Source organism: Corapipo altera, unplaced genomic scaffold (genome assembly GCF_003945725.1).
Source record: "Corapipo altera isolate COAL_440 unplaced genomic scaffold, ASM394572v1 100, whole genome shotgun sequence".
Taxonomy (NCBI): domain Eukaryota; kingdom Metazoa; phylum Chordata; class Aves; order Passeriformes; family Pipridae; genus Corapipo; species Corapipo altera.
Window position 1 is genome coordinate 2,370,283 of NW_020884952.1, and position 288,358 is coordinate 2,658,640.

At 38.4% G+C, this 288,358-nt stretch overlaps 4 protein-coding genes and 1 long non-coding RNA gene across 13 annotated transcripts in view; 1 reads left to right on the top strand and 4 right to left on the bottom strand.

Moving 5' to 3' along the window:
• The window catches only part of BBOX1 (gamma-butyrobetaine hydroxylase 1), a 20,138-nt gene extending 13,401 nt beyond the window's left edge, over positions 1–6,737 (bottom strand). The window contains exons 1-2 of the mRNA XM_027663357.1: positions 6,198–6,737; positions 4,458–4,572 (exon numbers count right to left, since the gene is read on the bottom strand). Coding sequence (XP_027519158.1) covers positions 4,458–4,572; positions 6,198–6,551 — 469 coding nt within the window. The 5' untranslated portion in view covers positions 6,552–6,737. The remainder of the gene's footprint in view (positions 1–4,457; positions 4,573–6,197) is intronic.
• A 10,746-nt stretch (positions 6,738–17,483) lies between these two features.
• On the bottom strand, positions 17,484–21,109 carry FIBIN (fin bud initiation factor homolog). Its single transcript, XM_027663358.1, has one exon. The coding sequence runs from the start codon at positions 21,024–21,026 to the stop codon at positions 20,403–20,405; it is 624 nt and encodes a 207-aa protein (XP_027519159.1). The 5' UTR covers positions 21,027–21,109; the 3' UTR covers positions 17,484–20,402.
• A 56,275-nt stretch (positions 21,110–77,384) lies between these two features.
• Positions 77,385–100,388, bottom strand: LOC113956591. Of its 2 annotated transcripts, XR_003530891.1 has the most exons (4): positions 100,278–100,388; positions 99,167–99,258; positions 78,009–78,082; positions 77,385–77,667 (listed from the first exon to the last, which is right to left on the bottom strand). It is a non-coding gene; the product is annotated as an uncharacterized LOC113956591 (long non-coding RNA). The 2 variants fall into 2 exon arrangements; XR_003530892.1 differs by lacking the exon at positions 78,009–78,082.
• On the top strand, positions 88,112–105,488 carry SLC5A12 (solute carrier family 5 member 12). 2 transcript variants are annotated; one of them, XM_027663328.1, is made up of 15 exons: positions 88,112–88,741; positions 90,717–90,782; positions 91,462–91,513; positions 92,794–92,861; positions 93,891–94,045; positions 95,151–95,291; positions 96,593–96,722; positions 97,051–97,139; positions 98,016–98,128; positions 99,181–99,248; positions 99,597–99,683; positions 100,308–100,486; positions 100,656–100,759; positions 100,993–101,114; positions 105,043–105,488. In XM_027663328.1, the coding sequence occupies exons 1-15, from the start codon at positions 88,385–88,387 to the stop codon at positions 105,073–105,075; spliced, it is 1,764 nt and encodes a 587-aa protein (XP_027519129.1). In that variant the 5' UTR covers positions 88,112–88,384; the 3' UTR covers positions 105,076–105,488. The 2 variants fall into 2 exon arrangements, with proteins under 2 accessions (XP_027519129.1, XP_027519128.1); XM_027663327.1 differs by lacking the exon at positions 105,043–105,488 and adding an exon at positions 101,837–103,705.
• A 1,381-nt stretch (positions 105,489–106,869) lies between these two features.
• Positions 106,870–240,321, bottom strand: ANO3 (anoctamin 3). 7 transcript variants are annotated; one of them, XM_027663321.1, is made up of 27 exons: positions 240,170–240,321; positions 194,630–194,830; positions 193,698–193,769; positions 180,526–180,662; positions 166,343–166,495; positions 164,559–164,659; positions 160,836–160,880; positions 155,341–155,472; positions 153,806–153,912; positions 152,400–152,455; positions 149,899–150,020; positions 148,772–148,906; positions 142,476–142,572; positions 137,419–137,479; positions 122,816–122,898; positions 121,824–121,964; positions 121,308–121,472; positions 120,336–120,372; positions 118,370–118,481; positions 117,125–117,182; positions 115,586–115,683; positions 113,979–114,124; positions 113,718–113,870; positions 113,100–113,247; positions 112,802–112,882; positions 111,862–111,967; positions 106,870–111,089 (listed from the first exon to the last, which is right to left on the bottom strand). In XM_027663321.1, exons 2-27 carry the CDS (start codon positions 194,826–194,828, stop codon positions 110,907–110,909), a joined length of 2,928 nt encoding a protein of 975 aa, XP_027519122.1. In that variant the 5' UTR covers positions 194,829–194,830; positions 240,170–240,321; the 3' UTR covers positions 106,870–110,906. The 7 variants fall into 7 exon arrangements, with proteins under 7 accessions (XP_027519122.1, XP_027519120.1, XP_027519125.1 ...); XM_027663319.1 differs by lacking the exon at positions 240,170–240,321 and adding an exon at positions 238,723–238,803; XM_027663324.1 differs by lacking the exon at positions 240,170–240,321 and adding an exon at positions 238,227–238,244.
• Positions 240,322–288,358: the final 48,037 nt, after the last annotated feature.

Sequence of the window (288,358 nt, forward strand, 5' to 3'; positions counted from 1 at the left end):
AAACAAAAACCCTCCAAAACACCAACAAACCAAACAAAGCTAGAGAGACACAAATACAGTTAAATCCTGCCTTGCAAGGCCATAAACTGTCCTCAGAGTTTCAGTTTTCTCATGCAAATTCCCTTCCAGTGACAAGTGCAGCCAGCACTCTCAATGACTCCAGTTTGTTTGTCTTTTTAAAGGTGCAGGCTGGTACACAAACGCTTTTAAATCCTATTTCATGTTTCAGAGAAGAGAGGCCGCAAGTTCCCAAGGTCTGCACTAAAATAAGCAGCATTTATAACATTTCCTTCTCCTCAGCTCCAGATGGAAGCATTGTATTCTGTCCAATATTTACAATTTGACAAATTATAACGTCCATAATTATTTGGAAAAGGGACAGGAAAGCATACATCATAGAACCAAAAAAAGATCCTGTGATGTGAAGACATTTAAGTTCTTTCATTTAACAGAATTTTTTAAAGCGTCTATCTGAAAGTCTTAGAAACTTGTGTGCCCCCCACGTTTTTCTTCTACATACCAAACAACAGGAACTTTCTTCCCATCTTTATCCACAAAACCTCTTCAGCCTGAAAATTTATCAAGTCAGCATAGCAGGATTTTTCCTACTGCATAATTGTAGTTAATCCAGTTTACATGGTACTACAGTAGAAATATTACAACATACTCTCTGAAGGCTGAAGAGGTAAGAAAGATAGGAATGAGCCATCAGCATTTGGGCAGCCTTGGGTCTCACTTGCACAACACAGCTGCAGTTGCCAAATTAAAAATCTTTATGTTTACAAATGCAGCTGAACAACTCAATAAGGCATAAAAACAAAGGCCTTGTAGAATTACTTTTTGGTTTTACTGTCCGTTTATATTAAGACAACTAAAAGCCCAGATTTTCAAAATGGGAAGAATTAAATACTTCTGAAAGAATTAACGCCTCTTTCAATTTTAGAACAATAATTTGGGGAGGGAAAAGAGAAAAAAGAATCCTATTTCTTGATCATACCAAGTTAGTTATAGTAAATCACCTACATTTAGAGTCTGCACAAAATGAGAAGGTGTCCTTTGCCCAGTCCCTGCAGACGGTGTGCATGCATCAATAAACACTTGGAATTATCCAGCATTTACTGTGCAGGCTGGGACAGTGCTGGTCAAAACCTCTTATGCTGAAGTTATATAGGAAAGAAAGTCTAGACATCATAGATTAACTCACTTCATCTAAAATTATTTTGTGTACAGCTTGTGTTTTAGTGTCTGTTGAAAGCCAAGTGCATTTCTGCTGTACTGTTATGTGTATGGCAGCCTAACTCATGGCATTAAGCTCTTATTGATTACTACTGCAGGATAAATTCAAATGACCAAACTCTTCTAGTAAAAAAATTACATTTAATTTCATCCTCTTAAAATTTCATCTCTCAGAACCTAGCAGAGAAACTGAAAATATCACTGATGCTGTTAACATCCTGATTCAAACTTCAGTGGGAGCTGGATATATATCCAAAATCATATCACATTTTAAAGGACAATCATCATCTGAAACCTTTAAACTTATGTTAAAACCTTAACCTAAACCTAGGGTTAAAAACAGTAAGTAGCACTAGGTACTACCTCTGCACAATCTTTTCTTCCACTCAGTAGGAAAATATTATGACATTACCTAATTTTTTTCCCCTCACATCCTGTTGTTGGGATACCAGCATCCTGGAAAATGAGCCTCAGCAAATGCAATGCAGTGAGAGACTGGATACTGGCATACTCAGTGTCTCTCACAAGCACCCTCTACTACACACAGCATCTGAGTCACAGTGGTGGTAAAACATTCCTGTGACATTTGCTGGGGAGAACAAAAGGAAACAGGAAGGAAAAGGAGAGTATCTTTGAGACTATAGCTGGAGAAGTAGAACATGGCTCTTCTGCTGTTCTTTTGGGAGTATTTTTGTAAGCTGGGATGGAATGAACCTTGATATACACAAATAGGAGATTTTGCATATTGCATGATAGGATTTAGCAATGTTTTAAAAGGGGAACCTTGACATATTGCCACACAGCTACTTACAGTCACTTCATCATGCACTGAAAATCTGACCTACTCTTCTTTTTGGGTTTGATACAATGCCCAACATTTAGGGTTTTTGAATCAGAAACCATGACAGAAAAACATTAAAAAAAGAAAACAAAAACAAAAAAGCAACATTAAAAGCAAGTAACCACTTGCAAAAGAAAATAGAAAAGAAATAGCCACTGCTGTGACAATGTCAGCAGTGAAGGTTAACCTTTAACTACAGCAGTCTGGTGAGCTTGGGTTTCTATTTGTTGAACCAGCATGCAGGGCTGGTATTCCATATCATTGTCTGTAATCCTACACTGCTGGGATATGATTAGTTACTTAAGGGCATGTAATTTGCAGTGTGTAACTCCCCTGACCACAAGGAAGGGAGTTCTAAACTTACCCCAATGCACAATGAGAAACAGATCTTAGCCAGCCAGCAAGCAAACTCACAGGCTGCAGCCTTTTTTTTTGCAACTGAAACCTGGGAAAAGTTGGGAAAAGCTGTCCATCATAATGAGCCAAAGCTTTTCTGAGAATATGAGGAAGAGTAGAATTACACTACTAAAAAAAGCCAGTTAATTAGCATAATTTTTATAAACATATTTCTTCACATCTACCATGTGAAACAGAATTTGAAAAAGCACTGCCCAAAAAATAAAACAGATCTTTGGTGTATATTTTTTACCTGGATGGCTCTACTGGAGAAGAGCAGTGGCAAAGGGGAGAACTGGCTTCCAAAACATGTTTTGTATTTAGAAGCCAGGAGTAAGTTCTGTGCAAATGAATGAATGAAGGTAAATCACAGCCAGTTAGACTTCATAACAGGTGAAAAAAGTAGCATGACATCTGAAATACTGAAATCTCAGCTACTGAAATCTCAGCTATTGATACCTTTGTTAATAAATATAACCAGAGATCTAGATTATTTTGCCTGGGTATTAATTAAAGCAATGCTCAATTTACATTGATTCCTTAGAGGCTACAAAAGGAGTTTTGTAGCCTGCTAGTTTCCACAGCATCTTCATTTCTACAAATAAAAATTCAACTCCCTGAGAAATCAAGCCTAGTTTCCCTGAATGAGGTTTGCATCTTCACCATGTTCAGTCTGGAAACATGCCCAGCTCTTCAAAATAGTAAACACAGCAGTTTATTGTTGCCAAAACTAAAATAGGTACAAACTTTTATATTACCAGGGAAAAACTGTTCCTTTCTCAACTATGAAGAGTCTGTTATAGGATCCACTGAAATGAATGGAAATATTACTCATCACTTAAGTTTTAAAGCAGATATAAAAGGCTGGCTTTTGTTTAGGAGAATGGGTGCTAAGGAATATTTGACCTGTAGAAACTGGGAAATATAACTGGCCTCTTCATTTGTCCCTAAAATGCCAAACACAGCTCAGATGCAGGACAGATCTAGGGCGACATATTTTCCCATTTCTCATATTTGAGGGAAAAAACCATGACACAAACCAACTTTCTTTTATTTGTTAGAATATAAAACACCCAAAAAGAGGGTATAAACCAATTGGGGATTTGCCTTTGCTAAGCTCTGAGGAAACTCATACCTGGATCTGAGTTTCACACCATCAGCCTACCTCTAGTTTCTTTTTTTCTAAAGTAATATCCTATTTTAACAGATACTGTCTTAACCCTGAATACAGATGCACAGCTTTCTGCAACAGCAAATCTCACAGGAACACAGTTAAGAGCAACAGCAGAAATCTTGCAAGTTTTCACACGTTTGATTCTCACAGTCTGAAAGGCTGTCAAAGAAATGAGGATGTGCATCATGCCAATCCTAGTGGGTTTACATTATTCACTCAAAAGGGTAAGTGATTTAGAGTGGGTAAATGTCACAGACAGTTGCACAAAACGCTTTGTGACCAAAAGACTGTCAACTACTGCAACATGTGTGGGATGCAAAGCAAACACAACCTGAACTTCAGCACTGCACACTGCTACACTACACAGTTACTTTTTAACAAGGCAGCCACAGAAAGGGGAAAAAAATATTTCAATTATAGCTCTCTTGCAATTCTAAATAATCTTTCTTTTTGGAAAAATTTAGAAAAAATTAAATAGTTTAAACAGCACACACACACACACACACACACTTGCATTGTCACATAGGACACTGTCGGTCCACAAGGTTCATTTGTGAGACCTACTAACCCTATCCTAGAAAGAAAAGGCTTTTAGGAAAGTAAATGCAGCCCAAACAGTTACACTTCTCTCAGGTACAGAGGTTGGGAAAGGTAACAACGGGTCCCTGTTGTGCACATACAGCCTGGCACTGGGCACCAAGGGTGGCTGCCACTGCTCCAGCTGGGTGGACCTGGTCCTCACACAGGCACCTGTAGCCAGGACTGTCTTGCATTTGACACAAGCATGACAGACATGGATTTAATTCCCACCTGGTAAAAATAAATCTGCTTGCATTTCTGCTCTGGCTTCTTCAGAGAAGCATCGTTTTTTCAGCCACTCAGCTTCATATTCGCTTGCGTGTTCATCAGGCCACGTGATGGAGACCTTTCAACACAAAGCAAAAGACAAGCTTAGAAGAAAAAAAATTGATTAAAAAACATGGCCTAGAACAACAAAAAACACCCTCTTAGAAATTGCAGAAATTGTAATATTTAGATCGGTAATATTACAATTAAGCATTCCCTGGAATGTGACAGCAAACAACTAATGAAAACATAACCTGAACATCATCCAAATTCTGACACCTTTTATAAATGCTCATTTTCACATGAATCCATGACCTAATTTGCTGGTTTCACTGTGGGAGCTGCACTTAAAGGGAAGAAGGAAAAGGCAGAAACTGGCACATATCTCTGGGGAGAGCACTTCACCACAACTCAGAAGAGTGAAAATATCTTGCAAAACAGACAGATTGTGAGAAAAGAAAAAGAACAAGACAGAGAGGCAAAAAAGAAATGCTAGGAGAGAAATCCCTCTCCTACTTTTGAAAAGTCTTTCCTCTTTTTAAATAAGTTTTTAAAAAGTGTTGTACTTCTTAAATCCTGAAAAAAACATGGAAAGAAAGGATATGGTTTTGTTTGTCATGAACGAAAGAGCTCAGTCCAGCACAGACCCTGAGCTGAATTCTCAGGGCTGTTGAGTAGGTATCATTCCCATTTCACATAATTCTGCTCTTTCACATGATGGTAAATCACCACTGTCAGTTTAGGATTGATTAGTGCTATGCTTTCATCAGTCCCTGAGTGGAACACACAATCCCTAATTTTCCTAATAGAATAATGAATTTACATTGTGTTAATTCTGGTAACAAACAATGACCTTGGGAGCCCAGAATTCCTCACCAGAGATCCTTATGCTGTGGCTGAGACACACTCCTGCACAGTTTATCCTCTGCAAACTGCCCCTGCAGTGAGGCTGCCCCAGGGCTGACTGCTGCATATTCAACACATTTAAAACATCTTTAAGTGTAAAATGAAGGAAACGAGTTTGCCAAAGGAGCCAGGTGCTTCTTTTAATAAAACATATAAAACCTAAATTATATAGTTTTTTATATGGTAGGAAATATTAAAAATCATAGGGAGGGCAATTCCTGTCTCCTCTTGCTCAATAACCTCCTGTTTTCCAGGAACAAATGTTAATGTAGATAGGTAGATACAGACACTAGGCCAATTCTGATTAGTGGATTCAACTTCAGCTTGAGTGCTCATTCTAAGATGAAGACTTTTGTGCATTGGAAATTAGCTAATAAACTGGTACCTTTGCTATGGATTAAGTCATTGTCACTTTGCCATTTGTTTTTCTGATTTGCAAGCCATTTACTTAAGGAACAAAGAGAGAGAAAAAAAGTGTAAGAGTAATTAAATGTGCGGGAAACGCCTGAATTTTCCTTTCAACATCTGGTGATGCAGAAGCATACAGCAGAATTTTCAAAAGTGTTATTATATTATAAAAGCTGAAGCCTGGGTTTCTGCAGCCTTTATAAAGTGAAGTTTCATACGAGGGTGGGGAGATGCGAGTTGCCCAAATTGCGTTTTTTTCCTAAAAGCTTTGCAAATTACCTGACGAGGGTCGCAGACAAGCAAACTGTGGTTAGAGTATAAGCTGGAGCTGTCTCTAAGCGTTGCTAGACAAGTTTCACAAGAAGGTGAATGACAGTTCGCTTCAAATACCTTTTTTCTATCTGCCAGGGCAACCTCCTTCACCACGATGTTCACATCCAGGTCCTCGAAGAGCAGCCTGCGCGCTCCGGCGGAGGGCAGGAAGCAGAGGGGACACTGGCAGTTGTCCCTCAGCCAGACGCAGGGGTAGCGGCTCTCGCTTCCATCCTCCCACTCCACACGGACGAAATGGCCCGCGTCCAAAGCTTCCACCTTCTGTATCCCCGGGCTCATGCTGAGCTGCCGGGCGGTGTGGAGCCCCGGCACGGCACCCTGGCAGCAGTGGGTGCTCCCAGGGAGCAGGCGGAATGCTTGGCCTCCGGGGACTTTGGCCCTCGACAGGGCGTTAACCACCGCCCTCCACATTTTGGGCTTGTTACAAAACAGGTTATGTTCCTTTAAAAAGGCGTCTATGCCGCAGTGGGGAAAAACGTTGAGGAGAGATTTAATCCCTGAAACAGACAGCAGCCCACGGGAAAGCTCTGGGTGATGTCCATGTGTCAGGAAAACAAATTAAAGTTTAGGGCTTGACACGCGTTGGTGCTCTCAGACCTGGGGGAGGAAGTTAACAGAGCACAGGAGAGAGGGATAGTGCTGAGAACTGGACACCAGGAATGCAGAATTTATATAGACTTCATGGACATTTTGCAGAAAACAAAGACAAAGGAAAAAAATAACAAAGACAACATAGCAATTGTACTGAAACTCTCCCTATCCGGGAAAAAAGATAATAAAAAGACTGGAAATGTGGACTAATTACCATGAGAAGTGAGAAATCACTAACAAATAGAAGGCAGAATACTAATTAACAGGAGAACTATGTAACTTGCAGCCAATCAACACTTATTCCTTTGTTTGCTAAAACAATAGTTAAAAGTATAAATAGTTATAAGTTTTGATAATCTGTGTACGTGCTAGGTGGAGTGATCCCCCGTGTACCTCAGTGCTGAATAAAGTAACATTGACTTTCTAACCTAACAAACTGTTTGGAGAGCTTATTTCCCAGTGTTTGGTGACAGGTTCTTTAACAAAATCATCAGAGGGAGGGAGAACGCTGTCGCGGAGTCCCTAAAACACCCCGAAGAGCAGCTTCTTACTGAAGGACTCAGGACAGCAAAAGGACAATATTAAGATGATTCTCCCCTCCCTTCCTACTTACCTAGACCTTCAGGGATATTCATCATCTGTTTTTCACAAAGGGTGTACTCAGACCCATCTATTCAAAAATCCTTTCAATGTGATCCATCATCTTGGCTGTCTTTTGTTTCTGTGGTCAGTTTAATACCTATCACACAAAGATATTAAAAAGACACCTTGAGATGAGTTCCACAAACCAAAAGTAGGAGCTACTACCAACCACGTTCAAAAGCTGAAGCTTTAAAGTACACACACCTTAATCCCAGCTGTGGATACTAATGGAAAAGGAAAAGAAAAGCTTTGTAATCATGATTTTAGCTACAACAACAGAGTTCTGTGAGAGTTCTTTTCTCCTTTCACAGCCACACTGCTTTCTATGGATTTACTCTTTTATTTAAAGCTAGCTGCATACTGTATTGCAGAAAGATGATGCCTCCAAATCTTAAAAACAGGAAAGTTCTGGTCTAATGTTCTTCTTATTCAGAAAAATTCAGAGGAGAACCCCCTGAATCAGTAAGTCATTACATATATATTTTAATAGACTTTACCAACTTCAAATATTGCATATTTATTCAGTATCTTTTCCTTTTCTTTTTGTTCTTAAGTTCACAGGGCAAAATATTGATGCTGCACCAGGACCAATCTGTCTTTGTGCATGGAAAACTTCCTGGGCTTCAGTGTTCTGATTCACAAAGGCCTTCTGGAGTTATTAGAACATTTTTTTAATATTTTCCTTTGCTACAATTTAGAATTAGGTTACACAGGGCCCTTGGGCCTCCTTTTGTTTTTATTTCATATGATTGAGCACAGCAAAGCAGAATACTGATTTTTTTTCTTTCTCATGTTTGAGTACAGTGGTCCCATTGGAATCCAGTAATTACCAACCTTCACTTGCAGTGCAGTCAAGCTAGTTTTGTGCACACAGACCCAAACATCTTTTATCCAACAAATGGGTTCATATCCAGACTGAGTGTATTCTTTTTTATACAAATATGTACAGAAATATACACATGTAAAGGCATATGTATAGATTTCCACCCTAATTGTAAACCACTGCCCAAGTACTGCAATTTCCCCCTAACTGCAAAAATATTTACACTGGCTGCAGTGTCCTTCTGAGATTTCTTGAACAAAGTTTTATTATATACGATGGCAAAGTTCTGTTACGTTTTAGGGGTTATAAAAAAAATAATAGGGATGACCATTTCAACATGCCATAAAATTTTTCTACATCTGTACCGGTTTCAAGACAGTTCTCTGTTCAAGGCAGTAGGTTACCTGATGGTAATGGGTCACAGTCCTGGACCCCTGGACAATGCCTTGGGGTGAAATTAAGCATTTGCTATTTAAATACACCGTAGTGTTTGCACTAGACTTCTGTTTCTGTCTTCACCGTAAAGCAATTCTTCGGGTTACTCCCCTACCAAGAGCAATCCTGTAACAATAAAGAGGCTGTTTGTTGTTTTCCTTGAGTTAGTCATATCATAGTGTCACTGTTAAAACGAAAGCCCAGCTAACAGTGATTAAAAATATCTGCTCAAGTATGCCCTCTAGATGTTTTTCTTCTTAGATACACAAATTGAATAGACCTGCAAGACTACTTTTTTCCCCCTAGACACAGCACCAGAGCAGAAGCTTCTCCTTTCAGGGGGATTTTTTCCACAGTGGAGTGGTAGGGGTATTCTGGGTCAAGATCTGCACAGAGGCTGCCCAAACATGTCTTCACTGGGCTACTTCAATATGGCATTTCACAGCCACCAGGGACTTGTCACTACTTCTACCACAGTGCTCAGTAGTACTTCCCAGCTTGGACTCGTGTGCCAGATAAGTGCCAGGCACATCAAGTCCTCTTTTTCTCACCTGCACCATGCAAGACACAACATTTTGCCTCTCTGACTATCCCAGGGATCACCAGCCTCCAATGCTCCAAATCAGCCAGGAGGAAGAGGGTAACCAACAGCTCCTGCTGGAATGACAAAGGCAGCCTGGTGCTGACACTCCTCTTTCCCAGAGCACATAAAGCTAGGCCAAAGTATTCCTCAAGTAGCACCTGCAAGCCCCTAGCTACCATGTGAACAAGAAATCCCTGTCTGATGGCTCTGCCCATTTCCAGCATGCTGTAAGGAAAGCAAAGCTGTCCATGGATGGTGTGGAATTATGTGGAAACTGTGTGTTATCCCTGATTTCTAATTAAGTGAATTTTCTTTATATTGAATGTGTATATGACATTATGGTGAGCATGCAAATAGCAGTGAAGAACTTGAACTGTTCCAGAAAATGCTGCAATTGCACGTTTGAAAGTAGTGCACAGAAGCTAACTTCCACCTTCCCACTCAACGACAAAGGAAATATTCTTTCCCCTTTTCTAGTAAGTGTATCTATACATGGTGTAACTGGGCAAAATGACCATTTCCATTTCTGATCATTTACACAGCTATAGCTACTGGGTTACGCTGCTGCTTTCCCAGAAACAATGTTAAGACAGAATAATAAATGCTAGAAAAATTCAACTATGTCTCGAAAAACCTGGAGTCCAAGACAGCTGAACTGCTGGTAAAGAAAACCAAATCTAAATGCCTGGTCCTGATAGCATCAGGCCACTGCAGAAAACTCATCTCCCATTCAAGAAGGCTATTAAAGGTGCTTATGGAATCAATCACAGAACATGGATCTCCTTATCACACACAATACACTTTCTAAATTTGATGGTTGCTTAGAGGTTTGCCTTGTTTGGTTGTTCTCAGGGTTATTTTTTTTCAATTTTACATAAAAGCTGGATGCTAATTGCAAATTAATTGAGACTAAATTATCAGCAAGAGTTCTGGGATTTTTCTTCCCTTCCCTCCTTGACATTTTCAGTCAGACATGCATCCCTGTGCTGCTATTTTACACTTGAAATTGCATTCTGTACTAAACTGCAAGCAGAACTCACTGGTCCACCTAAAGTCAGCATTCTCATAACCATGGTCAAATCAAAGAGCAACTGAGAAGGCAAAGCAAATTCTCAGCATAACAGCTCCCGGCATTTCTTGTCTCTGAACTGCTGTTATCTGCATGAACCCAGAAGGCAAGATATGTAACTCTGCTTTCAGTTATCAGATCTTAGATTTGCACAGTTTAAAACAAATACAACCAGTAGCTCCTATAAGTCACAGCATCGTTCCAGGGTCATGGATTTTCTGTCCACATTGCCCCCAGCAACATGTCAAGGGTCAGCCTGAATACTGACAGGCAATTATGATTTAAGGTGAACCCCATTATCTGGAGGCTATGCTTTCAGTTCTCCCCAGCTTTCCAGCATCACCAAAGGTAATGCTAACTGCTTTCTTTCTCAAAAATCTGTCCTCCCCTTCAGTTTCTTCAAACCTAACCCCACTAAACATCACCCAGATCCCCCTTTTTGCTGACCTCGGCTCAGCAGTTTACCTGCAGAGCTACTTAAAATTTAATTCTGATTATCGGTACTTTAAGACCGCTGATATACTTTTGGCTAACATACGTTCTGCTCACACAACATTAAGACGCTGCAGAGAAATGAACACTATGATTTTGCATTATAATTCTGTTTCAGCTATGCCTTCAAAACAGTTTGCTGCATCAGAAGCTGCTCGATGGAGGTTGTAAGAGCACAGCGCTGCCAGCGGCACTGGCACCACGGATACTTACAAACTCGTACAGCTGTAGTAAAAGCTGCACTGGCCTCTGCTTGAAACTGAGGTTTCATACCTTGCAAGTACTGCCCGAGTCAAAGTCAGTGCAAACTTCAGAGAAAGAATAACCCTGGCCTTAATACTGCACGGGGACCGGCGTACCACAGTCTCCGAGGGCAAACACTCGCCTGACGCTGCTGCCTCGCAAGCGAAGCAGGAATATGCACGTAAAGGCAGAGAGCCCTGCGCGCCCGCATTCCCTCAGGGCTGCACAGCCCAGCGTGCGAAGGCCCGGGGGAGACACGCTGCCTGAAGGGCGTCCCCGCTCCAGCCTGACACCTCTCTGATGAGCGCAGCGAGAGCAGGCGGCGAGGGCGATCACCAGCGCCGGCGGCGGCCGCGGGCAGGGCCTCCCTCACACGCTGCCCGCGGGGACGCGCGGCCCCCGAGTCCACGGCCGGGGCTGGGCGAGCCCTCACGGCCGATGTGCCCGCCCCGACCCCGCAGCCGCATTCCCGGTCCTGCTCCTGCTCCCGATCCGCCCGCCCCCTCACCTGCCCGGGCGCCCGGCGGCCCCCGCGGCGGGGCGGGGCGCGGCTCCACCGAGCTCGGCAGGCCCGGCCCCGGGGAGGACCCGCCGCGCAAGGCGGAGGCGGTGCGACGGAGGGGGCGCGGCGCTCCTCGGGGAGTTTGGTCCTCTTTCGATTTAAGGAGGGTGTGTGTCTTTAATGGGTTATTTATCCCCTGAGCAACACGCTGCTATCCCTGTTACCACTGTATTCACCCTTGTGTGTAACAACACGTCGGGCCCCAGTGGAGCCTGAACAAGTCGGGGTTTCAAATATCAGATGTAACCTACAGTAAACATCACCAAACAGAGATGGCCTTTGTGAGCGAGACTGAGCAAGACCACGGTCGAACAGAGCCTGTGCTGTGGCATAAAACAACCCTGCTCTTTCAGATGGGGCCACCCTTGTCTGCACCCTCTGAGATAACGGGGCAGATTTGTGTTAGACTGCGGGACCAGGGCAGTGATCCTTCCCCACGAACTTGGCACTGGTGAGGCCACACCTTGAATCCCGTGTTCAGTTTTGGGCCCCTCACAATAAGAAAGATAACGAGGTGCTGAAGCAAGTCCAGAGAAGGGAAATGGAGCTGGTGGAGGGTCTGGAGCACAAGTCTGATGAGGGGCAGCTGAGGGAGATGGGGGTGTTCAGCCTGGAGGAGACCATATCAGTCTCTACCTGAAAGGAGGTTGTAGTCAGGTGGTAGTCAGACTCTTCTCCCATGTAATAAGCGATAGGGCAAGAGAAAATGGTCCCATATTGGGCCAGGGGAGGTCTAGATTGCATATTGGGAAAAATTTTTTCCGCAAAAGGGTTGTCAAGCATTGGAACAGGCTGCTCATGGAAATGGTGGAATCACCATCCCTGGAGGTATTTAAAAGCCATGTAGTTGCAGCACTTAGGGGTGCAGGTTAGTGGTGTGCTCAGCAGTGCTGGGTTAACAGCCGACTCGATGATCTTAGGGGTCTTTTCCAACCTAAGCGATTCTATGACTCTATGAGGTGATTTTACTGACAAACAAGCCTTGTGAGCAGTAAGTTTCAGGGAAACAAACTTTCTGGAAACGTAAAACCATGATGTTTAGTGCCCCATACCTTCCCACTGGTAACCATGCTAATGCTGCATTTATTTGATCAGTGTGTTTCTTTTGGTTGAAGGGAAGGAGGTTCTGACAGAGAGAAATACAACTTGTGTAGTTGAAGGCAATGGCAGAATGCAGCACATACCAGTTTTGAGCTGAAACAGCTTATGTTGGTCTTCATGTTTTCAGTCTTTATTGCACTGGAACCCCCACCTTCTTCGGTATGCATTAACTGGTGGCATGAGTGACAAGAAAAAGAAGAGCTGAATTAAAACAAAAAGGAAAACCTTTATTTCCCTCCAGATGGAAAGGTTTTTCCCAGCTGTACAAGAGGTACCTGCTCCATGGGTCACTCAGTGGCCGTACTGCAGTCTGCAAAGCACCCAGAAAAGACCTGGTCCCTCAGTGTAACCAATAAAGAGAAAACCTTAACATAAATGTTGCCTGAGCAGCACTTTTCACAGACAGTAAAGCATTCACACAGATGAAAAGTTGGCTAGTTGGATGGAAGCAGGTACACACAAAAGTGAAAATAGTCAAGTGACTGTTTAGATATATTTTGGCAGTTAAAAAGGGGCTCAGACTAAGTCTGTGACTTATGGGAAATGAAGTATTTTGTTATCATTTAACATCTTCAATAAAAAACAGTCTTCATGTGCCAAGGCAGTGCTGCAATGCATGGAGTCAGATGCATTACTTTTAAGGAAAGAATTATATGAATTATTTGCTTTTAAATTAGGTCCCAAATCCATTTCTTTCAGCTTTCTTTCATATTCTTGTTCTTTTCCCATCTTCACAATGGAATACACATAGTTTTGGTTGTTTCCCCATTGAAATACATTATTTCAAACCAGGAGCTTGAAAATTCTAAATTATTTTCAAAGTTTGATAGACTGGATTTCTGGCAGATAATTAGGTTCCTTTCATATATACTGTTTACAAATGGCTTTATTTATTTATTCCAGTTTGGTTAATCTTTATTAGCTTTATCTAAAGATTATAATATTTACCTGCAGATATTTTATATGGAGTACATACCTTGTGTCAATCTCTTCCTCCTGTTAAACTAGTCTGCAAGCAGTAGCTCCTAATCTATATTCATCCTATGCTGAATATAGATTATTGCTTGAGAATCCACATTTACCTTCCTGATTCTTATGCTGTTGCCTTTGCAACATATTACCTTAACACTAGATTTCTCAATTATTTTTACTTCTTTGTTTTCTTTTAGAACCCATGCACACCCTATTAAGTGCATACTGGCTGAAAGAAAATACTTCATATTGTATACATTTATAATTTTTTTTGTTTTATTAATTAAATGGAGAATCAAATGGATCAATTTGTTTAAATTGGGGAAAAACAAATCGTGTCTCAATAATACAATTACAGGTTTTTAATGAGTAAAATCTGTTATTAAGATAAACCATGTATCTAAGCATACATAAAAATCCTGACCAGGCTGCAAAAAAAAATAAGGCTGTGGGAATTAAAATACTCCTAAGCCTCATTCAGTAACAGGAGCACTCCAAGGCATTTGCAAGGCTGGCTCTCTACTTTTATAAACAGTGTTACATAATATAGAAGTGAAAAAGTCTCTTATCTGAGTGGAAATATGAACCAAACTGACTTCAAGGTAACATAATTCAGTAAAATCTGAATCATTAGTGTTGTGCTTGTATTTTTTGTGCTTCTATAAAAGAAAGAATTTTAAAAGAGGCCTATCAGAAGCATTATATAATGAAAGTATTGACTTTATTTATTTTACAGTACATTTACCTGTCGTTTTACTGTCACAACATCATTTTGCTGAATCTTGTAGTGCGAGATCAGTACACTGATTCTCTTTGGGCTTTACTCTGTCGCTGTCATTCGTAGGGGGATGTACCATGGGGGTTATGCCACAGGTTTTCCGTGTGACTACGAGTCTTTACAGTAAGTTACTGCCACATAAATATCATCAATTAGTAGGTAGAGATCATTGCAAAATTTAAAGTCACACGCTAAGATGCAAAGAGCAAACATCCTTAGGAGGCAAACTCTGTCCAATAAATTTGCTACCTTGAGATGACAGTAAAAGGCTGCAGACTAGACCAGTATTCCCAGTGGAGTCTGACATACCAACAATAAAGGTATTTTCCTGGTTCTGTGAGCTGGAGCTCTGCACACGTGCTGAGGGAGACAAAGGCAGCAACTCAGAGCAGGCCTGAGACATATGTGCAGTGGGGAAGACTGAAATGTAGAGGAATTAATATTAGAGTCAGTGCAGTGTGTAAATAAATAAATGCCACACAGCCTGCATATGGTTCCAGAATCAGACACAATGGAAGGGTGATTAGGAGCTATAAAAATCAATATATAAGTAGCACAAGGGGATGCTCAGCTTTTTGAAAAGCCTAATTGCGACAGAAATATAAGTGTTAGAAATTAAAACTGGACCTGGTTGCAAATCAGCTTCTAGGGTAAATGAACACAGTGTGAACTTCAGTCCATTCTTGATGTACATGGTCAGATTAATTCTTTTGCACTTACATAAGGAAAAAAAAATCTGAGTGAGTTTTTGCATTCACTTTTTTCTAGGATAACTCTTCTGAAATTAGAGAATATGCAACCCATAATTTAAAATCACAAATCTAATAGCATCCTGATTTGTATGCTGACCTAATAAGTAATTAGCTCGCATTTTGTTGTGCCTCTGTTAGAATCCAGAGTTAAAAAAGTGCATTACTTTGTAAAAAAACATCAACACATAAAACCAATTTGTAATATATTTAACATATACCTTCATACTGATCTGAATTTTAATGAAAATCTCAATAAATTAGAAACAACATCATATTAATAAAAAAAGGACAAAGCTTGCTATTAAGAAGAGTTGACTGCTCTTGATTAACCAAGAAGCTGTCAACACAGAAAGTCTATGGGAAAGAATTCTTTATCATTACCCAGGAAAAGGCACAACAAACTTTAGTAAAAAACCTGAGAACCTCAGACTACAAATCCACTGAATTAATTGTCTCAGACCAAAACCTAGCACTAAATGGAAAATCATCATCACATTGTTTTTGAGAAGAGATGGCAAGGAGACAGGAAAAAAAAAAAAAGGCATCTTCCAGTTTGGAGTGTCTATATTAATTCTCTATTTTTTACACTAAAACTACTCTATGTTGTCCAAGCAAAATGTTTGCTGAGTGGAAAAAGTATGGAAGATGTGATGTGACTATGTAGCTTTTTTAGTCATCCTGCACTTGACAATACCTACGAATCTCTCCCTTTGCCAACCTTCTCCAATGACTTTTTCCCCCTCCAAAGAAAGTTCAGACACAAACAATGACTACTACACAGACAGTTTCTAAGCACTTAAAAGAGGTGTACATATAGCCCAAGGAAGGTTGCTGTCTGAGAAAATATGATACACTTGGCATTGTCTTCTCTTTACGAAAGAATGTTAATGGCAGGTTGGAGACTGCCAGCAACACCTCCCCAAGGTAAGGCAGTTTTCAAGGAGGAATGGCTCTACAAAGCCATGAATTACTCTGTCCAAGCCACATCATTAAAAATGTAATGATTATGGAGACCATATGTTTTTCTTGTTACAGAATTAGTCATTAAGTTCTGCCTTTTCCAGTCAGAAACTGGTCTTGTAGGCAGGATGACAACTTTATGAAGAAAATAAAACAAGCACAGTTATAGTCTTTTTATACACATATATTCTAATAAAAGCCTTTTAAAAAAGCATGTAGGATGTTCAGGTTTTTTGCCAGTTTCACATACTATAAGAATGAAATACAGACCCACAAATTGTTCAATTTTTCACTAACAGCTCACCAAAAAAAAAAAATTTAAGTAATAAAAAACAAATTCCCCAGTGGGCTGCAAGTAAAAATACATTTTAAAAGACAGAAAAATGCCAGATTTTGAACATACAGGATTACCTCAGGAATAGTGGCTGTGAAATGCACTTCACTCAACAACACTTCAGTGTTAGCTGAAAACCTCTTTACTAAACACAAAATTGGTATTGGAGAAACACAAGCAAGAAGCTGTTAAAGCAACATCTAAATGAACAGCCACACCAACAGCAAGAGATGCACCCAATAGAATTTCTCCACAAAATACACATTTTCTAGACAAGATTATAACCAGAGCCCTCAGTAGCTCACGAGGTTGTTTCTAGTGACTAAGGTAGGTGTGGTTTTTTGCTTCTGAGGTTCAAATCTTGGCAACCTGCAATTGAGCAACCTGTAGGAGCAACAACTTAGCTTCAGACAATTCATACACCCAGCTTGTCACACAAGGGTTTTCTAGAAACACCATGTTTTTGAAAGCTTCACTTGACTTCTCTTTCTGAGGATGGTCCTGGGTAGGTCAACCTGTGAAACTGAAGTTGCAATTCAGAAATCCAGTTGGCAGACACCCCCCTAAATTCCTAGCCATTGACTTGGCACAAGGCAAGCACACAGTTCTTTCTCAAGCTTTTGTGAAAGCTTTTGCACACACTCCGAGCTTCTTCTCTCCTGTGTGCATCAGTAGATGTGAGAATGTCCACATCAGAGCACTGCCCTCAAAAGAAAGCTACCTGGAGAGATGTGGAGGTGTGTCCCTTAAGGCCTTGCTTTGACTAAGCAGTGAATGGTTTGGATTGGAAGGGACCTTAAAGATTATCTTGTTCCAAACCCCCTGCCATGGACACCATTAGATCAGGTTGCTCCATCCAACCTGGCCTTGAACACTTCCAGGGATGGGGCATCCACAACTTTTCTGGGCAACCTGTTCCTCTCCATGACTTAAATCACTGGTTGAGTGGCAAAAAAACTTAAGTAAGCTCTCTCTGACCGTTCCAGCTGCAGAACGTTTTTTTCCCCCCCAGAAAATAGAGTCTTTTGCTCTTTAGTATCATCAACTCTTTAATAAATTTGAAAGCAATATGTATTTTGAAAATCTTGAGAAAGCCACAAAAAAACCCCAAGGCAGCTTAATTTTAGTTCAAACTACTGCATTCTGAAAAACAAAAGAAAAGAAAAGAGCCTAATATGAATGCAATATTTTAACACAACACAAGGACCTAATGGGTCAAAACAGCTGCTACAATCATCCTTTAAAAGCTCTCTGCTTAAAAATCTTTACCAAATTTTCAATGATAAAAAGGCCTTTACCTCTTGAAATTGGATGTATAAACTCAGAGTCTTCATTTCTTCCAATTAGATAAGTTTTATCAGATAAAAAAGCAGAAGCAGAACATTTATAAGATTGCAAAGACGATTACAATATAGTTTTCATAGTTTTTAAAGAACAAATTTGAATTTAAAATTTAAAACTGCTGGATATCACTAAGCACTCAGTTTGTGTAGGCACTGCAGCTCTATAAAAACCATTTAATGTATCTGCTCTGACTCAAAAGTTATATTTTTAATGTATACATTTGCTTAGACCAGCCAAAATTATGTAAATCAAATTCTAGTAGATTTAAATGTCCTAAAAGATTTTTGTACTGGCTTGATCGAATCTATGGAAGATCGACTATTTCTACTAAATGTGTGAACTCATGCATAGACCAGGATCAGATATCTTCAATTTGTTTTTGAAAGGAACATTTAAAGCCTCTCATAATTAATGCTACTGAAATAAAATCAGCATTCTGCCATATATCAAATATAAAACCGATTATATTTTACTGAAACATAAACCAGTGTCAGAAATTCATATTTATCATATGAAACATTAGGGTGGCACGAATGGAACTGCATGACATCCTTGGCACCTACTTCTAAACTGGTCAGATTCAGAAGGGATACTGGACATAAATGAAACCCTCAGGCTCTTCTGGAGCTTGGTCCAGACCAGAAATGCCATATGGTTTGCTATGACGGTGAGCAGACAAGACTTGTTGTTCCATCCACCCCTATTAGCAAGGAAAGTATCACACATAAATTAATTTTTAAGAGCTAGAGCCTGCCATACCTTCTAACTTAACAACATGAAAGTAACACTGAGTAGTTCCACCAAAATCACTCAATAAGATGTTTCTTTTTCAGCAGATCTTCAAAGATACTTGGGACCTAGAGGTGCAGATTGACATCTCCAGTATCTTGCTAGCAGCTACAGCACACGGACTTCAGCAGACAGCAGTGAGCTGCCTGGTTCTGTAAGCACATACCTTCACCAGACTTTCCTGGTGCCTTCAGCACTCTGGTCCCAGGTGACTCATGCACTGCCGAGTAACTTACCCACTGGATGGTCTGCAGACCAAAGTATAACTGAATGTGAGCAGGGTTAACAAGAACAGATCTCAAAAGTACACCAAACAGTTTCTCTTCCAGTGCCATGAGATTGCTAGGTGCTTAAAAAGGCTTACAAATTAAAAAAAAAAAAAAAAATCTGCTCTACAAGCCCTTCTGTATAACTGCTTTTAAGGAAACTTGCTTACCTCTTGAGTCTGTAAACTTTTATTTGTTTTATTTGTTTTTACTAAAAAAGCAAGTTATTTCACTTGGCAGGAGCTACAAATTTGCAGCTTTTCTTCTGAACAGACATTTCAACAGCATGTTTTAAATTAAGAGCCTCTCAAGGAAATCAGTAAAAGAACAAAAATGTACTTTAACACTGTTTTCAAATATTTATTAAAACAACATACGAATGTTTTTCATCCAAATAGCGATTCTGCCTGCAGTATCTGTAACGTAATAGCCACATTACCCCCAGTTGTCAGTTAAATAGCAATGAGTCTACAAACCCAAACAATCCTCCCCCTCCTTCCCACTAGGCACTTTTGCTATTGTCTAGGACCACAAATAGCTTTATTAATAGCTTAGCTAGCAAAAGTACAAAGTCACCAAAAAGAAATATCACTGTGCTAGCACAGACAAAACCTTTTTGTCTGCTCTAGAAGCATGCTCCTGGCTCTCAAATTTGGGATCAAAAACTCCAATCACCACTAGGGCTCATTCCTTTTACTATAAAAATCTCCGTCAGCATTCTCAAGATCTGACATAAACCTTTTTGGCCGGTTCTTGGGGTTATGATAGCTTAGAGTCACAGATAAGCAAGCCTGGAAGAGTACAAATCCTGCCAGAATAATTCCCATCTTTCCAAACACAAATGAAAAATCACAGCTTTAAGTTATGTAGTAGAACAACGTTTAACGTGCATAGAATACGAACCATTACAAAAGGTTAACACAGTTAATAGAGGGCCAGAGGTTTCACTCTGAAGGAGTAACAACAAATGCAATTTAAGTATTTGCTACACACGAGGCTGGAAGGGGCTGCCGAGCACCACACTGCATCCACGCTTGTGGCAGATGAGCCACAGTAGAACAGGTGATATATAAACAAACAACAGGGAATCAGAGACGAGAAAGCTTACTTCACTTTGGAACCAAAGACGAATCATGTAACAGAGGGTAGGTTTTTTTGAACACAGGGTATTAACTTAAACATACCTCGAACCTCCTGGTTTATAGAATCGTGCTATTTGTTTAGAAAGTCAGATAGAATAAATAAAGTTTTTTTCCATGAAGAAGGATGTATTTTGGTGGAGTCACCATCCCTGGAGGTGTTAAAAAAATTAGCAGATTTGGCGGTTCGCGACATGGTGGTATTCAGTCGAAGGCTGGACTTGGTGATCCTGGGAGGTCTTTCCCAACCTAAGATCTGTGCAAGGAGGTGCTCCTTCCAGGCAGACGCCGGGGCTGTGCCTTCCGGGGGGGCTGGCGGCAGGGCTGGGGGTCCCGTTTGAAGGCGGCGGGGGTCCGGGTTCAGCCGGGGCGGGTCCGGCTCCCCTCTCAGGCGCGGAGATAGTCGTTCTTGAGGCGGCTGAGGCGGGCGCCGTGGCTGCGGACGGTGAGGGCCAGCAGGTCGTGCTTGTCGCGCAGCCCGCTGGAGATGTGGCGGGTCTCTCGCAGCAGGGCGCGGGCGTGCAGCAGCAGCCCCAGGAAGCTGTCGCCCAGGCGGGACTCCTCCCGGCCGCCCTGCTCCTGCCCCTGGCGGAACTTGCCCTCCAGCTCGCTCAGCGAGCGGTCCGAGCTGGAGTACGCGTCGCTGATCTGCGCGGACTCGCGGCGCAGGTAGGCGCCGTAGCTCTCCTCCCCGTCCAGGTCGTAGGAGATGCTCCTGCCGATGCCCTCCAGCACCCGGCCCGCGTCCTCCACCTGCCGCCCCAGCACCGTGAGCTCCTCCCGCAGGCTGAGCCCGCCGCCCGGCGCCGCCGCCCCGCACCGCCGCTGCTCGCTCACCCGGAACAGCAGCTGGCACCGCTCGGGGTCGTCGTTCTCCTCGTAGTCCCCGTCGGGGACGAAGTAGTGGTGCAGGCTCCCGTTGGACATCTCGGGGTACAGCGGCCCCTCGAAGTACCCGCGGCAGAGGCTGCAGAGCCAGAGCAGCCCCAGCAGGCGCAGGGGGCCCGGCATGCTGCGGCCGACGAGCAGCCTAGGGCCGCCCGCGCCCCATCGGTGTCCCGGTGCCGCCGCCGCCGTCCCCGCCTCCGCCGCGGGCCGCCCGGGCCGAGGGAGGGCTGGCGGCGCTCTGGGCCCGGCTCCGCCGCGCCGCGTTTAAAAGCGGGGCAGCCCGCCCAGGGGGAAGCGGCCCCCGGGCAGGGCCGGGCCGGGCCGCCCCCCCCCCCCCGGCAGGGCCCCCCGCCCCCGGCAGTGCCCCCCGCATCGCCCCCGACCGCCGCCGGGAGGGAGGGATACGCGTACAACTTTCTCCTTTTTAAATAAAGAAATCCCCCTAAACCCGGCATTGCTCAGCTCTGCTCATTTTCCCCGTCAGAAATGACTGCTTTGCTAGCAGCCCGGTCTGCACAGCAGCTCGGACACAGGGTTTTCGGGGCGGAGGGACTCGACGAAGTTGCTCAGGCCACGTAGTTTGCCGCTGGTTGAAAACCCAGGAGGGAAAAAGATGCGACATCGAGTATAAAGTGTAAAAGAATAAAACCTGATAGGGAAGATGGTGAAATGAAAAGCAAAATCTGTTCTTAAACAAAATGTCAGATGTGTTTGAGGAAAACCTCAATACAGTGCATCCAATGGTGCTGATTTTGTAAAATTTGAAGTGTTCCTTTTTCATGAAAAAATATTTTGGGTGAGTCTTGTAGTTGGATTGTGGCAGAGTCGAACCATGCGTGTAACTTGTAGAAATCTCTCTATTATTTTTGAGTTGTTAAATCAAGGTGAGATCACAAAAAGAAAGGGTCTGCAAAGTTACCAACTCCTTTCACATCATCTTTCCTCTTCCATGGAAAAAATCACCATCTAGCAGAGATTATACCAAATCCTGTAGTCATCCAGAGTAAAACTTACTGAATTGCTTTTATGTCGGCTCTCCAAGCCCTGGAGTCAGTTGAGACCACCCATACATACACCTCCATACATACATACATTCATGAGCAATGTTTGCAGAGTCCAGGCAACTTCCTGTTGACAATCCAGGCCAGACAAGCTATCATAACAGAAACACTCCACTCATTTGGAAACATTTCAAATTTGTAATTAAATTCACAAAACACTCATATAAATAGGTAGGATTGGGGTAAGCTATTGTGCTTCAGCTTTCTATCAAATGTTTAAAGCTTATTCAACTGAGGCTGTTTAGTATTTGTCCTTGGTCTGTGTTTGCTAACAGGGGCTTTTATTCACAGGATGCTCTTGTTTCACCTAATATTTTATTTGGATACCAGTTCTTTGTCAACCATAGTACATTACCTGCATCAGTTTCTAGCCAGGCTGGTATTACTGCCAGTCAGCTGGTTTGCCTGGTACTTGGTTTGTGGTGGACTCCACTTTTGTGGTCTCTTCATGGAAGCACTGCACTGTAAATCACCCAACCATAGCTTTGTCAGCATGGTTACACTTTCGTCAGTGCCACAGAAGGTAAAAAAACCAGCCTTAGTAAATATTTTGTCTCTTCGTACATTTAGAGATTAAGAGGTGTCTGCTGCTCCCTGCTGCAGCTGCTGACTCCCTGCCACTGCTGTTTTCAATCCAACATGTATTATCTGAGTTTAATTTAAATTTTATATCCAAATAGCGTCTCCCCAAGTAACCCGCTTGGAATGTCTGCTTTTGAAGGCAGTCTGCAATACAGGATCTGCAATCTTGGTGACTCAGTGGGCATAGCTTTGGTAAAAGCTGGAACTTGCTGAAAGGTACACAACAGCCTGATCCAAGGCAATACCTACTATGGGTCAGGATTAAACACAACAGAGTTCTAAGTTTTAACCAAAAAGTGTGAAACAATGGAAAAGATGTAGGCTTACACTGTCAGAACAAGACTGAGCGTGAGTAGCCATTATTCATTCCAAAATCACATCTAAAAGACAAAAGTCTTAAGACTGCAATGAGATAATCTAATATGAATACCCTTAAACTGACCATAAAACTGTGTGCATAAAAATGAAAATCAGATTTTCTTTTTTTTTTATGAAAGACACACACTGAAAGCAACCATTACCTTTATCCATCAAGACTTGGGTTGAAGGGTCAGACATTTTCATCACAGTTAAATGCAGCAGGAACAGAACACCACAGCAAAGGTTGCAGTAGCAACATAAAAGTCAGTGTCAGTGCAGAGTTTCCTAAAGTAATTTCTGGCATTATCTGGAAGTTCAGAGGGCAATAAAACTGAAGGCAGACAGAAGGGAATTTCTCAGGAATACCAGAAACCTGGGGTGCAGAGAACCAGGGAGGAGAGCAAGCCATTTTTCTGCTGAATGTTGCATTTTCTGATGGGAATCCATAGGGGTAGTTGCATGAGATCAGATATCTGGGGAGCTTTTGGGATACATCCAAGAAGCAGCTGTTCCTTGTGGCATGCTCCCATGAAGGCCCTCATTGAAATCCTGGCATTGTCAAAAGACCCATTGATTTCAGCATGACAGTATTTTACCCTCTGTGCCTGCTTAAGCATTTAAAAATTTCCTCTGTATAAATGAGGAAAAAGTGTACTGGAAGCAAAAATAAAGCAGCATACCGATACTGTCATTTTACAAACACTTGGCATGACATACTCTGCTGTGGTAAAGCTGTTGTTTTTCTGCTGAACAGCAGTAGTTTATAGTACTATAAAGAACTGCAGAATTTACTCTGCATAACCTCTTGTGCCACAGCATCAAAATCAGCCTCCAGCCAAGAAAATGCCTATAAACTGATGGCAAATGCACAGCTCAGCACTGGATTTCAGATGATACTTGTACACATCTTCCTCTGTAAGCCATGCTTTATCTTCGGGTTTTGGTTCACACATGCTTGCTCTTTCTGTTCCAGATCATGGTAAACTTTGCAGGATCATAATGTTTCAGGTGTAAATGGCCATTAATTTGGAGAACAGATATATGTTATTTGGTCCTAAAGGTCCCACAGGTTTTAAGGTATAAATGTTCTCTGACTACTGGCTTCTGTTTTCCTGCTATGAAGTGTTCTATGGCTTTACATAAAGATACCTTGTTTAAACATGAGACTAACAAGTATGTGTGTGTGATTTCTAATCCTAGGGTGTAGTGCTAAATGCTCAAATGGCATCAAGTGAGGTGGGCATGAAATAGTCCATGAAAGAATAATGCCATTTTTTGTAGGAAAATTGACATAAGAACATACCAGAAACTCTGCAGAATAAAAAAAGATTTGGGGAGTGAAACCTTTATAACACACTTAATACTTATTCAGTATAACTTTGCAATACAACAGAGATTCAGAATTACAAACCCGGGCTTCAGCATATTCATGTCAGAAATATTGAATGTTCCAAGACCATCATGCTTGTCTGGGGTTACACAGAAATTTTTAATTTATCAGAAAGGCATATTTAATTCAGTTGAAACAGCTGACCAACAGATATCTCAAATACAAACTTATAGAGGAAACAGCTTTATTGTTAGCTTGTTTAATCTGACTGATTCTGATAACCCTTTTCTTCTTCACAGGCTTCAGGTTGAAACCACAACTGTGTCTGGGCACAGAGTCCCCTGAGTCCATTAGTACTGTCCCTTCTTGGACAAGCAATACAGGAAACCAAATTAAAAAAACCCCAGTAGCTATAGAAAGATTGGGTAGGAGGCTGAATGTGAATACAACTAATGGAAAGGGTCTGCCAGGCTTGTTTTCTTGGAAGAGTATGCAATTAATATTGAACCTACTTCAACTTTAGCCAACACCAAAATGAGCTCAGCCTTTGCAGAAAAATACAGAAAATGATTTTACCACAACCCGTCTCTGTAGTGGATGCTGGTTTACTTTATGGAAACAGAATCTCCTTAAATCAAAAAATTGAGGATATGCTCAGATTATTTTTGAAAAGAGAAGTAGTGCATCTGGATGCTTCCTAAGAATGGAAAAAGAGAGATGAAGCAGAATGAATATTTACTGGTATTTTACTAGTGCAATTTCTGTTGATGAAAAACCTCAAACCCCAAAAGGGATATTGCTAGCATTTCTTCAGCAAGGTTCCTGAAGTGGAAATAATAACACTTCCTCGGTGGAAATGAAAACATTTAAAAAAACCATCATCACTGGCCAACACATAGAGAAGCCTTCCCACTACTGTAAATGTGGTTTGTTACAGAGACAGCATGTTATGCTTTTAACATGTTGATTTGATTTTCAGTCCTTTCTGTGTTGTTCTTAATGCTCTATGTGAACATGAAAAGGCTGCATATGAAAACATGTATTTTGAAGTTGTTACAGAAACATAGTTCACTAATTGTTCCTGATAATGCATTCCCTTTAACCTGTTAGAAGTAAAACAAGATTTGGTTTAGGATTTTAAAACCCCACAAATTTTCTTTTTCCTTCTCTTCCTGTCTCACAAAGTAAAAAGAGCTTACTATTCTAACATGTCCTGCTCAATGGGGTTGGCAAAGAATTTAAATAAAAGCCCTGGAAGAAATCTAGGAGAGGCTGGTGAGGAAATGCTGATGTAATTTCCAATGGGATTAATCCTTTGATACAGTTTCCCAGGATTTGTATTCCTGTCGTCTAATGTATTTGAGGCAGGGTCTTCAGAACTGGAATTTTCTGAAAGCTAGATTTCACCAGGTCTGTTTTTTAGGCTGATTCCCCAACAATTTAAAAACACCATATAATTTTCAGTTTTCCACATTTATAAGGATGGCATTTTCTGAGTTACACACACAATTTTATGTATTGAGATCAGGGATGAATTCCTGAATAAAAGCTAGAACCTGACACATTTTATACAGGTCAGTCATCAAATTTCTTCTTCTCACCAATCCTTTGAAGTCTCTGCTCATGAATTTAAAGCGGGAGCCTACCCCTTTAGGGGGGGTAGGCCAACCAACTTCATATAGTTTTATTAAACAAGTCTCCACAGTAGGTTAGCCTTCCTATTCTCTGCTTCAGGTAAAAGTTGAATAGTATCCTCTCTGCAGATAAAAGTGAGATAAGATGGGAAATATAAAAAAAATAAATTAAAAAAATCATAGGATTTAACTAGTTTAATCTCCTCTCACCCATATTTTTCCAATTGTAGCATATAAAGAATAAAACTCCCCATGCTTCTATAGTAAAATTAATTTGGATTCCCAGGTCAGATTTTTAGCAGTTGAAAAATGTCCTTTCTGTATCCTAGCACATTCACTCAGGTTTTTATTTAGGTCTTTTTTTAACAGTTTATTAAATTTAAAACTTGTCAGACTTTGCATCTGAGCAGAGTAAACCCAAACATATGGTTTCAATTCAAATATACCAAAATCTCCCTGTTAAAAAAAAAAAAACAACAAAACAAACCCAAAACATTCCCTTTAGCAAACATTCTTATAAAATTCTACTTGAAGAAGCAGGTGAGGGAGTACTACTTACAGTCAGCTGTATATTATTTTTGTGCAGTCATGGTTGACTGTTCCACAGGTTTTTAATGACCTGGTGCACACAGAGCACTCATTCAGCAGCCTGAACACTGAGTTATTCTCCCTTGCCTGACGCCGGGGCAGAATGTCGATATGGAATTTATACGTCCTGCTACAGTTTATGGATTTTATTTGGAATGGCATGGCTTAGGAACTGGCATTCAAGGTTATTTCCTTGTGACTCTGAAGACCCTTCTGCAGAGGATGGGATGGGCACTGGTGAAACTTGCCTCTGTGGCCTGACCTGGAACCCCAGCGTGGCTGTTGGCCCCGACTGACTCCAAACCACAGTCATGGGGTGCTCCTTACAGCTCCACGAACCTGACCCACCCAATTCCACCCTTACAGTCAAGAAGCAGAGACCTATCATTGGCTTTAATGGAAAGAAGCTGGATTGAATAAAGTTTGCAGGCTAATTGAGGCTTAGGAAATATTATAGCTCTTGGTTGCCTTGGATGATAAAGCCCCTAGGGGCACTCAGGGCCTCTGAACACCATGTTTGGTCTCACTTATCAGTTTGTTCTTTGATCCCACTGTGTTTTATGCTCCCAGAGACTGTGCCAGCTGGACAGCCTGTTCAAGCTTTCCCTAGGCACTATCTTTTCTGGGTGCTGGAAATCTTGAGGCAGCAGTGCTGTAGTGCCTTGGCAAACTTGGAAAAGTTTCCTCTGAGGTTAGACAGGTGGTGCCTGAGTGTCAATATGCTGAAGGATCTCAGTGCCCAAACCCACAGAAGCACACAGAAGAGCAAATTCCCTCTGGTAACAGAATAGTGTTTCACAGCAGGCAGCTTTAGAGGCATTTAAAACACCTTCTTATTCGGAGCCCTGAGATGGTTCAGCCAACCAAAGCAATGCTGTGACTACTGTTTGAAATGAAAATTAAGAGGGTATGTTCAAAACCAGGAAGTGTCTAGAAGGCAAGGCAGGACAATCCATCTTATACACAAGAGTAATCCAGAGGCAGCACACCTCTGTGAGTTAAATGTCTGCAGCATGCACTGTCGATCATACAGTAGGTTAGGTTGGAATGGACCTTCAAAGTTATTCTGATCAAACCCCACTGCAATGAGCAGGGACGTTTCAACTAGACCAGGTTGTTCAGAGCCCCATCCAACCTGACCTTGAATGTTTCCGGGGATGGGGCATCTACCACCTCTCTGGGCAACCTGTACCAGTGTTTCACCACTCTCACTGTAAAATATTTCTTCCTTATATCTATTCTAAACCTACCCTCATTTAGTTTAAAACCATTATCCCTTGTCCTGTTACAACAGGTGTTGCTAAAAGGTAGGTCCACATGTTTCTTGCAGCCCTCTTTAGGCAGTGGAGGGGGCTCTAAGATATCCCCAGAGCCTCCTCCTTTCCAGGCAAAACAACTCCATCTCCCTCAGCCTTATCCAGTGCCAGCAGCCTTGAGAACAGAGGGAGCCTGTCTAGAGCTACACCGTTACCTCTCCTTCCCCTCCTGCTCTGCTCCCAAGGAACACCCTGTGTAATTTAAGTTTCCAGTATTAAATATGCAGGTGGCATCATCAGTGGGATCAAACAGAAGGGAATAGTGGGAGCTGATCCTTTTTACTCCTAATTCACTGCCAGGAATGTGAGCGTGCCTCTGAGAATGGCATCTGGACATCTGCTGCTGTTGCTTCTGCTGCACTGACAAAAAGGGATTAGGAGTCTGAAGGTGCTTCAGCACTAATGGAGAAACTAACTGCTTTAGTAACTAAGACACTAGAGATGTCAAGGACTGCATTTTCTAAATTAGGGCTCTCTCACTCTTGTTGAAAGTGATGAATACTTTGCTCATACCTTGATGGGGCAGTGTCAAAGACGAATTTTGGAAATATTTTGCTGTGTATTGTAACTGGCATGCTTACACTTGGCTTACTTGCAAATTACTTGCAGACAGTAGCCCTTTCTATTTTCTTTTTTTTTTTTTTTTTTGGTAGGGGAGAAGGCTGCAAGTAATCTGGGAATCATCACAATCAATAATATGGGACAATTTTTTTTTTTTCTGGAAACATAATTTTCCAGAAATATTAGACATTTCCAGATATGAGTTGTAATTTCTAGATTGTTCATTGTGTTAATTCCAGATGATTTAAAAAAAAAAAAAAGCTTGTGTTAATCAAATTACAGCCTGCATAATGCTTTCTAACAGTTCTCTCTGAACAGCAGCTGTTTGGTGATAATTATTGATATTTGATGGGTAGTCTTGGGACAAAGTTGTTGCATGAGAAAAAAAACCCCCAGTATCCACTGTTGCTGCTACTTGCACCACTCAGGCATGAAAAAGAAAGTGTCAAATCTTTCCTGAAAGCTTTGCTGGATCCCAAGGCATGCTTGGATGCAAGCTCAGATACTTCCATGCTTGCATAAATAGGTCAGTAGATATGTTTTACCTTACTGGACTTTGCAAGTTAGTAGGGCTTTTTAGGTATACACTCTGACTTCTGTGTGCTGTATTTAGCAATGGGATCATGGCAGCATGATTTCTGGTAACCACAGGGTTAGGGTTAGGGTTAGGGTTAGGGTTAGAACTGTGACTTCTGCACCATGGCTATGTGTGGGGGGGTGTGCTGGGTGTTACAGCACACGCAGGGACACAGCTGCTCTGTGCAGCATATCACTTACAGGCATAACAGTAGCTGTATGCCATACAGATGGAATATTTTCTACCCTTTCCATTGAGTTTAAACCAGAGAACAAAAAAGGACTTAGCTTCCTACCCTGACATCGCTACAAAATATTTGAACCAATGCTCATTTCAAAGTCAACATTCCTCTGATGTTTGAATGCAATCTCTTTCATTTTGCTAAAATACCTGAGAACATGCAAATGTTGAATCAGCAGCAGTAGTTGCTGCTAATCCATTTCTTGCACTAATTCTTGGCCATGCACAGAGCTAGAAACACTCTAAAGCAGAATCTCTTCTGTATATATACATATATATATACATATACACATCTTAGAACCACAAAATTATTTGGATTGACTTTCAAAGGTCATCTAGTCCAATACCCTGCAATGAGCAGGGACATCTTCAACTAGACCAGGTTGCTCAGAGCACTGTCCAACCTCACCTTGAATGCTTTCAGGACATCTACCACCTCTCTGGGCAACCTGTGCCAGTGTTTTACCACCCTCGTTACATATATAGATGTGTATATGTGTGTGTGTGTGTGTGTGTGTGTGTGTGTGTATAGTTCCAGGCTTACAGTGCCAGTTCAGAGGCTGACAACTTGGGTGCCTTGTAGCTCAGTGGGTAGCTGCCCCAGGCCTCTATTTCACTAAAGTTCCATACTCTAACTCCTTTTTCCCCCACCAGAAGACTCTTGTGCCCCTGTGCCATCCTGGCAGCCCAGCTACTGCCACTTGGGGCTGGCAGTACTGCCTGGGTGCTCCCATGCCAGTCTGAAGCCATTGCTTCCACAATGCCACGGCTGGACTGGAACAGCAGGAAGCCTTCAGCAGCCCTGTTTGCATTTACAGTTCGGGCAGCTGCTCCTTGTCTCCAGGAGAAGGGCCAGGGGTCAGATCTCTCTGTGATCAAGGCAGCTGGTTGGATGATGCTGACCAAAACCTCAAACGCTTTCACAGACCAGACAAATCCTTCACAGTCACATCCTGCTCTTAAACAGGACAAGGAGCATGGAGATGTTGAAAACCACTCTGAGTTACTCTGCAGGAGATGTGTTTCAGCAGGGTGGCAGCTCAGAGAATCTTTGAAGGTATACAGCACAGAGAGGAGCAGCTTTGTCCTGGTGATGCAAATTACAATTGCATATGAACAATCTTAGCCAATCAGTTCCAGAAGCACTCAGAAAAAAGTCCATTTTTTAAAAATGTAAAGAAAACTAAACCAAACCTCAGCAGCACTATGACTACTCAGTACTCTAGGAAAGGCTTGTGGCAAGGTCTGTGAAATTTAAAACATTATTATAATATTAATTCTTATACTATTGACATGGCTTAACCACGATTGGCAACTAAGCCCCACACAGCTGCTTGTTCACTCTCCCCTCCAGTGGGATGGGGCTGAGAGTCAGAAGAGTAAAAGTGAGAAAACTATTGGGTTGAGATAAAGATAGTTCAATAGGTAAGGCAAAAGCCACGTGCAAAATAAGGAATTCAATTCCCACTTCCCATGGACAGGCAGGTGTTCAGCCATCTCTGGGAAAGCGCGACTCCATCTCCCATAACTGTGACTTGGGAAGACAAACACTATCACTCCAAATATGCTCTCCCTCACGGCCTTTCTTCTTCCTCCTCCAGCTTCATAAGCTGAGCATGACACCATACGGTGTGGAATATCCCTCGGGTCAGCTGTCCCAGGTGTGTCCCCTCCCAGCTTCTTGTGCCCCCCAGCCTCCTCTCTGGTAGGATGGGATGGGAGGCAGAAAAGTCCTTGAAGTCCTTGACCGCTCAGGGTCCTGCCCCTCCTGGCTATTGCAAAAATTAACCCTGTCCTGGCTGGAACCAGGACAACATCCTCACCTGACCTAGCTTCAGGTGCTGCTGCAGAGACCCTTGGAGACACCACCCCATCCAGGCAGTGACCGACCATCCTGTTCAAGAGATCTGTTTCCCTACACCCATGTAAGAAATCCCAATGAGTTAGGGGGTTTTGTTCCCAACAAATACTTTTTCAACAAGTGTCTATGCAACAGGAAGAAAATAGGGGTGCTGAAAGTCTGCAGTATCAAATGTGAGCGTTAGGCATCAAAACGCAGCCCAGAGAGCCCTTTCCTTCATGCCTGTTCCATGGCAGGTGGGGTTCAGAGCTCCCATCCTCCTCAGCACTGTGTCAGAACTCATGAAGACAAGATTTACTGCTAAAGGCCACAGAGAAATAGGCTGAACAGTTCTTTTCCTTTTCCCCTTCCCACCTATCCAAGAAGAAAAACCAAACACAGTGGCTTCCAGTCAAGAGTGGGATGAGATTCACTGTTTTTACCATCTAATATTTTCTCCTCTGAATTGCTAGGCCCTTTTCTCCCTTCACTACATTTAGCACATGAGACACAGATTGTTGCCTCAGAGTGGAAATCCACTTGCTTATCTTCCTTAAATGATTATTTTGTGATTCTCCTTAATAGCAATATCTATTCCAGGTCAGCATAGACCTCTAGAAGAAGAAAGGACCTCAATTTATTGGATCTCATCATTATTTAGGTGCAGCTGCATGCTGCACACAACCATATGAGTCTTCCAAGAACTGAACTAACAAAGATCAAGCTGTAACAAAGATCCAACTGTACTATCCTTGCTGTATTTTTCTTGGACAGTTGAATTTCCTAGACAGCAGTGGGAAGATGTTTTGAAATTGCTTATATATTCTGTAAATATGGTAAATTTCCCTGACCACAATGAAACATATAATTGAAATTTTAAATCATGGACATAGTGGCATGAATCCAATGACTTGTAAGAACTGGAAGGGCATCAGGGAAGAAATGCATTGGTGTAATGAAAAAAATAATACCATCTAGAATTCAGACTTGCCCTTCAACCCAAATGCTCGCTGAATAAATCCAAAACCTCAAGAGAGTTATAAAAATGATAGCCTTGGAGACTGAAAGACATTAGCTGATAAATCAGAGACTCAGACTCCTTGCTGGGTAAATCCATGGGATTATTTCCGTCTTTTCCAGCAGTCATGGGAAAGTACTGGGTTGCCATATCAGACACAGCTTCTAGACTTGTTATCTTGAGTACTGACAGCAGCTGTTTGTGGATCAGATCTCAACTTCACTCATGACACTGCAGTTTGGAATTGCAAATCCTACACTGCTGGCAAAGAGTTATGGAGCTGCACCAGCAGCAATGGTTATATTAATACAACTAGAAGTTCCCTTTTCAGACTTAAAGCAAAGTTCTATCCCAATATGGGACAAAAACGTTTAAAGCTATCCTGGAATCCATGAAAGCATCATCCCTGGAAAATACCCTGTGGGGATGAGAACAACAGCAAGGTTAAGAATTTTGTTTTCCATTTGCTATTTTTTTTAATGACAGCCACTATGGAAGAAAATATCTGAACAGTTTGTATCCCACTGGCACAGGCAGAGCAAGGGAACTTTAGCCTACATGGAGATTTCCTTTATTAGTGAACCAGGAGCAGTGACGAGGTGATAAAAACTCAAAGCAGCCTCTAAAGAGAGTACACACCAAGGAACTCAAGACTGAAGAAACCAGCCTGGTAAGTTTAAACCGTTTATAGAAGGTTTTAAGAATTCAGAGGAAAATTCAATCCCCATATAACTCACTGAGCCAGAATCATGCTACTGAAAACCTGAACCCCCCCCAAAAAATGCTTTTCAGTCAAAACCTCAAAATATACCTCACTAGAATTTATTTCCACGAGGAGCTGGCCATTTCTGCTTTTTCCACGCTGCTTGTCTTTTCCATCAAGTTTCTTATATTGCAACCATCTACTAATTGAGTGTGCAATCTCCTTTCATCATGGATTCTATGTAATCATAACCCCAGTCCTGCTGTTACTCAGTCCAAAAGAGAGCATGAAGAAAAGTTGATTTAGATGAGATATGAGGAAGAAGTTTATTACAGTAAGTGTGGTAAACCACAAGAACAGGTTGCCCAGAGAGATGATTGATGCCCCATCCCTGGAAACCTTCAAGGTCAGGTTGGATGGGACTCTGAACTTTCAAAGATGTCCCTGCTTGTGGCAGGGGTGTTGGACTAGATGATCTTTAAATGTCCCTTCCAACCCAAGCCATTCTATGATTGTATGAAGTCCAAACCAGTTTAAGCTCTGCGTTCACTGAAGTGCTGGGAATGTGAAATGTGAGAAAACAGACCAATGTACCTTTGGGCTTTTGGCTACAATTCTTACTATCTCCTGATGTCATTTCTTATTTACTTTTCACCAACAATCTTCGCTGATGAGTAATAACTTGCAGCAATATATTCTGGGCAAACAAGAAGAAATGACAATCTGGGCCCAGAAGAATACATACACTGAATAATAAACTCTGAAAGAGTTCTTCCTTTAGATAGACTTCAGATATCCTTACATGTTTTTCTTACACCTAACATAAAAAGATTGCTTAATTTATCTTTTTAAACCTTTAGTCTAAAATAGTTAATTCCTTTAATGATTCTCTCTTACATTTCTGCATCCAGTCAATGTTTTGAATTACTGTACCATGACTTCAGGTTCATATGACCAGGTGTGGAAGACCAGGCATAAGCCTTATAAGAATAATTTGTCTCAGACATTCTGATTGACTGTTGCGACAGTTGTGATTGGGAGAGGGGGTACCACTGATGTGGAGCAGCACTGCTTTGAGCCAGCTTCCTTTTCTGCCTTGAGACTTATGCTCATTGCACCAGCATCAGTTCCCTCCTCCCCCCAGCTCAGTTCCTGGGGGGCTCAAAAGGATGCATGCTCTGCATGCATGAACAAAATGACATGAAAAATCTACGTAAACACATAGGAGGTTTGCACAATAAAAGGAAGCAGATTGGTCCCCCTCCTCTCTCTTTGCCTCACTACCCCAGATCTGGATCATTCACATGGCAGGACCAACACAGGCTCTAAGGACTGGTGATCTTTCTTCTCTTTCTCTCTTCTCTGTCTTTATTTCTTTTCTCTCTTTCTTTGCCTTGGCAAAAGGCAGCTATCATATTCTACCCCTTACTCTATACTGAAGTTTGTCGTGGGAGTTGGGAGCTTGGCGAAGGGTTTTAAGAAAATTAAGGGCTTCTTAGCCAAGGTTTTTGAGACTAAACAGTGGTCTAGTCACCAGAGTTAAAACAATTATACAATAAAGCATAAAGGATCCCTGACACGTGGACTGGTGTGTGTGTTCAGCCTGAAGAGGATTTATAATGAACATCACACTCCCTATCAAGTGGGTCTTTGTGACAGATTGGAGAAAATTATTACTGGCTCAAAACAACTATACTGGGTGTGTGGGGGGGGGTTGGATAGAGAGGAAGGGAGGCCAATGGTGGAATGGTGGACTGCTCCACCCAGGAGCAGCCTCCAGCCCCAGGATGGCTATTAGCCACTGGCACACTGAAAGCCCCACCGGGAGGGGGTGGGCTCCCAGAGACCTGAACAGATGAAAACAATTGCACAAAGATCCATGTGGTTGTGGCCCACCATTTGGATTTTATAGTAGATGAGATCACACTGGAATTCAATTCTTAATCTTTCTCTGTCCCCTTTCTTTCTCTTTCTCTCTCTCTCTCTCTCTCTTTTTCTTCTCCTAACTTCCTCTTCTCAGAATCTGAGCAACTTAAAGTTGGATGGGTTAGAGTTTTCTAAGTCAATACCTTGTGAAATGCTTTCTTTTGATTGAATGCTTGCTTTAAAATTTGCCAAGTACCCTTATTTTTTAAAGTTTGCCAGTAAAAGTTTGTTGTTTAACCTCCTGAGAATGTTGTCACGTTTCTCCCATATGCTGCCTCAGGGTATAAAAAAACCCTAAGCCCCTTTAAGAAACTTGTCAAGTGAGTCTGGGGCTTTACAGTTGCGACACCAGGAAATAAAGATGTAGATCTCTGGTTGCATAATAAAATTCCCTGTGGACTCACAAGCTTATGGTAACAGTAGCATTTTTCTGTAACAGCCTAGTCTCCTTTGTTTCTTGCAGTTACTGTCATACCTGTATTTGTCCAACTCTAGGTAGCTAATGGCAGTTTCACAGTTTCAGTGCTGCTAGGATAGGAAGTAGGGGTAAAGTGAAGGAGTAAAGACTAGATTATTTGTCATACTTTTCGAACCAGGGGAAAAAAGACCTCTAGACAACATAATCCTGTGCTTAAAGCATCAACCATGAAAGACAGAGCTCCCGTAAACATCCAGCAGAAGACAAAATGAACAAAAAATATCAGGTTGAGATCATATCATTCTTCTCATAGTACTGAGAAATGCTCATGCTCAGTTTTCTCAGCCTGTCTCTGACTTGGTGGGGGCAGCTTCTACTAGTCATGATTGTGAAGCATTTTCTCTGTAAAGATCAGATGTTTCAGGGACCTAAACTCAGTTTGTCCTGAAATTTGATATGCGGTGCTTGGTATGCTGGCAGTAGGGTGAGTCTGCCCAAGATCAGACATTTGGCTGAGAGAGCCTTCAAAGATATATATCCCCAAAATCCTTTTTTTCCTTAAGCCTGACAAATTATAGCAATTTTGGTGCATGCAGGCTCAATGATTTTGTTCAGGCCACCAAAGAGTATCCCCACCTCCTGCAGAGCTCAGGGCAGGTCAGCACCACTGTAACTCATATTCACAAAAGGGCTTTGTAAGCTGCAAGTCTCGGAGCAAAAAACTGGCTTGATGCGGTGTAGCTGGGGAGATGAGTCAAAAACCTACTTCATCATTTTGCACCTGAATACCTTTCATCTTCATAGAGCACAGCTTAAAATTGGCTTCAGACAGACACTTTGACACAAAATTTCTCATCTCGGTGAAATTTTTGTGCTTTGACAGTGCAGACATACAATAAAATATGTCTTTTCATCAACAAGATAACCCTGCTGTGGCTATTTTGTGCTCACTGCCTTATTTTGCAGGAAATGTTTGGTCTGTTTGCATCTGTTTATGGAAGGGGAACAGGCATTTCCAGGGAAAGAGAAACAAGCACAGTAAACTGGGAAAAGGCTTTCTCTGTCAGCAGTACAACATTAATAGTGCTTGCCATTTCACTCAGCAATAACTAACAAGCTATTTCTTTCTTAGAAAAAAAAAAAAAAGGCAGCAAGAACACACCCTTAGCCAAAACCATCCCAAGCAGGAAGGCCAAGTTTCCGTAAGTGCAAGACAACATTAATTATATGTCAAAACAGTCCTCAGCATTTGCAGAAAGCAGCTGATTTCTTTCAAAGCTGTCACTTTTAAAATGTATTTTCAGTGCTGGCCAGAGTTGATCAGCAAAACAAGCACTGTTCCCTTTTTGGTGGGGTTACGAATGTGGAGACATGGAAAGCAGGAGAGGTCCCACATGCCTGACCAGGGGGCAACCAGGGCATCTGGCTCACGTTCAGTTAGTTTCCTCTCGAAAAAACTACTCTGCGTCCAATTTCTGGTTGCATTAATTAGTAGAAAAAACCACAAGTAGTTCTTGCTAATTCATAGCTGTGAAATACTTCTATTCAAGCTTCCTTTGGCTTAAGTTTCTTTTTAAATCCATATATAGTTACAGAATGCCTGCCCAGCAAACTCACGGATTCAGTCTAGCTCCTTCCTTTTGAAAGTCTGACATGAGAAGGAGCTCTGTAAAAAGTTAGAGGCAGTATCAAATGGACCTGCAGAATTATTTTATTTTTGTATTTGTGTTTACCAAGGGATGCTAATGGAATAGAATTTCAGCCTGTAAACCATCTCCTTCTTTGTGGATCTCACCTATCCTTTAGAAAGGCAGCTACTTGAGGGTTTAACTCTCAAGAAAGTGCTCTAAGTTATGCATAAACTTCTTTATATGATGAAATCAGGAGCAATCATATTGCTGCCGGTTTTTTTTTACTGCACAGACATATCAATTACTTTTGCAAAATAAGAAAATCCTTTTTAATTTCTGAATTTTCTACAGAAATATATTACAAAGTTATCATATGAATGTAATACATGCTTGTGGAATCTCATCTGAGGTGTGATGAAGTTCATAACATTTTTTTTCTCAGACAGAGCATGAGATTTGCTCTTGTTTACCTCAGCCAGAAGGAACTGATTCTGTTTTCAAATTGGAGCAATTAATCAGTATAAGCAGCTGCTTCTGAAGTGAATTAAGTCTGAGGCACAGGATTTGAACTAAACTGAATCCTCTATTTATAATATGGCATGCTTTTTGCTTCATGAAAAATCAGACAGAAAGAAAACTTTATGGGAATAGCTTTTAGATGGGAATGGGTATTGGATGGGAATGGCTTTGAATGTAGATGAGTGATTTTGTGGCAGCCCTTCAGGTTGTGAAAGCACTGCCAGTGTCAAAGAAGCCTTAGATCCGATACAGAACAGTTTACAATCATAAGACCCAACAGCAGCAGACAGAATTTTATCAAATTGTTATACTATTCACTATATGCAATTAATGACTGAACTTTCAATGGCATTTTCATCTTTGCAGTCACTGCTGCAGTGAATGCAGCTGATAGTGGAGAAGAAATAAAGCAGAGGTGGTGAGATGAAATCAAGATATCTCAATGTTGAAAAAGTATGCAGTCTAATTCCTGCCCTTTATAGGTGTGCTTAGCTTGAGTGTAGGTCTGCCTAAATTCCTGTTGCTCAGGGAGACACTTAGGATCCTGCAAGTGAAAAAGAATTGGAAAATTGTGGTATTACTTTTTCTACCCATATCGCCTTTGCTTCTGGGTTCACTGAGCACCACATGGACAAAGACTGCACTGCTGAGCCTCGTCCTCCTCCTCTGAAATGAGACCATGATTAATCACCTCCAGTGTCTTGAATGCTTTAGCCAAGAGCCTATGGAAAGGGGAATGTTTGCTGGTATGCTCCTGTGATGAACCACCGGTGACCTTTTTTCTGGGGGTGGGGTTTTCTTTGGTGGTGGGGTTTTTAAATTAGTTCTATATTAGATTGCAGTGAAATGTTTCCCCAGATTGCATCCATGTGCATCAATTTTCCCCCTTACTTGCAAACAGATGGTTGTCTTCCTTATTTCAGGAATGAAAACCTTGCATTCCCATAGCTCAGTGTGTCTGTGCACTGCCACCAGTACATACTGGTTTTGGTGCTGAAAGACTATTCTTTTTCCCAGACTACCAAAATAGGGCAATAAGTTGTTTATCTCCGTTGATACTGATACAAATTCCTGATTTACTGAGAGGCTGTGTCTCTCCATTGGCCTTGTAGAGATTTGCAGATGGAAACATTTGAGAGCCTGTTCTGCCTGCTCAGTGCAAAGGGTGGAGACTGAACAAGTTAGGAATCCCTCCCCTTTCCCTAACTTGACTTTTTCCTGGCTCTACCACTTATTTGCTCTATACCTGTGTAAAAGTCACTTAACTTTGTGTGCTATGTACATTTTGAGAGCTGATGAGTGCTTCTTAGCACTTTACAGAACAAGTCTTTATAGGAACACAGCTTATCTTATGCTCTTGGAACTTACATCCTCATGTAAACATTTTGGTTGTAAGTATCAAGGTATGAGAGGACCACATGGGATGAAATACATCTTTTTCAGATATTTCAAGGATCTCACCTTATGGAGTTCAGTTTCTGTGACAGAGGCCATCTCTAGTGCTGTCTTAGCTCATGAACATAATTGATTCTTCTGGATGTCAAGGCCAGGTTGGATGGGGCTCTGAGCCACCCGCTCTAGTTGAAGATGTCCCTGCCCACGGTAGAGGGGTTGGACTAGATGACTGATAAAGGTCCCTTCCAATCCAAGCCATTCTATGATTCTGTGATGTAACTGGAATTCAAATAAAGAATAATAGATAGAATAACATTGTGCTATACTGGCCATAGGCTAATTCAGATGCGAATTCAAACACAAATGGGAACACAGGAACAGAATCAGACAAAAATATCTAATAAAAGATTGTACCAGAAAAGCTTCAATGGAGTGTCTCAGCTTCATCACCTTTTCACTGAACCCAAGACAGAGATTTGTGGCTCCCCAAAAGAGCAGTTCTCCAACGCTATGGGAGTTGATTCCCAACTGAGATGCACACACTACAGACAAACATTACTCATTAGCAGCAAGTATAAGAATGACTACTCCACTGAGCCACTTTGCTAAAAAAAGAGTTGAATTTATTTTTATTTAACTCAAGCTAAACTTTGAGGAAAACATAATTTCCTGCAGGCTTAGAAACCTGGCTTCTCAGGGACCTTCAGAAGGGAATTTCAGATCCCCGAGGCTGGTCCTTGGCTGCTGGAGGGGCTGATGTGTGTCATCCTTTCCATTACATGACTGCACACCTTCTTTTGCAGGATACAGCTGTCAAAGAATGACACCTCAAAATGTCTTTGGAAGAATTTCACAGGAGATCAGAATTTATTAAATCATCACTCATAGTAAGAAACTGTCTAGATTTACTAATAGACCACCCTTCAAAGGCCAGTTGTTTTTTTGGTCACTTCCCAGAATTAATGGAACATTCACATCCCTTGTTTAGGGCTATTGTGATATTCCGTAAAATACCTGTAAAATTCTGCTTACGAAATTCAGATGGTCCCAATTTCTGATTGGGCCACTTTGTTTGTTAATTTTCTTCTTGCAGTGGAGATTAACAAATAAAAAAATGATAAAAAAAAATCAATAAAAGCCCATTATCTTACAAACAAGTAAAAATTAAAGTGTCACCTTAAACTAATGAATACAGCAGACAGATCAATTCACTTGACTACAAAGTATTTTTACATCTCTGCAATAAGACTGCTGCATTATATTTCATTATTTGACTATTGCTGTTCTGATAACCATCTAGAAGACTAAAAATCATAGAATCACAGAATGATTTGGGTTGGAAGGGACTGTAAAGATAATTTTGTTCCAACCCCCTGCCATGGGCAGGGACACCTTCCTCTAGATTAGGTTGCTCAGGACCTCATCCAACCTGGCCTTAAACACTTCGAGAGATGAGGCAGCCACAGCTTCTCTGGGAAACCTGTTCCAGTGTCTCACTATCCTCATAGTGAAGAATTACTTTGTAATATCTAATGAGTTAGAGAAACTAGAGTACAAAGATCTCGTGATTTACAAATGCATCTTTTCATGCCAGTAAAGACTATTTGACAATCCCAAATATGTCACAGTAATGGTTGGCAGTTGCCATCAAAGCAATGTAGAGAAAGCAGAAAACACTAGCTTGTGTATACACATGTGTGGAAAAGACCGGGGGAAAATTAAATACAATTGGAAAGTTACTAAAATTACAGTCAGCATATATGCTAAGGGGGAATGAAAACATTTTAGCATCAACAATCTTCAGACTTTAACCTGTCACAGTTTTCTATTATATTAATGAAGATATATTCCATAATTGTTAATTCTGACTCCTGCACGGTCACCAACAGTTGCCAGCAGTGGGTGACACACTTGACTGTGGAGGCCTGGGAGGGGGTCTCTCTTATGCTGTTGGTGTGTATCCCTGAATCTCCCCTGGGGCGCTGACAAACCAATTAAAGGTGTGGAGACCCAGGAGAGGTTTTTCTGTTTCCATGTGACTCTGAAAAAATTAGTCCTGTCCAGAGGATTTTTCAGTGAAGGCTCTCCCTAATGGGACTCTGACAGACTTAGTCAGGCACAAAGTCTCAGCTAACCTTGGGCACTGACAGACTAATCAAACACCAAGGGTTTGAGAAAATATCCCCTTTCATGTGACAAGATCTTTGAATTTACGTGACGCAGTTCATGCAAATTTTTATGTAATAGTAACTTGCCAGAAAACAAAATCATAACCAAGATTTAAATATTGAATTGGAACAAAAAAGGATTGTTAAGGAGAGCTTATCCTTTAGAAATAGCTGAAATATGTAGCTCACATATTACTGTGTTTTTCAAAGGTGCACATAATAATTCAGACTTGGGCTGGGTCTTTACTGACCCATTTACATACACTGACATATGTCTTTAATACTTTAAAGTACATTAATGCCTTTCTGATAAAAACTAAAGAACGTATTATTTTATCATTATTTATTTATTGCATATAAAGACAAAAGATATATCATCATTTATTTATTGCATATAAAGGCAAAAGATATGATGTGCATCATCAACTCCCTCTGTCTTCAAAAATGATGCAGTTCAGTTTTTGTAAATTTTTTTTTCTGTGATTCCTGATAAGTTAGGTAACTGCTATCTTATTAACTGTGTGAAGAAATACATGTCAAAACTCTTTCCTTTTACTGTGCATTTTTGTTCACAATGAAAAGGGGAAGGAGAAGAACACACATTTTTAGTTTTCAGGTAAGCAGATGAAATTCTCATGACATCATTATCCTTATGTTTTAAACAAAGTTAGAAATTTCAACTGACCTAAAAATTGAAATTCAAACCCAATGAAATTATCAAAAGAGTGAATTTTTAGTGAGCCACGACAAAGCTCTTGCATGCACTAAGCACTTTTCACAATGAAAAGATTAGTTCAGATTGTTTAGTTTAGTTAGTTTAGATTGCAGGATCTAAACTAACTTACAAGGACGGCAGATTTCAATTACAAATAACATTTTTGTTAATGGCTGATATTAGTCTTTCTGTGTTTGTCTCCAACACAGTCATGCCATCTCAACTACCTCAAAACCTCCACATTGTATTCTGAGGATTTAATCATTTTTTATTAATTATAAGGAAATAGTTATGATTTTAGGAGTAAAATTACTCCTAAAGTAATCAGTATGCATTACATAACTCAAGATAAATACCTCCTTCCAGAAATTCTTAAGTGTTGCTAAGATGCAATAGCAGATCCACAAGTGCTTCCACTGCATTAAAATAAGAATATCCATCTTGAACAAGGTAATTTATTGTATTCTTTCTGAACCAACATAATTTAATATTTTCATTAGTGATTTTGGCACAAAGACCTAGAGGATATTAACAAAATATGAAGAGGCCCTAAAACGAGAAGACAATCAATATAAGGACAATAAAGAAGACTTTATTGCAACTAGAAACAGGATGAAATCTGACAAAAACATGTACTCTGGAACTGAGAGCAAGAATTTCTGCCTTGAGCTTGGAACTCAGCAAATTAAATGGCAGAAGAGGAGAAAAACTTTGGATATTAGTTGATCACAGGATAACTAACCACTCTAATGCAGCTGTGGAAGAAACTGAGTGGAGCTCAGACTATTTCAACCACTATATTTTGGCCAGAAATAAGTAAGTATTAGTGTGATTGTATTGTTGGACTGCACCTTGCAGTGTGTTAGCACGAATTTCCTGTTAAAGCAAGATCGTTTCAAATTAAAAAAACAAAACCCATAAAACCATCAAACCAGAAATATCTGTCTTATGACACAGACTGGAAGACACTAACAGCTTTAAGCCTACTAAAATAAAGCCTGAGAAGCAATATAGCTGCTTTCTATAAATATGCTCTGAGCTAAACACTGGAAACATATGAGAACCATTTAAGCTAAATGACCATATATGTGCACGTACATACAGCACATTGGCATAAACTGGATGGAAGTGAGCCACCAAAGAAAAAGAGTTCTTGAACATCCTCCCAGCAAATCAACACAGGCCAAGGACTGATAAAATTGAGAAATGAAGGCTGAGCAAATCATGAAAAGAATTACGCACCGTGGTCGTCCCTCATAACGCGGAGCTGCTTTCTGTGAGCCAAAGGGCTGATGAACACAGTTGTCCAGGTTCTTGTTGAGCTCATCCAGCTCATTTCCATGAGTGGAGAAAAGCTCAGGAACCAACCAGGACAATACAACAGCTCTGGATGGCTCATGGGGAGGGTGCAGTTGCTGCCAGGGCACATGGAGAAACCAGTGCCCAACAGGGGATGAATGGCAGCGGTTAAAGCTGCTTAATACCATGATACTGCTGTGGGGGCAGTGCCACACTGGCTGGCACGTGCAGGGGGGACAGGAGGAGCCTGGAGGAGGAGGCGAATTACAGCCAGCCAGAAAACCCACTGGAAAATTACCTATGTCACTTGTGCATTTTTTATCTTCCAGCTGCATGACTTGAAGACCTGGACTTCATCTGGAAAATTCATGCACTTGAAAAACCCAATCTCGGTTTTCTCACACTGCCCGCTTTAAAATACTGTAGGTTGGGTTCTCATACCTCAATTAACTTCTCTCTTCAACTGTAAACACTCAGCATCTTCTATGAAAAACCTTCTCACAAATGCTTCATTTCCAGTTGAGCAAACATTTAATTTAGGGACACTGCACTAAACACTGAAGTTTCACACTCTTTTAAGTATTTTCGTAGTAAGATGGTCCCTGTATTCTTAAACGTATTTAGTTCCTAGGCTGACTTTTCAGGAAACCCTACTTAGCCTCAGCAAAAACTGTCACAACTGAAGTATCTATAAAACAAATATACGATGTATAATTTGACTGATGCCAGTTCTTACTTTCAGAGTAAGATAAGTCATTTATTTTCAGCAAAATCCTGTTGTGTGGTGGTTGTTTTGGTTGTTTTTCTTTTTTCTTCCTCTATGGTTTTTTTTGAGAAGGCATTTGTTTGTTTGTTTTGTTTTGTGGGGGGTTGGGTTTGGTCTTGGGTTTGGTTTTTTTTTTAGGTAGAAAAATATTGGAGAAATCTGTTTCTCTGTTGCCTTCTGAAAGACTGTGCCTTATATATAGATACCTTCTTCAGTCATCTTCTTTTATTCCTCCTATGTTCATTGTCCATCCAAAATAGACATTAGTGTAGCTTTTTCCCAGACTTTGGGTCAAAATTTGGTGCATCCATTATGGTAGCTCGTAAAATCTCTCAATTTAAAATGTAGTCTAGTCAAGTAAACAGTTTCATATTTCTATTTGTGGAGGGTAGTTTAGGTGGAATATGGTCAAAAAGAACACTGCAAGCACCCGCACCACTGTAGTTTAAGGTGAAAAAAATTATTTTAAGTGCTTTCCTGGGCAAACAAAAATCACAGGAATTTTGAGCAGATTTAGGAATTCTCACTCTCTTCTTCCTGTACTCTGTGTGTTGCCTGAGCAGCTTTTTGCCTTGGCAATGTCTTTAGACCCTTTGAAATCTCCACTCTGCTTGGGACTGAGCACGTAGGTCCAAAAGGCCCTCATGACCTGGCTCTCTGCAATGTGCAATGGGCAGAACATTGTACAGCCTTGCAGACCATTCAAAACCACCAGAAGGGGTATAGCTAGAAAAGTTAAAATCAAAGCTCTTCGAAACACACAGGTAATATGTTAGGACTTTATATGTAACACACAATCTCACCCATCTCACTACCAGTTCCCCAGTTTCTCCTGCCTTCCACAAACGACAGCACCTCCAGGCACAGTTCCCCATCTTTCCCAAGAATGACTGGACAATCTTGCATTACTCCTTTTCTACTCTGACTTTTTCTCCCCAGCAGAAAAACTTGCCCTTGGCTGAAATTGTCAAATCAATTACATTATTTTGATTTGGCCTTGTGTGCTAATAATTAGGAATCTGGGTTCTCATTTGCTAAAGTTTGTTTGCAGTGATGAAAATGTAGGACTGCAACAATTAACCATTGACTTCAAGCTACTTTCTGTAATAAACTGTGGACTGATTTTGCCTGTCTGCTTGGCCTAATTAATTGGTTGCTTAAAAAAAAGTAACTATAGCTAAAATTATATGTAAACTTTACCAATGAAGCAACTTGGCTAAATTTCTTTGGTTGTTCCCTGTTTGAACATCTACTTAACATAACTGGTTAGAAACTTCTCTATGTGTGCTTGTGCAGATGTGGTTTAGCTAATTTCTAGTTTACATGATTTTAGTTGAAGCAAGTTAATCTATGATGTCTAGACTTTCTTTCCCACATGACTCCAGTATAGATGGTTTTTAGCAGTACTATCCCAACCTGTGTAATTTATGCATCTGTACTATATTTTCTCTGTATGCAGGCCAAGTCCCTGTGTAGATGGATCTCTGCCAAAGAACTTTTCCAGTCCTTCTTGTTTGATCACTCAAACCATGATTCTAACACTGATTCGCTTATTACTACAAACCGACAGGAATCAAACACAAATTTGCTAGAAAATGTCTGTTGAAAGTATAACAAAATCACGTCTTTGTTGTTCTGGTTTTATGTTTTTGTTAGTTTTTTAAATTTGCAATTAAATGTAAGTTGTCAAGCTATTTCTTGGTGCTAGAAGAGCAAATCTCTTACATTTCTAAGTAGTTCTTTACTTGCTTTTGATTTCTTGCAAAAAGGATACATGGTTGTTGAGATAATTTAATTACACCTAAATATATGATAAGATGAATCTTTGGTTCAAGTAATTATCCACAGAGACCCTTAAATGTGCAGCCAAAATTAACCAGGTTTAAGAGATGCTTAAAAAACCTGATTTTAAAATAAAATATGGATGATGGTAATGCAAGTCTAAACTTTAATGTCATCTCCCCTGTAGATTTTGCTCTCATTTGGAGAAAAAAGATATAGAAGTATGAAAATGTTTTTTCATTATTAAACTGATTGGCTTTGTGGAAAGCAACAGAACTACTACCCTGGATTTGCTTCAGCCTGAAACTTTGTATGCTTTGATTTCACCTTGGGCAAGTGTGGAGACAATGCTTAACAACCAAAATACATTTTATCGAAAATATGGCTGAAAAGGACATCAAATTACTTTAGATCTAGGGTTTGATCCTAGTATGTTTCTCAGTAGTTTATTCAGAGGGACATACCACATTTAATTGGTGGGGTTCCAACCCTTGAAAATAGGATTTAAGTCCTGTTGGTGCCTATATATTTTTAGGATCCTACTGTAACTCCCATAGTACTGAAATCCACAGTTCACGTTGAAGCTCATTTGTGTGAGTTTTAACACTTGTTGTTATTAGAGTATCCAAACAACCAGCTTTTCACTTGTGACTGCATGTTTCACCCACAAGAAAAGGAGAAAGACAACTAACCCTCATGATGCTGACAATTTCCAGGGTAGTGAATACTCTTTGAAGCATTACACAGAGAGGGAGAGGTGAAGTGTATCTGAAGAAATTATATATCTGCTCTGTGATTCCTTCCCCCATCTGCAGAGCCAAGCATTGCATTCCAGTCCTAATGTGCCTGGCTGCATCTTATCAACCTTTTCTGCCAAATCTCTGAAGCTCCTCTGGGGCTTTGTGAGCAGCTCAGGATGATGAGATGCAGCAGATGTCTTTCCTGTGAGACTTCTGGTGTCTTTTCAGAATCTCAGGCCCCACTAACCCATTTTTGCTAACCTGAGAAAGCACCTTGTCCTACCACCCTTTCATCCTCTGCAGAGGACCAGGCATAAGCATGTTTTGTCTCAAACATTCTGACTGTTAGGACAGGAAAGGTGTGATTGGTAGAGAGGGTCCTGTGGAGGTGGGGCAGCACTGTTTTGAGGCAACATCCTGCTCCACGTTGAGACTCATGCTCGGTCCCCCCGCCCCTCTACTCACTCCCTGGAGGAGAGCTCAAAGGGGCTGGCTGTGCACATGCAAACAAAACAGCATGAAAAATCTAGTTTACATAAGAGGCGTGCACCAAGTTAACTATAAAAGGAATTGGATCAGGCCCCTTCACACTCTCTTTCCTCCCTTTCACTGTCATTGTTTACCCCAGCTCTCAACCATCCACGCAGAAGGACCAGCGTGGGATCTAAGGACTAAAATCACATAATCTTTGTTCTCTTTCTGTCTTTTCTGTCTTTATTTCTCTCCTCCCATGCTTTGTCTGGGCAAAGTGTGGCTATCACATTCTATCTGGTACTCTGTGCTGAAGTTTGTTGCGGGAGTGGGGAGCTTGTGGAAGTGTGTTGTGGTTTGTGCCAGCACCTTTGAAAAGCGGTGAATTGTGTCTTGCTAGACAGCACCTTTGAGTAGTGTGTTGTTGCTTTTTAGCCAACACCTTTGCAAAGTTTGCTGTGGGGATTGAGAGCTTGTTGAAGTGTACTGTCAAACTTCAACCACTGCTTTTGAGAAGTGTACTGTAGAATTTCGACAGTGTACTGTCTAAATAGTGCCCCGGTTGCCAGAGTTAGTGTGATTGTACAAGAAAAGCACAAGAGTTCCCTAACACGTGGTCAGGTGTCTTTCTTTGTTCAGCCTGACAAGAATTTGCAATCAACATCACACCCTGAACCGATGGGTCGTGACAGTCTCCAAAGCAGCTCTCCTGCAGCATGAGAGACTCCTTTATGCTTACAAATACATATTTCCCATTACCCTAATGGTGTAATTAAGTAATTTGTGTTTATAATCACTAACATCTTGCCTCACAGCACAATTGCAAGCCACATTTTTCATGATATAACATATGGAGAATGAGACATATGTCTGCAAAATGAGGCAAGTCGCTATGTAGAAGCAGTAACTTTGGTTTTAAACCTACATCACAAGAACTCTTGGGTACTTTATCATTTCCACACCTTTCCTACTTGGGAAAAGTAGAGGGTCAAATTCAGTCACAGCTCAAGATGATATAACTCAGATTAGTTCACTGTGATTACATTAATGTGAATAGTTTTTGAAATCTCAAGGCAAAAGCTTGTAGTAGAGATTGTTTCAAGTCATAAACCCCATGCTGCTGTGTGGCACACAGGAACATGTAGCTCTTTCTCTGCCATGGCCACCCCACCCGCCAGCATCTTCTCCCTTGCTAGAGAGATCCATGCAATTTCCCCATTAGGGTGAAAGCTTATCCCTCTCAGGGAGCCATAAACCCCACCTCCTCTGGGGCAGCGAAGGTAATTCAAAACAAGAGAATCCTTTCTTTTTCTTGGTTTCAGTGGTAATGTGTTCCTTTGGCACATGGGAAAGGCAATTTTCCTGTGGCCCCACTAGTACACAGCTTGTCCCACTGGCCTCACACAGAGACAGAAGGAGATTTCTTCCCTCTTGATGGAGCTCCAGCTAAATACAAGGGCTGCACTATTATCAAATTTTTATTTTCCATGGATCCTCTCTTATTTTTGAGTCCTTCCTGGGGTCTTAAGTATGACCATTCTGGAGTTACCAGCTTTTTCATAGAAAAGATAAAAATTACATATATGGAGTTAATAGATATTCATATAAACACAGACTTCCAGATATATTTGAATGTCACAGAAACTGAAGTTCCTTCCTTTCTTGGCCTGCCTCCAAACTTGAAGACAGTTTCCAGGAATAAGAAAGTTTTTGTTTATTCTACAAACTTATAAGATACCACCACTGGAGCAAAACAAACAAAAACTCTCCTGCAGAAAATGTGAGTTCATGTTCTTAAAATGTTACTGTCTTCCGTAACAGTCATGGATGAGAGATTTGGAATCGGTCATCCAAAATCCACACAGTACAGAAAATTGCCTGCGTATACTGAGCAGTAAGGTTTGTCTACCTCAGGATGCAAAAAGATGCCCTTGGAAATGATGTGCCAAGAAGTAAAACTAACCTTCTGGAGAAGGCAGAGGGGAGGGCAGTGGTGCTCAGGGACCACCAGTCCTCTTTTGCTGTGCTACACTGGCAGCAAGTTGGCCCTTCTGGTCAACTAAAACACAGTGCTAAAATACAGCTTGTATTTTCATTGAGTGCTTGTGATATATAACTCCAAATGATACCTATTCACCAGTCATTATACAAGTTTCCAAACAAACTTGCATTCAAGGATTTTGGACATGATAAACCTCAATGACCAGTTCCCATTACTGTCCTTGGTTTTGTATGTTGCTTGTTAATCTTTCTATTTATGATTGCTATTGCGGTGGTCAGTCAGACCCAAACAAAATGAGCACTGGCCAAGAGCAGCCCAAAAGATGTCCCCTGCCCAGATGTCCCCTGCTCAGAAAGTCACACTCTCAGCAGATCTGATCTAAAAAAGACAAGAGAGGCAGGAGCTCAGCTGTCATTCTGCAAGGGAAAAGCTAAAGATAAAAACCATTCACCCAAAGCTCAGAGCACACCCTGGATCTTCTCCCTCTGCAATGAACTTGAGCTTCAGAATAATGTTTACGTGGCGACAGAATGAACTCTGACAGCCTAAATTTGATTAATTCTGTCCCCAAGAATCACTTCTGTAACCAAAAACAATTGAGAGTACAACATAATTTTTTTTCTCTCTCCTCTTTTTTTTTTTTCTGAATGAGTTATTTCATGGTTAAGCAAAATGTTTGCCCTGCTCCAGCAGGAGGAAGCACACAGATGAGTTGCTCCCATTACATCTTGTCTAGGCAGCTGAGATGCTTTGGGAAAACACCTGTGATGCAAGTACATGTCATGCTCATGAACTTTGCCAAAGTAAACCTTTAATCCATGTGAACACTGCACTGCTCAGTCCTTTCTTCTTACCCGTCTTTTGTTACCAGATCCCTTCTCTGCAAATTATAGAATAAAAAATAAAGTTGCACTTAACCTCAATGCAGCCTCACAGGCAGGACTTGCTTATCCAGCAAAAAATTAAAAAAAGGAATAAACATGCTCATACTCTTTTTCCGGATCGCACAAATGAAAACAGCTTGAGCACGAGCTGGTGGCAGCAGGCCAGGACTGTGATACTCTGCGACTGGAAGCACTCACTTGTGATGTTCTGAACTTGAATAACTCATTATTGCTGCGCGGTGGCAGCTCCTCGGGTAACTGCTGGGCTTTACAGAGGACATTCCTCGTCGTCTGGGGCTTGTTGCCTCTGTTGGGCAAAAATTGCTTTGAAGTGAAGGCTTCAAAAGAAGACAAAGGGGTTTCCTTACCCTACCATGAAAGATGCTAAGGATTGTAAGTGAAAAATAATAAGAATGGAGCATGTTCTGTGTCCAGAGACTGCAGTACCACTCTGCACAACCCTGATATGAGGAGGTGCTGATGCCCAGTCCTGCCAATCCTTTGGAACTGAACCAGCAGAAACTCTTCTTCACATGAAGCAAACACCTACATCCAAAGCTAACTGCTAAGGTTCCCAAAAAAACGGAATGCAAGAGGTGGCTTAGTGCCAATTGTGTTACACTTACAGTAATGACACAATTGAGAATGTTATTGAAGGTCTTGAGGTAAGAACTCAGTCGTGCTAAGCTGGCAGGAAAAAGATGAGTATTAATTAAGGAGCAGTTCACAGATATATGGGGCCTGGTGTGTGGGGGGGGAAGGGAGATGGAATTGGTGGTGATTTTTAACAGATTGAAGCAAAAGAGGAAAAAGTGAACCATTGGGAAGGCTAATACTGTCCCCATAAAAGTATCAGAGATTTTAAGAAGAAATGTGAACTGAGAGTAGACATGAAGGGTAGCAGAGGTTTTTAGTCAAAAACATCTGGGTTTGGTTTTTCTGTTACCTCTATTCCAACACAATGGTGGCTGGGAGCAGAGTGATGCATACATGCCTGGGGCACATTTTCTCCATCATAATCAATACTTTTTGTTATTAGTTTCATGTTAGACCCATGACATACTAGAAATTCCCATCCTGGAAAAAATTTGGTTCCGACCTCAAGATTCTCTGTTTCTTTATAAATAATATAAAATTAATATAAATAATATAAATTAAATTGGCTCTTTTCATTTGTGAAGAGTGCTCTACCAAATAAACAAGGAAGATGTAAGGTTTCTGAAACAAATTAAAACCTTTTTCATTTGTTACTAAAGGGGAACCAGTGAGACTTCTGTCATGGTTGTACCCACATTAACATTTTAGTGATGGTGTAGGTATAGAGGCTTTTGCATTGACCACCTCAGTCTGCTCATCTATTACACCATACTACTTGCTAATGTAGGCAGAGCAGATTTTATATAAACCCCAGACTTCTAGAACGAAGCAAATAAATGCCTGAAAAATGAGTAAATTATCCCAGCCAGGTTTCAGACTGGTTTGGAGTTTGGAGTTTTGGCTGCAAGGTGAACTGCATCTTTGTTACCAAACAGTGAGTGTCTCAAAAGAGATGCTGCTATTTGCATTATGATTACCACAGGGCCTAATTCAAAGCTCATTAAACTCACTAAAGGAATTCATTCACTGGGCTGCAGTGTCCTTCCTTTCAGCTCATAATTACATATAATTTACATGCTTGGGTAGGAGGGATCTAACCAACACAAAATTTTCAGTTTAAGAGAGCAAAATCAAGCTTTTTTAATGCATGTGAACCAGTGATTATTAGCTCCCCCCTGTGACACCAGTTAGGTATCTTTCAAATGATACAAGAAGTCATAAAAAAAGCAAGTTTTGGTTCTCTATACAACCATAGCCGTAATGGTCTGATCACCCTCAATGTCTGATACAAGTAGAAAGACAGTTATCTTACTGATGGTAAAATGCGATGAAGTCCTACACTTGTCATTTTATTAAAAATACCTTGTGCTACGTGTTGTGACCATGACCTCATGAGAAAGGAATAGAAGATAATTTACCAAAGGAAAATAAAATGGATTTTTTATATATTATTAAATTATAAAATATTATATATTTTAATTATTTACAAACTTTGCACCAGTATTTAGAAAACCTCAGCTTGTAAAGCCACTTTGCTATGAAGGAGCAAGTAGATTTTTATGCCTGAAGAATGGTTATAATAATGAACATAGACCAATTTTCACATATATAAGCAAATTTATATGTACCATTATCCTCCTTCAGTTATGCAATTGTATTTTTTCTAATGACACACACAAGCCTCAGTCTTGACAAAATGGAATCCCGAGCTTTGCGTGAACAGTTTAAGACATTACCTTTGATTTCAGTGAAGTTGGTCCTGAAAAGTTCACCACCACTGAAAAATTTATTTATTTGTTATAGTAAAAATAACTAAGTGAAAATACAATTTAAAAATAATGCAAGAGTTCCAACCTGCATCCCTTTCCCTTTTCCATGGAAGACCTTCCAGGGTCACATTATAGCCATGGCTGCTGATGTACTTCAAAGGGTATCAGCATTAGATATCCAGTGACAGCAACCCATCATGCCAAATCTGACTGCAAATCCTTGTATTCCTGCTGTATTGTTTAAAGAAATATAACTGAGGGGTGAAAAAGAGTTCTTGGAGGGTTTTAAAGTCAGAGCCACAAGTCTGGGGTTATTGCCAAATAACTTTCAGGCAGCCTCTGTCCTGGGTGCACAGAACGTTTATCATCCCCCTGGCTAAAAAAAGCCTGAGCATACAAAATGCCAACAAAACCTAAACAAAGAATGAATGAAAAATTAGCATTAAGGGCAGTGCATTTAAGCTATGGAAATGCACATAATTTGTTTTGATTATGATGATGATAAAATGTAGGTTTTAAAGGCTATTCTTGCAAATAATAACAACAGTGAACGAATGAAGTACCAAGCATAAGTGCCAAAGAAAGAAAACAGTGATATTTAACAGAGGTGAATGCTTCAGGAAGAAAGAACTCTACTTGAAAGAACTGAGGGATGTAATGGCTGCAGAATGCATATGGGTAAACAAAGTCTTTCTGTCTAACTTTTTAGCTATAACCCTCTGGAAAAATCTGTCAATACAACTGGATTTTAAACACATCACAAAGACAGATGCAGGTTTAATTTCACATAGGAGAACATTCTCTCTGACACCAAGATGGCCCCCATGCTGCTAGAAATGTTTTCTTTGCTCCTTCACGCTGTGGATGTAAAAGTTAGTATTCAGTTCAGTGCTTCCTTAAGTATGGAGCACTCCCTTTTGGAGAGGGATAGTTACAGCAAAATGGATGCAAGAATGTGTGGGACTCCATGGTGCCAGAGTACACTAATTGCATAAGGAATGTGTGGGGTCCAAGTGAAACACTGGTTAAGCTGGCATTGAAAATAGGCATGGACATATGTTAAAACACTTAGCTGAATTTGCAATTATACATAGCATTTGGAGGAAATTTAGCAAATTTCCAAAGGCAACATTACTGTTCTTCCTTTAAAATACCCCAGAAACTAATCGTTCAAATAAGTTCCAGAAACAGCTTGGAGAAGTTAATTAAAAATAGCTCCTCTTGATGTCCTCTTCAAGATATTTCCAGATTATAAAGTTTTCCTGCATAAATGATTAAAAATGCCTAATGAAATATCCCATTATTGTCTCCCAAAACTCAAAAGTTTTTTGAATAACTATACATATATACACACACCCACACACCCCCTGTACACATACTTTATATATATAATAGTATATATACTATACCAATGTATATAAAATGTATAATGTATTATTTATATATACATATATAAAAAAAATCTGTTTTGTCCTGTTGAACATGTTAATGCTGTACCAGATCTGTGAAAGGAGAGAAAGTATAATTTAAGTGCTATGCTTTTTATGGTAGCAATTAATAGAAGATATATCAAAAAATTATGTATTGTGAGTTCCAGTAGTGTGTAGCATATAATAATAAATGAGAATTAAAGACATGCCAAAATAACTTTTAGTGTTTGGCAAAAAATTACGTCCCTATAAAGTTATACTATGGGCTTTATCTTAAATTGTATGCTCCCATTTTTTTTTTGTTTCTCTTTTTTACAATATTAGACATATATTTCATCTATTTCTAGAGAAGAAAGTAACAGAAGTATATAACTACTACCACATACATGATTTTTAGGCAGTACAGTAGTTAGCATTATATGCAGCTACTATTAATGTTTATTAAAGGCAGTGAGTACAGCATGACGTACCCACTGCCAAAGTGCATACATGTTTCCCTGAATAGATGAGTGTGAGCATAACACCTACAAAATCTGTTGGCAAGTTACAAAATTCTCCAAAGCTAAAAAAACCTTACTCCTCTGTTTTCTTCATCTTTGGATATCTTCTGTGCTTTATTAAGTAATAGAACTGGAACATACCTTTTTTATTTATTTTTTCCCTGTGTGTGTTTGTCTGGGTTTGCTACTTTGGGCTGCTCCCTTTCTAAAAAAATGTGTATTGTGTGCATAAATGAAGGAGATTGTCCTTATATGGACAAGCAAAGTGATGCATTTCAGCAAATTGGTTTCTATTAGTAAAACACAGGAGCTTCCTCTCGAAGGCATTAGAGGTCTCAAAGGCATCAAACTGTTTTTACACCCACAGAGTCTTAACTTTGGTTTGTGGGCAGTTATTTAACATCAAACTTTGAGATCACAAGTGCAGTGGTTTGTATCCATTACTCAAGCACTGCGTGGTTGACACACCTGAAGGACAAGATGCCATCCAGAGGGACCTGGACAAGCTTGGGAAGTGGGCCCATGGGAATCTCATGTGGTTTAACAAGGCCAAGTGCAAGGTGCTGTACAGGGGTCAGAGGAACCCCTGGTATCAATGCAGGCTGGGGGATGAACAGATGGAGAGCAGCCCTGTGAGAGGGACTGGGATGTCACTGTGGATGAGAGGCTGGACATGACCCAGCCATGGGCGCTCACGGCCCAGGAAGCCAAACATGTCCTGGGCTGCATGAAAGCAGGGCCAACAGGCTGAGGGTGAGGGTTCTGCCCCTCTGCTCTGCTCTGCTTTGGTGAGACCTCACCTGGAGCACTGCATCCAACTCTGAGGTCCACAACACAGGAAGGACATGGACCTGTTGGAGTGATCCAGAGGAGACCGCCAAGGTGATTAGAGGGATGGAGCACCTGTGAGGAAAAGCTGAGAGAATTGGGATTGTTCAGCCTGGAGAAGTGACCTAATTGCAGCCTTCCAGTACCTGAAAGGAGCTTACAAGAAAGATGGAGAGGAACTTTTCACAAAGGCAGTAGCTTCAAACTGAAAGAAAGTAGGTTTAGATTAGGTATTAGGAAGAAATGTTTTACTATGAGGGTGGTAAGGCTCTGACACAGATTGCTGAGAGAAGTTGTGGAAGCCCCATCCTCAGAAGTGTTCAGGGTCAGATTGGATGGGGCTTTGAGCAAACTGATGAAAGGTCTCCCTGCTTATGACAGGAGGTTGAAATTAGATGACCTTTATGGTCCCTTCCAACCCAAACCATTCTATGATTCTATTATTCTATGACTGTATGATAAACAATTTGCTGTGATGAGATTGATTTGTGCTAAGCACCAAAAAAATTTAAACCCAAGACTTTATCCAGAGCTGAGTGTGAGAGCCATTTTCTTCCACTTTGAGGATAAAGAAAGGTATTTTGCAGACATTGGCTTGTACAAATGAGTAGTATCTAAACCAGAGCTTGAGCTGCTTGGATCAAATTTAAATGATAATTTTCTTTGTCGCTGTATAGACAGGAAAGAGCAGATCCTACAGTATATGAACAAAAAAAAAGCCTCAGACAGGTGATTTAGTATATACAGGGAAAATAATTTCAAAGTTTAGACGAAGAAGATTAACAATACTATAATAGGCAACACTCTTGCATACCCCATCTGAGGAAGCATTTGTGGCTACAAAAACATGTTTTTCTTTTGTGCAGCATATGTGTGGAAGGGAGCAATGGCTCTACTTTGGGACTGCATTCCCAGAGAAACACAAGGCTACAAAGCTCAAATTTATACTCTGACCGCACACTTCATACTGACAACTTTTTATATAAAGCATGAGGACAGCTGCCCCCCTGCCTCACTTTCTAAAGGATTTATGAGAAGGGATGCAGAGGAACCTTCTAGATCATGGCTGCTACTGCTGTGCTTTCAGTGCAGGTACAGTCCCAAACTGCCAACTTCATGTTCATTCAGAGAGACCTGGCAGCCATCGAGATTTCAATCACCCTAGTCCAGAGTGAACATAAATTTGGAAAGTATCAGCAAAAAAACCCAAAAAAACAATGAAACAACCAACCCAACAAAAAATAAAAAACAACCCAAAATTTTGTATTCTTTCAAGTGGATTTTTTTTCCCCCCGAACTGGAGCTATTTTTAAATCCTATTTCCTCAGTGTTAAATATAACTTTCCAAAGCAGAGCAAAAACCCTCCTTCGTGCCTGCAAATTAAAGTTGCTTCCTCTTTATTTGCACAGGCCACTAAACCATTCCTATGTTCCTTATGCTTCAGAAAGTCCAGCTTGCAAAAGGAACTGTTATATCTGGATTACATCAAGTAATATTCACTCAGGTTCACAGACAGCAATTTCCTTGGCCAAGTTTTATATTATTAATCCCTTGGTAAGCTGAAAGGAAAAATATCTGGTTCTAAACTCCTCATAAAGTGAAGAAGGGAAATCCACTCTTGGCAGGGTGGGGACGGGGGAATAAAAATCTAATCTATGGAATTTTAACTATATTTATGAATGCTGCTCTTTAAAGTAAAAGAATAGGAGAAGCTTAAGTAAATTTCAGCTCCCAGTAAATACAATTAATTAAAATGTTTACTACAAGATGGATGTTTTTAACGTAACTTCTAGGTCATTTTTAATAAGATAACACTAAGATAACTCCAGACTCATGCCAACGTGTCTTAAAAAATAGTTTATTCCAGATATGACAGATATTATCTTTCCCCTACATACTGTAAAATTCATTAACTAAACTTCTCTGGCTGAAGCAACATAAAACTGCTTTAGATGTATGTGGAAACAATCTGCCTTAGTTGAAGACATTCCAATACAGGCGTGGAAAAACTTCTTAATGTGCTCACTTGCACTTTATGACAGGAGGCAACACGCCCGTCGGCACGTCGGCCCCCTCATTGCTGATCTCCGGGTACAGTGTCTTCACAGGGAGTCACAAAGCTCACGTGCATTTCCCTCCCCTCATTACTCGAAACAAGAATCTTGTGTAGAGTTTATATATAGTATTTTATATTCTTTGTATATTGCTTATATCCTTCTGAAAACATCTGTAAGGCAGACCCACAGGGCAAACGTGTCCTTGACAGTGACTTTTATGAGCATTTTTATGAGCAAACTAGGAAACAAAAAGCACTTCAGTAAAATGATGTTTAGTTATTGCTTACTTCCATCAGAATCCAAGGCAACCCATGCTGTCAGAGGTCACTGCTGCAGTGGCAAACTGTAGCCCACCATCCCGTGCTGGTGGGTGCAAGTAGTAATTGGCACAGCTAAAGGTAAAACCTGTTTCACTTGGCATTAACCAGCAGCACAGCCTGCATGCTTGAGCTGCACACAAGCCAAAAACAAATCACCTGTTGAGCTGCCTGGTCAGTTAGCTCCAGCAGGCTAAGTGAAAATGCAGGTTTAAACATTGGAATACAGCACTCTGATGTATAGGATTTCTAGAAGAGTTAATTTTTCCTGGCATTCGCTTTTCTTCCATATTATCCCCCTGCCTCAGGAAATCTCTCAAACACCCTTCGGTGGGAGCAATATGTCTACCAAAGCATTAGCAAGAAAACATCTTTGCAATAAATGATATACCAGAATATCTAAAATAATCCCTTCAGAGTTTTCCTACACGGCACTTAGTAACAACAATTAGACCAACTGTACTGAAAAAATGTCCACAGGCACAGGATTGCATTTCATCTGTTTCCATTGCTATGATCCTTCTAGCTCCTTGTATAAATATATTAACTTATCTTTTTGAAAAATCAGTAAACCTCTTTGAACATGCTAAGTTGCTTGTAACGTGTTCTGATTTTTTGTCTGATGAAACACACCATCAATCTTTTTATAGAAAAATAAAATAAGCTTGGACACTGCTCAGGCAGCAAAATCTGTAAGACTGAACCACAGTCTGAAACCTGACTTCACATCTCCCTGGATATATACACACAGTATCTTATTTTCATTGCCACACCAGACTGCTAAAGTATACAGTAAGCAAGAGATGAATTTTCCAGATTTCAAAACTGTGTGAACCATTATCAAGGCATAGGCACTTCCCTATGGGGCAGATGATGAAACCTTCACACTGAGATGAATGTTATGCAAATTCAAGATAGCAGGGAGGTGTGGTGTAACTTGAGGAGGTCCACAAGTGCTCTGAATTCCATATTATGCCTCCTAATCATAAACAAAATACGATAAAGTACTATGTGGATATTAGCCACAGACTCCTCTTCAGGCAGCACTTCCACTGAGCACATCTTTTCCTTCATTCAAATACTCTTCACAGAATATGTCCTTAATGATTATGAGAACAATTTTTTAAGGTTTTAGCAGGTCCCAGTAAGGGCAAAGTTCTTTCAGAAGCCTGAAGCATGTAGTATGTAAAAATAAGGGGCAACAATTAGGAAAAAAGAGAGTAAGAAGAGAAAGAACCCCAACTGTTATGCAGTCTGCTTGAGCTGATCATAAATTGTTATTAAAGTAGCTTTACAGAGACCTATGAGTTAAGCCTGGTTTACCTGGTTATTGGTAACAAGTTTTGCATAGTTCAGGTAATATTTTATGTTTGGGATATTACTGTATGTAATATACCACATTGGAATACTGCATTACATACTGCATTGGGATGATTCACTCCATAGGAAATGCCTTTTTTTTTCTCCACTGACTATAGAGTTAAAGTAGAGGTATTCTTGTAGATTTTGGTTTATACAACATTTATTTCGCATTATCTTTAGATATGAACTCAAATGAAATATTCTAACCTAGTTCATTCACATTTGTAGAGCAGGATGCAGGGCTGTCACAGAGAAGAAGGCAATAGCAACCCCAAACATAGTCCTGCATGGCAAAAGGGACAGGTTCTCATGCCCAGTGTGCTTCAGAAATCACTGTGTTTCTACATGAAACACAAACCAAACCAAGAAGACCTGTCTCCAACCATGAGTTTGCATTTAGACTATCTGACAACCACTTGAATTCCCAGAATTTGGAAGATGCTGTGCTTTGCTCATAGCATAAGTTCATGCCATGGCACAAGGTTAAGAAACAATTTTTTTTTGATTCTGCCAGGGAGTCTCGCAGTAACCAATACAGCTCTTGCTTAGTTTGCCTCACAAGCTTTGGTTCCTTAATGAGAAGAAAACATATAAGAGAAAAAGAATGATGCTAATATTGGTATTATTTGTTCATTTCAGTACCATCCGTTTAAACAGCAAAACCACCCTTTTCTTTCCACGTGCTAATTCCTTCCCTGGCTTATCCATAAGGTGGTTGGTTAGAGTGCAAAATTTGAAGCCATGTATAATCTAACTTTCTCAGTTCCTGGTTCACTTGAGTTTAAAAACTCACATCTGATTTAAAATGTGGTCTTAAAACAGTCTTTTACTCTACCAAAAAGAACTCCCAACCAACCAAACACCTCCTCCCCCAGACAAACCCCAAAACTATTAAAGGCAAAGAATACATGCACAGGTCTGTGCTAAGAGAGGACAGATGCATTCTATATATATGTACATTCATTATCACAAAAATGTAAAATGATAGGATGGGTCTAAAAGAGCGACATGGAAGAGCCTTGCTATTGAATGATGGGAAAACAGCATTATTGATCACATATATGTATAAAAAGATGTAAGAGTATTTATCCAAGCCATTTTTCAAAAGATGTTATTACATTGCTGCCTACTTCACCTACAGGAACGGAAATATGAGATAAAGTAATTGTCTTTCTTTCAGGGGTAATTGCCAGACTCCGTGGTTAGTGTGGGCGGTGCCTGAGACTTAGCTCTGAGCACAGACGAGCTGTCTGGCTGCTCAGCCAACTGCTCCTGTTCAGCAGGAGAGTAAAAGCTCTCTGGTAACCATTCCAGAGTAGTGTTCAGATGTAATCTAGTAGAATTCATTGTGTATCATAATTTTCCACTGAAATAAAATACTATCGAGTAGGAGATTAATGTGGTAATGGGGCCTTTAAATAGTTCTGTGTCACTTCAAATGAGAGGTATGTAATCCTCAGAAAGTGTCAATGTAGTTGGATGTTTTCTATGCCAAAAACAATCCTGAGCCCCATAGCTATAATAGCAACACGTTTAATACTGAAATGCACATAAATTATTGCTTTAAAAAATCGCTGCTTGTGTTTTTCATCTTTGAGAAAATAAACTACACTTGTTTACGTACAGTGCTGTTTTTTATTAAATTAGATGCCCAGACAAATAGAAAACATTCCAGGAATATTTTCCCTTTTTGTTTACACCACAGGAAAAGTCAAAAGCATCCAAAAGAAAGAAAAAAAAAAATAAACCCCTGTTGTCAGTAATCCCCTACTGTGCTTGTGACGTCTTTGAAAAGCAGAGATTTATTACTTCTATTTCTCTTCAATTTTCTTTGTTGTTCTCTTTTACTTGATTTTTGGAAGTGCGTATGCTAAGACCAGCTATTAGTGCCTTGACTTATACTAAGTTATTTTTTTAATTCCCCTTCTTATATTTACAGGAAACATCAGAATCATAAACTGTGTCTTCCTAAACTCTGTTTACCTTCCAATGGTTTTCATATCAACTTTTCAAACAAAAACAGCTGCTTCAAATCCACACACTGGCTTAGAAGTAGATTCTTTTATCTCTTCTCTGTGGTGAACAGTGACAGAACCCAAGGTAACAGCCTGAAGTTGTGTCAGGGGAGGTTGAGGTTGGATATTAGGAAAAGGTTCTTCACCCAGAGGGTGGTTGGACACTGAACAGGCTCTCCCAGGGCAGTGGTCACAGCACCAAGGCTGACAGAGCTCAAGGAGTGTTTGGATGATACTCTCAGGCCCAGGGTGTGACTCTTGGGGGTAAACCTGTGCAGGGCCAGGAGTTGGACTTGATGATCCTTGCGGCTCCCTTCCAACTCAGCATGTTCTGTGATTCTGTGATAAACTATTCAACTTGAAGGAAAACTCTAAGAACCAAATATATTGCTTCTTTTTAACACATGTTTTCACTCTGACTTTGGAGTTTTCTCTTGGAGATGTAAATTTACAAGTATTGCATACAAACCTGATGATTTTTATGTGATTTTTTAAATTAATAGGTGAAAATATTTCTACATTGCTTTATGCAGTTAAGTGTAATTTTTTTAACATTAGTTAAAAATGTTTTTGGATATCTATAAGCACACTCATCATCAAAGTTAAGAACTGAGTTTTATTTCCAAGTATTTTCAAAAGGGAAATTATAATGACTTCTAGAATTACTGTTAATTTTAAAAGATGCTTTGAAATTATTAAATTTGTATAAAAAATTTGTACTAACTTTATTTTTGGAAATATAATCATATAAAACATACCTGTATGGATTAATTTAAATAGAGTTTAAATCTAGGAAGTGAAGCTCAGGAAATAGGTTATTTTAAAAAATGAAAGTGCTAAAGGTGTTAGAATTTACAGAGTCAGGATAAAATGCTGTTAATTTCTCAACAAAAAAGGAGAGTGCAAACATGCTGACTATGCATTTAACCAACCCTTGAGCTATTTCCAAGACCAACCTGTTACCAAAGTGCATCAATGAATGGTTAACCAGCCAAAGTTAAAGTCCTGTCAGAGTGGAGAGATGCTTCCCATCTGCGTGGATGTAAAAATCTCAAACCTTCTTCCTCCTGCTCCTACAATTTCATAGGGAACATCATGGTCCACCACAGCCTCCAGCTCGTTTGTATTCTTACAAAAGTCATTCTTATTATAAAAGGCTAATTAGAAGAAAGTGACATTTCCCTTAACCAACCTTCTAATGGGTCTTCACATTAAAGAGGATCTGCAGATCACTTGGGGAACGCATACATTAATTAACATACTGCAGGCAGATCCAGCCTTTCATAGCCATTCCTAAAGAGAATGCATCTGAAACAATCATTGTTTATAAATTTTGTTCCATCGTGCTTTCAATTTTCCTGTTCTTTAGTATTTAAAATAGTCAAAATTAATTCTTGGGACATTCTGACTTGTCTTTGATCATCACATTGCCTGAGGGATGATAGAAAGCACTTACATAACTAAAATATCCAGGATTTTACTTTAGAATAGCTTCAAAGGGAGACCTCCGAGGATGCAATGTGATGCAATCCAGCAGTTAATTAACAGGAATAAAAATGTTCAGTCATTGGATACAACACAGCTGCAAAGAATCAGGAAAGGGTGGGTGAAGTTTTCATTAGTTTCATTATTACTTTCTTACTTTTTTTGGTTGTTCATTTATTTGAGAGTTTTGTTTTGGATGGGGTTCTTTTGTTTGTTTGGGTTTTTTGTTAGTTTTGGTTTGGGTTTTTTTTTTGGGGGGGTTGAGTTTTTTGTAATATAGTAAGGAATTCATTCTTCTAAGCACGACCCAATTTCACAAAGGAGAGCACTGCTATAATTTGAAAGTAAATAAGCTGAAGTTCCAGACTGAAAGTATGAAAGAGAAAGGAAGAGAAATAGTTAAGAATTTCACAAAAGAAAGAAAATTTTGCATATATGTGACACCATAAAGGACTACCCAGCAGAAAAGATTTCAGGATAAGTGATTTGGCCCAATAAGCAAATTCAGCAGAAGAAAAGTTAGGCAGTAGAATACTGTTCCTGTATTCACAGGAACTTCACTGTGACCTGCCATTGCAAGGTCAGGGTAATATACTGTTCTGTTGCCAAACTGGACACAAATTTAGAGAGGAAAAAACCAGTTTATATCAGTGGTGTAAAGTCACTGTCAGAATTGCACAGAGAAAATGCTAAAAGTTCTTCCAGTAAGTGTCATTCACTTAACCTCCTGAGGAATGATTTAGGGAGAAAGATCAGACTAATTAGTTTAGTCTTGAGTTTTCCTGTCTCTGCTGATTTAATTTTCTATTTCTTCAGCATAAATTTAAGATAGTACATAGATCAATCAGCACTTTTGTAATATGTTCACTAAAAATGAATCTGTAGAAATTTTGACAAGGGAAAAATACACCTCTGGATGAGCACCACCCACGTGTCCTACTCACACATCCCATTGAATTCAGGCAACTAAACTAATTTTACAGTGAAAGGGTACATTTCATATTTCTCAGCTAAACAAATAGGAGGCAAGAATAGCCTAGAAGAGGAATAGCCAGTATGTACCTAGACAGACCATCTTACATACAAATTGTTTTTATCACTCAGACCTGAGGTCTTCTGAGCTTGATGTATTTAGCTTTTTCATAGCTTATTTGATCAGAGAGTGAAATCTAGGCATTCAAAAGTATTAGCTCTTACAAATTATTTGGCTTATTACAAAAGATATATTTGATAAATATCAATTGTTATTGCAGATTCCAATGTAAAAATCAAATCATCATCACAATAGTAACAAAAGTATCTTCTTATCTTGGAAAAATTAATGCAGACAGTAATTAAGACTACTGTGGAATTTCCAGATAAAAATCCATATACACGTAACTTCAGGCACAACAACAAAATATTTTATTTCCTGAACCAAAAAACCACACCTGTCAATTTTGACACACAGCCCATGTGTAGCACATTAGTAGCTGCCTTATTTATAGTCATCCATACAGATGGCTGAGAGAAGTAGTGATTTGTTTACTTGCTTTTACTCAGATGACAATATTGGCAAGAATTTTCTCTTGCCAATTTTCATGAGAATATTTTCTTGAGAAAAGAAGTAGTTTCTATAGGTTTTGCCTCTAACAGTACCAATGACAAAGGTTGCTTGCTCAGAAAGTATTGAACATCAGTATAGAAGATGACATCAAAAGCACAGCTAAATCATGGCTCTGAGAAAACACCACAAAGCTCAGTCAGGCTTTTGGAAAAAACCAAAATTTTCAGTTTTCCCTTTACAAAAAACCATGATGGTTCAACTTTTCTTCCTGACTAGGGACAACACCAACACAACTCAGGAAAGAGAAATTCTGCATTTCGAACATGATTGATCTGTGATCATGTGATTAAAAAGTTAAAAAGAAGCATTGTTTCCAGCCCAGGGAATCTCCTTTGGAGGTGCAGCTCAGCAGCAAATGCTAAGTAGATGCACTTTTCAAAATACTAATCTGAGTATTTCATCTGGGATGACAGCCATTTATTTTATTTATTGGACTATGAAGAGCAATTTAGCTTTAATTTATTCTTTTTCATCTAATCTATGCTTGAGTGTTTTCTGATCCCATGTTGTGAAGAAAGTTGAGGATAAATTCTAGTTTCCTTGCAGTTATAAAACTACCTTTTGTTTTTCTCCTCTCCATACAAAAAGATGGACAGCAAAACACACAATACTTGCGTGAAAAAGACATTGTGCATTTTTTTGGGGGGGTTGTGGAAGAGCTGTGGTGTTGAGTGGTATTTGCTTTTGTTTTTTAAAAGAACAATCAACATACTGGTTTAGGAAGTAAAATAGTGTTTTCTAGAGATGCTTCAATGTGCCCTGCACTGTCCTTTCCCCAGCAGTCAAATCTACACCACAGCCACCTCCCTCCTTCACTTTATTGCAGAGGACATTACGCTTCTTGGGCTGGTGTTACAACCCACCCCAGAGACAGAGTAACTGAGGTTCTTGTTAACATATCCCTTGGGCCAGATTAGAGTAAAACAGCACTGAATGATTGGTGTATATATATATTTTAGAAAAATGTGGTTGCAATGCAAAGGAGGTATGTAGCTGTTTTGGTTATTATTTATAGCAATACAACAATATAAAAGTATGAAAATATCAGCTAAGAAAATATATAAGGAAAAGAAAGACAGAGAAAGAAAGGATAAGAGTAGATAGTGGAGAGGAAAGACAGACAGTGGACAGGAAAGACATCACCACTCGTGGATCCAGTGACAAGACTTGGTTGTTGCACATCAGATGTCTGGTTGGTCCAAGTGATGGCTGAAGTCTTGATCTGTGGGGTGTGGGGGAAGCCCATAAAACAAAGAGTTCAACAGGGTAATATACATCCAGGCTCATGTGGGAACACCCAGGTACCTCCCCTGGGGGGCAGTTTTAACACTGTTGATCAGGCACAGTCTGATGGTGGAAGTGGTGGAAGGCCCCAGAATTGTGCCTAGGGTCACTTCAGTGGTCACTGGTGGTAACAGATCCTGTCCTGTCTCATAACTTGGGATGATATGTGCATGGGCACTTGCCTCCTTTCCCACGGTTTGCCACAGTGGGAATTTTTGTCCAGGTGCATTAATCAGGATGTGCTAACCAGATCTCATCTTCACCAGGCCTGGAATTTGCGCCTTCCTGTCACAGATTCCTCCCTTCTGTGTTTATCTCAAGATCCTGATATGGTGGATTATCTTATGGCAAGTTGTTTCTGTGGCCTTGACAGTGTTTGAGACAGGCAACTGTACTCTTAAAGACCTTAAAGCTGAGGCTGCAAAGCGTGGTCTCTTTTACAGGTCTTATGAAGCACCAGATGCAGTTTCTAAAGTCACAATTAGCCAGTTACATAATTTTAAACAATAGTATGCACATTACTGTGTGCTCTTGTGTCTTCACTTTCTTCTTTAAAGGGAGAGGAAGACAATGTAGAAAGGGTGAACAAATCACAGAGAAAACATACCGGAGGTGTAGCCAGAGATCTAGCCAGGTCACACTGGAAATAAAAAAATATTTTTCATACGATGAGCTCATGTCACTTTCCAAACCTTCAAGATTCTCAACTCTTCCAAATGTGGGAAAGCAATCACAGAAAAATTGATCACAATTAAACCAGAATTAAATTAGAGTTTTCTTTCTCCTTTTTTTCCCTGGCAACTAAAACATATTTATGTTATTTACATCTCTGTTCCCGTTAAGAAGTCTACTCTTATATATTCTTTCAAACTTAGCAGGCTCCTGCATAAATATTGGTCCTGATGGCTTTTCTGTAGCATCCTCTTTTGAATGTTGGAAGCAATCTGGAAACAGCAGGAGAAGCTGTAAGCTGAGGAAAAAGTCTCAATTACAAGACATACCTTGGCAAGTGTCAATGCAATGAACATCTGGTAAACATTGACTCGGCCAAGCTAAACACTGCTCTTGTTTGTCAGATAATACTATGGGTAGGAATCACTTGTTTAGAGGGGCCCTTTCAAGACTCAGTAATTTTAAGTTTATCTGAAGCTGAATATGTAGAAAAATAAAAGGTTTATGTGCAATGAAAGATTTTTAACAGAACCTGTAATTTTTGTCAAGAGTGGAAAAGCTCTGGCAAGTTTCTATTTCCATTTTCAGTGGCTATTACCTCCATCTGAAGGAAAAAAGATTGATGATTCCCATTGAGGTTTACAACATATTTTTGAAAATGTAATGACTTACGCCAAATGTTTATCTTTGTCCCTCAGAGTTTATATAAACACCAAGAAGGATTTGATGGGACCTGGCATTGAACAGCAAGTGGACAGTCATCTGGGATCCAAGCAATTACTGGAAAAGTGACAAGTAAGTAAATATCAATTGCTGATTTTTACTTTCTTCTGGAGGAAACATATTCTTTCTTGAACTTTCTTTGGAAGAACTAGAAAAATCAGCCCAACAAATTATCAGTGCAGGGAGAAACCCAAACTAGCTTTACAACCTGCGACTACAGTGTCTGTCAGAAACAGCACAGTTGTCTGGGCCAGGTTATCTCTCTAGAAAGGTTCAAAAATTGCAACCTCAATCAAAAAATCAGTAGGTGCTTTTTGGGAAACTCAATAGAGATCTTGCAACTCCTTTCATTAAGGGAACCTCTGGGACCTTTGCGCAAACCAACGAGAAAATAACTGAAGATCACAGAATCATTTAAGTTGGAGAAGACCTTTCATATCATCAAGTCTAACCATTAACCCAGCATTGACAAATCCACCGCTGAACCATGTCCATAAGAACCACATCTACACATCTGTTAATACCTCCAGGGATTTTAAACGTGAGACCGTGGTTCTCTGCCCATTTCAGCCTGACAGAAACCCTCACCTGAATGTGAAAAGTATATGAAGGTTCCTTGTGTTGTCTCCTACACCTAGTAGAGGAGCAACCAAGAATTTTGTGGTACATTGAATTGATGGAGGATTATCTTTAATCTTTGTTTCATGCATTATAATATTCAGGGCTACAGGCCGAGCAACCAGTTTATTGGCACTTCCCAAAAGAGATCAGAAATGAAAGGACGCCCTTCTGCTGCAATAAAGACACAACATAATGAGGATAACCTGGGACATAATGGAAAGATTTGATTTTTATCAAGTTTATCATACTCTGGTTTTATTCATTGTGGCATTTGTGATGTAATTTCACCCTAATATGCTAATAGCATTCCATACTATAAATTATCTTCTCTAGAAGAAGTTTTGTGGCAGCACCCTGGTATTATATCTATGTTTAGAACATAAGACATCCCTGTGTTAAAGATAAGCCATGAAGTAATTAGTATTATGCATTTGAAATAAAATTCATTCTATACTTAGAAGTAAATATACCCCATTCCTTCTTTTAATACTCGCCCCAGGGCCTCCTAACAAGTGAAAGACTCCATTCCATAGGTCACCCAGACCCCCCTTTGGCAAGGAACACCCCTTCCACCAGGCTGGAATGTGACCCCAGTTGAGGACACAGTTTAACAGAGCTATATCCCAGTTTCTTTAAGGCATCACTGGAATAGGCAAAAGACTTACCTCCACCTCTAGTTTAAGCTTAAAAACAAACAGAGTTAGCACCAACACATTTTTATTAGAAGCACTGTGATACTCAGGATGTGTTCTCAAACCCTGGAAACGAGCTATTTGTGTTTCACAACGATCTTGGTTGTGGAGATGGCAATTTAAAGAAGATATTTTGTTTTAACATTTAAATATTTTTAAAAATGTTAAAAATATTTATTTTTAAAAATGAAATCTTAGTATTTTGGAGCCTCAACTCATCTGTTTAAAATTATAAAACAAGAAAAAGTAGAAATCATTGGTCATTAAAAAAAAAAAAACCAGATTCACTTTTTTGAGATTGATGTATTCAGCAGCTTAGATGTTATTTTTAGCCCATATATTCACCATCCTAGCATGCAAAAATATATGGATGCAGTTATTAGTAACTTGGAGCTACTGTTAAATTACGATAAATTAGATATTATTGGACTGTTGAAGTTGCAAGTCTTTCAGACATGAAAGTGGAAGATATTGTCTGGGTGTGTATTAATAGAACAAACAACTTAAATGATTTTCAAACTAGTTTATAAACTAAAAATCTACAGGAGCCAGTCTGTTATAATAACAGGCAATTCCATAGAGAAATGATGATATTAAACATGAGGATTTAGAAACTGCTTCTTGCTCTTTTGTTACACGGTTCATTCTCAGAGGTCTATTTTACAGCTGTCAGTGTGCGCTTGCTTGAACAAAGAACTCCAATTTTTTTGATCAATAAAAATAGGGGGAAAAAGTGTAAACTAAGAAAAATAATTCATAAACATTTAACTAAGAAAAAAGAACTAGCTATGACTTTCCCAGAGCAATCAGCTAGACCAAAACAATTTGACATAGGTAGTAACAGCAAGTGGTGTAAGTCCCATCCTGCTGTCAGCCAAAAACCCCCCAAAACTCACTCAGCCCAAGCTACTTTGCTGCAGGAGAGGCTGAAAGCTCTGATGAGGCTAAGCCAGGCTTAGTTTCTCTCTCCTACCCATTAATCATCTCCTGAATCCTAAAATACCTTTGTTTAGGTCAACTGGGTAATTAGTTTGCAATAGGCATTGGTCACAAAGATCTAGTAGCTCACCAGACCTGTGTAAACCCCATATTAGCCCTGAATGCCAGACTACTCTGGGGTTCAGTGTGACTTTAACCCTACAGTACTATCTCCAGCACTCTACCAGCACACCTGAAAGCCCCATAGTGTAGCTAGAAGCAGGCAGGCTGTCAAACTTGACCACTGTACCAAAAAGGGGATTTGTGTCCCCAGAAGGGCTCCTCTGCTGCCCCTTCCCAGGTGGAGATGTGTTGGTCCACAGCAAGCAACTGTCACCCAGATCATGGCAGACCCAGGAGCACTACAACTTAATGCAACTAAGGAACAAATAACTTCAAGGACATACTCTGGCATCACTCAAATAGGCTACTGTCACGAACTGGAGAGATATGGCCAAGGGCTGAGATGCCAAACTGAAGGACATTTGTTCTTTTTGTAACATAAGTGTGTCCAGATCTGAATGGGGCAGGCACAGTGGGCACACAGGGGCTGGGGCAGTTCAGCTGCCTCTTCCAGCTGAAGAGCAGTAATTACAGACCTTCCCATTCAGAAATTCAGAGTCCAGAGAGCCCCTCCACCACCTCCTTGGAGGTGGGAGCTGTTCCTGCCTGGGATTGAACCAACTTGTCCCATGCTCCCCAACCTTCCCTATGACAAAGAGAGAGGAGTGAAGCAAGAAGCCATTGGAAATGGCTGAGGGCAGCAACTGGTCAGAGCCACTTCCCTGACAACACGATGAGATTTCTTCTATAGGATACTCTAGGCTGTATGTTCTTCTGAACACAGCCCTGTAGCTCATTCATGCAGTGATTACGAACAGGAAACATCTTGGACAGTGGTAGAGGGTGGTGGTGGTGAATTGTTTGCAGTTCTAATCTGTTTTGCAATTTTTTTTTTCAGATTTTTTTTTTTAACCTTTTTTAATGAGATGGCAGTAACAGACCCAAAGGGATAAGAATGTAGATGTGAAGTAACTGCTTATCTGTTTTATTGTAGTTATGTTTCACTTTCAAAGACTTGGTAGCTAGAAAGATGTGTAGAAATTTCCCTTATGCTAAATTCAGTGTTTGCCTAAACTGAAAGTGCTTTCTATTTTCTGTTAGTGGTCTTTTGTTCAACCCATACAAGTCCCCCAGCTATTCTAAATTTGCAGTGAGCCCAAACTATTTTTTTTGCATTCATTCTCCATTGCATATTAACATAAATGACTTATTTCCTCTTTTTGCTATTAATGAATACTCAAGTCTGGAAAAGCTCTTCTAAAATGCCAAGATAAACATGAGAAAAAATTCACATGCTTCCATTTGCCCCCTCCAGCTGTTTCTTGTCTGCTCTGAACTGGTGTTCCAGCAGCCCTGATGGTGACAGGATATGTAAAGTTGCATCATAAGAGCCAAGAAGAGAGCAACTTAATAGAACCTCTTGGATGGAAAGTAAAAAAAAAGATTATTCAAGAAAACAGAAATAAAACTGACTACATAGATCAAAGCGTTTCTAATTTTGCCAGAAAAATGCAAAGTGTATGCGAGTGTATATGTTTACCTACAATATATTTTACGGGTTAAGTACATAAAGTTAAGTTGCAGAATTTCGAAGACTGTGACAGCAAAATCTGCTTTTATTTACTCAAAGCTGCCTAAAAAAGTTTTCAAAAGAGTTAATGGGCTTTTCACAGATGTGGAAACACATTTCTGTGACTGCAGGGGAGTTGTCACTAAAATTTCATTTCAAATGACTCAGCTGTTAAGGGACTGATACTTCACTCATTTTCAGTTAACCAAAACTAACATGTGGTCTGATCTATCTGAAAATGGAAAGTCACTTTATAATTTAAACAAGTGCTTTGGAAAATTTTTAAGCTTTACTCCATAGAAGCCATACGTATGTGCACATACAGAATTTGGCTGACTTAGGATGCAGTTCTGCAAGGTATGCACTACTGCAAGAACAGTGTCATCCATTGACTTCAGTGGTTAATATTGCTTGGACAAAAATGAGAGATTAACATTACCCTCATATCAAGATCATAAAGTCTCCTCCTGATCTGCTTTCAAACATATAAATGGAGGTATTTGGTGTTCTCTAAGGTTGAATCTAGTTACCAGGAATTACTACCATAGCTTTGGGTGATGTAGTGATTAATGTAGCCATGACATAAGAAAGATGAGTGACTGTCACAGTCTTGTGAGATCTGTTAGAGCAGTATGTTGGGGCCTACCTTTAAACACCAACAAATATCATTGCAGTGGTCTTTTGGTCATTATTATTTACTTGGTTTTATTTATAATAGAATCATAGATTAGTTTGGGTTGGAAGGGACCTGTAAAGTCCAACCCCCCACAATGAGAAGGGACATCTTCAACTAGAAGGACTGGGCAATCACCAACTGTGTGAAGTTCAACAAGGGAAAGTGCTGGATTCTCTACCTGGGATGGGGCAACCCTGGGTGTACAAAAAGACTGGGGAATGAGATACTGGAAAGCAGTGCCAGGAAAGAGACCTGGGGGTCCTGTTTGATGGCAAATTGAACATGAGTCATCAGTGCCCTGGCAGCCAGGAGGGCCAACCCTGTCCTCAGGGGCATCAGGCGAAGCATCGTCAGTGGGGTGAGGGAAGGGATTGTCCTACTCTGCTCTGACCTGGGGCAGCCTCACCTTGAACATTGTGGCAGTTTTGGTGTCTGCAATATGAGAAAGATGTTAAGCTGTTAAAGAGTGTCCAAAGGAGGGCAATGAGGATGGTGAAAAGCCTTGAGGGGAAGCCGTGTGAGGAGCAGCTGAGGTCACTCGGTGTGTTCAGCCTGGAGGAGACTGAGGTGAGACCTCATTGCAGTCTACAAGTTCCTAGTGAGGGGCAGAGGAGGGGCAGGCACTGATCTCTGTGGTGAGCAGTGACAGAACCCGAGGGAATGGCCTGAAGTTGTGTCATGGGAGGTTGAGGCTGGATATCAGAAGAAGGTTCTTCCCCCAGAGAGTGGTTGGGCACTGAACAGGCTCCCCAGGGAAGTGGTCACAGCTTACCAACAATGTACAGCACGAGTCAGGGAAAGAGTCCTTCCAGTTATGCTTTGTTAGCATGTCAAAGAGGACCAGACTGCATTTCTGAAGTCCTTGGAGATCAAGAGACAAGCATACAGGAGCACAGACTGTTTTGAAGTGAAAGATTTTAGAAGTCGTGTTTTGTCATACACAATTTAGACCAACTGCTAGGTCACTGGAAATGTCTGAGACAAACTGAGATCTCAGCCCGAACAGAAGTCAGTTCCAAATCAGAGAGGTACTCTGTTAATGATCAATAAAGAAACACTAGCAAACACTAGCTAAAGTCAAATTTGTGAACAGCTGTGGTCAGCAAGAATCAGGCAGTGAAAAACAGCTCAGCAGAAGCAACTTTAGAATAATAACAAAGAAAATCTTGGAAATGAAAAATGAATCCCCATAAAAAGTCAACTGGAAATATCTTTCCATTTTGAATAAACTCCTCTCGTAGTCAGTATTTTCTTAGTTTTAGCCAGTTTACAATAAAATGAGCCAGTTTTCAATGAGAATACACTTTTTCTATGATTCTACAATTTAGATAACTGCCAGCATAAAATCCCCAAGTGGCAAGATATTCCAAGCAGGCATTCAAACACGGCTTGAATTAGTTCCAAATTAGGACCAAATGTTGCCCGAGCCCTGACAGTATTCCACTGCTTGACATCCATGGTACTATACACAGAAGTGAAATCTGGACCGGCTGTGAACAAACTTGCAGGAGTACTCCACATATGTTTGGAGTATTGTGCCACGGAGGGTCTATCATCCAAGTCTGCTACAGCAAGAAAAGTGATTTATTAAAATCGTGTTTGGTAATAACTCTGAAAGATCCTGGAGGAGTTAAAGGCCCTCCTTAGTTGAGGCCCCACAGAAGTGTGGTGAGAACCAGATATCCACGGATCATTAAAACGGATATGAGAGAGAAAAGGGGGACAGTTAGTGACAGTCCTCCAGCCAACTCTTTCTTCTGTTAGAGCAATAAGTATTGCTGGTTCAGCTCTACGTGCAGTACATTGCAACATATATATCTTAAGAGATAGAGGAATATAACAATTCACAGTCAGTCTCAGAGAAGTACAGTGCTTTTATTTAGAGGTTGTTGTGGGCCTTCAAGCTGTAATTATTTCCTAAGCCATATGATATTTGTAATTCCTCTGAAGTGGTTTGGAAAGGGATTTGGATAAAACTGGTGGCATGAGAATATTCATAGCAACTCATATTTTCTTGGTGTATGGGGAGGCCGTGTGATAGTGAAGCAGACATGTTTCCCATTTAGTTCATGTAATTTGTTGTGATAGCACAAACCACAACTCTTACAGGGCTAAACTAGCTACAAACAGATGTTTGTGCCTAAAGTTATCCTTATACTTAAAAAAAAAACAAAACTAGTGGAGTCTATATGTAGAACTTCTTAATTTTAAAATTTGTAAATAAAGATCATAACATATTCTCATTAAAAAATTCTTTCAAATCTGAACTAATGTTCACTGCAATTTTGCCATTAATGACTGAAGGGTGAATGTCCAAGAGAACAGGGATGTCACCACTTAGACTAGAACAAGAGACAGCTGAGTTTTGTTCTGTGTCTCTTTGTCCCTAATCTGCTGTTCACTCTACAGAAAGTCTCTCATGCTGAAATCTTAAGATTTCGCTAAGAAGTGTTTGTCTTCTGCTACAATATTACTACAACACATGTACTCTTTTTATTTGCTCTAAATATTATTTCCAAGCTTTCATAAGATACAGATGTTAAATTAATAGTTTGGAGTGTTTCAAACTGGCCCTCCATTCCCTAGCAATTATTAAAACATTTGTACTACATTTAATACCACATTTAAATGGCCTCAAACCTCATATGAGTTGGGAAAGTTTGTTGGTTTTTATGACCTCTGAAATTTTTCTTCTCCATCTCTTTTCAAAAGCCATGATGAACATGCTTGTAAACTTGCTGACTGTCATCCCTCGCATGATTTTTTTCTGTGTTTGTCTTGTTCTTCAGAAAAATGAGACAATGCTGCTAAACAGGAACATGTCCACAGTGGTGTAAGACATTTTTTCAGTGAATACAGTGACTCAAGTTTTAATTAAATCACCACTACTCAACTGTATTTACATATTTAAAATACTGTGAATTTAGCACGTTCCTCTTTAGGACACTTCAAGCCAGTTTAACCATGAAAATTATGAATTTGAGATGCCTCTGTACCCAGTGAGCTAGGGCAGTGCTTTGTGCTTCCAAGAGGCACGTGGCTGTGGACACCCTGGTGTTTCCCAGGAGAAGGCCAGCAAAATCACTCCTGAAATGAGATCAGGGGCTTGGAGGCAGTTAAAAGCATAAATTCCTATTGTGTCTCATAGACTCAGTTCTTATTACTTTTGAGGAGGGGGAAAAAGGATTTAAGTTATTGTTTCAGATTTAGTAAAACTTGGACCAGAAAGGTAAATGAGTTGAGTGATAGGGCTATAAGAAGCATTTACAGAAAAAAATTATCTCCTGATTCACCTGTTTTAACAACAGTTTTATAAATATGTTTTAGGCATTCTTTATAAACATTATATTGCTCTAAAGCCAGGACAGCACTTGCTTTTAATCTGCAATAGTAATTTAGATTAAATAAATCGGTGTTGCAAAGCATCAGCGGACATTTCCAATCTATCCTGAGACAAGAAAGCACTTTGCTCCATCTTCTCCTTTAAAGGAAAATGAAGGCTTTTCCCAAGCTACTTTAATGTGACAGCAGTCAACAGGTGGCTGTTCAACCATCTTTTTGAACAAACAGAAATTTGGACTACTAGAAAGAGGTTTAAATTTGAACACAAGGAAACTAAAATAATCTCTTTAGTCATCCTGGCATGTGAAGTCTCATCTTCAACCCTTCTTTAAGTCACATGTAACAAGCAGAAACCCGAATTTTTCCCTCAACAGTACATCAATAGATCACCATCAACTTTATTAGGATTTACTTATCTACTGCAGCAGGAGAATCAAAACCCTGTTGTGCAGGAACAGATTCCCATTTCCAGTTCCCATCCACAGGACTTGGGCAGATTGAGAACAGCAACACAGATGCATGAAAAAGTTATCTGCTTCTAAACCTAAGGTACACACGCATTTCTGCATCAACACATACATTCAAGTGTTTCATGTAATTGAAAAATCAAGTTAAATGATCCCTATACTAACATCACCCAGCTCTGTGGCAATATTTATTCCTGTTTCTTTTGATTTTCTGTTTTCCAGATGAGGAGTCGAGTGATGGAAGTTAAAAGTAAAAAAAAGGTAATTTAATAGGTCATGGAAGAAATTAATGGAAAAAAAGAGATCATTTCTGTAGCCTCCTTAATGAAATTAACATTAACTTCATTTTTTAAAGTCCCTACTGTTCCTGATTTGCTGTTTTTCTTTCTACCTGATTTATTTTCCAGACAGAGAACTGTAGAAGGCAGACAACTTTTCAGCATGGTATCTTATTTCCTGCTGGGTTATTTTGTCTGCCCAAGGAGTTCTTAGAGAAGAGAACAGAAAAATGAATTTATGTTGCTGTACCTGAAGAAGTCACATATAGCCATGCCTGAGCATTTTTCAAAAGCTTTCACTGAAGATTTCACAGGAGACATTATGCTTTACAACTATATTAATACCAGGCATTGCCTGCAGCAGTGTATGACAAAGTATTTCTATTTTTCTCCTTCTGTCCTCCACTTCTACAGGTTTTTTTCCCTTTTTTTTTTTTTAATTGAAAACCAGCAAGTGTTCACTGAGGAACATTTTGCAACTTGCCTGGGAGGGCCTCTTACACACACACATAGACATTTCACACCTTTATTTATTTATGATGATCCTGACAGCTTCATCTGTAATACTCAGAGTTTAAAGCAGCAGCAGTGATTTAAAATAATCCCAGTGAAAGGTACAGCAAGTAGTGCCATAAAGTACAGGTCACATGTTGCCCTAAAACTTATTAACCTTCCAAAAAGAAAAAAAACCCTAGATCAAGACCCTGAAAATTCTATAAGCACCCAAGCAGCCTTCTATTTTTTACTATACCCTACCCTGTATGTGATTTAAATCACAACCTCTCAGGGATCTGCTCTTGACTTGATCCACCTTCTATTTTGCCTTACAAATGGCTCCATACAAATTACATGTATTCCCAAAAATGACATATGCACACTCACCCTCACAAGGGATCCTCTGTGGAAATGCTTTTGCCCAGAGAAGTTGTGGATGCCCCATTCATAGAAGTGTTCAAGGCCAGGCTGGACAGGGCTTTGAGAAACCTGGTTTAGTGGAAGGTGTCCATGGCAGAGGGTTGGAACGAGATGATCTTTAGGGTCCCCCCCAACTCAAACCATTCTGTGATTCTAAGGCTGTACTTGAATATAACTGTACAATTATATTCAGAAGTGAAGCCCTGCCTCTGTGAGAAATAGCACTAGCCCTTTTCCCCAGAGAATTTACAACTTTTACAAAGGTAAAGAAAAGAGTGGAGACAAGCAAGAGGAGAAAGAGGAGATACAATGAAGTGGTGGGAGAATAAAGACATAAGAATGTCACAAGGTGTAGAACCTCCTTCATGTGCCCCAAAGACTTCCTGTCTTTTGATCACGGATTTTCCTCACCAGCATAAGATTGAATACCAGGAGTTTCATCCACTGAAGAATTAAAACATACCACATAATATATGAAAAATACCACAAAATAATATATAGCAGATGTGATATGTGTAAGTTGAGCATGAGAAAAGCATGCATTCACGTATGCTGCAAAATCATTGTCAAAGTGTGGTTGACACCACTATCGGCTTGCTTCCGTGGGCAATGCCACTGACTTTTTGGCAATTTATATGGTAAAAATTGAGAGAAATAGTCAATTTATAAGTTACTCATATAGAGAGGACTGTATAATTAATTAAAATACCATTGTCTATGAATCAAAGTAATGTATCATGGCAGTTACTGTAGCACTTGGATCCATGGAATTAAAAAACAACTGCATTATTTTCAAAATGTTTCCTACTGATTTACACAGGCATTAAATGAAAGCTGAATTTGAACTAGAGCTGTGAGGACTTTATGAGATCGGATAAGGTTTGATGTGAAGAGATTTATGAGATTGAGCAGCAGTATCTCATTTTGAGGTATCTCGAGGATGATGTGTTCCCAGTTTTTTCAAACTGTGATGCTATAGAAAATGACTATATGCAATTCTTTATTTCCTCCAAACATTATCTAAGATTGTCTTTGGAAATAATTTTTATTTCATTTCACTTTTTCATGTGGCAAATCCAATAGCTAATTCCCTACAAGAAATGCAATCTCTTGACATATTCTGATTTCAATCCAACAGCATGGGTGAAGGGGTAGGAAGGGGGGCATTGCCTGCCCTCTTCCAGGAAATTTCATACAGAACAGCAACAATCACATAAAATCTTTCACTGGGTATCAAAAGCATGTTCTACTCTAGTGTTATCTTAGGAATGACTTTAATACTAGCACAGCTTCCTGTATTTCATTCTTGGACAAAATCCTGATTACTGCTTACAAAAATCTGAGTTAATTTTGCCTTTTCTAAGTTAAATGTTTAAATTCAAATAACTGATTGATTCTCCTTGATAGTGTGAGAAGTTGCTGAATTTGCCGTGTGACTTCTGCCTACCTTGAATTATTCCAAATGACAGAGGAACCAATATCAAAGCTCAATGTGGTTTTGAGTTCAGTATTTTCCATTTAGCTATTATTTTGACACCATCTAAACCCACACAGAGCCCAGAAACAATACTCACTGGAACACAAAGAGCAAAATGTTGTTGGTATAGGAGTTTTACCCCAATTATAAAGGTATAAATTACATATAGTTCTCATGTCTTTCTTCTAAATTAGTCAACTTCCAAAAAAAATTATGACACAAACATAACATGAAGTGCAAGAGTGGTACTCTACTACTACTCATTCGTAAGCAAGATGCTCAATCACACTGCCTGTGTTTCCATCAGAACAATATAAAAGCAGTCTCACAAATTTCACTCATAACTCCAAGGGGAAAAAACTCATTCCAAGCCACTTGTTTCCAAAAGAGTGTTAGTTCTATACAGGTGTTTCCCAGTTTCTATATTATCATTTCCAGATTAATTGTTTCTCCTCCAGTGGTGTCAGTTCTCAGACGGTGCTGTGTCATGGAGCTGTGCCTAGTCATCACACTCTGGGAAGAAAAATAATAAGGAATTATGCACATTGCAAAATGAATTCACAAATGTTTAAGGTACACAGCAGCATTTAGGAGGAACAGTCCTCTAATTGCCCCTTTAAATTACAAGATTAGATAGCATTCTAAGAACAAAGTGTCCTACAGTTATAAATCAAAGATTTACAGGCTGTAAAGAGTATTTAGGTCGTAACTACAAATGCCTGTCAAAATGTATTTACGGAGCTGAAAAAAAGGAGATACTGCAACACAAATATTTTTGCATTGGGAGTGGGATCTGGACCCATCTGAAAGTGTTTCCCCATGCAGCACCACTAGATTTAGCAACCTTTGGCTACCTGTTAAAAAGCTGATTAGCCATGCCTTTTCAGACAGCTCAAGTGCAGCATCTGGTCTGTTTTATTTTTCTTTCCTGTGGAAAAGGAAGATAAAATAGTGAATTACTAATCCAGACTCATGCAGCCAGTTGGCAGGAGTTAGGCATGGGATCAGAAGTCCTGTTTCCAAGCCTTCACCCACAGACAAACCCCACTTGAAAAGTAACTCTAAAAAAGACTGCAGCCTCTCAGTTTTCCCTTCTCCTCTAAATTAAAAGCAATCGTTAACGTTCCACAGATGTTACAGAGCAAAACAATATCAAAAATAAAACAACAAAGATGTTAATTAAAAAAATAAAAACAGAAAAAAGCCCCAAACCAAAACAAGCAGACTTTAAAAACAAACAGGGAAAACCCTACAGCAGTAGTAAACAGATTATCCAAAAATTCTGCAGGCTACTAGCCTGCACTGGGTGCCATATGTACAAGAAGGAGAAGCAAGAAGATGAGTTGCAAAAACCAGAATGGTGAAAAACAATTCCTGTCATCCCCATGTTAAAATTCTTTCACAGTGAAGTTTTCAGGCTCCCAACAGCAAGTGACTTACCCTGAATTTTTTGGTTTACCTGTCAGAGATTTAAAAGGAACATAAAATAGACACAAAGTAATTGATCTCAAGCCTGCAGGAGATAGGTAAGATTTATTTCACTTCTAAGTTTTCCTTCCATCAAGGCAACAGTGGGTAAAGATGAAATGGAGAGATGGTCTGTTTACATTTACATAAGATAAAGAAGTTTTTCTTCTTAAGGGATGTGTTTAAAATGCTCCATGTGTCATGTGAGGAAAAAAACCCTCATCTCCCTTGAACAATCTCTCTGCATTAAAACTTCAGCTTTTCCACCATAGGCCTTCATATATAGCAAACATCTAGGTTTAGAATTTATTGCTGAACCTAAATATATTTCCAATGTCACATTCTACTATCATAATAATTTTTCTTTTCATGCTTTATTTCAGGGGTCAGCTTTCCAAAACTGTTCAACATATGTGCTCAGAGTCAAGATTCCAAATGAGCAAAAGACTGAATAAAAGCAACATCCAACTCCCTGCAGCTTAAACTGAGAACCACCCCAAAGTATTTTCATATACACAACAAAAAGCAAAATCCCAAACAAAACCAACACGAATAATGGAAGAAGTAACATACACCAAACCTCCACGGCCCCTCTACTTCACAAATATACATATCTGCTTCTTATACATAGATATGTGCACATATGTGCACACACAAAGCCACAAAATAAATGGACATGCAGGTCGCCATGAGGCAATCACATTTTATATAGTAGGATAAAGACAGAATCACACAAAATCTGATACTTCATAGAATCATAGAATCATTAAGGTTGAAAAAGATCATCAAGCCCAACTGTTAGCCCAGCACTGCCAAGTCCGTCACCAAGTCCCCAGCTGCCACATCCAGATGCTTTTTGAACATGCCAAGGATGGTGATTCCATCACTTCCCTGGGCAGCCTATTAGAGTGCCTTACTACCTCTCAGTGAAGAAATTTGGGGTATTTGTCATCATTTAACAAACTTCCTGCAAATAAACAATAGACCATAACTTCTGTGATTTAAGCTGCCACCTAGACATCAACACAATTTATCTCCTTTTTCTATCACCTGCAAGAGAAAAGCTTCAGCAGGCAGCAAGCAGGAAAGCTAACAGCACAATGGAAATTTAAATTTTGCTGTAACTGGCTTTAATTTAAATTAGGATTTTTCACATACTGTGTTATCCCAGCCCAAATCCTCACTGGTGGGATTTGGAGCTCCCAAGGCAAACCCCTGCTGACCCCATGTGTCAGTGCCTCTTGGTTGTGTGAGAGGCAGCTGATGGTGGGCAACTCGCAGTGCCCTGCAAATGCTTCTTCTGGGCATAAGGAAGACATTTGCTTTTAAGCAGAAAGCAGTTGTTTACATACTCCTAAAGGAAATAAAAAGGGCTGCTGATGTGTGCCTTCAGCTGATGTTTTGTATTCCTCAATATGATTCCTGATAGTTGGTGTGACCCTAAGATATTCCTTTGGCTTATCATGCCAAAATCAGAAGGTACTACTGAGGGCTGGAGTCCTTGTAGTATCTGTTCAGAGATCCTCTCTTGAATCTCTGTCCAAAATGTAATCTGCTTCCCCTGTGCCCCAGCCAAGCAGGGCACAAGTTTCCTTCAGTAATGCTGAAGTTACACCCCTGCTTTCCCAAAGCAAGTAAGACAAAGGTGTCCCTGCTATCCTGGAGTCAACAGCACGTGAAAAGCTGATCGATTTATCAAACAGAACCAACAGATATGGGAGTGAGAGTTCACATAAGCAAATTCCAGAGACTTTTTTACAGTCATTCCCACTGCTATGATATCCCTTGTCCTGATTTCTAAGCAATTACTGTGGCAGCATGTCACATCCAGCTTCACACAAGGTGCAGAGCGCAGGCTCAGCTCTCATGAAACAGGCTGATGTGGCATTGCACGTGAACCCCACGCCAGCCACTGTCTAGTGGCAAAGGCTGTTTTCCATTCAGCCAAATATACTTTCTCCAATTCCTAATATTCACTTTATGTAATAATATTTCTTTGATACCCTTCATTTGCCCTTGTTAAGCTTTATACAGTTGGTGGCTGCCCAGATCTCTAATTTGTCGAGGTTTCTCTCTACGGGGCCTCTCTGCTTTCTGCAGCCTTAAAGGCAGCCCAAGGAAAGGTCCAAACTAAAGTTCATATACCTATATTTAAATTAATGATGAGATTTTAGCAAAGCATCAAGAACTTAAGTCCTTCAGATGCATGACAGATGAAAACTTCTGTCAGGGCAAAGACCTATGGAAAAGCCATGGCCCAACCCCTTTCCTCCTCACCTCATGCCCCCTGGCACATTAGAGGCAAGATTAGAGCAGGCCAGCTCTTCCACCTGATTCTTTCAAGTAAAAGGTATTGTGCAGTTGCTGGCAAAATCCTATTAATTTATTTATTTTGATGGATTAGTTTAACTATGACTAGCTCTTCATCTTTGCTCATTTTAATTTATTTTAAGCTTGGGAAAAAAAGAGCAGATAATATTTGGAGGAATGCAATGATAACTGGTAATATCTGAGTCGTTAAACAGTTCAAGAGAAGCTATTCTCTTCGCAGAAAAATGCACAAAAATTTTTGCAGTGTGGTAATATTGCACTGTAATCTATATCAAGATAAGGATGTGGGTACAAAAGGGGAGTAAAATGATATGGACAGAACAGGATGAAGAGATACCTTTTGAAGTACGTTAAGAATGAAAAGTGAAAGTGATAAAACAAATAAGTCAATAAAAAAGAATAGTTAAAGATGATTGATCTGCAAGTCCTACTAAAAAGGTCTTTTTTGTTTCGGATTTTCTGTGATGTTGAAAAATGTTGGTTTTATACCACAGCTTCATGGGAGTGCATGAACCATCTAATCTGGGGGAAGACATCAGGCCTGTTTAGTGCTAAACAGCTTCATTCATCAGGGAGCACCTGCATATCCCCTTTACTTGTGCTGGGGTAATACACAGGTGAGTGAAGGGTTGTGATCCTCAGCTTTATTGTAACTAAGGATGCTAATTAAAGCTGCCCACAGCCTGCACAGGCTTCTGTATGCACCCTTAACGATCCTGTTAAATACACATCATCTCTCTATTCTTAACATTGCTGCCAGACTGCTTCCAAATGCTTCTTTTGCAGGGTTGAGGCAGTATTTCTACTACTTATTAACAATTGAAGACCAAATCAGATGACTTGGTTTCTGGAGCTTTTAACAGCACAGAAATAGTGAAGCACACATTGCTTTTTCATCCTCTTAAAGCACACTCCACTTCTTTATCCTTAAATCACCTGCAGTGAGATCTCAACTCCCTATTTCCTTCCCAGGTGCTACCTACTCCCCAAAGTGCTTTTTGATGTACATATAAAGTGCCTCACTTTTGCTGTTCCTTATTCTCACTTTAAAACAAAGTGGAATGTAATGCCGCTGTTTTATTCAGTCCTTGACTGCTGTCTGCTGAGACACACTGGAATCAGGATGGCTCATCCTTTTGCCAGTCCACAAGTTTTACAACCTCTTAACTTGTTCAGCAAACAAAAAGAAAAGCCCAATTTAACAGCTTTAGTCTGCAAAGTTGTAAGCCAAACAGAAATAAGTCCTGTTTTCAGAGAAATTAGTTATGTTTTCTCAGACTGTTAGCACTCTACTCTTCCCTGCAAGGATCTGAAATAGCCAATGTGGTATGAATTTCCCCAGCACAGACTAGTCTTGCCTTCCTTTCAGTCTCCTTCCCTTCTCTCTGTCATGCTCACCCTCATGCATGCTCCCTCTCTCTCCCACAGAGGCTTACGTTGTCAAAATCAGCTAAAAAAGTAGGACATTTGGTTCTGGAAGCTTCTTCTGAAACCCAGGAACTTGCGTCAGTGGATGGACATCAGAGTAGAGCAAGTATGAGATCAATCACAGCTAAAATTATCCTGATGTGATAACCAGGGAGTGCTCCAAATCAGGGTGGGGCATTCTCCAGTCCCACCTTTCAAGAAGTGTTTGCCACAGTGTCTAAGTGGAAAATAGAGACATTCCAAAGGACAGCCTTAACTCCTTGGTGTCCAAACCAAGAGCAGAGCAGCCTTTCCAACTTGCTCTGTTTTGCAAGCGGGTCTGCAGCAGCTGTTTCACACCTCCACCCCACTCCAATCTGCTACAGGAGCTATTGCTTGGGCTATGCAACTTGTGGTCTGACTGCAATAGTTATGGTTTATTTTGACCGATATTTGGATCAAAACATCTTTCATACCTGTGCTATTCCTAGAAAATGAATCATTATCCCGGGTAGATAAGCAGCTGACTCCTTTCCTATATGCTACTTTTCCCTCTATAATAAAATTCCAGGGAACTGAAGGACCAGCCACCCAGGTGCCCAGCATGAACCTATGGAGGGACCCGTGGGAGAGGCAGCTGGGAAGCTGTGAGGATGGCTTGGAGCCTTGGAAAACTGAAGCTGCACAGCCCTCATTCCCTGCCACTATCGTTTTGGAGGGGTAAATGATAACTGACATTATTTTAAGATGCTTCTTTTTCTTGATAATATGACTATCCAAAATCCAGTGTGTCAGATTCACAGTATTTCTCCTCACAAAGTTCCCCAGCTCACTGTCTTTGTAGAAAAAAATCCAGTTCTCAGTGCAAACCACACATTTTTCTCCTGAAAAACGTTCACAAAGTGAGCAAATGGGTTGGCAAGTGACTCCACTAAGTTTGCAACCCACAATGCAAAACAGAGGGAAGTAGAAGTGCAGGATGAGTCCTGACCACTGGCCACAGTCCCCACTGGGTGTCCTGGCGTGACCTGGTGCCGCCAGGGAAGAGCGATCCCATGGGGAGGACTCTGTGTCCCCAGAGAATGATCTATTTTGAAACTCTAAGCAATACCTGTAGTTGCCCATACTGCTGCACTATAGTGATCTTTTTATAGTCAAACGAGCATGTCGTTCTGAGGAAAGAGTAATCATTAAAGAGGAGCCTCTTGAGAATGGCCAAAGTCCATTGTCAAGGGAAGATAATAACCACTAAGTGTAACAGGACTTCTGGATGACACACTATTGATTTTACAGAGCATTTTTTGGTTCAGAAATTTACTTTTTCTCCATAAACTAGTTACTATTTCTTTTTCAGCCGTCCAGTTAAATGTGATGTTAATCCTCCAGTGCCTATTTCTATGAATTTTTTACAGCTTGATATTAAAAAATATTGAAAAGGAACAAGAAAATAATTCAGTCATGTATCAGGCCACAGTAAACCCCTTGTCTATTATATAGCAAAATAAACCATTCACAGACTTGATTCTAGTATCTGCATTATTAGGAGGAAGGAAAAGTATTCTTCAGTACTGCAGAAGTATTTACTCGACAGCTGCACTTTAAATGCTTTTTACAGAATCACAGAATATGTTGAGCTGGAAGGGACCCACAAGGATCATTGGGTTCAACCATTAGCCCTGCACAGGACCAACCCCAAGAGTCACACCCTGTGCCTGAAAGTATTGACCAAATGCTTCTTGAACTCTGTCAGGCTTGGTGCTGTGACCACTGCCCTGGGGAGCCTGTTCAGTGCCCAGCCACCCTCCAAGTGAAGAACCCTTTCCAAATATCCACCCTAAACCTCCCCTGACACAACTTCAGGCCATTCCCTTGGGTTCTGTCACTGCTCACCACAGAGATCAGTACCTGCCCCTCCTCTGCCCCTCATAAGGAACTTGTAGACTGCAATGAGGTCTCCCCTCAGTCTCCTCCAGGCTGAACACACCAAGTACCCTCAGCTGCTCCTCACATGGCTTCCCCTCAAGGCTCTTCACCATCCTCATTGCCCTCCTTTGGACGCTCCCTAATAGCTTAATATCTTCCTTATATTGCAGACACCAAAACTGTCACGTTATTCAAGGTGAGGCCGCCCCAGGTCAGAGTAGAGCAGGACAATCCCCTCCCTCAACTGCCTGGCGATGCTTTGCCTGATGCCCCCCAGGACATGGTTGGCCCTCCTGGCTGCCAGGGCACTGATGACTCATCAGTCAGGATCCCCAAGTCCCTTTCCTGGTACTGCTCTCCAGCATCTCATTCCCCAGTCTGTCTGTTGCCCCATCCCAGGTGCAGAATCCAGCACTTTTCCTTGTTGAACTTCACACAGTTGCTGATTGCCCAGCACTTTCATTTGTCCAGGTCTCTCTGAGGGCCTCTCTGCCTGCCAGGGAGTCAACAGCTCCTCCCAGTTCTGTGTCATGTGCAAACTTGCTCAGTGTCCCTTCCAGTTCCTTATGGTCTAAGTCATTTATGAGGATGTTGAGGAGCTCAGGGCCTGAGATGGAGCCCTGCAGAACCCCACTAGTGACAGGTCACCAGTCTGGTGTTTCCCCATTCACTGTTACCTTCTGTGCTCAACCCGTGAGCCAACTGCTCCACCACCACCTGATGTGTTTATCCAGCTGTGAGGTGGACATTTTGTCCAGAAGGATCCTGTGAGAGAAAATATCAAAAGTTTTGCTGAAATCCAGGAAGATTCCATCACCTGGCTTCCCTTGATCCACTAGGTGAGTTACCTTGTCATAAAAGAAAATCAGGCTTGAGAAGCAGGAACTTTCCTCTCCTGAAGTCATGCTGGCTGTGACCAATGACTGTGTTGTCGTTCAGGTTTTTTTCAGTACTTCCCAGAATAATCTTCTCCATAACTTTACCAGGCACTGAAGTGAGACTGACAGGCCTGCAATTTCCAGGGTCCTTCTTCTTGCCCTTCTTGAAAATGAGGGGTTCTTTGAGGATTCTTGGATGAATCCCATCAGGCCCCATTGGTTTGTAGGGCGATATACTAAATAGAGGACCTTTCAAATCTAGGGGCTAGAAAAGATTTGCCTAGAGAAATATATGTAATAATTGTTTTTTATAATAATATTAAGAGGCTGTTTATGGATACTATGCAAAGTATGCACCCAAGGGAAAAAAGGGTGCACAATGTGCACCAGCTGTGGTGGTGAGAGGAGCAGACAGAGGAGGCTTCAGCTTCCCTTTATTTCTCCTAGGGAACAAAATTCAAGGTGTGATACATAGAGAATCATTTTTATGGAGATTAGGATAAAGCAGGTGCATCTGGCAACCGTTAGAAGATAACCCTCAGGCTAATATAATGCTGAATTGAGCTTTGACTTTTTCCTAGTTTCATACTGAAAGATGCAATGATATATAGTCATTCATTCAAGATATCTCTCCTCTCCCACTTAAAGGGCTGTTCTTAATGTTCCCAAAAATCAAGGGCAAAAAGATACAGCAGTTCATGGAAAAGAGCATTCCTTGCAGGTTTTCCTCCCTGACTGCAGGCAGCTGGCCTGCAGCCCATTAGAAACACCCTTACCTTTACTGTCTCATGCATTTATTTCAGATGCCAAAATTGGGCCTGAAATAGGACCTCAGATGCAAACAGACTTGAGTGGAAAATTGAAACACTCAAGCTGGAATTTGTTGTCAGATTCTTGGTTCACAGTCAGACACTGAAAGAGGTATTGAAGCTTCAAAGAGTCAAGCTTCTTCTTCTTGGCTTACCCTGGCTGAAAATTTGTTTCACGTGAGTTTGCATAAATAAAATATAAAACTATTCTTGTTATTTCAGGGAAATAAAAATATCAATTATTCCCAGGTACAGAATATAATCCTGACAGAATAACAAGTGTTTATGTGTTATTTTGAAATATTTCTTCTTTAGAAATCGTATTTCTATTTTATATTATTCTTATCTATGTGAGATTTTGCCAAAATTGTTATTCTGAACAACCCTATGAAGTGATGCTGAAAATGTGTCAGAGGGCTATGGCATCATAAACAAAAAAATTTACATTTCCAACTTGATTTTCAGTTTGATATTCCATTAGTTTTTTCCTACTTCGTGCAAATTACTATCACTTAAAGAACCCCACTTTTCTGCTAGAAAACCCAATCATAATTAAAAAAAAACAAAAACAAAAAAAAAAAAAAAAACAAAAAAAAAAAAAAACAAACAAAACCAAAACAAAAAACCCAGTATCGCTGCAGGCTTACATTTATGCCAATAGGAATTTTTTACACTACCCTTATTTTCCTAGAATGGATGTTACAGGCATCTTCCACTTAGAGTTTCTTTGGTAACGTGATCGGCAGACAAACCTTCTGAGCCAGATGATTTTTTTTTTTAATTTGCTTTGTATTTTCATTTGTTATCCCGGGCCACACAAACAGTTCTGGAATGTCTGGCAAGTGAAAGTTGCTGCTTTTTTGGGAGTGTAACACCTTAAGGCATTTGTTCTGCACAGAAGAGAAATATTAACTATCGATGGGTGTAGACTTGGACACAGTTGTATGAAAATTCTCAGAACACTACCTATACTGACTCACTCACACACTCCACAATAATGCAAAGTGATTCATTGGTGTCTCATCTGATCCCTCCATGTGACAACTCACAGCTTACAGCACATAAACCAGTGCTATGGCAACAGATGGAGCTTTAATCCATGACCAGGCTTTCACAGGGGCCTGGGTCACAAATGTGGGCTTCATATTCTTAACTTCTGGGGACTCAAAAGTGTTTCAGCTATAGACAAAGCAGTGTCTTTTAAGAAGGATCTGTGCATGTTGGTTCGGGGGTTTTTGTTTGTTTGGCTTTCTTAGTTCATGTTCTGCAGTAGAAAGAGGCCTTTCAACCTCCCCTTTTACACTCAGACTCACCAAAATCAGCCATGAAAATTGCACAGCTACTCTCCTGTACATGTGGACTGAAGCCAATTCCAGCTGTGGGCTGTCCTGGAGCTTCTTTGGCTCTGCACTAAGCCATGAAGGTTGCTGTGCATGTACTCCCCTTTCCCCTGAGCAATGGATGGGAACAGTCAAGGCTTCAGGTCTGGACACACACTAATTTGGAAGGTACAACTGACACAGCAAAACCACCTGCATTTACTGATGACTTAGGATGGAGAAATGAGGATCCATCCCCAGCCAAGATAAGGCTGAAGAAAATGACTTCTGCTATTAAAAGCTCTCCCAGGTTACTTCATTTCTTTCTTGATTTTCTCCAAAACATGCCCTCTACCTTTCCTTCAAGGGCTGCAACTACCACACACTACCTCTTTGTAGAAGTTAATCCTTCAGGATGACAAGTCATTTCCTGCTTCTTTGGAAAATGTATTGTTACAGCATTGATGGAGATAAAATGAATATTTATTTAAAAAAAAAAACCATACAAGGCAAACCTAATTAATTGAATTCAACAAATTATGCCAAAGACATAGTTAAGAGAAGTGTTACTGTTTAATCTGCTTTTCTTAGGTCCTCTTGTCCTATAATTCCACCCAATGTGCAGGCAGACAGGTCTGTACACTGAGCTTTCCTTCATTTTGCTCTCCTTTATTTATTTCTCCATTGTTTCACTTTATTATTTAAAAGTGCTGAGAGGCTAGACAAGAGTCAGATCAAGTCAATGTGTCAGGCTAATGTTTAACCCTAAATTTATACCTCATAGATAAAAAGGGATTGTACTACAGATTTCACAGCTAGAGTCCCTCGCTTCAGCCTGCCTGGTAGAAGCACTAGTAGCTGTAGAGTCAAAGAGCATTCAGCACCTTCCTAATTCATCCTTAGCTATATTTTTTCCCCCTCCTTAGAACTGAACTGGACTAAAACACACCATCTGGATGAACAGTCCTTCCGTTTATTATTTGTCATTGATGAGCTACAGATAAGCTTCAGCTTGGCTGTTAACAGAGTTAATCTGGTCAGAGCACCAGTCATAGCAAACCAGAATCCTCCATCAGAGAATTGTACAACTGGTGCAATGCCAAACTTTGAAGCTCCAGAAGTCAAAAAATTTGTTGCTTGGGACTATGTTGTTTTTGCCGCACTGTTTTTGGTCAGCGCCAGCATTGGAGTCTTTTTTGCAGTTAAAGAGAGGAAAAAAAAAACTTCAAAGGAGTTTTTGGTGGGCGGTAAGCAGATGACATGTGGACCCATAGCTTTTTCTCTCACAACAAGCTTCATGTCAGCAGTAACAGTCCTGGGGACACCCTCTGAAGTTTATCGCTATGGGGCATCCTTTGTGCTGTTCTTTCTTTCATACGCGCTTGTCATCATTTTTACTGCTGAACTTTTTCTGCCTGTCTTTTACAGATCTGGCATAACAAGCACTTACGAGGTAAGTGAAAATCATAAAATCAAGGCACTGTTCTAGCATAAGTCAGTATCATGCACGTATTTTTAGACAAAAATCTCTGACAGAAAACTTTCTGCGGTGTTTTACAGAACAATCGCATCGATACATCAATTATTTTTAGAAACTAGTTGCATTATCCAAACTAGTTGTTTATGTTGCTTAAGTTGAAAGCACAAAATAAGGGTCAGAGATCCTGTTATGTAAATACAGCACAGACAGGATATGGGTTTACACACCAGTACCAAATTAAATTACGGTTGGAAAATATTTAAGTATATCCAAATGCTTCTGATGTTATAAGTATTCCCCTCTGGTTTAGAGAGCAGGTATTAAAGACAGACTTTAAGAACAACATTCAACACTATCCAATTCAAACTTAGTCTAGATATGGCAATTTGATCAAATTTACTACAAAAGTGGACTATCGGATATCGAAAAATCTGAGATGGGAGGAAGAGAAAGAAGATGGCAGCCGTGTTCCAGAAATAAAAAAGAGAGAAGAAAAAAAGACAGGGTTGGAAAACAAATTCGCTAGGAAATTAAATGAATGACTTATGAATTTTGTAGAGTTTTTGCCTGGCATTCTTTCTGGAAGACATTATTTTCTTCATAATTCAGTTCAGCAGCAGCCCTTATCACCTGCACATCCATAGGGCAGCTACTGACCATTTGGGATAGCCTCTTACTTACTTTAATCAACTGCTGCAAATTTGGTTGCTCCTGTTTCTGGGCAGTTTCAACTAAGCAAGAATTGGAGGAGGAAATTTGGGTTAGTTCACAAGGAGCTTCCTGAAAACAGAAAGGCTGCTCATGTTCTCTGAGCCCGAGCCCAAGGAAGGGCTTTGGTCAAGCAGATCTGCCTGGGTTAGGAAATATTTTCAGGTTGGAAAAGAGTAAAATTGACCATTGCTGCAAGTAGTTGCATTTTCTGGCTGGTTTTGATCCAAGATCAGAGAATAAATTACTTTTGTCATTTGAAACACCGATGGTGTCGTTGTAGTCAGAGAGACCCTTCAAGTATACTGGAAAGATGATTTTGCTGGCTTCATGAATTATTTTTAGAATCAGGTCAAGTTACATAAACTAGCTATGTATTCGTATGGGAGACCATGGGGTTTATTATGCAAGAAACACAAGACAAGCACAAACAAAATTAATAAGATGCTTTGGCAATAATACATAGTGCATAGCCTGGAGACTTGTAAAGAGAGAGGACTTGTGCAGTCCATGCCAGGTATCTGCTGGGGATATGGGACTATGGCCCAAGGAGAAACCCAGCCCAGGGCAGGCTGCATGGAGGCTGCCACAGGGACAGAGAGATTTTACAGAGACTCCACAGAGAGATTCCAGGTGGTGATTTAGGCTTAAAATCTGGGCTTTTGGGTCTAGACATCTGCTCACCTCTGCAGTTGTGTGGTAGTTGGGAACACTTTTCTACATCCACCTGGAAGTCCATAAGATCCCCTCTCTTGTCTTTTCACATTGGTGATGTGCAGATTTGGCTTTAGGCTGAGGCAGAGCAAATGAGAAAGCCAGCTTCGCTCATGCGCTAGGAAACTCCACATTGCTGCTTCACCTCCACTTTTGCCAGTACTGGAGTCAAACAATGCTATTTCTGCTAGAGATGAGCTTAAGTCTCCTCATTGTATAGTTGGAACATACTTTCATTTGAAGTTTGAATTTCCCTCCTTTGTAGCCTTTGGGCTCTTCCAGTTATTCCTGATACAGAGAAGGTACTGCAACCCAGCTAGAACTTCAAGTACATGGTAAAGATGAGAAGATTTCTTAAATGCAATTATCCCTGTGTATAAGGACAGTCCTGCTCTCATTATTACTCGTAACAGCGGTGCCAGCTGCCAGTGATTTTACTTGCATGGCAAGGTGTTAACTTGGGGCAAACAGCATCTGTGTCACAGATGCTACATGTGCAATTTACTGAGATTACTCTTTTTCTTAGTATTTGGAGTTAAGATTTAACAAGATTGTCCGCCTTGCTGCAACGTTGATCTACATCCTGCAGACGGTAAGAAAACATTGACTCATTTTAATGCTAATTTCACTCAACATTGATTTTCACAAAGTAGTCTCAGATGGCACATTTTTTAGAATGAGATGTTTTAATGACATTACTCTTTTTTCTTAGTTTTTTTCACTTGCACTATGAATGCTAAAATGAAAGAATGATGGTATTGTGGGATATTGGGAGACATTCCTTTTTGCATGATTTTCATTTTATTAATTTCCAAACCTTCAGCAATAGATTTGAATGCTACTGAGCTTTATATTTTGTTTCTCCATGAGTTCTGTTAGAACTATGTGAAGGGCATTAAGTCAGTTACTTGAAAGGGATTGAAGAGAAAAATTAAAATTTAATTTCTGAGATCCACACAACTTATTTCTGTATCACTCTTCGTGTTTTCTGCAGATACTCTCTTTCTATTTGGTGACAATATTTTGTCATCTAGTCATCTTAGCAATAGGTGAAATAAGTAATATCAAGACAGGTAACTGTCCTTCCCTCAGAAAGGAATTAAACCAAAGATTTTTATTTTGTAAGGGCTGAAACAGAAAGACATATACAATACAAGCAGACCTAAAGAACATCCTAGATCCAGTGTTTTGCTCAGAGCCCCACTCTAAACAGAAGCCTTATCACTGAGCATTCAAATACATGACTTTTTAATGGATTTTTTCTCCTTCAGATCCTCTACACGGGAATAGTGGTCTATGCTCCATCGCTGGCACTCAACCAAGGTGAGTTCCCATGCTGCACTACACTGCCACCCCGAATAACCACACCACAAGGCAATCAGAGTAAATGAAATGAGGAAAATTGATACACAACACAAAAACCTAACTCTCCTCAAAAGTTCTGTAAGCAGGTTTTGCCTCCACCTCACAGCTCTGCCTTTCTGACCCCCCAGACCCCTCTCACACCCGTACATTAGTAGGAGCCTCGCTGTTGCTGCTCTGCTGTCCTTTCCACTCAGTAACCACCTGAAGAGGTTCGAAGCAAACAGTTTCCCAACATCCTGACAAAGTTCACAGTACAAGCTGATGATCCAAGACCATACCCTGTACTTTGACTCCCCCCTTTGCTCTCTCCCGTGTTCAGATTTCCATGGGAGTAACTCCTTCCCATGTAGCTGGAGCTCAGTGCTGTACTGCTTTCTGTCTGCAGACTTAATCGAATAATGTTTGCAAACTAGGCATACAGCACCCATCACCACAGATGGAATCAGTAATTTTACTGCCAGAGGGCACAAGGAATCATCATGACCCAAATCCTGATTTCACCCAAACTGACTGGGAAGAGACTGTGAGGCTCCTTTCATTGTTCATCATCTGAGTTGCAGCCAGTTTGTCCAATCCCTCCTCTCATACAGCACCAAATTTCCTTCCTCTGGTGTGCAAAGGAATTCCGTGTGAGAGTTCACATTCATTATTATGTCATACTAACTTTGCTAATAAGAGAACCTTTAAAAATATATTTGCTTTCACAAACTGTGCCTTGTGGGAGAGATTTCAAGATCAGACAAACCAAAATTTCTGTGTCTTGTGTAAAGGAACTTTATGAGGCAAAATGGACAAAAAAATTCGTTTTACTGAAGCACATTTTAGCATCAAACTGTTCCTAGTTGCAGGGAATGGAATTTACTTAGGGCTTGGGTGGTTTTGTCTTAGGATTCTTTGGGATTCTCTGAACAACTTGGTTTCTCAGAAAAAGTTCCAGCCTAGGGAACAGAAGGGAAGCATTGCTTATAAAGCTGTGTCCCATCAGAATGACACTTCTGCTTTATGCAAGTATTCTTCTTTCATGTTACTTTTGCTTGAAAGTTAGTTAATTCCAATTTGAAAGAGGACAACAATGCATAACAGCATCCAGAAGTTCTAAGAAACTTGAACAATCCAGCAAAGCTCCTAGTAGACACAAAAGATTAAAATTAATAATCACTCCTATCCTTCTAAAGGATTACAGCTCTACTGTTACTATTCAGATTTCTCTAATGATTTGGTTTTCTTTGGTTTTGCAGTCACTGGATTTGATCTCTGGGGCTCTGTAGCTGCAACAGGAATTGTCTGCACTTTCTATTGCACTCTGGTATGTAACAGGCCTTACTGAACAGCTGGAACAAAAATGGTTAATTCAACCACCCTTTAAACATGACAGACTATGGCAGTAGGGTGTCTGCCACACACAGTCTGACTGAAGTTTAAAATTGGAGAACACAGAGATAAATTTCTTCTACACTCTGTGGTATAAATAAGTCTATTTGGAGAAAAAAAAAATCCTGTCTAATCCTCTGCTGTATGTTGCAAGATTTAAAGAAGACAGCTTGAGGCAGAGTCCAGATAAGGAGGCGATAACCTTCCCCTGTCATACTAAATCTTTTGATAAGACTTGATTCTTATCTTTTTCAAGTTATAGGCTGAAAAACTCTGTAATGAAAAATGTGCCTCTGGTGTTACCCCAGATCAAGAACAGAGCAATAAAACCTAGGAAGGACAACCAACAGGTCATAGAAAGCTTTGCTTCTGAGTGGAAGCAACATGAGACTCCAAATTCCAAAACAGATAAACATGGCAGCGAAGTAGCAGAGCCCTGGGGCTCGGGATACAACCTAGTTCCTGTTCTCGTTACCACTAATTAATTTTTTCAATATTTCAGTCCACTCTTGTTGAAATCACTTATTATTGTTGCTATAGTACAGATTTGATCAAATATGAAAGTAGCTATGGAAGAAAGCTGAATGGCAAACTTTCTGGGGCTATTTTCCTGTGTGAGGCTAACTGTGCACCAACGGGCTGTGAGAACACATGGAGTGCAACAGGATGTATGAACAGGCCAGAACTCCCTAATTTTTGCCCTGTGATATGTTCTTCAAATGCACATAAAGAAGGCACAAAAAAAGCATGTAACTGGAAGTCAGGTATTCTCCTATAACTATTTAGGCTGTGGAATTTTCTGACCTGCAAAATACAGCCTTCACGGGAGAATGCAAAGAGTCCTGATTTGCTGGGTGCTGTGCATACAGCTCGTGAGCTGTTGAAATAAGGAGTATTTCTACATTTTGCAGTACTCAAGCAACAGGAAAGAAGATTGGGGGCATACAGTTTCTCTTTGTTTTAGGGAGGATTAAAAGCTGTTGTCTGGACAGATGCATTTCAAATGATTGTCATGGTGGCTGGCTTTCTGACGGTTTTGATTCGAGGAACTAGTCTGAATGGTGGATCAACCAAAGTCTGGGAAGATGCCCATGAAGGATCACGACTAAACATATTTGAGTAAGAAACAAGTGGTGCAATACTTCCCTTTTTTGAATATTTAATGTTTAGAAACCCTACACTCACTAAGCCAAAAACATGGTGTAACTCTTGGGGATGGTCCTGTGCAGGGCTAAGGGTTGGACTCAACGATCCCTGTGGGTCCCTTGCAACTCAGCATATTCTGTGATTCTGTGAACCTTGGTGATTCAGAGACATCCATTCCTCATTTCTTCAGCTCTTGGCAATGCAGTTGGCCCTCGGGAGAGCTTAACTCTTTCAAGAAATCAAAGCTCTGCTGAACTGAAGGGGAACTCTGCCATTTTTTTTTTGTGTAGCTACAAATGAAGCCAAATACCTTCCAACTGAATATATCTTTCATTTTCTTTCTTAAAATTAGCACTTTGTTTTACATGCACTCACCACAGCAGCTAGCAATGGTGCACTGGGATAGAAATCTGACCTTCTTTTGGCTGTTTGGGGCATTCACTAAAAAGTTCATTAATCAAGGCAAGTCACTGACAGAATCCAGCAGCAAGGTCAAATGTTATCTGCTGTACCTACCAAGATAAGGAGAACTGCAAAGATGACAGATTTAAGACAGAAAGATATGCTTGTACCAGTTAGACTTACTGAGTAATGGAATTTCATTGTACAAAAGATAACACTGCAGCTGAAGCAATTTCTGTAAAGGAATTTAAGTCATCATGATGTGTTATTAAGGGTTTGCTGGATTTTTTTAGAGTTTGCTAAGTGACCTTGTTCCTAACAGAGGACAGTGTTCCAGGCAGGATGGCTTGTAGGTCTGTTGCTTCAATATGATGCAGATCTGACATTTGGGCATAAGCAGCCTCATAAATGTGATTAATTTAACTAATTGGTCCTCTGACTGAATCTGAATAGTATTTGTTTATCCTGATGTGAAAAAAACGTGTTCCAATATAAAAGTAATAAAACTTCCAAACCTAAACACATCAAATGTTGTCAGTGCTGGAGGACAGTATTGCCAATGTAGAATTTCTGATTCAGATGGCAGGACATGCCAGATAATTGTGAAAAAAATCACCTACCTCTTGCTAATAAATGTTTATATAAGCAAACTAGATTGCTTCTTTCTTTCTTCTAGCTTTGATGCTGATCCTTTGAGACGACATACCATCTGGACAATAGTTATTGGGGGAACATTTACGTGGCTAGGGATCTATGGAGTCAATCAGTCCACGATACAGAGATGCATTTCTTGCAAATCGGAAAAGCATGCTAAACTGTAAGCTGCCTGTCATTAACCTATTCCTGCCATCAAGCATACTGATGTGGAATCACACTAAGTTTGTCAGTTATGCTAAGTAAATGTTGGGATCCCATTGGGTGGTAGCAAGCTCATTTTGCTCTGACAGTCTTACTACCCCTTGCTCTAACTGACTTAAGTAAATGCAGAAAGAAAAAGAGATAGCTATCTATCTGTTGCAGTTTATCAGTTTGTGGTCAGCCAAATTAATCCCCAGTAGGAGAGTATGGCAAAGATGCCCACACAGAAATTATGCTATCTACAGCTTAATCGTAAAAGTGTATTTATCAGAATTGTGTTAAAATTGTATTAAAAGTGGTTATTGATTTTGTGGGGTGCTACAGTACAAGGTATTATCTAAATAAAATAAAATCAATAATTTATTTAAATTCTACAGCATAAAAATAATCAGAATCAACTTCAGTGGTGGCATGTGCATAGCTAGACATGTTTTACTAAACAATCAGATTTTTTTCACACACCTAGCACTAATTGTTTGCAGACATGTCTAAAGCATAAAGATTCTTACTTTTTTCCCTCTTCAAACAGTTAGCCTTTTTGCTGGCTGCAAACATACTAATTTTTCTTGAGGTTGTGTGTGTCTATTTGAATTTATCCTGCAGAAAATTCATTGTCTGAAAAACATTTATAAGTCACACCAGTGAGAACATCACTAGTAAGAAGTTGGGAAAGACTTTTGGGTCCCGGGTCTGAACTGGCCTCAGCAAGAGACCTTGCATAAGGTGATGTTCAAACACAACGTGGGCTCTGTAAAATCTGGCAGCTCTCAGGACTTGTAGGCCTGCTGAACCACAGCCACACAACCTTCCCAGCAGGTGCTGTCACCCACACCCTTTCCATGGGATGGTGAAATACAACTGAGACTGTTACTTCACATGGTGAAACATGACAGAATCCATCCAAAAAAGTATTCTGTGTGCCTTAATGGGTGAACAGCAACAACAGCTCCCAACAGGCAAAAATCTGCTCTTACAGGGGACAGGAGTGAAGATTCAGTGCTCTCAGTGCAGCCCATTCTGCATAGAGGATACTGGTCTCTTCCAACTGTACAAAGTTACCTGGAAACATTATCCTTGCCCTATAGCATAATGATGCTGTACTTCTCCAGGTTTTTTTAAACTCTTGCTTTGAATTATACAGCCAGCTTTGAATTAGATAACCGGCTGTAATTAAGGCATCTCCCTAAAAGGTTTGGAATAAATAACTTGTAACAGCTTTTTTGTTATTTTGCATTAAACAGTTTCTTGCCTTTGCTCTAGGGCACTCTACCTGAATTTATTGGGACTTTGGACAGTCCTAGCGTGTGCAGTATTTTGTGGATTGGTGATGTATTCCCATTACAAGAGTTGTGACCCTTGGACTGCTGATTTCATTTCCGCTCCTGATCAGGTACAGATGTCCATTACTGGCGCTGCTTTGGGCCCAGATATAGCATATATCAGGACAGTTCAAATTTTGTGCAATGCTTTATGTCCTTTCAGCACTGAGGCTGGTTGCCAAATCAGTGCTACAATAATACCTATTCTGGCGCTTCTGCAGTGCTAATCCAAATGGGCATTTTTCCCAAAAGACATCCCCTTTGCTCAAAATCTGACACCATGTTATTTGGGACAATGCCAGAATTTAGCAACATGCCCAGAAACAGCTACTTTTCTTCCATTACCCAGGAAAACCTTAATTAATTTCTTGTGTTGCTCTTGTGCTCCTTCTACACCAGCTCATGCCCTACTTTGTCATGGACATTTTTTCTTCGATGCCAGGAGTCCCGGGACTGTTTGTTGCCTGTGCATTCAGTGGAACACTAAGGTATGTGAATTTGAAATGACATTTTAGCTGTGTAGGATGATTTCTAAGAAGAATGACGTTAAAACATGAAACCCTAAAAAAAGGCCCAGCTTTTTTTCTTAGAACATTCTAGGAAGCAGCAGTAGTGCTTTACTGAATTACACTACATCCCTGGGGGTATTTGAAAAGGGGAGTATTTAAAAGACACGTAGACATTAGGGACATGGTTTGTGGTGGATTTGGCAGTGCTGGGTTAATGGTTGGACTCCATGATCTTAGAGATCTTTTCCAACCTAAAAGCTTCTGAGATTACATTTATGACACAGTCTAGCTCCACTTCGCCAGTATCTTTATATAACAAATAGGTTTTAGAATAATATTATCAATGCAGACAAAATAAAACTGAGCTGCTCATGGCAAAATTGTCTTTACCTAAGCTAACTGCCACAATATCACAGTCAGGATATAAATCTTCTCAGCAAGTCTATCTGTGACTGTATTCACCAAATATGGGTCCATTCCCCTAGCTTAAAGCCAGGTCATTCATGAAGGACCAGGGTAGCACTAGTGGTAACTGCACATCTTTCAGTTCGTAAGAGAGTAAAGTTTTAATTCTGGAACGTCTATATTTTGAAGGTCTTTACAGATTTGTAAATGGAACTGTCAGTTAGGATGAGTTTCTGTCTCGTTCCATGCCAGCATGAAGCAGAGCCCTCCACAACTGCAGAGGTAACAGAAACCTCCCCAGCTACAGCAGCACACATGAAAAACACCACGAAACATACAGTTCTTGAGGAGCATTAGTGCTGAACAAGAGGAAGCATTTCTTTATATATACAATTGGATTTCAGATTACACTGCTTTCTATTTACTTACCATCCTTCTCCCTTTCTACAGCACGGTAGCTGCCAGCATCAACGCTTTAGCAACTGTTACCTTTGAAGACTTGGTCAAGAAAGGTTTCCCAAACCTCTCGGAGAAGATGAGCACGTGGATCAGCAAAGGCTTATGTAGGTACCCTAGAGGGGTTCCATTTTTCAGCAGCAAAGGGCACTGTATAAAGACATTCCCTCAGAAACACCTGTGCTTTGGTAACCTCCACAGGAATGCAACCCTTTAGAAACTCCCAAGGTGAATGTCAGACTGATTTTTCAATAACATTAAGTACCAGCACTGTATGGTACTGGAATAAACATAGACTAGCATCAACAACTACTCGAAATCCTTGGAAAAGTTTGGTCTACTGAAAATTTTGGAAAACACTCTTTATGACACAGAAAGAATATCAATGTAGTTATTACCACATTTATCTATAGTAGTATTGCATATTCTTTTAGAGCAATACAATAAGTAATTTCTATTCAAGCTTAGAGTTATTACATAAGCAGGTTATTCAGCTGTTCAGAGAAAAAAATACGTAAAAAAAAATTAAAAAACCCAGATCATCAACAAAGGAAGCATCAAAGCAACTTGAATTTTTAGGATAGTTTTTACAATTATTGCATTCATATCATAATCCTTTTATGAATACCAAAAACATCACAGAAAGGCCAAGCCAATATCTTTTGTATCTCTGTAACTGTTACTACCCTTCTCCATTTCTGTTTTTCCACTTACTACTTAGTTTTGTTCACTCTGTACCTCGAATTTTCACCAAGGTGTGCTAGACCATTTTAGTTGGCTTTACTTGAGACTGCTGCATACAGAGTTCTGCCTACCACAAAGTTAAAATTGGTGTCAAAGGAAGAAAACCATCATTTCTCAACTCATTACTAGATTATTTTAAAAGTGATATTTAAAGGCAACAGAAATATTTCTACATGAGGCATAACTCCTAAATTAATTTCATTGCCATTGCTCTGCTTTGTAAGAAAAGTCAATCAGCCAAAAACCCAACAAGACTTCACACAAGACACTGCTGGGTGCTTAATGGTCCACTCTAAACGTCAAATCCAAAGTGCAAATTCCCCTAATGCTGCCTGGTCACCTCAGACACTACTGAATTAGAAACTGTCCCCACTATTGCCCAGCACTGAGAACCTCGTTACCTGATCTTTTCCAGGTGTGTTATACGGTGTCCTGTGCACCTCCATGGCTGCAGCAGCGTCGCTGATGGGAGGAGTCGTGCAGGTATTTCTTGCTTCAGACATGCAATGAACAGAACAGGAGTGAACAGAAATGCAGTGAACTGAACAAATAATGCTGCCAGCTCCGAGGGCTGCTGCATTACCTAAACTGTTTCAGTGGATCCTCTGATAAGAGGAATAACTAGGAAAAAAAAGATCATAAATCCCCTAACTCCATTTTTTACTCACTGCTAGGAAACGGTACTGTGATTCTCTTTAACTGTGCCTTGAAATCACTGCTTATCCCTTCTCCCTCACCATTTTCCCCCTCAAAATTACAGACAAAAACCAGAACTGTGCATGCTCCGCTCAACTGCTGCCCTGAACTCCCCTCTCTTCTCTGCACCCACAGGCTTCCCTCTCCATCCACGGGATGTGTGGGGGCCCCATGCTGGGATTATTTATGCTGGGAATTGTGTTTCCTTGTGCTAACTGGAAGGTAAGGTTAAAAAAAATCCTGATCTAAAAGAAAATCTCTTGATGTTGTTTGGTTAAAACTCCATCTTGAAAATTGTTTGGGTTTTTAATTTGGGCTGCTTTTCAGATTTAGAGCCTGAGGATCTAAGATCTGTTTAGTTGTGCCTTTTCCCTGTCTGAATTTATCTTTTTCAATTTAAGTCTACCCAGCTGTGGAATGATTGGTGATTAGAGCCACATGAGGGTTTTTTTTTTAAATTATTTTTGGTTTTAAGTTTCACTAAGAAGAAAAAAATATTCAGTACTCACCCCTGCCTTGGGACACAAAGAACTGTGTCAGTTGCTCTGCATTTGCTATCTCACTCAAAACACAACATGAACTCATTCCATATTGCCCCATCAGCACTCCCATCACGGTTACCAGAAGTAAAACTAAAATCTGTATCACAGCTCTGATCACAGTTTTGCTTCAACTTTTATACCTAGAGGGCACTAAACCACCACATTTTGTTCCTTGGTCAAGAGAACAGAATTTATTTACACTGACATAGACTAAACCATCATCACCTACTCCTGCCTAACTCATGTTCACAGAAAAGCACTTTTGGCGAATCACCTTTAACAGCATCTTTCTACACTTGCCAAGGGTGCTCTTGGAGGCCTCTTAGCTGGGATCACCTTGGCTTTTTGGGCTGGTACTGGTTCTTTCATTTACCCTGCACCACCAACAAAGTCCATCCCTCTGCAACTGTCGACCCTCAACTGCACGCTGGCGAACGGCACCGCATCGCTGACGACAGCAGCTCCCACGGCAGCTCCAGAGAGGTATTGCTACCACCTAAGCCTGCATTTTGGCACAGAGTACAGCCCCAGCAGGGAGCAGGCTGGGAGCGCACAGTAACTGCAGTATGAGCTGCATTTTGCTGGCACAGTCAGGAGACAACTTAAACGCACTTGTTGCCCGTCATGAGCTGCTTTTGTCACCTCTTCACAGGCCTTTGCTGGCAGAAACCTGGTACTCCCTGTCCTACCTGTACTTCAGTGCCATTGGCTGCCTGGGATGTGCCATCATAGGGTTGTTGATAAGCTACATAACAGGTGGGTGTTCTATATAAACATATAAATATATATATTTATATAAAACAATTACGCTTTCGCACAAGAATCTGACCCAGCTGTTAAAAAAGCTTTTAAAAATCCAGCCTGTGAAACACAGACTCAGGAGGAGAGGGCATCAGGCTCTGATCCTGCTCCCCCACCTCATAGTCTGAGGCTCTCAAGGCTCATACCTAACTACAGACTCATGTATCATTATTTATATTTTTTTTCAGGACCTACTAAAGGAGAAGATATCCCACCAGTGTTAATTAAGCCAGTCTGCAACCTGCTTTTCTTTTGGTCTGAAAGACTCAAAACTCTCCTCTGGTGTGGTGTGCGGCACGACAGCCTGGAGGTGAGTACCTGAACCAACCAGCTCAGCCCTGCTGTGGCCCGGGAGCAGCAGGAACACGTGCATGTGCCTACATGAGGGCATGTGCCAAACAGAGAACCAAACAGCTCTCAGCAATCGCTTTTGAACTTATGAAAAGGGTGCTGCTTAGGCACTGCAGACTGGAAATGAGATCAGTCAAAGCCTGGTCAGTAATAAGTTACTTATTTTTCCTGTTTGCATCACATATGGGGCCCCAGGTTCTCCAGAGACAAACAGCCCATGAAATGGGGTCTGACCTCCCTCTCCCTGCCCTCCCTGCTCCAGCAGCCAAGCGGGGACAAAACCGCACTTTAAACCATAGTGAGGGGTTCACCAAGCTATCACCTCCTCCGAGCACAGAGGGGAAGACTTAAGCACTTATATGACTTCTTGTTGCTGCCAGCCCCACCTTCAGAGCTTCTGGGGCTTCTCCTCTCCAGAGCAGCACCAAAGAGTAGCAACCAGGCAGGGCTGCAACCACCAGCACCTGGGCTGCTCCTTCCCACCTCCACTTCCTCCTCCTCCACAGCAACATCACTGGCTGTTCTTCAGGTGTCTGGAGTCTTTGTAGCTCATTAAAAAGGCATACAGAATGAACATCTTGTCTTCTTGCACTGTTCTAACAATTTTCCTTCAATCAAAGGGAAAAAAGCAGTGAATATAGGCTTTAAACTACAGGGATATTTTCTTTCTTTTTTTTTCAGATTGACTTTGAGAAAAAACTGCCTAAAGTTACTGCAAATAAAGCCTTCAAGAATAGTATCAGCAAAGAAACCCATTGCCAGATCTCTGGTTACAATCCTGAGGAAAAATCCTATACAAATATGAGCAGAGAATCTCGCCTCTAGAAGCCGAGGGACAGGGGACATTTAACCCAACTTTAGTTCTCCAGCTTCAGAGATTATGAACTTTTTTTATTGCATTTACTGGCTTGTAGGTGACCAAGAGGGAACAATTGCTCTCTATAGCAATAAAGGCCAGATTTTTATTTATTAATTTCTTGGCAGATCTGGGAAATGATCGGACAATGGGATTTTGGAAGTACTGCTGTTTCAGAAGAAATGCTTAATAAATCTGGTTGTGGGAGCTCCCTCCTTGAAGCAGCTGCACTACATCTGTATCACATGCTCTGTTCAGTAACTTGCCATTGAGGGTAAATGTGCAAAGGTGAATTTGAGATAAAATAAGACTTTGGAGAAGTTTCTGAAGTCTCTCACTAAGGTGAGACTGTGAATTGCCCTCTGATGGAGGGAGAGGAGGGAGGTCAGGTTAATCCTATTCCCAGGTATTGCAAAAAGCCTCCTCACACATCATTTACATCTCATGGCCACACACATGATTGACTAGGTTGTATTAAGAAAACCTAACTATCATGCATAAGGGCATAAAATAATTCCTGAGTAGAAGTGTTTCAAAACACCAATATGAAGCTATATAGTCAGATGGAGGAGGACAAAACCCTCTCTACTGGTAGCTGGAGGATATCTGATTCAGAGACCTAGAACTGTGAAGATAACAAAGTCTGCTCTGAATATTTAAGGCACTTGCTCAATGCAGTATTATTATGTTCTGCATGCATTTCACAAGTTTAGCAACATTGGATTCATTACAAACTTAGTATATTTTGAAGTTGTTTGTCACAAAAGAGAATCTTAATTCTTCCATTTAATGTCAAAACCCATGATTTATGTTGGCTAGAATTTCATTCTCTCCAAATGCTGTTGAAGAAATATCATGAAAAATTTTTCTTCATATTTACAGATTAGTTTTGTTTCAGCTAAAGCTGCTCATTAAGCCCAAGTGTTTTCTGTATTTGTAATGGAGCCAGGCACGGGGTTTAATAAGTCCAACATGTGCACTTAAAAATGATGGCTAGAATTGTTAATCAGTAGTTCATTATTCAGTCTTTTAGCAAGATTTAAGAATAAGTCCTAACAAGACTGGAATTCAGAGAAATTACCATTCTGATCAAGTATTCATGTCAGTATTTTTTACAATTATCTTCTCATTTCCTTTATATCCTGAGCCACTGACCCTTCCAGGGAAGAGCTAGCCTGTCCACTGTGGTTGAAAAACTGAGAATCAGAACAGGTAAATTCTAAAGGAGCTTAAATTTAAGAACTTGTTAGTCACTGGTGAAAGCAGGAGATCATAGATGGCTAAAAATTTCAAAACTGAATCTATCTGTGCCTTGAGATCAAAGTAATTGAGTATTTAATTGCTATAAGTGCCCGAGCCTACCCTGAAATTACTTCCTTGCAATAGTATGGTTTGAAGGCTCATTAGCACTCACTTTTTAAGTTTACAATTTTTTTTTAAATTAACTTTGAATATTTGGAATAATAAAGATCAAAGCCGCTTTCAAAGATATCCAAGTTTATTACTGAAAAAAATGCAATATTCAAATGTGTATGATACAGTAAGTAGTTGCATTTGTACATGTAAACCTTGATAAAGTAAACAGCATCTCAAAGACAAACTTATGCCAAAAGTGTCTTAATCAGATCTACAACTTTTTCCTCAGTGAATTCTTTTAGTTCTGGGGTACATACTGGCTTGCAAAAGTAATATTATAAAGAAACCGAAAGCTGACACGCCAGAGGAACTTCAAGGTTTTGCACAGAAAAGTGAATTTCTCTGAAACGCTCTGTGGTACTGTAAACTTATTTTAAATACTCCTTACAAAGTGTGGATTTACGAATAGAAAAAATAGCTGAAATTTTTACTCCTTACTTAGAAATGAAGTTGTATTTAAATATTACATAAATTTCAAATATATACACATTTTAAGAAATCTTGTACGATCATGATATTGCAAGTTAGCCAGGACTATCAGAGTAAAAAATGACTGAACTATCTTATTCAGTTAGATTTTACATGAGATTATTTCCAAGAACTGAAATTTCACTGATTACTACTCTAGGTAAAAATTAGAGCCAACAGTTTGGAATATTTTTCAATACAAAACTCTGAGTCATTTAAATAGAACACAAAATAAAAATCTGATCTGAATTTTTTTCCATTATTAACAGAAAAACTGTCATGTTCTCAGCAGTTAGAATCTCATTAGCTTTAGACTCTATTGGGTTTAATCCTGATTTCTCACCCAGTAGCATTCTACTAAGTAGCTCAAGTCAATTAGAATGCAAACTACAAAGAACATCTAACATTATAGAGGTTATACCAAGAAGTTAGAATGAGCCAACAGAACTAACACATGGTAACTTCCAGTGCAGTGAGGAGGGAATACACCATTAGTATTTCAAGACTAAACCCAAGTCCTGGATTAAAAAAGTTCCTGTATAACATGGAATAGCAAAGTGATTTCTCTACAGTTCCTTGTTGTGCCATTAGAACTTTGTGCTGTTGTGGTAACATTGTGCTATCATGGTAATGCCAAAATCATGTCAATCCAAATTTCTGGCAAATGTGATTGCAGTGGCAATATCAGACAAGAATTGTCATTACTAGGCTGTTATATAAATTTAAAAATTTAAAAATTTTAAGATTGTGGAGAGTATTTAGGATTGTGCGTGCGTGTGTGTAGGAAGGGACACAGGGAGAACAAAATGTGGTGCTTGGGGAAGAGACTGAAAGGATAGATCCAGAAACAGTACACGTGCAGGCATCTCGTGCTGCCCAACACTGCTTCGTCCAACACGTACTGATTTGTGAGAAGCACCAGACAAACTAGTACTTGTGCACTTCCCGCTTTGGCTTCTCAGTAGAGAACATCCAAAACCGGCCTGTAAACAAATTGCAGTTACAGAATTGCCCTGGAAATTGGACTGTCAGACAGAAGGCAGTGTGTAATAAAACACCGGGGTAAGTAAAGAATGAGCCAGAGGAGAAAAAGAGAAAGATCAGGAGGGCTGACCCAACACTTTATACTCAAATCCTTGTTTTTCAGAGCCTGTTGCAATTCTGGAGCAAAACCTGCTGAAGTGAAGATGATCCCTTTGCTTCCTCTGCCTATCCTCAGCCTGCCTCCACATGCTGGTTGTTGCATTTTACCCCAGAAGAACATGGGCATTGCAAGCATAAGGTTGAGTATGAACACACTTAAGGAACTTTTTAAGTGGCTAAATTTTCCACTGCAGGAATTTAAGTTTGCAATTCACTTAAACACTTCCAAAAAGTGTCACTGTATGCATTTTAGGTAGACAAAATATGCTTTGCAACAAAACAAAAGGTCTGCCTAGATGTGGAATTCTGTTTGAATTCTAGTGTTAGCCTTAACACCAAATAAACACTATTATGAAAGGCTGGCCTTATATTTGTTTCAACCTTTGTCCCAAAACAAGCAACATCAGTACTTTATGAGGACTACAAAAAGATAAAATGATTCTGGAAGTATTACTGTGTTGTAAGTGATTGTTGATACCACTATTTTTATCTCCGTCCCTTTTCTTAATAGAAACTTAATAGAAAATGTGATTTTTATTTTATTTTCCATTACCTTTATTGCATTCATAGGTAGCTGTTTCTATAAAGTGAGTTTTATTGATATGGCCATTGCCCATTCAACTTATGGACATGGATGGTTTTCAATTAACCAAAATGAGACGATGCTTCGAAATATGCATGTGCTAATTTGTCTCTTAATGAACTGTGACATAATGCAAAAGATTACAAAGTCCCACAGTGCCATGTAGGGCTTTGTAGGTAACTCCACTGGATCCCATGGCTCCAGAAATTCTCTCTGGCAACACTCCCAATTGGAGTCTGCAGTGGAAGAAGATGCAGCAAGGAAACAGCATTTGTGCACTGTGTACAGCATCAGACTGATCATCTTAATGGCACATTAAGAATAAAGTATCACAAAAATTCTTGCCTTTCCCCACATTAACATCACCCTAAAACTGTTTTTCCTAAGATATTTTTCCTTCTGCAGAGCTTTCTATGAAGGAAACTTCTGGAAATTTATAAATTTTTGCCTTAAGGTATTTACCTATTAATCTATTTTCACCAGTCTCTGTAGATATTTTCCTTTTGAGCTTTCCACAGGACACAATTGAGCCGAACTGTTTCTCAGAACCCATTTTATGACAAGTTGTTGTTGGGAAAGGACATAGCTACAGCTGATGTGTATTTTGTAGCAAGAAACACATGGACTTTCTAAGAAACATGTAATAAAAACCCCCTTAACCTCCATCACCACTACTGAAACCTTAGCCTTGTCATCATCAATATTAACTTCAATGTTCATCTAAATTTTCTCTATAAATCCTTTAGCAAAAAGGGGTAGGAAAGAAAGATAACAGAAATAGCCATTGAATCATAGAATCATCAGGGTTGGAAAAGACCTCCAAGATCATCAAGTTCTAATTTTTAACCGACCATCACCACCACACCTAAACCACAGCACGAAGTGCCATGTCCTGTTGTTTCTTGAACACTTCCAGAGATGGGGACTTAACCACCTCCCTGGGCAGCCCATTCCAATGCTTTCAGTGAAAAAATTCTTCCTGATGTCCCGACCTGAACCTCCCCTGGTGCAGCTTGAGGCTATGTCATCTCTTCTGTCACTAGTTAACTGGGAGAAGAGGCCGAACCTCATTTTCCTACAACCTCCTTTCGGGGAGTTGTAGAGAGTGATAAGGTCTGTCCTGAGCCTTCTCTTCTCCACACTAAACAGCCCCAGCTCCTTCAGCTGCTCCTCATATGACTTAATCTCTAAACCCTTCACCAGCCTCACTGCCCTTCTCTGGACCTGCTCCACCACCTCAATGTCCTTCCTGAACTGAGGGGCCAAGAACTGGACACAGCACTCCAGGGGTGGCTTCACCAGCGTTGAGTACAGTGGAAGAATCACCTCCCTGGTCCTGCTGGCCGCACTATCCCTGATAAAGGCCAGGATTCCTTCCTGGCCACACGGGCACACTGCTGGCTCATGTTCAGCTGCTGCTGACCAGCACCCTCAGGTCCTTTTCCAGCCACTCTGTCCCCAGCCTGTAGCACTGCAGGGGGTTGTTGTGACCCAAGTGCTGGACTCGGCACTTTGCTGTGCTGAACCTCATACCATTGGCCTTGGCCCATCGATCCAGGCTGTCCAGATCCCTCTGCAGAGCCTTCCTACCCTCCAGCACATCAATAGTCCCACCCAACTTAGTGTTGTCTGGAAGTGCACTTGATCCCTTTGTCCAGATCACCGATAAAGGTATTAAACAGGACTGGCCCCAACACTGAGCCTCGGGGAGCCCCACCAGTGACCAGCCACCAACTGGATGCAACAGCACTCCCTGGGCACAGCCATCCAGCCACTTTTTAACCCAGCAAAGAGTGCACCTGTTCAAGCCATGGGCTGCCAGCTTCTCCAAGAGAGTGTGGCAGTAGACAGTTTCAAAGGCTTTGCTGAAGGCTTTGATGAGTTTTACCTTGTTTCCAAACACTAGTACTCCATCAGGATGCTCAATCACTGTGCTGTATGAGCCTGGGCTCAACATTCAGGCAACCCTGTTAGCACTCAGTTGTGAATGCTGAGCCCTCACTGCCTCCCTCTACACGGAGATAGACTTTGAGCTATGATTAGGATGGCTAATGAAACAGAATTCTTATTTTCCTTTTTTTTTATTCACCAAAATTCAGATCTCACATATTAGGTGCAAATTTAGAATAAAAAGTCATAAGAAATGAGATGTGGATCACGTATCTGGACTTCTTGCCATTTCTGAAATGGAAATTTCTTTTGTCTGAACGAAGACACAGAATTTGGTTAGGAATAATTAAGACATTTTGACTAATCCTTTATACATAAAAATATCTAGTTGCTCATGCAGTCTCTCCAAGGGCGCATGCATAGAGCAAAGTTGTCACAGATTAGATCTGCAACGATCTAAAGCATTTTTGCACAAATTGAGGTTCTAAAGCTTTGTCAGATTTCACAAATGCAGCCTACATGCAGTCTAGTCATACCAGTCATTTGTTTGAAAAGACAATATTTAGAATATGAAAAGATCATTCACCATTCAAAAAATACATTATTCCTGAGGACAGTGTGTGCCTTATACGTTAGGAAAATAACGTGCAGTCAATGAAAACAGTATACTAAATGAAGTCTAGCAAAAAGGTTTCTCAGCTTAAGCAAATGGCTAGATAGTGGCAAGACTTTTACACACTGCTGACATCCTCCAAAAGTAAAGGACACACAGAGTTTTTCTCCAAGCTTCTTGTGCTTTTCCAGTGCATAAAATGCACCATGTCAGATCTACATACTTGCCTTTAGTAGACTCCTATATACCAGTGTTGAAAATAATTAATAGCATATATATTTAAATCTCAAATACAAAAAGATTTTCTTTTTTACGTGTTTTTTTAAGTCCAATTGGAATTTGCCTAAGTATGTATTGACAGGTGCTGATATCCACAGCAGAAACAAGAAAGTACAAAATAATCAATATTTCTGATTTTTGCCTGATTTTACCCTATATCTTTATCCCTTGGGCCAGCCAAGGCATTTTGTTTTTAGAGAAAACATTAAAAAGAGCTCATCTGTGACCTTCCGAAGAACTGAAGTACGATCATTATGTGGCACAGAAACAAAAACTCTGACACAGGGTTAACGCTGTCAAACTGTGCTTGATAATCCACAGAATGAAACAGAGAGACAATCCATCAAATCAAATGCTGTGATTCTGTAAGCACCGAGGAGAGTGCACTCATTTTTTTCTGATAATGACTCCTGAGGAATTTAACACATAACCCAGAATATGAATAAACAAAACAGCCTTTCCAAAACATGGGAAACTGAGCCCTTTATCACAGAATGAGTGAGTAATATATCTGATTTTACCAGATCTTCAAATTTCTTTCCTCCTGTTATGCAATACTGGAGGTACTCCTATAGTTGCCTTGTCTGGTCACAGAGAGCAGGAATTAACCAAGAAATCTCATTAATATGGTGAAACAATTAAAAGTCTGATGCTAGGTCCTCTGGATACAATAGATTCTATTTACCCACTCTGATGGGTCTTGACTCTTGAAATTAATTTTATTAGAATAAAATAAAATTATTGTGCTAATAGATGCAGGTGAATATTGGAATCACACCTTTTAGTTCAATAGGGTATTGTAAATAGTAAAAATTCAGGTCTTTTAATATCTGTCAGCAGTGATTTTGCTGCAGCTTTATCCCTAAAAATAATGTTAAAATTTGCAGCCTTTATAGTTACTGTGCTTTGTGACCCTTTGTTTTTTTAAAATTTTCTCATCCAATACAGAGAAACATTATTTAAAATCGTACAAGAGAAATATAAGATTGTAACTCTGGGTCTCCACACCCTTCTCTGCAAGGCATCCCTGCAAACTTGTTTAAACTGTTTAAGTGCTTTTCCCCTATTATGAAATGTTAGTAATAGACAATTTCATCACCAAAATTTGACTATAACCACAAACAACACCACAGTATGCTGTTTGCACATAAAAACTGAAATTTGATTCTTACATGAACATCTACTTTTTATAGTGATTTTATCCAAAAAGCCCCCCCAAACTGTAAGAAGGCATAGTAATAATAATAATAATAATAATAGTAATAATAATAGTAATAATAATAATAATAAAAGTAACCACTGTATGTGTATGCATTTATGTACAATCTGTATCTATATTTGCCTGTATCTATCTCCCATGTTTTGACATATTTAGGCCAATAAAAGAAGTGTATGTTACTGGAACATTTACTATTACAGTAAGAAGAGCATTGTTATAAACTGTTTCTCCTTCCCTGAACAAGCAAGTCACGATGTTATACTGTACATCTGATATATATCTGCAGAAGCTTGCATACTATAAAAAAGTTAATTGTATTTTGAAGACTAAGTCATTTGCACAGCATGGGAATATTTCAAGTTAGCATTTTGTGAAGTCATGGAATCATTGCCCAGACAGGCCAAAAGGAACAGTAACACAGACACCTGCATGCTACATCAGAGCAGGAAAATGACAGTTCTTTCATCCTGGAAGCGTGTGGAGGTGGCCTTTCCACACACACAGGTGGAAAGACAACTCAACAGCTGTGTCATTTTCAAACAGAGCTGCAACGTGGGCAATGTGATGCATTCTGCTAGTGTTGCTGTTTTCTTTTTGAATTTGGAATTTTTGGTTTTCAACTAGAAGGATAAATTAATGACACTGATGTGCAAATCTTAAACTGCATAGTATATATATTAAGCAGCCACAGACCCCTTTTTTTAGGGTAGGACCACATCCACAATCTCAGCAAGAGACTAGGACAAACCTGACAAAACAGTAAGCCTGAAAGATCAAGTTATGGCCACAAAGGCAACAATTGCTCTTTTCTTTAGAGGCATTACAGATGGAACTGAGCAATCAGAAGCTGTAGAAGTAGTGGATATCATATAAGTTGGTTTTAGTCATGCCCTTACTCTTTAAGTTCACAGGTAATTTTTTTGTTTTCATTGCGCTGGTAATTCACAATTTCATTATGCTGAAGGTTCATGCTGTACCTTCACGAACAGCACGAACATTCCTGGTCTTTTTTCAAACCAGTGTCCAAGTTTTTACGCTGACTGCACGTTCCTGAGTGCCAGTTCTCCTCGGGAGCTCACCACAGACCAGTTACAGGTAAGGCTTTTCATTGCCATCATTGGAAACATCTGTTTGCCAGTGCCCACCAAAGTCTGCAACTGCACTGCCCAGCAAGAACATATATACACCACGAGAGGATCTCACATGCCGATGCCCGACTCTGACTTCATTTTGTAACTGCACTCTTCCATTTCAAACAGTGTTTTTGTTGCAGCACAGTAGTGACTAAGGCCATTCATGGTGATACTGTTTCCCGTTCTTTTTCCTTTCTCTTTGCAAATGTTCCAGTTCAGCCTCATACATCATTTCCTGGACTAAGTATTTCTCTCTCCTCATTCTGTCGCACAAGTCTTTGGGCATGTCTGGAATCAGGTAGGCAATGAAGGACTTTATTCCAAAAACAAGGTGCTGAAAAGAAGAACAAAAAATAATTGCTTAAAAAAAATGGATAATTATTCATTTATAGGTCCATGTTTTTAGAGCCCAAAGAGTCTGTAATAAAACTGGACCTGAGGTTCAATTCATGATTGAAAGGCAACTGCTTTGTTTTTTTTAAATAAAAACACACACTGATATGGGAATAAATGAGTGGTCTAACACAAATGGGGAAATGCTGAAGTCTTCCGAAAAGTAAAATTAAGGGTACAGTTAGTGACTTAAATGAAGGTGTGACTACAGGATATGCTAGTTTGATTAACAAATGCAAGCATTAAGTACAAGCAGTCTTTGTTAAGAGCTTATAATGGAAATAGAAACCAGATTCCTGAATAGCATGCAATACATTCTTCAAACATATTTCTACTTTTACATTAGGTTAGAATCATGTATCATTTTCCTAACACATATTTTATCTTGTAATAACTGAGCCTAATGTACTCAGAACTTGCATTTCTTCTTTTTCAATAAAATGTAAAAGATTTGGTTGGGAACCAACATGACAAATAAGATGACTGTTAAGGAAATATGATTTTAGAGGGACTCTAAAATAAGTGCATGCTCTGTCAATTCTGTTTGAAGCAGCTGATAGACAACCCTTTGGGGAAGACAATTTTTTTTTCCTCTCTCTTGACCATAATGAACAAGCAAGTGATGAAAATGGCAATTTACTTACAGAACTACTGTTAAGAATAAACTCAGACTTTAGAGAGGAAGAAAGGGATTGTTCCTATCCACAACTAACCTCAAATACTATGATGAAGGCCAGCCGTGCTGCCAGGACATGCCAAAACTGCAAAGTGAATTCATATGGAGTTGAACTCCATGGTGGGGCTCTGTAGTCTCTATACCTGCAAAGCAAAGAGAAACCAAATAAGTCAGCCTGTGCTGAAAAACCTGAACATGGTCAAGTTCATCCCAGATCTGTCTAAAAGGAGAGAAACTGAAGTGAAAGCAGACTTCAAGAGGAATGAAACAGAAAAGGAGAACAGTTCACAATACAGGGTATTAAATACTGTTGTTTATGAGATGGTACTTTTTGTTTCCAAGAATCCAGAGCAAACAATTACTTTTATTGTTACAAAGCTGAAGTGTTAAGTTCGAATGTGTTGACTCTCAATTTGTTCTTGTCTTTGCTTATAAGCACTTTGTCTGTTCTCCAGACAAAGCTGGCATAAATGTAACACGATTCTAATTTAAACTAATGCTCACAGCAAAACTAAATCTGAAACCAGGAGTTCACGCATGCAACATCATATTTCTTTTTATGTTGAATTTCTTGTATTCATTTTGCATAACTGTTTGCAATCTCAACCTGGGTTAGAGCCACAAAAACTTTAATTGTGTATTTTAATGAATAGACTTCAGAATGCTTAACAAAACCGAAATGAGAACTTTTACCCTTCTTGGCAGGTGGTGAAACTTTGAAATTAAATAATTCATAGAGGCATGAAAGATAATGTTTTGCAAGAGTCCTGGAAAAACTCAGAACACAGGTTTTCAGTGTGTTAGTAGTGTGTCCTACCACACACTGTTTGCACCTGAAACTTCATGTTGAACAAACATGAACTCCAATGCTTTTTACAGGGAAAAAAGGAAACTATTATACCAGCAATTTAAGCACTAACTTTAAATTTACTGTCTGCTTTAATGTCCACTCCAGCATTACAAGAAGGGAGACATACCGACAGTATCCTGAGTATCCCATCCCAAGTTCACTCAAATCAAATACTGATAAACTGCTGTTGACATATCCTTTTAAGCATCTGAAAGGAAAAGCCAAAGGGTCAGGACCTTCTTCATAAAGCGGTTATACAGCACAGATCCTGTACATAAGCATATTCTGCTATCACACACTGTGAGCATACTATTTTATTTGAGAAATATATCTGTTACATGTTAAGTACGTAATCACAGAAATACAGCAGCAAAAGTGTGCTTCCACTGAAATATATATGTGTATATAAAGAATATCTTAATTACTTTTCTTGTCTGTACCCTTGATCTGTACAGGGACCATATTTGTATGCATAGACAAAACGTGGAATGTAATCAGAAGTAATGGCAATAACAAAGGCATTGGTGATGACAGCCAGAACTCCAATTCCTTCCAGAATTCCATACCAGATACCTAGAAACAAGAGAAATGAAAACAACCTTGTCAAGTTTTTATGACCATATTAAGTCATATAAAGTCATATTATGATAATAAAGCCATTATTAGACATACAGTTTTCCTTTCTTATTGGAAAAGAATTATGAGTCAGAAAAACTAGCCAAGATTCCGTTTTAAACCAAAAGTGAATTTAATCCTTATATTTAATTTCTAAATTCATTTGATTTTAAACCTAGAGTTCCACAAATCAGAAGCCTGAAATACTGTTTAGCCTGTTTTCAATATTCAAACTATTACGATTCCTTATTGCCAATGAAAAACAAATCTGATGAGTCCTCTTTCTGTTGCTTAACAGGAGAGTGGTCACTGAGATCTGCAGGTTATGGTATTGTCTTGACACGTGAAATATTTCAGGAGTTGAGCTGTTTTAAAGAAGAAAACACAAAGAGATGGTACTGACAGTGACAGCCAGCAGGTTCTCTCACCTATATCTGTTGCTCTTGCAGGCATGGGTCTGCGCCACTGCGTGACAAACTTGTACGCATCCAACCTGATTTCTATGATGTTGTTCAGCAGTGCCAGGAGAGGTGCCAACGGGAAGGCAGCAACAAAGATGGTGGTAAAGCCAAACTGTAAAACTAGACAGGCATTTCTACGGTTAGAAATCGGAAACGTGAAAGATCTGTCAGCATGCAACACAGGTCCTCTTTCTGAAGAAAACCCACGCCTCCCCTAAATTGGCTCACCCATCTCTAAATATTCGTCCATTAAACCATGGAGATTCATAGGCTGCAGATTCCAATCTTTTTCCCACTGAGGTAGAGAAATTTTATTCTCCATTGATTGCCCTCTTCGCTTCATTTTGCGCCGTGACCACCAATTCTGTAACAAACTTTATTAGATAAAGAGAGTATTATTGACTGTATCTGCTCAGTAATTTAAAATATTTTCTGGTATTGTTTTGAAGTAAGTAGGCCTATTTTGAATAGCACCTGAATGCTTACTTCTGTATTTTTTGGAAATATTTACAATATCATCTAAGATATAATTCAAAGAACTTAAAAAAGTTCTCAAAATTCTGCATTATGATTTTAATTATATCTTTAATGTAGCATGTTCAGCATTGTACAAATAAGCTTTTCAGAACATGGAACATGCTTGCACAGACTCTTTTTTTGTACCATTTACCTGAATGACTAAATAAAAAAAAAAGAAAAAGAAAAAAAATAATGCATAGCAAGAGTATTAAAAAAATAAATAATTTTATTTTCAGTTCTGTAAAAGACAAACTAAGTGAAGCTCAGTAAGAACTTACTAGAATACAGTGAATAGTAGAATACATCTATTTTTGAACAAACCTAAAGATCTACATGCCCTACAGAGTATCTTTTTTCTTGAAGTAGGAAAAAGGGTTTTAAAAATGTGTTGCTGAACGATGAAGCTACAAATATTTAAGACTATTTTTCAAAAAGCTGGGCAGATATCTTTTCACAAAGTAGTTATAAATATTAAGTAGATAACAGCTCACAAAATTAAGTGTTATACAAATGAAAAATATTATCCAGTACTGACACAGGGGGCAATTCAAGACTACTGTTTTGTTTCTAGATATTAAGGAAAAGAGACTGAAGACGGAAAACTTTCTTATAAGTGTTTTTATAAACTGCTACTATTTTTTCTCAAGCTAATTTAGTGTTTGGTTCTTGATCTCTCTTGTTACTGAAAGAGCAACTGTTGCCAAAGTTGCAAACAATGGTTCTGTCAAAATAAAACACTTCCTTCCATTACAGAATGCAAGCATGTTCTAGAATAATAATAATTCTAAAATAAATCCTAGACACAGCTAAGATCCTGCTAGGCTGAGAAGACAGGAAGACTGTTAGTTCAAGTAGGTTTCTCCTTTTCAAAAATCCATGTTTCACAACATACAGTACACTGCCCCTCATTTGCAGAATGATTGCATGTTGTGAGCATAACCCTTTCTGACATATTTTCATGGTTGAGATTTCAATTAAATTAAATTAATATTTGATGATCAATCTTTTCCTGTAAACATATTCTTCCAGCTTCAAGAGAACTGTAAGACTCTTACCCCCATTACTCTCTTCAGAAGCTGAACAGCTCTGTTTGTGTTATGGAAAATGAAATTATAATAAACAATTTAGACAGCTAACATACCCCAAGAAGCTTTGTCTTAGAGCAGCAGTTAATGCTTTCCTTGGGAATAAAATTACAGTATGTGAGATGCAAAAAGTGAAAAGTCTCCAAACCTAAAAATACTTCTTCCTATCATTGACTCACCCTAAAATGTGTTCACTATTTGTAAACAATTAACTTTAACATCTGAACTTACGGATAGCCTAGTTCCATGAAGTTGTTCCACATCTGTTTTAAAACCATAATAACTCCCATTTGCAAGCACAGATCTATCAAGCAGCCACTAGGATGACACTGAAATGAAGTGGAAAAAGACCAATAGCTAAAATTAAGAGAATTCTTTTATTTTTATTTGTTCAGAAGGTAAATGAAAAATATTAAATATGTTTGGTGAAAAACACTAATCTGTATCTACAGAAATATTGAAAAATATTTTTAGGAGAAATATTAACCCAGACTTCAGCTGAACAACCTTATTATTTCTTGGAGAACTAGACCATATTACCTAATTTAAAGATATGTGCACTAGATATATGACAAATGATATAGACCATTTCACTTAGATCAATACATACTTATTCACTTTGAAAGAATGGAACAATTGGCAATATTCTAAGCCCAAGGAGAGACTGAATTTCTGGTACTGGTATCTTAACTAAATGGACTGCCATATTAAAATGTTTAGTAATTACAGAACCATTTTTTCAGACCATGGACTACAAAGTTATGATGTTTTACTCTGTGGATAACAAGGTTCAATAGAAGAAAACTGTTTTTCAGAAATAAGAGATACCTTCAGCATGCTGGTGAGTTGCAATCCTAACATATTCTCAGGTTAAATTTTCAAAACAGTATCTTTTTTCTTTTAAATCATAGAATTATAGATTAGTTTGAGTTGGAAAGGACATCCTAAGATCATCTAGTCCAAACTCCTGCAATAAACATGGCCACTTTCAACTAGATGAGGTTGCTCAAAGCCCCATCCAACCTGACCTTAAGTGTTTCCAGGGATAGGATATCCACTGCCTCTCTAGGTAACCTGTTCCAGTGCTTCACCATCCTCACATTAAAAAAAATAATCTCTTCCTTATACCTAGTCTGAATCTAGCCTCTCTTAGTTTAAAACCATTACCCTTGTCCTGTCTCAACAGGTCCTACTAAAAGTTTGTCCCCATCTTTCTTATAAGCCCCTATAAGTACTGAAAGGCAGCAATAATGTCTCCTTGGAGCCTTCTCTTCTCCAGGCTGAACAACCCCAACTCTCTCAGCCTGTCTTCACAGCAGAGGTGCTCCAGTTCTCTGACTCCTTTTGTGTCCCTTGTCTGGACCCACTCCAACAGATCCGTGTCTTTTCTGTGTTGATAGAAATTTAAGAAGCTGATAAAAAAAGCTGATGGTTTTATATTTATGTCCTCCATTCAAAAATCCCACATACTCAGGAGATTCCAAACTTGTAGGACTTAGTAGTGCTTGTGAGATAAGGGACTATCCCTGTTTAATTTTCCCAAAGACAGAGGCAGAAAGAACTGTGTCTCTTGGGCAGAGTCACTCAGCAAGTAGAGAACACAGAAGAAAAAACGCATCTCCTGTTTCTTATCCTTTGCTATAAATAAGAGTTTACTATTTGCTGCACATAGACGGAATAATAAATCTTTCAAACTGGGCATTCACGTCCTTCAGCCATTTCCTTTTTACTCATGGAAATATCACAGGAACACAAAGCAGGATTGCTTACCTCTTCCAGTCTCCATCTGTTAAAGAGTTTATTGTACTTTCCCGGGCGGCCTGCAAATCTGGAAAATAAGATTTCTGTTTCTCAGTGGACATTCCAAGAACACCCTCTATCAGTACTTATTTCACAACATCCACTGGATAAACTCAGGAAATATCAAAAGATTAAATCACACGGGCTTAAATCCGGTATCTGCAGGATATGGAAGTCTCAGAATGCAAACAAGGACCATCATTTTGCAAATGACCCTAAGCTTTTATCATGTCCTGAACAAAAATACTAGCTTCAGAGGTTTTAGATGTTAGCTATTCAGATCTAATCTACTTCTAAAATGATAAGCCATTGCAATACATAGGAATTTACTGCAGCACAGGGATCTGCTTGTCCCCGTGAAGTGTACATTTGATAACAAATTGAATCAAAATTCTTGATGACCTCAGTGAAACTTATAAATGATAGAGAAAGAAACCCATGCCTGGTCCTACTAGACACAGGAGAGAGCAAGACACAAAGAAGTTTAGATATTGTATGGCAAATACACCAGTGGATGTAACAAACAGGTATCACTAACAGATTTTACAAAAAGGGTTTTCGCTTTTCTGCTTGTTTGGTTTTGTTGTTGTTTTCTTCCAACCAATCTTGAACTGAAATTCTACCGTAACACGTTATAGAAGATATTCTGAAACATTCTGTAGGTTCTGGAGGAATGGTAAGTGTGACCATAACAAAACCGAACTGAAGACGAAGGAAGGTTAGACCTGTACTGTATCTCAGGCTTTGAGCTAAAGATACACACAAAAATTGGAGCCAGAATTTCTGCTTCCTACTCTTGCCAGACAATATTTACTATTTGTAGAAATGCATCCTGGGAAATGTAAGTCATGGGGAATTAAAAGAAAATAATTAATAAAGCCTATTAGCACAGGACTAAGTACAGACCCACATTTAGGCAGTGGCTGCATTTTCAAGAGCTCTGAATTCTCATTTTGTAGGAAAGTCACATATGCAGACCCACTTAAAAAGTAAAATTTTTACTCTCTAGTTTCATGGATAAACATTTCAAGGGCCCAACCCGCACATACAATTAAAAACATTAATTTAGTGTTACTAATTATCCCCAGAAACCAATTAGCACCTAAATCTTACAGTTCAAACTGTCACTGTATTTTCTTCAAACCCATAAAATTAATAAGGATTTTGAGTTCTGTGTAAGTTTTCCTGTAAGTGCAGTGAGCAAAGGTAACTTACCTGCCAAGAAAAAAGGCAATGTAGAAGATAGAGCTGTTCAAGTTGACGAACTGGAAGAGGAACATTTTCAAGGCAAAGCTGTTTTCCCATTCAGATTCTGTTCTAGGGTGCTCTTCAGAAAGACACAATATACATTATATAAACAAAAATGAAACTGAGTTATGTGTAACTCTGCTCACACAGAAATCAACACTAACAAAACAAGCAATGGTTTCAAGCCATGTTGCCCCATTATTTTTTCTCCCTTAAAGTATTCAGTCTACAGATCACAAAACCATTGCCCCAGCTCAGACTATGCCATTTCTATGTGGAAACAGGAGATGCAGTACAGGATAGAATCAGTACAGAATAGATCACAATTCTGTGGGAAGACATCTGTTCCATTTCCATGAAAAAAATCTGAATTCAGTGTGAATCTTTAAAGGTATCTGGATTCAAAGAAAAAAACAACGAAAACCAAAACCAAACAAAGACCAAAAAAAACCCCAAAACAAAACAAAAAACCCAGTGCAAACTACCACTGACAAAAGACCAAAAATCAAAAGAAAGGACGGAGGTTCTTTTTTGGATTCTTTTGGAAAGAAATGTAGAAATGCTTGTAGGACTATAAGTGTTGTGTGTGGGTCTGCACTGCCTTGGATATTTTTTCCTTAAGGTTTGGAGAGCATTATTTATGTCTGAATTAGAACTTGGTGATAGTGATTCAAAATTAATTTTTACAAAATCCATCTTTGATGGATGTATCAAACTTGGAATACACTACACTTAAACTACATTAAAGCACATACATGAGTCTTAAGTCTACACTGCCTGGATTTGTCAATTAAAATTTGTACTACTTAATTACTCTGATCTAATGATGACTAAATTTGGACACAAACATACAGGATATTAGCTTTACATATGGACACTTGTTCCCAGAAGTTAAAGTGTCCTTCTCTGATATAAAACACCTCAGAAAGAGTAATGAATTACCTAGATCGAACACCTAATGCTCCATCACGTTTAATTCAAGAAACTCTTTTTTTTTTTTAATTCTTCCATATATTTTGGGAAAAAACAGCTTGTGCACTTAAACAATTATTTTCTTTCCTATTCCCTGGTCTGTAACAACATAATATATTCTAAAAGGAATAGAAATAAGTTTGATCTGAGAAAGTACTTTAAAATATTTTACTACTTTGAGTAAGTTGACTATACATTCTGAATCTTTGTAATCTGTTCAACTGCCTGTTACCTGAAGCACTATAAAGTTTCGAGCACCTTGTTTAATACTTTAACCAGAAGAGGGAGCTGTTGAATTTAAGCAGCCAGCTTGTGTTTAACCAAGACAAGATAACTTGCATATTTTGACATGGGCTAAAAGTATGTAAAAAAACCAAACGGTAACACATTGAAACAGTCGGAGACCATAAATTCTCTCTTTGCTTTCTTGTTTCCTATTAGCTAGAAAGCTTTTTCTCTGCAACTGAATCATGACTAGAGGCTTCAGTATAAAATTTTAATGTGACAGAATTAGAGCCACTTTAAAATTCTTGACTTAACATTTTCATCTTGGACAACATAATTTTATCTTAACCCTTTTTTTCCATATGGAAGTTCGAATTAAAAATTAGTAAAAAATAAACAAGGATTTGGAGAAAATGGAAAAAAACTTTCAGCATTCCAAGAAAGAATGTGTTTTGACTTTTGCTCCAAAGTAAGATGACACTTTTTCAATGTATATGTATATGAATATGTAATATGAAGCATTAAAAGAAGTAGAAGAATAAGTTCCTTACTTTTCTATTATTATTTCCTCAGTGAAATAATAATTTCTTTTCTTTCTTTGATATTTCTCACTTGCTTAGGGAAATGCTGGAAACGTGCCATGCAGAGATGAAGTTTTCAAAACCCTACTTCATGGGACTATAAAGGTATATGCCACAGTCAGCAAGAACCATATCATCAGTGAAAACCTACATACCTAAGTCTGTCAGGAGATAGGCAACCTTCTCATACACCTAAAACAGAAATAAGAGATGCAGTTTTCCTTTGCATGAATGTGCATACTGGCTGAGGATATCAGCTTTCTACTGAAAACTTCCTTATTTCTCAATATATTGACTATCCCCAGTCTTTATTTTAAATGACACAGCCCAAGGCAGTTACCAACTCTGAAAAATACTTCCTTGAGTATTTACTATAAATAGCAAGTTATTTTTGGTAGCTTTGCTTGGTCACTTGAATGTACTTTTTATGACTCAGAGTGATCATATATAATAACAGAAACAAATACACAACTCTGACTGGAAGAATCATTTCTTACTGACACGAGTGCACAATCTCCTTAAGAGATTTAAAAGCCATTGTTTGCTGTGTTGTTATTCCTTTTTACCTAATCATGCTTGCATGGGGACAGAAAGATAATAAATAATATTGCAGCTGGAAGAATAGAGTTTCTATCCATGTACATAGTGCTACAATGGCAAATGGTTAAACTGCTGTCACAGGACAGAAAAAACTTACACCAAAATCATATATCAAAGTAATTCTAGGAATGTGCAACACTGATACCACAGCTGCATTTTAAATGAAAGGGAAAAATTGAAAGTCGTCCATTAAAAACAACTTAAAAAATAAATTCTCAGCCAAAGAAATAATGTAGTTCCATTTAGACATGTCCTGTAAAAGGTAATAAAAATTCCCCCAAAAATGCATATGTAGAAAGCGGGGAGTTTGTACCCCTGTGACTTGGTGACATAAGCAAAGATGTGCATTGACAAAATAAAGAGGAATCAGAGAAGAACATTAACAACCTCCTGAAATACCAGCTTCAGACACTGCCCCATGCATAAGCACAAACATGTATATACAAGTGATATATGCTAAACTCAGTAAGCTTTGTAAAAATTACTCTTTTAAATTAATCCCTCCTTTAAAAGAGCAGAAGACTTACAACATTGAGTGACATGATGATCATAAAATTGATACAGACTCCAGTGCCAGACGTTGCAAACTGCCAATACTTCTTGATGAAATACCACTTGAAAGAAGCAAACTGCTCCATGGCCACCAGTCGATACACCACCACTGCAAACACTGCAGTGAGGACCAGCGAGATCTGCAAGGGGGTATTTACAAGCAGAAATATTAGACCAAAAGGTAGATACGATATCTAAAATAATATCCGGTGAAATAAGAAATCAACAAGTGTTTTAAGGATTCCCATTTTTTTTGGAGAGCAGAATTTGACAGAACAAAAATACTATATGAGTTAAAAAAAATTTTTACTGTTCTTTTACAATATAAATACATTCCATCTTTTGAAAGAATGAGATCCCTAAACAAGCAGTAAGACTGAGACAATCAGTTTTGCCTACATAATCTTAATGAATGCACTCATGAGGAGTTACTATTTACATCAGAGTAAAATGAATTACAGTACAAGAATTCTAATATTATTAAACATCACCATGAAGAATATTCCTGAGACAGACACCATCAGTCGACTGAGCTTATCAGGGAAAGGTTGAAAAGGTTCAGGTTTTCCTGTAATGGGATTTACTCTTTCCACTTGGGAATATTTAGCTTCAAACTGGGGACGCAGCTCTTCCTGGAATGACAGGATGGATTCCATTTGTTGTATTACTTATTTCTCTCAAGAATCAGACACATATGTGCTATAAAGTAGAAAATTATACTGACATAAATTATTTTTTATAATGCTTCAACTAAAATAACAAAAAAATGTGTTCTTTTGAAAACCCTTGGAAATAGTGCCAGAGAGCAGCAAAGAACAGAGACCACAAGAGCCTTCCCCACTATGTGAGGGTATTAAAAAGAAGGCATTACTGACTTAGACACTAGATCATCTGCAGAAATTGATATGAAACCATTTATTAAAAGCCACCAGCTTGTATATACCCATCTATGGAAAGCTATAAAACAAGTAAAGTCTATCAACTGCAATTAAATCATTAATATAGTTAAATTACAGCTATGTTAACTAATGATTTATGAAATAATAAAATCATTTTATTACTGGTGATGCTGATAGCAGAATGTTCAAAGGATAATCTATGCCTCTCAGAAGGATATAAAATCTAGTTTCTGTCCCTTTGCTTGTCTTGATCCCATTTTTAGGCAGGATCATGAATTTCTACTACAAGAAACCACAGAACTGAAAGGCATCTGTGCTGACATCAGTAGTAGCTCCTGTCCTCTGTATGGAAAGTATTTCCACTCAGTTTTTCAAAGGATGCTTTTGATAAATGTGGAACTGTATTTGGAATAATAATGCCAGTTGCAGAAGGCAAAGTATCCTTGTGTAGTCTCAAATATACCTGTTTATTCTGCAACTAGTGTTAGAAATATAATCTGAATGACAAACTCAGATGAAAACACACAATATGGATTCATATTTACACTTAGATCATGCTTTACATGTTTACTTCTGTTTCTTACCTCTTCATCTTCCCAGTCTATGAGGTCCCAGTCATAGGTTAATACAGCTCTCCGTCTTTTCCAAAACTCTAGAAAGACTGTTGCTGTGGAAAACAACTGCAGGTTAATTATAGCAAAAAACAAACAACAACAAAAAAGGGTCATGCAGATCTCACGAAAATCAGCAATGTAAGTGATAACTGTCATTAGCCATTTTCTGACAGTTTTCCCCATAGAATCTGAAAATTGTAAGTAACTTCAGGATAATCACTGTTAAAATTGAAACACTATTTTCAATGTTAAAGAATCATTTTTTTTTGTTGTCTGCTATATCTGTACAGAGATGGGTACCTGGCAATATAAAACAGTGCCATCCCCTTTAATTTTGCTTTTAATTTTACTCAAAATATAAAATCTTTCCTTGAAGAAACGAGGATACACATACACAACAGTAACAATAAAGAGCTAAAGTATGATCTCATTTTATTCAGTTCTAATGAAGACAACCTCACTGCTTTCCCAGCTATATCAGTTTTATCCTGCAGCAGTTTTACTATTAAAATAATTCTTTAAACAATTATTTCTAATCTAGGTGTGAGACCATAATCAGATTCTCCCAGTTTTATTTAGCTGGACTCCTCTACAGCAGCAAAACTATGCAATCAAAACAGTCCTACAGGTTTTGTACCACACCTCCTATTGAGAAATACTCTTCAGAATTGAAACTAGCACTTAGAAAAGTATCACCTATAGCTGAAGGATAGCTTAGTCTCCACTCACGCTCCTGGAGTACTCTGAACCACTTTGCCTCCATATGGTCACAGCTCTGAATCTGATCACACCTGGAGGTTTTTCCCCTCCGGGAACAGCGGGCCAGCACTCAGCACCAGCATTCTGCTACCACACTGCAGGTGTACAACACTTAGCCAAGAACTGAGTCACAAACATCTTCCATTAGGTCTTATGTCACTCAGGGAACCAGTTTTTACTTTTCCTAACAGATGAATTAAACTGCTAACAAACTAAAGAGAGAGCGAGCACACCCTCCCCAAGGCCAAAGCTGAGGTCCAGGACAGTGCTAGAGGGGTATGACTTTTGTACCACTGCAACAGATGTACTTCAACAGAATTTCAGACTATGCATTTAAGGTATTGATATCTGCAAATATTATACATCCATTCAAATAACCTTTCTTCTTAAAAGTTCTCAGAAAGGCACACTATAACGTGTGCACGCTGGTGTGAAGAATACTGTTGACCCCAGTATATCACTTGTGATTTGGTTAATGCTGTGTAAGATTTGGACACAAATTCATGGTGCTTGTTTTCAGATCTCATGGTCAATCTGTTACATGCCTGTCCACCCAGGCACAGCAATAAATGTGAGTTGGAAGCTTGCTGATACACTCTGCAGAGAATGTTAGATTCCAAAGAATTAAACCAAAAACCAGAAAACCAAAACAACAGTATCAGACTCTGTCCTCCCTCCTCTCATAGACCACTCCATCTCATGCCACATAAACAATTTACTTCCCCTAAAAGGGATATTAGAAAGGGTAGAACTTCATCCATCTAACAGAGTAACTTCCACTTGTCCCTGCAGTACTTTCAAGAAAACACCACCAGTTGCTTCCATATAAACACTTCCTGTAGATACCACATCCTCGATGCTTATCTCAAGGATAAGTTATGAAACAGTACTTGCACTTGATTCCTTAAAAATTTAAAGTGGAAACAGATGACAATGTCCTGGCATTCCACTCAAACGGTCACACAATACTGAAACATTTTGCAGTCTCTCTTCACCACATACCAGCCTAGAATAAACATACATAAAGGATTAAAGAATGAAAAAAGTCGCAGGTTGACTGGGTGAGCATATGAAGTTCTATATTACATACCTGACTTTTTCATTCCTACCTTAATACAGTATTTTTTACATAAAACCTAAAGGGAGGAGTAACAGTTGTAACCTTCAGCTCCTGAGCTGGTTATGTAAAAATTAATGATGCCTGATAAATTCAGAAAATTTGGATTTACATTGTTCTTTTAAAAGATTTCAACTACAAACATATTTGGAGACAGGAACAGATCCATTTCTAGCAGCATGCTTTTCTTAACAGAACTCATACTGCTGCTTTATTTTGTAGAAGACAGCCCTTTGTCAGTTCTCATCTCACCTAGTGCAGGAAACTGTGATAATGTTGCATAGTACACAGAGTTTCTACAGCTTACAGAAAGCAGTCACTCCTGTGAAATACCAGCTCAAAGACTCTGAAATTATTAAGCAATATGCACTGTCTGACCACTTTACCACAAGCACTGCCGTTTCTGTGGACTCTGCAATGACAGAGCAGGGTCACGACAGCACAGAGTTGGTGGGGCTGGTTCCCGGAGGCTGGGGAAGGGCTGCCCCACCCGGCCTCGCCCCACGGGCACAGCGTGTTCCTGACCGCTGTCACACGGCTGCCCCTCCTGGACCTGCACTCCCCCTCCCCGCCAGAATAACTGTGCCCTGGGCCACAGCAGTATTTCAACAGCTTCTTCCACGTTTTGCAGCACTCAAAGGTAAGTCTGAGGGGTTTTTTAATGCTTATTAGAGGATGCGATTAATGATCACAGTATTCATTTATATCATGTTCAGGTAGGTGACTGGTGTCGTTGTAGTCAAATTCTACTTAAAAGCGTAGTTCTGAGAAAATAATTGAAAGTAAAAACCATTTTGTGATTCAAACACTAAAGCAGAGAAGCAGCAATCATAAGCAATGACACTATTTCCCTCAAACTCACACTTTTCTTTTCTGGTTATTTATGCTCCTTATCAAGGAAGTGTAGGATTTCTCTCAAAGTAAGTTCAGAGCCCATTTGAAATGCTAGGGAGGGTTGATGGTGGTGGTGAAGTATTCCCTGTATGCCACTTTATAGCAAACTTGTGGTAGAAACTACATTGCTCTGTTGAGTTTAGTTCTACCGAAAATGAACAGAAAACATGCACTTGGGAAGTTTGGCCAGTGCACTTAATACTTGTCAAGTTGCTAGACAGTAACTGAGGGTATAAATTGAATTAATTATAGACTACAATTCATATTTACATTCCTCTTCATAGTTCACTAAAAACTTAAAACATTATTTTCTCGGAACAAAAAATACATTTAAGCTTAACAATGTAACATTAATTGCTCATTAAATTTGGAAGTATCTAATTCTTGGAGAGCAATCTGAATTTTAGAGCAAAGAGCCACATGAGCAAACATCCAGTATGTTTCTGGGATCATCATTTGCAATTATTTCTGTCTGAATTCTAGAAGATAAATTCTCTACCTATCATTTTATACGTTCCATCTATTTTTGGTTCACTGATGTAAAGGTAAAAAAGGTCCACTTTATGAGGCTTTTTTAAAGTGTGAAAATTGTGCAAATATGAACATGTTACCTCAGATCAAAAGAGTGCCATTAACAATTTGTTAATCACATCACCACTCACTCCATAAATTCAATTACTTTCTAATAACTAATGTAAGGTGGGGAAATGGTGAAAGGTTCAATTTAATGACATGCAAAAGAATGCAATTTGAATTTATAGTTCTGAAGACTCTATTATCTATCCATGAAAAGTTGAAATTATTATTTTCTTGACAATACAAGAGGTTTTGCAGACATTACACCTATCACTGGTAAGTGCTGGGTTGTAGTCAGGAAATATATGTTGCAATTACTTTATCATGCCGAAAATCTATTTTTGCACACTAAGGTTCACACTGGAGGGCCATTTTTATGGGATATTGCATTCATATCCTGGTGAATTCCTCAAACAAGGACCACTACACCTCTTCATAAAGCCTCACACTGAATGAGAAATTTTAACCTTCCCCCTTCCAGAACTGACTTTTATTCTTACTCAGCTGTCACAGGCCTTGGATGCAATTTGACTCCAGCAGCACAGACACAAATGCAGAGTGCAAAATCCACTAAGAAACATGATGGTGACCATCCTGCATAAAAAATCCTCCTTTTTCATGCTAAAAAAACAAAGGTAGAGCTAATCTAGGTAACTGAACTGCAGCTTAATCCCATACTGATGGCAGTTCCACTCACTTCAGGCTACGCCTGTCGCACTGATTGCCACTGAGCTGGTACCTGAGGAATGTGAATACCAGTGAACCAAAACCCACAATCGTTTTTTTTCCAATTAATAATCTGTTCATTGCTTCCTTAAACACTTACTTGACCTGCTAATGTAAGGTTTGGGCTCTTCTGCAAGTTTGGCTAATCTATTGCTCTGCTGTTTTACTGCAAGAGCACTGTTTGCATATTAATCCCTAAAGGCAATGAGTGTCTTTGAAGAACTTCAGTGTTTTTCTAAATTGTGTGAACATTGATATTACACCAGAAAAAAGAAGAATTAAGTATTACACACAAAAGAAAACAGTTCAACGCAGCCTGAGATTTACAACTTTCAAAGTAAGGAGGTTTCTTCTCTATGGTCTCCCGTAAACATTGCACAAGTAAGACAATCACAAAAATGACACAGAATTTGTTCGGCAAGGATACTGACTCCTTTAGGAATTAAAATTACAGTCAAATTGAATTAAGTATAATTTTGCTCAGTAGTTTAGTTGAAGTGCATGGATAATAAGGAATTTGACCAAACACAATTTGTTTACTTAATATGACTAATATGATAATTAATACAAGGAAGGAAAGAACATGTCACTGAATTAAAACAATAATACTGTTAAAATGAAAGCATGTGTTTGAAAACCTTTGGTTTTTTCTTCAGGTTTGTTTGGGTTTTTTGGCAGTTATTACTGCTAACAAATCAAAATCTAAGATTCAGACAGCACAGCATTTCATAGCCATCTGAAGGCCTACTGTTCTTACTGTAAATACAACTGTAGCTGATAATTTAACTTCAAAAGGGTTTTCCTTGGCTTGCTTGTTTGGGAACAATGTGGTCATCCTGAATTCCACTGATATTCAAGCAGAAGTTATCTTTTTTATTTTTGTTGAGAAAGTTACAAATGTTTTCCAAGAGCTGATCTTAACTTGGAAAATAAGCAGTGTGGAGAAATGGAATACACATTAAAAAGTAGATTAAATGGCATTTTATAAAGACACATGTTTTGAGTAATAGTGGGAACTTCAAACCACAAAATAAGTAAGAATAAAGCCAAAACGAGATACATTGATGTAATATTTACATAACTAAATCAAAAAAAACCAAAAGAAACTAATAAAACCAGCTCTTATTCCCTACCCCACCAAAAACCCCCCAACACAAACCCTTAAATCAAACACCCATAGGAAAAAGCATAAGAAAGTAGAAGTAGAGGTTGAAGACAAAAGAAATAGTTACTTTTTCCAGGTATAAATCTCCTTTCTTCAGATGGCAAAGTACCCACATACATGGGCACGCAAATAATTAATGATGCTGAAGAATAACTTATTATACAATTGAGTGTGCTGTCACATGAGAGCTTACATGTGGGAGTTAAAAACTCATGATGTTAAAGACTCATGATCTCAATCTGTTTCATACATAGAAAAAACACCTGCCACCAAAACCCCACAGATATACTGAACAGCAAACCTACCACAGTCATGTGACTTCAAGATGAGTTTTTCTCATTCTTTTAAATCTAACATTTGGAAATGTATATTAATGTGCAATATACAGTTTCCAGCTCCCTATAGGAAAAGAGGTTTCCACACAACTTAAGCATCATTCACGACTCCTGGACAGATTTAGTTTTCAGTTTGCTCCTGGCAGCATTCATATGACACTCCCTGCTCAGGGTCACAAAACACTATCCATCAACTTCCAGGGCTAATTGTTAACAAAGCTAATTCTTCACAATGGAGCATAACTCCTTAGCACGCTCTTGGAATTGCTGTCTGCCCAGAAAACATTGCCTCGAGAATGCCTTCCATATATGTTTCATTACCTCACTCTTTAGTAAAGTGGTTTTGAATTATTCCCTTCTGAGTATGAGGCCTGTTTACAGAACCATGGAATTTTCTTACACAAAAAAGCTTTTGTTCATAGAATCACAGATTGGTTAAGGTTAGAAGAGACCACAGTGGGTCATCTGGTCCAACCTCCCTGCTCAAGCAGGGTCATCCCAGAGCACACGGCACAGGATTGCATCCAGATGGTTCCTGACTATCTCCAACAAGGGAGGCTCCACATCTCTCCAGGCAACCTGTTCCAGTGTGCACAGTAAAGAAGTTCTTCTTCACATTCAAGTGGAACTTCCTGTGCATCAGTTTCTGCCCATTGCCTCTGGTCCTATTGTTTGGCACCACTGAGCAGAGCCTGGTCCATCCTCTGACACCCTCCCTTCAGATACTTAGATATGCTGATGAGGTTCCCTCTCAGTCATCTCTTCTTGAGGATAAACAGGCTCAACTCTCTCAGCCTTTCCTCATAAGAGAGATGCTCCAGTCCCTTAATCATCTTTGTGGCTCTCCACTGGACCTGCTCAGCAGCTCCAAATCTCCCTTGTACTGAGGAGCCCAGAGCTGGACACAGCACTCCAGATGTGGCCTCACCAGGGCTGAGCAGAGGGGCAGGATCACCTCCCTGCTGGCAATGCTCTTCCTAATGCACTCAGGATACCTTTGGCCTTGGCCATAAGGGCACTGCTGGCTCATGGACAGCTTGTTATCCACCAGGACCCCCAGGTCCTTCTCCACAGAGCTGCTTCCCAGCAGGTCAGCCTGTACATGGTGCATGGGGTTATTCTTCCCCAGGTGTAGGACCTTGGCTGAATTTGAGACAGTTCTCTGCCCATCTCTCCAACCTGTTGAGATTCTTCTGAAGAGCTGCACAGCCCTCTGGGCTATCGACCACTCCTCCCACCTTTGTGTCCTCAGCAAACTTGCTGAGGGGGCTTCTGCCCTTTCATCCAAGTCACTGATGAATAAGTTAAACAATTCTGGGACCAGTTGTGAACCTCGGGGGATGCCCTGTGCCACCGATTACGACCATCTCAGATCTGCTGTTCAGCCAGTTCTTAATCCACCTCACTGTCCACTCATCCAGCCCACAGTTCCTGAGTTTACCTTCGAGGCTGTTGTGAGAGACAGTGTTGAAAGCCTTGCTGAAGTCAAGCTAGACAATAGCCACTGCTCTCCCCATACCCATCCAGGTAGTTGTTTCATTTAGAAAACAATCAAGGTGGTCAAGTATGATTTACTTTTACTGAATCCATGCTGATGACTACTGATCACTTCCTTGTCATCCAGCATGAAGCACTCCACCACCTTTCTAGGGATTGGGGTGAGGCTGACTGGCTGGAGTTCCCTCGGTCCTCCTTCTTTCCCTTTTTGACAACTGGGGTGACATTTGCATTCTTCCAGTCCTCAGGCACCTCTCCTGATCACCATGACCTTTCAGAGATGATTGTGAACAGCCTAGCTGTGGTGTCTGCCAGCTCTCTCGGCACTCGTGGATGCATCCTGTCAGGGCACATGGATTTGTGGATGTCAAGTTTGTTTTAAGTGTTCTCTAACCTAATCCTCCTTGAACAAGGGAAAGTCTTCCTTTTGATCTTTCTCTATCCTGGGCACCTGGGACAGAAATTCCTGAGTGCTGGTCTTGTCAGTCAAGACCAATGCAAAGGTGGCATTCAGTAACTGCCTTCTCTGTGTCCTCAGCTACCAGGGCCCTCCATTTAGTAATGGGCATATTATCCTTGGTTTTCCTTTTGTTATTAATGAATTTGATTAGGCCTTGTTGTCCTTGACATCCTTGGCCAGATTTAATTCCAGGTGGAAGGGTCCACCTTTCCTTGTCTCATTTCCACTTACTCTGACAATCTTTCTATATTTATTCCAAGTGGCCTGACAGTGCTTCCATGTTCTATGTATTTCCTGCTTACACTTGAGTAATGACAGGAATTCTGTATTCGTTCATACAGGTCTCTTGCCCCCTTTGTCTGATTCCTTGTTTATTGGGATGCATTGTTCTTGAACCTGGAGTACGTGAAGCTTGACTATCAGCCAGCTATCTTGGACCCCTTTTCCCTGCAGGGCCTGTTTCCATGGGATTCTTCCAAGAGAGCCCTAAAAAGGATAAAGTTACCTCTCCTGAAGATCATGGTTGTAATTTTACTTGTTGCCCTGCTTCCTCTTTGCCCAATACTGAACTCCACAATCACACAGTCACGGCAGCCAAGGCTGGCCCCAACCTTCACATCTCCAAGAAGGCCTTCCCTGTTTGTTAGCATGAGGTGGAGCAACACATCATTTCTTGTGGGTTTCTCCACTATCTGTTCCAGAAAGTTGCCATCACTGCTTTCCAAGAACCTTGTGGACTGTTTGTGCTTCACTGTGTTGCTTCTCCAGCAGATGTCAGGGTAGTTAAAGTGACTTTAAGGCTGCTTCAAGTTGTCTGTAGAAAACCTCATCCATTCTCTCCTCCTGATCAGACACACTGTAGCAAACACCCACAATAGTGTCACACTTACCAGTCCTTCCTGTAACCCTAACCCATAAGCTCTCCAGGCACTCATCATCCACCCTAAGACAGAACTCCACACATTCCAAGTGTTGCCTCACACACAGGGCAACTCCTAAAAAGAGTGTAGCCCTTCATGGCAACATTCCAGTCATGTCAGCTATCCCATAACACCTCCATAAGCACACCGAGGTCAATATTGTGATTCATATTGATCAATATGAGAATAATTCTGTTGATTATCAATATAGTTTTAGGTCAGTCTTAACTCTTAGGGTGATAAAATTTTCAGCATCAACACATGGTAAATTACTGAGATCTGCATTGTATAACACTAACTTCTTTTACAATGTTATTTGGGTCTTAACTGAGTAGCTTTGTTTTATAAAATAAAATCATAGACAAAAGTTAATTTCTTGCAGGTTCTGCATATAACAAACTTGAAACTCAACACCATGCAACCCTCTCGTGGAATGATTCTCATTTTTCTGCTTGCAAGACTGCAATGGAACAGAAGCAATACTGAGGCTGGAGAAGTAAAAGAAAAAAGTAAACAAAATAGCTCAGTTACAGATAACCATCAGTCTACAGTGAAACCAACTTCACAGGGATTTGTTCCGCATAGGACTACTGCTGTAAATCCTTCTGTCATCAGTGATGCTGCAGCAACAGCTGCCAATGCCACTGAAAATGCAATGAAAAGAACAGAAATGATCAGTGGGGCAAACAGCACATCCCCGAGGTTCTCTGATGGCACCACTTTATCTTCAAATGTGCCAAAAGATGGGACAAATAAGTCTACCACAAACTTCCACAGAAGCCCAACAACTTTAGCAACTTTTAGAACAATGGGTGACTTTTCTGGAGCGACCAAAAGTGTTGCAGCTACATCTACTTCCACGGTGACACCAAGCAACTCCACAGTCACCTCTATCACTCCTGGGGATTTGGAGCTTCCAAGTGATAATTCTTCAATCAACCCCACCACATTGTTCCCCATCAGTGTCACTCTGACACCACCCACGGTGAAGCAGGACAGTCCTACCCCAAATTTCAACCCCATTCAGCAGACAACAAAGCTGAATTACAATGCCAGCAACCCTTCTACTGCATCACCTAATCCAAAAGATGCCAGTGAAGGTAAGGATCTAACTAAAGTCCAACTAGTTTAATAAAATAATAATACTGAAATAAAACCTTTGTTTAATTGAACTGGAGGCTTTATAAGATGTGTGAATTTATAAGTGACCTAGTACAGACTAAATCTAAAGCTCACCAAAATAAAAAATATACTTTTAAAATTTACTGTTTACTCCTTTATTTAACACTTCCAAGAGTGGGGGAACCTAATGATCAGATACAGCCTATTCACACTGGAGTGGACCTTCAAAGCAGATGTGTAGAAATTACATTTAAAATGTATAACACATCAACTTATTTAAGTTCAGAAACTTTTGTGACGAAAGATGACTTCTTATAAACACTTACAAAGGAATTACTCATTGTGCATTTAATTACCAAGTTAAGTATGCGTGGGAAAACAACAGAGCATAAAACTGTCATAGCACTTCTCTATCCTGCTGCTCTGAATCAGGTCTTCAGGAAAAGAAAAGAAAAGATTAGAACGCACAGTAATTTTTTGCCATTAATTAGCTTTCAAGCTTTTAACACAGGACTGAAAGGTTTATCCATCATAACCAGTACAGTACAGTTTGTACTTAGAACTGAAGGAGCATCAGACTTTCACGTTTCCCATCACAGTTCTAATAATTACAATGTACCTGATTCTTTAGATAATATAGATTAAAAAGGAAGGGGGGTGGGAGAACAAGTTCAGTTCCAAGAAAAACTGAGTACCTTGAAGAAAAGTTTTATGAAATCTGAGGAAAATCTTGAAGGAACACAGTTATTCTGCTAACTGAACAGGTGCCAAAAGCATTACTGGATTTCTCACCTTGCGTATGCAAAAATTGGTACTCTAAAATTTAATCATTTGAAATTCGGAGGTTGCAATTTTAACTGCTGGCCTAAATGTTTATGAATAATTGCATTCAAAGAGTGATTACTGCTTATTTCTTTATATAAAGGATAGTGGTTGATTGAGCAATTAAATCTGGAACCTTTTTATTTGACCAAAAACTCATTTAGCCACCTTTCTTTTTTTTTCCTAAATCCCAGTTTCTACCCTGAAACCCAAGGATGGAGATGTCTGTTTTCTTTTACAAAGGTAGAAAGTTTCTGCAGAGAGGCTGGTCTAGTCACAGTTAGCAAAGTGTTTCAGATCCTTGGTGAAAAGCCTCACTCCATAAAGCCTCAACTGCTATAAAGCCAGAATGAATTATCTGGTTTTATAGATTTTTAATTCCCATTCAACTGTCTTTTGTCTTTCTCTCTTTCTCTCCCAGACAAAACCAGCAAAGAAGGAGTAATAGCTGGTGTCATTGTAGGAGCCATTTTGGGATTTATATTAATTGGCCTGATTGGTTATTTTATATGTGGTAAGAAAAGATCTGACTCATTTTCCCACAGACGGCTTTATGATGATACAAGAAGTGACCCAGGTAAGGAACAGCACAAGCGCTTTGCATAAGAACATTTATTTCTCCACAGGGCTGCTTAAATAGTCTGGTCTTACTGAATTATTAGGATATCATCAACTCCAGTCAAACTAGTTTTCAAATGACTTAATTAATTGTTTTTAAATTTTAGCTTAATCGATACTCCCCCTAACTCTATGTCTCCTCCTCACATGTTATTTTTTTAACCTCTGAAATATCAGGAATATCATATCTAGTATCAGTGAACTCATTCAAAGGATTGTGGGCAATTTCAAAACTATAGCTCAAGAACTCTCCCAAACTGATTAACTGAAAAAAAGCTAGACTCTCTAGTCATTCAACATCAATTACAGAATGAAGGATGAAGATATATCTGTTTCTATGAGTAAAAATATTTTTAAGAGGTTTAAAAATTAAAAAAATTGCTTTTGTCTTCTCTATGAGTATATATAAACTTGTATTACCATGTAATCACACTCCAAATATTTGTATCATGTTCCTGGACTTAATTTTTAAATGTTTAAACAAACACTGAGAGGCTAAACACACCTTTTTTTTCTCATATAAAGTAAAATCTAAATAAACCCTCGCAATACGCCTTTTCTGCCTTAAATGCAAGAGCTGAAAGCTGCCAGAATGTCAGATTAGGAATTAGCTTTGAAAGTCCACCACCCATGTGGATGCTAAATGGGTGTTGCTGGGAGTACATGAGTTATCTGCAGAAGATCATGAATCAGGGCCTTTATCCTTTGCTCTCCTGTATGTCAGAAAGAGGTTTAACTGTGAGGGGCTGATGAGGTGTCCAGTGTATGGGGATAAAAATCTCTCAAGCAATATATAAAGAAAAAAATAAATATATTATCCCTTCAGTTCTCCACTTAGACAACTCACTTGGACCATATGACACGAGTTTCAGAGGTGCATCAGACGACAAAACCAGCACAGCAGACAAGACAGAGGAAGACAGTGCAGGGTGCCCATCCGATGGCATTCCCATGGCTGACATCACACCACCCCACCCTTCACTGTAATGTTTGTTTCAGATTATATTCTTGCCTGTTCTCTACAGCCTTTCATTTTTTCCCAAAACAACCTGGCAGCTGTTATCTTACAGCCATTACTGTGCAAACAGTGTTTTGAAAACTAAGGGAAGAATCACAAGATACACTGATATGCAAGAGGCAGGGTCCAGCAGCAGAGCATGAGTACTCTACTTTGTAATTAAATGATCAATCTATGGTTTTCCTGGAAGGATATTATAGTTACTTTCTTAGAAATAATACAGATAAACAGCATTCAGGCAAGATTCTACCTTGTCAACAATGCAGACATTGTAACATATAAATTTTACTAGGACTGCAATGATATTTTAATATCAATACAAAAAAAAATCCTCAGTTTAATACCTTGAAGTGAAACTATTGTGTTCAAATATAATGTCTATCTGACAAATGACTCACGGCCCCACTTTACATTCATACCTTCCTCCGTGAATGTGACAAAATTAATTAGATTTACTTGGGTTACTCAGTTTTGATTACTTGAAGTTTGCTGCAGAGAATGGAACTAGCAAGTAACACGAACTGCACCTAACTTTTGACTAGGATGACACAGAATTAAAACCACTATCGATGGGAAAGAAAGAAGATAAGCTTCTACTCCTCTGTCAAACTGATCTGTTATTTGAATTGCAGGCCAGATCTGCAGAAATTATGTAAAACGTGTCAGTACAGGTTAGATAGAAGAAATACTAAACATGAGAGGAAAGGAATCTCTGCTGTGTATACAGATACCCTAAAAAGCACGGTCCAGTTCTGTCCAGCTAAAGCATAAAACATGGCAGTATAACGCAAATAATTGCATAGTTTATCTCTTTGCAACTACCAGACAGGCCTAAAGAAAAACAAAGAATATGAAAAAGACACAGTTGCAAAGGCATAGAATAAACAAAACAAAATGCAGAGAAAACAATGCTCATGGGACATGCTTGTGTTAACTGTGCTCTGCTAAAATGCTTTATCTGGTGTGGAGACTGTGGATCATGTTGATGGAGTTATCTCACTAACTGCCTGTGAAGGCTGCAATGAGGTTCTATTTGATATGTGAGTAAGTTACATGCACACACACACACACCAGAGAGAAACTGCTCAGTCACACTGAATATGGGTTAAATGGGTATTTGTTTAAAAGGTTAAAGACTTGATGTGCAGCGTTGCCATCCCCGTCAGGTTCAATCATAAAAACAGCACGTGAGCCAGCAAAGCCAGAACCTGATTTCTAACACTGTATCCATGTTGGGTAGCAGACTGAAAATCTGAGACACATTCCCCTATATTATGGGAGAATATCACCCTGCTGCTTGAAGTGAAGAAAAATGTAATGCTCAGCTTTCACCTTCCTTAGCACACACCTTACCATTTTCCTGACAAAGCAGTGTCATATAAGCAAATTCCTCCTTACACTTGAACCTCGGCCTCAGCGGAAAACAGAAAGAGCTCTCTCTAAGGAGAACTTGAGGACAGAGATGAAGAGATGCTAAGAAGCTACCAGTGTTGTCTGCACTGGTAACCATAAAACTAACTGCAATGTATTTTAGGAATTTATGAAAGCAATAATTAATAATTGCAATGCCGTAATAGCAAGATTAGGAGTAAATGAAGAAATATCACTGAGGCAAACAAAGTGTGCCCTTCAATTATATCATATTAATTTTTAACAATCCAATTCTGATTCTTGCAAGTGCTTCTGTTGTCTATGTAACTCTTTGATGTTTTGCTTTTGTTTGTATATTGTTTTTCACTTTTACCATACCAGCCTTCAAAATTCATGACACTTCTTTGTCCTTCACTTAAAGTTAGAATCATTAATGCTTACTCATATATATTACATAAATAAAGTTGTTGTGTCCCATTTTATTTAAAACTTGAAAACTCTGGCTTGAATTCAGACAGCTGTACGTATGTGAATTGGTGTTATTTTTTTAGGGTTTACACTGACAAACATTTATATTGGTAAAATTAATTATCTCTTGTTCTATTCCTCTTCCCTGTTTCCCAGCATGAAAATATTATTAGCTTCAGTGAAAGCTAATTCCACCAAGCATTTCATGCTGGAAGCATCAAATCTGTCTTTTATGGTACAATTACACTGACCTATTACAAGAGATGTCCTGGGTTACAGAAAGACTGTGGTATCCACCTTCTCTTTCCTCTTTTCCCCAAATATGCCTACTGATTTAGGCTGTGGGGAGGGACTTAAGATAAAGGTGGTAGTCTATTATCCTAGGAGAAGAATGTATCCACCAGTGTGAAAATACTGGAAGGTTGACTAACCTATATGTTTGCCTCTAAAAAGACTCTGGCCTGAATAATATAAAATTCAGGCTTAAAGACACTAAAGACAGTCATTACATTAGCAGTAAAAGGCATTCTTTTCACCCACTATTGGTATAGAAACTGAAGTGAATGAAAACAGGAAAAAAAATGTTTGTATGATAAAATCCTTCTTTAGACTTTATCAAGAGCTATAATCTCCCTTTATCAAGTAATGATATAAAAGGGTTGGGTAAACTAAAAAGGAAAAAAAATAAAGTAAAAATGTACTTACCCCAAATTGCCATGAAAATAGCAAAGAAGACAGTCCCTCCATTATCAAACAAATGTGTAACCTAAACAGAAAAACAATACACCAGGAACAATTAATATTGCCACATGCTCTTTTGCTCCCAAAATCCCAGAGTACAAAACTGGTGGAAGAAGCTGAAAGTTAAGCTTTGTAACAAGTAATTCTACTTGCACGTTTCTTCTACCAAGGTTTGTCACACTCTGTCTTACAGTAAGGTTGAAATCTGCTGTTGCTGACCAGCACTTCATGCATCATCAGACACTAGGAGCTGTTCTGTCCATGTCCAGGCAGGCTAAAAATTCATCCAGAATTCCTGTCATGTGGTGGGTCAGATTTAACCTCAACCTTTTCTATTTTACGGTTTTTATGAGCTTAAATAACTCTTCGCTTTTCTTCCTCTACTTAATGTCTCTTTTGATTCCATTTTATTCTTATCCTGAGCTGGTTAGCAATTTCTCTGCAGGTAAGAATAGCATGTATTCCTTTGTATCCAGGAATTATATTCAGCCCCTCAGATTGTTGACATAATCTTGTTTTTAAAAGGCTTGTGCACTTTAACTCCAACAAACATTAAATAATTTCTAAATATCACCCTCTAGAAGCCCACATAATTCTAAACCGTGAACTTAATTTCTTCTCATGAATACTCTTCTTTTAGTTGGATTTATTCCCTATCTTACTCTTTGTCAAAAGATTTTTTTAAGCAGAACAGCTATTTGGCTGCAAAGGCTAAGGCTTACAGACTGAACATACATCTTGAAACAGAAAATATTTATTTGTATATATTGACTTATCTTTATTTATTTATACTTACTGAAAATAAGTATTGATTGAAAATCAGGTTTTGCATGCCTATGGATCATTCTAAACATCTTGAGTGGGTAAATTTGATTCTTACAAAACTTATGAAAACACCATAATTTATATTACAAAAATCTGCAATTTCTAGTATTCAATCCATAATATGAAACCGTTTTTAGGAAGCTGATATTAAGATCAATATACTTTCAGTAAAGTTAAAGTTGCCAATTTATAGCAATGTAATTTATCCAAGGATATTGGGCCTACACTTCTTCTAATGAAGGGTGGTTTAAGATGTTGATGACAATTATTAAGCAAAGCAGAGACTTCAAATTCCTATTTGAAAAAAAAAAGCATAAATCATTATAAAATACTAGAGCAAACCAACCTATCATCAACAGGCCTATATTAAAAGAGGATCTGAAGAAGGAGGAAAAAGGAATGAAAAAGTTCTACAAATGGCTCTGATATCTATTGCCCTAAAACACTCTTTGAAATAAGAAGAGAATGTCTTGAAATGGAATATTATTGAAAAAAACTCTCATTGGTGCTGACTCTGTTGCTGACTTAAGAACCAATTTTTAAGCTTTTATAATGAAAATAAACCTGTCCTTATGCCAGTGTAAGGGCACAGGTAACCAGACTGACTTTTGCTGTACTGTGACCTCCTCTTAAACCTGAAGTTACTCTGGCCAACAGGAATGCTGTCCAGGAGGTGTGCCAGGATGCTGGGGCTGACAGCCTTCCTCAGGCAGGTTACCCAACCTGCTCCTGTGAGAACTGCCTGCTGCAAGGAGAACTGATCCTGCAGACAGATTTTCATTCTTCTAGAAAAGTCTGGCATTACTGCTTCTGCCTCAGAAATCAAGAAAACTAACTAATGAAAGCAGAAAATGTTAATAGAAACCGTGTTTCTTGCCTCTGTTTTATTTCTTATTGAGTAAAATTATAATGTTGTGAGAATTTATTATAAACATATATTTTATCTGTATGTCAGTTCTGTTTTTCATTTTTTTTTTTTGAGGTTTGGAAATGGGAATTGACCATTTGGTATTGGACACCAATAAATCCAGTATGTTCCTTGCCAGGATCATACAGTGGGATCAACTGTCAATCAAATATGTATTTTGCTTTGTTTTTCTTTTCCTTCCATAAAGGAAAACACAAACATAATGGGTATGAGACCAAAAATGTGAGAAGTGAACAAAAGCAGCACAATAACTCTGGTGAACATTATTGGTTTTAAGTGTTGATCTGTGTGAGGATATGACTGGATATTCTGCTCAGTAAACAGTGCATCTTTCCAAGAAAACACAAAATTAACCAATCAACCAACCAACAAAACCTAAGTCAGTAGAATTAATGTAGCTAAGAGTAGAAAATAGATACTGGGCTCCTGATTTGGCTTTGTCTTCACAGAGAGTGTTTGGGCAAAAGTTTTTCAGGACCACACTCAAAATTAAGACTTGACAGTCTTAAAGGCTAAATGCAGAGTCTGAGGCTGTTGATCAGAAGGCCTCTAAGCAGAAGTGACATTGGAGGACTCTGTGCTGGTCTGTCAGCATACCTGATTGATGTTGTCATCATCAGACACAACTTAAGGCATTTCAAATCCACCCTGAATCAACACCCTGCCCCAAGGCCAAGGTCAAGGTGTGCTGGGTGTAGGACCCATGCAAATCACAGATCAAAGAGTCCATTTGATGTGGATCAGAATGACAGCCTGGTCATTCAGCATTTCAGGTACTAACTACCTTTCCTTGAAACAATAAACCTCACTTCAGTGTGGCATTTTTGAATGGAAGAGGGAGGGGATGAAAGAAATGGGCAGGAACAAGAAGGAAAAAGGTTTCTTTTGTATTCTGTCTCTAGCTTTGGCCAAAAAAGCATTTGAAGTATATTATTTTTCTGGCATTAATCTGTTCAGTCCGAAGTGCTCCTCTGCAGGGAAACATGGCAGATATTTAAGAAAGAACCCCTGGCAGCAGTTTTAATAATCTGAAACATGAGCACAGGCCTTACATAAACGAGGCAGGTCCTATGACATAAGCAGGTTTGGGGAAATGAACTTTATAATCACTTAAAGGAACTCACTGTTCCTAATTAACATTTATGTACTCTACAATGAGCTACTTGAATGACTAAGGATTAAAATGCTTACTCCAGAATAAGGGTGCTGATATTTGGAATGAATCAGGAATAGCTTCCCTTGCCTATCAGTTCTTTGGTTATGTAGAAGTAGACAGAGAAGTAAGTTATGTTCCCACAATGACATAACCAGAGGAAAACACTGACAAGCTCCATCTCTGGAAAAAGAAAGAAGCAGGAAATGCCATTTTCTTTTCCCAGAGAGCAGATCCAATGACTTATTTTTAAATACATTAGTTCTACTTACTTATATTACTAACAGTGCTTCAGAAAGTACAAAGGACCATTTGATTTGAAATCAGACTATAGCTTTCTAACATTACAGACTGTTTTCATTCACTAATTTGGGTGCAAACACAGTGGAAGTGGTGACACATATTTAGATATTTGCTGCTCAACTTGAGTGAGACGGTGGCAACCAGTGGGATCACAATCCCTGCTGGAAACCAGACAGTCTGTACCAAGAGGTACTGTGAAGGTGCTGTGAAATTTTTCTTTAGAGACACCACAGTGAACGAAGGCATTACAGTTATAACCTTTATAAAAAGCTTCATTGAGCTTTTATTTATTTTTTATTTTTTTTGCCACTCGATTGGCCAGATGGTAATCCTATTGCTTCCCAAAGAGAGTTCTCTCTCTCCCACGCTTGGGGGAGATTCAGAACACATAAATCTTGAAAGGAGACAATTTTTGTTTGTTTTCTGTGTTCTAATCCAAGGTTGATCGGTTTTTCAGAGCAAGAGCATTGGCAGGAAAAGCTGGGAGCTTACATCAATTTCTATAATTGCAGACATGAGAAACGAGTGCCTGTGACTGTGGAATACGAGTGGTAACTGCTTGTCTTCCCTGGTTGTCAGCTGAATTATTCTTCAAAAGGATTGATTTGAAAATAAATGAAGTATGGATGGACTGCCACATTTTTTCTATGACAATGAATTATTCACAATGTGACATTAAATGTGACATTTACATGATTTAAGCAGATGATGTCAGTGTAAATATAAAGAAGACAAAAAGCTGCTTCTTATTAACTGAGATGTTAACATAACAGGATCTAAAATGTATTAACTTCCTGTTAAACTGCAGTGAACTGCTGAAGAGGCACTTACCATCTTCTAAAAAAAGGATTTCTGGGATGGGTTGTATAGCTTGCATAATGTTATTTCAATTAAGAAAGCTTTTACTTTCAGTGCACATTAAAAAAAAAAAGAAATTAGTAAAATAAAAGTTACAAAAAATCCTCATGGAGTCATTTTCTGCTATACAGTTACTCTTGCCTTAGGTACAACATTTTCAGTAATATTTCAGTGATATCAGCTTTATAAAATAGAAAATTAAATTTGGAAATTGTAAAGATTAATAATTTTTTAAAATATCTTTACAGATATATTTAAAGTGTTCAGTTTTTGAAACCTAATACAAAATTCATTTTCTCTTTCACACTGCTGCAGTTTTGTTGTAATGCCATGGAGCAGAGACCATCACGTTTTATAAATACAGTCTTCTGAGAAAGGATTTATCTTATGGGGGAAAGAATTCCAAGAAAAATGCCAATGCTGCTTTTCCAGCACTATGAACATATCACACAGCAAAATATTTTGCTCACTTGCAAACACTGCACATATACTGAGGTCCCTGTGAGTATTTATGTTTGAAGAATAGCTTCTTGCAGCAAAATATTTAATTGTGTGAAATCTTTGCATTAGTTCGACAAAGAACATCACAGGCACATTATGCTAGAGAATTCCTTTAGGAGAAGCAAAAATTCAATTACAAAGTAAGCAAGGGAAAGAAGTCAACTACAGGGGAAAGCAGGAAAAACACAAAAAAATTTATTATGGGGGACTTAAGTTGATGAAAATAATAATTTATTAATAAGGAAATGCTCACAGAATTTTAGAATAATCTCTGGTCATTTCAGATCATTTCCTTATTAAAAAGATGAATTCGGAAGGCTGAAAAAAATCTCTGTACAGAAACAACACATTTTTCAAGAATCTTTGCTGAAACAAGGGCAGCCATTACACATCACACAACGAAAGGAGGTCTTCAGACAAAACTTACCTTGATAGCAATAATATAATAATTACCTTGGCGTAGATGCAGCTTTCGTTGAGTTTCTGTAGTGTGCAATTGCGTTCACACATAGGGCACATAATGGTTTCATTTGCCTCGCAGATCTCTTTGCTTTAGTATGAGACAGGAAAATAAAGATTATAAAAAGACTCCTGGCATTCTCAAAATTTTCTGAGGTCATGCCATTTGTGCTCCCTGTTTGTTGAGAGTGCCTACGCCACAAAACTGAACCAATAAAATAAACCAAAAGTGAATGTTTGGCTTAAAAAGCCTAATCCCAAAACAGGAACCTGAAAACTATGGGTACTAGGGTGGTATGCAGTATTTTTAGACATCATGTTACACTTCTCACAATAGTGAATTCTCTCCCAAATATCACAAACAGAAGAATGAAAAATTGCTCACTACCTTCCAAGCCATTTGCTGCCAATTTTGCTAAATGATGTAGAAGATACTAAACATTGAGAGGATGAACATCACTGGTATAACTACATTGATTTCAACCAAATTATCCCAGTCATATCAGCTGAAGGTCTGTTGCACAGGATGATGATATACACACTTAGATCAGTCAGTCACATGTAAAAACCCACTGACAGGATTTCTGGCAGTAGTATTTCAAGTATTTGCATTTTTATTTTCTACAAAAGAACTTATGCATAGGACTATTAAAAAAACCCCACTTTAATATCCTACTTTGGGGATCACTATCTTCAAGCCACATTCTGATGTTTAAGAATCCTAAGATTTAGGAAGATGAAGTCACTGTCTTCACTAAGACCATTCATATTCAAAGCACAGTACATAACTTATTTTCTTGACAAAGGCATAACAGAACTAACAGAATGAATTTTAAAGGAAATTTTAACTGCAGTGAGTAAGCTTCCCAAATAATCACAGAATCATAGAATTGACCAGGTTGGAAAAGACCTCCGAGATCATCAAGTCCAACCCTTGATCCAATCCCACCGTGGTTTCCCAGACCATGGCACTGATGCCACATCCAGTCTCATCTTAAAAACCCCCAGGGAATGGAGAATCCACCACTTCCCTGGGCAGCCCATTCCAGTATCTGATAACTCTCTCTGTAAAAAATTTCTTCCTAATATCCAACCTAAACCTCCCCTGGCACAGCTTAAGACCGTGCCCTCTTGTCTTACTGCTGATTGCCTGGGAGAAGAGACCAACCCCCACCTGGCTACAACCTCCTGTCAGGGAGTTGTAGAGAGCCAGGAGGTCTCCCCCGAGCCTCCTCTCCTCCAGGTTGAACAACCCCAGCTCCCTCAGCCTCTCCTCACAGCACTTGTGTTCAAGTCCCTTCACCAGCCTCGTTGCTCTTCTCTGGATCTGCCCCAGCCCCTCAATATCCTTCCTGGACTGAGGGGCCCAGAGAATCTCAGCTATTGCCTTTCCCCATCCTTCAGCAATGATGACATGCCTGAACTGATCCTATGACGCACCAGGGAAGTAGAAGTATAAAACAAATGCCAGGAAATCCCTTCTAATTTGTTTTAATAAACCTTGCACTTTCACTCTTCTTCTTCTAAAAGTTGAATTTACACTTTTAACACTGTTTGGGAGATTATGCTTATTTCCAAATGAGTGGTTCTATTAATTACTGAAACAACAGTAAATATAGAGAAAAGATTAAATACAAATCGCAATCTTTGGTCATATTTCACATAACAATCACTAATTCACTGAAACCCTAAAAATAATGCGGACCTGACAAAGAAATCATCCTGGATAGCTCCTAAGCCAGAATGAGCAAAGCCAGACATTTCAGAGTTGCAGAGTAACAGAAATTTTACTGCGTGTCACATCAGTGAATTTTCTTGCTTACATTTTAGATCAAATTATTAAGAACAGAAAAATCACAATTTAATCACATGCTATAATGGTTTGGCAATAATGCAAACTGCTGTCAGATATAAGGCCAAAATGTACCGTACTTTGAATTCAAATTCAGATGATAAATGTTACATTCGCTGTATTATATATCTTGAGTTAAAATGTTGATTTGTTTTTAATAACACACGAAGTTTCACAAAATTATACTGACAGTGATAGGTCATATGCTCTCACACTACTCTGCAAAGACAGTAACATTTGTTATGCAAGTGTTTGTGACAAGTGCTATGTTAATTGTTATTCAATTGCAACTCAAATCTTCAGTATAAGAAAGCAAAATAAACTGCCTTGTACTGGTCTCGCCTATATATCTGAAATCTGACTGCAGCACATGGAGCAAAAACAGCTCAAGCTATGCTGTGTTCATGCCTGGTGTTTCTGTTTGACTGACAATAAAGGGACAATTCACAACAGTGAAAATTAATATCTATAAACACATCAAAACCAAACTCTTTAAAACTATCAGATTTATTTTTATATGGACTAATCGACTTGACATGCAACTTGGAATAAAGACAGTTAATAGATATGGCACATAATTTGTTGAGAGAACCCAAATGAAGGGAGTGCTATAGGGCTATTTAAGCCCTTCCATTTGACTACCACTTTGCATTCCCTCCAATTCAGCTCAGGGAGGACACTTAGATCAAAATCTATTTAGAAGGGTATGAAACAACAAATACAAGTTCATGTTCTGCACGTCTGAGTCCTATGAACATAATCCAAATATCCTGGAAGCTACTACGGAGTTTCTTCAACAGAGATTCTCTGGATATTTCTCTTGGTTACCTTCTTCTCATAATGGTATCCTGGAATGAGTTGCCAACAATGTAATCTCAGTACCCTAGAGGACTTCAGTGCTGTCTTATGGCAACCACAGTATTACTAAGCTTGATTTGAAATTCATGCAAGACAAAGAACATTTCAGTAACACTGTGCAAACAAACTAGATCTTAGCTGTGACGATATTCTGCATCATCCTCGAATTATTGATCCACAAAACTTATGGCTGGCATGCCAAGCAATGTTCAGTTCTGTGGCAATATATGCTTGTTTATTTGCTTATCCCTTCTCTGCTGAAACTGTGCTGGATGTTTGGAAAAATAAGAAACGATTGTTTCCTGCCTGAAGCCACTAGAGGGGGGTTGATGGCAGCTCCCTGCACCTGAGCGGTGAAGGAACATCACTGAGGAAATCATCCTTCTGCAAAACTGATTTGATCAGTTGCTAAATTCAGATTTTTTGGTACACAAGACTAATAAACTGGGCTTTTTGACAGAATCTATCATACTTTAAATCACTGCTTCCTAATGTCCACAGATTCCACATAACTGGTGTAATAAACCTGTTTCACACGAAATAGTGTTCAGCAAATAATACTGAATCTTGGGCAATGTGCCAGTTCTGATATTGCCATAATGCCCTAGCACTGCTATCAAATTCTTAATTGCCACTGGGTTTCCTGTGCCTAGATTTTTTCAGAATATTGTACCCAACTCTGTTTCTTCCTGATCGCTGCTGAACACTGCACTTGCACACTGCAGTAGCTGCAGTGCTTAAAATCAAGTGATAGATTTTAAAACTCTTACAGTTGCTCAGCTAGAAGTTTTCTTTAAATGACTGCAGAAACACTAGACAAATAATCTCACAGTCCCAGACTCTGGTAAGAATAAGAAGAGGTGTGCAGTCTGTCTCTGCATGTCTCCTGTCTGCTCTAGGTAGGAGGTTTCTCTCTAATCCTCACTAACACCTTCCAGGCTAAGTAAACAAATATGGCAAGGAGTAGCATCTGTTATCAGTGGCCTTTTGAATTGCCTAAGCACACAAGGTGGTACAGAAAACATCTACACACATTTTATCAGACCAGGCATAATCAGCTTGAGTTAGTTAAAATCTGTTCTTGAATCCACATTTCACAGCTGTTCTTAATAACCTGCTCAGAGCAATGCCCTGATGTGACAGCATTGTGTCCCAACTAAACAACTGCACAGATTCACATGACCAAATGCAGATAGGACCTTCTGCCCAGAATTAACACATCCAGATTACAGGTATGGGGCTGACACAGAGCACACAGCTAGGCCTTCTGCAAAAACCCACACTCCGAAAGTATTTTGAAATGAATTCTGGCTAATGATAGCTATAACAAATATATACTCACCTCCCCTTGTAGGTATTTAGGGCTTATATGGTGGACTACCTGACTTTCAGTCTCTTGTTTCTGGAATAGAGTCTGGAGACCCTGATGGGCTCCCTGACACTCTATATAGCACAGCATGACACTGAGGTACCTCAGGATGGGACCCAACACAACCAGCCCCCATGGGGACAAACTCAGGTCTGTGTGTTCTGTCTGCAGCTACTCAGCAGCAGCAAAGGGAAAAAACTGAGGGCAGGAAACCTTGGAAGACAGCCTATCTTTGTGCTCACGGGATTTATATCCTGCAACCTTCAGCAAGGAAGATAGCTGCATCTCTCTGTGAAAAGAACTTAACAGGAGTTGCATATTCACGTGTTCTTGGGAGAAGTGTATGACAAACAGGAGGTGACTGTCCTGCTCTACTCTGTGCTGGTGCATCCTCACCTTGAGTACAGTGTGCAGTTTTGGGTGCCACAATATAAGAAAGGTAAAAAGCTATTAGAGAGAGTCCAAAGGAGTGCTACAAAGACGGTAAAAGGCCTAGAGGGGAAGCCATAAGTGGTTGAGGTTACTTGGCTTGTTCAGCCTGGAGAAGAGGAGACTGAGGGGAGACCTCATAGCAGTCTACAGCTCCCTCTTCTCTGATGACCAGTGACAGGACCAGAGGCAATGGCCTGAAGTTGTGTCAGGGGAGGTTTAGGTTGGATATTAGAAAAAGGTTCTTCAATCAGAGGGTGGTTGGGCTCTGGAACAGGCTCCCCAGGGAAGTGGTCACAGCACCAAGCCTGACAGAGTTCAAGAAGCATTTGGACAATGCTCTCAGGCATGTGGTATGATTCTTGGGCCAGGAGCTGGACTTGGATGATCCTTGTGGGTCCCTTCCAACACAGGATATTCTAAGATTCTATGATATGCAAGCATACAATAGCTTACAGTTTGAAAGAATGAAGTTATTAGAAATTTTGTTCTTTTTCTTGGGGAGTTGTCAATGCCACACCTTTCTCTTCCCCAAAGAGTGCCTGAAATACTAAGCTGTACCTTGATAATAGTAGATTATGGCCCCTTGTTCCCCCTTTATTGAAACTGCCACTTTACATGCAACAAATACAAGATTTTCAGTTCAACAGCTCTAGTCCCTGTGCTCTAAGATCAGGCTGATCCTTGACTTCATATCCATTGTATTTTTTGGACATTTATGGTGATAAACAATCCTAATACAGAGAACAAAATCTTAAAGACAGCATAGTTTCCTGTCTGATACATTTATTGCATTTAACTGCATTTAATGTGGTTTGAATTTGTACAGTTTCTCACAAGTTTGCTGTAAAAAGCAAGACTAAAAAAAGGCATGCATTAAAACACTACAGAATACAACTCACTGTGAAAGTGAAATACAAGTTAAAGAAAATTCCATAAAGAAAACTTAATATAGCCTTGCTCCAAGCCCAAGAAGCAACACTTTCTGTGAAATCTGACTCCAAGTATACTTACAGCCTAAGTTCCCAAACTGCTTGGAGGAACAGTTGCAATTGTAAGAGGACTGACAGTGATGTGTCTGATAACATCTAATGGAAAACTTTGTAATGAGGGTGCATCCTCTGAAACAGTCCCCAAAAGTACAGTCAGCCCTGAACTTAAGCACACTCATCACAGCTTCTAAATTGACGTAAACCCTTCTCAGAGCAAAATCACAACAGTGGGAAACTTGAAAACTTGGTTCATTTCATGTGGTTGTAACCTCCCTCAAGTTGAGTCTCCTGGCTTCAAGTTACATTGACAAAGATAAGAATTTTGTTAAGACTCCATGTTTGCTACTCTTAATGCAGGGAGACAAAAAAAAGGCATAGGCAAAAGGAAGTTGAAGTTTAGTAACTGTACTACAGCCTGAAGTTATAGGCAAGATGGAGGTAAACAGGGAATATGTCTTGGTTTTCACCCTTCAATAAGATCAACAACTACTGCAGTATCTACAACAGCAGAATTGGTCCTTAAAGACAGGTTGGTCTGTTTTTCCTCAAAGACAGAAGGATTCACTGTGGATGCAGTAGTAAGAACAATTGCTGTCAATGGTATGCATCCAGCTCGATGTAAAACAGATATGCAAAGTGTATACACTTGACTCAAGTGCATAATATTCTATTTGGTTATTTTTACATGATTACCATATCTGGAAAACATTTAAAAGTATAACAATCTCGGTTGTGCCACACTGTTCTTAATTTTCAACAGGCTATTACATGTTATTAAACAGGATTTTACCTTACTTGGCTGGAATCCATCGTAAATAATCCATAGAGGAAAACAAAGAGCCCAACCAGAGCAGCAGGAATAAGCATTCCAGTATACCATCCCAGCCAGGCAAAATACAGGCCAATTTTTTCACCAAAATATCGCCTACATGAAAAGGAAACACATACATTGTTTAAAGTGAAAACTTATGGTGACTTCTATCTCTCTCTATTATCACAGTAGCAGAATAATTCTAACAAGGAACTACCATCACAAGGTCATGGCAAAATTGTCAGATTACCAAAAGGTGGGCTTCTTTTTTCAGGCTATAATAACATTCTAGTGACATCAACTGCAGACTTAGGAGGACATACAAGGATATAACTGAAGTGCCTCTGTAATTTGCATGTCCTTGCAATGGCTAAGTAGAGGTACTAGTATCAACATTTATTAGTTTAGTTAGCTTTTAATTAAGAGTGAGAGGAGAGGGGGGAGAGAGAGAGAGAGAATGTACACAGACACAAAAAGTTCTGGAAAGGAATAAAGTAAGTTGGTATGACCTAAGTATCCTATTATAAAAGGCATTTATGATAGATAATCCTGTAATATGACATATTTCAAACTATTACTAGTGAGAACAATGGTCTGAAAACACAAGCTGAAGACTGAGCCTTAATTCTTCAAAACTTGAGTATCAGTTGCTAGAACAGATGAAGTAGCAGTGATCAGAAAGTCAATCAAGGATGATACAGCACAGAATTGTCCCATAGCACATGCTTAGCTCCATGGATGACTGGTTATGACTGTCAGATCAGGAATAAAAACTGACAGCAGAGAAAATGAGTTATTGGTATTCAATGTCAGAGGAGGAAAGCATGAAACTCAAGTATCACCATTATTATGGGTTTGTATTTTAAGTTTCACTGCTTATTTTAAGTTTTCACTGCTGGAGCAGTTGGAACTACATGCCATTTATGCAGACTCATTTGAAATAAACAGCCCTACACAAAAGACCACCCAAAAGAAGCAATTTAGAGAATCCCAGTCTTATCTGATAAGAGCAAAATGTTATAGGAAAGCACCAGGAATTTAAGAGTACAGTTAGCACGCTGTTGCCAGGTTGTTTGTATCACAGAAACTCTTTAAAGTACTAATACCTGATTAAATCAAGAGGTTGGTATTTGTACCACATTCCCCACCGTGCCCAACGTTCATACAAGAGGTGTCTGTGATTCTGTGCTCCATGTGTTTTGATGGGATGTCTGCTTTTGTGGCTTCCCTGAAAAAACCACAAAGAAATATAAGTACATTACTAGGTACTATGGAAAAATATATATGTTTCTTAGGTTTTTTTGAATATAATTTTAATAGAAATATTCCTTAATACATAAGTCTCTTATTCTGGACACTTCTGGGATATGTCACCTGGAGCTAATACAAGCCTGACAGAAGAGACAGGGTTACATATGCTACTGAAATGGCCAGTTTCTCTAATAATTAATGACAGAAACATATTAATACAAGACTATAAAGAAGTACTCAACTCTTTATATGACTTCAAGTACATTGCTTCTATTTCACTAATATATGTCTATTTGTATGCTTTCAACTATTTCAATTTTTCAACAATTTTCAAGAGATTTTTGTGGTGTCTTTTTTTTGTCTCTTCTACAAAATTTTAGAAATTTCTGGTACATCAGCTCAGTTCTCTTCTCCTAGACATTTTCTATGACTTTAATTCACTACCGTTTGAAAGTATACAAAAAATTCAGTCTTTGTGTAGTACACATTTTCTAATATGATGGAAACAACAGGACTGGCAACATTTTGAAGCTACATAGGACCCTTGAGGCATTAAAAGCAGAACACAGAGTCAGTCTGACTGTCTGACATTTACAGACCACGTGACAGACGTAATAGCCTCATGCTTGGCAGTCAAAAGGTAACACACAGATTTGCTAGAACAATGCTGAGCAGAATCTCTTGTATCCATAATTATGCTCCAATGCTGAAGCAGGATATTTCCCTTAGTTGAACTTTTTCCCCCCAAAAACCCCCACCACTTGGCTATGGTAAAGAAAATATTTGATGAATTAACTGGAAGTGAGCCAAGTCATTTGTTGTGAGGAAGCTCCCCAGAGCAGTAGTTTAGAGTTAGTGATCAGACAGATTCTTGACCCTGGTAGATCCATGTAATTTAGCCATTCAGAATTTTATCATTTATTTGAAATCTTGATCATTCCCCACAATTCAAAGAACACCATTTACTTGTTGCAATCTGCTGATCCTCTGGCTTAAGAACGAGTTAAAAACAAAGCTAAACATAGCAAAGAGTCCAAGTCTACTCCTTTCTCCTTACAGTCAGCAAAACAGCATACCAAAGATGTCAACTCTGAGTGTGACCCTTGCAACATCTAGGAACACCTAGGAACAGAGCATTAACTTATTCTCACAGTCAGCTGGCTGAATGACTGCAATGCATACAGCATTACCCAGTGTTGCATGCTTTAAAATATTTTTTTCCCTGCTTCTTTCTGCCCTGTTTATCCATAAAAGAGTTTGAGTCTCAGTATTCCCACTGGGATTGAATTTCCACTCTTATTTGCTCATGTAGCAAAGAAAAAAAATTTTAAAAAAAATTGAATGTTTAACCACTAGTCCCTAGCATCAAGTCAGGCAGCAATTAAGATAAAAGTAGCTTAAAAATATGACTTCATTAACCTTAACTGAAATGTGGAAACAGTAGCTTATGCTAAAAATGAGGAACATATAAAATGGATATGACAGCATAGCTTTGGTGCCAGAGAAAGCTTCGCAGGCTTTTCTGGTAGTACAGCCAGCTTTTCCCTGAAGTCAGTAGCACACAGCTGAAGCGTTAACAATGATGTTAAATTATTTATCTAAAATACTCCTCCTCTATATTCCCAGTATTTAATTATTAATAGCATATTAAAAAAATTACTCTCAGCCATTTGCAACACCCAGTCCTTCGAAACATGAGACCAAGTCACGATACTGAGCCCAAACAACCACAGAGTTCAGAGCTGCAATTACCACACTCCTGAGAGCATTTCAAATGACTGAAGATGTGTGGCTTTCTTTTCAATACCAAAAGATTGTCTGAAAACCCTCTTAAGTCATACACAAGTGGTTTTTTTTTTACTTCATAGGTTTACAGTCTTCAGTAGACTCTAACCTACTGAAAAAGATATTGTCAAGTAGAAATTATCCAGAACTGTTCAGGAAAGGCTAAATGGGAAATAAATAAGTGGTCTCCCTAACTGTGATCAAATGCCCAAGCTATTAGAAAAACAAAACATGGTGGTAAGCAAAAACAATTTAATATAAGTGATTGGAAAAATGTGGAACAACCGATACTCTCACTAAGTACTCCACAGGCATTGTGCAGTTCATAAAAATCAGATAGAAATTATAATATCCTAGTTCAGCAAGGAAATGCTCCAGGATGTTATTATAATACACAATGTAAGGAAAAATTTAAAAGTCAATATTAAAGTAAGAGCTACAAATAAAAAAAGTATCAACAGATTACACAGTGAAATTAAAAATTTGCAGGACAAAATTAAAGTGGGATCCCAAACCATTAGGGCAAGCTTTAATCTAAATGTAGAAATAAAAATCAAATTAACTAGGTTACCTCATGTGGTGGAAATGCTGCTTCATATGTTCCGTTATTTAGTAACCTATTAATACCTTAAAAAAAGACAAAGCATTAGTTCTGATATCAATATTTTATACAAATTTTTCAAGTAGTGTGAGTTTTCAAGTCATATTGAGAATACAAATTAATATTAGATGATCAGGATGCTGCTAAAGATGACAATAATCAATAATCCCACCAACTATTGGAGAAGGTCTTGTGGATCCTTTCAGATTTCTGGCTCTGTCAAACTGCAGCAACTTGCTGAGGGCCAAAGCCTGCAACTTTTCTCTCAGAATTGGGTGCTTGTGTCAGATCGAGTGTGAGAAGATAGCTACATTCCTGTTGTACTCAGCAAAGCACATGATACAGATTTTATGGGTAACCAGATGATCTGACACACACAGAGAGTGGTATGGACACACAACCCCTGAGGCAGTGAAACCCCAGCAGGGTTAAAAGCTAACCTGGTATTTTTAAATTTAAGCCAGTTGAATTTCATATCAGAGCAGTGTTCTGCACCACACCGACTGCTGCATTTTGGTTCAGTTGCTAGAGTCTTTCTAAATCCAGATTTGTTATACTATCACAGTACATTATAAATAATAAAAAATAAATAACCAGTTACAATAAAAAGATTCAGTTGCCTGTAAGAGCAGACCTGTAGCCAAGAGTTTCCCCAAGAAATAAGAACATGTGATGGAATTCAGATTTGACTGTTCAAATATACGAATTATGCTAAATTAATCTCATAATTGAATTTGCCATCATCAACTGCAAAGGTGTAAGATTTGAATCCTTGTTATCTATGTTTTTCTTACTACTGCTTTTCTTCAGAAACTCAAGGAACAACCTTCTGTAATTTGTTTAATTTCCATAAGTGTAAGGTTTTAATATGCCACTACATATTTAATTCTTAATTTAATTCCTGCAGAAAAAAATCTTCTAAAAACTAATACTATATTAGGAGTGTTGATATAAACCTAATTTAGTCTTCAGAACAACTGCCTCTGAGCTGCACTGAGACCTCAAGTAAGTCAAGTGTAGCTCACATCGATTCTGCTGGACTGGAACTGCTGGATAGCAGCAGAAATATTAGGATCAGTCCTTGAAAACCCTGTCAGTTTTCTGAGGTATATGTTACCTTTATTGTGGCTCTCAATCAGTAAAATTATAATAACGTCTCCCCTTTTTTTTAAGGAATGAGTAATTAGGTGAAAAATATTGCCAGTTTTCACTGAGTTATTTAGGAAGATAATGATGGGACACTGCTTCAACTCTGAACGAAAAGATTTCAAGGAAAGAAAAAATTAAATTATTTTACTCAAATGGTATTTTTTCAGGAGAGTAAAGATATAAAATTTTATAGCTTCAAGTTAGGAAAAATAATACAGCATTCTCACCCATTTTGGATTTTCCATCTTCATACTTAGTTCTCTGTAGCACGTGATGCACGATTCTACTTCTTGTGGAATTGCTGAAGAAGCTATCTTTGTTGTTTATCGTAAAACTATTAAAATAATTAATGTTTTTTAATATTCAAAACAATGCACATGTGTTGAAACATAGCTGCTCAAGTGCTTCCTTCTTACAGTGATTTGGATCTTTACTTTCCTTGGTTACTGAATAAGACATAAGATCTTACATCCCTAGAGCAGGTCCAATAAAGTTATCCTCATCACAAATAATTTTTGGGAAAACAGAACAACTAAAAGTAAATTCTAAAATATCCTACTATCTAAATAATTTCTGTTCTGGACAAAGTTAATTAAAGATCTTCAGTAGCAGTAGTGGTCTTAAATTCAAATTACTTATGAGGTGACAGATGTCCATGGCATGGAACCACCAAAACTACTAATTAAAAAAAAAAAAAATATCCATGCACTGGAAAATTGAGTAGCATCTCCAGAACCATTTGCCCTTAGAGTATCCTAGGATGGAGCCAAATAAAGCATCCTTGCACAGATGGCTCCATTCTGGATGCCAGAAATCCGACACGCAGGAGCTTTCTCCTGCTCAGCTGTGCCAAAAGTGATACTATTAACAGTTGATTACATCAGCTGAGCTGGTTGAGAAAAAACACTAAAACCAGGGGCTTGACCCATTGAATATAGGCAATTACTGGAAAAAAAAAAAAAAGAGAGACTATCATGCAATTACTCTGTCTTTCAGGAGTAAAGTCAGTCCACTAGAATATAACTTCTTTACTGAAGAAATCTTGTTTAGACTAATTCATATTTCTACTTTAAATTAAATTTTCTCTCCTAAAACAATTGTCACAAAATAAGGACAGTCAGAAAAAAACTAAGGAACAGTCAGAATTTTAAATTCTAATTTTTTGGCTACTGAAAAGATTTACGGCACAGTTTAACTACATCACTGTCAACATGTTGATTTGACCACACGTAGTTGATATTTGGTGTACATATATTTGTACTTTCAGAGGCAAGAGACCTTTTTAAATGCGGATCTGATAAAACAGAAAAAAAAAATCATCCCTGGTTTTAGTTTAAAAAAAAAAATCATCCCTAGTTTTAGCTTAAAAAAAAATCATGCCTGGTTTTAGCTTGCCTCCAGGTGTTCCCAATATCAATAGCTGTATCAGGTTTTGCCTGAGTTAAATATGTAATTAAGCAAAGCCAACTTGAGCAAGTATTTGCATTTTGTAATGCAATGGAAAGAAAAACTGAAAAACTTCTAAACCAAAGAGGCAGCGATAATTTTTCAGCCAAATTTCTGCCCGTGCTACCGAGTGACTATCCAGTAACAGGTAAGACAGAGTAGATTTCTGGCTTTAAGAGAAAACACATAAAACCACCAAATACAATACTTAGGCATTAGCCAGTGACCATCTGTTAGCAGCTACCTCTCTGGCAGATATGAGAAAACAGAAAATCCTTGAGGTCTCTGGCGCTGCCTTTCCAGCTCCAGCACTTACTGGTGGATGCGTGCACGGCTGAAGGGTGCTGTGTAGCAATCTGTCTCCTCCAGATCAGGCAGGGCCTCCTTATCGAGCTTCATTGGGTTTCTGGGCAACCAACTTTTCAGCTCCCTCATATTCCTCTGCAAACTGAGACAGCGAGAAATCAGATTTACACACTCTCACCTCCTCGGTATTTCTATCTCCAGCATCGTATATTTAGTGACATTGTACCAGAAATGAAATGAAATCAGGAAATTTCCACATTAGGCAACTAAAAGAGAATAAGGAGTTAGAAAGTAAAATGAAAAATATTTATTTGCAATCCATCTTGCACACTTTACATGAGCACAACTCGTCCTAAAATTAGTGGATATGGGTTGAGATGTGACTGCAGTACTGAAAAAATTGGAAAAAATAATTTTCCAAAGTAGTTCACCTGGCAGAATAGTAGATGCTTATGCTTTACTCAAGAACATATCTAATTACTTTCTCAAGTGGAACTCCTTCCCCCTCTCTTGCCTGGCAAGACTCACAGTAAAATTCATAAATGTAAAAGTAAATATGAGAGTGCTAAGGATCAGATTATGGTTTTCTGACTGCAGAAAGCTCTTCTCTGCAAAATTTTCCTAAAAATCTAAGAATTGCCTTATGAAACAGTACACCCAATTGCCAAATCATGTTACACTGAAATGGTTGTGCAGTATTTAGGAAAAAAAACCAACAAAACCTAGATATGGATTCCTCCAGATTCCTAAAAATTAACACTACAAAAGACAAACAGAACATCAATGTTGTATCCTCAATTAGATTATATACTGGCAACATAAACGTTTAGGGTTTTTTTTTCTACTGGTAACTTGCCTAAATAGTGTCTCAGGACATTGTTTATTCAGGGTAAATATAGTGAAGTGCAGTGAATTCACTAAATATAGTGAATTTTCAAGCAAGCGCCCGAAGTTACTTATCACTTCAATTTTGCACCCCTTGCTGACCTAACGTTTTTCACACTCCACTGCAATGCAATATGGATATTTAAGGAGTAGATCTCATACTAAACAAGTGCTATATTGTGACACTATAAGCACATCAGAGATTCCGAAAAAGTCTAAATTTGAGAAAAACATGCCCTAAACAGTATTTTTCTCAGTAGGATTTGGGCTCTACTCAGTGAACATGTATGCATGATAGATAAAGCACATATATCTCATATCCACAAAAAGTGTAACACTTAGTGACAATTTTTTTTTCCTCTGAGGTGAATACTTCATTGGCTGTGCTAAGCAGAAGCACAGCTACCCATTTCATAATGTCCATAATAAAAAGTTATATTTCACAATGTTCATAATATTTCATAACGTTCATGAACATTATTTCATAATGTTCATAATAAAGAGTAATAAGTGATGATACAGTAAGTTGCTCTCAGGCAGCAAAGTGACCCAGGTGAAGATGTACCTCTTATTATCAACATCTGCAAAAATGTTCTGCCCCTATTTGACACAGTGTCAGACAGAAATCTCAGCCAAATGTGGGAGCAGGATTTTACAGTTACATTTAAAATTCTCAGCATTTTCTTCTCACTATATATTGCAAGGTATTGATGCACACTCTGTATGTGACTGTACCTTGAGAGCCACCACTTGTGTTTGACTCTAACCACTATGAGCCAAAGAACATAATATGTTTATGAAGCTGAAACACAGAATACAGTTCCCAGGCAGGTGCATCCCATAACTGTCTCCTTAATAATACCTTAGTGCATGAGTTGATTATCTTTATTAGTTCCAGTGCAAGTTCTCTCAGCACACAGTGTCTATAATTACAGTTTCCCTTTATTTTCTCCATCTCTTTTTTTTCTGTCATACACATGCTGATTTTTTTAGTCCAAATCCAGACTTTTCTTTAATGAGAAAAATATGCAGATGCATCAGAAAAAAGGTAAAAACAGTGCATCTGATTTCAGGCTCCTTTATCATGAAATTATTTTAAAATTGGTTATGTGAAAAGTCTTGATCATTTCTTCCATACAAAAATCTAAAAAAAAAATAGTAGATGAAAAAGTAAAGAAATTAACTCGTTTAAAATTAATGTTTGCTCTTTTTAATATGAAAGACAGCATTGGAATAAATTAATACTTATGTCCCCATTACATTTGCAGTTTCTCTTCTGAGACAAAAAGGTTTTTTATCTAAGATGTTATTGCCTTTTCATTACATCACTTATGGTCGATCATTTCAAAATTTAGTGACTTCACATAGCATAGCTACTGAAAAGAACATCACCCCCATGTATAAAAATAATCCAACAAGACACTTCTCCTGACTTATGTTATTTTACTGTAGAAGAAGAACTGAATTTTCCTGGTACCTTCACTTAAAGACAAATTTTTACCTAAATCATAGGACTAAGTATTAGCATTTCTACTCAGAGTGGCTTTCTAGGTCCAAAGCAGCAGTTTAGACAGATTCCTGATTTAATCTATTCAATGTCATCTATTTAGTGAGAGTAAAAGCAGACAGAGCTGGTCTGGGGAAGTCAGTAGTACAGGCAATGAGATCAGAAGTGTCCCAGTAGAAGCACAAGATATGAGCTGCTGCTTCAGGTGTGCTCTTACTGCAACCACTCCAGTTGGTGCTCCTGGAACACTGTGCACCTCGGACCAAGGTATTCTGAAACACCTGTGCATTTCATTCTTAGCTATAAAATTTAATATTTTATGAAGGTGCTTGCAATGTCATTTTTGCCCAAATTCCAACCTCGGTGGTACTGTTCTGATTTATTTGGTTGGTTAATCTTTTTTTAGAGAATTAGCCCATCCAAAAATCCTTGCAGGTTACATTTATTCTTCATACAGCAATACAAATGGACACTGTATAGGTGAGTTTAGCATTATCTGATCAAACTCATGGAATGAGATACCAGAATTAAGCAACTCCACCGGTCTTGTTAGGTAGTTTTGACAGAAATCACCACCCAGTAGTTTGCTTAGTGTTTGTGCTTCTCTAGACTGGCCAGAAATGTCACCCATGTGCCACCAAGTCACATGGGCATGGTGCTTTTCCATGTTTTGTAACAGGAAGCATGTAATGGTTGACAGATTCAACACACAGACACAATTATCATCAAAAAAAAGGAAAAAAAAAGATACTATGTTTGTTCCATGGAATGACATCAGTAATTTCACTTCAGTGTGCAGACTGAAATCCATAAGATTTCACAAGTCCTTCTGCAAAGCAAACTTGCTGCAGGTCAGCTGCTAAACAAAGTAATTTTCAGTTCTCTGTCCTTAGAAGTTTTAAGTGATTTCAGCATTTCAGTGGGCAGAGGGAATCTGCACAATAAGACAACTACCTTTTCATTTTCTTTTCCTTGATGTCATTCTTTACCAGCACGAAATCAGCATGTCCAATACAGCAGATTCAAGACTGATTTATTTGATTATTTAGTCTTAAATCTGAGACTTCAAACAATTTTTGATACCCACACTATTTACTGGCATATTCCTTTCCTTTGAGAAGATTTTTTGAAGGCTTTTCAAATACTGCTCTTAATAAATACGAGAGAACTATTTCTATAGTGTGATCCCATGAACAGAAATCACATTTCATAGGATTAAGTACAATGTTAAGGACTTTTCTAAAGGTATACAAATAAAGAAATAGAGATACCACATAGATACCACATAAAGGAAAGTGTACCATTAAGCACTACATTTATCTTCTGTCCTTTCACTAGTGCACCTAAAAATCTTCTGCAGACTTTTTAAAGAACATCTGTCATATAACCATGTCAATAAAGCCAGAGAAGTGTACAGGTCACAGCAGGGTCTAATATGCTAGTGTTACTTCATATTCCTAAATTAGAAAAACTCTATAGCCTTCAAATTTTATCTTTGATATACAAGGATTTTAGTAAAGTAATTCACTGTAGCTCCTATGAACTCTATTTAATAACTTAGAAATATTAACAAGAGATTTAATAAATTACAGACAAGCAGTTTGAGTTTGAAAAGTTGTAAGATGCAAGGAAACAATGACAGCTGTAGAAGTTAAAATGATGAAATGTGTATGTCAGCAGTTTTAGAGTTAGCTTTCATTCTCAGATGTAGCTTTCTTTTTTTTTTTTTTTTGTTTTCACATTATTCCTTTGTGCACTGAATTACACAAAGTGTCAGAAAAAATATTCAGAAAAATGTTCATCCCCAAATTCTCACAAAGGACATCATAGGTAAAAGCATTTGCCTCAAATGAAAACTCAATCTGGCATGAAAATTGCTTATCACTTGATTCAGAAGTACTGTGCAACTTCAGTTGCACGTTTCAGATACCTGAACAGGGAAAATATCCTTCTAAATAAGGAAAATAAATTTATTTAATATGCAAGACTCACCAGATGGATTACAGATGAAATGAGACAATTTTGAAGTAAAGCTTGTTGATTTTGCCTTTGCATTAAAAGCACATCACTTACATTTTTCACAATGCACGCTGAAATGGAGCAAGCATGCGAATGACTGGGAAGAGGAAAAAACGCAGTTGTAAATTTATGTTGTAGATTGTTTTATTTCAAAATATTTTATCTGCTTTTTGTTTGAGTTTTCTCCCTTTACCATTCAACAGTGCTTTGTCTGTTTTTGTCAGCAGATCATCTTCCAAACTGTTATCATGAGAGTACTTAAATCGTTCCAGAGAAATAATGAGAGCTCTTCATCATCTAAAGCAACGACAGAGAACCTAAATCCGATGTTATGTCATCTCAAGACCCATCTCCAGAAAACTCACGACAGGGAACTCTCTCAGGAGATTTCCCTCATGTAAAATATTTTCATGTATCTTTTCCATTGGTGATTATGATTTGCAAGACATCACTATGTCTGACCAGAGCAATGGGGAGTGATTACAGCTCACAGTGTCCCCTGTCCTCACTCCTCAGCACCCCCAAGCTCCTTTCACCCATCCCTACAGCCTCTCGTACCCTTCTCCTGGCTGACAGAAGCACCACCAACAGCAGAGCTACAGGTGAGTTTTGCAAGTTATTCTGTCAGCCATCAAATAAAAGTTCAAAGCAGCCTTTGGTGTGTGGCATTGATCTGTTCCTGATCAGCAGGCACACAGGAGAGAAAATATGTTTGCATGTCTAAGGAAACAGCTGACTGCCAGAATCTGAGACATACACTCAAAAGTATGCCTCATGCTAAAAAGGAATGCCTTGGATTCAGCAGAGATAATGGTAGAGATAGCTCCAGTGTTAAATCTTAAAGGCCAGGATAAGGCCTGCTTTTTTCCCTCTGGCATTAACATGTTTTGATTTTTAAATGATAGCTGGCAAAGCTTCAAAGTACTGCACCTTGTTACAGATGAATATTTTAACACTTTAAGATGACATATTTTGAGTTTTCAGGAAAATAATCCAATTTGCCAAGTTTCATGGATAAATTTACAACTGCGAATGGATTTTCTTTACCAGGGTGACTATCTGACAAAATTAGAAGCTACACATCACCCACCAACCTGCCCATGGTTTTGCTCCTCCAGTCAGTGTAATAACATTTTTTCCTGAAAGAACAGCAAAAATCAGCTGAGATTAATCAAGTAGGATACAGTTGAAAAGGACATATACATTAAAGAAGAATGTTGGACATTCTAAAACATGCATTTTCATAGACAGAAAGGAGAAATCACTTTAAAAATGCAACTGTAATTAAGTCATTAAAATGACATAATTTCACTTTTTTTTTAAGTTTTACATTCGTTCCTGAGTCAAAATTACATTTTAGATTTGTAGCTAATAACAATAACAATAGATAATTAAAAACTCATTTAACAGTTCTTTTCTCTCCACCTTTCACTGCCTATAGACACTTAGAGAAACAGGACCAGGAATTCCCAGTCAGGCTTTCTGAGAACAGTTACTCTGAAACCAAACAGAGACGTATTTGCTGCACTATAATATTTTGCACACCTAGTTTCAGGTTTTCAGGCTTTTTTCTGGTCTCCTCCTATCATTTCATGTCACATTTCAACCACACAAAGGCCTTGATCTTGCAGATTCCTCAGGATTTAACAAGATCTGCAACTGCCCATCCGGGCAGTATTTGAGACTGAATAAAGTACATTACTTACCTTGAAGAAACACTGAAATTAATACATTAAAAAGAGTGATGGGAAATATGTGGCCACTGCAAAATTGTTTATCCACCAATCTGCAGGCTGCTGGCAGCCTGACACTTAGTACCACTAGGCAGAATTGCAAATGAAGCAATGATTAAAGGATTTTCAGACATTTTTTAACAAAACCCTTCCTTAATTCCCTTTACCCTTAGCTGTTTCGCACAGATGGAGTCCAGCTAAGTTACAGATACAAATAATTTATTCATTACACATAATTATAATGTTTCATGATTTATTTGTAGACACAAATAAAATTAAACTGCCTGAGTTCTGGAAATACATAATAGTTTCATTTCTACTGACAGACCACATACTAAACAAAAATATCTATAAATTTTTTATAAAGTTATAATTCAGTCATTACCTCACCTTGGAGCTTACAGAAATCCTGTTTGAAACCATATACATATACTTTGAAATAAAGCAGCACTGCAAAAGTCAGCCTTACATACAAGAGAACAGTGATTACCACTGTCTTTTGAAATGTTAGAAAAATTTCCTTTTGCAATTGAAACACTGAGATACCATCTATATTATATATATATATATGATGGATCCTATAAATCTGCCAACACATTTTAGTATACTACCATGCTAAAAGAGTTCTGGGATGCTGGGTAGTCCCTTGGGCCAGAATAAAAGTATTTTTACTTTCCAGCAATAGAGAGAAATAACCCATGTAATAATAATTCTGTTGATTTTGTTTAGATTCCTGGATTGAGCAAAATGAACCTAAAAAGTATGAATTGAATTCTTTATGTGTTATTGATATATGATACTGATACATGGTGTATTTTAGTGACCATAACCAAAAGCCAAAATTTTGCATGACTGTGCAAGAGAACAAGGGTGCACAGCATTAAAGTATTGCGGGGAAGGTTACCTTTCTTTTCAACTATACACTAAAACTGGACAGTCAGAAACCACTGATAAAACAAATAAAGGCTAAGAGAAATAATCTGGTTTTTACACTCACAGGATATCTCAAGTAGGAAGGGACTCACACAGATCATCAAGTCCAACTCCCTTCTCCTCTCAGGCCCACTTAAATCTAAGGGTGACCTGAAACTTTTTGGGAGGAAGCTACTCTAGTTCACTGAGAGTAGCTTGTGAGTAATTGTGTGAGAGAACTGTATGATTTGAGGTTCCTCTGCCCACCTCAGAAAAACAATATAGGCCATCCAGTTAGGAAAGGTTTGTTTTAAACAAGCAAGCTCAACTCTTAAAAAACAGTGGTTTTGACAGAACACGTAATGAAATTACAAAATGCGTGTTCACATCATGTTGTTACAGGAGTCTAGGTTGTTATTTTTGCATCCATGAAAAGCCATCAGGAGCAAATATAAAGATGAAGACATGAATGACATGAACTCTGCCTCCTCAGCAAGCCTCTAAACCACAAACTCTAAGCCTCTAAACCACAAACTTTACAGAAGTGAAGAGAAAAGGCATCATGGAACACTGTTTATCTCCTGTAGGGGACACTTCAGACAGGCTGCTGGCCTGTTTTAGATTGCAATTTCATTTAAATTCCTATTAAAATCTTTTTAAAGAGAAAAGCAGTGTTGACCAATTTACTTTTTCTCACAGTTCTATTACAGAGGTAGAGGTGGAAAAGTTTCTTACCAAATAAATTTATTTCATACTACAGCAAAACTTCCAACATGGTGAAAATAAAAAGTTCAGCTTTTGGTGTACTGAACTGAATGGGATAAAAAGAAGCTAAAGCTCAGGAAAAAGAAACATGGATCAGACACTTCAGGGAAATAATAAAGAGAATATATTTACATGTCAGTTAACAATATAACAAACAAATATAGCCTAGTATGCCTTGCAAATAAAGTAGCATTGCAAAAGTCAGCCTTTTTTTCTTCTGAAGAGTACTACTGATCTGTGAAGTAACTAAAATGATGAAGAAATCAAACCATTGCTAAAACTCAATTTTGTGATTTCATGTATCGAAAGTAAGAAGGAATTATTTTTTTAATTGGAATTTAGATTATTTATGTGTGCGTACACACACACATAAAGACTTCTATATTTAAAATATCGACAAGTATTACTCAAATTAGAGAAGCTCAAACAGCACTATAATGATATTCTTAACCATATGGAAGATGACTGTTACAGAAAACATTTTTGTTATGGAAAAGCCTTTAAAGGCTTAATGGGATGATGTGGAAACTCATTACAGAAGTGGGTATGTGAAACAGGTTTTGAGCAAAGGATGCTTCACAATGACTGTTTCTGGCTTAGGATCAATGCAAGAGAGCCACACTGCCACAGCATGAAACACTGAGCAGTTGGCAGTCTGAGTGAGAAAGGAGTGCTGTAAGGGTATTTTCCATGAGTCACACAATTTTGGAATCTAGTTACCAGTTTAACTCCTCAGGAGGTTTACAGCACACTATGTGCTCTTCTGTCTCTCTAAGAGCATTATTAATCAATTTGAAAAGGTACATTTTCTCCTTTAAAAATTTCTGTATTATTGCAGGAGATTTTAACCTGGTCCTACAAACCAATAACAAATATTTATTGCAAAAACATATGACAGAATTTGTTTAGCACACAGACAAGGAACTCAGTTCAGTTCATTATTCTGCCTAAGGAAAGCTGCTGGACCTCATTTTACTCAAATTGTGACAATATGTGTTATATTGGAGACATGGAAGCTTTTTGTGTCATTCTGCTTGCCTTTGGGGAAGGCTTCAGAAAAACCCTAAAATCGTGGAGAATTACTTGAGCTCAGAGGGAGAATATCTGAAACACTGCCAAGGACATCCAAAACAATGTGTGAACTACTAACAGTGTTTTCTAAAGACATATGTTCAATTTGACTTAGAAGGTAAGTTTGAAAACAAGCACCCCAGAATACTGTGCAAAAACATGGCAAGAGCAGGACTATTTATTCCTCCTCTCTTCTCTTCCTAATCATATCACTAAATCAAATATGAGTGTGGCTGGCTACAGAGCTGTAAAGACTGCATTTTAGCCTTAAGTAAATAATGAACTTTTAATATTAAGCACTAAATTATTGGTTTCTTAAAACAGTTTCCACAATACCTGAAAGGCATCCTGATGTTCATTCTTTCTGCATATTTGCACAACGTCTCCCATGGACAGTGAACTTTAACAAACATGATATCACTGTTTGTAACAGCTGGCTGTAAAGAGAAGTAACAAACAAATGCACATTAATAATTTAAACCTTTATGGCAACTACCTTCCTAGAAACATTCTTCAGGGTCAAATTCTGATTTTAAGTCTGAAGTTGGCATGCAAGTCTGAAAGCACAGTAAGTGCTCTCAGCTAGACAAAGGAAAATTAGTAACTTTTTTCCCCTCACAAACTCCATAATATGCACAGACTAGTATGACAAAAGGACTCTGTTGGAAAGATCTTTCCTCATGAACACAAGTAAAATAAGAAAGCCTTAATGCACCACTTTTTTACATGGAATAAATTACTTAATTCTAAATCTCCATAAAATCATCTTAGTTTGAGTAGTTTGAAGACCATTCTGTGTGTCTCCCATTTAAGGAGAAGAATGCTCAGATGCTAGAGAAGTAAGAACAGCTGAGAGGAAGCTCCAGGTTGCACCCTGCCAAATTGGTAATTGCAATATCTGCTAGGAACTTTTAAATGTGATCTCTGTAGGAACTGAGATTTTGTTTTTGGTAAAAATTATAAGGTATACTCTAAATGTTTTTCATCACCAATTTATTTGTATATAAAACAAGAGTTTCAGCTTTACAGGTTTCTATATTCATCTTCTCTTACGAAGACTGCAGTTCCACACCCTTCTCCCAGGTGTATTTGCTTGAGATTTTATAAGTAGATATTTTGATATTTGAGTTGAGTCTGATTAAAGCCTCCGAAAACTTCAGTTCGCAAGTTTTGGTAAGTAAAGGTAAAAGAAAATGTAGTTAAAGGGTTAATAACACTTAAAATGTTCACAGTTCTACCTACCAGTTCCATAAAGTCATATCACAGCTCAATAGTACCACCTCGAGGATTTTACTTTTCTCAAAAGATGTGGAAAAAAATACTAGTGGAAGACAATTTAAAACCTTTGATAAGTAGAATGATGATCTCATAATTTTTTTTCTTAAGTGTCAATAATTCTGAAATTACAACAGCTGAGATTTTACTATGTATTGAAATTGGAACAAAACTAGATATTTTTACTACTAGACTGTAACAATTTTTAAAAGCCTTAAAACCGAATTTTAGTCAGGTAGGTTATTTATTAATATTTATATGCTACATTGTGAGCTATAACTTGCAAGCTCATTGCTTAAACATAGGACATTCTACTAAGCTGAAAAGAATAAATCAGGATGAGATATACATGAAGTACAGGATCTTACTTCAGGATAAACTAAACACACACCTGTTTTGCAGGTGATTCATGAAACAGCAAAAATACAAGGCTGTTTTCCTGACTCTGTTCTCCTTTGTTTATATTAATACTTCTATTACTAGCCATGGATTAACTAGATAGTGACAACCTTAATCCTTTGAAAAACAGTGAGATATTTAGCATCATGCATTCTGCTGAAAGACATAAAGGTTACATATTAAAGCAATAACACAGGTTACTGAAGCTTCTTCTGTTCTGCAAGCATTAGTAGCTAGAACTTTTCCCTCTGTACTGCACCACACCTCCGTGCTCAACCACATATCCCCAAATCATTTTAAACACAGGCTATCAAACAATTTTTCTTATTAATTTAATACAATTAAACAGGTGGTGGGGACAGCCTGACTGGAAAGGCTTGCAAGATTGTCAGGAATCTTTTATCAGTTCAGTAAAGTTTTTATGCCACATAAGCTACAAGACTCACCTCCCGTTCTAACATCAGCCCTTCTGCTCTCAAATTCTTCTCAAATGTGCTTCTTTTTTCTACCTGTGGACTTGATTTCTTGTAGACCAGGATGTAATCAATGCGCTTTTTGCCATCTTTGAAGAAGAGTCCTGATGATGCCATGGCATCACTCTAGAGAAGACATAATAAAAGTACACTGAATATGGCATCTAAAAAGAAGAAGAGTCCTATCATGAATAGCATATAACACAGCATTTCCTAAACCACAGAAATGTCCACATAATGGTAGGATGAATATGTAAAAAAGCTGTAAGAATAAAAAGTCAATATGCATCAGTTGCTCAGGATTTCCAATAAATTAGAACAAAACAAAACAGCTTCACAAAACCCATATTCTAGTTATTTCTTTCAGCTGTGAAAAAGCCTTAAAATTATTGTGTGATGTGTACCGATATAAACTTCTGCTGATTCTTATTTTCAAGGGGAATTAAAAAAGAAAATTAAAGGCAAGTAAATTAAAGCAATTTTCTCTCTGATTTGTACCTGGGAAAATTTGATAGAACAAACATACTTGTATTTTCTCCAAGAGAGAAATAAATCTAAAAAATTAAAAAAGAAATGGTATTGATTGGAATGTTTTCATGGATATTCTAGCCCAAGTGCTCTTTCAATGCCATGTTAGCAACGTTTAAATCTTGACTAGTTGCTTCCCACCGTGCTTCCAAACACAAGGGATTGTCTGACCTTGATATGGAAAACCCTGATTTACATGTTGCTGCTAATGCAAGATATTTTTGTATTCTGTGCTTTGCATGATTTAGAACAGACAGAGACTATATCAACTGGTGTCAGACTATAGAATCATAAAATCATTAGACTGGAAAGAACCTCCAAGATCATTGGACTTTTGACCAAACACCACCATAACAGTTAAACTAAATGCCATGTCCAGTAACTGCCTGAACGCTTCCCGGGATGGTTACTCCAACACCTCCCTGGGCAGCCCTCTCCAAAGCTTAACCACCCTCTCAGTGACAAAGTTCTTCCTGATACCCAACCTGAACCCTTCCTGGTGCAGCTTGAGGCCATTTCCTCTTGTTCTGTCACTAGTTGTCTGGGAGAAGAGGCTGACCCCCATCTTACTATGACCTGCTTTCAAGCAGTTGTAGAGAGTGATAAGGACTCTTCTGAACCTCCTCTTCTGACTAAACACCCCCAGCTCCCTCAGCTGCTCCTCATATGACTTAATCTCTAGACCCCTCACCAGCTTTGTTGCCCTTCTCTGGACCCACTCCAGCCCCTCAATGTCTGTGTTGAAATGAGGGGCCCAGAACTGGACACAGCAATTAATGTGTGGCCTTGCCAGTGCCAAGCACAGAGGGATAATCACAGCCCTGCTGGCCACACTACTCCTGACACGGGCCAGAATGTCACTGGCCTTCTTGGCCACCTGGGCACACTGATGGCTCATGTTCAGCCAACTATTGACCAGCACTCCCAGGTGCTGAAGACTTTGAAATCTGAAAAGGTAAACTGAGAAACTGCCATCATCTTCTGGAGAAGTAGCACTCATTTAAACACAAACTGTCCAAAACAATCATGTTGGTTTCAAGTAGGATACATTACACCTATATATATATGGGACCAGACGTCTGTGAATGCTGCATCTTTTAAACAATGGGAATGATATTTGGATTATTTGGATATGAAATTTATAATACTCAGCATTATATCCAATAGCTACACTCTCTATTGATACTGATAAACAGAACCATGTGTTAGTGCATTATATCAGCAGCATAAATACTGGATACCAGCTCACTTGTTTCTATGTGAAACATTTGTCTTACACCCACATCCCTCGCCGCCAGCTTTTTATATATTTAGTGCTTCTGAGAACTCTGTCTGCAAAACCTAAGGCGTTCTTACAAGATTCTTCCTCTTTCTTCGCTTTTTTAAGTCCCAAAATAAAAACCAACAGTCTTTCTCAGACCATCTACTATTGCAAAGGAGTGCATCATCATATACTTAAGTACATTAAGCTTCAGCTGATGATCCTTTAAGATCATGGAGTCCAATGCACTGCCCAGTCCACCACTAAACCAAGTCCCTAAGTGCCATATCTACACATCTCTTAAGGATCTCCAGGGATGGTGACTCCCCCCTCTTCCCTGGGCAGCCCATTCCAGTGCTTGACAACCCCCTCAGTGAAGAAATTTTTCCTAATATTCAACCTAAACATCCCCTGGTGTAACTTGAGGACGATTCATCTTGTCCTGTCAATTGGTACTTGGGATAAGAGGCCAACACCCACATGGCTGCAACCTCCTTTCACGTAGTTGTAGAAAGCAGTAACATTCCCCCTGAGCCTCCTCTTCTCCAAACTGAACAACTCCAGCTTCCTCAGCCACTCCTCATAAGACTTGTGCTCTCGATCCCTCTTTGCACACACTCCAGCACCTCAACATCTTTCTTGATATTTAGATTACTAGTATCTGAAGTCCAATTTAAGGCAGTAAAGACTGTCAAACTAGACTGACAGCACACTGAACTCAGGGCCTGTCACCCCTTCTAAGAATTCTGAAAGGGGATAGTAGTAAAAGCTTTTTATGTCATAGGTGAAATGATCTGAAGATGTAAGATGCAGAGGTTTGAAGGTGAGCTAGTAGATTAAAGGTTCAAAAACACAAATTTGAATATGGAAGTTTTTAAAATCCAAGCTTTTTTCAGGTTCAAGACATAAGCAATGAATCTGCTCTTTAACAATAAAAGATACCTGTGCAAGTATTTTACAAAATCAGACCAGAGCTGCTTTTATTATGGTTCCTGAAGCAGGCAAAATAAAATACAAAGAGCCTAGCCCAAATTCCCCCAAAGGGGACATCTGGAACTTCTCTTATACATTTTCTGCTCATGTAATTTCTGTACAGACATTCTGCAAATTACATCTATCTTTTTGTAATTCACTTTTACCTTTCTTTGGATTATTATTTCTAGCCTTTCTTTCCTTGTTTCTGAAACAGGTGCTTTTCTTCGGTCTTAGAGAGACATTTTATTTCTCAGATTATGACAGTATCCAAATATGACCTCAGATTCATCCGCACCAAATAGAATTATTTGGGGGCAATGTTCAAGAAACAATGATCAGTCATTACAGTAGAAAGAAATTTTCCATCTGTTTTTCTCAGACCACTTCCAGAGTACTACCCCCACGGGTTGAGAAGTGCAGTAGTGAAGCCACTTAGCACATTGGTGCAGTGAACCTGACCTATACTATATTGATTTCAGGACTGATTCACTTGAATGCTACTGGTACCATTAGTTTTACTTTAGTGCAGTTCTCAAGCAAAGTTGCCTACATATAATGCAGAAATACCTGTGCCAGTAAAAGAATTTATCTGGTGATTTAGTCGGAGTTTTTTTCAGTTGATCTGAAGGAGTTCCACAATGTGTAAGAAGAACAGGGAGCAGAAATTTCAATTAAACACATGAGTCAGGGTATATTTGCCATCATCTGTACCTAGCACAGTGAATGAGCTGTTAGTACAGTGGGCATTCAGGCACAGCTTGTTTATTGTTTATCTGCTGGCCTGGACCAATAAATCTCTGATTCATTCTTTCACCTTTTTCCTGACAGAAAAGGATCAGAAAAGGAGAAAAGCATGGGAAGAAATATTTTGTGCAAAGCCCTTACTCTCCTCTATGCTAAGATCTCCTGTTTCACCTGAAAAATATGTATAAAAAGGACTAATCAACATTCTCTAATCCTCTTCATCCTCTCCACCTTCTCAGTCCTCTAGATTTTCTGAAATGCTATCTACCTGATCGGCTTATGAAAACTTATTTGATATTAAAAACTCATTTTAGAGTATTGCAATATAGTTCATATGGCAAATTCAACAATTTAACTTAACCTTGTCCTTTCAAAGTCTTTAAATACAAGAACTTCAAATGTGAGGCTGTGAAGTGGCACTTCACTCAACATTAAGCTTGCTCATAATGCCCACACTGGTTTGCACCAGATTTAACTATTACCTGAGGCTTTGCCACTACAGATTTGCTGCAGTTCCTTGGTTTTCTTTACTATTTGTCAACATTTTTGGTCGCTTTATAGATGGTGATTATTATAACAAATAACATGACACACTGCTTTGAAGTCTGAAAGTGTAAAATTAAAAATACTAATGTTATCATTCAACTGAAGTTTACACTTTACACAAGGTAAAATACATTGATCAATTTAACCTAGAAAAAGGAGTTTTGGCTCAAGCAAAAAAAAAAAAGGTGGAAAAACAATGCAAATATTTAGCAAAGTTATAAAATAAGCTATTCAAATGTACAAGATGAATTTCCTTGGATTTAGCCAACATGGAGGGATTTTTAAATAAACTTTTGTTCATATTCTAATTAATGAGTAATGCCCTTTTTACAAAGAGGGAACAGTTGGTTTACTGGCTCTATCTCTCCCCAATTAATTTAAATAGAACAACTCACAGAAATTGTAACTATTTCAACTTCATTTATTTCACTCTGGTGTTCTGCTCTGTAAATTAAACTTTTCCCATTTTTTCACCCCATGCATAGAAACAAATATTCTAGAAGAGTGAGTTAGAACCATTCTGAAAACAGGAGCAAATTTTAGATTTATGTAACAGTATGTTATGTAACAGTAAATGACTGTATCATGATACAGCAGCATGTTTTCTTTGTTTTCCACCTTATACTGGTGAAAAGTTTAAAATAATGAATAACATGCAGTACCTAAGTAAATTCAGAGGTTAAATGGAACCACATGAAGGTACAATGCACATGTTGCAACCATTCACTTCACATTCATTCCACCACTGACAGCTCCCAACAGGACTAACCTAACAGCAAGGGCTTAAAGGCTGACAAAACCTCTAGAGGTGTTTACTTTTTTATAAATTTTAAGCAAATTCCCATTCACGTGACCAGGTAATTGCAGCTTAAGCTGTGGAACAGCTAAATGTCAAGTACATTCAAAACACTATGAAAGGTTCTCTCTAATTTGGTTACACACCAAAGCTACAGCAAGAAACTTCCCTAGGAGAGAGCATGTCCTAGGAAACAGGTGGTATTTCCTTCTACCACCTTCCCAGTGTTCAGTCAATGTCAGCTCAGGTTTCTATGCATTTAGTAACTTCCTATAATGTTGTCCAGCTGCCCCCAAAGCCACATAACCTTTCTAAACCCAAAAGACCTTTAATAAGGATTTCCACCGTTCATTTTTGGGAGAATCACTTGCTTTTTGTTTTGAATTCAGGTCAAATTGGCTTTATTTGACGCTTAATGGCTATAATTCTGCAAAGAAATATATAGAGTTTCTTAAGTTATGTAGAACCTTATCATTACTTTAACACAATTAATGGAACTATTTGACTCTAATATCCCCTTAATTTACTGTGCTTCTAATGTATATTATATAAATGAAAAATCATCATTTTCAAAGCAATCACTATTCTTCTTTGCCCAAACATGTACAGTCCTCCTCTTACAATAGACTTTCTTACTATACTTCACAATTAGCTAGTGACTATTAACATAAAATAGCAATGTAAATGAAATATGTTAAAATACATTCATATGCTACTACGCAAATGCTATATAATGTAATAGGATAATATCATTTTACCATACTAATATAAAATATTGACTATTTTGTAGACTAAAGTCAGATTTTAATATTCAACCACACTTAATGGCATTGAAGTTAAAGCAAAAAGCTACCCTCTTACAACACTGACCTTCACAATACAGAGACCCCTTAAGTGCATTTCCACTTTGTCATTTTAAGCTTGCAACTCATCTGACCACTGACCAACCTTTAGCAGGTTGTATTGCACTAATTATTCTAGGGGACTACTTAAATAGCCATTCAAGGAATCTTTATGTTGTCATGTTTTATACAATGAAATAGTACAGAGAACTGAGACTCCAACCTGTCATTCTTTACTTTGACCTATCTGATTGATCGATCTACTTAAATGCATGTAATTATTGACTCTGGTTGGAATAGCAGCAAAGGTATTTTTATCCAGGAAAAAAATTCAAAGTACTTCAGTATTAATTTGTCCTAGGAAATGTTGCATTATTACTTTATACATGTGTTTACTTTAATAAATTAATTTATTCTAACTAACTATCAGCAGCCAGTAAATCATGTCTGACATGGAAGACATGGTCTAACTTGTTCATTTCATATGTAAGATTTTCACTACCATTGTTTCATATATAAATGCTAAATGAAAAGCTGGAAACAAGACCTTTAATAATTACATTTTATTATTTGCTTTACAGTTTCCAGAAATTTACCATGGATGGCAATGAAAATGAGCATAATTTCTACCTATTTTATATACATGTGCACATAAACACAGAGGCTGACAACTATTTTCACATCATCTGTCATTGGACTTAGCTCAGAGCAGGTTATTCTGACCCAACACGCCAAGACAGGGGCAAACAACTTTTACAGTGGGGTGTAGCTCAGGCAGTGAAGAGTCTGTGTTTCAATGTTTGACTTCAAGGACTGTTGTTCTCTTAGCAAAAAAAATATAGCAAGGTTTCACATTTATATGAATATATAGAAAACATCAATTCTCAGTCAGCAAGAGGAGCATTCATTTACATAAGTGACGACTGACACAGTACACAAGAATTAAACTCCCACAGCACAATATATTTATTTTGCCTGTACAGCAGAAAGGATGAAGTTCAACTTTCCTCCATGTGGGTGGTATAATTTAGATTTAGATTTGTAAAATTATGTAAGGGAAGTAAATATGCCAACAGACTAATGCCTGGGATCTAAAAGATAGATGGGTAAACACAGCTGGGCCTCTGGATCCTTCTCTCCCCAAATTTGCTAAATTTCTCTCCCCAAAATCTTATTTCATGGTGATGATGTAAACATCAGAACAGAATTCATTTCCTCCCTACGACAGCTCGTGAATTCAGACACTAAATGTGCTAGAGAAAAATAATTTTACTAAACCCTTATTGATAATGAAGTAACATACTAAAGAGAGACTTACTCAAATGTCTTGGGGTTTTTTTCCCCATGGAAACTCTGAGAAGAGAAGGGAAGAATCCACCAGCAGAAAAAAAGGTGCTGCCACTGGAAATGGAAGTACTGAATCCAAGCACTGAATCTCAATATCACCACTACATAATAGCACCACCTCCCAAGTAGCATTTTTTAGAGACAAATACATCAGGAAAAGTTGCAGAAGCAGAAAACGGAGGAGGAAGAATGAAAGATAAGTAAACAGACTTCGAAATGTATTTTCTTCCTCATGGAAACAACAACAAAACCGACCTACTGCTGACATTTGGAACATTTGTAAACATCACCATAAAGTGGTGTTTACATGTTGCCGATGGAGTCTTAGAGCCCAAAGAGGACAGTACAGAGCATCATAGATATGTATTTATATAAACTGGTACCCACACAAATATGTATACACATACATATACTGTCATTTTGTAGACTTGCAAGGAAAATCAGCTTGGAACAGAGAAGCAGGAAGGAGAGAAAGACACAATGCAAAACCACACTGAATATCAGAAGTGCATCAAGGAAAAGCAGCTTTCTGTATCTCTTTATGTCTTGGTTTTTAAGAGACGTTTCAGAGATAAAAATAGATTAATTCAGGGTCATTAAATCATGTATAAGCAGAAGTAGCCATGGAAACAACTTGAAGATTTAGGGTCAGAATTTTGACAGAGGTGATGTCTGATCTGTGAACTTCTTCAGCATGGTAACTACCTAAAACTGAAAAATCTACATGAACAGCTTTTCTGTTCTAACTCTGAGTAGAATGGTTCATTCTCGCAAAAGAAAACTTTCTTCCAATACAATTTATTGTTCTTCATAAGAACACTATCAGGTAGATTGATTACTGCTGATTCATGAAAACCACCTCATTTATTTTGATTACTAATTCTCCCTAATACTGTTACCATGAACTTGGCATTAACATCTTCAGAACTATTCACACCAAAGGATGTTTCAGTGGTTGGTGTCTTAATTTACATGGAATTAGCTGTGAAATATTTTTAAAAAGTACTACACCCATTTTTTACATTTTAAAACCATACTCTTGACTCAGAATAATCTAAGGTGTGCTTTGTGAGAATTTTTCTAAGCACATGACTAAATTAGCACTCATTTTTTTGTGTTTGAAGACATGGATAAACCAAAACCAGATTTATTAGAATCGTCCTTTCAATTACTTTATTCCAAGAACAGATTGATGATTTTAATTGCATATTGGGTTAGGGTTTTTCTTGTGCAAATAACTGTATAATAACCTAGGAAAGAAAACTGGGGACATATTTTCATATGCAAAGACATCCAAACTATCTTGGGTATCAAAGACAACAGGACAGGCTGCCAAAATTATCCATGCTACTGTATTTCTGTGCAACTATATTGCACTGTGCAGCATAGCTTTTTTCTGAATGGAAAGACCTTCAGAAATATCTGACCTTTCAAATAAAACTGCAGTTTATCTTTTCAGGAGCAAACTAAAGAATTAGCAATCATTTTACCTTCTTCACAGAGGACATCTTTTTCCATTTTCTTCTATTCAGACTTATAGAGTAAGCATGAAAAGTACATTTGTATATATTATGAAAACTACATGTGGCTTCAGGAAAGGAGGAGGCTTAGGTGATATGCAAAATTTTGAAAGGAAGTCTGTTCAACATTATCATATGAGGGAGCAGCAATGGAGGATGTTTGGAGGCAGCAGGAGGCTTCCTATTTTTAATATTTAACCTCTACTATTAGCTCTTTAAATCTAACAGAGAGATCTTAAGAAGCATCCTGACATGACCACTGAAAATTTTTCTTTACATGTTCATTTTTTTAAAATTTTCATCTTTATGATAAAATTACTACTTTCCCTGAATTTCCTGAAATATTTTCTGAGCTTTTTTGTTTCTTCTTTTTAAACAAAAACTGGCAGCAGAAGAGAGCCATGACACCAGAAACATAAACATGAAGTTATCTTTCACTGCACCTTACCATGTCATTCTATTCTAGGATAATGATTTTATCTGTTATCATTCCTTTTAAGCTTTATTTACTTCTGTGTTATTAGACTGCATTTGTGGACTACTCCCTATCAGGCTTTCTTTACTGTTCTCCTTTTCATACACTATTGTCAGCTGACAACACACTGTTCTTAATTATATACCAAAACATTTTTATTGCCAAACCTTCTCTTTCAGCACACATGCCTGACTTCCATTCAAAACAGGAGCATGAGTGAAATAATGTGATAATAAAGCAGTGATAATAACACATAGTGCAAATCTGCATCGCACTGGAAGTCATGGACTTAAACAGGAAAAAATGAAACCAGAAAATAATTCCTGTCAAAGTGCGGAAAACAAAAAAAATGAGATTGAAGAACATTTTTATACTAGAAATATTCCATTTAATTTATTATTTTTTCAAAACTACCATGAAATTCTGTAAGTTAAGTAGTTATTTGCAGGAGAGGGAGGAATAGATACATTCAAAATCACAAAGAATACAATGAAATACCTAAACAAAGCATTTCAGATTTTCACAAGTAGATCTATACTTTAAAATCACTCTAATAATCACACTGAACATAATGAGTTTTGCTTAAATTGTAATGAGTTTTCAGCAATACGACCAGCTCACTAGATACAATTCTCCATATCTTTTGCCCAATTGCTTATTTAAGATCTTATTTTAAATTCCTCAGAAGTCATGCAATGCTTCCAAAGGGGAAAGAGAAACTGTTTCAGATCCCATACACCACAAAGGTAGTCTGGACTTGGAATATTAATAGCCAATAGCAGTGGATACCAGAAAAAGGCAGTAAGCTAAGTTATTGTATAGGCAGCATTCCTTCATAGTTCCTGAACCCACAGTGATAATATGTGAACTTTGTTCTAAAAATCCTTTCTTTACCTTGCCAGATAGCAAAATACGCTACCTAGATTTAAAAAAAGTTCATCAGATCAAAGACAGTAACAGTGATGTAGTGAATGAAAGAAAACAGAACTGTAATTCTCTATTGAACACGTAATCACAATAGGTAAGGAAAAGAATTCACTGATACTGATGTCACCATTTCTCTGGACAGGTTTTATCTCATTATAACCAAGTCAGAGGGGGGTGGCTGGGTAACATTTTTTCTGCCGTTATTTTTGTTTTGTTCTGCTTTTTTCTCACTTTTTTAGTAAAATTGTTATCTTTTTTCTCCTTCATTCAGACTCCTCATAACTTCAAATTTTGTCAGTATCTGGGGGAGAGAAATAAATGAAGGAGAAGGGAGGGTTTTACCTCATTAGAGGTCCCTCTCCCTGAATACACTGTCATTAAACCAAGACACCTCAAAATAGCAGCTACTACTCATTTCATACTTTGTTCAGCTTATTGTCTTCATTGTTCTGTGTGAGACCCCTCAGCAGAATCACATACATGAAGAGGTACTTCCTACGCAATTTCAAGAGCAGCTGGTGAGGAAAAGCTGGCAGGGATAGATAATGGTAACAGCTTTTTCATGTGTCTGAGCAACTCACAATTTTTCAGTATGAAATCTGTGGATTCTGAAATGATACTAATCTACACTAAAGGAGATTACAAGTTATTAATCATAATCAAGGAAATGAAAAACTAGATGACTCCTTTGGCATCTGCATGCTATATCAAACTTATCTGATGTTTTTAAAGTTTTAAAATGTAGTAATATAAATCAGATTTATGGAAGATGAGGTGTCTTGTATGTAACCTGAAACACTAAAAAATTCCTAAAAAAAAAGTGTATTGGCTTTGTCTCAGCAAGACAAGTTCATTATTGCTGAAGTATTCAAGTAGCTAATCATGGAATAAAAATAATAGCACCAAGAATTAATTACAAATAACTTTTTTAGCAATTTTCTCCTGAGTCTCTCAAGTATAAAACAACCCTTCCAAAACAAGCCAAAATTAGAAACATTAAAAAGAACAGAAGAAGATTATGCTTTTATCTTTCTATTCCTTGCCAATGCAGTGTTTCTCATTTTCATTTTCTGGTCAGACTGAGAAGACTTTTTATTGTGACAGATCAGTTTCTTTTTCAAATATGTGAGAGTTCTTACCAGTCGCAAAGCTGCACTGCAGTCTTTTGTACTTCCAGCAGCCTCAAAAAGAATTAGAAGCCTTCTGTTGCTCGTGTTATATCCATTTTGGGAAGAAGTTTCCCTTAGATATTTTCCACTAATTGCCTCAAAGACTTCTACAATAATCCAAAGGCAAAACAGCAGCGCTCTTTTCTAATATAAGACTAATCTAAATTTCCCCCTGCCCTTTTCTTGTGGAAGCAGGCAAACAGTAAACAAGGAGAATCCTGCTTGTTTGCCTCATGTGCTGGTTTTGGCTGGGATAGAGTTAATTTTCTTCACAGTAGCTGGTACAGGGTAATGTTTTGAATTTTGGTTTTAACTCAGCTGAAGTTAAAGCCAGACACCTCATTTGCAAAAACAGTATAAATGCAGAAGGAAGTTTCCAGAGTAGTTGCTGTGATAAAAGGAGTGGTGAAGGCTAAAAGCCAGATGTGGCTTGAGAACACTGTTTTTAAACTCTGAACCACTTTGTTCAATAGGTCAGGACATATGAAGACTGAGACATAAAAAGTGCATTTTTGTTTAAACTTAATACAAAACCAACACTCCTCTTTAAACTTAAAAAGTGAGCTTACAGGCTGACTACAAACTTTGTAACCACCCTGAACGCAGGGCTTGAAAAAAACTCAAGCCAGTGGTCAATTTATATTTTATATGAAAATTTAAAAAAAGTATTTTGCTTTAGGATAATGAAATCCCTGTTACTAGACAGACAATATCTGTTACTAAATTGTTTTGGTAGTGGCCTTACCTGTTGTTAAAATTAGTCAGTGCTGTGTAACATGATCTAACTTCTACATATTCTGCCTTGTTTCTCAGGTTTTTAAGCCACATTTAACATCAAAAGCTTTGTCTATCTAATCAACAAAATCAAACAAGAATTTCCACTATAATTTGTCATAATTCAGCTAGTTTTGCAGACACAGACAAAGAAATCATGAACCCAAAAAGTTCTCATTGCAATGGTTTAGATTAAAATGTAACCCGAGAAAGTTTATATACATGACATGTATGTCATATATGTCATTCCTGAAGATTCATTTTCATGTCACAGATTTAGAATCTGTAAATACAATTACATGTTAGCCCATCTAAAAATTATTAGATAGCTATTATTATTAGAGTTTTTTTCTAAAATCATCCTATGAAATGAAGATTCAGAGATCACATCAACCTGCTACCTGTACTCCAGAATACTGCAGTAAGGATGATGAGTGTGACAACATGAGAACAGTTACATGACTCTCATCAAGCATGCATTCAATGCTTAAATCACAAATGCCAAAGGCACAATTAATGAGAAAACTCTATAATGGTCTGTGATGGACTGAAATGTCGGTAATGTCCTAAACATTGTCAAAATAATAGAAAGACTTTTTGTCCAACTATAGGGGAGCAACTGCCTGTCTGCAACCAGCAAAATCTGACTGGAATTTGGATTGTGACTGGGGACTTGAGATAAGACTATTGTCTAATCATCTCAAGTCTGAAGAGAAGTAAACAAACAAGGCTCAGGAAAGCAGAATGTATCTGTGTTAAGAACCAGCCCTCGCTGGACTGAGGGGGTGGTGGAGGAGAAGGGTTTTGGGTGTGTGATGGTGAAATCTCCCCACACCAAACCAAAGGAGTAAAGCCCTCCCCTCCAGGAAGACCAGTACACACGGGACGTTCATGTGAGAGGCAGCTGAGAAGGGGTCATCAACCATCAAAGACCCCCAAAGCGCCCCCCCAGCTCATTCCTGAGGCCTTCTACCACCAAAGGACTGCACATGATCCAAGTGAGGCAACAAATCCAGAGCCTGTGCAAGAGGTTGCAAAGCTTCCCCCGCCCCCAGGGGAGGTGCTGGCAACTCCTGAACGTACATTAATCCATCAGACTCTATGTTTTGTGGGACCCTCACCACCAAGAAGACCAGAGGACCTGGACCGACGGGATGCCAACAGGTTACACGGAGTGGTGATATATTTTCTATTTTAATCTCTCTCTTTCACTCACTTTCTTCTTCCCCCCCTCCTTTTTCCCATTTCTTTCTATTTTTTCTTTCTCTGTCTCACATTTATTTTTAAATAAAACCCACACTATTGATTCTGGCATCTGGTCTCATTTGCACCTTAATTCGGGTAAAGGCATTTCTAATAATTTTAATAATCAGATCATAACATGGTCTCCTGAGGAGTATACTGTATATATAGCACAGAACTTTACAGTAATTTAAGGGTTTCTAGATTTGTAACACAGGATTATTCATGCCTACAGGCATATACCAAAAAATCAGAGAATCACTGGTAAAAAAACACTGTGCTGCAGAATACACTATTCCCAGTGCACGAAGAAGAAAATTATTCAGAACTTCTTGAGGTTAGTCATTTTTCATACACTTACAAGCAATTATGCTTAATGGAAAGGAGAATTAAGGGTCTCTCTGTCCAGAATGAGACTAAAAGAAAATACATGTTTTGAACAGAAAAACCCATCATAATTCTTTGGCGTTATAGCAGATGAATTGCTGGAGAAAATACATTGTGATGAATAGTATGTTTAGGTAATTACTAAGCAAGATAATATGCCAGTTTCAGTGTGTCTTGATATCATTTTGATACTGCTTGGAAGGAGAATCTTGTACTTTGGATCACTATAGACTGACCATTTGCTACATGAACATAGTTCTTCTAAACTCTCAGAATTTCCTGAGGCCTCCCAGATAACGTGAATTTCACTCCACGTTTGGAATGCTATATCCTAAATCCTATACAATATAAATTTACTGAAAGAAGGCTACTACCTCTTAGATGAGTCAATAAAAATCATTAGAATCCTTGATATTGCATCATTTTGGTTGATTTTGGTACAGAGAATTCCATTCATTGATTCTGTCAGTCAAACTATAATACGGGAGCCACCTAAATTTCTAACCATGAGACGCCTAATATTTAAGCTGCCGCTTATCTAATCCCTTTAAAATTGCATTTAAAAAATATTTAAGCACATTCTGACTGTTGATATAATTTAAAAAAGTTTTTGTGTTCCTTACCTTTAAAGATGATTTAGTTCGAGGTTCTGTTTTCTGCCTGGTGAGCTTGTTTTGAATAAGTAACGATTGATCTGTACGAGTATCATAATTCCCATGTTCTGAATCGTCTGTATAAGTATCTTTGTCCTTCCCTACATCTGAAGGAAAAACAGAAGAAAACAATGGGCTCATTTTAGATTATCGTGGATAGAAATGAATAGTATTATTGCAGCCACAGTTGAACATTCATTTTTTGTACACGCTTTTCAATAACATATTCTATCCCTTCCTGCAAAAGTTTTTTACTTGAACTGTTATCATCTTTATCTTCAAGTAGAAATGACTTCTATTTTTAGGAGACAGCCTAGAGAAGTAGGGTTTCACTATGGCTTTACAGTAGTTTAAAAAAAAACCCACAAAGTGATTATGAATATTCACAGTTGTTGAGACTCAAAATGTTTTACCAAATAGGCAGGTACATCGTGGAGACCAGAGTAACATGTCATGTCATAAATTTCAGCAAGTAATCGAAATACCCAATTCCCCCCCCCCCCCCCCATGCAGATATTTGAAAATATGCAGCATTTGAAAATTTGCATCTTAAGACACTGCAGTAAGCACTTCAGAACACATTTTAGGAGGGCTACCTGATGGTGGTAGAAGGACACCATGAAGAAAGCATTTTCCTTTTCACTGGATTTAGTTTTAATTGCTCAACAGAAGTTTTCTTGAAAACTTTGTTGAGTACCCTGAGAGAACTAAGGACCTTCTCAAAGCTTACCCACATTGTCCCTCAATGAGTCACGACAACACTTACCCTGTACACCCAGTAGGAGTAAAATGAAGGGTAATGTCTGTACAGTGCAGGACCATGTAAAGTTTTAATGAATGCTGGAAAATGGTCAGACTTGAAAAAATATTTTAAAGATGAAAAAGATGGAATAATTATTCCCACACAACTGGACAAATTGGAAATAGAAACATATTCAGACAAAAAAGTTACCCACAAATCCTGAGCCAAGTTCTCATCTCAGCTTTCACATCAACATGGGAAAAGTCAGGAGGACTAGGAACAGCATTTAGCCCAGTAATTCTAAACCCTAAGGAGAAGCCAAGTCATGGTTGCTGTGGAAACCACAATCTTGAATTTTCTGAATCTTATATTCATAAAAGCTCATCTGCAACAATAAAGTCTTTTTCATGAAGTTGCTCAGTTAAATTTTCCACAGTAAGTACAACAGAAACAAAAAAAAAGAACAAAAACAATTATCTCACATACCCTAAACATTTCACATTTCTGAGATGGAATATTAAAAACCAGAACATTTCCAAGCACCGTTTTTTCTGCAGTTGAGCTACTACATAATGATTACACAAACTGTTTCCCTGGTAATTTCTGATATTGACACTAACCTTGGTAAATCTGTGATTGGATTTTGTCATGTACAAAATAGCTAATTTTAATCATCAAAGTGCCTAACTCAGGCACTTAATACACAGATTGCTCTCTGGTCAACAAAAATGAACGTTGTAAAAGGAAGGTTTTACGTAGCAGGTATACAAAGTAGGAAAGAGGACACTTAAACAACTTTGCAGACTTGCCTCATGCCCAGGGGTGATGAACTCTTAGTTTTACTACAGATTAAGAGCTTGTAATAGAAGCATGTAAAACAAAGAGACAGGACTATGAAATCATAACTAGGTCATTTAAGCAGAAAGGAAGACTATACTTACATTAAGAAGTCTATTTTTATGAGGGAAGTTTTAGAGGATTATGCCCTATGAGTACACCTAATACCAAAAAGAAAACAAACAGCCTTTGCAAAACTACCCAGTGCTTCATCTAAGCAATCTGAAGTTATAAGTTTTTCTTCATTGCTCAACACACTTTACCTGTTAAACATTCTTATGCTTTCAAGGACACATATTTTAAAATGCAGCATATCTCTTCTGTAAAAAAAAGGATCATTTCTTATATAAAACTTAAAGATACTTGCTATTGTATTTCTTAGAAGTTGATTACTCACTTTATGCATGTGAAGCACTCTCCCATTATATAATGATATTAATACAGTAAAAAGGGGAGCAATTCATAGCATTTAAACATTGCACTTGAATAAGCATTTGTTACACTTGTCTAAAAATGTCAGACTGCGACATATCATACAATGCATATTTCAAAAGTATATTCAGAAGTGTGCATTTTCCTTAACATTCAGGTAGTTTTGGGAACTACTGTCAACAAAACACCTAAAATATGGTTTGTAGATAATTTCAACAGACTAGTACTCCCATTTATCTCTTCTGCAGTATATATTAAAATAAAATCTTTAATATAAATAATCAGACTCAAAGAAAAAGTTCAATAGAATGCATCATATTTTTATACCAAAACAGGTTACAAAGAACAATCACAATGCATGTGTGTGTTTTGGGAGGTACATTTTGTTTCATAACTTTCTGCAAATTTCTTTTGATTATTTTTAATGTTTTTAAAGAACAGAGAATGAAATATGTTGATTTTAGAAAAAGAACTTGAGAGAAGATAACAGAAATTAAACTTTGCTACTAATAGCATTGACTATGTTTTTCTATTTTTTATGACCAGGTGCTATTCCTGTAATAAGGTATCCACTACTTCAATTTAAAAAAACTCTTTCTCCTGTAATTTTCCCACCCACTAAGCCAAAATTACATTCCTTTAAAGATAAACTTGTATACTACGAAGCACAGTGATTTAACTCCTTGAGACTTTCTTCAATAACTAGAGTTTCTAAGCTTCTATGACATTCTTATATAATGTTTGCCTATAAAGTCTGTTTTCTGTCATCCATTCCTCCCCAGTCTCTATTATTTGGTCATGTATTTTATCTGCCATTTGGGATTGCCACAATCCAAACCAAGACAGCATCCCTGAATGCTGAGTCTGAATTTGTACTGCCCAAGGATGTTTTTAATGTAACTTCCCCCAAAAGCAATAATATGGACAAAAAGTCTATTTGACTTGCACTGGAAGTATCCATCTTTAAATTCAAACGTGGATCTTTATTTGGCTGCAGCTCCATAAAATGTCATGAGAAAAGCCTGGCTGCCTGAAGTTCTCTCCCTCAGCACTGTGGGAAAGCTACTGTTTACTGCATTTTTATTTTCCACCAGGTCCCTGCCCTATGACAACCCATTTGGTTGTTACTGTCGAGATCAGCTGCCAGTGCTCCTTGTTCTGGTACTTCTTGGACAGGCTCTAATGCCAACCATCACAACTAGTCTGCTTCATTTGGAGGGGTTGGGGGTAGGCAAGAAGCCACAAGAGGAAAAAAAAAAAATCCAGTTAATATTGCTCTAGAAGCTCAGGCTTTTTACACCAATTGACAGAAAGATGAGCCCTCAACAGACCTCAGCTGTCACCCCCCTCCCTGGGCCCAGCAGGCTTGTGGACTCCCCATCCCTGGAGGTGTTCAAGGTCAGGATGGACGGGGCTCTGAGCAACCTGGTGTAGTGGAGGGTGTTCCTGCCCACAGCAAGGGAGTTGGAACTGTTTAAGGTCCCTTCCAACCTTAATCATTCTATGGTTCTATGTTCCTTTTGCTGCTATTAATTAATGCCATCCCGTCTGTGCTTTGCTGGGCACAGCTGAAAGACATGAGCTAGGAGCATCTCATTCATATATACTGAGTCCTTGCTAAACATTTTCATTTGGATTTTTTAAAACTAATTTTCTTCTTTAGAGAGCTAAATAAAGTTGATGCAATTCTCATTCTCATCTGTGTAGGCCTAATCACTAAAATACTACTCTATCAAAATGTCCACCAATCAATATTTAGATGTTGAAATATATCAGCTGAGCGGATGTGCTGTATTCAGCTTTTAGTTAATCTACTCTGTCGGTATTAACTCAGTAAGGTAAAAAACCTTTAGTCAATGTGAAAACACGCCAAAGTCAGCAAAGAGCGCAATAATTGTTTACAAAGCACTTTTCCATTTTTCCTCTACTGAAGGACCAAAAAACCAAAAATATAAAAATATCTGACCTGTTGAGGTGACTCCTGGATAAATACAGCTCCCCTACATTAATGCTAAAGTAAACAGAGTTTCCTGAAAAATTTTGAGACTGTGGAAAAGCTCAAAAGATGTAAAGAAAAAAGGGAAAGGGGAGGGCAGGGGGGAAAGCATGGCTGGGGTAAAACAAAAAGTCTGCTGCAGTGGGAGGACTGCAATGGGGGATGGGACTCATGTATGTTCATGACCACGTCCTCAAACCACCAAGGACATCGAAAGGACGTTTGCCTTCATTCCTAACCACTCTCTTCTTTTAGTTTTGAGTACTTTGCAGAATTATTTTTTTCAGGTCTCCTGTGGTGGGTTGACCCTGGTTGGATGCCAGGTGCCCACCAAAGACACTCTATCACTCTGCTCCTGAGCAGAACTGGAAGGAGAAAAATACAACAAATGGCTCCCGAGTCAAGACAGGAACAGGGAGAGATTAGTCATCAATTACTGTCACGGTCAAAACAGACTCCACTTGGAGAAAATAAATTTAATTTATTACCAAGAAGTTCAGAGCAGAATAATGACACATAAAACTAAATCTTAAAATACCTTCCCCCTGACCCTCCCTTCTTCCTGGACTTTACTCCTGGGTTCTCGACCTCCTCCCTCAGGAGCAGTACAGGGGAATGGGAAATGGGGGTTGCATCACACACTGTCTGTGCTACTCCTTCCTCCTGAAGGTGGGACTCCTCACACTCTTCCCCTTCTCCAGCATGAGGCCCCTCCAATAGGAACAGTCCTCCATAAACTGCTCCAGCATGAGTCCTTCTCATGGGCTGTAGTTCTTCATGAACTGCTTCAGCGTGGGTTCCTTCCACAAGGTGCAGTCCCCTCAGGAACAGACTGCCCTAGCATGGGTCCTCCACCAGATCACAAGTCCTGCCACCAAACCTGCTCTAGTGTGGGCTCCTCTCTCCACAGGTCCTGCCAGGAGCCTGTTCCAGCATGGACCTCCCAGGCTCCTCCATGGGCTGCAGGTGGATGTCTGCTCCACCATGGACCTCCACGGGCTGCAGGAGCACAGTCTGCCTCACTCTGGTCTTCACCATGGGCTGCAGGGGAATCTCTGCTCCAGCTGAAGTTGTCCGTATGTATTTTATTTCCTCCCTGAAATCTGCTATCCCAGAGGTGCTTCCTCTGCCACTGAACGGGTTCAGACTCGGCCAGTGGCGGGTCCGTCCTGGAGCCAGCTGGCATTGGCTCTGCTGCACACAGGGGAAGCTTCCAGCAGCTTCTCATAGGAGCCACCCCTGCAGCCCCCCCAGCTACCTAAAACTTGCCAGGCAAACCCAATACAGCTGTTCAGGTAAAATATTACCGCTGACGCAAACAGAACGTGCATGACCCTTTACACAACCTCTTCATGTGAATTTTCATAGTACCTACTAAAAGGGGAAAGATTTAAATATCAATTCTAGTAAAAGACTATGTGCTTGCAAAACTACAATACTAAGCAACTATAATATATTTTTAAATGAGTATAGCCAATTTAAATGAGTATAGCCAATTAACAGTATCTTGCTGATGTATTAGACGTATACAATTATGTTAATTAAAACTTATGTGATGGTTGAGAGCTTTCAGAATTGTTGTCACATAAAAAGTTTTATTAAAAAAATATTAAAATTATGTATAGAATTTGTAAGTCTCAAGTGACCTGTTATAGAGAGGAAAGTTACACTATTATAACTTCAAGTCAGAACAGTTTCTGTATTAAATTATCTTTTGCCAATGCTGCAAAAGAAAAGAGAGGAAAAAAAGCCAGGCTGAATTTTAAACAAAGATAAGGTTGTTAAATCAGAGAAAAGGGTGACAGCTTCTAATTCTACAAGTAAGAGTCCAAATCTTATTTCAATAAAGTCAGTGGGAATTTCAGTATTCACTTCAACATGTCAAGGATTTCTCTTTAATTAGGTACATACTTAAAGCAGATGCACCCGTATAATTGTTAGAACACCTGAACATGTAACTAAGTAATGTCACCTTGGATACATACTCAAGTATAAGGTGATTTTAAAAAGGCTTCAAGCATTAATCAAGCAGATAACAGATCTCTTCATCCTAGCAGTTGCTTTGCTTTGCTATCTTGTTATATAGAGGCATGATGAGAAACTTCAGTCTTCATACATCACAAAAATCTATCAACACTTCCTGACATATAATCTTACTACACTTAATGCATGACAATAAGATATGCCCAATAAGGTAACTTATAGGATAAAACACTGGAGACACTGTCATTTCTGGAAATACTTTATATAAAAACGTAAAAGCATTTAGTTTAGAAATAGATTTCTAGGTCCTCACTTTGCATCTTCAGTTTTAGGTCTTCTTAACTGATTGGCTATCTTTCTCACTATCATACTTTTCTGAAAGGTGCATTTTAATTTTATGAAAGGGGATAAAAAGCACTTGTCCCAATTCCTCTGTAACATGCAATCCACTAATATATTTTATGTAACTGTAGTTTATGATAGCAAAAGCTTTTCAATTTACATGTGGCATAGTTATAGAAAAAGAAATTAATATAAATATTATTCCTAAATGGTTTCTGTTTCACAGACTTTGATATGATGACTCTTCACTCATTCCTTTGAGCCTTTACACATTTAAGGATAGGCTTTGCAAAGCTTTAGTAAGAATGAGATTATTCGTCAAGAAAATAATCCCCTTTTGTCCTAATTTTAGTCCTAGAAACAACAAATAACCTGGAGAAGGACATCACTAGACACCTGGATAAATGACATTGTGATGGATTTAGGTCTTCTTATTTTATTGTGCTGTGCACCTGGAATACTATATTATACATATAACATAGAAGGGTTTTCAGCTACCCGTGTATGTACACTCAGATATGAAAAACTCTCATGACAGACAAATACAGGCTTTTCTTAAGGTACAATTTCTTATGAACTTTCAGAGAGTGCCAACCGTTACACAGAATATTTCTCATTTTTTAAAAAGGGAGACAGTCAGGTATTACTGCTGTTTGGAGGAGTTAGGCTGGTAAACAGAACTGGTAGAGGCAGATTAAATGCCTAAAGCACATCAATATTTCGAACCTCAATACTAAATTTGAAGACTAATCCTTATTATGTTTCAGTGAGCACTGAACAGATTACAAAGCTTCTTCATCCATACTGTCAGCTCTCCAGGCATGAGCCAGCTCTAATATGCACAACTCCCTCGTGCTCTAGGTATGGGAAAAACTGTTCTAATGCAGCTTTTCAGCCATCTCACTACCAGTCAGAACAGACATGATGGTCCTTATTTATGCAGGCGCTGCCTCAGCACCACAAACCTGTGAAAAAATTATTCCAGAAGTCACAATGGAAACATCACGTTTCTGTTGAAGCAGAAACTGAATCTGGTTTTCTTGAGTCATATCTTCTGTGACCTTTCAGTCCCCCTCTTAGTGCAAACACTGTACATATTGCACAGGTTACACTGTCCGTTTCAGTCTAACCTCTGTGAGACACTGGATTCAAATCTCACTTCTCTCTCTCTCTTTACTACTTTTTCTTCTCCTTATCTCTTTTCTTTTTTTTTTACTGTTTTCTTTATTCTTTTCTTGAACTCTTTCCTTTATATCTTTTTGGTAAGTTAAAATTGATGGGTTGTATTTTACTAAGCTGTGTGAGTTGGTGTGTGCTGGGTACTTGGCTGAAATACTTCCTCTTGGTTGTATGTTAACTTTTAACTTTTGACAAAATGCCTATTTTCTCACTAAATTAAAAGAAATCTCTTGGGAAACGTATGTAGTGTGCTCTCTTTACATGACCTCAAGGTATTAAGAACCAAAGGCTTCGCAAAAATTAAATTTTGGAGCCTTAAATATAAATAAAACGCCTGGGCAAGCACGTGGCTTGAACCTGGGGTCTTACATCATAACATCACTTAACCAAAATTCACTTAAAAACACTTCTGTAATTGAACACTGAAAAAAGTTTTTATCATGCAGTTATTATGATTCTTTGGTGGATTGTTGGTTTTGGCTCAGCTCTTCATTGGTCAGTTCACTATATTACAGCATGGCACATAAATAAGGAGTTTATAAGCTTTGTCGTAATTAGATTCAGGATATATTCAGAATACAGGGTATCTGTCACAGTAAAATTATTAACTACTTCATTCATGATCAAGTTCCTATCTAGGAAGGATTCAGTGTCCTGCTTAGAAAGATGAGTTACTACACACAAATCCCTCATAACTAACCTAAGTCAGAGGGAAAAAACCCCCACAGAATCGAAAAAAGAATAAATTAATTAGTGTTGTTTTACTTGCTACTGAGTGTTGTTTTTATTTGCCAAATAACTTAAAAGTGGATCCTAATTATATCTAAATACTGAATATCAATTTCTATTGATTATATCACCCCTTACTCATTTTTACATCTTATTTGAAATGACATATTTCAGACTAACAATGTAAAGCAGATCCTCTGATGATCCTCTAATATTTCTGATTATAGGATCTGCAGAAAACTACTAATATGCTTGCTTGCATTAAAATGAGAAAATTTGTTCTTTAAGTTAACAAGCAGACTGTCAGCTTCACAAGTCTTTCTTTTAGTATAAATGGATTTCCAATATGGCCTAACTCCTGAAAACCTTGATGCCTTAGCTATGCATGTGATAAACTGGATTTTTAAATACATCACTCTGTATTGTAACAAGAAATCCCTTTTGTAAATCTGACTCATGGCGTTTCAAAGTGAACATAAAAAGAGGAAGTCAAACCTGATAAAACTCATGACAGTAATTTCAACTATAGAAAAGGACCTAACAAATGGATAAACATGTCACATATATCAGTCTAAATATTACCACTGCCCCCTATTCTTTTGCTAAACCCAAAGGACAATCTGAGAAAAGATCAGACAACACTGCTTGTGGTTTTGTGAGCCTTTGCATCCTACACAGCTCTTTTTCACCTGTACCATGCATTAGAAGAGAGGGTTTCTCTCAGTTATGGCAAGAAAAGAGTTTTTCTTAGAAAAATGGAGTTATTACTGAAATACAGTAAAACAAATCCTGGCAAATCATGTAATTATCTTCACCTTAACTCAAGACTACCTCATTTTCAGTTCAGTCATAAAAACCTGCTAAATTCTCTTAAACTCAGGCAGCAGATTTCTAAAGCACACTCACAACTCCCCGAAGGTATGTAGTAACCACCTCCGACTATTTTAACAGACGTCATCGAAGATTTTTCAACTGTTCATAGAGATTAAATTCCAGTGCAAATAACCTTCAACAAAATTGTCTACATTTAGACTCCCTCAGAAAACATGGGCAGACAAATTCGTAACAATTCAAAGATAAGGTTAATTCCCTTTATGCATATAATGGCATTAAAGGAAAAAGAAAAACATTATTTAAAAAATTTACCAATTACTGTTTCTTAGCACATCCATGTGCTGCATGTGCACACAGACACACCCCTGCACCAGTAGAGTGGTTCCTGGGTTCACTCATTAGTTACCCTCAATGTCATTAACCTTAATGTCTCTGCAATTCTGTTCTGTTTCTAGAATTTAAAAATAAAAAGTTCTAGAGGACCATAAATTTTAATTAGTATGACTCTCTGTATTTAGTTACTATGTAGCTACTAGGAAGCAGCCACTTCTTTTTTCCAGCTCCAATTAGATCCACAAGCTATTATGGGTGTCTGCAGTAAAGCCAGAAATTCAGTAACTGAAGTTAAAGCCAGGTCATTTAAATCCAGCTGGCACAATCAAAGTGATTACTGAGCATGTCTTTCAGAAGAGAAACGAAACACAGAAAAAAGGAATGAAACATAAATACACACTACATTTTTTAGCAAGGATCCACAGACAGAAGACTTCGAAAAAAAAGTATAATGTTCAACTCCCTTTGAGAGAATGAATGTCAAACATCTGAGTGTCACTGGTGTGACCTTCAAACATATTAAAAGATGAATGACACTGGAATTATATTGTTACAGCAATGAGTTCAGCATAACATCCACATTCCTGTGTAAAACAAATTTATGTGTATCTACAAATACAACACAAGTATTTTCATTTTTTCTTTTATTTACCAAGAGGTAAATATAAGAGGTAAGATCCTGACACCCAAATACAAAAGTATTAAATAGTTTTTTCCCATTTTGCTAAATTTATGCCTCTTAGCTATTTGTGACTATTGCACCAGTATGAAACAGTAGTCTAAGTAAGTCTTGGATCACAGGTATACTGCTTTTGTTACCTAAAATACCACACTGAGACTGGGCCTAACTGTCTGTCATCTCACATAAGCATCTCTCCTGTGTCAGCCATCAAAGACTGTATACCTAGTTAGTAAATCAACGTTACATTGGTTAGCAGGCAAACTGGTCCCTTGGAGAAGTTCTTGGGTAAAAAGTAATTCTCTGAACAGTCAACACACAGGAAGCTTTTGCTCATTTAATGAGTAAAAATCTTAAAAGAAGATGCAATAGAGCTGGAGGGATTATCACTCTTAACTGAGAACTCTGATCTTAGTTTTATTTTTTGTGGATTCAAATCACCTCAACTGACAATGGACAGTTCAACCAGAACTTTATATTCTTCTATAATGCAAATATAAAGGAAAAGGAAGCGCTTCTTGAAGGAAGTAGAAGTAATAACATGATTTTGCTCTGGACTGAACACCAAATTCTACAACCATGCTTTGAGAAATACAAGGTGTAACGTTTTACTTCATGTCCAGATCCAAGCAATAGGATTTCCACCTAGGTAATATCCAAAAGCTCTGATCATAACCTTCACTGGATGGGAATTTCTACAAAGCTTTGGTTAGGCATGGAGCATTTCAGTGTGTCTGAAACCTCAAAGTTCACATTTTATATTACAGAAGCTCAATGGCCATCACTTCGACTGAATTTACCAATTCCTCAAACTAAAAACACTATTTACCACCTAAAACTGATAGGCAAAAAATAACGTAAATCCATAATGTCCTTGGTCCCGTTTGTCTGTTTTAGTAACAAAGGTGCAATACATTATCTTCTCACTTATAAATCCATCAATGTCATTAACTAAACAAGTCCAACAGACTTATGGCCTCATGTATAGTCAACTGAAATAAAAGAGAACCTTTCCACTGAAGTCTTTTATCTGATGTCTGTTAATCCCCTTCACACAAGTTTGTCTGTGGACACAATTCTGGAAGAGGATAAAGCCATTTGGCCTATTTTATGCACAGTTCCACAATGCTGCCTAATTAAAAATTCACCTCATTCACTTAATTCAGCTGTTTAAGATGTTCTCAGGAGAGTAGTTTGAAAAGGTTCACAAAGATGATGACATCCATTAATCAGACTATTTTGCAAACCCCATCCAAGTGCCAGAATACAAACCAAAGCATTGTTTTCACCTATTTGGTGATCAAAGTTCAGGCACTAATATTCCTTTTTCTGTTTTGTTTTGTTTTTTTTAATCCCCTCTCCACCTCCCCCCAGGAGGATAAAATTTAAAATTTTAGACTTGGAGACAAATTTTTACCCACATAAGTAAGATCCTCAAGCACCAACAAACTGTATTTTGAAGGTACACAGGTCAATTTGTTAAATGTATATAAGGCAATCCTTAAGACTGACTTCAGGGATTAATTTATAAATACTGTTTCCTTTCTTACTTGTAACTGAACAACCTAATCAGTTACATTTCTGTAAATACAGAATAACTTCACAGATTTCAGTTATCTAATTTGAGTTTGACTCAATTAACACGGACAAATTAATGAGTCAAGTCAGGAAAGGGCTACTATTTAAATATTTTTTTTTCTCTTCAAAGATCATAGCTGTAGTCAGAAGAGACAAAACATCCATGCCAAAATTTAATACAGTTTTGAGCTGATAAGAATCAATCTATCTTTTCCTCAATTGCTGAGTCCTCCATGTATCTTTTCAGGCTAAAACTAAGTAATGTGAATGAAAAACAGTGCATCACTCACCGTGAGAAAGAATTACTGCTGCCATATATAAAACCACAATAATATCAGCATGTGTAAGCAAATAGTTAAAAACAGAGCAGGATATAAAAAAAATATTTAAGGAAATTGTAACAGTAAAATCTTCTATTGTCCATGCTTGCTCACCCAATGAGACCAATTACACTTGGAGAGTGCAGTAGCTTTTGCTGGAACTTACTGAGACACACAATTTTCTTATATACTCTTCATGCCAAACTTCTGGTCTGTGCCATGATTTTGGAACATTTGGTTTGGAGGAAGTACCAATTTCGCTATTTCCAGTAGATACCTCTTTAGGAGACCTTGAGAAGCCTCTTATCTATCATATAATTTGGGCCATGAAGAAAAATCAATGCTAAAACGCGTGAGAGGTGAGCAGAAATAGCTTTTTGAAAGTAGATCTCTCTCATTCTGCATGAAGGTATGATTTCTAGTTGGATGCTTCATCATCTGTGAGCAAAAATATCTTTCACAGCAGTTGTGCAAGGTGCAGCAATATCTGTGTGTCTGTATAGGTAAAGCAGATGGCCAGAAAACTTCAAAATTACTTGATTTTGGAACATGCAAATTACTACTCGTGTGCATTTACAGATTCAATTTGCAGTTGCAAGAATGGGATTATTCTAAGAATAATTTCTTTCCTACTTTCTTTGACTTAATTACAGTATCAGAATGACAGTAATTCAGGTACAGATATCAAATGTGGCTATTTTTCTGCATTAGTTCTTTTTTTTTTCCCCAGACTGGAACCCTTTTTATAAGTATATATCTAAAGCAAATATATAAGAATACCAAAACCAGTAACAACAACAGAACTGCAGCCACAACAATACTGAATAAGGTGACTATACAGGAATATTAAGTGAATAATAACAACTTCAAAGGAATTTCAAATACAGGTGATTGTATTACGATTGTATTACGAAGGATTGTTATGGGGAAGGATACACTGAACGTATGACATTTCTCTGTCTTTAATCCCTATTTACTGTTAGTCTGAAAGGTGAGACAAAGGAAACTTATGACATCACACAGTCACATTTAATCTTTTCTTTCAAAAAAACTGGCAGTTCAGGGTACATACATATGGCCTTTCCACACTTAAATACTGCAAGTGTAATTGAATAACCATTATTAATTTTCATTATTTCAGTTCAGACAACGACTTACCTAAAAATGGATCACCGTATTCTGTATTAGACAACTTAAGCAAGTTGTTTTCCAAAGTCTCCACCACTTTAGCTGTAATAAATGCAATATTCATATCAGCATTCACAATGATTTCGTAAGCAAAAGATATACTTTTTAAAGCTGTTTTAAAACTTCACACTGAAATTTTGAAGAGCACTTTCCATTGGCAGAAAAAAAAACAAGATCACTTTAATGAAGAATTCCACTCTATTCCTGAGAGCAGTTCATCTCGGTAAAATAAATTTCTAGAGTAATAATTAGTGTCTAATGTCTATCAACATTAAAGAAAGACTTATCAAAATCTAGTAGCAAAAGTCAGATAAAGGTTCGCGCACAGCTGGGCAAGAGTGGATGGCAACAGTTGGCAACAGGCAACACACAGTGATTGAGATCTCCAACTGGACTAGTTTCTCTGATAAGGCATGTTTATCTGTTAAATCATAAATCCTAAAACAAAAGTAGTTCCTTATTCCAGCACAAGCTAAAATTCAGAGGGATTTTCTCCCTTTGCTCTCATTTTCTCCATACCACTCTTCCCTGGTTCTGCTATTCATCAATGAATGCATCTGCTCCTACGTGTTCATACTTAAAGACATTTTTTGCCAAAAGCCTAGAATTTTTCTCTCTTTCCTAGGACAGACTACAGAAACCTTCATGCTCTTTCCCAGCACACCTGAGCACTTTCTTGTCTTGTTTTCAGTGAGAAGGAAATAATATCATAATTGAGTAAAACAGAATAAAAATAAGTTTAAGCCTCACTTCAGACATTATAAGGATTGACTCAAGAACCTGGTACTACGATAGGTGTAGGCGTTTTGTGCAAAAACATTTCTCCAATAAACCGTAGATATCTAAACAAATTAAAGTTTATCAGTGTTGGAACAAGCTCCTGAAAGAGAAAAACCTCCTACCTCGTTCTGACACTACATCCACTGTAGCTGTTGATGTCCCTGCACTTAGAGGTTGTGGCTGTACACGATTTGGCTGCAGGAATGAAGAATGCTTGCTCAGGCTCTGAGGATGTGTTTGGCTCTGGACGAGGCATGGCATAGATCTTCTAGAAGGTTTCAATGGATGCTCTTTCACTGTTTCACTCTTGCTTGTATTCATACCTGAAAAAAGCCAGAAGAAAAATAAAATACTAAGCTCTACCCTATTAAGCCATGACAAAGAAAGATAGCTAATTATGAAATCACTTAATAAGCAATCCTCCCACTAAACAAAAATGTTTGGCACGCTATAAGGTTTGAAGATAGTTAAAAAAAAAAACAACAAAACAAACAAAAAAAACCAAAACTAAAGTACAGATGCCAATGGTATGCCATTCTGTAAAATATTTACACTTTCCTTTCAAAGCTACAAAAATTTTCCCTTCACCATTATGGAAACATATTAATGCTCTTAATACTTTTACCTATTGGGTAACCTTTGTGAAAAAAACATTGTAAAAGCACTAACAAATGTGGCAAAAAACCCCAACATTCCAAAGTTAGCTGGAACAAAACAGCTGGCACAACAATTTGGAAAAAGCCCAACTTTTAAGAGGTGTTCTTGAGATATGAAGAAATAAAGTAGCTTTCCAAAGTGAATGGGAGAAGCAAGAGTGAGAAAAATTCACTGGCTGAGGTAAAGATAGTTAAGTAAGCACAGGAAAAAAGGAAAACCCAAACCAAACCACGATGCAGCCACACTCACTACTTCCCACAAGCAGACCAATGCCCCCTGAGAAACAACTACCTCCTCACTGCTCAGATTTTCTTGCTGAGTGTTATTCTCTTGGCACGGGACATCCCCCTGGTCCGCTGGAGCCAGCTGTCCCAGCTGTGTGTGTCCCCTCTGCTCACTGAAGAGCAGAGCTGGGAGACAGAAAGGGCCATGGTGCTGCACAAGCACTACTCAGCAACAGCCAAAACTCTGGGGTGTTAGCAACACTGTTTTAGTCACAGATCCAAAACACAGAACCATACAGGCTGCTACAAAGAAAACTAACTCCCTCCCAGGCAGATCCAGTGAATACGTTCCGAAGTTAACATCAGAAATCTTTGCTACTCCCTTGTTCATATGCCTCAGGTTATTCCATCAAGAATTCATGCACTGTGACCTCTGAGAGACTGCTGCCTTTCCTGTCAAAGGGAACTCTATGGAAAAAATACAGTCTGCAAAATGTCTGGGATATCTTGATGAACACATAGATTAGGATTAGAAATACATTGATATTCACCTCTACCAAAAATTAAAGGTGGAGAAAAAAAACCAAAAACAAAACAAACACAAAAGTATCTATTGGTTTCAATGCCAAGGAAAATTAACCACATGAGGTTTGCTAGGAAGCGTGCTAAAGCCTCCTGCCTGTACAGGATCAGGAGATCTTTTGTGATTGCTGTACACAAAGATCCTCAGAAGAGTAACATAGATAGTCTGTTTTACTACACTATTTCTGTTTGACAATGCAATTTACCACTACATGTTCTTATAAATCTTAGTCTCTTATTGATATATTTAACCTCTCTCAGCTGTGCTAGAAAGAGTAATCTGACCCTTTCTCCTGCTTGGAGTGCCACGACCTTCCAAGGAATTTTCCCCATGAAAATCTGTGCCACTCGAAGATGGGTGTCGCACTCTGCAAGTCTCTCTCTTATCTAAACTCAGCGCAAGTGTTAAAGAGAGTCATTCTGGCAGCCACACTCGCACCACTTGAGCTGGGGCCGAGGCAGCTCCAGTGAGCCAAGGGGTGCCCCGCTCGACTTCCCACACACACCACACTCACACGGCCAGACAAGGTTTCCCTACCGGCTCCACACCAGGTTTCCCACAGCAGAGTCTCAGACGTCTGGATCCTTCAAATAATTTAATCACGTTGCAACAACAGAATAACAGATGGAGCTGGGTGCTCCCTGAACAAAGGAAACCACAGCTCCCCCTGGGCTCTGTCATGCAAAGGGTCGGCAGTTCACCACCCAGAGCTCAGTCTGCAGCTGCACACGGACCTACCTGCACTAAAAGTATTCTTCAGCATCAGAGTCTACAAAGAAGATCCTCTGATTAGCAGGAAAGCCCCCGCATTTAACTATAATAGCTAAGATCACTTAAAAACTTCCCCCGAGCTCACAGAACATGCTTTGTTCTAAGTGTTTCTCTCACTGAGAACTTAATTAGCAGACCGAGGACAGTTCCTCTGCAGCACAGCACACTGTTCTTGGTCAGATAGATTAAGTATTTAGTAGGACATTAAGGTAGACAGAGGTAAACATCCGTTGCCAGAGGTTTTTAAAAAGGTACGAGCAGAAAGGACTCTGCTTCTTAGCGAAATGGATGCTGTGTGCCAGCAGAGCATGCAGTGGCAATGGGCTGGAGCACCGACAATGTCGTGTTCAGAGCAGAGCAAAGCCACATAATATGTCTGTTGTGCTACTCCAAAGGTTTCTAGGAAGTCTCCTTTGTAGTTCTTCCTAAAAGGATGTGCTTATTAGACAAAAATCTACAGTAGTTAAGACATAGCAATGGGTAATATAGATTAATACATAAAAAGATATACTTCGTAATTGTTCTGCATGGCTTTAATGATCAATCTCTTAAGCAGTGATAGGCTGCCATTAACTATGGGCCCTACTGCATAATTACTTCATGTTGCCAAAAAATAATGTTTTTTGCATCTATACTGGAGTCACTGTGCGAAGCAAGACAAATCACTACTACCTAAGAAATTTACGGTAATGCAAATAACACACAGTCATTCAATTTTAACCGCAATTTAAGTGATACGTGTAGAAAAAAGAATATAATTTTTATGATGAGGCACTGTCTTAATTTAAAAGAAAATTATTCCCTTTTGCTCTCTCTCTCTCTGTGTTCCCCTGTGTCATTTCAAACAGATTCCTTAACACCATGCTGCTTCTGCTTGAAGAATGTGAGTCACAGCACAGTAACCTCGGAGCAGATTCGCTGTTATGGTAGTGGTATGACCTTCACGATTAAAATTTAATAAGTTAGTTCATTTTCTGCTACTGTGTCAGAGTAGTGTTTTATGAAATGCTAGTTGTGGTGGCATTTGCTGTTGCACGTCAGTGCTTACCCAGCTCTGGTACACTTGTGGCTGACACACAGCTTGTGGCTGACATCATCAACTGGGTCACTAAATTGATTTACCGAAATTATTTTTATTCCTTCCTCACTTCGCCACAGGGGTGTTTTCTAGAATGTATGTTTCCAACTAGAACTTTGCTCCACAGATCTTGCTTGTTCAGGAATATTTAGATATGCAAAAAAAATAGACACATATACACTTAGCCAAAAAAAAAAGGAAGAAAATAAAAAAAGTACATACTTGTTTTTAGAACCGTATTTATTGGTTTCTTTCCCTGCAAAATATTCCTCTGGTAGTTAGCATGAGCATGGAAATGATTACAGCATGAATACAGAAATTTCTTATTTTGGCGAAAAACATCATAAAGTTTATGGTTTAATCAGATCCTGCCTTTTTTATTTTAGCACTTCTGCCTTGGGAAGTCTCCTTCCAAGGGGATGCTGGGGATCCCTGTTATTGAGGCAAAACCCTACATGGCTCAAAGCCAGAACAGACAGCTGTACTACATCTCATAGCTTCCTGATAGAGCAGGCAGGAAAGATGGAGCTAGGATATGAAGAGCTTTTCTGATTGTTAAATGAGTATGCACCATTTAAAGCATGTTCAACATTATGCCAATCTAGAAAGACTCTAAATGAAGCCAGCTCTCGGAGGGCTCCAGATTTTGGCCATGAGAAACATAAAGGAAAAAATTTGCTGTGCCTCATTCTGTGAAATGCAGATAGAGTGGATCATTTCAGTACTAGTAAGAAAAAAAAAAGTGCCTTTCATTTGCTCCTAACTTTAGGTGAAGAAAGTTTGAAGTTAGTCCATATGCATGCTAACCCAATGCTGGAAGCGAGGCTGGACCAGTGCTAACCTCAAAAAGAACAGCCCAGTAACTATTCCCCATTTAATCGAGAATAAACATTGGCATAAAAAAGGAGTAGCTACTACCTAAATCAATAGATAGATCACCGGTCCTGGCTCCAGCATTGATCCAAGTGCAGGGGTGCCCAGAGTCCTGGGGGCACTGCCTAGACTTTGTGGAGGTACCTTTTTAAAGATAAGTTTTCTGCACCCTGGAGCTAAGTTTCTCGCTTTCTACGGAAATTAGTTACAGTGCACAGTTCATTCTTCTTGACCTTTTTGGAAAGGGGTCTGAGGGCTTCAGGGGTCTTTTCTGGTCTTAATCCTCCCCTACTGAGTCAACCTTTAGTCAACCTCCTTCTTGTATTTTTACTGTACTGTGTTGTGCTTATCTCCAGGGCCTAGAACAAGGACATTTGTGCCAGAAATATCCTAACTCTGTATGGCCCCTTTCACCAGCTACATCCTGTTCTTTCTCACAGCTTGTTCTTACCAGCAATCCTTGGTTGGCTCCATGACCATTTGCCTATTGGTATTTGAGACATACACACTAGCTCTCTTTATTCTGGGTTTCTACACTCATGTCATCACAAGTGTGATTGAAAAAAATACCTTCTTAACTGTAAAAAAACTTGTGTAAAGCCTTTGCCTTCACATAGCGTACATCACACTACCTAAAATAAAATGTCATTCATAAAACACATTGAATAGAGAACCTGATAAATCTCAAATGTTTCCGGCATCATCACAATCAGAATCTTTAATCACATAAATTATGAAGAAAAGCTTGGAACATTTTCCATGACATTTAGGTTAAATGTGAAAACATTTTCACAGTGTCAAGTGTGAAAGCTCAGTTTGGAAGACCATTTAGTTTGGAAGACCATTTAGTTTTCAATACTCAATGGATGTAACAAATACTTACTCCTAAAGAATAAGCTCACTCTGATTGGCACCTACATTACACAAAAAAATCCTTAATGTAGGATAATTATTAAATTCTGAAAAACCTTAACTGAGAGATACTGAAATAAGTTATTATTCATTATGAAGTAACAGCAGAAGTTTTCTTATCTATTTGTAAGACCTCAACACATACAAAGGGTATCCAGTTTCACATATTAGACCTGTATTTGAGTAAGTCATCCATACTTTCCTTTTTTATACAAAACATAGAATCAAACTGGATAACCTCTATCTTCATTTTATATTCCTACATGGGAAAAAACCCCACCACAGCATCAAGTATTGTTATTATATTAACACTCTTAAAAACTCTTATTATAGCTGGAAAAAAATTAATCAATCCATTTCTTGAAAAGAAAAACATGAGACACTCACTAAATATGGCTGAATACAGCCTACAAAAATGAACCCTGTTTCTCTTCAACACTATCAGTAATATCATGAAGGCTTCTGATTTCAAATTTTTTAAGTGTATATTTCAGATCAATTTTTTGATTTTTACATTATGAAGTATAGAGGTCAACACAGAATCACACAATCAATTCAGCTGGAAAAGGCCTTTAAAACCATCAAATGCAACCACAGATCATCAAGTTCAATATTATTCCTATTAAAAGTTTTAGCTCAGCCACTTGGATGAGTACAACTCCTAAGCTGGCCAATAATTACATCCTGAATGATAGTTAAGTCATCGTGATGGTATTTTTCAGTATCATCCCACTACACAAATAACACTGATTATAACATTAAGCCTCACCTTTATAAATCAATCATGCCTTTAAAGATTGCTTCTATTAAATAACATCATTTCACTTCAACCTTTTGCAGTTTTAAGAATCATGAAAAGAAGAACATATGCAATTAAGTTAATTGTAAATGCCTATACTTGTGCTAGCCTTTTTTTCCCCTCTCAAGACAGATATGTGAGAAACAACGTTCAATCCAGAATTACAGCTGAGGAACTGATGGGATTATCTGAAAGTTCTCCAAGAAAACACAGACACACAGAGACACAGGCACACATATGATGAGACTTAAAAAAATATATGGTTAATTCAATTAGTGATTTAAACATCGCAACCTGCTATAACAGTTTTCAGACATGGGGAATTTTCCCCCACAGATCTTGTAAACAGTATGTAACATTTTGTGCAAGCTTCCGTTTCTAATTCTTATTTTATAGTACCTTATCCATCAGATCAAGACAAAGCTACTACTGTACTTAAATAGTCCATAGATTTTTATATCGGATCACCTCTTCATTTTTTTTTAAATTTATTTTTCTGATGAGTATTTAGAAAGGACTTCAACACAGCACTATAAGTAAGGCTTAATGGAACCCCATAAATATTTCAGCTTTTTTTCTCTGACTTGACAATAGAGCAGCACTCAACGTTCCATGAGCACTCTAGCAGCCACAAAACCAAAAGATTAGAATCCCCATTAGCCATTTTGGCCATAAGCCTTTCATGGACAATTATTTAATTTATAAACAGCTGCCCTTTGCAGAAAAAAAATCCCTGAGATACTGTTTCCCAGGGGAAGTTCCAACTTCTGTGCTGAAACGCTTGTTGTTGGCCAGCACTCAATTCAGTAGGATATTCAGTATTCAGGACCTCTGCACTCTAGTGCAGTGATGATTTCACTTTTCCTTTCGGGTCACTGCTAAAAATACCAGCTAGGGTTAAAAGTGATCCCTAGAGAACCTGACTGTAAAAGAAAACTCATGAGTAACTGTTTTCCTATTTTTAAGTTTTATATTTGTGTTTGAGTTGGCATTTGATATCCCCATTAATTTGGAACTCTACTCTCTAGAGACATCATCTTCACCTAGGCACTTCCAGTTGTGCCAGGGGAAATAAACCAATAGTGCAAAAAACCCTAAGGATTTAAAGAACGCTGAAGACATTCCTTTCATTTAAATATGTTTGCAAGCAGAATTCTCTGGTTCTGCAACCTGGATTGTCAACTTCTTTCCAGTTGTGGTCTTATTTTTGTCACAACTATACCAAATGCAGAGTAAACAACAAACAAACTGGAAAACCCCCAAGCACACCCACTACAGTGCTTTTATGGAGAATCAGAAATCACATTACTTCCAAAATTTACCTCTCACACTCAGGCCAGTGAAATTAAGACCTAATTCCTTGTAGAAGCAGCAGGAAATTCAACTGCCAGAATTAAAGAATCACTTGGAAGCTGCTCAAACCTCTCCTTCTAAATACAGCATGAAGTTGGCCTTGCTCTCATATGGTGTCTATCAGGATACGTCCTGTAATGATCAGCTGTAAAATTAAAGTCAAGTCTATTCCTTTAAAAACTCTTACCTTGATAGAAATTACATAACTAACTGACAGGATGAGAGAAATAAAATTAGAAAATACAAACATGTTTTCATTGACATAGCAGGACAGAGATGTTTAGTCTTTCTTTGCCTCTGTCTTCAATACTGATGACAGAGTAAGGGAGTCCCAGTGTCCTAAGCTGGAGGACCATGGCTATGAGAATGATCACCTCCCAGCTGACCCTGAACTTGTGTGGGATCTGCTGCTCCAGATGTATCCCTATACATGTATGGGGACTGATGGGATTCATCGGAGAATATTCAGAGCTGGCTGATGTCATTTTGAGGCCTCTCTCAATGATTTCTGAATGGTCTTGGGCACCTGGAGAGGTCCCAGTTGACTGAAATGTTGTCTCAATTTTCAAGAAGGGCAAGAAGGGTGACCCTGGAAACTACAGGGCTGTCAATCTCACTTCAGTGACTCATAAAATTATGCAGATTATTCAGGCAGGTAATGAAAAAACCCGAAGGACAATGCAGTCATCAGTCAGAGCCAGCACAGTTTCTCATGAGAGAAAAGTTCTGATTTCCTTTCATGACAAAGTAACCCACCTAACTGATCAAGGGAAGCCAGCTGATGAAATCTCTTTGGGTTTAAGTAAAGCTTTCAATATTGTCTCTCCCAGTATCCTTCAGGACAAAATGTCCAGCATACAGCTAGATAAACACGTGTCCTGGGTCACACAGAAATTCTGGTATCCACCTTTTCTTTCTTCTCTAAATACACTTTTTGGCTTTTTGGTGTTTTGCCTCACAGTATACATCATCCAGCATAAGGCTCCCAGCCCCAAGCTGCCCAGAGAAGTTGTGGGTACCCCATCCCTGGTAGTGTCCAAGGCCAGGTTGGATGGGTTTGAGCAACCTGGTCTAGTGAAAGGTGTCCCTGCCCACAAGAGAGGGATTGGAATGAGCTTATCTTTAAAATCCCTTTCAACACAAACCAACCTATGATTCTACGATATTTAAGGTCCATTACATGGAAACATGATTAGAAATCTATTTTGGGATCTAGGGGGGAAATAAAGACATTTATCTCATGCAATCTCTGAGCAGTCCTGTTACACCTTATGCACACAGAACTAGGAAAGAAATGAAGGCTTCTATTACACCGGGGATATGCCCTGGCCTCAACAGCTCTTAGGCTTTTAGGCCCTCATATGACATGGATTGCATATGACATTAAGAACTGTTAGTAATCCCACCCAACACCTACTGCATTACCTATTTTGCAGTCATTATGATTCAGCTAATTTTTGAAAATAGCAGTTTTCACATCCTCACCTTTTCCTACTTCATCCAATTTTCTTGATTATTTAATACAGGCCACAAATCTATTCTTTCTGTATATCTGATTGAAAACTGCTTTAAGACTTCAGTTTCTCATCATCTACACAAGGAAATTACTTTTAAGAAAACAGATTTTAATTTAAAGCATCAAAATGGAAAGGAAAAATCCTTTTTTTTTCCCTACAAAAGTGTAACCAAGTTAAACACAAGATGTTGTTTTTAGTACCACCTCAGTAAGGAAAGACTCATACCAAATTTAAAATGTTAAAGAATACTGTTCTCTTTGTACAAAACATGAGACTATCTCATGATCACTCTTACAAACAAAATTATACACGTTCCTGATACTACCCATGTTAGTGAGATGCACGTTAGGCATTTTTAAGTGTCTATTGTTATTAGCAAATAACAGCCAAAACTTTTGATCTTTACTGACAAAGGTCAGAGAAATACCATTTTAAAGTAAGGAACAGTTCAAACAAGCAGAGTGCATTTTTTTGCCACGGGGGTCTACTTACCCTCAAAACAGTTAAGAAAACTAAATAGCTTTTAAATATGGATTACATTCTAAAGCTTTATGCAATACCTTTTATAAAGTATATCCCCATGAATACTTGGCCTTACATAAAATAAAATCTAATTTTAACAGAATGAAATTGGTGCCTGGCTAATCAGTAATACTTGCATGCAAATAAAGCAAAATATTTCTGTCCTTAATTGAACATGGGAATTAGAAGGCTTCAGAAGGCTGCTGACTAGTCTGGAAAATCTCCAAAGCTGTTGTAAACATATCTGCCAGAAAATATTAGAAAACCAACAAAACATTCCATTTTCTCCCCCAAATCCAACAACTTATTCAATCTCTGGAAGGCTATATGACCTCATCGAAGCAGCCAATTCCCCAGGCCTCATTCTTGGAATTCTTCAGAAAATGCTCTCTCACAGCAGCCTCAGGAGACTGGCACTGTTAAAATTGAGTTGATTTAGCGACAACATAATGAGGTTATGGAAAAGGACGACAGTGCAATATTGCCTTTTAATAGAGCAAGATAGGGCTTAAGTGCACCAAGCATAAAATAAATAGGCATCAAGGGTTTTGATCTAGGTTATAATATTTATTTGCTAGCCAAACAAAAGAGGAAACAACTGGAGTGAACAGCCCAAGGTGGCATAAAACTCAGGATGTTGGGGCCTTCTTTCATTTGTATATCCAAGTGGCTCCATTCCTTTTTCACCTTAGGAGACGAAAAGTCTGATCGCAAACAGCTCCTCTCTGAGAAAGATGAACTGTGAAATGCCTTTATTCACATTCTGTATTCTGTCATGGTTGGTCAGGTTAGAAGTCAACACGTTGGAAATGGGGTCCTATGACCTCATTCTGATTATAACTGATGCAACAATAAAGATGGTCAGCTAAGACAAAAGACACATTTAGCTGTGTTATTTTGTGGACTTAACTAAAAAGTCAATAGGAATACAAATATAAAGTTCTGGTTTTCCTCAGTTTTCTGCATATATCTTTGCAGAACAATATATAAAACCTGTCTGAAATGCGCTTCTGGAAAATAGTACAATACATTTTACAAAGTAAATCAGAGTTTAAAAGAGCTGCTCAGCCAGTAGAGTAGCAAAAACACAATATTCCTCAGACTTGTGTGCAAATCTATCTGGAATTTAGTTCTGTAAGAGAACTGGACAACAAAACAAGCAACCTGCAGGTTACTTCAACTTGTACTTCAGTTCCAGAAATGGCTCCAAAATTAGGAATCAGTGGTTAATTACACACACATCACAGGCACGGTGCTGCTTGAAGTCTTGCCCTGAACAGCACTTAGGCATTTTCCTGCTTACTAAAAAAGAAGTCGCTTATTTTGGTCACTGCCTTTTCAGTCATAACCAGTACTGCTCTATATATTTCCAGTCAGATCTGGAAAAAAATACCCTTAACCCTCATCCCTCTCCCCCTACCCCATCCCCAGATTTCATTTACAGAGACAGACCTAGTAGTGGTTTGTAATAAATGCTGAGCTCTTGGTCCTACGATTCCAATTCAAAAGAATCATGCAAGCAGGTTGATTATATTCAGCTGAAAACTAATGCCAGTAAAACTTCAGTGGAGAACTGCTGGCAGGCAGCAGGTACTCAGGACAATGACTTGGCTTATAGTATTTCCATGGGAAAAGTGCTGCAGTGAAAATAATTAAAAAACTGAATTCCTGCCAGAAGAGATTTTGGGGGGGGGGATAATATTCTGCTATAAATTATAACTGAGTGTAGTGAAGAATACACTTAGTATTCTCAAAAAAAAAATCCAAATTTTTTTTTAGTAGAATTAGTACATACTTTACAGATGGACGGGTGCAATGAAAGAGATGGTGGAAAAAATAAAAATGTTATAAACTTTGAAAACAAATGAGTAATAAAAATAACAATAAAGTTTAATATTTTTCAGTGCTAAATAGGAAAAAAGCTCTGTGAACATTCTCACTTTTTTCAAAATTAAGACGAGAGAGATCAAAGCAGAGAGTAATTGACAATTTTGCACGGATGGAAAACATAGCAGAAGTTTAAAGCATTGTACATTGCTAAAGATAGATTTTTGTGCATTGTGTAGAATGGATAGTCCTTCTGCAGAAAGTGGAGACCTGTAACAGAGTTGAGCAAGTAGTGCTGCTTGTGGCCAGGCAGGTTAAGGTGTATGCATGACACAGAGAGTAAAGCATTGTAGTGTAAAACAAACTTCATATTTTTAAATGCAAGTATAAACACAACAGTTCCAATGGTTGAAAACAGCGAAATACAAACAAACTTCTACTGAAGGAAACATATAACATGGTGTAAGATAGTATTGTATCACAACAGCTGTAATTAATGTGAAAAAAGTATTCTTCATTTTGTGAATGTAGGTCTCTCACTGAGGAGGCAAAAAATGGTGCTAAGTAAACACAAAGCCTAAAGAGCAGAATCAAATTACTGACATGATATAGTCACAAGAAGGCATCTAATAACATTAGTATGCTGTTTAGAATAAGGCAGATTTTTTAAAAAAAAATTAGTATGACAAAGAGTAGTGAGCAAATAATCTGGAGAGGTTTAGCTGCCTTTTTTCCTTCTCCAAGGGAGCCATTCTATTCCTCATAAAAAAAAATAAATCAATCAGGTTCAAAACGAAAAAAAAAGCACACACACACACACACACACAAAAACCCCCACATGACTGAAAAAAAAAATCCAACCCAGTGTGGCAGTATCCTACTGAAAAAGCAAAACCGAGTATAAGCACATGGTAGAAGACAATACAAATAACCAATTCCACAGTTCATAAGTTTGACAGAATCTGTGCTGTAAAACTGTGTAATTAATCCCTTTTTGCTGCCAAATATTTGAACCCCCATCCTTTTAACTCTTTCTTCATCCTTTTTTCTTTGTAAATTCTGTTTATAATTCCACAAATAATTCTGAACTTCACCTATAGTTATTACCTCAGTTACAAACTACTTACTAGCACTTCAACTCCTCTTTCCACCAACCCTTTTCTTCTGACAGCCAATGAGAGAAAGGCTAAATTATTTATTATAAGAACAAAAAAACCAGGATTTTTTTTTTTTTTTTTTTTTGCACAGAGTAATGAAAGAACACACACCTTCTTTATTTTCTAGATGGCATACTGCAGTATAGGTGCCCATCAAGAAAACTGTATAAATATCTAGAGAATAACAGGTATTTGTTGCAGTTTAAAAAAAAAGTGCATACACATTTACTGCTTCCAATTTCATCCCTGTGGTCATACTCTGGCTATAGAATTACTAAGATATAGCTAAATCTAATTACAAGCACTGACAACTCTGGGTGAAAGCAGTGCTAATGAATATTGCAGAAGGAAAAACATTATTTCTAATATCTACCTTCTCATCCTCCTTGCATTGTTATGTAGCTGTCCCTCTCACAGCTTGCAGGAAATAGCAGCAATGCTATGTATCTTTTCAAAAAGTATTCCAACACCAGAGATGAATTATAAAATACACCAATACAAAATAAACTGATGTCTAGAAACTTCCATAGTTACGCAGCCAACAATTTTCATTTTTAAGTTTCATTAGCTTTTGAGTAACTCCATCCATTTTAACAGCAGATATGTGCCCTAGACTTTTTTTTTAATTTTTGTTGGTTTCAATTAAAAAAAATGTGCTTGAGCTGTTCCAAAACCATTGGGAAAAAACGTATTTGCTAATGCTAAAAAGAATTCTGTGACTTTCACTGAACAGCCCACATGTTCTCTCCTCTGATTCTGTAGGTTCCTTTGCAGTCAATCACAAGAGAGCTGATTAAATGTAACAGGATGTGCTACACAATATCTGCAATTAAGGCTGCAGAAGCCATTTATGTTCTGGCATTTCTGAACCGAGTAACAGTGTACAGTCTACAAAAAAACCACCAGTAATGACATCTGAAAGAAATTCCAGTAATAGCTAAGAGTTCACACACATTACATTACATTAAACAAAACAGTCTTTAGGTGTGTGATACTGCTCCAGGTGTGTGATGCCTTTCTAAAGAAGACCAGCAGTGACTCTCTGGGTGTGTGATGTTCTATCTCCTACTAGCCAGGCTGTGTCAAAAGGGGCCTTTTTTGTGCACACACACCCCCATTACCCTGGAGAATGCCCAAATTTTGTATTTCTTGGGCTTCTCTCCCCCACCACACTGCGACGGACCAAGACACCAGCAAAAACAACAACCAAGTTTGCTGGAGACCTTTGAGTGGTGACCATAAACTTCTATTCTTTTGTCTCTTCCTTTCTCTCTTTTCCTTTACTCATTTCCTTGGGTTTTCTTTCTCTTTCTTCCTTTCTCTCTTTTCCCTTGCACATTTTCTTGGGTGATACATTTATACTTTTACATTGCTATATTACAACCAAAACAGCTGAATACCTGTTTTCCTTTGCAATACCATCTTTATGCTTTTATATTGCCATGTTACCATAGATAATAACAACCAAAACAGCTACATATTGTTTTCCTCTGCGACCAAACTGTACTAGAATAAACCATATCTATGTATGTATGTGAAAACATTGATCATCTAGTACTGATTTACTTTAATTCACACTAGGGGAAATTATCAGCAAAACCCAAAAGTGTTTTAAGTTGCCTTCAACAGATAACTCATAAAAGATCTTCTCCAGTCTCTGGTACTCGAAACTACAAAAAATACATCAGTCAATATTATTTGGAGACACACAAAAGACTGGAGAAACTGGAGGAACCCATCCCTGCAGATGTGCTCACATGGTGCTTTTAAGGGTCTGAGAGAAACAAAGTAATTGCTGCAGATGGCCTAGTTTTTACAGTAGTTTACAGCCTTGCAGGCTTTATCTCAGCAACCAAAACTGTGCTAGAGGCTTTAACTCTTCAAAAGGAAACCACGGACCAACCTTGCAGAAGAACTTAGCGATATGACAGAAATTCAGCATCTGGAGGGGTTTGTTCTTTCTTCATTTTTTTGTGTGCTTCCAAAACTGAGGAGCAGCCAGTCCTCTCATTTGCTTAACTTACTAGCTCTCTTCCACTTTCAATGAGTACAAATGAGTTTGCTGCTAAACTCTGTGATAAGCTAATCCATAATCAACAAAATTTTCATACTACATTTCATATGAGGATTTAATGGCTCAACATGTGAGTCAAATAATCCCTGCTTTTAAGAATCCCCAAGTACTTATCTACAAAAGTGACACTAATGGTTTCAAAGCTCTTTGTGCAGACTTTTAGTATGCATTTATATGGTCATATGCATTTCAAAATGCCTCTAAATACTGTTACGATGATGAACACATAGTAAAAGTACACAAAAAGTATGTACAGCTGAGACCAGGAATCACCATGATTTATATGGTGATGCGAGAAAAACTTCTCAAGTACATGAAGAGTAAAAGAAATCAATTTAAACCTGTTATAAGTGAACAAAAGCAGTCAATCATATTGAAACCCCCTTAATATTTTGAACAAAACAGAAGCTGAACCTGTATTACCCATTAATTATGTGCAGATACGTGAAGATAAAAGCTCAAGGATCAAAAAAACTAGGTTTCTTGCATATCACTAGCTTGACAGACAACCTCTGGTGAATGGAGGAATGTCACAGTCCTCCTGTAAGAAAAACTGATTCAAAGCCTACATCCACTGAGAAGTATTTACCGGGGAAAAATAAAGGTCACCGTGAATTTATCTGTGTGCTCAATGAAGTAAGGATTAAACCCTCACTTATCCTGTTCTGTTCTTCTCTGTGTGTAGGAGAGCTTAACTCATTGTTTGAAAACCAGCCAGAATCTCAGTAGATAGCACTAGTGAAATACTACAGTTCTATTCCCACATTCCTATAATATGTCTTTCTTTTTGCTTAAGGTACATATACTCAAAAGTGTCAACTTTGCCTTCAGAAATTTTGGTTATGGTTATCGTAATAGACAATGTCTGAATTCAGTTCTGATTGGAATTAGTTACCTTCAAGCCTACATACACAGTGAGTGAGTTATCATAAGGTAATTTAGAATCTAAGTGCCGTGTGGCAGGAAGGCAATTTGCAAAGTCCTTCATAAAACATTTAGAGGTAAAATCTGTTACAGATGACTAGAGCATACGCTTAGCAACATGGTTCACATTTGCAAAAAAAAGCCCCAACCAAAACAAAACAAAATAGAGAACTGCTGGGGGTTTTTTAATCTCTTTATTTCCCCATGACTGTGGGGAGACCGACTCCCCATTACGTGTGCTTTTTAACTGCAGTAAAAGGCAAATCAGCAATTTTAGAAATGGACAATCACTGGTAAGTGTAAAGCTTAATTCACCCTGCACCAAGATCAAATAGTTTAAGTCTTAAGTGTGACGTTCCAAACTGAAGGGAAACTACCTGCATCACCTTCAAAAGCCTCTATTCTCATCTTTTAGTCCTGCCCCTCTGCTGAGGGCATCTTACCCCACTGCAAAGACTGAATCACAGCAGCACTAAACCAGTCCAGCCCAAAAGTTAGTGCTTACTGTTGAGTGAAACTTCACTGTCTGCCCCAGCAAAACCACTGTTAGGTAGTGAAGCAGCCTTAACAAGGCGAATACAACCCCGTTTTTCACTCCCCTGAGATTTTAATCTCCAGCAGTCACTTTTACCCTCCCAAAGATTCCATCATCCCCACCACCCTGAGACACATTCCAGTTTCCACTGACTGCGAATCAGCTGATGGCAGAGACTGAAAAATACTTACGTGTGTGCCAAATTCATCTTCATTTAAGCACGACTTTTACAGAATCAGAGCTTTCAAAGCAGTGAAAGAAGAGAAATATAAGGCCTATAGTACTAAAGATAATGTTAGAATGTAAAAAATAAAAAAAAAAGTCATACAGAGGGAAGCTATTCCAGCAAAATCTGAGTAGAGACAGAAACAATAACATCTCTTATTAGAAAATGGCTGTATTCTTCTGGAGTACTTAAAACTACTCAATCAACATTGTGGACCATTGAGACAGATTCCAAGTAATTTTTTTACCAAAAAAGAATATTTACATGCTCCAGTGGGTGATGAGCTTTCACAGTTTGAGCTCTGTTCAGTTTCTGAGATTTTCTGCAAGTCAAAAGTGAAGTGCCAGTTTCATTTGCAGTCCAGTGCCACCATCGCTCTGCTCCCTCAAATGCACACTGAAGGCAGAACAGCATTACTACTTTTATTGTGCAGTCAGAAAAGTCAGACTGCACTGTTAGTGTACAGTCAGAAAAAGACTGGGAAAAGGAATTCAAAACCTGAGGAAGTCTCTGCATACAGCTGTCCTCAGGTATTAGCAGGGAGGGTGAATGCATTAGGAGAAAACACAATCGCACATGAAGCCAATGCAGAGTTGTTCAAGCAAACATTTCTTCTTATTAATAAATTCCCAGGTTTACTGTGGTCCAGTAGTACTATTTTTATTATTGCTGAGGTGAGAGGAGGAGGAAGAGTACGCCCAAATGAACATTCAGAAAGAAGAAATGCCTGGATGAAATCTGAAAGGCTGGATAGATCCTTTTATTCCATTTACTCTCCAATGTCTCCTTTTTTTCCTGTAAAGGAGATATATTCTGGATGGCTTTTAAAATCAACTACTATTTTTCAAGTTCTCCTCTTTGGATGAGAAGTCAGGGCCCAAGCTTTTGAGAAAGAGAACTGAGGATAAGATTTGGTACTCTGCCAGAACTGTCTTTAAAGTTTATTCTTACTCTTGAAGATGTTAACATCACCCCCGAGGAGACTTTTCCTTTGCTTTGAATTCTACCAGCTATTACGTAACTCATTCTCTTCTCTCATTTTCCTATAACTTAAAAGTGCAGCAACTGTGTTCAGATTTCTTAGTACCTGCACAAATGATTATACTTGCCCTCCTACATCAATCCTTTGTGTACTTAAATTTAAAGCAGTGCCTGATATCTGTGAAGGAATACTTTGTATGCTAAGCAGACTTCTGAGTAAAGTGAGATACATCTGTTTCACACACAGTATTAGTGCTCAGAACTAAATCACTGACACTTCCTACTTCGCTGGTACATTGTTTTTGCAAGAAATTGGATAAAATATTACACTATTATGATGTGTAATGAGGTATTATCAATTATTCCTATTGAAATTATCACATTAGGTGATACAGTACTTCGATATTTCATTAAACATCATCTAGATGTTTAATGAAAATGAGAAATTTAAAATAAATGCATTTATTTGAATGACTGGAATCTGCATTTGGTGCCTCATACACCACATACACATTGTTCTCCTAGTGTTTTGTATCTGGGATAAGTCTCAGACATATTTTTAATTTGTTTTAAAGAGGTCCTCTTAAATCAATCAGAAAACCTCTTGTATTGTACTGGGGGAAAAAAAAATAAAAAAACCTACTGACACTATCCATCTCTGGAAGTCATTTATGCCACTGCCTAGGCAACATAACCTGGATTTTTGTTTACTAGCCAGGAGACCAGCCAGAGACTCCTGAGCTCTGCATCAGGCACTGTGGTGAATTTGCTGTGCATGTCACAGGGAATACAAACAGGGAGACACCTCAGACATCCTGACAAGGTCTCAACATTTTTATAAGAGACTCCGTTGGAGGCAGGAACTTAACATTTTTCGTCAATGGTTATAAATTCTGCAGTGTTTCTGTTATCACTTCAAACATGCCATGTAAGGCAGTACTGTGGTAATTAAACTGAGGCCCATGTGAATATCACTGTCCTACTCTCTGAGAAGGAAGGAAAAGCTGCAGAGCTGCAGCAGTGGCTTCAAAATACTATGAAGCAGTGAGAAATATGGAACTTGCCCACACATTTGCAAGACACAGCCACACTCTCTCACATCCAGCACACAGCATTATCACAGCACCTCTCATTCCAAAATTCACTCTCCCCATGCAGAAAGCTGTGATAATCATCCATATCATAAAAACAATAAAACAAGACGAAAACAGCATCCTACACAACACCCTTCCTTGAGCTAGCAGCTAACACCCACAATGCAACCCTTCTGCATGACATGATCATCAACAGTTCATTTGTCAAGCATTTAAACAAGATGGATATTCGACCACTAATGTTATTTTTCAATATAATACTATGTTCGGACACTGGATTGCTGATATTTACATAGCATTGGGGTTTCTGAATGCTCAAAACCATTATTTGTTTTACAATTTCTGGAAAAAAGTTATAATCTTTGGCATTTCAGGAAGATAATTAAGTTCCTGACTCCAATTCCATATCTTAAGTGGAATATTTACTTCGATTCCTGCAATCAGAAAAAAATATTTTTTTCCAAATACTAAGTACACATCTACTAATTGATTTTGTTTTATTTACTTAAGATTTTACCATGATCTTTAGGAGTATCAGTTATATATTTGGAAAAATTTCAGTGAGAGATGAAAAATAATCGAAACCAAAATGAAGCCTGCCATTTATTCTTAATAGTGCTTCCCTGGATTAGCTACAGAGTAGGTGTAGCACAATACTGCCAAAGCTCTTCAAGCCTTTAGACTTTAGAAAATACGCTTTGCTGTTCAGACAGGTAGCCACTGACTCAGGGTACAGCTAACTTTAATCATAAATTCTGTCTGAAGAGTTCTCCCCTAGGGCTGAGTCTGTTTGATGCAACAGACTGCAGTGCAATGGTAAACATTATTAAAATATTTTAACTATGCCAAGCAAGCAGAAATACACTGAAATGCATGTTAATGCATTATTTTTTGGTTTATTTTAAAGTCCTATGAAGTTGCATTAGGATGGCGTAAACTTTATGCGAATGCTATATCAAAATAGCTGTCTACAGACTTTAAAAATCACAGAATCACAGAATGAATTAGGTTGGAAAAGACCTCTGAGATCATCAAGTCCAATTTATGACCAAACACCACTGTGTCAGCTAGACCATGGCACTGAGTGCCACGTCCAGTCTCTCCTTAAACACCTCCAGGGACAGTGACTCCACCATCTCCCTGGGCAGCCCATTCCAATATCTAATCACCCTTTCCATGAAGAATTTCTTCCTAATGTCCAATTTAAACCTCACCTGGCACAGCTTGAGGCTGTGTCTCCTTGTCCTGTCGCTGGTTGTCTGGGAGAAGAGAACAATCCCCACCTGGCTACACCCTCCTTTCAGGGAGTTGTAGAGAGTGACGAGGTCTCTGTTGAGCCTTCTCTTCTCCAGGTCAAACAACCTCAGCCATCCCTCACAGGACATGTGCTCCAGACCCTTTAGGAGCTTTGTTGCACTTGTCTGGACTCACTCCAGCACCTCAACGTCCTTCCTGAATTGAGGAGCTCAGAGCTGGACACAACACTCCAGGTGTGGCCTCACAAGTGCCAAGTAGAGGGGAAAAATCCTTTCCCTCATCCTGCTGGCCACATCAGTGCTCCTGGCTGATGCAAGCCAGGTGCAATTGGCCTTCCTGGCCACCTGGCCATGTTGCTGGTTCATGTTCAGCCATTGTCGACGAGCACCCCCAGGTCCTTTTCCACTGGGCCAATTTCCAGTCACTCTGTGCCCAGCCTGTAGCAGTGCAGGGGGTTGTTGTGGTCAAAGTGTAGGATCCGACACTTGGCCTTGTTGAACCTCAGGCCATTGGTCTCTGCCCATCAATCCAGACCATCCAGGTCCCTCTGCAGGGCCTTCCCACCCTTCAGCAGATTGAGACTCTGATCCAACTTGGTGTCATCAGCAAATCTGTTAATGGTAGAGAGACTCAATTCCCAGACTCAATTCCCTCCTCCAGATCATCAATAACGATATTAAACAGGACTGGGCCCAACACCGATCCCTAGTGACTGGAAAACACCCATTTTCTGTTCTGTAAAACTGCCATAGGAAAGAAGAAAATATTACTTCAAAAGGTGGAATGCAGATGAGGTGAAGACAGAGGCTACTGGGAAAGCCAGCAGCACTTGGAACAGGAGGAGACTTGGGCAGCTCTGTGCAGAGACCCAGTCAGCCAGAGAAGCTATTAGGTAAGGAGGTGAGGAGTATGTCTGACCTTTCCCACCATGAAGGGACAATTTCAAAAGATGGCAATCACGTAGTCTTAGCCACTATACTGTGCAAATTCCTGAATTTGACCTTCCTTAGGTCAGGTCAAGCCCCACATTTGGCACCCATTCTCAAAACACTTCTTATAGGTCCCAGCAAACCAAAGCAGGCCATGTTCCAGTCAGCACCTGAGGCACCCATCACAAGTGCTTCATTAAGAACTGTGTTTCCAAGTATTCTGCCAGAAAATCCATTTTCCACGATGGGGTGAGGGGAGGGGGTTGGGGAGTGAAAGCACAAGAGCAGATACCCCCTTACTTGTCTACCTGAGGCAACTACTTACTGCCACACTCCAAGTGTACTCTCCCAGCTCCTGAAACCAAAGAAGCAAAAATCATTCCAGTATTTATTTAGTTGCATATTTATATCCAGCCCTTGGTCATGCTAATATTTTTTTCTTCCCACCAAACACTGATCTGAAGCCAAGATAGTTATTTTCACAAAGTCCTCCTCCAAACAGCATTTCCACGACTGCATTCATAACCACACTGCCATATGTCACATGCCATACCTCCAAGCTAACGAAGGCTAATTCAGGCACTGCCTTGCCTAGCCCAGGGTAACCTATTTATTGGCAGTCCACATCAAGACTACAATACACCACCAGATGCAGACAGACCTCTGTTGCAAAAGTTAATACATGGTTTCAGTAATATTACTCATACCCCAAAACATTAAGCACTGCAAAAGGCAAAGCAGAGACTCATCACAACCACAACATATGTGTCTAGATTTCACACTGGAGAGGATTTACATCCCATTGGTTTAGACCACAGATAAAGCCAACATGCAATTATCGGCATCCACTGCCTAGAGTCTAAAATAATCAAATTAATCAGTCTAATTTGAAGTCCTGAGTCTAAATTTTCCAAGCTGGTTTCCATTTTAAAGTATTTTAACAGCTCTCTGACAATACCCTTTGTTACAAAAGTCAAACCTTTCTATTCCTTGCACAACATCACGTAAGTGGACACATGATTTCTGCTTCATTCCAAATACCGCAATAGTTACTATTTTTACTTCTATTGTACAAATTTCATGTACCAAAGAAGGACTCTTTCCCTTGTGGCAGCATTTTGTTACTTTATTTCAGAATCAGAGAACATCCTGAGTTGGAAGGGTCCCACAAGGATCATTGAGTCCAGCCTTTAGCCCTGCATCCATTCCCAGGAGTCACACCCTGTGCCCAAGAGTATCATCCAAACACTCCTTGAGCTCTGTCAGCCTTGGTGCTGTGACCACTGCCCTGGGGAGCCTGCTCAGTGCCCAGCCACCCTCTAGGGGAAGAACCTTTTCCTAATATCCAACCTAAACCTCCCTCCAGCATTACTAATGGTTACGCCGATCAAGTACCTCATTAAAACATTTATTTCTCCTAATTAATAATGTTAATTAAAAATGATATTTTTTTCACAATCATCTCATTACTGAAAAACACAAGATACCAGAGGAATCCTAAAAATACTCGCTGCACAAACAAGTTATCCTAAGGAGCCTCAGCCAGACAAGGCTTCAGATTTTCTGAACCAAAGATGCTGGTATCCTCCATTCAGCATGGGCAACGCTACTCTTGTTGGGTGTGAACTGCTTTGAAAAAAACAGGGAACAGATATTCCTGCTAAATATGGCTGAACACACTGTGTTTATGCCCCATCAAATAGACTGTAGCTCCATCTGGACCAAGATAAAAATTTAGATTGTTCTAAATCTTCACATGCCCTTTAGAAGCCCTTCTGAGACCACATTTTTAAATTTGTTTATTAAACAGGTCTACTTTTCACTGTGAAAATCCAACTCCCAAGCTTTTTAAAATAGAAGCTTTATAACTGACCCATTTATTGCATAAAGTCAACTGATAACAGAACCAAACCTCAATAACACTATTTAAAAGCAGAGCTACATACATTTCTCTCCTAAATGCTTTGGGATAAGACACAGACATGGAGAACTTCACATCTGAGGTTGCAGACAGACAAAGCTGACCAAGTATGACACAGTATGTTGATACGAGGCCCAGAAGCATTGACAAGTTGTGACACCTAGAACAGATTCTCCTTAACCCCAGCTGCCAGTTTGCCCCTGTGAAAGTTCAGGGTTTATTTCTTGCACATTTGTTTGCACACACTGAAACAAAGCAAGACGCGATTTTGTTGCTCACAGCCATGTATGATGAAAGCAAGATTCATCATGTGTTTCGTAGTTCATGGTTGTGCAACTCTTGTTTACCTGAGAGCTTGCCTGCAGATCACTGCAGCAGGCGACACTGAAGAACTGAGTGATTTTCTTCTTGTACCAACTGCGATGCAGTTCCACGTTAACTTTTGGTAACTGATGAGAGTGCATGTCACAGCATGTGACAAAGGCTTGGGGGAAGATACAGTGGAAAGCCTGTTGAAAAGATGGCTTTCTTTAGCCTCCTCCAGCAACCTTTGTACCAAACTCAACTCAGCTACTTGAACATTAGGCCCACGTAGACAGCTCAGTGCTGTGGAGGTGTACAGAGTTATTTTAAAAATCTGTAATTTTATAATTTTCCTAAATTACAGGGGAAAAGTTGAGATTATTACTAAAGCACTTAAAAACTCTAAAGGTTAAAATCTGAAAAAAAAAGTTACCAGTGCTCTTTCAAAGCCTATGATTTAAAGAGAAAATGATATCCTTTCAACAAACACAATTAAGCAAAATGTACAGAACTATGCAACTCTTCTATGTTCATCTTTGCACCTGACTTAGATTTCAATATTACTGCAAGATATTTTTTCTTTTCATGCATAATGTATCTTATTAATATTTTATAACTTTATAAAATTACAGAATTGCTCACATAGAATGCAATTCTTACCTCTTTCAAAACCAAATGCAAATGCATTTTAACCATTATTTCATCACTTCTCATAATATCCACTGCAGCTCCTTTCATAAAAACCCGGAACATCCTTCCAACCAACTCCAACCTTTGGCAGGTGTAATTTGCAACAGGCTCATGAGAGGTTGCAGAACTGTGCATCCTGCAGGATACGTGTCTTAATACATACACACACACACACAGGAGAAATCAGGAGTGACAAAAGGTCTTTCCTGATAATGCCCTTCTGTTGAACACACGCCCCCATCATACATGCACACAGCTACAATGACTGGTTTTCTCTCTGCCACTGTACTGTAACCCCAAATGAAGCATCCTGCTGAGCCTATCAAGCATATCAAAAGTGAGACACAGATTTTACATTCTTTCTTAGAAAAGACCACAGTCTGGCCTTCCACTTGCCACGGGGTCATACAAACTTTCACATAAATTAATTCCACCCCTCCTGGGTAGCAAGGAAGCTGTACAGCAAGAAACTACAGGACCATCTTAAAAGCCACAGGTGGTAGTCACTATGGTGGATGAGGAGGCAAGGCTGGTTTTAAGTATGTGTTCCTACCACAAGCTCAGCTATTGTAGGTAGGAGGATTGAAAATGTCTTATAAAACATGTTTTCCACAATTGCTACAGGCTGGAGAATATTTGCTTCATGGATTTTGCACTATGTAAAATAGAGTTATGGGCACTGCAAGGTATACATTTAAAAGAAGTGTGCAGTTTCTCTTATGAAGTATAATGTTTAAATAAGGAACTGTCTCATTATCTAACTTAAAATACCTGGAGAACTTGCAATTACTTTTTTTAACTTGGAGGTACAATTGCCATCAAGTTTGTCATAGATGTATTTTTAAAGTAGATTGCAGGATCTCACAAAAATCAGTATCACAGATTGTGTTTAGCCATCTTATTAATACACAGTGATATACGAACTGCGGGCCAGGAAAGCACTCAAAATTTTGCCTCAAAATATTTTCAGTTTGGCATACTTAGCATCTTGCAAAAAAAGAATTTAACAGTGCAGGATCAAGGTGGATTCGTGCTCTGAAGCCTGTGGATCGTGAAGACATTAGAAAGCCTAAGAAATTACATTTAACATCAGAAAGAATTTGGAGTCTAAAAACAAATGTTTATGTTCCTCTCCTCGCTTGGCAATTTTTGAATTGAATACATTGCTGTGACATCCAAGGTAATCAGTTTACAACAAGAGAAGAACACAGCAAAATGGCTGGAATGTAAAACACCATGTCGAACTCCCGAGGAAGTATGCTGGGTTATTTTTTTCCTACACTCATACAGTCATCAAGTATTAAAAGAAAAAATTCATCACAGATAATGTTATATATTGGTTAACTCTCAGAACATTCAATAAGAGAGAATGAATTAAATTACAAAATGTGAAGATGATAGGGCAGAGCAGGGAAAAATCATGTTTAACACAAGGACAGAAGTTTTCTTTGGGGAACATCTTTTGAGCACAGGACAAGCAGAACAACTCACACATATGAAATTCAAATACACATCCAAAAGGAGTTTCTGAGTACTGTTCAAGGAACAGCTCCCAGTAAACACTGCATGGAGCTACATAAAATTTAATGGAAGGTATTCTGAAAGTGAAACATCCTTTGAAACCATTCAAATCATAAGCCAATATTTTTATTAACCCACAGCTGTTTGATAACAAACCTAGAAATGGAGACAGGCAATCTGAAAAAGTTTCAACCTTACTTTTAGGTTAGCATTTATCACAGTAACTACTACAGTGCAATACACAAGCTCCTCAGTTTAAAAATATGTAGTCCCACAATTGTTTGAGAGGACTACTCATGGTCAAAGTTAAAACACTTTCAATATGTATTACAATATTGTGTAAATGATTCCATTAACAGCAAACTTTCCTATAATGAAACAAGTATGCATACATAGCTTTGTAATATTCACAGCATAAAACTGTAACTCTTTCTAACCACAATGGAAGAGGAGTTAATAAATACCAAGATGACTCTGAATAATTTAAAATTCAGTTAAATCAATTAGATTATCTGAAAGAAAAGACAGTGGCTCATGTTTAACACACAATTTAATTTACATTTGAAGTTTGCAGCTTTTATTTCAGACTTGCAAAGAGTCCTTATATGCTTAAAGCTTATCTAACTTTTCTAGTTATGCTAGCAATTACAAGATATTTTCTCTAGCCCTGCAAAAGTTGCCTCACTTTCACTCTTAAAGATGATGTTATTAGAATTAGTAACATTATTATGAATTCTGTTAAATACAGAGGAAGCATATCCAACACAAAATCGGAGTTAGATCCATGAAAACCTTTTCTGCAGGTAATTAATGACCTTTTTAAAATTACTTACTTCCATTTTAGGATTTGAAAAACATGTCTATATATGGTTATATAGATCCATAAAAGGGGGAAAAATGAAACATTTTAAAGGAAGTAAAAAAAGTGAATATAATAGTATGAACAGCTGGCACTAATGAGATTGCAAAAAAACATAATTTACAGTTAACTCATTTCACTCAACCCAAAGACTCTCACATACCTACCTGAGTTTATTTTTCAATTTTTCCTACTTTTGTTAAAGATATAATTACATCACTTATTTCTAAGCCTATCATAAGCAAAGATGCTCATTTAACATAATACTGTCCCTGTAGCTCAGACCCTCAAAGAATAATTATTCTGAGATATCCAGTAAAAAATGTAATGTGCTTCCAGCAAACAATCCAACAGTTTTGTTGGCATACATACAGCGATGGATCACATCACAAGGTCTGGATTCTTGTGGTAAAAGGGAAAATAACTTACACCATCTTCAAGATTTTACAAATTCATCAGCATTAGCTCAACATGAATACCATCCAGTTTGGCTGAAGCACAATTTAGAACAGTGAAACTTGACTAAAAAGCCCATTCTAACCACCCAGTACAGTGTGTGGGCCTAAGGGCCAAAATCAAACAGTGCAAGAACAATGCTGACCCAGAAAAATCTGATTAAACAGCAGGCTATCATCTAGCCAAGAAATATAACAAGGTACTAGTGAATCACCCACAGTAGTTGATCAACCGTATCGGGACTTCAGAAATAAGGATACTTCAATGCTGGAGATTTTTGTGAGCCTAAAATCTGTTTGGTTTTGTTTGAATTTTTTTCTGAATACTGGTCTGCAGCCACAGTGGCCACTAAAGAACTTTATTTCATATCTGTACTCTTTCAGCCATCACAGCTGACGTGCTCTCAGCCTGACAGCTGTCCCCAAGAAGGGGTCATGCTGAAGAAGACAGTGAGAGCAGTCGCTAACAGTATTCCAAATCACTTCTCACCATCCACTCTTTTCTTCACTCCATTATATAGGTAAATCATTACATCTCAATGACTGCCAAAATCTGCCTTTCTATCACAACTTACTAAGACAACAAAAATGAGTCCAAAATTTTATGTGGTGATATGACAAAACTTTATAGTGCTCCTCTGAATTTATATTGCTTAGGTTCCCAGCTAGACTAAATATTGATAGCTCTTTCTGCCACCACTCATAAAAAAATTTTTTACCTTGGTTGAAGATAATGGGGTGAACACTTCTAAAGTTAAGTATCTTCTGTCAGAAATACGTTCACAAAACTTTATGTGAAGTATGAAATTAATTTTTATATATATGCATATATATAAAACCTAATTGAATTAATGCAAAATTTACTTGGCATTTGTGGTTCACAAAAACCCCCTCTTGTTCTTCTACAGGTTATAACATATTGTTTATAGTTAGATATGTGAAGAACTGTCATTAATATGAAATTAGCATAAGTAGAAATACTATGTCACAGGGCCTCTTCCTTCTCAGCAATCTTGTTTCCCATCACAAATAATAGATTAGAGTAAAATAAAGAAAGTAGGAGGAACAGAACTTCTAAATAAATTGCCAGGGCCGATAACCTATTTGAGAGAAATATACCCTTAAAGTATATAATTTGTTCTCTTACAGAGAGAAGAAGAGATAAAATATACAAAGACTCTTTTCAAGTATTCTTTTTGATATATTAATTCTAAAGACAGCAATGTTCAGCTGACAACCATTTCTGAGCATCAGCATACAAAGCAATGACAAACTGGGATTTACATGACCTGACAATCATTTTCTAGTAATTTATACTTATAGATGCCTCCTTTCACTTCATGAGCCATGAAGAACACTTCAGATGGAGGAAAGTAAGTGTCTTCCAAGTAAAATGACAAAGTTGCCTTCAATTTATTTTTTTTTTTCATACCTGGAAAGTTTTTTTATCGTTTGTAATGACACTGACCTAGACTTCCAAAGGTATAGCTGTTGACCTTTCTGTTTCTCCTGTTCTCCCACCCACAGAAGCAGCAGGCTGCCTTTTGTCCCAGTCAGGTCCACAGTTTGTCCCATACTGACTCCAAGCCTTCCAAGGCCCTTTGGGGGGGACTGAAGGAAGGCCAACAGAAGACTAAGGGAAAGGCAGCTGCAGAAATGAATCTCCTCACAAGCTACTGTGTTTCCAAGGCTATCTAAAGTACCACGTGGGCATGTCCAACTCTGAGGCTGTCCAGGACTCCAGTGAAATAAAAGCAGTTTCAAGATGACATCTGATTTGCACACCCTGCTTCTGCATCGGGAGAAAGTGAAATGCCTTGGGTGTTATGAAAGACCATCACACTTCTTGGTTCATGTTGTAAGCTTCAACATCTAGAAACCTGCCACTGCCAGAGAGAAACAAGCAGGGAAGAGTTCTCTAGTCTCAGCAGAAGAAAACAAATTTAGATTAGATTAGAACAGAATGGAAGAATAGAATCATTTCAGTTGGAAGGGGCCTACGACAATCATCTTGTGTGACCACCGTCTGAGCACTTCAGGACTGACCAAAAGCTAAAGCATGTGAGGAAAAGCATTGTCCAAATGCCTTTTAAAGACTGATAGGCCTGTTCTAGGAAGCCTATTCCAGTGTTTGACCACAGTCTTAGTGAAGAAATTTGTCACTCCCTGGTTTCGACATGAAAATTTGAAGATGGACATCCCTAATGATCCCACTTACTTATGGTATAAAATGAATCATTTAACACTACAGTAATAAAATTTTATAATCATCAATAACTCTGAATGTTTCTCTAAAATAAAAAAAAAACTTAGAGGAAGGTATAGAAGAGTCATGTTACCTAGTGTAGTTAAGGCAGGGCATATAGATTCATTAATGGGGCAATGCACAGCTTCACCTTTCAGAAAATTAAACCCTTCCCTATGTGTGAGCCATCTCTGTACTATTTCAATACAAATAAGTTAATGTGGAAGCAAAAAAGTATGTATGTGGACAGGATAACCCTGGTATCAGGTTAAGCTAAGGTGTGGTTTGTCCTTGGTATGCAGATGTACAAAAATGGAAATGGGACGGGGAATTTTACATTCTAGAAGTAACCTAGAAAGAGGATTTCACTGGAAAGGGGTATCTGTGAATCTTTATGAAACTGTAGTGTTTCTGATAATGAAAGTGTCAGACAAGAAAGCAGCTCTTTCTCATGAACATACTAAAAGTCTTAAGTTGCCTAAAGTTTTATTTCATTTTGACACACACTGTCCAGAACTAGTATTTTGAAGTATAGTCATAACATTTGGGAAAAGTACAAGGAAGTGTGAAACAACAAACCCTTTTTTTTTTTTCTATTTATTTGCTCTAACAAAAACAAAATCCTCTTGCCCTTGAGATGGTACTAACAGTGTGCCAAACACAAACCTCTCCAAACATAGTAAATAACTGACATTGAAAGAGGGGTGAAAAAAATAAAGAAGGAACAAGATGCTATTATACAAGGGAGCGAAAAGGAGAATAACTTTTATATATTCCCTGTTTGAAAAACGTGTTTTGGAGTTTGATTACTATAAACAAGGCACAAATTAACTCCTTATAAAATGCTTGCTATGAAGCAATTCAATAGAAGCTTCCTTTGATACTTCTGCATTTTTCCTGGCTTCAGCTGAAAGCTCTGCAGCTGTACCCACAATTCTTTTATACTCCTTCAGGTAAAATAGCAAAAGAAATAAGAATACATTCTAGAAAAGAAAAAAAAAAAACAGAATGACGACTCCATTCTTTCTCTTTTTTTTTGCCCTTTTATGTAGGAGCAATTATTTTGCCTTATTATAGGAAATTTGGCCAGTGGTTATAAAAGTAAAACTATCTTTCAATGAGAGCTACATTTCTACTTCCACCATAAAAAGAAACCCTAAATTTCCCAAATGAATCAAATTCACCAAATGGATTTTCAGCCCTGATACTGAATTAATACCACAATACTACATCTGACCAACTGCTTAGATTCAATTTCAGATAAAATAAAAAATTAATCTTACTCAATATTTGCAGGGAAGCCAAAAGATTAAACATTTTCTGGTGCAGTGATTCTAGCTGCCTGTCTCCACAGCCTTTCAGCCTTTGATTTCAAAAGTTGCTTCCAGATACTAAGGGAATTACATTTTGCTGACAGAAAACCTTTGCACATTACCATTAGAAACACTTTATCACTAGAGCAGTTCATTTTGATTACACTCTTGCTGGACTAATTACTGAACCACTAAGAGATACTGATGACAGTATCTTATCAGGAAAAAAAAACCAAACCTTTACAGGAATATCTTCTTAAAACAAATGAAAAGCACTGTGCTTTCCTATAATATTCATACAAAATTTTAGTGAGGCAGTTGCAAAAGAGCAGATTACTATTCTAGAGCTCTGACAACGCCATTTAGAATAAGCCTATGCAAAATGGTAAAGATGTTACATATGGGGTACAGAGCAACCAGCCTGAAAAAAAAATTACATAATTCCTTCAACTGATTTAAAGTCTGCTTTTTCTGATACACATGGGAGATGAAAAAATCACTCATTTTTGTCTCAAAATTATTTTATTTAAATTGAAAAAATCCTTTGTTTCTATTCTTAAGTTAAAGAAAAGAACCTCTAAAGTGAAAAATTCAGGGGGGAGAAAAGAGCTTTCGCTCTTCTACTATTCTAAAATTTAAACTTCTTCAAAGCTTCTCTTTTTGCTAGGAAAAAAATTGGCTGAATGAAAAATTGCTTGCACTACCCTATCTTTTAAGTTTGTCAAACAAGATTGGATGAAGCAGTGCCAAGAAAGTTCACATTTAAAGAACTCAAATTTTCTGGGAGATCTTCTATCAAGTGCAGAGGACAGAATGGTCACTGAACTCAGATAACTTGAATGCAGATTAACTTCTGAATGCTTAATAAATGGAACTTCAAAGTAGATGTAAAATATTCTCTGCCTTCACTGAATCACAATGGATGTTATACACGTGATTTGAAAAGTCATTCCATACATTAAATGTTGGATTCATGGAAAAAAATTGTGTCAAGTGAAAGTGAAATTTGACTGAAAATTTGACTGAAAAAGAAATATGAAAATAAAATTCTTGTAGAACTCCAGTAAAACTATGCCTATTCAAAAGAGTCAGTGCTAACATTAAACTGCAAAACCAGTTAGCATACAAAGTTTTCCTTTTCTTTCAAACACAGTTAATGAAAGGATAACTACTGGTTTAGTCATTAATACTTTTTTAAGTTATGTGAGTCCTAGGTGTGATTCATAGACACTAATGGAATGGTTTACTAGTGCTTTAAAAGCTTTTAAATTATTATTTTTAAAAAACAAACTTAAAAAAACCCTAACGAACATAGCAAGTAAAAAGATATGGGGAAGAAAAAAAACCCCTAAACCACATTTCTTGCTGGAAAGTTTTAGGATGTAATTCTGCCTTGCATCTAAAGACACCTACATCATCCTGGTTTGCACACCAAGGCAAATGACAATGGTTACAGACACATATCTCGCATCTCTTGAGGCTCATCAGCTGCTTTTTTTCGGTGTGACTCCTCCTCTTCAGTGCATATGGTTGCCTTCAACTTTTTGCAAAGCTCTAATCTGTAAACTCTGTGCACTTCTATATTTGACTCCAGGAGGGTGGCCTACTTGCCCTAAGAACTCTTAACTTGCCCTAAGCTTTCTTAAGCACTGAAATCACTGCTAGAGTCTTATTTCTAATTGACAAATTGACACACTGATGGAAAAGTCTAAAAAAATAGAAAGGTTGCTTTAGGGAGGGTGAGGGTTTATTCTCTTTTTGTTTTGCTATTAGTAGGACATGTGACTTGATTACAGCTATTTCATTGATGGTAGCTTTTTAGTCCAAATTCAATCAGTGTGTTGGGGTTAAAAGTAAATTAAAATAGCACAGCTCATCTGTAGTTGGTGACTTGCCCTTCTTTGAGTCATCTGTGCCTGTAAGAACTTCCAGCTAGGACTTCAAATTAGAAGGCATTCAGTGTTTGGAGCCTTGAAAACAAAGTTTCATGACCTGTTACCCATTGACACCCATTACCTATTCAAATACTTCACAAGCTTTTGCTTCTCAAGAGTATGTTAACCATTCCAGAAGCCGAATCATCCACACCAAATAACAAAGCCATGCATGCTACTTTTGAGCAGTTCCCTGCTTATTTTGTTGGTAAAACCAACAAAACAATTTGATTTAGAAATTCATGGCAACGGTTATTGGCTATAACAATTGACACTGCACCTCTCAACATGAAGACTCCCAGTGGAGTCAGCAGTGAGCCCTTGCAGAAGCAAAGGCTGATTCCTTCTTGAGCTGCTTTGGTAAGTATGAAGCCAGAAAGTCAAGGGAAGAGATTATTCCTCTCTAATTGACCCTCCTGCAGCCACATCTTTGAACAGCATCCAGTTTTGAGGCACCTCTGTACAGGAGACCTCAACATGCTGGAGGCCTATAACCAGCAGGGTTAGATCTTCTCCCCTTTCCCAGTCCCTCAAGTCTCTCTTCCCCCCAACCTTTACCCTCCTCAGTGCAGGCTCTTTGATAGAAACCATCAGTCTCCAGTTGCTTCCATAACACAGTATGATAGAATGTTTACTTACTAGATGCCCAGATTATTGTACTAACTAAAAAAAAAAAAAAAAAAAAAAAAGGAGGGACAAAGGGAGATTATCAGTATCTTCAGAATCTTCTTTTATTATTAGCAGTGAGTGGTAACTTCTAGTCAGATTCTTAGCTATGCTTTATTGTGAAAAATGAAAAACAAAAGCATATTTTACAAATCTGAAGAGAACTGGACCATCAGAGCTATGTCATTTTAAAACTCACACAATCTGCAGGCAAAATAACAGGCAAACTGCTACCAGCACCCTAAAGCTATACTGTTCTGTTGACAGATGAGGAAGTTGTTCTCACCAAATGTATTACTTTGGTTCACTTCTTGGAATACAAGGATCTCATATGCAGTTATAATCTTACTAGCATCTCTGCTGTCAACTCTTAGGAAAAATAAAAAAAAGAGTGAAGTCTCACTAATAACATATAATTAACTGCTGTTTTGAACACTTAATCCAGAAGCTCACTTGCACAGCAACACTCAGAATTACTGGCAGAAAGCTTGCAATAGTAATTCACATTGTCCTCTGATACCTGACTGGGTTTTGCAAGGATTAAAAAAAAAAAAAAAAAAAAAAAAAAAAAAAAAAAAAAAAAACCAACCAAATTGGTAACTAAACAATTATTGTGTAGCATAAAATCTATCTTCATCCAATATTTATATTCAATGTTTAGAAAAAAGTATTTTGTGGTGACTTAGCAAAGTATAAAATGACATTTCAATGAAATCAGTCAGGAAAACCTTATGTCTACAAAAGACAGATCATTACCCAATAAAATGAAGACATGAAATAAAGAGGAAAACAGCGTGGGAAAGAAACCACATAACCAAAATCATATTCATACCCAGTTTCTAGTGGAAACTGTATTAAAGAATCACCTAACCAGGAGTAAAAAATTAATTATAATAGCAACAACAAAACAGAGTGTTGCCCCTCTCCCCTCCAACCCTTCCCTCTGGAAAACAGTGAATTTCAAATGACGAGAGGAAAAAAGAAGATGAAATTACCCTAATAAAGCTAGAACAGGCTAAAGTAAACTAAAAGACTAACAAAAATGTATTCTTCATGAAAATATACATTTTGAGGACATTTTTGATGCTCTGGACAAAGCTGCTGATGGTTTGAATTCAGTTGTGATTGTTTCTTTCCATGTATTAATGTTCAAATAACTAATGTAAGAGTGGTGGTTTGAGGCTGGCATCTCTGCACTGATAGCTGCTTCCTTTCTCTCAAGTCTGGACGTACATACTGGATATATAAAATATAAATGGACATTTGGCAGCTCGACAAGCATGCTGGCAACAAACTAAAAATCTCATAACCACGTAGTAGCGGGCTATTTCAGGGCCCCAGTGTCACACAAAGGATCCCCTGATGGGTGCAGCAGAAGAAAGAGCTTCAGGTATTGAACAGAGAGAGACAGTTACAAAAAATTCCACCTTCTCATTCCCTCCCCCTCTCTCCAAAAGTCATGAAAGGGCTTCGAGAAGCACAAAGTAACAGATACCTGTCATATGCTGTTCATAATAGCACAGTCTCCTACACAAAGTACCAGAAAGCTGAAAGGGAAATTGGAAAGCCTAAGACAGAATTTAGCACTGGTAAAAATGCTTTTCTAAATTAAAGGAATACCTGTTTTGAAAACATTTCTCTCTCTTTTTTTTTTTTTTTTGAACTTGTTAAAGGGGTAAAAATGCCAACTAGTCAGTTTAATTGATTTCTTGATACCTTGCTTTGCCTTGTTTCCATTCTAGGCTTGCAAGAAATTTGGATTCCTTATGCCTAGGCACAAAAGTCTGCCAGCAAATACCTATAGTCATAAGTATTAATAATTTCTAATAGATTATATATGAATTAGATGTTGGCATTAGTAGGCCCCTCAGACAACTCACTCCAGAACCAACATGCCACAATTGGACATAAAGTTACAAGTTGCAACCAAGGTGAAAAACAGCCCAGTCAGACTGACAACCAGACCTAAAGCCTTGTCGTTAGGATATGAAGAATCATTTTTCTCTCTGAAGAAAACCTTTCTATTAAAGAACAAACACTTATGAATGCAAATTTCCAAACACTTTGTTTATTCCTCAGATCAAATACAAGTCAATCTCATGTTTGAGATTTCCTAAATTATAAAATAATAGAAAGCCAGAGAAGCTCCATTCCTACAGTACAAAAGAATAGAAAGTTTAGATTACTCCCTACCGACACATTATATTTAATTCAGGGTAATATCATAGAAGGTATTTGTTTCAAGCCTCAGATGTGGACAAACCTCTGACAGCTCAGAAGATAAAAATCAGGATAAAAATTTGAAGTATTGTCCTCACCTTGTTAGCCTGTTCTCCTTCTCATTTTGGAGTGTGACTAACGTAATCCTACTAATTCCTATTCATCCACTACTTATATTTGCTAATGAGATACAGGGAGCATCATTTCTTATTCACAGTTAAACCCCATAAAAGCAAATCCAATCAGAATCTCCAGTACATCCACTGAAATCCCACTGTTACCAGTGAGGGTACGTGCGGCTTCTGTGTGGACAACACCCCTTAGATCTTTATGGCAAAGTTTTATTTAAGTTCAACTACACTCAACATAATTACCAAAACAACCACTGTGAAAATCTTGGGAGTCCAACCACACTTTAGGAAGGCCAGCAAAAGTGATAACTACTACTAATAACTACTGTCTCATGATAGGCTGGTTTTCCACTCTGTTTTTCCCTTTTATTTAGATGCTGGATTTCTGAAACAGCAACTTCAAAGTCCTGCGTTTCCTAAAAGTGTGAATTATTAATAGCAACATCGTTAAGCGTCTTTTTATTATTCATTTATTCCTCCAGAGTATTTATGCCTCTGAAAATCTTTCTCCTCCTTGTTTATGGAACTCTATACACCAAGGCACTTCACAATAGTGAGAGCAATGCATTGGTGGTTGCTGAATAGACAACAGCACCTGCTTATAATAAAAACACATTATCTGAAAAATCCTTGCTTTCACACATTAAAAAATTTTTTTGTAGTGAGAGCAAATGATGATCCTAAAGCACCTTTATTTCTCTTTCCATGACGTTTTTCCTCCCCTAACAAGTGTTGTACAGTGCTAAGATGTTCTTCTACCTCTCCATCCCAGGATGTCTCCTGTATCTCTAGGCAGGGATTCCCCAGCCTGTGATGTGCTCCAGAGAGCTGCTGATGGCTTTTACACCTTCTTTAGTTTGCAGTTTTCTAACGATACACACACACTATCTACCAGTGGTACTCAGGAGACTAGATGTCTTGTTCTGAAGCTTGCAGCTTGCCCCAGTCAAAATTCAGGACAAACTCTGGATTTAGCCATAACCACATAACAAACTTATCTATAAAAGATGGAACCAGGAGCAGCTATTCAGGTCTAAATTCATATGTTAAGAAATAATTTAAATTTTCTGGTGAACGTAAGACTTGTTTTAAAAAATGCTTTAGATACTTACAGTCAACTTTTTAAAGTACTGGAGTGCATTGAATTCCAAAACATTGCAAACATCATTAGGGGCACAGCCTCTAGCAATTGCTGTTAGATAGCCAAGCACTATCAAAAACCCAGACAGAGCGCTCACCTGCATCTTTGAAAAATCTTTATACACATTGGATTGTGAGCAATTCAAAGACCCTCAGGTGTGACAATGCTCAGTGGAATTTCAAGTAAATAAATTTTTTTCTCAGGAAAAGATCAGCATTCAGACATATACAAACGTTAACTGAATGCTTAATACATATCAAAAGCAAGGTTTTTAAATATAAATATGTATATCTCATATCTAGCTTTAAATGTATCAACAAAACTCAGGTTTTCCACGTTAGAGGAGTTTGGGCATTGAGTTCTCTTCACTGAGACTATTCAAACCCAGCAACACTTTTGGTCACGTTTCAATTTCGCATATGATGCCAATACCAAACCAGAACTACTTTATATCAGAGGAAATGGCAATGCACATTGCATTTTCTTGCATACATCAGCTGAAGGATACAGCCTCTGCACAGTATTCAGCCACCCAGATTTTGCACTCAGGTAGTACCTGAATTCCTCTCACTGAAGATTTTGGCTTTATGCTCATGCACATACACCCACAATATCACCTTCTCCAAAACTTGAACTTTGTCTGTCTGCGTTACTTCGTCCCCTTTCTTTTAGCAAGTGACTTTGAAATCGATCCTCAGTGCTGAAGCTGGTGCAGCTGATGTGGCTTGATGTGTTCTGGTGTGATATGTGCAAATCCCTGGGGTGCACTCCTGCTTCAGCCTGTCCAGCTAAGGAGCGCTGCTTACACAGAGGGGTCTGCCCAATATGCTTGGTCTGCTTTCACTACCTGGCATTGTTTTATCTCTCTGCCTACCCACCCACTGACCATTTCTGTATCTCTTCATCAATACTCACCTATCTATATTTTTTAACTTTCTGTGCGTGCGTTCCCTGTAATCTCTCAACTCATTCAAAAATTCTGGAAATTCTTAGGATTGCCTCCTTCTCCCAGCATTTTCACTGTTTGACCCCCTTTGCTTTTTTTGCTGCTACTTTCTCCTTCTATTAAGTTACTTTTAAAGCAACCACACAGTAAAGGAAGCTGAAGGATGAACACAAAATAGCTCAAATTTTGTGGGAGCTTCCTCCTCCCACAAAACAAAATGATTAATGGTTCGGGAAAATAATTCATTAAAAGCACTGACTCCTTCGGTTTAATGAAGCAGAAAAATAAGAGAATGCAAATATTATACACATCAGACCTCCTGGCTTATAAAAACCTACTATTGGTGAAGCTGCTAAACAAACAAACTGTAAGGAGTAAGGAAATTCTTGAGCAAGAGTAATTCTACTGAATCAGACAAGCAGAGAACAGAATATGACATTTCAAACATATTCTAATTCCAGAGCTTGCCAGCGTCACAGGAGCTATCTGGAGCACACGAGACCAGCTATAACTCTTGTGTAACTGTGATGTTCTTATGAATTTTTCAACGGCGATCTGAGAGAGCTCTAAATTCCTTTGTTTGTGCATCCTTCTTGAGCTAGGCTGCTACACAGAAACCCAGTGACAATAACGGCCAAGAAGCAAGAAAAAACATGTATGTTTCCATCCTCTGTTGTTATTAAAGAAATCAGCAAAAACCATATGAACAGTGGTGATTTGTTGTTCAAAAAGGACTTCTGCAGATACTATTCAAACTACACTTCCTTTTCCTGAGTTACAGATGAAATCTAATTCAGCACGCTTTCATGATTTCTTTTTTCCCCTCCAAAAGACCCTTCTTTTAAACAAATCAAACAGTTACATCATAAACGTTGCTATTTGCCTGATGTTTGTATATTAGACATTACACAAAAGGATAACTAAGATATCAATTTCTCCAAAACCTCATTTAAATAGTCAGATATATTGTGAATTAAACTGTGACCTCACCAGTCAGACAAATGAACAATTTCCTCCTTAAGTAACTGCACTGGCTTCAAGCCCTCACAAGCCAGATGATAACCCAAACTGAGGCAGACTCAGAGTCTCTTTCTGAGAAAACAGTGATGAATTTGCATTCATTGAGGCTCAGAGTTGTTAAAACATATTGCTGTACACTGTAGCTTGGTTTTGAGTTACACCTGCCTCCAATAAATAATCCACTGTAACATATGCTGTAGGATATATAGAACTGAACTAATTCCAGAAGGAACGTTTCGTAAAATAGAATTTAAGATTTGTAACCCGGGTAACCCCACGTATGATGCTTTCTGCAAACCCCACTGCATGTCTGACTCAAGACAACACAGACACTCTCTTCAGCTCAGACAGGCCGAAGCAGAAAACAAGAGACCTTCGTGTTGCTCAGCAAACTTGGGAATTTAGCACAGTTACCTTCTGCTACCACAGTATGTCTAAAATACAAATGGCCATTTTTTTCCTCACTCTTCAGTGGAAAATAAACAACAAAAAAAGGCATCGTTACTTTTCCAGTTACTCCCCAGCCACCTGTGTTAACTGTAATGCAGGGCTCTTGGTACTATTACCTAAAATGATGCTTCAATTTCTCATGGTTGTTGGAACTGTAAAATACCCTTAATCATAAAATATGTTGACTACTGCTGATTTTGTTGCAACACTTTCCAACAAAAGCTGATATATTGAAACTATTATTCCAAATATTCAACAGAATTTAAACTGCCAGAGTTGCTTCATTTATCGTACTCATTTAGCAAATTTCAAAAATCTATGAAAAGCAGAATAAACCAACCAAAATATGAAAGCAGATCACGAACTTGCAATTTTATAGTGATACACAATGAAGTATAAATGGTGAGAGTTCTAAAGCAAATGATTGATGGCAAGGGTTGCCTATTTTAACAGGTCCCTTTTGAAAAGCTTTGGAATAGGTACAAAGTTTTCCCACAGATGCTACTATATCAAGCTATACTTAAACCAGAATGTAAGAAGCAAATGCCCAGACATCTTACCTCAGTGTTTCGTCTGTAGTCAGATAACAGTTATGTAACACACCAAAATTTTCTGATATCCTTAGCTTTCTCATTTAAAATATTCAGTGGGGAAAAAAAAAAAGAAATTATATCCGACTTATTTCTACAGCACTCATGCACCTGCATAATATAAGGTTTAATATGTTGCATTTAATTATTATTTTTAAAAAATCTCCATATTTTATGGAAGTTACAACCCACAACAGTGTGATACAGAATAAAAAGACATGTGGGTCCTTCAAAGGTGTCTGAGTGAAAAAGCTGAAGTGCATTCTAGATAGTGGTTGTACCAGGCAACACAAGTAAGAGAAAACACAGCCCCATTAAACACTGGACCTTGCTCTTCAGTGCCCTGAAAGAGCATTATAAATGACACTTTGAATATGGTATTGTTTTAAGGGACTTTATTAATAGCTGCATTGCTCTCAGCTTTCAGAGTCAAGATAAGGATGGCTTTGATATTTTCTGTATATGTTAGTGCTCCTTGGCATGAAAATTGAAGAACTGAGCCCAAAAAATTGCTTTACTCACACTGACATAGAAACTTGGCCTTTCTGCTCTGGAAAACAGTAGTGAAGAGTCACAATCTCTCATAAATTTTTGTATGACAGAATTCCATCTTTCAGCAATTTCAGCAGTCTCTTTGGACTATTAAGCTCACTAGGTTCACTCATGCCACAGAAGCATCAAACATCCTTGGAGAATTCTCCATGAGTTTCTTAATTACAAGTCCAGATTCTGAATAACGAAAACTCCGGAGCAATATAAAAAATGTCATCTTTACAAATCCTCATTTAAATTCACAAGATGTGTAAATTCAATTCACAAGTTGTTTTATAAAGAATACAGGTCATCAAGATCTTTGAGTAAAGTAACCATAACAAAAAGCTCTACCCCATAACAGTAGTTCTCAAAGTATCCCAAAGTGATTTAACAAAACCAGTTAATGCAACAACATGAAGGCAGAGCTATTAACAGATTCTCAAGCCAACCCTCAATCCATCAAAACCACGGTACAGCCTCAAGTGGCTAATATATAAAATTAAGCAAAATATTTGGCACAGATCAGGAGTACAGATTTAGAACATGTCTTTTAGGGAGACCCCTGATTTCTTCAGAAGTCTCAATTTAAGATATTTCAAGATAAGCCCCCTGAGAGCCTAAATCAGTACTCTCAAAGAGGTATTGGGTACTGGAGTTGATGAACTCCTTCCTGACTCATTGAACCATTGAATTCCTTGACCAGGCAGCATGAGAAGTATCCCAAGTTAGCCACTGGATTTTAATCTGCAGTCCATGTTCCTAAATCTCATACACCAAGATAAAAGCAACTCAATTTTAAGGCACAGACATCTTTTCTTTTTCACAGCATTGAACTCCTTCATTTAAAAGCTTTGATGGGGGTATTAAAAAAACAACAATAGTCAATGAAAGCACCCAGCAAAGTATGCAGGAAGTTGCAGTCTGTGTATCAGGACTAAAGTCCTAGGTGTTTAAAATTTTAAGCATTGTAATTGTCTTGGCCTGCACCCTAAATGCAGGTTTATTCAAACCCACTCAGTATCAAGTATCTGCTACAAGTGCCTCTTGCAAATTAGGTTGCCTTTCCTTCTGAAGGATACAACTTTTCAGTAGAGCCCTCTAATTAAACAAGTATATTACAAAAAACCACAAAATCTACTGTAAGGCTGCCATATATTTTATGTCCTACATTTAAAAGATTTTGATTCCTAACGAGCTGTGTTCCCTTGGAATTATTAAGCTACAAATTTCTCCTTCATGAATAACTATCAGTTACTTGGCAGTTTTAAACAAACCTGTATATGAAATTCTGAGGATGACGATTTTTCTTTTGTAAAGGATGGTTGGGAAGAAACCAGTAAATAATAAACCAGTAAATAGTAAACCTTTCTTCCCCTTTCCTCTGACATAATTCCTTAGAGGCCATAGGCTGCATCACCTTTTGAAAGAGTAAAAAGTATAAAGGTATACATTTAATAATACGGTTTTTATCTGAAAATATTACTGAGGAAACTAATTTCAGAAAAAGCAGTTTCTGCCAAAGCAGAGGTTAAAAATAGCCACAAAATACTACACAGATGGCTCAACAGATCTAACATACTGCTGTGCAGAGACACAGATTAGTCTACCTCTAGGACACTGCTCTTTTCAATAGGCATATCTTTGGATACATGCAGAAGAACAAGAATTGTGGGGGTGAAGAAGAATGAGATCCATTTTTTCAGCCCTCTCAGTGTCTTTTTATAACACTATGTTGAGCTCTACTGCAGCTTTTGAAAACTGAGGGTTGTAGTCTGCATACACCATCTGAACAAAGAGCAAGACAAAAAGAAGCATAATGGTAGCCTCCTACTCTGAACACCACCTCACTCTGTCAAGAGGGAAAAGATAAATTAAAAAAAACAACACTGTCTAAACTCTGAACAGAAAGAAATCCTTGGGATATAAATGCGCTTCCCCCCCCTTTTCTCCTCTCACTTGTAGATTCTTAGACACCCAAGAGACTGAAGAACTTGGTCTTCTTATTCTTCCAAGTCTTGTAAAGACAGCTTTGGTACTGAAACCACAACTTCTCTTCTCAGCTAGAACAAAATGCTCAGAGTAGGTAAGGAAAAAAATGCTCTCCAGCTTATTCTCCCATTTTGAAAATTACCCCCTCTTCAGCAACTGAGTTTGAATATTGTATTACCTGGCAAAAGGTAGGTTCTGTTGCTAAAAAGGTTAAAATCATTTTCTATTTGCTTTCAGAAAATATGAGATTTGCTGATGTATATCTTTCCTATATGATTGAGAATCCACAGAAAAACTATGCCTTTTCAATCAACCCCCCAAAGAAATGAACCTTGGTCTTAATGCAAGTGAAGCATACACAGCACAGTTGTGATGGGCAGTTGGCCATTTCATGAAGATTACCACTGATTCTGTAAAAAAAAAAAAGGGAATTTAGGGCACTGTTTTGTGAGCAGCTAGAAAACAAACAGTGCATTTAGTCAAAATCTCACCTACAGTAACAAATTACAATAACAGAACTAATAAATCTTAAATAGAAGACTGACAAAAAACAGGAAATTAAAAAAGAGACAACATGAGATCAGTGCCTATGAACTTCAGAGTACCAGATACTCAGCTTTTTTGAAATACCTCATGATAAGATGATGAATTCTTGATTATGATTTATGTTTGCTTAATTTTGCTGTAGCCTTTTGCCCAAGATTTCAAGCTGTCCTCCCCCATCCCTAATAGCTTTAGGCCAAGGAAAACAGAGACTGAACCCATTCACGTGCATTTAGCACACATCACACTGCATATGAGAAGTTTGGGATACTCATGTTAGTCAATCCTGTTATTGGGTCTGGCAGAGATGGAGTTCATTTCCCCACAGCAGCCCTCCCAGTGCTGTGCTTTGCATTGGTAGCCAGAAAGGTGTTGATAACACCCCGGTGTTTTGGCTACTGCTGAGCACAACATCAGCATTGCAACATTCCTTCCCCAACCACGGGCAAGATCCTGGGAGGGGACACAACCAGGCCAGCTGACCCAAACCAACCAAAGGGACATTCCATACCACATGACATCAGATATAAAAGCTAAGGAAAGGAGGAGGAAGGGGTGGCATTTGTTGTTTACAATGTTTGCCTGCTGAGCAACTGCCCCGCATCCCAAAGCTTGGCTTCCCAGGATGTGGCTGGGCATTGCTTGCTAATGGGAAGCAGAGAAATAAACCGTCACTTGTGCGGGCGCAAACTTTCCCTTCCTGCTTTAGTGAACTGCTTTATCTCAACCCACGAGTTGGTCTCCATCTTATCCTCCCTCCTCTGTCCAGCTGGGAATGGGAGTGATAGAGCGGCTCAGTGGTCACCTGGCACCCAGCCAAGGTCAACCATAAAAAGCATCTTCTCTTTTCCAAAATCTGATGAGTGGCGACACACCTTAATCAGGATTTCTTCAGGAATAAGAAGACGAGAACAACAGTCTCCTCAAAAAGTAAATGGCAAAACCCACCTGGTTCTTGTTTTATGACTAGTGCAGACATACAGTTTCACCAATCACATGGCATATTGATCATGAGTTTGAACACAGAACTAGAACACTTGACAGTTAGTTTTGGGGTAGGTTTTTCAAAGATCATTACAGAACAGCTGCACTGCTCCTGAAGAGCCTTGACAGCAATTCTGGAGCTTGCAAATCGTTTCTGTAATATAAGACATATTTTCATAGTTTCTTATGAAAGACTAATAATTAATGCTGTGGCTCGAAGTCACCTAACGCTTTTATAAACACAGACCTGACAGTTCAAAAAAGATTTTTTTATACTAATTTGAGCCTGACTAAACTAGAGTTCTTACAATTTGAAATGGTACCACTCATTACCCCACAGGAGACTGGCATAAAATGCAAAAATGCAAGGAAGTAAATTTATTATGGGATTACCAGAATGGAATAAGTGCTTTGAATTATTTATTTTCAACTAACCATTCAAGGAAAAGAACTTGAATGAGGCAAAATCCAATAAGTGACCTCATGATTTATGTACAAGGAATACCATTTCAAATCATAATTTATGGCATACTACGCTATGAGGAAAAAAAAAAAGTTTGTTAACAACTAAAACGACTGAAAGAGAACAAAGTGAGAGAAATCTTGGTTGTATCTTATCTGTCAAAGTAAAATTAGAGAGAAAAAAATACAGTACAAATACTGGTTCCAGGATCGAGAAAAAACAAATAAAGCTTATTAAGGGAATTATCTTTTTTCTAACATGAACACAATATAGGTTTTATAGCGATGGCTATTCCAACTTCAAATTCCCCTTTGTATTTGCTGACCAACAAGAGCTTTGGTTGCCAATTAAAAAACCCAAACGAACAAAAAACCCAACACATGGACTGAACCAAAGCTGTATGGGCATTTTTAACACCAGAGCCCCACTCACAATTACAGCTAATATTCTTCTTCAACATTTATACTTGGGAAACAGCACGATACGAAGACTAAAACCTGAAACAAACCTAGGAACAGCAGCAGTGGAGGTACAGGGGAAGTTCAGTGAACTCCAGAGGGTGAACGACCTTTCCACATCACGCGCGTGGGCATCTCCAGAATCACCTGTACAGCAGCCGAGAACCAAAGCAGCACCGCGACTCGGGGAGAAAAGCTTGGGCGGGGGAAGGGGCACCGGGCTGGGGTCAGGGCCGGACCGGGAGCCTCTCGGGTCCCCCCCCAGCAGCCGGGTCGCTCAGAGCTCGGTTCGCCCCCCGGGCTCCCTGCCCTGCGCCGCAGCCTCATGACTTCACACCCAGCCAAACACACCCGACAGCATCACTGCGCCTCCAGAGCAGGACCCGCATGCGGACACCCGCGGGCAGGACGGCGGGCACGGACACGGGATGCACCTGGAACCTGCGGGAGACACCGCACGGACCCCGCGGCCAGACCCGCCCGCCCCCTCCCCGCGCCCCCGCAGCCGCGCGGGGCCTCCCGGCGACCGCCGCGGTTCGCACTGACCTTTCTGCTGCCGAAAGCACTGGATGGAGCCCGAGTGGTGAACCATCCTGGCGGGGAGCAGCCTGCCAGCTGCCAGCCCGCCGGCTGCTGCGGCGGGGGGGCGGGCAGCAGGAGCCCGGCGGCGCGGCCCGGCCCGGCCCGGTCCGCCGCGCAGCGGAGGCCGAGGGAATGGCGCCGGCAGCCGCCCGGCGGGAGGGGGGCGGCGGCGACGCGGGGCCCGAGGCGGAGAGGGGCGGGCGCGGAGCCGGCGGCGGCCCCTCAGCCCGCTGCCCGGGGCAGGGGAGCCGGTCCGCGGGAACACCCGTGTGCCCCCTGCGGCGGGCAGCGCGGGGCTGTGGGGTGTTCCCGCCGCCTCCCGCCACCCTCGTCTCCCTTCAGCAGACAGCAGGTGTTCCCGCTGAGGTGAAGGGCAGCGGAGTAAAAATGTATCAGATGCATTGACGTCTCAGCGTTTGCGATTAAAGTTTGTACTAGATGGCCACCACCCCCCTCGTAGCGCCGCGGACCCGAGTTGCGCTACCAGCTTTTTGCTTTTTTCTTTTTTTTTAAACTTACAGTCTCGATCTTACCGGAGATAGCTTTTTACAAAAAGGCACTAAATTGCACATTGAAGCCCTATGTGGCCCGTTTCTACGCTACTTGTGTACTACAATTTCCCCTTTCTCCACAGTGTATGCCAAGAGCCTCATTCTGGACGATAGACAATTCAAACTCTAAAGTTTTATATTTCTTTCCTTGTCTCTCTCTGGTCACATTAATCTCTGAGTTCTGAGAGTAAGTTTTATTATAGTATAATTCAATTCCTGTAAAATGTTTTTGGTTTAACTTTTCCTCTACAATGTTCTCTTTTTTTGATTCTCCTAAATTCATTCAGTCCAGCCTGCATCTCACAGGATCCATCTCCTCCATTTAGGGATACACACATTATTTACTCAACAGAAGTTAATTCAATCACCTACTGTAACCTGTGCAGTTAGCGCAGATTACAGCATTCCTTCAAAGTTTGTGGCTTCCTTTGCATGCTTGATGTACAAGAGATTTCCTCCGACAGTAAAGCAAAGGCAGAACTTTCCCACAGCTGACTGGGGCTTGTAGTACACCATCTGCCTAAAAAATTACATAATTGCCATCCCTTACTACAGGCCAGTCTGTGCTGTAAAGTTGTCCCACTTAGTCTATATCAATGTAGTTAAACAACCAGGATGGATACACACTTTTTGTTCCAATATAAGAATGATTTTCCCCTATGAAAAAATATTAAACAACCATATGTAAACCAATGCATCCATGCATGGGCTCTTACAGATAGACAGGCAAAATAAAAATTGCATCCTAACTGAGGAACTATTCTCCAGCACTTTTCTCTAAAGTATAACAGACACTGCTCTTACATAACATGCAGCTGACACATCCCATTGATACCATAAGGGAAAAAAAATAAACTTACCTCCTCAGGGGTAGCTGACCAAATTTTGGGTTTGTATGGAACATTTGCAGAAGAGTTGTTGTCCATTAGTTTAGGAAAAGATGCAGAAGCTATAGTGCTGTGTATCCTACTCATTTGTCATTCTCCGGTGGCTCTGCACACTGGAGATAATAGATGAGGCATTCCTCTGCACTCCTGCAGTTTCAGGAAAACTGCTGGGAACAGCTCTTTCCTGCTGAGAGACAGCACTATAGATGTTGCATGGCAGAATAAGTCAACCAGGCTGACTCTTGTTGATCAACAAGTGCTGGCAAAGTAGAAGCAAGGCAATAGAAGAGGTAGAATTAAGTCCTTGTTTACTTTCAAGCTTTACTGTAGACATTAGAATGGATTCACAGGCATTAAACCCAAATCTATACCCTACAGCTGAGAGTCACTGGGGAAAAAAAAAATTAATAAAAACTATAAGCTTGGTAGTTAATAGTCATAAGCAGTCAGCAGACAACAAGTGTAGTTCTTACACTGTAATGGTCTAAATCTTTGTCATGTTCTAGGTCAGATTTACTTCTTTGAGAAACCTTGGCTGATACCTTTTGGCTTGAAGGTGAAGTGGAAGAGCAGCATACATTATGCTCCTTCTCTTACCAGAGCAGAACAAAAGAGGACTATTACTGGCTCTCCAATGATAATGATCTACAAAATGCAGAAAGGAAGAAAAGGTGCTGATAAGTAAAATTACAGCTGGAAGAGATTATCACACTCATCCTGGAAAAGAGGCTGTCAGCTGCCTGGTGCTCATGGCCGTCCTTCTAATTTCTGGTCCACAATCCTTCATGAAGACTTATGGAACTCCTGAGTTCAAGTAGATTTAACTGACACTATTAATGCACAGAATGATGGGAAGAGAAAGCCAGGGTAAGGCAGTGCTCAGAAACCCTGCAGAAGAATTAAATTCTGAGACCAGAAGATAGCTATTTTTCTGCTTTTTATTTTTAATAACAAAGCTCTATTTTTAACAGTAAATGGCACGTATGCATGAAACTACATATACAACAGCTGGAGGTAAGGTCTGCAAACAGAAGAAAAAAAATATCTCTACAAAGGTGTTTTAAATTAAATCCTTCACACTGTCAGCTGACTAAGATGGATAATTGTAAAATATGATCCTATGAGGACCTGGAAAGATAATTCTTTGGTAAATAAGGAGAGATTGGTCCAGTTCAAAGGTACTTTTAGAGTGCAGATAACAGAACAATTAAGAATTGATGGCTAAAATATGCAGGAAATGCATACACTCCTAGGCTTCACATGCACAGGCTACACTGGCTCTGAAGGTTATTGAAATAAAAATCTGCCATCACACACACTGTCTGATGAATACCTTATCTTTTGAAATAATTAGTTATATAAGCTAAGTCGTACATTTATCTCTGTGTAAGATTTTATAAATCTTTTCTAAAATATGAACACTCTGAAGAGATCTAGAGATCAGAACTAGACCAAAATCTTCAATCTCTACAAATCAAAGAACCAAAATAACAACCAAAAAGCTTAAGGTTGATCTTGCTGAGTTTTTACATAGGTTTTAGGTATTTAGTTTTGACATTAGGGTTAATTCTCTTTGATAGGTAGACATACCTTTTTCATGAGATAGAGTCTTTTTCGGAAGAGATTAGAAAATAAGATTTGCTGTTTTGGTCTTGCTTCATAACACATGTAGCTCAATGCATATCTGTATTACTTGAAATGGGTAAAAATTCTGAATGATAAGAATGGGAGGACTGAGTTGTTTTGCCACTAGAACAGGCTATGAGAGAGAGATGTTTTAAATTCAATTCTCTTTTTCCATAGTGCTTTTCAGAATGTCACAAGAAATAGAACTTTAAATTAAAATCTAATTAGTCTGTGATATGTTTTATGCCAATTATTTCCTCAAGAAATATAGTCACCTCAAAAGTTAACAATAGCCAGCTGTTAACTATTGTCCAGAAAGTAAACTAAACTTACTCCAGAAGAAACTCATGAGGTTCAGTGAGTGCAAAGTTTTGCACCTGGAAAATCCCCATACATCAATTCAGGCTGAGCAGCAGCTCTAGTGGAAAGGACCTGAAGGTTGTGGGAAGCACCAGCTTGAACACCAGCCAACTGTGTACTTGCATCACAAATAAAGAAACCTTAGGAGAAATGTATCCAGCAGATCAAAGGGTTATTAATCCCATTTACTTGGCATGACTGTAGCTGCACCTGCAATTTTGTGTCTAGCTTTCCCACTTCACATCCACTCAATTCAGGAAAGGTGTTAGAAAATTGGAAAAGATCCATAAAAGAGCTGCCCAAGAAGGTCAGGGGTCTACAATATATAAACTGTGAGAAGTTGAAGAAACTGGGTTTATTTCATCTGAAAAATAAACTAAGGAGTTCCAGTAGCCTACAATTCTGTGAAAGCCACTTGCAAAGATTGCAGTGCTAAACTCTTTTTAGTGGTAAATGATCTGATTAGTGACAATAGCCACACATGATGGCACGGGAGGTTCAGATTGAGCACTAAGAATAAGTTTTTACAGCATTGGTAATATAGCAACAGAACATGTTACTCAAAAAGAGATGAAATATCTGTCCTTGAAGGTTTTCTGGTGATGGCAGTGGTAAAGCTCCCGAACAGGAGGTTGAACTTGCAATGGTTAATATAAAGGATGTAATAAACAGCACATGCAAGGGAGTTGGAACCAGAGAAATTCAAACCCGCAGGCAGACACACAGTTTTGAATTTTAATTAAAATAAACTCTAAAGTTGAGTTGATTTTTTCATATATGCAATGACAAATTTTGTTGCATGTGTGCTTATGCAGCTTATCAAAGTGCAAAACAGCAAGATGATATTAAATGTCCCTCCTCAAACATTTCTAAAATTTTTGCAGACTACAATTTCTAATCAATTTGCAAGAAAATTTCTGAAACTGGGTGATTTTTTAGTCTGAAATGTTGTCTGAGTAAGGACATTAAATGTTTACAGCAGCACCCAAAATTATTTATTCTCTCTCAGATTTTATGTAATACATTTAAATAGTATGAAAAATCAAGATTTACAGAATTGTTGAGTCCCTCTCTTTCAGGAAGGGCTGTTCTGTACTATTTAAAGCTCTGAAATGCAAAATTCATCTTGTTCAATATCTGCAGTAAAATTGATTGCAAATGTTCTGATCTTACTGAAAACAGTGAGAATTTTGCCATAGACACTAGCACAATGAGGAGGCCCTTCATCTCTCCTGAAGCTGTCAGTCACTATGGAGAAAGTCTAGAAAACAGATTAAGCATGCTAAAGTGTAATAGATAAATTTAAAAATTGAACTTTTTTATAAAGATTTTACTTAGTGTTGCTAAGACACTAACTCTTGAAGTCTCACTGATTTCCATATTTTAATATTTCATTTCTATGGTAATTTAAGAGACATTTTCTCTTGATATAGATAGAATGTTCTTATATCCATGGAACTGACTGTGTTTTCTGACTGAGTGTTTGGGACTCAATTCTGTAGCTCACTGCAATTGTATCCATACTTCTGTGTAGATCACGTTTGTATCCTGATAATTTCCCTGAATAGACTTACTTTTGCAGTTTGGGCATTAATTTATCCAGCTAACATGAGAAACAGAAAGAAACTTATAGTTCATATGTTTACTAAAATTTAATTTCCCTCAGTAAAGAAGCTTGATTTTGTTGTAAAATATTTGGGTCAAATGCCAAACTACAACTCTAAGGAGTTCCTCATTCTTGTGCCTGCTGTACACTGGAATCCTTGGAACAGAAGTGAAAAGATGGGTGAAATGTCTGTTGGTAAAAAACCCTTAGATAGTAATGCAAAGAGACTGAAAGGAAAGCACTAATGTCAAGAAACAGGCAAAGAGGGAAAACCAGAATTATAATAGCAGCATCCAATTTACATGCCTATACAAATTTTCTAGGTAGCCAAACTTCTACATTGTCATATTTTTTCTTTTCTACTACACTTCTCAGTTTTCTTATTTCACATTTTATCTGAAACAAACAGCAAGAAAGATTATTCTTATCCAGCTCTGCAGTACCAGCACTGATTGACCTCAGCACTCGCAAAAAACATTTTCCCAGGGGAATCTTACTTACTAATTCCCTGAGCAGTCTGCTCTCCTCAAGTCCAGAGCTGAGGTTTTACTGGCACTTTTCCTCCATTAATTGGTGTTGTAATGGCAGTGAACAATGAATAAATTTTGTGATGAGGAGTTTATTGACAAAAGGCAGCCAAAAATATGTCAAGGAATTATGTGAGCCTGGTACTCTATGCTGATTCTACTTTTTAGTACACTGCACCCTAAAAAAAGAATTCATTGCCCAGTATTTATGGAATAGTTTCTAATAGCATCCAATGCATATTTTTGAACTGTAAATGTAGCTTCTGAATAAAAGATGTTTCCCATCACATGAGTAGATGCATATGACAAAAATGCTTCCAGTCACATCAAGAGGATGGAGCTATAAGGAGAAGGTTGGCAGAGCTACTCTCTCAACCACCACCTGTTTCCCCTTATATTTAGCAGCCAGAGGAATTAACCCCATCCCAACCAACAGGTGGAATAGGTTAATTGCTTATATTTTTTTCTGATCCCCAGCTGTAACAATTCACATCAATAATGGCTTATCAAGAAACAAGAGGGTTTTTTTCTTTCAGCTTTAATTCATTGATACCATTATTCAAAGTTATCCGTGGCTATTTTTAGTTATATTTGCACTGTAACACTGACATCCACTGGCCAATGTAAATAGTGGCAGGTTATTTTCCACTGAATAGGACTTGGTTATAAAATATCTAAACAGATTTACTTAGGAATAAAGTAAATAAAACTGAGTGTTCATTGTCCAGTGAAACATTGAATATATTGAAGATTATGGTACTTTGATATTACAGATTTTACATTTAGGGCTAGTCTCCTCAGATAAGGAGGTAAAGCAAAAATACAACTAAATCTATCTCAGCAGCAAAAGAAAAGTAGTCTGAAAATAAATATTCATTAAAAAATATTAACAGTGATCAGATATTTATTTATTTATTTAAAGGATATCTGCTTTTCAGATGACAGGAAAATAATAAAGTAGAATTTCTTGGCAATAACAACAGCAAGAACAAATCATATATCTGTTGTATGGAGGGTGAGAAGCAGAGGAAATGCACCCTGTCAAAGATCAGCTGATGCTTTAAGCTTAGGAAGTTGCAAGATAATCCCCTTCCAAGAAATGCAGAAGTTGATTGTATGAGAAATCAAGTAAAAGCAAAATATAGAGCAAAGACAGATTAGAAATCCATTTCCTGTTTGCTGATGGCTCATGGAAAAATTCAAAGGAAAAGTAAAAAAAAAATTACTTAAACCCAATATATAGCATGTCCTGAGTAAAATGCTGCAAAAGCTGAATAAGCCTAAGAGAACTAATCTAGCTTTACAACTAGCATTGTCAAGAATGGTTACACGGAGTTAAACTTGAGATTTTAAAAGTTATAACTCCTTTAAAAGTTATAACGCTCTAGTATCCCTTTTTTTTTCTTCCCCCTACCCTCAAAGAATAATCCCAGCATACTCTCTGTAAAATGCCTGTCCTGTTAGGAATGTACACAAATAAAGACAATAATCCCTATTGCTACAAACATTGTGTATCTGCACCTCTTCCCTGGACTTAAATGTGAGGACCACCCTGGTGACATGTGGCAGGGAAAATGGTAATAATATACACCAGTTGCTCTTGGTGCTGATGAATTGTTCTGCAGGAAAGGAGACGCAATGGGGAAAGGGTTTATGCTGCAAAAAGGAGCCTCTGGTCACAGAACAGAGTAGCAGATGAGAACCTGAGGTAAACAAGGAATGTGACTTGGATGGTTGAACTTCTATCAGTACCGGAGAAATAAAAAGTGCAAAACAATGCTCGAGTATGGTGGGAGGAAAATGCTGACTTGATATCTCCCTGCAACAGTTGTCTGAATCTGAAGCACTTGTCAGTTTTATACTGATGCTTTGCTGAGATGCACGTTTTGGGAAAGGCATCAGGAAGAAGAAGCGTGTTGCAACTGCCTGGAGAGCCTTACATTTATTTCAGATGAATCAGTTAATTATTCATCTGAGTTACTTGTGCCATGGGGTACTTCTTTCAGTGTAAACACACTCAAGCATGAGTGACAAAAAAATTAGCCTGCTCAGAGAACAACTCACAGATACTGTTCTGCCTCTCAAACTAGCTCTGTGCTCGTGCAGCTCTATCAGTTTGGCACCTAGAGTGTTTTATGCACAGAAATGGATTTATTCTCAGAAAAGGTGAGAAACAGGACTTGAAGTACCCCATGAAGCATATTGATGTAGCCTCCCTTACAGGCCTAGAAGGAGAGCTACACAGATGCCACAGAGGCAACAGGACAATAACACGGACGCAGATTTTCCAGTTGCTAGGTGGGCTGGAAGCAGACCATTGCTGGCAGAAGGCACGGGGTGGTAGGAGCTACTCCACTTTTTTTTTTTTTTTTTTTCTGAAACAGGAGCTGCTGAAACCAGAAATCACAACCAAGAGCGACAGAGTGATGAAAATAATCCAGTAATTGCAAGGAACAACTTAAAAACTGCATGCTGTCACGATCCACGAGTTTTGTCCTCAAGGAATCAACAGGGCCCTGTTTTAACAAGCAGTGGAGTAAAGGAGAAACAAGCTATTAAGGATATTGGAATTTTCAAAAGCCTCAAACATTTAATTTCTAAACCTTCCTGGCCTTGGACCAATCTGTCTGTGCCCTCCCCACACATGGGCATTCCTAGGTTTTCCTCCCCTTTTCCCTGGTTATTAATGGAGCAGCATCTATCAGCACCAAAGAGCCACAAGTATCACGGAGAAGGTTCTTTTAGAAAGAAATAATTCAAGTCTCTGCTCTCCCCAAGCCCATTTCACACCAATTAAATATACATGGGACCACAGGAGAAGGTATCTGATGTCCTGTTATTTCAGCTGGGTGAAAAGTTTTGCTGTAATAAACACTGAATAATTTATACAAACCAGTGGCTGCTAGAACAGCTTATGTAAGAGAAAAAGGAAACGTCTGGTAGATGGGAGACACCTGGAATTTGGGATTCTCTCTGCTCTATGGGGCATAGCACTCCCGGTATCACAGACAGCTATGGCAGCTCCCACATTTCTCAGTGGCGTCTCTCCAACACCATTTGTCCTGTAACCATCTACCAAAAGAAAGACACATTTGGAGAGCAAAATAAAGTTACACTATGTGAATATCATTCATTGTTACAAGCAAAAGTTGATTACGCACTCACTGACGTGTGCAAGCCCCTTACATCCTGTAAGTCTAAGGAATTGAGGCAGGTTCCAAATACACAGGCTGTAGTTTACAAAGGTGAAAGAAAAAAAGAAGGAAACTATAGGACATTGAATATTAAAAAGCATGAAGAAGAAACTAAATACTTAGGAAAATAGATTGGAAAGCAAGATATATATATATATATATATAAATGAAAGGTAAGAAGTTTTTATAGACCTATTGTCTGCTAAATATTTTGAATAATTGGAAAACATGGTGTAATCTGACACTTTGAAACAAAGCTGTTGATAAACAGCCCCTTCCCTTGGGAAGAGGACATTAAGTTTAAGCTCTTTTGAAAGATTAGAACAATAAAAAAAGAAAAAGGACTTTTCATAAATTGCTTCATAAACTCCTTGTCAAAGGAGGAGAATAAGAAAAAAACTGGAGTAGGGACAACGTTAACACTAAGATTATATGTAACTACTTGAGCATCTAAATGCCAGTATCTGAGAAAAAACCTTGTCAGACCTAATAGAAAAAAGGAGAAACAAAAGCCCCAGTCTTGTAGTCACGGGGTAGGAACTAACTCACTCAGTAATACCACTGGAAAATCAGCTCAAAGGAAAAGAATCGGATGACTCTCTGTAATAAATGCAGACATGCACATGGAAAGCATTTAAGAGTTGGTTTTTTTAACTTCTCCCAAAAGATTTCTCCTGTACAACGTTATTTGAAAAGGGGTTTCAAACAGGAGTCTTTCAGAGGTATTTTGCAATAATTTACTCCAAGACAAGTTTATGTTCTGTCAGTGTGAACAGTCAGAAAGAACACTGACTAACCCCCAGGTATCACCAGTGGATATTTTTTAGGACTACATACATATGTACATGTGTGTGTGCACAGCTCATTGATGATAAAACCTGCTATCAACCTTATGCCACCTTAGCATACTTTATCAGAGCAAAAAAATAAATCACCAACAGATGAAATCTTGTTTCCTTTATAACTGGCACCTTCCTTTATAAATAATATAAACAGGAAATAATTTCTGCAGTGTCAGTATAAAGACCATCAAATTTAAATAATTCTATCTGGTGTCCTGGCAAACCAGAAAGCCTGTGGCACTAAGTACAGTAAGAAATTATGACATGCTAATGTCATAAGATTCTTTCCAGCCATACAAATTTGTCTGGTATGTGTAAATCTGCAGAGCTTTGAGCATGTGCCCAAGGTGATATGGTCAAAAACAATGTTGTTAAAGATCAGAAAAATAATGGATGATGCCTACTTTCATGTGTTCCATTCTTGATCTGGCTATGTTACACTTTCAGTGACTTTCAGTAATTTTCAGAAAATCTTCCCATATGTAGATTTGAATATTTTTGGAAGCATTGAAACTTAGATTGATAATACCCATTATAACAATTAGAACTTATATCTAAAGGTAGACACCCAAAAATATAGCTGAACCTGTTCTCCATGTGTACACTAATGGTATGAAAATGTGAAACACGATTTTATTAGAAACAAAATTTTTTCGGTAAAATGAGGATATAATTGTTATTTCAGAATTCATTTCAAGGTAACAGTGTATGATTTAAAACTGGCTTACTCAAGCCAGTCATTGTTGGGAATGAACAAGACTGACTTGAACAGCAGAGTTATTACTCTTTGAGAGTTTTCTTGCCTCAAGGCCAAGGAATTTGTAGTGCTCTTCTATCCTCTAGATGGAAAATTGTGACTGCCTTCAGAAGGAGTGAATGGCTCTTCAGTCTGCTCTTTTTTTTTTGTCATTTTTACCATCACTTCAACCATATCAACTTATATGATCGCCTTGCTTTATCAATTGGAAACAGAACCACATTTTTATTTTTCTTTATGTACAAATTCAGTTGTGCTCAAAGACAAATGTTCTTCTCTACTCTATACGCATCCCTTTCTGATTGCACGCTTGTCATAATTTTACTAACCTCTGAATTATTTAGCCAATAAGCACAATAAGCACACAAGGCAAGTTTTAGAGCTGCTTTCTGTCACAAAATTTACAGCAGCATGAAATTAAGTTAATGGTTCTACGCTCACTGGTGCTAATAAAAAGCATCACATCCTCTTCATGGTTTTGCATTACCATGGCTAAAATTGCTGCCTCTGGTTAGCAGGCTATTTGGCTCCATAACAACAATATTTTACCTCATGGTACCACACAGAGAAAAAAAGTCTTAATTTCAATCATTTTCATTGGGTTTCTCAGGAGTCTAAAGATTAACTCCATTGTCATAAAATGTGTAGAAGCATCACTTGTATATGTAAGACAGAAACATCACCTTGGTGTATTTCCTAATTCTTTTTTCAGTGTTAGGTAAACTGACTCATTTTGCCTACAGTAGTCCAAAGGCCATTCTCTTGGGAAATTTGCCAGAAAGTTCTTTTTGTGCAGATGTCTATTGAATGACATTGTATCATTTTAGATGTATTAAAAATAGCTTGCAAAACTACATTTAAACCTTTCTGTCATATTTTTACCTCCATAAGTAACACTATTATTCCATTATCCATGAAATAGCATCATAGCATGAAAGACAACTGCAGAGGGTTTTTTCCCCAAAATTTCACTAAATTTTTCTATTTCAATAACACGACTTTGTTTATTCCTTATTGAATAAATTAAAGAGGTACAATTCCTGTAGATTCTTTTGACTGAACACCGAAACAGTAGTCAAAAATACAACAATTCAAATGTCACTATCTTATCGAAAGGGTCCTCAGAGGGACCTTTGGAAAGAAATCTGTAGGATAAGGTCATGACAACTATTCCCAATACAAATGTTTATTTCCCCAGGCTGCATCAGTTTCTTCATATCATTCTTTACTAACAGCATTTGGGAAATGCCCACTAAAAATATTGAATCTCAAACTCTCATGCAAGAAACATCCTTAAAAATTAACTTAAGGCAGAGGATATAAATCCAAATTTTGTTATAAATGCTATATACTTCCTAAGGAAGACGTCATAAAACCATCAACTTCACAGATGTTTTTCCAATATTATATGAAGACTAGGAAAAAACAACGACAAAAAAGGAGCCTATAAAACATCACAAACTGAAGGTTGATTCAGTCAGATATCTCTTCTGACCATGCAGGGAACAAAGGAGTGCGAAATCTTCTTGCAGATATCCAAACAAAAGTTCCAACATATCTACCAATATGTACATATCAACCAATTTTGGTAGATATGTACTGCAACATATCTACCAAAAGCAGCTACTGAGAATTGTATTTCCATTTCTCTGACATAAAGATACTCTGGGATCAAAGATCAGCACGGCTGAGCTGCTCTGCTTATCCTGCAGAAGAGATGTGACATCAATAGTGTGTCCTATAAAATTAATTCAAATTGAAATGACTCTTTGAAAGCATCACAGTTAATACCACAATCAATGAAGACTAGCTTCATGAAGCTAACTAGGGACAGATAACTCACAGAAGAAAATAACATACTGTATTTGTTTTTAAAAATCTTATAGAAAAGAAACACAAACAAGCAGAACCTCTTCATGATAACTCCTGACTCCTTTAAGCACTTCATTTGACACGTACTCAGTCAATACCAACTTCTTCAGGATTTCATTTTAAAAGTGAACTCTACAGAGTATTTGCTTATGCAGATTTGGTGTTGTTAGTAGCATTTACTAGCTGTGATCAAATTCTGAACTTTTCTAACGAAGCCTGAACTGAGGTTTTTGAGCAGGAGAGGCATGCTTAATGAATACCAGCATGATCAAAGCCTACAACCAGGACAGGCAGAAATAAGCTCATCTGGACTTAGCCTTAAGCTAGGGCTTCAAATTGTTGGCATTATAAAAACTGAAGAATGCCTATTACCAGAGAGACACATCTAAGTCAGATGCAGTCAATAAACACCTCAGTTCATCTGTTCTGAGGCAGAAAAGCTCAGTCTGCTGTGTTCCAGTACACCTTTACACACACTGACAGAGCTTCGTACCCAAGTGCTAAGGAAGGCCAGGAAGCTCAGAGCAGGCCCATCTGTACCTCTGCCCAGTAGCAACAACAAGCCCATGATTCCTTTATGCGAATACTACTAAACTCCTTTCCCTATCAAACTGTATAATACTGCTTTCTTTTCCCCTAGGTCTTACCTAGGTTATATTTAGCTCATGAGGATTTTTGATTTTTGAGCACTGGCAATTTCTCATACCAAATTTACAAGTCTTCCCTATTATAAGGAGTGTCTCATTTTTGGGGGCTCTCTGGGCATTGTCAGGGTCAAAAAAAAAAAAAAAAAAAGAAGACCAGATATAGGCATACCAGATATTGTTTCCCTCTAGGTGCCATAGGACAGGTTAAATTTGGGCCTAAAGTTTATTTATATCAGCTGGTGATCTGAGCCTTCTCTTCCCCTCATTTCTCAAAACAAAGCCAAAATTAACCTAATTGAAAGACTTCTTGACAACTCTTCATCTTCACAGTTGTTAATATTCCTTCTGAAATCACAAAAATATCGCAGGAAAGGCGTTTCACACTCTAATGACTGGGAGCAGGGAATCACGGAAAACTCATGAGAAAACACATCTTGTAAGTGTAGGGGCTCAAATCATTGAGATGCTGCATTTCAGAAGAGTAAAAAGAAATTGCTTGTTATTCCCAAGCTGAACCTCGACTATGGAACTCATTTATAAATAGTCAATGAAAACCGTCAGAGAAAAAAGAAACAGAGAGACGGTGTCTGAAAACCAGTTTCAGTATTCTGTGAGGTGAGAAACAGGGAACTTCAGAGGAAATCTTCCCAACATTTTTCCACCTCCTAAGTTATTTAAATTAATTATACAATTGTATTCATTTATTTTTGTTCACGGACTAATTGAATGTTGGATTTCTCTTCAAAACTTCCTAATCAGAGAAAAAATTGTATTTTGAGCTCTCACTAGAGGGAGCTCCGGGTTTATTTATAGCTAGGAAAGGGAACTCGTAGGGGGACCTCAGCATTTGTTTTGGTACAGTTTAACAGCTTGAATTAATACTTTGGTCTTTATCCAACTACTTTACTAAGCAAATCAAATGGGGGAAAAACAAACAAACCAAGCCAAACAACAGACCAAACCCAAACGACAGAGTTACTCAAGTATTCATGGGATGCCATGAAAGTTTACAAGGATCTTGCTATTTCACTGGATAGTTTCTGGTTTTTCCTCCATGATTCAGAGTCAAGCCCCTCCTCCCCCTTTTCTGTCATTTCATTTGTACACTGCCTTAGCCAGAAGACAGGAGATTTTATAGCCACAGAGGTTTGCCGTGGCATATTGTCCTACATTTGACAAAGAAATCTCATACGGATTCACAGAAATACCGTACATTATGAGATTATGTATTTATTTGTTCCTGATGGATTTTTTTTTAATGCCATGTCTCCAATTATTTTTAAATATTCACAAACATCTACATAATCAAATAATCTGAATTCCAGTGAATTCATATTTCAGCTATTCCACAGATTTTCGGACGCTGTCTCCAAAATGTGATAGGAACATACATAAGACCAGTACTTGTTCCCCAGTCTTACCAAGCACAACTTCGACGTAATTTTATTTTGTTTGTGTTACACCTTGGGTAACAAGTACTATGGAATCAGAGAATCAGAGTAACTTGGGTTGGAAGGGACCTTAAAGACCTCCAACTGAACCCATCTCACCTTCCTTTATTTCCAACCCACCTCAACCTGTGCATATATTGATTGTACCGTAAAGATGCAGATCTATTGGTTTCTTTTCTGGCAGACTTTAGCTTTTTTATCTGAAGTCACATATTTGATTTGGACAGTTCAAAGCAAGAACTGTATTCCCCAGAAAATTAATTTGCTTTAAAAGGACCTGGGAGGCTCTAATAAATTATGTGAATTAAAGAAAAAAAGGACATTTCAGCAACCAAAATTCTCAGGACAATAAACATATTTACCATCTCAGCATCTAAAGCATATATATATACTCCCTTAAAAATTTAGATTTAGACAATAAAACCTCATGTAGCTTCAAACTGATAGCTACTTTTTAATAGGGATATAAGCATTTCTTCATTACAAATGTACATTTGATAATATATTTATGCTGACCTATTTTTTCATCAAAGAGCATGCATTTGAAACACTGGCAAAATTTAGCTGGTTTACATGTTCTTTCATTTCAATATATACATGATTATTACTTTGGTTTTCTGTTTTGTTCTTGGCAATAAATAATAAATAAAAAAAGACTGAAAATTATACACTGGTCAATACAAATATAGTCAAATTATGAGAATGGTTGGAGTCATCCAACATAAAATCTAAGCCATCCCAATGTTTGACCACTGTACACCTATGCAGCTGGTCAAGCAATACTTGTACAATAATTTTAAGACTAAGTTTAAGAAACCAGTTAATCTGATCTCTAACAATAACTTTTTGGTTAAGTCAACAGTTATCCTAGGGTAAATGCAGCCGCTGGCTCTCGCTTTCTTTAATATACTTCTAATGAAGACCTAGATATTGTCCATAATCTGTTCAGGCAGCAAAGCAAAATACAAAATCACTGCTATAACTTTTCAGATTTTATATAAAATTAAGAAAAAATCTGGGAAAAATATTCATGCAGATTTTACAGTAAAAACTCAAACTTTCCATCTCCAAGTCTGCTTTGAAGTAAGTTAGGATATGAAATTTAGTAATAGAAGTTTTTTTAAAAATTGTCACTCTAGAATAGCATAAGGGATAAACGGGATAATGTGTTTTTGGGATACCACACGAAGCTTCCTACATTTTCAGTATTTAAGCAGAGTGTGTGCCCTAAAACCACACAAAGATATTTTTTTCCACAGGAATTGCATACTATGTGTGGGCACAGTCTATCACCTTGGAAGCTGAAGCAGTTTGAGGTAGTTCATTAGGTAATCCAACTAGTTTTTTGCTATTGTGCTGTTTTGCTATTCAGCTGTTCTGCTGAACAGCAAGAACATTGCACCAACACCGTAAGAAATCAACAGTTACGTAGTAGGTGAAACACAGGAAAATTTTACTAAACAGAACACTGGTTGCAGCAATTTTGTTGGACCAGAAAATCAGATGACTGGAGAACATGCCCCGTGTGCTGGGCTTCGGGAGATCTGAGCTTGCTCAGCCTGGAGAAGAGGTGATTTTGGAGACACCAAGAGCAGCCCTGGGCACCTATGAGAAGGTTACTGCAAAACTGAGTCAGGCTGTCTGTGAAGGTGCATGGAAGCAGGACAAAACACAAGTTTCAAATGAGAGAGCCTTAGGCTGAGTGTAAGGAAAAACGTTTTCCCCGTGAGGACAGTCAGGTGGTGGCATAGGCTGTCCAAAGGGGCTCTCATCACTGGGGGACTTCAGGACATGCCAGGCCTGTTTTAGCAGGTAGCCCCACTGACAGCATCAGCTTGGGCCAGCAACTTCCTCAGGGCCCTGCCAGTCCACAGTACTCAGACTCCAAGTGTGCACAATAATGTTTTTAGTGAAATTATTTGAATGTGACAGAGAAGAGTTTCATGTAATCTGAGTGAAAACAACCTAAATGCAAGGATTTAATGTCAGTACGTGTTTAAAATTGCTCACTGGCACCATCTCTTCTCAGGTATCAGAAGAGTAACACTGAGTTTGCCAGTGTGAGTTGAACTAATCATGCTACGGGCATTGCTATGGCTTGGTTAAAGTTTGCTTTAAGCATCCTGTCAGAAAAGTGGAGGTTCAGCAACTGTTACATCCTCTCACCATTCCCGAGAGTTTCAGTCATTGCAATAAACTGCTGTGAACTAGTAAATCACTAGGGCTGAATGGAAAATACTAATACTATTCAAATGGGTAGTTTTACATTTGAATAAATATTAATACAGGAAAAAATATGCCTCCTGTAGAAAGAAAAATATTAGCAGGTCAAGGGAGGTGATTCTCGCCTTCTACTCCACTCCTGTGAGACTCCACATGGAGTACTGTGTCCAGCTCTGGGCCCCCAACATAAGATGGACATGGACTTGCCGGAGCAAGTCCAGAGGACGGTCATGAAGATGAATCAAGAGCTAGATCACCTCTCCTATGAAGACGGGCTGAGGGAGTTGGGGTTGTTCAGTCCAGAGAAGAGAAGGCTCCAGGGAGATCTTATAGCAGCCTTCCAGTACCTGAAGGGGCTACAAGAAAGCAGGAGAGGGATTGTTGACAAGAGCACGTAGTGACAGGACAAGGGGAATGGCTTCAAACTGAGAGGGTAGGTAGATTAGGTATTGGGAAGACATTCTTTACTGTAAGGGTGGTGAGACACTGCCCAGAGAAGTGTTGGATGCCCCATCCCCAGGTATCCCCGCCCATGGCAGGGGACTTGGAACTAGATGGTCTTTAAGGTCCCTTCCAACTATGATCTTTTCATTGGGAAACATATCTAAACATTACTTATTTTAAAAATGAAAACTAGAAGTAGGAAACCATTTTAGTGGTGACCAAGTTGATGTCTTTACTCACTTTCTAGACTTCTCAAATCTTTTATAATGCTGCAAAAGCCCCTAAAAGTTGAAGGATTGAGCATCTTTATGAATTGCTTGATCAAAAATTCTGCAAGGACAATCAATGTTCCCCTGGATTAAAGTGTTCAATCTAATACAGCAGGAAGAGCATAAAACGTCAACCTTCCTACTCACACAGAGCAAATGTGGGAGTTTGTAAGAAAGAGAAAAACAAACCAAATAGATGTCACCAGCACTTTTCCTACATCCTAGACTGAATCACAGACAGTGCAGTCAGCAGCAGAGTATAAATTAATAATTCTTAACCTCTGTGCTTGGATGTATTGACAATAAAAGTTGAGTGATGGTGAGCATTTTGATAATAACCAAAGCACAGAAGGATAACGAGTCTTTCTGCTTCTTTCAGGCTATCAGGGTGAAAATACTTTTAATGTGACCTGAGATACGAAGAAGTGCTATAAGAGACTTTTACATACTACTGGTTTCAGCTTACAACAAAACTGGAGTAATGTGGTGCTGGACTCACCGTTGGCTTGTACAAGAGTAACAATAAAACCTATTTTGAAATGCTGTTAAAGTCTAAAAGAGATAAAAGGCAAACAGAAAAATGTGGCCAACTACTCCTTTATAGTTTGTCCCATAAACCAGTGTATTGCAATAATTCTTTTTTTAAGGACAATCCTATAAAAACAATTACTTTTTCATATGAGTTCACATTTCTGTGAGGAAACTTCCATCCCCTCCTGTTGTGTCTTTCAGATCCTGCAGCTCCTTGAGAACTCACTTGATTAATCCATGTTTATGAAAAGGGACAGTAAATGTTGACAAGTATAGCCAAGTGCTCAAACAATTACCTTGTCTGTTATTTATGTAGAGAATTCTTATGAAGCAAAAATAGCTGTAAATCCAATAGAGTAGAAAAAGTCAAGGAACATAGTCATTGTTCACGTCAATAGTCGTGAATATGTTTAATATTTTATCATGCAGTGGTCCACAAGTCTCTAAAAAGTGGAGAACAACAGAGCCCACACTGCAGACATTCCAGCTTCCACAGGCAAATCTGGGAGCGCTCCAATATACACAGGCTGACCACCCACTTGAAATGATGTACCACAGGGTTCCTTCTGGAGATTATGGATGGTATGAAGCAAGTGGGAGGAGGAGTGCCTTCGTATATAAACAAGCAGTTATTAAATAAGATTTGTTATATGTGCCTCATCAGATTACTTAATGGTCACACTAGAAAGACACAAAAAAGCAAATAATGAAGGCAAAATGAAAGAGAGTAGAAAAAAGAGTCTTTGCAAACCTGAAGAGAGAGACTCCAAAATCTGTCAACACTGACATCTCTCACAAACTGAGAAGCTGCCAATTGGAAGAGAACAAGCTATATACAGTTCTGGCAGCAGTAAGTCATTCCAGATGGTCACAAAAGCATTTTGCCTCTGCACCTCACCTAACTTGCTCTCCCCTCCTTCAGCCACGCGCTCTTACCCACTCCCTTGCTCTCACTCTGGCATCCATCAAATTCTTCCCCAGGCTGCATCAGAAAACTAATGTAACCAAAACTTAAATTAACAGGGAAAAAAAGAAAGGAGGGTGATCTGCAGGATTTGCAAGTTGAAGCAGCTCAAAGAGACCAATGCATGTGAAAGCTGGTGCATACTCTGTGCTGAAGGGGAAACCAAGCACAGGGAATGGGAGAGAAAGGGGAGGGAGAAGATGCTTCTGCTGTGGCTGGGCTGTTGCTCACTTCAGTGATACCCACCAGCATCACAAAATGACAAGTCCCATGGACGTGTCATGTCATAAGATTAGTGTCCTTGTAAAATCCATACTGATGTATTAAATTGGAGAACACAAAAAACCCCCCATGCAATGCCATAAAAATGCCAAAAGAAAATATATTTGCATAAGCAGAACTATTCTGTATAGCTTGCTAGGTTTTGAAGTAGTGTAACTTTTGCTGAGCAGCTTCAAGCAGTGTCACTAGCATTTTGTTTCAACCATAAAGGCCAAATGTTTCATGACCGTGAATTCTGCCACAGCCCTTGAGATGAATTAACATTTACAGAATTACAATAAACTTTCAAACATTGCAAGTTCAGCATCAGTTTTACTGGTACCAAGAAAAGTATAATTAATAGCTATAAATTGTATTTTTTCTAGATAGGCCAATAATTTCTCTTGATTTGGGCCTTCAATTCTGCACCACTGGCAGTTAGTACATAGTTCATTCATTATCTAAATTATCTGCAGTTGTAATTACATTTTGTGTTCTGATACCAATTGTCCATTTTTATTATTCAATTCCCTTTCATTTTTGAACACATTGATAACAATAGCAGCAACATACAAATATGTAGAGATTAAATTTTTAACGTCAATAGCAGGAGACGCACAGCATCCTTACACCACGGGTATTAGAACAATTTATGAATGAGTAAACTAAGCTATAAAAAGCTCACCTGATTTACTCAAAGCTACCCAAGCAGGACTGTAGAACAGCTGAAAAGGGAACCAAGGAACCCCAATTCCCTGATGTAACTGCTAGACCATAAGCTCTCTTTTCATAATGTGCCATCAGCACACCTATAGTTCAACAAGCTCGTGCAACCTTCTTGCATCAGTGCTTACCAATTCTCAGAAATTTATTCCAGTCTCACAAACTCCTGCTAAATTTTCTTCCAGAAATTGACCTGTATCAGCAACAGCATATGAGTTACTCAAATAACCAGAAGACCCAGCAACCACTGAAAAATCGAGTCATTAATCCCTATTTCAAATCTTTAATGACTTAAATTAGTATACACACATATATACATCAGCATTTAAGCACAGGAACAGGCATGGTTCTCTTTAAAAAAAATAAAATGGAGAACTTAATGTAAGCGAAAATTAGCCTAGGAACACATGACTATTCATCACAGAAATGAGGCTTGCAGCCACCTGTCATGTAGGTATTTCCATACAGTGGTGCTGGGAACAAGGCTGGCCTTCCCTGACAGTGAGCCTGCATCACTGTGGACAAGAGAATTGGAATTTGTTAAGCAAAAAGAAAATTAAGTGATCTGAAACAGTACCTTATGGCAACAGATTAGGATGTGAATATGATGAAATTCAAGATACTAAAAATATAAGAAACATCCAGCCCCAAGGGGACATACATTCAAAGTCAGAATTTAATAAACAAAAAGGAAGACCCCTGGATGTGCCCCCCTTACCACAGCCCTATGTCTCTCTCATTTTCAGGAAGCAGAATGTGGTAAGTTTACTGAAGATATAGAACAATAATGCTAAAATTAATGTATGCCCTCATGCGTTCCAAGACAGAGATGAGTATTTATGGACATCAAGATTTGATTTTGCTTGTTTTAAATACATCTTTAGTTTTAAAAAGCCATTGGTGTTCAGCCCACTACACGGTACAGCATGAAATGAAACCAGAGACCATTTGCTATGGAAGTACCTAGTCTGCATCAATTACATTTTTGCTAATAGGGTGTTTCTTTATATTAAAATTTTGTCTAAGTTAGTGAGAAAGCTTGCTTTCACATACATGCTTCAGTTGAATAGTGGGAAAAGAAAACAGTTCGATTTTTCTACCCAGTAGCTTTGCAATGTCTTGGAAGTATTCTCAATAATTTCTACAGTATTTCTATGTGCATTAAAGGTTTCTGGAGATATTCTCCACTTCTCTTGAACTACATGGTTTCCCAGTACCTTCATTTGGGCATCTGAAATGTAACAGCAGTGAAGTTTGAGTCAGCAATCTAAAAAATCCAGAAGGACAGGACACTGCAAACCATTAAGTGATTAAAGCAAACCCTTCATATTGAAAAATCAGGCCCAGAATTTTTAACAGGATACAGCAGAATTGTTCTTCTCTATAAAGGCCACCAAAGACTTATCATACCAGATGAATGAACATCGAGCTTTCATTAATTGTACAGATTTGTTAATATTTCTAGTATAGGACCCAAATGAATTGAACAATCAAAAAAGCAGAGTTGTCCTTATCATCATCATCCTCATCACCATCATCACTCTCATCATCTTATTCTGTGATGCTATGCAAAATCCTAAATCTATATTAAGTTAAACACTATTATCCATACACAGTGCAAGGCTCAGTTTGCCCAACATTTCTAATATTCTTTGAGATGCTTCAGGCACATTATGCTTGAATGAAGGATGCCATGTATTACTACTCCTTATCTGAGAAAATCTACCTGGTTTATATGTGTCTTCATTCCAAAGCAATTGCTTAAAGACGTATTGTATTTTTGCACATCACCTAAAAAATTATACTAAAATAAATCCTACCACGCAGGATTTTACAGTGTCATTTCTGCTCCTTTTTGCAGAAATGCACCTGAAATATCTGAGATGCTAAATTAGAGAGTAACATGAAGCAGGCAGAACACTAGGGCAGCTGGTAACCAGAAAATTATATCTAATTTCTATCATTGCTTAGAACATTTTCAGACATTGCTTAGATGGTTTTCAAATAAACTATACAACTTTCAATTCTAATTGTCACTGAGTAGATGAAAGGAATGCTTTGCTGAATTGAAAAACATTTGGAATGATTTTCAAGCCTGGATAGCTTACAAAATACTATTGGTCTTAATTTTCCTTTGTTTCCCTTATACGGGATTGTAAAGAAATGGGAATAGTTCTAGTGACATTATCCTGAGATCATCTTACTCTTAAGAGGAAATAACAAGTTTAGAGGCTTCCTTGCTTCCAGGCTCAATTAAAATTACTAAAGGTTTTTTACAGTCCTATTTGCAATAGCTCTGTTGAAGCTCCCATAAAGTTTATTTAATTTTCTCTAAACCTGTTATATCAGAAATACCAGCAGATTATTATGGGAGGACATATTGTACCATTTTCCCTACATATCTCTGGATCATCTGAGTTGATGTTTCAAAATAGTTGACTTTCTATCCAAGATTCCAAAAGTTCACCTAAAAATAGTAATAAGGAGATACCACAGCTATGTGAACACAGTGGTCATAAAAGACTAGAACATACCAAGAGCTGCATGTTAAGGAATTTTGGGGGTTGATGCCTTTTTTTTTTTGTGGAGTTTGATTTTTTTAAAACGAATCCCTATCTCTCTTCCATAAAGTCAGTTCAGAGGAGGGAACAGAAATTTTGACCAGAAAGACTCTAAAAATTTAAGGAAATATTCCTGTCACATTCCAATCATCTTATGTAGTACAGTTGATGACACACATAATTGAACAGATTAACCCAAAGACTTCACAAAATGTTTCAATCACCACTAATACTACTGCACATACAATCCAAACACTCAGATTCCATAAGATGCCACAGTTCATCCATCACTAAAAGAAATACTGCCTAGAATTAACTGTTTGATTCTGTAGAAAAACTGTGCATAACTACTTCTGACTATGAGTGTCATGAAAATATTAACTATACATTTCTGCAACTAAAAAAAAACAAAAAAAAACCACATTACTTTTATTGACCTGAACATTCATGAGTCAACTCTGTGTCCTTTGGATATTTTAATTTTTATTTTTTTTTGAGAAAGACCTTACCCAGCATGACAATATTGGTGGCTGTGTTAAAGTTACAAGATCTGGTTTAGTACCCTAGATAGATTTGTTTCCTCAAAAGTTAATTGGTTTCCTTAAAAGTATTTCACTGCCATCTACACAAGCAGAGTAATCTGACCTCAACAACTACAATTCATACATCACAGAGGCATATCACTTTTGGTAAAGGTGTAATTAATTTAGAGGCATAATTTAACTTAAAGGTATAATTTAATTTTATAATTTGAACCTCTAGTTTGGTGCATCTGTACCACACATTTTACCTCTTCTCAACAGTGTTTGAGGAAAACACATCTGCAGCATAAATTATGTGCCATGGTGAGATGATTAAAAATTGTTTGCTACTGAACTTGGCACTTGGCATTTGTCAGATAGGCTTGGTACTAGTTGCATTAACTATTTCATGCCATATATCTGTTCTGCAATAATGAGCATTTTGAGCCTGCTGACAGTAGTAATGAAACAACCGAATTTATGAAGTAATTCTGACTTTATTGACATGTTAATCGGAGTTTGGAATTCCTCTGACAAAAAAAGGCTAGGCATGAAACAGTAACTGACCATAAAATTGGAGTTTGAAAATACGTTTTCCATCTGAATCAGGGACCTTTGTTTAATTTTTGATTAATTAGTAAAATCATTCATAAAGGCTCACACAATCAAAAATGCACGTGCACCCTGGCTTATGAAACCCCATCTCTTACCCTTGGTTGCCCCACACTGTAAACAGTTATGTTTGGATTAGCCAGAGACATTATAGACTTTTTCGTTAACTCAGAATGGCACCTGCTGAAATTGTAATAATATAAATTGAAGTTCATGCAATCTCATTTGGCAAACAGTGGTAACCAGTCTTACATACCAAGAGTTGTCAGCAGATAACTGTCAAAGCTGTAATTGTTCATAGAGAACAGCTACAGGTTGCTTCCAAGTAGATCTTGAATTTTTTTTTCTCTGCACATAACTGATCTTTGTCAGATTATTGTTACACCCTTCCTCCCAAATATATTTACAACTTTCAGTGATAACGACAGAGACAAATCTTTACAACTATTCTCAAAGGTAGCATGTACAGGAATCTGCAAGTCATTGTGGCAGCAAACTATCAACAACAGCAGATGGCAGGGAATTTCCTTAGTGCTTTCCATCAGTCACTCCCTCCTGCAGAGATTTAACATGTGTGTTAAGTCTCCTCCAAAATCCTTCGAGGGGTTTGAATTCATTTGGGCATTGTTTGTGGCAAACCACATTTTCCCCCAAGCCTTATGCCCCCCAAGAAAGGAAGTTCCAGCCCTGCAGAGGACTTTGTCCTTGGGACACAGTGCTGTTGGAGCGCCGAGTGACACTGGGACAGTGGCTCTGACCAGCAGGGGAGGTCCTGTGTGTTTGCAGCCACAGCAGAGGTCAGTTTGGTGAGCTCAGGCTTCAAGTGGGCAAAAATAAGAAGAGAGCCCTTCAGAAAATTATCTCTACATGCTGTGAAAGAAAGCAGATAATTTTATTGAGAATTTTTTTAAACAGTTTAAAGATTACAAACCTTAGGTTTAAAAGGTTAACATGGGGTTTACATAATGCATAAACTGTTAATTGTATTCAATTCTTCCCTTGGAGAACTAAACAGAGCAGAGTTTCTGTTTATTTGAAAGGCAGAGACAGCATTTTATAACCGTTGACAGGCTTTGAAATACGACATCTATCAAACAAAGTTCAACTACACTCTAGCAAGAACAATTCTTATTTATTCCATTGTGGCATCTAGGCCAGGAAGAACATGAGGAAGACACTTTTTTAACTAGTTCCACCATTTCTTTCTTCAGGCTACTGTCACATTGACTCCAGAGACCTGAAAATAGCCAAAGGCTGCTGTCATCTGCTCAAGGTCTCTTCTGGGATAGGGACTAGAGCAGGGAGAGCAGAAAAACTTCCCATCAGTCATGGAGCAGCTATCAGTCAGCCTTCTGAACTCTTTCCACCCCTTCTTAGGCCACTTTCATGTTTCCACAGCAACAAAAGAGAGAAAGCCAAATAACAGCCTCAAGGTAGTCAATTAAAGTAACAACCTTCAATCTAATTCTTCTTTCAAAAGGAGAACACTATTATAAAATTTAAAAAAAAAAAAAAGAAGCAACAACTAGAAATAAATCGTGATAATTCAAACCAGGAAGCAAATACAGAATTGAAAGGCATAGGTGCAAAAGAATAACCAGGAAGCAAATACAGAATTGAAAGGCATAGGTGCAAAAGAATAAATTTCAACTGCCTTGTGCCTTACTGGAATGAAAAAAAAGGCTTGTGCTATCAAAAATAGTGAAAAGTGCTTTTCTGACTCAAAATATTTCCAAAGACAACCTAGCTTTCAGTCAATAAAATCAATCATGCACCACAAAAAGTTTTCAAATACCTTCTAAAATTTTGAAAGTATCTTGGTATTGCTTCATGACACTACTTGTTTAGTTCAGTTGCAAGGATATTTTTAAAATTATAGCTTTTGTTTAGGAAGGCTGTTGCACAGAAAAATGAAATTTATTTTCATACAGCAAACAGAATATTAAAAGTTACAGAACTGTACACTGCAAAAAAATTTTATTATTATTTTTAAAAAAAAAACAAAACCAAGTTTTAAAATTGAAACTTGTTCTGAACAATAGAAGTGAGTCATCTTGATGACTGGGCATCCTAACATACCATTCTTGTCACTAAAACAACATTCAAAAGACAAAAGGATAACATAAAAGGCAAAAGATCACATTTTAAAATCATTTCACATGAACCAGGAAATCAATTACTGCAATAAAGAGATGACTTAATAAAGCACTTCTTTGTCCTTTTAGAAAACAGTCTGCTTGATCCCAGACAAATTTCAGCCAAGCAAAGCATTGCAGAGAAAACTCTCTTTTGCCATGTGCCCATCAACCACAGCTGAGTTTAACACTGGCTTGAATTTCCATTTAGTCAAGGAATAACAGAAGTATAGCCTGAAATTATCATGGTAAGTCTAGAACCAGGTAATTTTTTAGTCAAAAGAAAGAAAAAAATCCTATTTTGTTGTGAAGAAAGGTCCATTTAGATTAGACTTAAATATAGAACCATATTCTGACTTTCTCCCAGAAAATCTCATTGAAAACCAAAAACTAATGACATGGAATCTGTTAATAAATAGGACAAAGTTTTCTGCACAAAATTATTGTTAGTCTAATTTTGTTCTGCCTCACTTTCAAAAAAAAAGATTAAAGAAAAAATTTCAACTGATAAAAAAATACTGGGTTTTTGTTATTTATTCACTTGTTTTTGCTGGGTTTGGGTCTGTTTTTCCTTTTTCCCTCCAGATAATAAGATTGCATATTTTATTCCAAGTTGCCACAGGAAGAATATTCCAGTTTTCAAAACTGTGTGTGTTTATCACCAGAAAATTGAAAGCTGTTCCCCTCTCCAGTTCTCATTCATGTATGTCAAAATGTGGAAACTACCACTTAGGACAATTAGTTACAAGACTGTTAAAATAAATAAAATAAAATTTTAGTCAGCACTTAATATCTAATACTATAAATTAAATTAATTAATACAACACAGTCAAGGCTGGTGGAGATCCTGCAGTGCAAAGTATTAACCTCTGGCATAAAGAGGGAGCCAGAAATATTCCCTGTGAAGAAGCAACCTCTGTGATTTAAGGAACTATGGGCTGAACTGGAGACCAAAATTTTACATAAGTGGTATGACCAAATATATATGATCAAATATATTCCAGCTTGAACCTACACTTCTTGGACCAGTGTCCCTCCAGCATCTTAATTCTCAACACCACTTTATTTGTCTTTGCCAGAAATGTTTCTATGGGTCACCATAAGGGCCTCCAGGGACCAATGATCAAGATGTGCTGACAGTGAGCTAGACAAAAACACATTATAAAATGTATTTTCCTTAATACAGGGACTGTCACTAGTCACAACCCATAGTCATGTATGTCATATATGTCATACATGCCTGGGTGAAATAGCACATTCAAGAGCAGACATACATGCTTCAAATTAACACGTTGCCCATCTCATTTAAGTACTAATTCTCTAGGTTGGCTTACATTGTGAGAATCAAGAAATCTATTTTAAACAGCAGAATTCAAGAGTTCTTCCTGATAAAAGCTACATTTCTTAAACCATACTCGGCATTTAATTCTTCATCTACCTCTAAGCCTTTAGTTTTCCTTTTAAAAATACTTTTTCAAAAAAATGGCATAATATTTACAACAGATAAATCACTTGCATTCTGCAGTATTTGGAATTTGATTCTATTTGGAAGCCTTCCTCAAATATGTGCACATTTTAATATGTATTCTCAAAGTGAAGAATTAAAAAAATTCTTGTTGCTATACCTTTGTCTCATATGCATGTTTCGTATTATTGAGATAGAAATAATTTGTTTCCTCCACAGGCTACTTTTATTTCCTACTCTTCTAGATTTTGTGCTATTTATTTACTTATTTATATTTACCCTGATACAGTTTTTTTTGTCAGTCAGTGAGGGGAAAAAAATCTAACTAATATAATGTTTACAATTAATCAATCCTCACATAATTGTCAGTATTTATTCCCTGTTCTATATCCAAGAAGTTAAAATTTCCATAATAAAAATTCCCATCTGTACTGAATCCTCTGACACCATTTTAGATACTTCTTCCTATATATAAAAGCTAAGAAAATGTCTTTTAGGATTTCTTTGTGTGATTTGCTTTGTAAGGCCCACAACTTGTTTTGTCAGGATTAACCTATATTAACCCATATTTTTCATAGCTTTATAGCAGTGTACAATATACTTTGTTCAATCGGGTTGATATATGTAGTTTGTTTAATAAAATAAGGGCATAAATTTTGTACAGGCTTCTTTGTGGTGTGTGATCAAAATATACCGACACCAAAGATGAATGAAGATGGGCAGAACTAATGAAAAAATTACCCCAACATAAGGAACATTTTAAATTTCTAATAGACATTTGAAATTGTTGATACATTATGACCATTGAAACTTATCCTTAACAAGGAGTGATTCAAAAAAGGTGAAGTCTTATGAAATGTATTTAGAAATTTTTTTGAGGGGGAGGGATTTGGGGATTTACCAGCAGGGGACCCACTTCAAGTAGACATAAACAACCACATAAAGATGTAAGCACAAAAATCTATAATTTTACCAAACTGCTTGAACTTGGATGAAAGCAGTGTGTGATTATTTAAAATCAAGTCAGAAGTTGAGTTTTAAAGAAGGAAATAAGCCAAGATAAGACTGTAAAGATAAATAATTTCTATGCAGCCAATATCTGGGACTCCTTAGGCTAACATTTATGTTATCAAACAAATACATAGTTTCAAAATACACCAAACCCCTCCACATAAATCAAAGAAAAGAAACAAACAAAAAAATCCTTCTGCGAAGCATTTAAATGATAAAGATAACTCTTTCTCCAAAACATTAATCTTGCAGTTTTCAAAGAAAAATTATTCCAGTTAACTGCTCAAATTAAAAGGTGGAAGAATAAAGAAGGGATGGGGTTTTGAAAATTTTTGGGATTAAGAAAAAATCAGTATGAGAAGCAGTGTAGTGCAGAGCAGTGGTAGCTGCTTGTGTTCACTGTCAGATCACAGAGAAGATGATTAATTTTCAGTTATTGTGCAGTGGATAGCACAGAGGAAGAACATACACACAAGCAACTACCAGAGCACGTAATACAGCATATGCCTGCCCTGTGATTTTCCCTCAAACACTTAATAATGCAGCTACATATTTAATCACAAGAATGAGATTAACTAAAGTTATTCACTTTCCTAAAAATCAGCAAAAAAACCCAAATAATCACAACATACAACTATTCAATTCCCATTGAACATCAATGTATTTATATTTTTTTCCCTTCAGCAGATTCCACCTTCAGGTTAAACAAGTAAGTCCTTCAGTTTGCGAACCAACTGTAGTGAGAGAACAAGCAAATCCCCTTTAATCTGGAAAAGATGATTTGGACATGAGTTCTAACTCAATCCCTCTGGTGTCTGACCCACTGTGAAGCAGGAATGTAGTAACACAAACATTAAATTCCAAATTCTGAAGATGAAAAGGCTAACCTTAACCAGGTGCTATGGAATCACCCCTAAGCAAGACTTGAGCGTGAGAGAAACGTAACAGCACAGTAAGAAGTGGGATTTAGATGTCAAACTGTTTAAACACTTAGCTTAAGAAAAGAGGATGGGGAAGAGGAAGAAGCACTTATCCTCTAGGAAGAAATCCCACTTGGTCATCATCCTGTTTTGTCACACTGTAGATAAAGAAGTATGTCTATCTTTTAAAAGCAGCTATTACTGTAAAAAAATCCCTCCTTCCCCCCTATCTTCCCCAGACTATTGGTTGGTAAAAAAAGGGTGTTTAGCACATGAGAAAAAAACATATGAAGTCCCATTAGCAAACCTCAGCCATTGTAATTGCTTTCTCCATGTTTTCTAGGCCAGGAACTCAACAAGCAAGAATGCTTGTCACTGGAGTTCTGGTTGAATGAACATACTTTCCACGTAGCTTCAACATGCTGAGTTTCTGAGGCCACGTCTACCAGCAGATTAAACAGTCATGGGCACAAGCATGTGATGGTCTTTGCTACGATGTTGTTAATGCTGTGGAATGCAGTGGGTTGTTAGAGCAGCCTCTGGCATGCCAAATGCCTGGCACGATACTCCCAAAGGAATCCTCTGCATGATTCAGAAATTAGCATAGGTCAGACATTGCAAACCATGAATTCCAATGCCACTTGCATCCTCCTAGGTTGGTACTCTAGCATTATTCCAGGCAATGTCTTTGGCCCAGGAGCACCTACACGCTCTCAGGTCGTGGCCAAACACATTCTTGGCGTGATCCTATGAAAACTCCATTCCTAACAGCTGTAAAGAAGCTTTATCATCACCCCTGATTATAGAGGGAGAACACAGAAAAGCAATGTGGGACAGAGAAAAGGTACATCAGAAGAGGTGGGTCTACCTTGTTGTCTTACTTCCCAAAACACCAGATCAGTTACACATTGAATGAGTCAGACAATTCAAGCCACTGTACTCTGTGACAGTGACAGGACATGGGGTGAAGGGTTTAAACCAAAAGAGGGGAGATTTAAGTTAGATATTAGGAAGGAACAAATTTAAGAGATTTAAGTTAGATATTAGGCATTGGAACAAGTTGCCCAGAGAAGTTGTGGATGCCCCATCCCTGGAAGTGTTCAAGGCCAGATTGGGTGGGGTTTGAAGTAATTATCTAGTGGTCTAGTGGAACCTGCTCATGGCAGGGAGATCGGAACAACATGATCTTTAAGGCCTCTTTCAACCCAAGCCATTCTATGATAATTTAGGCTGCATATTAAAATGAGCCTCGTGGATGATTGCTCTGGGTCAGGCAGATTAAATAAATTCAAACAAAGTAGCAAACAAACCACATTTGTATATATTCAGAGAACTTGTCTCTTAATGACAATGCTATACAAAGCTTATATGTAACTGAAGCAGAAATATAGAATTTATCCAAAAAGATTTTTTTGCAAGAAAATATATTTACCCTTAGAAGAATATGTTTCTTTTCATTCTTTGTGTTAAAGGTGATGTATTTAACTATCAGTCCCACCATTTCTGTATTTCAAATTCTCACTAAGTAGGATGAGAATCGCAACATAGGAGTTGGAGGGCAAGAATAGTAAGTAGAAGAAAGCATTAAAAAAAGCTTCAAGTTACTGCATGTCTTTGGTGAAGACAGATTGCTCAAGCTTTCTCTAAGCTTGGTTTAGGTCACAAAAAAAAAGAAAAAGAAGAAAGAAAGAACCATCCCAAACTAGAAGCAGCCCTTTATACTTCAATAAATGAAGAAAACCAAAGGATTCCAAAGAAGGTACTGAACAGCAGGGATCACTAATCACCATTTAATACAAAAATTTGTAGTATCTCTCTGAGTCAGGATACCAGGTACCCTCTTGGACTCTACTTGGCTTGGACATCACGTAGTCCAAACTCGGCCTTCTCTGTTTGTACTACAGATAAGCTGAATATGAAACTCACTGTTCCAAAATTTCAAGGAAGCAAAGGCTGAGCTTTTGTTTCTTGCAACAACACTCATACAAAGAAATGAATCACTGATACTGCAAACACGGAAATAAAAATGGCAAAGCACATTTTACCCAGTGCTTACTGATCTGCACTGTCATATATCCAGGTACAAATCTTCCATTGTGTTAATTAAGTAGAAAGGAACTTGGAGAGGTTATTGATGGAGATGAAAAGAAATTAGCCATGCAACTATGCCTGTTGATCATTTTTACATTCTGTAGAAAGATTGCATGATAAGAACAGAGGCTGAAGGTCTCAGAACCATCATATTAGCACAGTCACTTCTGGCAAAGTAAATCAAAGAGGGCTTCCAAAACCTTAAAAAAAAATAAAAAATTATAGGAAAATATTTCCTCAGCTAAGTGACATAATGCTGATTTATTTTTTATGGTTGATTCCAGAGTCTATCAGTCAGTGACATGCACATCACAGGTTCATTTCTTTATGGAGACTGTTGAATCGTGTTTTCAGTTTTGAAGATGGGCTTCCTCACCATCAATAGACGGTAACTTTTTCACTACTCTCCAGCTTTTGTCCTAAGAAACCCACATTTTCCTACGAGATTCAGTCAGGGGGAAATTCTGTATTCTACCTGAGTATATTCACCAGTTTCATAAGCGTAGTGCTTACTACGGGACTGTGGTTTGGGTTTGCTCTGAAAACAGGTTTGATAAGACAGAGATGTTTTCAGTGTTGCTGAGCTGTGCTCACACAGTGTAAAGGGCATTTCTGCTCCTCCCTCTCCCCCACCAGTGAGTAGGCTGAGGGCATTTGAGGAGCTGGGAAGGGACACAGCTGGGACAGCTGACCCCAGGTGACCCAAGGGATATCTCAGACCATATGATGTAATGCTTGGTATATAGAACAGGGGGACATTGGGGGTCATGGCATTTGTCTTCACAAACCATGGTTATATGTGATGGAGCCCTGCTTTCCTGGGGATGGCTGAGCACCTGCCCGATCATGGGAATTGGGGAATGAATTCCTTTTTTTTGCCTTTCCTACTAAACTACCTTCACCTCAACCCACAGATTTTCTCAGTTTACCCTCCGGATTGTCTCCCCCATCCCACTGCTGCAGGGGGTGAGCAAATGGCTGCGTGGTACTTAGTTCACAGCAGAGGTTAAACCACAACACTTAAAAAAAAAAGAGAAAAAGAAAAGAAAATATTAAAAAGTTAACTTTTACTCCAAGTCTTATTTTTAAACAACGCAGAGACCACCTCTATAAATTCATCTGTAGTGCAACTGTAAGACTGTTATTTCCGTGTTAAGAAAATAATGAAATTCCCGGTCTCACTACTGGTTACTCTGTTAATTTGATTAGCAGAAATTGTGCAAACAATCCTAGGTTTGTACATCATCTCAAACACTACTGATTACTCTGCCTATTTGGTTTTTAGGTAGTAAAATCATGCAAAAGAACATGCAGTGAGAAAGCAACTTGTGATATAACAGCACCTACACGTACAAGAAGCAAACCTTGAAGACATCAAGGTAATATAAAAGTAATTTCACAATTACAAATGTTGACAGAAAATTGCAAACTGTGCCTCCACAATCGTGTTCTTCCTGTCACAAATGCGAAAACGTTATCAAACATAGAGCTCACTGGTAGCCCAGAAACAGCATCAAAGAGGCCACATGGGAAAGGATGAAGAGTAAACAAGGAAGTCAAAACTTAAGGTCCAGTTGTTTCCTGGCCCGAGCCAGCACAAAGCCCCACAGTTTCTGTGGAAGCTCTTCTGTTTGAAGGCTGTGACAAATTTAATTATCATTAAAGAAGCTGTGGTTCCATCTTCCAGTGGTTTCTGAGTAACATGAAAATACAGAAAACCCAATACTATCACAGCAGCCTTGATTCTGTACGCAATGTAGAAGGAAAACTGTGCTCACACAGAGCTCCAGGCATTTCAGGGTATTGTTGTAGAAGCAATAAATCCTCCAGCTTTCACCTATTTTTAACTAAGACAACTCCAAACCCAATTGTCAGCTTTTACATCTTACATCTGGTTCTCCAGTGTTTTTCAATAGCAAAGCTAGTTCTGGAATGACAAAGCTTTCTAATGCAGTAATTTTTAACATATATCATGTAAATTATTATGCTATATGTCAAACCAGACACTATGAAAAATAGCTTTCTCAATAAATATGATTTTAAAATTATCCTCTTATGTTTAATCTGTTGATGCTCTTACATCAACAGTCGAGTCTGATGATTTTCCTTATAAGTACTAATTTGTGCCCAAGCTTAATAAATATATTACACAGTTCAGAAGTAGTAAAAATTAAAAAGTATCATGTCACATCTTAGTCACTAATTCTATTCTTTGTGTGCAGTTTCTACAGTATGAGTGAATCATGTCCAGTAAAGAGAACCTTTGTTTTGCTGTGGTATTGAATTTCTAGGGTTTTTTTTGACAGGTTTGTTAACATACACTGCAGCATTACCACACAGTACATTCAGGATCCTGATACTGTGATACTGGAAAACGCTCCTCATTCAACACAGATGTAAAGATGAAAAAATCCAAAGTCCACACTGTTCACTGTAAAAGTGCCATTAAATATGATAAAATTTAAGGTAAGCTCTAAAATGCAATGTTTAGAGGTGATTTATATCAAGATTTCTTATTTAAATAAAAACTACAGTTGTATGTTAAATCTGCAAATGGCTGGTAAAGTAATTACAAAATTCTGCTATCTTAACAGGTAGTTTGCAAAGCCTCATCCTTTTTCTAGGCTACAATTGCAAAGGCATTTACAGTGAAGGAAGGATCAAGAACCACAAAAATTCAATTAAGCACTGCAGGTGAAAGTCATTGTTAGTGGTAATTGTTAACAAGTTCTCTCCCCTGGAAATCCTTTTAACCATTGTTTTTCTAACAGAACAGAGGGGTTTATTTATACTGGGGTTTTTTTTGGCAACTTTAATTCTGAAATATCCATATTCTGTGATTAAAGGAATTTTCACTATTTGTTCTATGGAAATAAAACTTCCACCAAATAAGTGGTCAAACTTCTTAAGATGTCTAAGCTTACAAATCTTCCTGCTACACCCTTTGATGTTTAATTGTAGCTACACGCATTGAAACACTGATATCAGATTTTAGCCTAAGCATACGCTGCAAAAACACAGCCAAGTTAAAATCCACCTTCAGAATTTCTTGATAATTTATACTTTTGACACCTCGTGTGAGTACCCATATTTATATTATTTATATACCCAAAAAGGCGATGACACAATAATTACATATTGTGTGATTCTGCATAAGATCTGGCTTTGGGGGTTTTGTTTGTGCTTTTTGTTTGTTTGGGTTTGTTGCAATTAAAGCTTCAGGAAGGAATAGTCAACAAAGGTTAAAAAAAGTCTCAAAATATAATTAATATTTTAATAACGAGGAAAATATGGGAGAATAGTAGGATCCCACTTTTGGGAACAAAATGATCAGGTTGGCTCTAAACACTCAGACCCTTAATTAGCTACAAAGAGTTGTTCCAAAACCTGTTTGGATTTCTTAAGAGAGCTCTGCACAGTAGCTTTTGTTCACATGGGATCATCATCCTCAGTGTGAGGAATGAAACAACAAAAGCACTGTTGGAGCCAATTTGGACACTGGGAGGTTTGCTAGAGAACAGAGGAAAGGAGTTGGTTGCCAGTAGTTGCTTTGTGTGGAAAATATACTACTGGATGTAAAGTCCTTAAAAACTTTGGAGCCTTGTATCAGATTCATGACAGCTATTTCAAATTTTTAAACATTGGGATCATATTTCCTTATATCAATTGTACTTGTAATCAAAGGAAACTTCTGGTCAGAGCTCTCCTCAGGTAGTCTGACAGCAAGTATCTGCTCTAACTCATTATAAAAAATCCCAATGCTTTATGAATGAAAGCTGATGTTGCAGAACAAGACTGCATAATCTTTACTAATTAACTAACAAGATGGCATGTTCTTTCATGTGTTCAAAATCCATATTCAGGATTTTTTTTCCTACTTCAGGAAAAAAAGGATGAATAAGAGAAAACTTTTGCCCTGCTGCCCTGTGAGAAATTGTTAAACTTGTGACATTATCATCAGAACTATTTTTGGAGGACAGAACAAAACTAACAAGTCAACTTGGGATGTGTGGTGGCTTCATATTTATAACATTAATCTGCTTTTTATATTCATTACTCTCAAATATCTTCACAAAAGCCAAAAGGGAACATTGGGGCATATGATTATGTCTTACTTGCCCTTACACATCCCAAGTCTGGATCACACCCATCCCTTTATTTCACTAGCACATCGTACGTGTGGCAGCGAACAAAAGAGCGCTGACAGTGCCAGGGGGTTGCCTTCCCAATCTGTTCTCCAAGAAGTCAACATATGCATACGTGCACCGAGAGTTGTTCCAGGTTTTAACAAGATCTCAAATCACCACGCTGCCACAATCTTGGCACATCCAAGAGGTTCCTTGGTTCTCTCCCTCTTCGTTTCAGGAGAAACAGCTGAACGTTTTTTTCACTCCAAACCGTTAGCTACAAATTCATTTCTTCAGAGTAATCTGCCAGCATTACCCCTCACAAAACAATTTGCATTTCCATAAAAGACCCATAAAGTAAAAAATCCTTCTTTCAAACTTCTTTGATCTGTTCCTTTCTAGTGTCCGAAATTGCTTTACAATTTTTTTTTTAACAGAAAGATTGAACTCATAATCATACTCGTACTTCAGGTATTAATGACCACTTTAAGACACTGAAAGCTCTCTCCAAGGAAGGAAAAGCATTGGAATTGTCTTTGTAGACCTCCAAGCTCCCTCCAAATGACTTCTCACAAGAGCTTCACTATGTGATTCAGACAAGTTTTATGCTTATAGTTGAATGTCCCTGGGGCGATATCCTACAAGATAAAAATTATGTATGTCTGTGTTACAAGTTCAAGGTAAACCTCCCAGCTGAAGAAAACAGATGTAATTCTGTGAATGAATGGCTGTTTTCAGCTTTACAGCAGCAGGACACCTTGCCCTTACTGTGCCTGGTTTTAAACCTGAAAAGAGAAATTGGAAATCTGAATGGCACTCAAACTCCAACGTGGGTCTTCTATTTAGATTTAACAGAGCATATCTTGATTTCATATATATTTTTGCCATTTTATGAAAAGGCATTTCTAACACCTTAAAAGTATCATTCCTGTCCAGAAGTAGAAAGTGTTATGTTTTATTCTTGCTGAATTACATCCAGTAAGCTTTATAAGAAGCAGCAAATTAATAATATAATTAGGAGGATATTGAAAAATACATTCACTGCTTGTCTTTTTAAAAATCCACAAGCAGCCTTAGAGAGATTATTGCTCACCAGCTCCCTCATGGTCTTGGACACATCAGTTGGGACCTATTTTTCCAGAAATGGACCCATAGCTGTGCAAAATGAGAAGGAGCTCTGATGCTTGATTCATTTTCATTGAAGTTGCTCAGTCTCCTCACAGGTAATTTTTTTTAAATGATTGCTTAAATATTAACAGATAAAATTCCTTATTACTGGAGACATTCAAATTTGAATAGATGGCACACATATCAGATCCTGATGCAGTTTGGTTAGCTGCACAAATAAAAAATCATCTAGAAATATGAACTTAAAACTCCTTCTTTATTTTTGTTGTCTTCTTCACAGAATGTATAAATTAAAGATGCAGTTTTGTAGACTTCTGTTTATAAAAAGAAGAGATTTTCCTCTCTTTTTTCTCATTTTCATTCTTTTTTTTTTTTGTAGAGAAAAAAGATTAAAATAGAAAAGGAAAGCATGAAAAAATGGAAATAATTGATGCCAATAGTAAGTATCATGCCATTTCTCACCAGAGAAAGTTGCAGTCGCAAAATGAGAAACAAGTCAGACTTAAAAGAGCAGGGTAAGAAACATTAAGGTACTGAAAGCACCTGAAAATTCTGAAAATTAAACAATTACTTTTAAGAAAGGAACTGAAGATGCATATTTGAAATATATTATACTTGGAAATAATTATCACTCCAAAAGTGAGAGGTGCAAAGGAATGAGTGAGAAAACTGACGCTAGAAAACCAAAAAGTGGACATGTAATGTGAGGTGAAAAGTCCCAAGTGAGATGAGACTAAAAGTGTTGATAAAGAGACGAGAAAAATTCCTTCTGTGTAAAGGTCAGGAAAAAGGTTAGAAATTACAGCAAAGAGGAAGGCTGTTTCAAGTAAAACAAAAACAAAAGGCAGAGAAGAATATTGTCTGGTCATGAAGCAGAATGAGAACAACAGACCTTGTGAAACTTTGAAATGTATGAACTACACAGAAAGCAAGGAATCAACACTGGTGCCAAAATGTGAATACAAGATTAGGAATCAAATTCCTAGCATCAGTTATTAGGGTTTCCAGAGAAAATCACAAGATGATGAGTTCTAGAGAATCTTTTTTTTTTCTTTTAGACTCATTTTGCACCCTTTACCCCAGGTTGGAATTAGCTAAAGGCAGTGGTATGGGAACATGTCTCAAGGGACTAAACTCTGCATTTGTGCAACTGAAGATTCACTTTTCTCAAGCTGAGTGCTGTAACTCTTGCAGGACTTCAGTGCTGCTTAGTTGTATCAAGTTGTAGGATATCCTTGAGGAGGTACTGGAAACACGAACAACAGCATGCTTTCCTGTTTTCTTTTCCTTTGAAATATCAGATACTGATTATTGCCAAAACAGGATATCAAACAAGTGATTTTGACTTGACTCAGTATGGCAATTTCTGTAAATCTATAAAGGACAGAGAAGCATAACAGTTCCCTCCCAGACCTCCCAAATGGTCTGTGTTTTGTTTTTCCCAGCAAAGCAAAGGAGTTCAGAAGAAAAGTATATTGAAATCAAAAGTAGAACATTGGGAAACAAGGTTTTATAAAAATAACAGTTACCACATTTAGTTTCACTGTAACAAACACTATTAACAAAGAGGACATGGCAAAAATACACTGTGAGTTTTGAGGATGACAAGATGCCTATAAATAAACAAAACCTATTTGTACTTCTTTGAATGGTCCTCACTATTTCCTTCCTGAGGTAAATGAACAAGCCAATCCTATCCTGCGTGAAAACTGTGTTCTTCCAGAAATGAAGGAAAAAGATATAAACCCCTCAGCATTTGTTACATCATTTAGTTAAATTAGTCAGAGAACAAGGACAAGTCACCCTCAAGAAGAATAAGATGTCAACATTTGGAATAAACTTCATTCAACTTACTCTGATCGTGCTTGAATTTGGAAGATTTATGTTCTCCTTGAGTCTTTATAAACAAAAATAAAAAGGGGGCATAAATATACAGAGACACAGAGTTCCTCAGCCTTAAGTGACTCCAGTTTTTGTCTGGTTTTGACAGTGCTATCCCAGAATATACTTTCTATTTTTACTACTGTTTTACTTCTAAAATAACACCAAGTTTTGTCAATAGAAGTGAGCCGCAACAATTGGCACCTCATACCAGGCATTCCATAGAGCCACAATGAGCACCCAGCTTGACTGTCCTAGCAAAATTCATCTTTTCTTTCCATTGTCATTTATTGTATCGGAGGCAACTTCCAGAGTTTGTGCATTTTTCGAGACAGTCCTTTTTAGGAAACCCACAGGTTCTTTGATTGATGTACTTCAGAAATTGCCTTTCTGAAAGACTGGCCATAATCCAGTGTTTAGTCTGTCAAAAAGCCATGGAGTGAAAAAACAAACATACATTTTGGCTTGCCAAATCCCATAGGGCAAAAACTTCTATTCATTAATATTTGTCTCTTTAAAGCTACACTAACAAAACTTGTCTTAGGATTCTGGAAGAGAAAGCCTGCAGACGTTTTAGGTCTCATCCTTAGGCAAAAAAAACTCTGCAGGAATCTGGAGCATGGCAACATGAGATTTTGATGTTGGTTCACTTAATATTAGTTGCTTTGTCCGGCACAATGTTGTTGGGATAAAGGAAAGACTGAGTAAACTAATACCTCTACAAGGGTGTTCTCCTTGAGTATTTTATAAACTCTTCTTTCAGAATTGAAAACTTATGAATGGAAAAATAGGTAGGAGAAGCTTTGGAGTGTCAAAATCAGAATCTTTGGAATATAAAAGGCAAAGATGTACCAAGATGAGATTAGAAAAATTTGAAGTGTGGACTGACTCAAGTTATTTTAGTCACTTCATGAATTTCTTTCTCAGTCCCCAAGTAGGGAAAGCAAAAATCAGTTTTAACCTCACATTCACTGTCCCAGTACCATGCACAATATGACTGGTCTGTTATTCCTTATCAGAGCAGGAAAAGAAGGGGACAAAAACAAATTAGGCAAAATGGTATTTGACGTACCTACCAGAAGAAAATTTTGCAGATAAATCTGAGAATTTATTTTCTAAAACAATTTACTACCTTTCTTGTTAGCAACATTTTAAAATAATTAATGGTAGCATCTGACTACAATATGAATTTACATAAAGCCCATGGCATTACAGCACAAAACACAAATACAGCAGCAAAATAAGGAAGACTATTGATTACTTAAAAGATTTATGATACAGCATGCTATTTGGAAGTGCTATCATTTCATTTTGATACACCAAAGAACATATGCATTTTAGAAATAATAACCTTAAATGTTCAAATCTTTAAAACAAAAACCTGAGGCTACTTGATTCCAAAAACTGTACAGTCAGATAGTTTTGGCCTAATTGTAGTGGCTCATGAGATTGCCCCCCTTAATCCCCCCCCTGAGGCGGGAGTGCAAAAATGAGAGAGATCGAAATGACTACTAAAGCTTTTGCACACATAAATACATAATTCCTCAAGATTCCACTACCAATTTATTATTTTACCAGCAAAACAGCACATTTTAGGATTGAGACTAAAAGACAGCCAAATTCTTTCTCATCATGTACTTCTGGGAAAACACACTTGTGTCCTCCAGGACCACTCAAAACTCTTTGTGTTTATAACATTCAGCTGCCTGCATAGATAACTATATAATTCTCTCCTGTGATGTCCCTTCTAAATTTTACTTAACTTGTGTTTTCAGGAAGTTCTTGTTTTTTGTTTATTGTTTGGTTTTGCTTTTTAAATCAGATTAGTAGATCATGTTACAATACTGATACAAATACTGCACAGGTCTATACAATCTCCTAGAGTTTCTACATGTTTTTGTCAGTGTAACAACAAAAAAACCCATATTTGGGGTTTCTAACACTGTAAGCAGTAACTTATATACAAATTACTAAATGACATCATTTGTTTCCTCATTGCATATTGTCTAGACACAGCTGTCAGAATTTCTAGTAAAGTCTGTGTTCAAAGATGAAATACAACCAGAGGAACGTCCTTTACTTACCAAAGTTATTGATACATGACCGTCAGTCCATTCTACTTATAAGGCTCACTTTGGACTTGTTTTTCTAAAAACATGTTGTTACAATTCCACATATACACATAACTCAAGACTTAAAATTTAAGAAAGCTGAAATAACTCAGTGACCTCCCCATCCACACTGAGTTATCTTGCATCCTCTAATATACTGGAGACCTGTTTATCAATTTATACTCCCTATTCAAATTAAAAGGACTTAAGTATGCAGACCCACTTCTAACAGCTAAGATACAAGCATTTCTTTGCTGTATTCAGGCTTTGCAAGTGTAAGATACACTGTACTATAGGAAGACTGCTCAGACTTCACTCTTACTCCCCTTTTTTGACCTTTGTTACCAAGTCTGCACTCGTCTGCTTTGTAAGTATTGGCTTCAGATTTCAAATCAAAGAAGGTTTTGGCAGTACCTGTGAGTTCAGTATATTCTGTATGTAGACATATTTCTATTGCTACCGAGGTACTTTGGGGAATAATATCCACTATTATAAATCATTAGTGTCATTTCTCAGAGTTAGATGATCTACCCCGCTCTCCGTTGAAAGTAAGTAGCTCATTAGATGAAGGAAGAGCACAGAAGAGGAATGATGCTTCTGGAAAAATTAAATTTCTATATTCAGTTTAGTTTCCATTTATCCAAGCCATGCGAGCATAGAAGTTATGACCTCCAGGGGCAGAGGTGAATGCCTCAGTATTTTAGGCCCCTCTGCAAACTCTGAATTATTCATTAGCTATAGGCTCATTTTGTGTGTTATTAATGAAATTTTGCTACAGAGAGTAATGCCAAAGAGAGACAGATCTTCCGGTGCAGCTCACAGTACATCTTTAGGCTCAGTAGCAAAAAAACCCGACCCTTGCCAGTACTAAAGACCAAGGACATACTTCAAAATTTGAGTTCCAGTCTCCATCCCTATATGAAAAAATATGTTCTTCCCCGTTTCTCTCCACCTGCAAGCACCACAAAAGATGCCCCCAAAATCTCACTAGTAAAAGTACTCCATAAAAGGCAAATAATAATTGTTTTTCTAGTTTTGTATCATTCTACCAGAAGTCACAGAGTCAGACCCATGTGATTTTTCATATGTCTCATCTCAGGACAGTTTGAGTGCTGCACTCGAACTCAACCAATACTGGTTATGCTATACCTTACTTATGGCTCATGGTTTGGTTTTTTTTCTTTTAATATATATTTTTAAGAAGTTTCTTTATCCTTGATCAAGAGTTACTAGAACAAAACCATTTCTAGGAACATGTAGGAGAACTTACGTGAGTATGATTTGTCTTACAGTCATAAAACAAAGACTAAGAGATAAAGATCATTATTGTAGGTTGAATGTTTTCACTCATTTCCAGACCAGCAAGAGATGAAGTAGAATAGCATATATCAGAGATAATAAGCTTTAAATCTGCACAAATATTTACATCTGCAATATTCAGATGAGCTTTGCTGCCTCTGAGAAGTCTGAATAGCAAATACACCAGGTCCTGGAGAAAATTCTACTCTGGCCAATACAACTGAGAAATGGTTCTATATTTCTATACTGTGAACAGTCTGTTTTCCATTGGTGAAGACAAACTGCTGTGGCTGTGACACTGGCATTCATGATATACATTGTATTAAAAATTCTTCCTTTAAGTAGCTTAAAAATCAAAATTAGCTTGATTTTCTTAAAGATTGCTTGGCACCTCTAAAAACTTACCAATCCCACACTTAGATGTACCAATCTGCTATGTCTAAAGTATCACTGCTCAGTTCAAACTTTCACCCAGAGTCCAGGTAATCTGAGTGTTATGGAAGCCAACGCTGGTCACTGATCTGTTCCTGGGACATTCATCGACCAACCTTAGCCATGCATCCCATCTCTTAAACCAATATCTCAATATTATTCTGGAAGTGATAAATCCCTAAAGATTTCAGTAATGCTCTACACAGAAAAAAGTTCTGCACTCTCTACACAGAATCTGAACTTACCACTACTGTAGTTCTTATTCTAGTATTATTACTCTGCAATACACTTTGACACTAAACACATTTTGTAGGAAAGTAACATCTACATCTTATTGCAATGGGCTTGGGTTAAAGCAGGTGCAAAATAAATATATGGTTAATATTTTTCTGTCCCAGCAGCATTTCCACTTTTCATTCTGAGAACATCAGAGTGTATTTCAGGATACCATTTTACTTTTTCAGAGTGTTCACTTTTCTATAGTTGGTTATATGTTAGGTCATATGTTTAAAATTTACACATCAGTCACACTCATAACTACATGAATAGTGTTTATTAAGTGAAATCTCTCTATATTGAATTCTCTGCTTTATGTACCAAAAAAAATTATATTACAAGCACAGTATAATAAATTTTAAACAATAAACTTCTCAAAAGAAACAGTATCGTGAACAGCAAATTAAACAGAAGAAAAAGGATGTGTTCTCTTTCGTGGCTTTTCTGTAGGTTAACACTGAGTGCTTCATGTTTTCATAGCTTATGTACCTTCTACTATCATTTGTTGATGATACAAATAATTTTAGGTGAGTCCATTAAATTCTTTTAAAGAAAAAAATTGAAAATTTAAAATTAATTGAGCCTAAATGTAGGATTCCCAAGGTTGCAATTTGTAGAGGTGGATTCCTATGGGGCAGAGAAGCCAACACTAGCAAACTTCAGGACAGCACCCTGATGTAGGATGCTGGTTTCACTAAAGATTTTCATACTGTTATTACTATTTGAAAAAATAAAAACAAAAAACCAAAGAAACCCAAAACTAAATTCTAAGAGCAAAAATTCAGTTAATTTCCATAGCTTAAATTTTTTCTTTTGCCTGTGAAATAGCATTGTTGGGAAATAGTCTGCTCAAAGAAATAGGGTCTGTTCCTGTACTAGAACCAAGACCTGTTTATTTTTATCAACTGCTATGGCTGAGCAAGTAGGAGTTCCTTTTAGGAAAAGACATGTGGATGCCAAATAAGACTTGTTGACAATGCTCCATTCAGACTTCAGTCAACACAGTACAACACTGGAAACTACACAGGGCTTGCTAAAACACTGGTAAAATACATATGTCAAGGAAAATTTTAGAAGCAAATGATGATCATTCATTAAAAAAACCCAAAACACTAAGACAATGTATCAGCATTTATTTGATTCTTCCCATGATGCAAAAACATAAACCAAGGAAATCTTCAAACTCCGACAAAGTATTTGTCAGAGATGTTTGCTAGCACTGTTTCTGCTTCAAGAGTATTAAACAAGTGTTTGCAACAAACAGAAGACAAAATTATTTTTAAAATAAAGTTATTATTTTTCTGAATGGAAAAATCCGAACAAGGAGATTTGGGTTTCTGTTATCTCCTTTATGCAGAACTCTGAGTGGTTTAGTTCCACAAACATGCTGCTCCTGCTGAAAGTTCATTTTATTCTTGATCAACCAGGTAGGCTGAAAAGGTTACTTTGATATTTAGGGAACACAGCAGAGCAAATCACCTAGCACATGCATAAATTCTTGAATGACACTTCTATGGGGTAGGAAAGGTATTTTAAAAGTTATGTTATCCATTCCCAGGGGAACAGACAGGCACCTGATTCCTGACCTTGCAAATCTGCAAGAGAAACTTTCAAAAGTGCATCTACTGAGAAAATTCTGTCTTACAAAATTTACTGAAGGTTTTATAGGAAGTGAAATTAGAAAATTTCCATTATGGAATGTACAAGTCAACTGCTTTCCTTGCAAAAGAAACATCCCAACATTTGGCTATTTTAATGTGTAAGAACTGAATTTTTAGGTGAAAAATGCTCCAAAAGTTTGTTGCAGGATTAAAAATACTAGTTTTATTCATATATTCACATACTTTAGCCAGCTTGAAAGGTGCAGACTTCCACTGCAGGTTGGTTGTCCTGTAACAGGATAAAGTGTCAATCACACTCAGATATTCTCCATTTGTCTTGTCTGTGCTTTGTTCCAAGAGCCATAAGCAAGTAGAAACATGATCAAAATCAAATTATTCCTTTGGGGTTGTGGAATTCAAAACACAGAAATCAGAGTTGCCATCCTCAGAAGGTATTTCCGAGGGGAATAACCATCCAAAACTTAAGAAGACTTGAAGGGATTAACAGAGATCCCATTGAATAACTGCAGATGTGTCCCCTTAGTTATATTAGACAATCCAAGGCAGCTACATTCTGTATTTTTCATGAATATGACATTTTTGGAGAAATTAAAGTTTCATGATGCTCACAAAAATCAATTTTTGTGGAACTACTGTATCTATACATAACACCTGCTATGAAATAAAACCAAGCAATATGCAGTTACCTCTTTACAAACCCTGATGTGATAAAAATCCAGAATAAAACAGTAGAAGAGCCACAGTGCCAAGCACTAAAGAGCACAGCTTATAGACACACTTTGCCAAGTCTCACATCAGAGAAACAGCTGGGGCTGCTCTGACTTATACAAAAACTATCTCCTATAGAAAGCTCATCTTCAGGTAATGCCTGTCTCTCCTGGATATTTTTTCTGGCAGTATCCCATGGGCTAGAGGGTTCAGGAGACACTGATTTTTTTTTTTTTTTTTAAAACAAACATATGTTCTACCCATTATCTGAAGTAAAAATTAGTTCATATATTGTATGCATGTGACAGCAGCAAATCTTATGTTTTCTTGTTGGGTCTTACAGTTTACTTGCAACAAGTTACATGAGTAACTAGACAGAGATTTGAAGAAATAGGTTACATAAATGCATGCTTACCAGCTGGAGCAGAACATGAGTAGTGAAGTTGAAAACCATGATGATCAGCACATGATTCACTGAATTTGCATTCCTTAAAATCTGGTTTGGAATACTTTTTGCTCTCAGTCTCATCTGAAGAAATCTTATCCAGTTCAATTACCACAGCTGACATTGTGATAGTCTCAGCAGATCTCAAATTAAAAGTAAAACTGAACAAATGAAGAAGTCACTTTTAAGTTCAGGTTCCTCAAACTTGCAGTCCGTAAATAATTTCCTATCACAAAATAAAAAAAAAAAATAAAAACCCACAAAATGTAACAGTGCAAAATGTTTTTGGTTTTTTTAAATCAGTTACTGAGAAACTGTATTTCCATGAAGCTGCTCTTCCAGCTCTGCACCATTTGATAAATATTGCAGCTTTTCTCTAAAGTAGAAAGCTAGTACTTTAAAAAGTTCTTCTGTTCTTGCAGTGACAACATTATGACATCTCTGTGTAGCTGCTACAAAAACAGCAAGGATAAGCAGAGGCTTCCTAAGTTGTGGACTTGCTAACTTTGTTTTAAGAGTCTAATTCATGTTCTGTTCCCTACTGGTCCATCTGGGAGGAGCTAAATAATACCCGTGGGATCAAGTGCATCCCAGTCCAGCTTGGCAGCTGTGCCCTGTTGCTTGTGCCACAGCTACGTTTCCTTAGTGAATGCTCGGGTCATTGACTGGGACGTGTGCAGCAAGACAAATTACCAGAACTACATCATTCCTTGAAAACAAGTAAGAAAAGGTTCTCAGTTTCTCGGTTTATTTTAGATCCTGGAGTCTAAAAAGTTTCTTTCTAGGAAAATATTAAGAAAAGGTCATATTAAGGAAAGTGGTTTCGTTTTTTAAGCTTTTTTTCACTATTAGTATTTTCGTTTCCTTAAATGCAACTAAACCTCGGTAGAACTCAAGACAAGGAAACGATCCGTCTCCCAGCAGACCTCCGAGCATTCTAAGCAGTGCCAAGGGAGTCACCCTCTGGCGATGCTGGGAAGTTCGAGGAGCAGCAGGGGATGCTAGCGGCAGGCACCCCGGCTTGGGAGGATTGCAAGAGCATGGCCAACTTAAAGGAAATTCCTTTAAGAACAGCAGAGGTCATAAAGAATAAATTATTCATTAAAACGGGCCATAGGAGAAAAATTGCCAAGCCTGAGCTAGAAAAAAGGTGATATGTGACTTCTCAGCTATTAGTTCACGATCCCTTTCTTATGTTCTCTTTGCACAGTGGGAAAGAGGGGTAAATAATGCAAAAAAACCCCCCAAAAATCTGTACAGCCACACAGCTTTTACTAAACAGTCCTTTGTCCTGCAACAACAGGACAAATCCAAAATCCCTGAACTCAGCTTGAAAACAAGTGAATTCTGAGGGCTGTCCTGGCTAACATGAGTCAGGTTTAAACTGATGGTGGTATCCTCAACAATATCAATGCAGGCAGGGAGCAAATGGAGATCCCACGGGCTTTGCACTTGAAACATCTCCTCAAACAGGGCCCACTCATATTAAAAAAATGAAAGAAAAGAAATCAGTTTACCAGTGGGATACTTCTCGAAGAGCTAATTTCTAGATGGATTATGATCACAGCAAGGAACTCAGGTAAAAGGGCTAGCACTATTAAGTAGAGAAACATGGAAATAGGACTGAAAAAAAAATCAATCACAGGAGAGGCCAGAAATATGTGGCAGTTGTCTTGTTTTCATTTCACTTCAATTCATGCATATGAGGGGCATGAAAAAACTTGGCAAAAGTGTCACAACACTTAATAAAACTTTAGAAATGGTTACATAACAGGGAAAACAAACAAATGCGTCATTTGGAAGGCAAACCCAGCATGGCTTACACCAAGAAAGGGAAAAGAGAAAAGAAATATCACACCCTCAGTGACCACAGACAGAACACAGCACAGCTGCTGCTTCAGGCACCGGCCCTTATGTACCCCAAAATGGAACGAAGTCATCCAACCCTTTTACCTTTTCCAGGGAACTTCTCGGGGTAACAGGTCATCCAAAGGGACCGTAAGGCATATGAGGATGACCAGGATCCACAGTTTCTCTAAAATATAAAATTAAAACGTGACCATATCATTTGTATGGCCAGTCTTCACGAACGAAGATTTTGGGAAAGGTCTTTACCCTTCGAGCCTGCGCAGTGGATTTTTTAGGTGAGACACTGTGCGCTGAGCTGAACCCACCCTTTAATACCTCAACTCAAATTTATTTGCAGGATCATATTCCCATTTTCCTTGTCTGGATTTAATCCCTGATACTGTATTATCTGTTGCAGTGCCAATGATTTCAGATGCCTCGGGTAGACCATTGAGTTTTTGGACCCAGACTTCAGCTCCACCATTCACCTAGTTTGTAGATCGAAATCGTTTGTTCCCTCCAACTGTAGCTGTTTGTGGAGCCTCCCCCTTATTTTTGTTTTCAACACGGGCAAAATTAACATTCAGGCAATCTGGTCTTGTGGCTTAATTAAAATGTCTTGATCTCTTTTATTTAACAAAAATCACCTTAATTTCCCCACTGTAATCTGAATCAATCACTCTGATTATCAAATGCCTTTAGTTGCTAAACTGGACCTTGGGGCTATCAAACCAAAATAGCCAGAAGGAACACATGTTTCAATACCAGTATCAATGGCAGATGTTCTAATTTGTACCTTTGCAAAGCATACAAATCTAATCCTGCAGTGTCTGGAGTTGCTTGATAAGGTGCTAAAGCTCCCTCCTTCATTTCTCAATATGGGAGCGTTTCTGCTACTGTTAATGGTTTTATTTGCAATATATATGTCCTGGTTCCAAACTGATACTTACCATTAGGTAAGTGTAAAGTCAACACTTTTAAAATATCAATTCCAGTTATATACGCAGGGACAGGAACAATTATCACTGAATATGTTTGCTTTGGCAGATTGCCAATTTTCAGCTCAGTTTTTGTCTGTACCACTTCCATCTGTTTGCCACCTCATCCTATAATCAAAACTTTACCCTTTAAATTTTTTAGGGTTACATAAATTCAAGAGGTCTCCACTCCAGCATCACCAGGGGCCTTAACCATTGGACAAGATCTATTTTTCCAATAAATTTGAAGCTCCATATGAGGACAATGGTCTTTTCTTGCCCATCCTTGTTCTGCAGCTTGGCCTGCATCCCATTCGGGTTTTAATTCTGACAATTGCTCCAACATTTTAACCCCTAGCCCTGGACAGGGCTCAGCATCCTGATCTCATCCCCTCCTGGCCCCCGGAACCACTGACTCACCAACGGGGGGCCCTCCATTGCCAAGTGCTCGGTCCTGTCGGGGCTCACGGGGGAAACAGGAGGTCGAATTGCTCCATCCCTCCTGTCACCTTTTTGGCCTGAGCTTCAATTCTTTGTGAGCAGGTTTGTTCAACCCACCTGCCTGTGTAATCTCCACATTTCTTTAGTGGGGAGCCCATCAATCTTATCACGGGCCATCCCATCTTCCAACAAGGCAGCAAACATTTCCTTTGGAGAAACTCCATTCTCTTTCATATCACCATTCCTGTTATCACCTCTCCCACTTGGTTTGGGTCCCCATTCCCTCAAATCTCTTAACTGATGGATTTTTTCTATGACTTCTCCTATGGGCTTTCCTGATTCATTTATCAGTAAACTCATAATCCCACTTTCATATGCATGTGTGGAGCAGTCTTAATAATCCTATTTCTAATTGGAGCTGACAATGCATTTTGTAGCACGGTGTCTGCAATCCCAATAAAACCAGCTCTTTGTTCCTTCCTCCTTAACACCCTGAATACAATCCCATGAAGTGAACCAGGGCCACTGCCCTTCCAGGGGGAATTTTCTGTTATAACCTTCCACCACTACAGTCAACAAATGAGCCTCTCGCCCTGTGCCTTGGAAAGTAGAACATAACATGACAAACTTCTTACTGTCTGCTGAGTCTAATCTAATCCCAGCCTAACTACCCAGGAGATCAAAGACTCCCCTGGCTTTTGTTTAAATCTATCCATAATATCATTAATTTCATGCTGAGTGAAATCCTCAATGACATCAGGCCTAACGGGATAACCATCAGGGTCACCTTCCAATTGCCCTCCTATTATTGGCTTTGCTTCAGCAAATACTTCACCCTCCAAACTATGATCTCAATCAGCTGAATCCCAAATATCTCCAACTCATTGTTCAGGATCCCAACCTATCCTTGCCTCTGCAATCACAACATGCACTTGTTTCCTATTGACTTGACCCCATCACTTTCCATATTTACCTTGGTGTACTCGAAAAGCCACCTGTTCTGCTAGTGTTTCGAAAGTGCCCAACCTGTCCCTTCATAGTCAGTTTCAACACAGTAAAAGAATTATTTTCCCCTGTAATTCACACACTTCCTTCTCCAAATTAATCTTCTCCTGACACATTTGCTCTCGGTTGATGCTCCTTTCGATATGAAGACAGGAAAATAAATCAAGCACCGCAATGACTGTCAAAATTGAATCCGGACGAAGATTCCTCCGAGACAAAAGGTGCCAGGACAGAAAGCTCTTACTGTCC

Coding starts and splice junctions, on each gene's coding strand:
- FIBIN (XM_027663358.1), bottom strand. CDS start 21,026: ATGCCGGGCCCCCTGCGCCTGCTGGGGCTGCTCTGGCTCTGCAGCCTC.
- SLC5A12 (XM_027663327.1), top strand. CDS start 88,385: ATGCCAAACTTTGAAGCTCCAGAAGTCAAAAAATTTGTTGCTTGGGAC. Junction 99,684..100,307: donor TTCCTTGTGCTAACTGGAAG/GTAAGGTTAAAA, acceptor ACACTTGCCAAG/GGTGCTCTTGGAGGCCTCTT. Junction 101,115..101,836: donor TGCGGCACGACAGCCTGGAG/GTGAGTACCTGA, acceptor TTTTTTTTTCAG/ATTGACTTTGAGAAAAAACT.
- ANO3 (XM_027663319.1), bottom strand. CDS start 238,768: ATGGTTCACCACTCGGGCTCCATCCAGTGCTTTCGGCAGCAGAAAG. Junction 121,965..122,815: donor TAGACTGGGAAGATGAAGAG/GTAAGAAACAGA, acceptor CTGTCATTCCAG/GAAGAGCTGCGTCCCCAGTT. Junction 117,183..118,369: donor ATTGCCTTTTTTCTTGGCAG/GTAAGTTACCTT, acceptor CTTATTTTCCAG/ATTTGCAGGCCGCCCGGGAA.